The sequence below is a fragment of the Rhodamnia argentea genome, chromosome 1 (assembly GCF_020921035.1).
Source record: "Rhodamnia argentea isolate NSW1041297 chromosome 1, ASM2092103v1, whole genome shotgun sequence".
NCBI lineage: Eukaryota > Viridiplantae > Streptophyta > Magnoliopsida > Myrtales > Myrtaceae > Rhodamnia > Rhodamnia argentea.
In genome coordinates this window covers 27,583,247-27,851,300 of record NC_063150.1, presented here as the reverse complement: position 1 = coordinate 27,851,300, position 268,054 = coordinate 27,583,247, and the positions used below count along the sequence as shown (strand labels likewise).

The following is a 268,054-nucleotide window of genomic DNA, read 5'->3' as shown; positions in this document are numbered from 1 at the left end:
TAGTGCTGTTACCACCAGAATGACCCATTCTTATTGTTAAAATGCACGTGCAAGTTGTGTTAGAGAAGTTCCACATCGGAGAATTGATGTAGGGTTGAACAATTAATATATCATAGTTAGCACACATAACTTATTGACATAAGCTTTTGAGTAAAGATGGATCCAACTAAATATATTAACGGGCTCAGATTTGAACTCCCTCTCGGCTATCTCCTCGTGTGAAGGCATTGAACTTCCCATTTGGAGAGATGCTCGAGTTCGACGTTGCAGTTCGTTGAGGATGCACTCAAATTTGCACAACACACTTAGGTGAAGAGATTACACGGAATCAAATAGGGTGAAGAATAGGAGAAGTGGGGCATAATGATTAGTTGATGAGGATAGAGTGGCTTTTGGATTAGTTGGTGTAACTAGACGCACATGCATATGGCTCCATTTAAGCGCGACAGGCTAACGATTTTCAAGTTAGCATTGATTACTTGGGTCGTTATGGATTTTGAGAGAGAGAGAGAGAGAGAGAGAGGAGTTCTATTATTAGCAAATTAGCTTTTCCAAAATAGAACTAGGATCATGTAGGAATATACCATGAAATATTACCATTTGACGGTCCAAATGTTTTTAACTCCTATCGGATAGGTAGCCACACAAAAATGCAATGACCTAACCATGACATTTTACAGAACCAAAAGAACTAGAACAATCATAAAATTGCAGGTGTAGCTTTTGAGAATTTTCTTTAGGGATAAGTGTATTGGAAATCCTAAAAGTTGTCGGGAACGTGTCATCGAGTCATAAAACTTTCAAAAAGTATAATAAAGTCTTAAATCTTATCACGAAAGTGTAATCGATTTCTAAATTTTTCCAAAAGTGCAATAAACGGAATGACTTGATTTCATCGATTTGATAAATTTTAACATTTGATTGCAGCTTTTGAAATTTTTAGGACTTAATTACATTTTCTGACAAGTTTTAGGATTCAATTATGCTTTTTGAAAAGTTTTAGGATTCAGTTATATTTTCATGGCAAATTTTAGGACCTTCGACGCATTTATCCCTTTTCGCTATCGTTAACACTAGACCAATCGGAATAGTTCAGAAGTGCAGGGCACAGTATCATTTTGCAAATCAATTGGAAAGGCAAAAAGGAAAAGAAAGGACTTTCACATGCTTGGTCTTTAAGCTTGTGATCTAATCAACCGAACAATTTTTTGATTGATGGGTTGATGTGGGTGCCGCCCAACAGACCTTCCTCCCACTTCTTGCTTATCGCTCTAACTCACCTTAGCATATTGTTCCGGACTTCCCTATGATCATATGTGATTATTTTCTTGTTTTACCTCACATAATTGAGACATGTCGAGTTTCGCCGTGATGCACGATCTACTGGCAAATTCGGCCATACTGTCATGATCAAAAGAGAACCCTTGATCAAGACGATCGATTTTCTCGGATCATAAGCTCAAGATTCGGATCTCGTTCTTCCAGATCAAGCCATCACTTATGCACGAATTACAGTATGTTTACGTCGCTGCTTTGATTGGTTCTACTCACCACATCATTAAATAGAGCGTCTTTTGGGATTCCTACCAAAACAAAGGAGAGAAGGAAGATCATATCGTTAAAGTACCTTTCAATACATTTTTTGGGAAAAAACACATGGTGGTATACAAGAGGAGCAATGGAGGGGCACATGCCATACAAGTTGTTCCAAGTCGCCATACAAATGGCGTTTTCCCTCACATGAACATACCCGTTTTAGTAAATATGACATGTGTGTTTTCGTATCGAATCTGTTGTTTAAGGAGGCACGTTGACGCTGAAAAACGACAAACACGAGATTTGAAATGCTGGAACGTGGATGGCTCTGCTCTGATCAGCCTCCGTTTTTGAAACGATCCCCTGCCCATTGTCTTTCGGCAAAGTCATCTTAATTCCCCGTCAAAAGTCTGGATTATAGGTCATTTCTTATGGTATCTTCAAATATGTTTGATTGCTAAAAGGGTCGGATTGTATCATGGAGGACTCTGTTCCTGTAGAGAGAGAGAGAGAGAGAGGAAACACCCATGATAAGTTGCTGTGCTCTGCCACTAGACTACCACCTTGCCTTGCCACCTTATAAAAACCACAGACGATACCTCGATTGTTCCATACAACGGAAACCTCCTGCACAATTCTCCCTCCACACTACTTCACTCACTCCGACAGCCCTGAAAAACCAGACAAGAACAGAGAAAAGTGAGACAAACAGAGACCCGGAAAAAAAGAGATATGGTTGAAGCAGAAGATTTTCAAGAATGTCCAACAGTGCCCGAGGTATATAGAGACTACCCTGATGAAATCCTTTAAATGTTATTTCCTCCGGACTCTGCAATGAAAAAGTTCTTGCTTGTTCTTGAATCGTTTTCTTCTTGGCTTGTTTAACAGGCTGTGGAGGAGCTGAAGAGAATATCAGACATTGGCATCCCAATTCTGGCAGTGAGCATAGCGAATTATCTCAAGAACATGGTCTTGGTAGCCTCCATCGGGAGGTTCGGGAGCCTCGAGCTAGCGGGCGGTGCGCTGGCCATCGGCTTCACCAACATAACTGGATACTCCGTCCTCTCGGGCCTTGCCATGGGGATGGAGCCCTTGTGCAGCCAGGCTTTTGGTTCCAACAACTTGTCCCTAGTCCACTCGACCTTACGAAGGACGACCCTCATGCTCTTGCTCGCCTCTATCCCGATTGGGTTCTTGTGGGTCAAACTCGAGTCCCTCATGCTCATCCTCAACCAAAGCCCCGACATCGCACAGGTCGCCGGCCTCTTCTGCCGCTTCGCACTGCCCGATCTTGTGGCCAATAGCCTTCTCCATCCGTCGCGTATCTATCTCCGAAGCAAGGGGACCACATGGCCACTAATGTGGAGCTCCTTGCTGGCTACTCTTGTGCACATTCCTCTCACCATCTTCTTGGCTTTCACTTTGGATCTCGGCGTCCCGGGCATCGCTATCTCAAACTTCGCCACCAATTTCAACACCCTACTTTTTCTTCTTCTATTCATGCTCTACACTAGGACTAGGAACATCACTCCCAATGAGGAGGAGATTGATATGAAAGCCTCGTTGACATCATCCCATCCATGGCCAATCTCTTTAGGTGCCTCTAATGCCTCACTAAAAGACGAATGGAAGCAACTACTCAGCCTCGCCATTCCTAGCTGCCTAGGAGTTTGCTTGGAGTGGTGGTGGTATGAGCTCATGACCATTCTAGCCGGCTATCTTCCTCGCCCCCGTGTCGCTCTCGCGACAGCCGCGATCGTAATCCAAACCACCTCGCTTCTCTACTCATTACCAACAGCTTTGAGTGCCTCCGTCTCGAGCAGGGTCGGGAATGAGCTCGGAGCGGGACGGGCATACAGGGCACGGCTGGCGACCGTCATCGCCCTAGGACTGGCAGTAGTGGCTTCGCTGTTTGGGTTACTGTGGACAACCTTAGGTAGGAGAGCTTGGGGAAGAGTGTTCACAAGTGACAGTGAGGTGCTAGAGCTGACCATGGCTGTGCTGCCATTGATAGGAGTGTGTGAGCTTGCAAATTGCCCACAAACCACAAGCTGTGGGGTTCTTAGAGGGAGTGCAAGGCCTGGTGTTGGGGCAGCCATCAACTTCTGCTCCTTCTACCTAGTAGGTGCACCAGTGGCCTTGATCCTGGCCTTTGTGTGGGGATTGGGGTTTATGGGCCTTTGTTATGGGCTTTTGGCAGCTCAGATTGCTTGTGTGGCCTCAATGCTGCTGGCCATATGCAAGACTGATTGGGAGAGGGAGTCAATGAAGGCCCTGGACATGGTGGGAGAGGCCTGTGATTTTGCCCAACATGAAGCCCAATTTGTCAAAGTTTGAAGAAAGGTGCTGAAGACCTGTTAAGGAATCTCTTACCCTGGTGATGCAGTGTAGAAGCCAAAGGAGAACTCAAAAGACACCCTTTGACCCAATCTCCAAATTTTTTTTTCAAGTGATTATCTTTTACAATTGTAATTGCTTGTCTCTGTTTTTACCCCCTCTCTACAAGGGAGGAGGGATTGGGACTTGGGTCTTATCGTGGAGGGGGATCTCTTGCTAGCTTGTACTATGTTGGATCACATAGTGTCACATCATGCGTACGTGTCTTCACTATCTCCCCGTGCTTTTTGAGTTTCGCCTAGTGTCTATCATTTGTACTATTAAAGGAAAATTAGCTCTTGTCTCACGAACATATTTCCAGAAACATTCTTTACGTTACATCCTTAACCACCCAAGCAATCACTGCCGCGATTTATCTATGCCTAACCACCTAACTATAGCCCACGTCTTAACCCTAGTATTCTATGGTAGTAGAATTAATCATGTTACACGATAAATAATCATCTAGTCTTAGAATAAAAGAGTAAGAACCCCGTCGGCCTAGTCCAGAACCATATACAAGCGTATCATTCTTACGTCCCTCGGGGTTACATAAGCTCCCAAAATTCAGGATAAAAGTGTCAAGAAAGTCCTCAATATTTTGCATTATTGCCAATTCAATTCTAAAAATTTTAATTGTATTAATTTAGTCCTAAATCTTTTATAATTATACAAATTTAGTCCATTTGGTCAAGTTTGACAGGAAATCGCAGACGTGGACGTTGACCGTCGTACTTGGCACCGCCGGCGCTTACGTGGACCTTTTTTTTATAATTTCTTATGATTTTTCATTTCATTTCATTTCAACTTTTTCTTTAATTTTTTTCTTTACTCTTTTTTTTAATTGAGGGCCGGCGACCTCACCGTATCCGGGTGAGAGCCGCGATACCCTTGCTAGATCCGGGGCGGGTAAGGTTTGGGTGAGGTCGCCGACGCCCTCGCCGGCCTTCGCTAAAAAAAAGTGTAAAGAAAAATTTTAGATCGAATTGACACCAATGCAATATATTCTTAAAAAATTACATAAAAAATGTCCACGTCATCATCACCTGTCTCACGTAGAACACCGGCATCCACGTCAATAATTTTCGGGTAGAATTTGTTGGATGGATTTAATTGACACAAATATAAAAAGTTTAGAACTAAATTGATACAATTAAAAAGTTTAAGACTGAATTGACAACACTATCAATGTAATAAGTTATGACTTTTTTGACACTTTATCCAAAGTCCGATAAGAACGAAAAAGCAAAGAACTGAAGCTCAATCAATTAGAGATTCACATTCAAACAATGTAAACACATCAAGATATGAATACTTTCTTTTACTTACTATTCCATAGTTCTTGAATCCATCTAGTGTTGCCTTCCCGCCCATATGGGAAGCGTCTTGTGTTATGACACCATGGTCAGTAATATTGCTGGGTAGCAAGGACAACAAGGATGGCTTGATGTGTTGCTCGAGTTGTTTTCATGTGCAAACTGACGAGGGAAGAAGTTCTTAGGTACTTTCGGCTTTTGTTACCTGCATCACATGACATGAATCGTCCGATGAGATCAGATTCATGTGAAACCCACATGATCCGATTGTTCATGCAAAGTGGACCAATCTAAACTAGGACTACCCAAAAAATGCACTCTTCCTAGCCCTTCGAGTCTATCTTTGACAGGATTCGTGGTTATTATAGGTAGTTAAAAAATACTAATAAACCCTATGGCATAGGATCGCTTCGACAAGCCAGGTCATGGTAGAGAAAATATTGGGAGCACATAGAGCGTCGCCGCATCTCCGAGGAACACCATTCAGAGATTGACACGTGGCAAAGCGGGGGCCACGCACAGTAAATTTCAAAACCCACAAAATCTCTCTGCCTCTTCCCGAGGACTGTGCCCATCCCATCCCACAAATTAAAATATGCTTACTCTCTCTCTCTCTCTCTCTCTCTCTCTCTCTCTCTCTCTCTCTCTCTCAAAGTTCAACCAAGAATAGAGCAAACCAAGACCATTATTGCCAACATTTGTGAGGAACTTCTTGCGGTGCTGCCGACAACGGAGGAAGAGCCGACGCCGACGGTGAAGTGGAGAGGCAAGGAGTACACAGTCCGAGTTTGCGGCAACAACACGGTGGGTGAAGCTGATGAATCCGCTTACTCTGCCTCTCTCTCGCCCTCTCAATTCCTACTTCATGGGGAGAAAGATCAAGGAAAAACCCAAATCAAGAATGCTCCCACAAACCCTAGACCTTACCCAAAATCCACCTCGCCAAGTCATTACTTTGGCTCTTCAAAGAAGTCGCAGTTGCTTGTTCTTGGTATGTTCACCGAGTCCATACTCCAACTCGCCATGCTCTCTCTCTCTCTCTCTCTCTCTCTCTCTGTTTGGATGAGATTTTGTGCCTAAGCCCATGGATTTTAGATGATGGTGTCAATTTCGTGCGTCTATGCTTGTGCTTGTGCCGTTTCTTTTAATTGCGTCCTTTTCTCGGTGATGATGCCGGAGAGGGTTGTGTCGATTTTATGGTTCCCAATAGCTTTTAGGGTTTGTCTTTGGATGCTTTGAAAACATGCATCCGGATATATTCAAGATACGTAATGAAAGGAGAAATTTAAGATATATTGCGATCGGATGGAAAACTACCAATACTAAATGATTTCTCAAAGTTTTAGTAATGGCAGAGAGCAAAATTTTAATGTATCAAATCAAAATGCTCAATTACCTCACAAGTCACTGTTTAAACCATGGCCAACTAGAATAGGTCCACGTGATAATAGCTTTTTCATAGATTTTTGCAAAATAAGTCAACTTTGTCTTAGTGAAGTAGCACTCAACTATATAGACTAAGCATGAAGTGTGCAATGGCAAGCGGAGGATGCACCTGTACATCCGATAATGAGCATTTAATTCCATCCAAATTTGCTACAATGATTCCCGTAATCTAGTTTTGTAATCTGCACTTGCTTTACCAGGATTCACAAGCTAATTAAGTTTGACCTGCAACAACAAAGGTCTCAATAAAGCTCAAAATGTACAACAACAACAACAGATCTTAGAAAGGACTGTTGAACCTTTTTTTTGGGAGAATTTTTTTTTCTCTTCAGGTGAGATTATTTCTAGAGTGGAAATTGCATCTCTCTCTCGCTCCACGCAAAAGCTCCACAAATGATTCTTTGAAATTTCGGAATATGATTATCTTTGCCTACTCCATGTCATGTTATTTGCATTAGTTGTATTTGTATTATTATATTGTCAAACCGATTCTCCGAAAGAAAAAAAAGATGTTGTCTTGCAGGTATGATGTTTTCATCTAGTGTGAATGAGACTACTTGGAGTGAATTGACTTTCCAAAACAAAAAGTGTAAGTGTGGTAAGCGTGCTACTGTGAAAATATCGGAATCAACTAAAAACAAAGACAAGCTCTACTATCATTGTGTGAATAGAACGTGTGACTTCTTTTCTTGGTGTTTGCCTACAAGCGATGTGCGTCATCCTATCACAAAGGTTCCACCTACTGAAGATGACATGAGAAATTTTGAGTATTTGCTTTAGCATATGAAAGACAAACTCAAAAAGATTGATGAGAAGGGGCAGAGATTTAGGCATGATATGCACAATTTAATAGGCATATTGTTAGTTTGTGTTTTATTGGTAGTTTTAGTAGGACTACCTGTCTTGAAAAAGTAAATAGTTGGAACTTGTAATTTTATTAGTTTGAGTGATGAAGATTCAAAATCTAGTGTGCGATGAGCATAGATGTGATGTGAGCGACAGGTTCTTTATGGTTGATCTTGGGATGCAATTGTTCTTGCTGTAATGACCGCTCAGACAGCCGCTTTGACTACATTTTCTGCAACCTTTGCTAGTCCGGATGACAGATATGGGAGGCTTACCATTTTATTTTGATATGCGGTTTCTTTTCATTAGCAAATATTATACAACTCGCTGAGAGAAAAATATGGTGTTGTTTGTTGGGTTCTATCTAAATTGTTATGTGATGTTTATGAAGTAATGCATTTCAGATAGATAGTAATTTTTTCATGGCTTGCTTTCTAATGGGAAGATTTTTTTTTTTTTTTTGCTGTTACTTTTTTATGTCCCTTTCATTTTTTTATATAAAAAAACACGTTTCTAATTCTACGTTATTTTTCCTAAAGAACGTTTTGGCTCTTTATTCATAAAATAAACAAGTTAAACAAAAACATCAATCAAATATTTGAAACGGCTATTTAATGACAAAAAATTAAACATGCGAACCAATCAAAATAGATTGCGAACTCGAATAATCAAACATACAACATGGTCGGATACATAACAAATTAGATCGGAATAGACATTGGTCACCCTCCATTGTGAAATAATGGCTAAAAGAATTAGGTTGCAACACAAATGAAATGATTGTTTGGTTCTTCGGATCATTTTTTTTTTCTTTTTTGTGTGTGTCCCTTTCGTTTTTTTATATACAAAAAACACGCGTTTCTAATTCTATATCATTTTTACGTAAATAATTTGAGGCTCTTTATTCATAAAATAAAAAAGTCAAACAGAAACATTAGTCAAATATTTGAAACGGCTATTTATTGACGAAAAATTAAACACGTGGACCAATCACAATAGAATGCAAGCTCGAATAATTGAACATGCAACATGATCGGATATGTAACGAATTAGACCAAAATGGACATCTGTCACCCTTTGTTGCGAAATAATGGCTAAAAGAATTAGGTTGAAACACAAATGAAATGCTTGCTTGGTTTTTTGGACAATTTTTTTTGCTGTTTTTTTTTATGTCCCTTTCATTTTTTATATAAAAAAAACATTTATAATTCTATATTATTTTTTCGTAAAAAAATTGAGGTTCTTTATTCATAAAATAAAAGATTTAAACAAAAAATTCAGTTAAATATTTGAAACGGTTATTTACTAACAAAAAATTAAACACGCGGACCAATTACAATAGATTGCGAACTCGAATAATCGAACATGCAACATGGCCGGATACGTAACGAATTAGATCGAAATGGACATCCGTCACCGTTCTTTGCAAAATAACGGCTAAATAAATTAGGTTGAAACACAAATGAAATGAATGGGTAATGAAAAGAGCAATCACAAGCCGAGATTCAATAAAAAAAAGGGTTAATACCATGGAAAACCCCAAACCGGTACACTTGTGACAAATTTACCCCAAATTATTTTTTTGACCACAAAAAACTCCAAACCGGTACACCCGTGACAAATTTACCCTAAACTGGTACACATGTGACAAATTTACCCTCCGTTAATTTTCATTAAATTTAACTATCAAATTGTTGATTTAGTGACATGTGATAGTTGACGGGTATACCAATATGGGGTTTTAACCCTCTATTTGTTACAGGTTTATCAATTTGAGATAGACGATCTTCGGATCTCGATGTGCGGTCTCGTGGAAGGCAAAAGCATTAGAGACGAGGTCTTCGAGCCATCGCCTTTCTTTGTAAGATCGAAGACTTGCTTTCCGTATCATTGTTACCGTGTTATCCCCATGGTCTCCATGGTCGGGATCTTCGCCACCGGCTGCCCCTAAGGCTTACCTATTTATGTCAAATTGTAAACCTCCTTCCTTCAGCAGTCTCTTCTTGTACGATGACACCATCCATAGCGCACGGATGGGTGGAGCACCAAGGGTTGTGTCCTCCCATACCGTAGCGGACCAAAAGCCAAAACAAAGTGACGATTTAACGGGGGGTGAATTTGTCACATGCGTACCAGTTTAGGGTATTTCGTGGTCAAAATAATTAATTTAGGGTAAATTTGTCACAAATATACCAGTTTAAGGTTTTTGGTGGTAAAAAAAATAGTTTGGGGTAAATTTGTCACATATGTACCAGTTTGGGGTTTTTCGTGGTCAAAAAAATAGTTTGGGGTAAATTTGTCACAGGTGTACCAGTTTAGGGTTTTTCATGGTATTAACCCTAAAAAAAATATAGCCACTTCACGTATCTGTTTGGATTCAACAATTTTGAACCCATGTTCCATCAATGAACCCGATACAACGAAAAGAGTAATTACAAGCCGGAATCTCGGATTCAACAAAAAATTGGGTAACGAGAATTATCATCTCTAGAACCACAAACCCAGATCTTTAAGCCATAAGACATAAACGAAACAAATAGTAACACTATCGCCACGTCCTAAGCCCTCTCGCCCCTGATGAGGATTCCTCCCGACTATTTGTGTTGTGACCATGCATTGTCGATGCCTCCGAATTGTTTAACTCATTTATCCCAGGCCGCTGCGAAGAGTGTGATGACCCCTACACAAAGGAATAACAAATATATTTACATTGAACTGCACAACATGGCTATATAAATATTATCTCTAATAATCGTACATTCAAAAAAGACAAATAGTACCTGACTCGAAATGGTTCCATGAGATTTGTTATGGTACTCCAACATCAATCAATGACAAACCATTTCCAATAAATAACACAATACAAAAAAAATGAAATGACACTGGAATCTAAATTGATTTTTATAATAACACCCGACTAGTGAATAGGGAAAATCCATTCATAATCCCCGGCGGCATGATGTATGGTGATTGCATCTGCATAAAATAAATGACTCCATTAGTAGAATGTAACTAAATGCTTCTATGGATCCATTATGTTCCTTCCAACTATTAAATACCTAAGTAGTAAATAAGGTATATATATAAAATACAAATGGAAGACTAAGAGCAACACATATGATTTTGAAAATTTGGATCAATTGGAAGACCACCAATGTTGCTAGGATAAAAAGTACTATAGATCTAATTTGAATGAGTTGAATAATGAGAGAAATAAGTTTGATCATGCGTTGCTTGGGCAACCAATTCTACATTATAAAGTATTAAATATGTTAATAGGCATCAAGTAGCATAATAGAAAATTTTAGCTACTCATATTAACTCGAACAATAAGATACTCACCTCTACTTTCTATTCGCATTGAGGGTGTTCATTTCTTAGATTTTTTTCTTGTTTTTTTTTCTTACTTGAGTTTTTAAGCCTTTCGAATCTGATTTCGTTTCCTTTCCTTTAAAAGGAGTCCAATACCGCAATGTCACACACAGAAGCCTCGTTATCATCATCACTGGCATCCTCGGTCACAACCAAACTTGACTTGAATAATGAAATACCAGCCTTCCCTTTTTGTAAGGCTTTCCTCGCTATGCTCATAGTATTTACATCTTCGCCTCCCAAACTCATTAGTTCAAAAGATTCTTGCATTAACGTGGAAAATCGATTAAACTTAGATGGACCCTTTGACATTTGAGGTTATTCATCAGTCACATTCTCTTATTTAGCACCCTTAGTCCATCTTTTCAAAATATAAGAAAACGGAATGCCCATAACCGATATGTTCCCAATCAACACACGCAAGGCATGGCGATACAACCACCCATTTGATTCAAATAATTTGCATTCACAAGAAACTGAAAAGTCTATGGCACCAAATCTGACAACATGTTCGTGTTGAACCCCCTTACATCATAGAGTATACATTTCAACCGATCCATCGAGCGTGGTACTTGAAATTTGTTCGGAGACACTTTGCAACATTTCTTTATTAAACCTTTTGAATATGATACAAGTATACAAAGAGGCAGCATGTATCAAAATCTCATTGTTCAAAATCTACATTTTAGGCTTCTCACAAGAGCTATAATCATATTGACTTTCAATTTATCGCAAGTGCTTCAATTCTTCTTCATAATGATGGAAAAATTCTATCATGGTTAATGTCTTGGTCGACATTCATCGGTGCTCTCGCTCCTTGGACTTGATTTTATACCACAAGTAAAAATATTACGACCAAAAGCTGAATTCTATTTATATCAAGGTCGTATAGGGTATGTACGATAACGCTCCTCGAAAAGTATTTCTGTTTCGAAAGTGTTCCCGAAACACTTTTGGAACAGAAACATGTACGGTTGAAAAATGTTCCAAAATGTGTTCCGGAGAACAGTTTTGAAGCCAACAAAAGAAACAAAAAAACTTGTTTATGGGGTTTGGAACACTTTTCAGAAACAACTTGAGGGTGAGCTTGTGCAAGCCACCACCGCGTACCATCGTCGGCGAGGAGCCGAAGTGGCCGCCGGTCGCAATTGCCGGCCACCGCCACCGATCGCCGCCGTCGCCGGTTACATATCCTTCCTTTTGGTGAAAAAAATATTTTTTTTTACTTGCCAAACGCTTTTACATTACTGAAAATCGTAGCCAAGAACAAAAACACAAAAAAATGTTTCTGTTCTAAATATGTTCTCGAGAACAGAAACATTACCATACGCAACCATAATCTCCGAAGCCAAGTGTTATTATCGGTTTTCCACTTTCTCTTCCATTTCTTTCAAATAGATTTAAATTCATCATCCGATCTGCATCTATACATAAGCGCAAAGAAATATCTATCCTTAAACTTCAGTTTGTGGTAAAGCTGTAGAATGTTTTGATTGGCATTTTTCCCAATGTGTCAAGTCAATAAATGATATTGTGTATTCCAAAACACCGTTCTAATGATTTTTGCCATTGCTTGGTCTTGGTTAGTGAAGATGTTTTTCGGAGTCTTATTAACCATAGACTCCAAAAATACCTCAAACAACCAACAATTAACTTCAACAGTTTATGTTTCCCCATTACTAAATTCAAACTAACATATGATGAGTTTGATCTAATAAAAACATAGAAATGCACGAATTAACTCACGGTTTGGCCTTGTCGAGTGTGTCGCATTTTAGATGTAACTTTTGATCTCCATTTGGTGCTTGCGGGTGTTGTACATCAATTCAATTCTCAATTACAAAACAGAAGTAAGAGATCATTTTTTTGAATAATTAAGATGGTATTAGACCATAAAATCTTACTAGGGAACTCAAAAATTCACGATGACCCTTTCAAGTTCCAACACATAACCTATCAAAATCGGTATCCACCAAAGGGTCATTGCGGAGAGAGCACAATACATAGGCGGGTAAGAGCGGGGCATAGGTCAATCCTCCGATCCGACGTTAATTTACCGAGAATTAACCGATTGCCAAGAAGCCGAGAACACACTATGTATTTGAAGCAACGAGAGTACCTAATTACTTTACTCTCATGTCCTAATTTATATACACATATTCAAGTACATCAAAACTTGAAAAGTGTGCAATGATTTGGCTCGGTAGCTCTGTCATCCATCACTTGCTTCTAATCATCACTTTGGTGAATAAGGACCTGAAAAATTAAAAATTGTGTTGACATCAACCCCGTCGTCTATTTCTGCAAGTATGGCACTTTACCCTTATTGATTAGCTTCCAAAGGGCAGCCTTAGCTTCCTCCAAGATTTCGATAGCATGCCCTTCATCAAACGATATCCTCTGTCTATTAAACTGCAGAAAAAGAAGTACATAAATTTATTGTTAGAGGACCATACTCCGGCGACATGCAGAGAGCAAAATCACGTCGTTACATGATGCAAGTACCTGTGCACCTTGCTGGACGTGAATATCGGTTCCCTTGCTGTTTGTTGATATAAGAGCGTAATCATCCCGATTTAGGAAGCGAACGCCAAAGGTTGGAATTCGGTGGCTGAAGTTGGTTCGAAGCCACAACCTACGCCCGTGACAAGCTTCGTGGAACGGATGAGGGATTTGAGAGCGTATTTCTTCTTGGCCTTTCTACCTATGAAGCTTCAACTCACCCACCGTGTCATCGCCGCAAACTTGGAGTGTGTACTCCTTGCCGCTCCACTTCACCGTCAGCATAAACTCTTCCTCCGTCGCCAACAGCACCGCAAGAACTTCCTTCCAAACGTTGGCAACAATGGTCTTGGTCTACTCTACTCTTGGTTGGACTTAAAGAGAGAGAGAGAGAGAGAGAGAGAGAGAGAGAGTAGATTTTAATTCATGGGATGGGATGTGCACAATCATCGAGAAGAGGCAGAGAGAGAAAAGGGCGAGAGGCGGTTCAACAGGAGATTGACGTTAAGGGAGACGGCAAATTTTGTTGGTTTTGAAATTTTGCCGTGCACAATCCCAGCTTTGCCATGTGTCAATTTCTGAATAGTGTGCCTCGGAGATGCGCTGGCGCTCCTAGAGCACCCAATATTTTCTCGGTCATGGTATGGTAAAATGCCATGCCACGTCACGTCCTCTCCAAGATGGGGGCCCACAAAAGCCTAGTAAAAGCTCTAATTGGGGCCCGGAAAGTAGGGCCCACAATGAGATATGGGCCATCTCCATATATTCACTTTCCACCCAGTCTAGGATGGCTCCAGAAACGTTAGTAGGACTCGGGTTCATAGACCAAGAGACGTCGCCTTTGGATCATTTGAAACCATCGTCGTCAATCATCGGTTCTCGACGGACACGGCGATCCTTGCCTCTGTTTTGTATTTTTTTCACGTAATCAATTATTCTAGATGTTTTTCTACAAAAAAAAAAAATTATTCGGGTGTTTCATATGACTGGAAAACTACCAAAAAAGTCGTAAATATATTACACTTATGTCGATTCAGTCTTAAGAATTTTAATTTGGTCAATTTAGTCATAAACCTTTTGACAATTTGCTAATTTAATCATAAAGCTTTCAATTATACTAATTGGTCGTAAACCTATTGATGATATGTGATTTACTTCTAAGTATTTTGACGATTTGTCAATTTAGTCCTTCCGACCAATTTTGATCGGGAATGGATAAACTCATCCTACGTGTGATGGCCGGCGCTGATTTGGAATTTATGTATTTGTCTATATAAAAATTTTTCTTTCTTTCCTTTTTTGTTTTCTAATCCTGGGTCCGTGGAGGCCGACAACCCTCGCTCTCGACGGCCAAAGGGGAGGGCCACGACCCTCACTCATATCCAGGTGAGGGGTCGCGACACGTGAAATTGACACGAAAAATTTTGAATCAAATTGGCACGAATTCAATAAATTTAAGATTTTTTTGATAATTTTCTCGTCAGCAAAGTGCGGGACGCGACATGGAGTGTGAAAGGCTACACGTGTGGACCGTGGCTCAGCGATGCCGATCTGGAACGCAACCGCCGGAAGAGTGCGTGATGTGTTCGCAATTGCAAAGGGGCGTTAACGTCCATTAGTCATGTCAATCCATATCGCCCCAGTGAATCGCACCAGCTCATCCTATCCCTCTTCCTTTTCGTAATTTCCCCTTTCCTTTTATTTTTATTTTTATTTTTTATTTTTTTTGTTTTTCGAATTTGGATTTGAATTCTACTGTGGTCGTTTTTGGACAGACTCGGTTCAACGTTTCTCGTACTAAGCTAGTCCCGCTAGCTAATTGATCGATGGATCCATCCTGTCCGGTCCGCCCCGATGGTATGCTCTGCCGTCGGATTCCACGACATTTTTTGGTCCACGATCCGTTCGCGGATATGGGATTCAAACGTGCGTGCATTACGGCTGCCCGTTTCAGTACCGACCCCAACACGTGTTCGCATCGTGGACGTCCGTTCGTTCATTATTATGATAATTCCACATGTGCGTTTTGTTTTTGTCTAGGTTCAAGCAAGGAAGAATTACCAACAAAAAAAAAAAGTCTCCACATTTCCTTTTTTGCTAGTTCAATTCTAAACCTTTTGTAATTATGTCAATTCAGTCCATTAGATCGGCCAATATTGACTGACAAATTTTTAATAATATTTTCATATTTTTTATATTTTTTCTTTTTTCTTTTCATTTTTTTTGTTTGGGCTAATAGCCTCCTCCCAGCCATTGGCCCTTGGGCGATGGCCCACGAGCCCCCGCCGACCAATGGATGGGGGCTCGCAGGTCCTCGCCCATAGCAACCTCCTTGCCCAACCAAAAAAAAAAAAAAAGAGGAAGAAAAATAATTAAAATTTTTGAAAAATATAAAAATATTATTAAAAAATTGTCACGTCGATGTCACTGAATTAACACAAATATAAAAGGTTTAGGATTGAATTGATATAATTATAATAAGTTTAGAATTTTTTTGATAATTTTCCCGTTAAGCATTGTCACGTCGATGTTACCGAATTAACACAAATGTAAAATGTTTATGATTGAATTGATGCAATTGTAATAAGTTTAGAACTTTTTTGATAATTTTTCCGCTAAGCAGTGTATTTGTACTCTAACATGACATGTTAGATTACACATTCAATCCATAAAATCTTCATCTACATTGTGCTTACAATAATTCTTTTCTCCAATAAATGTATACGCAAAATTTGGTTAATTATTCTCAACAAAAGTGTCCTAAAAAATACTTGCTAGCATTTTGATATTAACTTAATCGGCTTCACTTTGTGCCATACAGAGATGGGAGAGAGAAGTTTTCGAATCTTGACTAGATCAAAAGAGAAAAGCTTCTCAAAAAGGGAGGAAAGCAACCAAAAAAAATAAAAAAACAGATAACCAAGTAAGCCAAAGAAAATAAAAAAGGGAAGGGGAGGGAGAGATCTAACTCAAACCCTCTCCTCCGTGGAGATTAAAAAAGACGATAGTGTGAAGATGAATGGAAGATGATAGAACCTAAGGGAGGAGAGAAACAAACGTGATAAACACTCTCGCATGCTATATCTATCGTGCCTCAAATGATCATAGATACATGTCGGAACTAAACACAATTTATCGAGTTAGTTGATGTTCACGCCATCACATGACTCTGATACGAACGTTGCACGTCATGACCAGTAGCGCTTGAGATGGGTTTTCCTTCTTTCACCTGAGAGCCTTGTAAGTATTCACTCTCCGAGGGACACAGTCGATGGGAATCGATCGAGCGCGAAGGGCTCAAGGCATCGACGAGGGTTTCTCGCGCGCCGCTTTCCTACGCGAGATTCTATCCTCCCTGGTTGACTTTAGCCGCAATTTATCTCGATGGGGGTCAGGTCATACATCGGAACGCGACAGGAGGTACTAGGATCGTGTTACAGGTCAGAGGTTAAGGCGAGATGGAAGAAAGTGCTGGGATATGGAGGATACGTCCATCTGTTGCTTTGTTCCCCTATCGCCTTAAGAGCTTTTCTAGTGATTGTCAAAGCTTACTCAGCATTAAGCAACGATGGGACGTTTTAACAATGACTTGACTGGAGCTCACCGCAAACACACGTAACTTTTCCACCGCCTTTTTTTTTTTTTCCTTTGCTTGACATTGTTGTTTTACCTGGTTTTGTCTTTTTTTGGCTGGCTATCTCCTTCGGAATTCGCTGTGAAGTCTCCCTCTCGTGCATCTGGAATGAGTAGATATCTCAAGTGTCGATCGAGATTGTTCGAGGTGATTTGCAAGTTTAGTTGAGAGAGAGAGAGAGAGAGAGAGAGAGAGAGTAGCTGGCTGGAGTGTCATCGGCCAAATTCTTGATAGATAGAGAGATATTCTCCTATGGTCTACCCAGGATGATAGTTGGGCTTTTTGGACCAATTCCCCTTTGACCCTACTAATGACTTTTAGAACAATGTGTTGGATTTGCCCTTTTCTTTTTGCTAAGTAAGAAAATCACTCTCCCTCTCTCTACATAGGTAAAGATCTTCCAGAGAGAAACGGAGGGAGAATCAATAAAAACTGCGTTTTTACTCAATTGACTTGATTTTATACTTTGTTAGAGAAGGGTATTTATAACCCCGACATTGATAATAGGAAAGGAATTAGGAAGTAAGCTATATTAGGAAATAACGAAATATAAAATAATATCTCTAATATCTAATGGATTTTCAACAATATTCTATAATAGGGAATTCCCTAATATCCAGTGAATATACTTCAACACTTCTTCTCGAGCTAGAACATCCAGCTTGCATATGATAGGTGTTTCTTCCCAACTCTATGACCAAGTGTCATGTGAGCCAAATTTTTCTCGTATCACTGAAGAAATACATTATCAGAAAATCGCCAAATTTTCTCATACTTAACTTGAATTGCGGCAAACTAAATTGCGTTACCCCACGATGGTCAACTTTGGTAGCTCGATGAATGTGTGCTAAACTTCGGCGCTCACAGCTGCTAGACACCTGATGGCGACTTCGTTCATTGATGATGCTCGCAATGTAAGAGAGTCCAATAACGAATTGCATCCATGGTAAGCATTGTTGAGTATTGACAAACTTAGGAAGGTACTAAAGATGAGGTGGTTAACGATGGCAAAGCACGACCTCCTCGAAGATGAGCAAACATTCGAATGAAGCTCGACGCCATGATAGAAATGAAGATGCTAATGTCGCAGGCCACAAGAAGGGAATAGAGCAGACGATAATTGCAACAGAGACAATGATTGAGATTGGCGACAAGAAGGAAAGAAACAGCTAGGGTTTTGATTTGGGTCCTTCTCTTTTGGTGGCTTTGATATCAATGTAAATATTCTAAAATTTTTAAGAGAAAGGGAGAGAGAATCAATAAAGACTACATCTTTACTCAATTCACTTGACTTTATACTTTATCATAGAAGGATATCTATACCTGAACAACATGCATATGATGATAATCTAATAAGGAGATTGGCTATCTTAGAAAATTACGAAGTATAAAATAATATCTCTACCAAAAGATTCTCTAATACAGAAATTTCTAATATCCATATATATACTTCAACACTTCTTCTCAAGTTGGGACATCCAGCTTGCATCCGATAGATATAGCTTTCTTCCCGAGTCCGTGTCCAGGCCGTGTAAGCCAGACCTTACATTAAACAAGGGATGTTGATACATCGAACCAGATTTGACAAGGCCTAAAGAAATATATTATTAGAAAGTTGACACATCTCTCTCGTACAAGCTTGATAGAATCGTGTGCAAACGCAACTCGGATTGGGCAAATTAAACTGCATCACCCCAGGGCGCCCAACTTTGGTTGCACGCTCATAGCTGCCTGGATACTTGATATCCACTTTACTCGTTGATGAGCTCGCTATTGAAAGAAAGTCCGATAGCGAATAACGTCCATGGTAGGCATTGTTGAGTGCTGACAAAACTGGGAAGCTATTAACGATGAGGTGATTGGCGACGGTAAGGCACGACCCCTTGTTGGATGAGCAGAGATTGGAATGAAGCTTGACGCTATGATAGAGATGAAGATGTTGATGTCGCTGGCCAAAAGAAAGAGGACAAAATTAGGGTTTTGATTTGGGACGACACTAAAAGGTTATATTTTTACTCAATTGATTTGACTTTATACTTTATTAGATAAGGGTATTTGTACCCGAACAACATGTATAATAAAGGAAATTAACAATTTTAGAAAATAACGAAACATCAGATGTTATTTGTTATATCTAATAATATCTCTGACAGTATTCTCTTGTCGGAAAGTCTTTAATATCAGCAAATATACTTCAACGCTCCCCGAAAACAAAGATGATAGACAGAATTGAGAGAAATTACTAACAAAGAGAGGTGACGTAACTCGTCCAACATGATGATAACGGTGGTTGTAAAGCCAAAGACATCAAGGAGGCGGAGGAGGTGAAGAAGATATGAGCGAGATGACGTAACTCGGACGGAGAGGATGATGATAATGGTGTTTGGGGGTGATCGGTTCCCAATCCGGTACGATCTCACCCAGGAACAGGGAGCAGGACTTGGCCGGGACTGTTCGGTTCCCATGCGGTTTAATGGAACCGGTGAATTATTAGTAGGGGTGAGCAACGGGGACTTTTAATTTCTATATGTTAATTAGAAATGAGGCTAACATTCAAGAAACAAAAGAAAAAATAACCGGCGAATTATTAAGTTCATATTTAAGAAATAAAAAAAAAATTTATCGATCCGGTCCGGATGTCCTGCTCACCCCTACGAAGAACCAAGTAATCTCTAACACGTGTATTATGGGTCTTGCCAACACCAATACTTCATGTCCCCCCCTTCACGGGCTCCACGACAAGAAAACGAGATAATTTCCTAAGGATATTGCGCTCGCCATGCCTTATCTCCTTTCTTCCTTAGCTCGTGCAATGTCTTCAATTGGCACAAGAAAAATTCATCCAGCAATTTTTTTTTTTTTTGGCAAAACACAAAGAACCCTAAAAAAAAAGTTAATCACCAATTAAAGGGATAATATTAGTCCCTCAAAAAAAAAAAAATTTTTTGGGTATCAAAGAAAAAACAATGTGCATTATGAGGTGTACGAGAAGCAAAGTATATAGGTTCAATTTCCCTTTGAAAATGTTGAAAAATACCAAAAAAATTTGGGTGACAATTTAGGACCGACATTTCCTGTTTTCTCCGTTCTCTTTGTATCATGAGTATGGTAGCTTTGTCGTTTGTTTGTTTTGTCTTTTGCGTTGCCAGTTTGGCGTATGGCTCGCGGGACCATCGCTCAGGGCATCTTGCTGCATTTCCACAAACACTTGGTGGGCAATAACTCTTTTTTTCGTTTTTTTTTCTGTCTTTTCTCTTCACCCAATAGCGTCAAACCAAGTGCACTTTAGAGGCTTCAATGCAAGCGGTGTCCGCACACCCTCGTCGATGGAAGCCGCGATAGACCCCGCAGGCTCGGTTGAGAGCTAAATAGGTTCTACTTATCACGCCCCATGACCCCTCAAATGCATCCAAAGTTCCTTCCTTTCTTCTCTGTCCATTTCGATTGGGTTCGGTTCAAGATTCGTGAAGCGTTTTGTGGGGAGCGGGGGAGCAAAAGAGAGAAAATTTGACCCGAGAAGATCCCATGCAAGCTCAAGCCAAGCCACCCTGTATTTTCACATCCCACTCCCTGCAGCTGGGGGCTAACCTAGATTGAACAATCTACTGATATTATTACTTCATTTAAGGGAGGAAGAGTTTCCAAACAAAGTGATGGACGTGGGGGGCCGAGTCCATGATGTACAATGAATCCGTACGTCTTGTTGGGAATGCCATAAAGTTTAGGAGCAAACTCAGTTGATTCCGGTCGGAACGATTAGTCGGAAAATTACACCTTGAGTCTTAAACCCGATGCGTGTGCATGGATGTGATCGATTGCAAAGCCTCTAGACCGGAATACTTTTTAGAAAAGGTTTAGGATTTGAGACTTGATCGGTTTCGGCAGACAAAGCTTAGTACTTGCGGTGCATTTTTTCCAAACTTTCTTAGTAGTCACTAAATTTAAATTGATTTTCCGTTGAAATCGACTTTCAATCGCTCTGTGTTACAACAATTCCTTTGACTAGAATTCAATTCACATTTTGAAAAAAATACTGACGTGACATTCACATTCTAATGACGTAGCACGTTATTGTTGCCTTAGTATTGCTCGTTAAATGTGGTAGGATTTCAACTGAAATATGCCATTCTGACGGAAAAAAAAGAGAGAGTTCGATATGTTTAATGATTAAAATCACTTTGATCTAATGACATGAGAACAGAATCTTTTAAGAATTCAGTAACCACGTATGAAAAATTTTTCCTCTACGTCCGCAATGGCCTATAGACAAATGGACGAAAGGATAAAGAAAGCCAAAAAAAAATTTTGAAAAAGGAAAAAAAAAGGTGAAATGAAATGAGGAGATTGAAATGGAAACTGAAAGGAGAGCACGTGGCAGTTAAACCAGCACTAGAAGTTAAAAATCGCTATGGCTACTCTCCAATCGTCCTTGTCACTGCGCTCTCTTCTGGACCCACCACCACTCCCTCTCCTCCCCGTCTCTCTCTATATCCTATTCTCTATTTATGTCTCTCATTTTCACATCAGAGTGAAGCCTCTCTCTCTCTCTCTCCATCATCATCATCTTCTTCTTCTTCTTCGGAGCATCTGGAGGATGAGAGATGGTGGGTCTGAGTGTTGTTTTAGAGGGTCAAAAGAGCGGGAGCAGCAGTAGCGTCCACAGCAAGAAAAGCCCACAAGTCATCAACAAGGCCACCATGTCCGTGGTGATCAACGGCTCATCCTCCTCTCCTTCTCCAAAACCCACATCGTCATCGCCATTCTCTCGCAGGAATTCTCAGCCTTTTAGCGCTTTCCCAGCGCTTGCTTTCTTGGACCAGTGTTATCTCTGCAAGAACAAGCTCTTGCCAGGAAAGGACATCTACATGTACAAGTAAGTTCAAAAGACAAAACAAGAGAAAAATCAAGACTTTTCTCCATTAACCTTTCACGCAAAAGTTCTCTGCTTGATGATATCGTTCTCACGCTTTTAAGCGACTTTTTTTTTTATTGGGTTTTACACAAGGCTGACATGATTGAAACTGTTGGAGTTGAGAGACTTTCTAGTCTCTGGTTGATCGCCAGATCTCGCACAAAATGGTTCATATCCACCAAACTACCAAAGCGATAGGACTTGCATTCGTCCCTTTTATGGTCTAAATCCTGCTGTGTGTATACCCATCATGACATTGATGGAAAGACAGTTCTTTTTCAGGGGTTCTTTACTGGGTATGATTTGCCCGAACCGTTTGAAAATGTTGTGTTGGCAATGAATCGGTTTCGACAATCTTTTTTTTATTTTTTATGTGGGTTTTTTGGCAGAGGAGACAGGGCATTCTGTAGTGTGGAGTGTAGGTGCAGGCAAATCTTCATGGACGAGGAAGAGACGCTGAGGAAAGACAACTGCTCAATGGCTGCCATGAATCCTCCATCGTCGTCATCTTCTTCTCCATCTTCCCCTAGGCGCAGAAAAGGAGCCAGAAGCAAACCTGGTGGTTTTGCTTATTGAGGGAGAGAGAGAGAGAAATTTCTTCTGCCTTTTTTTCCTTTTTTTGGAGGGATTTTTTTAAGTTTAAACTTTTTTTTTTAACCCTTTTGCCTTTAATTTGTGGTGAATTTCACATTTCCTCCTCCTGTTTTTTTTTCTTGCCATTTTGCTTCCTGGTATGAAGCCAAAAGTGCCTCCTAACTTTTTCTGCCTCAACATATCTGTGAGCTCCTTTGTGTGAGCCCATGGTTTGTGGTTGGTCTGACATGGTGCAATTGAGTGAATGTGCTCTGCTCTGATTTTTCTAGGGCAGCAATTTTTAGAAAATATTAAAAAATAAAAATAAAAAAAGAATTAATTATAAAACGGGCATTATAAAATAATAATTAATTAAAAATTATGGTGGAGTTTTTTTTTTTTAAAGAATTTATCACTGACAATATACTATAATTCGATATCTTATCCTCATAGTCATTCAAAAAATGTTATACTTGTAAAGTTTAAATTTATAAAAAAAAAAGAATAAGATCAGGGTTTTGATGAGTAGTTTATAATCACAAAAAATTGGCACGCACGAGATTTATTAACTCCACTTCAGCCATGCAAGAAGCATAATTGCCCTCCCAAGCCCCTTAATTTTAATTAATTGCCTTCATTAATCATGCATTAAAGTTAGAGAGAGGGAAATTTTTTTTTTTTTTAAAGAAAAAGTCGAACTTAACAGGAGAGTTTACGTTTCCCTTGAGGGACAACCAATGGTGGCGGGTGTGTACTTGCACATGACATGTCAAATTTAAATTATTGCAGCTTCAATCTGATTTGAGCATCTTTAGTGGGGTTGGGGGAATTCTTGGCAAAGATTACCCACTTTGGACTTAGGAAGCGATGCTTTTATAATTGAAGACCCGGAAAGAGATTCTCCTAAAACCCACCAAAAAATTAGAAGCGAAAAAGTAAAAAAAGTCATCCGAAAATATTCTCGAGGCTCGTCGATTCGATAATGGAAATAGAAAAAGTTGTCGATTTTTAAGAAGGTGGTCTTTTCTTTTCTTTTCTTTTATGATATGCGCAGTTGCTAGTTTGAAGGTTCGATCTTTTTCTAATTTAATATGCTTAACAAGTGTCGGGCGATAAAGATGACTTTGGATGTATAAGTTAGTATCTATAAAAAAGAGATTAGGAAAGTAGGGAACTGGCATTTGGGAATCGATTTTGATGCGTTGTGGTGTCCAAAATGAGAATATTGTTGCCACGAGGGATGCATTTAGATTCGAGTGTTAATTTTCTGAAAACCCCCTGATCTAATGTTTGCCTGAAATTCAGGCAGGGAATGGTTTGATTTTTTTGCTGTTGTTTGTCGCCCACTTGGACTGAAAAAAAATATCCTCGTACCCAATTTGAGTCTAAGAAATTTCCATGGTGGCATTGACACTCCTTTTCGTGCGGTCCACTGCTTGATATAAATTTATTTTTGTTCATTATTTTTGTCAACCCTTTTTTATTCTCACGGGTCTCACTTTCTTCCTCCTTCTCCTTCTTCCTTTTCATGTCTCCCGTCTCTATGTTCTCTCCCTCGCAAGCTATTTCCTATGTACGCCTCCCACTCCTCCTCCTTCCAGAAATCCCGACGTACTCTGTTTACGGTCTATGATGCCAATCCCGTCGTCCTCCACACCTGTGCTGCAAAGAAGCGGTGCTTCTCAGTATTACCTTCAATGGTAATAAGAGGAAAGAAAAATAGAAAAATGGGAAGAGAGAGAAGTGGGGCTTCTCGATATAACCTTCCATGGTGTAAGAAGAGCCTGCGTGTGGAGAAAAGGGGCTCGTGGGGAGGTCACCGGTGAGCCCAATGCCGGTGGCGGCAAAAGTATGGAGGACGACGGGATTGGCATCATAAGTAATAAATAGAGGACACCGGGATGTCTGGAATAAGAAGAAGTGAGAGACATGTAGAGGGAATGCCTTGTGAGGGAGAGAACAGAGATATGGGAGGCATGGATAGGAAGAAGAAGAAGGAGCAAGAAAGTGGGACTCGTAAGGGAAAAAAGAAGAAAAAAAAGTAAAAGAGTTGACAAAATAATAGATAAACAAGGAAGCATATAAATTTGTACTAGAAATGGTGGGCCACACAAATAATAGGACGGTCAAAACACATAAAAAAAGAAGTGTCAAAGGTATAGAGGGAGTGGAAAAAGCGTGAACCTTGATATTTAGTATATATGATTAATTGCACATCTCTTTTCCACAAATGTTGTCATAAAAAGAGTCGAAGGATCCTTACCAAAAAAAAAAAAAAAAAGAGTCGAAGGCTCTTCGCGAAGAATTTATTGGCAATTAGAATCTAAATCCATATTAGGGACATGTTAACAAATGGACATAGTAGAAGCACACCGTAGTTAGCAACGGAACAACGAATCACAAGGATCCCAAACTCTATAGTAGATTTCGTGACCTTTGGATTGTAAAATCAGAAGACCTAGTGCATATTCACAAAATATTTCCAATTATGTTGCCGAAAAAAAACCATGGACAAATTCCATTTGGAGATTGACGAACAGGATGTGACCAAAACTTGCCATAGGTACAAATTTTTGTCTAATTGGCCAGGTTGATCGAAGGTTAGATCTTTTACCAGTAGATAGAAGGGCGTAACGGCTAGTCAATCCAAGGTTTGACATTTGAATTTAGAGACCTATAAGAAGATCAAAACGGCGAGAAGAGTGCTTGAAACAAAGAGAAATTGAAGCATGTCAGAGTGTTTTTTGAGGCCTATCTCTTCTTTGTTGTAGACTCGTAGCGTAGCCAATTTAGTCTTGATCCTAAGAGTTTTTAGAAAGAGTGGCAAATCCATTTGTAAAACACGCGGTAAAAGTGGTTGTAATTAAGATGGTATGACATTTGTCGGGATGACCGACAAACCAATGGATTTCAGCTTAATTGGAATGTTAGAACTGGAAGAGAGAAGTAGGCACATCCCCGAGCGGAAACCTCCGTAAATCCTATTTCCAGTTTCTCTTATCCTAAACTCTTTAATTTTGCGCATTACATGTGGCCGGTTCACGTTGCGTATAGGAACAACCTCTTCAAAAGGATTCAGTCCTACAAAAAATTGGTTTTTACATATCTGAAAAGCCAATTCACCCCCTCTTGATTGCCTATTTGGACCTAGCACATATTTTAATTTCTAGTGACATGCAAAATCACCATATTTTATTCATTCTGAGTATCTTCAGGACCTAATCTTTGAGACTTAAAAGGTGAGAAAACCCTAAGAATAACTCAACTTATAGAGGTGGGTTTGAACTTTGAACTTAAGGAAAGTGAATTATTCTTCCTCATCCAAGGACACGGAACCTTAGAACAAAAAATAAAAAGTACATGAAACCAAATATTTAACACCTCACCTTTCCATCAACATCAAAGGAAGCTCACTGTGGAAAGCTAGGCGGATGAGTTTTCACCTAGCATGACAACCCTCCTAGAGAGTTTCATCCCAAGCCCTACCTTTCCTTATTGTTTTACCTAGTTTCTTCCTTGTTTTAACTTCCACCTTTTTTAAGGTTCGAGTTTTGCATAGGTTGGACGAGGCAAGCGTTTTCATGAGAGAGCTTCGATCGATACAGACAAGCACCGACCAGCAGCAACTCCCCAGAACTCCGTGCAGAGACGACATTTCGCAGTGTCCCTTGCTGGGGGCCAAGCACAAGAGATCAGCTCACAGTTTCTTCTATCGTAACTGCGAACCGGTTAAAGTTACCAGACAAAGAAGACTTGTGTATTCAACATTCTCTCCATCCCTCTATCTCCAATACCCGCTATCGCCTTTTTTTTTTATAAATAGGCAAAAGTTAGAGGAGGGTGAAAAGTAAATGTGGACTTACCTAACTCGGATGACCTTTGTGAAACGTGAGTTTCCTGGGTGGAAAACATGACCCATTACAGGTAGCAAATAGCAAAGAACTGCCCAAATAAACTCTCTATCTTCCAAACCTAAAGCAAAGACAAGAACAGGGTCAACCCAAAATTTAAAGTATATTTTGCACACGCTACTTATAAAACACAGCATCATGGGTCCCAAGTTAACTGGCACTTTGATTTTTAAGGAACTGTAAGGTACGGCAGGCGTAAAACTGCAAGTTTACTCCCCATGCAAAGTGCCGGATTTCGAGATAGTATCCACATGGCAGAGCGCCTCCTCTTATCTTAGACCGACTCACCCGACCTTGGTTTTTCCTAAGACTCGAGGTGGCTACGAATGGTTGTCCAGCTACAAATGCTACGAGTGGTTTTGCATAGAGGTTTTGAATTGGAGGATGAAAATCAAACCGAAGGGGAAGTGGACGGCGTTTTCTTTTCTTCTTTCCCTTTTTTTTTTTTTTTTTGTTGTGAATTTTCACAGCACAAATTACTTTGACGTAGGGTGCTAACTGTGCATCAGGGGTCAAAAATGGAGGCTGGTTGAGCTGAACTGTCGCAAGCAACACAGAGGGGAAACCAGGGAAACAGAAGATGAATGCCAAATGGTGAGTGGGTGTGGTCAGTCCAGCAAAAGGGAAAAATGTAGGGGAAGGAGTTAGAAAGTTGGAACGACATTTTCCGGTAGATAGATGTCACAAACTTCGTGTTGGAAAAGGTAGGCATTAAAGTTGCAGTTCAAAGGTACGATAAGACTTCGACCCCCCCCAAAAAAAAAAAAAAAAATGGGTACAATAAGACAAAAGAAGAGGACCATGGAATCTAATGCTTCCCTAATATGTGCCAATAGGGTTTTTGTTCTTTTTTCTTTTGCTGGTTTGAAATCCCTTGAGAGAGAGAGAGAGAGAGAGAGAGAGAGAACTAGGTGCTGAGATTTAAGGAGAAATTATGGTTTGGTAGGAATAAGAATAGGGTTTCCACTTAAGCTGTCCTGATATGCTGCTGCAGTCCATAAATTCTCCCTGGAAAGTGACACTCTCTCCCTCTCAGACACACAATGGAAGTTGGTGGTGGTGGTTTTTGAGGTGGGAATTTTGAATGTGCACTTATTTGAACCGAATTGTGCAACTCTCGGCCCTTGAACGAATTCATTCTCCTAGGAAACAAAAGATGTCCTTTGATGAAGATTTCTCCATTTTTGATTGAAGTGTCGGATATTCATCCTATTTCGCACACTTTGGGAATGATATGCATTTGCCGCGCACTTCTCTCTACCCTTTTTTTTTTTACAACCGATATCAATGAGAAAGAACGAAAGTTTAGCCAACATTTTTCGATTTTCAGTCATCGATCACAACGTTTTTTAGGGATTCAGCTTGCTAGCTTCATGGCTTCCTTGACCAAGTAGGGTGTCTTCACCTATTAGCAGGTTAACCTGTGGCCTTGATAGCATAAACTTTTGTATATTAAAGAGATTCCAGAAACATCAAACCTCGATAAGAAGTTCATACACTTTACCTGAAACACTAGATCCGCAATATCATAATTACTTTATGAATGTCTGTGTTTCTACTTCCATCAGGACAATTTATAGTCAAAAGTCATCCTAAAGGGAGACACTTTCTTTCATGGGCTCAATTTCCATTTCCCATGTGCGTTTGAATTATGAGTTATCTGCGATGTAGCAAAAAACTAGAAAGTCAATTCAGGACCCTCTTGTCAGGGGTTATACTTGGGCTGCGATCCAAGGACAAACTGTAACCCATGCCGTTAGATTTGTGGGACCCACATGATCGACGGCTATAGATGACCTGGTCCAAGATAACCACGCCCAGGTAAGTATTTGCGCCCTCGAAAGTAGTTAGCTAGTTGAAGAACCTACTATCCTAGTGACACGGTTCATGTAAACCACCTGACTCGCCAATTGAAACTCGGTTAAGGCAACTAAGATCCTTGGCAATAGGCAAGGATAATCTTTAAATTTTCTTCGACAACTATGGAAAGTAAAAGACAAAAATTTGGTAAGCAACAGCACGTGCAGAGATGATAAAACACTTTCGCCTTAGTGACAAAACTACATAATTCAAAGCCACTGATGCAGTTAACATGTGATCAGCCAAGCGCAATCAGCACTCAATGCAGAGAGAGAGAGAGAGAGAGAGAGATGACACCATGATTACCTTCTTCATTCATATGTTTAAATTAGGAGAACATTAAGATGCCAGGCAAAGTGCAATATAATAATATACAGCTTCATGCACCAGAAGGTCCTTACTTTTACTGATGGTTGTCCAGTGCAGTGTAATACATACGGAAGCAAATTATAGCACCATAATTGCGTCGAATCATCAGCGTCTGGTCAACATCAACCTCAGAAGGATAAAATCATCCAGATTTGAACAGCAAAATGGCCTTCTGACCATAGTAAAAGTAAATAAAGTGGTTTGTTTCGTGGGTCACATAGGAACCTACATCAAAACGCAAAACTGGTTAATTGAACTCGGTGAAGCACTAGAAATTGCATTTGCTATAAGACAAGGTAATTGCCACAATCGTCTCGGGTGAAAGGAATAATCGATGAAGTCAACATATGGTGTAGATTGTCATACATTAGTAGATGTATCGATTGATAGAAAACCAACTTATTTACGCAACCGAGTGTAATATGTTCAAAGTCACCCCTCACGCACCAACATGATGATGGTCTTGATTAACTGATTCAAAGTAGAACTTCAGGCAAGTCAACCGAAGACTTGCATCATGCCCAGAAAAACGTCTATATATTCCCTATCAATATCCTACCTACCTACCTACCTACCTAATGGCAATGATTCCACCCAAGTAAAGGAGGAGTGAATAAATTTCAACTGTGTTTGTGGATTATCAGCTATGCATACGTGGCAATCAATTTGAGAATTCAAAAGGATATTAAGATAAGCAGTTGCTAAATATAATGTTGTTCAAGTAATTCCATAGGAGCTAGCCGATGCGCTTCTTCTCTCATGTTTAATAGTACTGGGGTACATGCACCTCCAAATACCCTGGAGTATGACCTGTCTCATCACAGCTCAAGCAAAAGTAAATGGCTCGCCGTTCGTAGTCAAAAGGTGAGCAATTATAGACATTTATTATTAAGGTGACAAGATTTGATATGTACTTTGTACACAGAGGTTGCCAACCCATGCATAGTCCATAAGATCAAGAAATCTAAAAGAGAATAAATGATTATCACAAAGGTTCCTGACCCCCAAATTCTAAGTGAATAGAAGCTTTATACTGCCAAGAACACTTAGTCATCCCAATATCTAACACTTCATAAGTTAGTTCAATCACAAATAGCAAGAAAATGATAACCTTGTTACTTGCTTATCGTGTCACTTGCTACCCAAGTTGGCTTGCAGTTGGCGCTTACATATGAAGCATTCAAATTGATACCAAAAAAGTACATCTCAAGAATTTTCTGAGCAGCCGACTTATACATCATTAGCATCAGATCGAAGGAATATGACATTTTAACTGTACTTTTATCCTCTTACACAGAAGGGCCACAAAATGGTCTAAAGGAAAAAGGCACAACCAGCTGGTAATTTAAGTTAATCCTGCTGCAAAGAAAAACAATATGGGCCATGCAGGCAACAGAACCAGTAAGATCCTTCCACTTGTTGAAAGTTCTAACAGTAACAATATTATTGGGCATTCCAATAACACTTATTTCAGATGCCTATTATACAAGGATGACTATGATTAATCATGGATAGATAACTCAAAATAAACTAACGAAAAGTACACATGCGGAGACTTAGGAAATGTGGAGGATTCAAATACTGTAGTACTCTACATGTTCCAACATTCAACCAATATGGCTCTATAATTTCTTCAAATTAGATGATGCCAGGACACGAGACCTTATCCTCATCACTATAGCAGCATCACTTTGAAAAATCAAGCCTATGGTATGAGCTTGATAGACATTTAAACCAATGCATGAAAGCAAGGTACACAGATGCTCCAGGGTTCAAATTTCTCACCATTAACAACATATCAGACTACCATATAATTTTCGAGAAACAAAGGCAAATAATCACCCCTCAAGTTCAAGACATGCTGCCAACAGCCCCTTGACAGACCAAGGAGTTGAGATCCAATTGAGATACTGCAGTAATATATAGACAAGGACAAACAAGTCAACCATGGAATTGATTCAATCAAGCTGCCGCTGGCTCCTATGTTTAAGGCAAGGGGCTTGAGAGTTCGACAAAGTTTGACGAGCTCCTAGTCCAATTCTATTGAAGAACTAATCAAGCATAATTTAACTGGGGAGAATTACAGTCATTTTCTAACCTCACTGAATCCCTTCTTTTAAACATGCGCTAACTAGTTCTCGTTTCGTGTCCTTTCCTTCTTCTAATAGAACTATGATGCGTAATCTGTTCTAAGTAGATCACAGACTCTCAAGCTAGCGTCGATCTAGGAACCATCACCTATTGATTAGTGGAATCCAGCTAGTACACAGAAAAGCAGGAATTTGTGGAGGCAATCTTACGTTGAATTATCATTAGTCCAGTATCAGCAACAAAGCAAATGGTCTCTTCCCACGACTGATGAAGTATTAGTACACGCACATCAAAACAATTAAGTCAGTTAAGCAAATTATGAAATGTATCATTTGATTACCGATGCTCCTGGCCAAGGATTCTTCCACTGAGAGAGAACCTCATATAAATCTTTTGACATCTATTCAACCTTTTCTTCAAACTACCATATAACAAGAGAACATCATTCACTATTATGTCTACCAACACCGCCATCACTGATCATTAGAGAGCTTATATTGATGACCTGGAATCTGGATTCCGTTTCGAAATACTAAGTGATTTATTGACCAGCAAAGTGGAATGTCCTATCACTCCATTGTCAGCAAAAGGAATCGTTTCCACATAGTCATATTGTGGAGAAGAATAATCACATAGCCACAAAGACAAATCGCTTACGAATAAGTAAATTAGCAGCAGCAACCGTGAAAGTAATGAAGAGACACGAAACTATGTGATACGATGGTAGAGACCGCACCAAAGACCAGATCTACCCCGTACTCAGTGAATGCCGTAGACCACGCCTAATCCGCATCAGAAACTTGCTAATATGGCAAGAAGCACAGGAACAGCATATGGGATTTACCGAAGTTGCGACCGACGATGCAATGCCAGGTGCATCCATGCTTCTTGTCGAACTCCTTCTTGATATACTCGGCGACGTCCTTCTCTACACAGTGCTTCTCGAATGCCTATCACCCCCACCCAAAAAAAAAAAAAAAAAAAAAAGGGCCAATCAGCTTCAGAATCGTACAACATAGAAACCTCATGGCCAAATAATAGACAACCAACTGGAGGGTGATCCACCAAATAGACAAGACGAATTAGAGAGAGGAAGAAGACAGATAAGGGGGGATTACGGCTTTTGAGATGGCGAAGACCTCCTTCTGCAGTTCGTCCTTCATGTCGGTGCTCTTGACGGTGATATTGCAGCCGGCGGAGGCCGACGAGGGTTTGGCCGCCGCAGGCTCGGAGGCGCTCATTTTCCGGAGCTACTTCGCGGAACTTCTTCGGCTGCGATTGGGTGAAGGGAGCAGAGTTCGATCGATACGGCAAATGCCAAAAGAGAAAGAGAGCAGCCACAGAGAATAAAGCAGCTCTCTCTCTCTCTCTCTCTCTCTGTGTTCGCTGGTTCAATTTCGAATTTATCGTTCGGAGACGGTCCCTACACAAAAAAAAAGAAAAAGTGATAAGTACCCTCAAAGTCTAATTGAGTCACAAAATTTTTAAAAAAAATTAATTAAGCTTTAAAATTTATTAAAAATATATCTTAAATTTTTTTAAAATTTTTATAATTTAATTATATTTTTCTATAAATTTTAAGATTTAATTGCTCATTTTAAAAGTTTTATATCTCAATTGTACTTTCATGATAAGCTTTAAAACTTTTAATACATTAATTTCAAAAGATAAATTCGATGATTTTCGTTTTTTTAATTTCACGGTCTAAGAGTTGTGTGTGCTTCTTGGGGATTTTTTTTTTTTGTACTACTTGCTATTTGAGTTGGTCACGTGTCATGTCGAGGTGATATGTACCGTACAAATTTTTATTTTGGGAATCAATGATGGGGGTGCATTATTATGTTATTATCAGAACAGAATATATAATATATTGAACCCACTATACAACACCTAGGACTAGGAGAGTACAAATGGACCCCACTTGTAAACTCCGGACCGCTCAATATGTGGCACCTATTTTTCCTCATAAAGATTCCGACGAAATGGAAAATTATCTTGTCTGCTAGCGTTTGTGATAAAGATGCTTACGTCGTACGCTCTATACATTTTTAGCGACACACGGCTTCACATGTTATCATCAAAGCGTTAGAACGCCCTTGTTGCGATTCATTACTCCGATACCATCTAGGGTTTCTCGAACAATGAGATATCTCACATCAAATAAATCGTCGACCCTCTTCCCTCTTACTATGATTGTAAAATGTTCTTGTGAATAATGGCTAATGCAAGGTATGTAAGATGCGATTTCAAATCCGAAAGTTAATTGTACTCTAGCAACTTTACGTTAGAGAAAGTTATGGTTGAGAGATAGGTTAAACTTATTGCCATCCTGCATAATCATACTTGAGATTTCACCTCGTATAGTTGCTCGTTCAATTCTTTCGAAGTCATTAGGTCATCCTCGTTATTTGAGAATCTCCTCTCTTCTATCGCTCTATCTTGAAAATAACTAGGACCAATATTAGCAAGTGATGGTCACTGTTACTGTTGAGTTTATAATCAAGATTCATTCATTCAATCGGCTTTATAAACGATATAAGAGATTATTTTCAGGAAATATCTTTTTACAACGTGATTTTTTTAAGAAACAAATGCATCATGAAATATCTCCACATGAGATATGTCGTAGCTAGGTAATACAGCACAAACTGTTCATAAATTTGCTCACACAATGAATCGAACTCGTGACTGAATGGAAGATAAATGACCCGATTGAGGCAAATCTAGCTCTCGGACGATCATCTCAAAAGCCTTTTCTCCCATAAAAAAAGTACCAAAAGCCTTTTCTTCTTTTAGGCGCATGAAAGTAAAAAAAATTTTTTTTAACATGCCGAAAGGACGTCCAAGATTAACAAATCGTAATTCACTTTCAGGAAAATGTTCATTTCAAAGTCGGGAATTCAACACAGCCCCCATCCTCGCCTCACCACAATGCAAAAAGGGAGTCAAGATTGATGAAACATCCATACTTTGAAATCTAGATTTCAAAGTATAGAAGATTGGAGTCAAATTTGTGAACTTCGGCTTGCAAATTCAAATTTTGGATCACTCGATCAACTATCACACTACTATGAAAATGAACGGGCTCGTTAGGCTGCGGACATTGCCTGGGCAATGCTACATTTTGGGCTTGAGCCGTTCAGGCTCATGGGCCCTAATGGGTCCAGCCCAAGCCCGATTAGCCTAGAGGCCTAAATGGTTGGCCCATGTGCCCCCTCTGGATCAGTGACCATGACCCAAAATCTAAAGAAAGAAAATAAAATAAAACAAGCAAACCATTGGGACAATTCCAACCGCCGTTGCTCCGTAAAATCATGTCATAGTTTCATTTATTCTTTCTCCTTAAAAAAAACTTAATCACGTTCTAAATTTGACAACGGAGAACAGCAATAAAACCAGCTAATATCCAATAATCGCAACCTAATGTGGTCTTAGCTGGCAATTGTCGTGAAAGTTGTTCAGCAAGGACTCTCATCACAACGTATACGTGTCGGTTTTGCCCCCGCAATCAGTCTTCTTCTTCGTCTACGTCTGTCAATGAGTTTGTGATAACGTCGACATTCTAAAATGCAGAAGGAGGTGAGCCACCACTGTTTCGATCTTTCCACCATGGCTCTGGCTCTTCACTTACTCACCCGGGGAGCATCAACGGTACCTTCTGAGTCCCTCTTTAGAACCAGCTCACGAATCTTGAAAGATATCATATTCAATTTGTCTGTTAAATTTTAAAAAATGGCTATTATGGTAGGGCACAATTAGCTTTGCAGAAGTTTCTTTTCTTGTCAAAATTGACAACAGTTCATTCACTTCCTCAAAACACAAAAGCGAAACATTGCAGTTTAAGTGCAAATTAAGACAAATCCCAAAAAATTTCAAAATAAAACAAGTTCTAGAGATAACAAGAGAAATTATCGTAACAAATTATGAGTTACACTCTCAAAAAGCATATGTATGACTTTTTCACACCAAAATCGGCAACCGATCATTGAATCCGTGTTCAGTAATGAGCACATACCGAGATCTCCTGTCTATTGTTTTGCCTTTCGGCGGTATGCGTGTAGGTTTGACATCCTCAATATCATCGCCGAGCAGAGTAAAAAGGTTGAACGGGCACGGATCCGACACCCGTGAGAGTGAAATATTTATAGAATTCCTCCGATCCCCTTCGAAACTAGACTCGTTCGCCAATGAAACTCGAGAAAAGCGAAACCCATGTAACATACAAGCAAAAAACCTCAAATCTAGACTAGATCAAGATAGAAAGCTCCCTATAACGGGGAGAGAAGCTTTCAGATTTAAACTAAATCGGAAGATAAAAGCTCTCAAACGAAGAAAAGGAAATAGGAAATCAAAACAGACTAAGAAAAAGGGAAGGGGAAGAAGAGATTTAGCTCACACTCCCCTCCTTCCATGGAGGTTAATAAAGAAAGACGTGTAAAGATAAGAGAGAGATGAGATAATAAGAGAGAAGAAACTAAGGCCGGCTATGGATTTTTTTAGCTTTGCAGAAGTTTTCTTAGGAACGTCTCCAACATAAACAAGAGGACAACGACAACGGAAAAACACTATCATTGGAATGACGGTAAATGGATATATGCTCGTTGTGTTTATCATTTCTAAGGCACCATTGAGTACATTTTTTTTTTTCCAAATCGTTTGAAATATACTTATATTGCAATTTGATTTACTTTTATAATTATTGCCTATTACTTTTCTCCCCAATTTATTCTTTATGGACAATTAAGGACGTACATGGCAATAGTCTTTCCGAAGTAGAAATTCATTTAGTAACGTAACTTTAAATATAGAAGTCCATTTGATTACGCAAATTTATTATTATTATTATTTTTAAATAATTTTGGAGCAATTTGAAAAAGTAAAAAAAATTATTTTTTTCTGAATATTAATGGAAAAAAGAGTTTTTTTTTTGTCAGAATATTAATGGAAAAAGGAGGTTTTTTTTTTTGGGTCCCACGCCCTTCCTCCACCACCGTCAGATGATATCGCCTCGTAGTGCGTGAACATGGGAAATATCAATCTCATCCTCTTATCAGAAAAGCAATTATCCATCTTGATCTGAACAAAATGATTGCACGACAGCCTTCGTTTCCAATATTTTTCTCAGCCAATAAGGAAAAATACAGAAAGAAAAGTCAAACAGTCGAATGAAGCTTGCGCGTCTAATTAGCTCACGCCGTTTATCCGACGTGGAGCCTACGTGGAATTCAGTAGGAAAAAAAAAAATAAGTGCGTGCTAAAATTTGTTATAAAATTGTAATTGAATCTTAAAAATTTCTCAAAAAGAGTAATTAAATCCTAAAATTTATTATAAAATGTAATTGAGTTCTAAAACTTGTCAGAAAGTGTAATTGGGTAATAAAACTTTCAAAAAGTGTAATCAAGTTCTAAAACTTGTCAAATTGGTAAAATTGAGTTATTCTATTTTGATTGCAATTCTAGAAAATTTTAAGATCCGATTGCACTTTCGTAATAAATTTTAGGATTTGATCGCACCTTCGTGACAAGTTTTAAGATTTGATTGTACTTTTAAAAAGTTGTATGACTCAATTATACTTTCGTGATAAGTTTTAGGGCTTTTAGTATACTTATTTTCAAAATTTTCTATTCGGTTCTTTCTTATTTAACGAAATTGATGAGGAATTTCGCAGGTTTAAATCTACTTATTCGAGTAGACTTTTCACGTCATAAGGAAAAAATCAAATGTCTAAATTAAAGATTAATTAGATGGCAGAGGATATTCGTCTTCTTTGTGCACCTTCACGAAGATCTGTTTCGATGATCTTGAGGAGTGCATGGGATGGAGTCTGTCGGAGAACTTGCTAAGGCCATGAATACTCAATCGTCAAAGATGAATAAATGCCTAATCTCATTGTAAACCTTGATTTGATTTCTTATGCTAAGACAAAATCCTGGGTAACTTCTTGGAGTTATCTTACAAGCTGAGCAAAGCGCCACTCTCCCCCAGGACGACGCGACACCGCCATAAATACTTGCACATCGATCCCGATCCGAGAAAGATCCAACGATTTCTTTCCTTGAATTCTTGCATCGAAACACGTCTCGCGGAAGGAAAAAGGGTAGGCCTTGTTTCTAGGGGAGAGGAGAAAAGATGGGGAGCAACTCAAAGGGGAGAACGACCCTAGAAGTGGGAGCTGATGGGGTGGCTCTCATCACCATCATCAACCCTCCTGTTAATTCTCTCTCTATTGATGGTATCCTCACTCTTCTTTCTTGATCAGTTCTTGGTTTTTCTCTGGAGTGTTTTTGATTGGACTGGTCTTGTTCGAGCCCTCTTAAAAATCCATCCTTTTCCGCTTTCTTTGAGCCGGATGTTGTGATGTGGTGTGGAGTGGGGATTTCGCTGCTGGGCTTTTTTCACTTTCTGAAATTATGATTTGATGTTTGTTGCTGATATCACTCATGGCTTCTATGAACAGCTTGATTGCATCGTTAGTGTCCTCTGTAGGTTTGACTAGTGAATTTGCTTGTGGCTTATTGCTGTCACTGGTTTCTTAGAATTTGAGAATTGGTTCTTTCGAGCAAGTGAAGAGTCTGTGCTCTGCTTCGCATGAAGAGATGATAGCAGATCTCAGTGACCGTCTTTATGTTTAGATCGAAGTGTTTTTTAGTATAACGGTTATGGTTCTAGTGAGTGGATACCGGCCGGATTAAGAGATAAGATGTCAACAAAAGCCGATGCCTATTAGGCTTTTAGGATTGAAGCTTGGATGCTAGCGTGGTTTAATTGACAGGTTTTGCAAAAAGTGGCATTTCGGAGTCTAGATCCTCCCAGAGCTGCTCTTGTGAGATTGTTGTTGCATGTACTATTGGAATGAGAAATACTTAACAAGAGAAGTCTGCTGTGATCTCTGATTACAACTTGAAATGGGTGTAATTGCTGATAGGAGGTTTTATCTTGGCCTGTGAGAGTGCTAGACTTTTGTTTCTCTGACTTCAGTTGATGATTGTAACCTGATTGATCATATTGCTTCCTCATGGAAAGCTTTTGTTTCTCTTATGCTAAGCTCCTTGAGGTGGATTCTTGGGTTTATATGCAAAATAATAATGCAAGCAAAACTGTGATCGCTTACTGACCTTGTACTTTTAGCCATTGTGCTTTCACATTTTGGCAGATGTAATGACTCCGATGTTGTTGATGTAACCTTGAACTCATGGCTTATAACGCATATTTCTGTAACTTCTTATGTTAAATTTTGTTATCAATACGTAAGATTATAGCTTGGATTTCTCTGTCCACTCCAGTTCTGAACAGCTTAAAGCAGAGTTATGATGAGGCCTTGCGAAGAAATGATGTTAAAGCAATTGTCGTTACAGGTAAATGTTCAAGAAGAGATATTCTTCCCAATAACTAGTCAATGGGAAATAGTGAGACGAGCCTAATAATTTTTGTGCTAGAGCAGGTGCAAATGGCAAGTTTTCTGGTGGCTTTGACATTACGGCCTTTGGTGGACTTCAAACTGGCAAGGGTATGTTTATGATCTGATGCTCTTTAAATATGGTAAAGATTGTTGTCAGTTTCAAATTCATGTGGGTTCTGTCTTGCCAGTGGAGAAACCAAAGCGTGGATTCGTATCCGTGGAAGTTCTCACCGAGACTGTCGAAGGTATGCAGAAGATACCTCTCAAGATCTTTGAGCTGAGGTGAGCTTTTTTCAATATTTTGATTGGTCATGTTTCTTTTCAGCTTCTAGAAAACCTTCAGTTGCTGCCATTGATGGCCTGGCCTTGGGTGGAGGTTTAGAGGTTGCTATGGTACGTATTGTTTTTTTGTGGACACATTTCGTATTTCATGTCAAGAGCTTTCTTGCGTTATCTTCTTTCATTATCGATTTTTTTTTCCTCCATCTCGCTTTTTAGGCGTGCCATGCAAGAATTTGCACTCCTGGTGCACAGTTAGGCCTCCCTGAATTGCAGCTTGGGATTCTTCCTGGATTTGGAGGTACGTAATTGCCCAAGCAGATGTGCTATTGCGTTTGTGATTTTTCTCCTAATCCCTTCAGTAGGCTTTGGAGTCAGAAGTTTATGTATGTAGTTTCTAGCGTAGTGGCATTGACATTGAGAAGAAAATGGGTTTTTTAAAGAAAAGGAGCTGCGATACAGTGGAGGTTAGAAACCTGTGTGAGGTGTTGACATAGAAGCAGTATGGAAATTGTGTATAAGCTTCCAAATGCAAAGTCGACATAAGCATTGAATGGTGTTCTCAGGCTGGTTTTGATTTTTCATCATATATGCCTGCGACAACTTTTGTCTACTTTACTGTTAATCTATGGATGGAAAAGGATAATTCAATGCTTTAGGCAGAACTGTTCCTGCTCATATCTTCTTCTCCTCATGATGGCCTGAGTTCCATCATGAATTTTTATTGTAGAGCAATGACATTCTTGCATCATCTGCGTGCTCTTTGCAAAACTGCGGCTTCCTTTTCTTATGCATGTAAACTGGTTCAGGAACGCAGCGGCTTCCACGTCTTGTTGGTCTATCCAAATCTCTTGAGATGATGCTGGTAGATCACCTTCTTTAATCTTCAACTTATATTTTACCATATTTTATTGGCCTGTACAGTTTACTTCCATACTTCGTAATCCTGTCATATTATCTGCTCTTTTGTAGACCTCAAAGCCAGTAAAAGGGGAGGAAGCATGTGGCTTAGGTCTCGTGGATGCTGTTGTTTCACCAAATGAGTTAGTCACCACAGCGCGCCGGTGGGCGCTGGAAATCTTGGAGCATAGAAAACCATGGATTGCTAGTCTTTACAAGACTGACAAGTTAGAGCCTCTTGGAGAGGCCAGGGAAATTTTTAAGTTCGCAAGAGCTCAAACAAAGAAACAAGCTCCTAATCTCACTCATCCATTGGTTTGCATTGACGTGGTTGAAGAGGGTGTAGTCTCTGGTCCAATTGCTGGACTTTGGAAGGTCACAACTTTGTCATTTTGTATCCTTTGTTTGTATTAGAAGATCTGGATCTGTAAAACTATGTATCCGGTGCTACAGGAACTTGAAGCTTTTGACGGGCTTCTCAAGTCTGACACGTGCAAGAGCCTGGTTCATATCTTCTTTGCTCAACGTGGAACTTCAAAGGTTTGAATGAAGTCTGCATTATCGCATTTGTTGTGGCCTGGTGTGAAATTGTAGAGATCTAACTTGCAAGACTATGCCCGTAGAGAATCAAGCATCCGTTGTTTCTCTTATGAAATAGTTTATAGGAGCAGGTTTAAAGTTGGTAAGGTAGAAGAGTAACTACCTAAGAAAGGAAAATTTCATATTACGAGTATTCAGGAACAGAAGACTGCTTTCTGATAGTTCGGAAGCATTTGGTTTATTCAACTTCTTAACAATCATATGCAAGTTTGAGCTTACCGAACTACTTATGTCCCCTTAGTTTTTACTCCCACTTAAACAAGGGAAGGTGAACCGAATCATCCATGATGTTGTATCAAGGCATAACCTGTAGTAAATCCTCTAACGCAAACTTGAATATGGATTGTTATGAGTGTAATAATGGGAAACCTTGTTTCTCAAATTGTTTTAAGATTGGGAGAATATGTATACATTGCCAGTCCTTTTTGTGTATGTATGAACCTCGAGTACATATCTCAGTCGAATGATTTTCTTTAAATTTTTCTTCCTGATAATCCTCTGTTGCCTGTTCTTTGTCATGTAATCTGGCTACACTACTTGTCTGAGTTATGAACAGGTTCCAGGCATTACTGACAGAGGCCTCATGCCTAGGCAAGTGAAGAAAGTTGCTGTTGTTGGTGGCGGATTGATGGGCTCAGGAATAGCGACAGCATTGGTTCTCAGCAATTATTCCGTGATACTTAAAGAAGTGAATGATAAATTTTTGCAGGCTGGCATAGGCAGAGTGAAAGGTAAGAGCTATGTCCACTCGTGTTTTCAAATGCCTTGATACATTTTCTATATTGCTTTAATTGTGTCAGGAAATGTTTAAACTGAAAGTACTTGTCATCAGCTAATCTGCAGAGCCGTGTGAAGAAAGGCAGCATGACGCAAGAGAAGTTTGAAAAAACAATGTCTCTTCTTAAGGGTGTACTAGACTATGAGAGCTTCAAAGATGTGGACATGGTTATTGAGGTAGTATTAGTATTAGACTGTGGATACATTTAAATGTGGAAAGGTTAAGTATCTGCTGGTACATGATAGTGCTTTATACAGGCTGTGATAGAGAATGTTTCGCTAAAGCAACAAATTTTTACTGATCTCGAGCGAAGTTGCCCAACCCGTTGCATTCTTGCGACTAATACTTCCACAATTGACTTGAACCTCATTGGTGAGAAGACCAGGTCGCAGGACAGGATTATTGGTGCTCATTTCTTTAGGTAACATGATATGCAGAGTTGTACTCGTTGGTACTTTGAACATTGCCAATTTCTTCCCCTGTGCACCTACCCTTTGGCTCAGTTGCTGACTAATATCTCCATTGCAGTCCTGCCCATGTCATGCCCCTTCTGGAAATTGTACGTACTCAGCATACATCTCCCCAGGTTATTGTTGACCTGTTAGATGTTGGGAAAAAGATAAAGAAGACCCCAGTCGTGGTTGGAAATTGCACGGGCTTTGCTGTCAACAGGATGTTCTTCCCTTATACAATGGCAGCTATCCTGCTTGTAGAGCGCGGGGCCGATATCTATCAAATTGACAGAATAATTGCCAAATTCGGGATGCCAATGGGTCCATTCAGGTGGTTAACACATATTAGGTGTATCTAAGCTGTTATTTTGAATCTCTATCATTTTCGTGAGATGTTCTCATTTGTCTCACATTTGGTTGTCTGCAGATTGGCCGACCTTGTCGGGTTTGGCGTGGCTGTTGCAACCGGCGGACAATTCGTCCAGAATTTTCCTGAACGAACTTATAAGTCAATGCTCATTCCACTTCTACAGGAAGATAAGAGACAAGGTAAAAAGAAAATGAATTGAAGCTTCTTGAGCTCCGGGACTTGTGATGTGGCTGGCATCTTTCTCATCCTTTGACATCTGACAACTTTGTTAATTTTCTTATGGCACTTGTGGCAGGTGAAGCAACACGTAAAGGCTTCTACTTATATGATGATAGACGAAAAGCTAGCCCTGATCCTGAGTTGAAAAAGTATGTTGAGAAATCCAGGAGCATTTCTGGTGTCTCTATTGACCCCAAGGTCTCTCTCTCTCTCTCTCTCTCTCTGTCAAAATAGACTTCCTTAGCTAAGTTAGTGGAAAGGTTTTACATAAGTGATCGTGGAAACAGCTTGTGAAGTTGCCGGAGAGGGACATCGTGGAAATGATATTCTTCCCTGTGGTGAATGAAGCATGCCGGGTTCTTGACGAAGGCATCGCTGTTAAGGCAGCTGACCTTGACATATCTTCCGTAATGGGCATGGGTTTCCCACCTTACAGGTATGCTTATTGGATTCAATGATATGTACCTTTATTTGTTTTACGAAAACTTCTACCTATCTGTTGAATCTTGTTTCTGACAGGGGAGGCATAATATTCTGGGCCGATTCTCTTGGATCCAAGTACATTTATTCGAGATTGGAAGAGTGGTCGAAACTGTATGGAGGATTCTTCAAGCCTTGCGCCTACTTGGCCGACCGGGCAGCCAAGGGAATTCCCCTGGTGAGAAATACACTACTGTATAAAACTGTAGGGATATACGCACATTGATATTTTACAAATCTGAAGAGCAGCAAATTAACACGTCAAATGTCATGTTTGGCAGCTGAGATCTGCTAGTTTCTTGACTTGATGTGCTTCTTTTGGTTTGCGAGTTGAGCACTAATTTGTCTTCATTCCAACAGTCGAGGGTTTGAATCCATGAATCCGTTTTATTGGGCATATATTTAGTGCCTATCCTTGCATGAGTCATTCCATAAGAATTTCGCTTACCTGTGTCTAGTAATCTTCTGTACTAACACGGGCACAACTGTACTGTTGCAGGGCGCTCCATCTGGGCAGGCAAAATCTCGGATGTAAGACTCGACTTGCTTGTTCGCGTCACGAGAAGCTTCTCTCTTTCAGGTCTGTTGTTTCAATATGTGGTTCTCATGAATTCTTAATAATGTTCATGTTGGTAAAGCGAGGGGAAAGCGAGAGAAAGTGAAGAACCATCTGAAGCTTTTAGTCTTAAAGAGGCACTGCTATCCAATAATTATACGCAGCTTCATCTCAAGTGCGTTCTGTTCTTCAACTGTTCCATTCATCGAAATTTCGAGATTAACGTGTGGATGGGTTTGTCCATTTTGCGTTTGCTTATCCATGTTAGCCGCAGAACCCATAACAGTAATAACAGCTGACGGTTATTTAAAGCGGAGTCGAATGATGCTCGAATCTATAAGACTGACATGCTTTTCCCTTGTGATTCTCAAAGACGAGCCACCACCGACCTTTTGTCTACTCGAAACTTCAAGTGGATACATGAGTTCGAACGTGATTTGAGATTGGTCTTTCATGTTTCAATGTGAGTTTCGCTCGAGTAAATATGGCAATACATACTTAACTGGTCAGAAAGCAAGAATCCAATTCGTGGTCCGGTCTTGTCAAATTTACTTTCATGCTTAGCATGACGCTAACAGAATCGAAGCACGGGAACCGATGATTCTCTCTCTCTCTCTCTCTCTCTCTCTCTCTCGGCAAACCTATCAAACTTAATTCCACGTTCGACAAACATAAGAGTAGATCCACGATTACGCGATTCTCATTCTACAGTTTGGATTTGTGTAGTTTTACGATTCTTCTGAATGCCTATGCAAAGCTAAGCATGACCCAAAATTTAGCGTGTCGGCTCGGCTTGTTTGCAAATTTTTTTGAGGCTAGAAGGACATGGCCTTTCACTTGTGCATGTGGACTCTCTCCCTCTCTCAACATTCAGCGATGGTCGATTAAAATTGATCAGATTAATTGAATTGATACAAATGTAAATTATTTTTTTTTGGTGAAGCACAAATGCTAATTGTTTATGTCTGAATTGGCCCAAAAAAATAGGATTGAATTGAAATAATTATAATAAATTTAGGAACTTTTTTGGTAATTTTTTCCCATGATATATGATATATGTATACAAGGATCATGGAGCATGAAGGTAAGTTTAGATAATGGCCTTAATTGCTCCTGTACGATGGAACGTGGTCTTAACTTTCGAAGGCATGTTAATAAAAAGACGCACGTTGGAGCAGGACATCCGTCCGTGCGTTTTCGTCACGTCCATTGTCGAATTGATGGTCAATGGGGTCGCGTCGAGACGACTCGAAACTTGATGGACCCAAAACGCAAAAGGCCAAAAGGATTAGACAACTACTCCGTCACGCGACGAGGGCGTGAGGGTCATTGAGACAATTTACTCTTTTCGAATTATTGCGGGCTAGGGGGACGAAATTACCGGAGAAATGATAAAGGCATTAGATGTCTACGTTTGCGTCTGAATCCACGAATCTGGAGAGGATTATAGAGTTTGTAATCACTCAAAAGCTCGAGTATTTTTGCGTTTTGCTAGCCCCGGGTAAACACCATGGAGATTTCCAATTGTGTTTACTCACAACCTTTCACAGTAATTTCGCAATTCACAGAGAAAAATTAAACGCTCCAATGGATACTAAAGTGTCAAAACGAGTAGGGCCTGCTTTACTTTGGCCGAACCACATAAATATTTCATTTCTTTTTCGTCCATTGTTGATTTCTTTGGTAATTTCACTTTTTCGGGTTTGATACTAAATGACAATAGATGTTGGCTTCTATACTCGCAAAAATTGGTATCACAGCTTTTATTGCGTCGACCCATCACAACTCGTTACTAGAGCCAGGATTAGGGTTTCTAGAATTCATCTAGGGCATTTTCTTGTCTAGTCATTTTGTGGAATATCGTGTTTGTCATTATGCCTGGAGTGAGAGTCAATATTGAGAAGTTTAACGAGAGAAGCAATTTATTCTAGTTGTGGAGCATTAAGATGCATGCCACATAGATAACCTGAGGTTTTAGCGACGATATTGGATTGTAAAAATCAAATTATCTAAATTGATGAACGAGGCCAATGAGGTTGAGTTAATGGAAAAGACGAAGAGCATGATATTGTTGAGTCTGTTGGATGAGGTGTTGATACAAGTGATATTAAAATCAACGGTTGATTGTTCCCGATCTCAATGTATATCGGTGTCTGCTGAATATAATATAGAAAAGAAGGCTCGGATATGACTCCTGATCAAGGTGGTGAATGGTGCTCCCCAGCTTCTCACCAAGGGTAATTGAGGTGGAGTATGATGTATGAAAGGGTAAATTTTGTCCTCTCACCAGCATCTACCAAACTTGGTCAGGTTAAGGTGGACATTCTCTTTGACCAAAAAAAAAAAAAAAAACGTATATTCTAAAGTTATTGGTGCGGAAAGATACCCGAATTAAGGAGGAGTGGGCTCGAATGTAAGGGAGAGATTTGTTAAGTTACATGTGTAAGGGTGTTGGGCAAAAGAAGTCTCATAATGGGGGTTGTGGTTTAATTTGAAATTACTAATATATTCTAGTTAGTCCATAATTCATTGGGTTGAGCTTTTTTTTTATATATATTTACAACGAATATGAGTTTAATTGAATATATTGATAGGTTTGGATTTCAGTTCTCTCTTAACGATCTCTCCGAATGAAGGTACTGGATTTCTACCATGTGGACCCAGCACAACACTAGTCAGTCAAATTGTATGATTGCTATAGAGTCTATAACATGTATTCCATTTAAATGAAATCACATGGCAATAAGTCTAAGAAATACCTATATCAAAGGGGGGAAAAAGGAGGAGTTACTCTAGGTAAAAAATTAAATTGGAAAAGGATCCATGGAAGTTGAGAAGCACCTATGGATCTAAAAGGCCCCTACCCCCATTAGGAAAAAGACACTAAAACTAGCTCAATTAGTTTATCAAAGTTCTGTCTAAAAAAGAAAATCAAATCACAAAGTAATAAATCCTTTTTAAAGTGAGAGAATCCATATAAGCAAACAACAATAATCAGTCTGTAATGTCACTTTATCTCTTTCTTTATCCAAGAAAAGATGTTTTCGGTTTGCATGATCCAATCATTGATCCCGAAAATTTTCGACAATAAAATTAGGCAGGTCGCTTGTATAAATTCCCTATCCATAACATTTCTTCCAATATCCATAATTTTATTAAAAGACTTCCATTTTAATAGAGGGAGCCGCTCTTAACGAAATACTTTTCCTATTTTTCGTAAGTAAGGTATCCTCATTTACTAATGTGGAACAACAATGTTATCTCGACATAGCCGATCCTCACATCGGTACGTAGTAACTACAAAACATTATGTACATGAATTATTTGTTCTGATTTTAGCTGATATATCTCATTCAATTCACAAGATCAACAAAATATCGAGGCGTATCAATTTCAATTGATTTTCTCGCAATGAAATAAAGAATTTAATTATTGAGTTGTCACAACAAGCATCAAAATTTTTTCTTCTGGAAGAACCTGCAAAAATTCAGAATTTTTATTGAGGGAGCAGCAGAAAAAATATTTTCATAAGCATACTGAAAAAAAGAAAAAGAGAAAGCTTTAAATGAAGAAATTTCTGTTAATGGGGCCTGTAGATTTAAATGATTAATAGATTCTTCTGAATGACTATGCCAAAAAGGTAGGCCCGACCCAAAAATTTAGGGCATCGGCTTTGTCTTGTTTGCAAAATTTTCCTTTTTCAAAGGCTGAAAAGGACAATGCCTTTCACGTTCGCATGGGGACTCTTCCCCTAACCTCCCATAACTTCAATGCCATCAAAAAAATTTTTTTTTTGGTTTGGCCTCTGAAAAAAGTTATCATTTTTTTTTAATCTCTTTCCTAATTTTTTTTCTCTCTCTAAAAAAATAAATCATTATCTTCTTGATACGATGACAACTGCTTAGAAATTTTCATTTTTGTTCAAGATATTTCTGATTTGGAATCTTCCGTTTTTTTTTTCTTTTCAAAGTTGTGTAAATTGTTATGCGGAAATGCCATCTCTCATTGTTTTATTCATTTGACGGGATATTTGACGACCATAGTACAATCACTTTTGGCAATTTTCTTTTTCTTTGACGACGAGTCGTTCCACGAACCATAATTTTTTTTGGCTAGTTGGTATGTAGGATGAATATACCCGGTAATCCCAATAAGGAAATCTGTGACATCTCGGACACGTTATCCCGTGAACTCACACCTTAAATATTTTTCCCTACTTTCTATCGTCCTTTACACTTGATGCGGAAGTATGGCGGTATGCGACCGAATTAAATAGATATAGCAGCTTCCAAGATTTTTACAAACATACTTAGTTTTATACTTATTCGTCTCATACATTTTATAATACATCAAAACCTCGCGATTTCTATGAGCATTTCAAAATTTGGGAAGTTTACGATACAACTACCATACTACTTCCTCGTACTATTGCTAGACTACTAAGACTCTTTCCTCGTGATAACTCGAGCACCGACCTACGGTGTCGTTCCACTCTAAAAAGCTAGCGGCCCGTCAAAGTTATATATAAGGCCGAAAGTATACCATAAACTTGCTGGAACCAGGAGACAAAAGTGTGGGGAAGCTACATCGGTAAACTAACATCTATCCAAACAGTAGTCTTGACTTTGACATATACATATTTGTCTCTAAATCTACTACTTCCTATTGGGAGAGCTCCATGTGTGTCGGTATACCAAATAGCGTGCCATGCGGCGGATCCATTTCGGTTTCCTGAAAAGTCAAGGGATGAGCTAGTAATCCAGTAAATGAAATTATTAGGTCTAAAGCGGGAATATCGATACGAGACTCGATGTAGTGGCATTAGTAATGCAAAGCTATTCTGTGATCCATTGTAAAAATAACATGTACCACACACATCAAGCATGCAAGTGCGACGATTTCATTATGTAACTTGTTTGCTCGTAAGGGCCATGAGCTCGTCGGCTCATTCTCGTAATTTCGTAGTCGTTATTCGAGAACGCTTTCTCGTAGGCCCAACATCGTTTGAGAAAAGACGACGTCTTGTTTGCATTGTCACCTTCACAAGAAACGACAACTCATAATCATTTCTAGTAACAAGGCTAAAATCCGACCTCGTAGTCGGCACGTAATTCCCATATAAAAGCCAACTTTGGCTTTCATTGTTCCTTTAGACAGTGAGTAAGCATGCATTTCTCATGTTTGCATGCATTCATGCTCTTCCGCATACACATGCTTGTTTATCATCTCTTCTTAACATAAAAATATGCGGGATTGGATTAACAAAAGTGAGACAGGCGAGGGACCACTCGAACCATCTCCGGCTAGACAAAGTCGGCCCGGCCGAACCCGGACCGATCTGCCTAGCACCGATCAACCTAGGGCTGAACCGGACCAAGCCCAAAGGGCCAAACCCAATTCTAGTCCGTCCTAGACTGGACTAGATTCTTGGTTATGCGGGTTCCGGCCCGGTTGGCCTTAGCGGCTCGATTTTTTTCCCATTCGATCCTCGTTCACGTACGCACTCCTTTCCGATATCCAATTAATGTAATTATTGATGCAACAACACATATATTCACACACATAATCAATGCAATACGTCATCAAGCATTAGATAGACATTACCACCTTAAAACTAATAGTTCCGTTTATCCGTACTCGGACAATGGTAGTTTGCTCTATTATGACATGCAAACGGCCGAATAAGAAAGCAAGACGAGAAGAAAAGGTGGCAACGTGTGGTGTAACGGCGGCCCAACGAGGTGGTGTTGCGGCGGTTTGGCCGCATGAGAGAGAGCAGTTGGTTTGGGGGTAGGTGAGAGAATGGGAAGAGGGAAAAAGATGATGTGGTCTCAAAATTAGGAACCATTCTTAATTTATAGGCAAATGGTCTTTATCATCATTAATTATGACTAGCTACTTATCTTTTTGTGACTGAGCTACTTAGCAATCTATGTTTAATATGTGTTAGTCTAAGTCTTGGGTTAGCTATTTATCCTTTTGTGATTGGGCCACATAGCACTCCATATCTAATACTAAGCTCTAGACTAGTTACTTATCCTAATCCTATTGGTCCCCCTACTTATTTTCTAGAAGCTAGTTGCTTAGCATCATTTTATTGGTCAACCTAGCAGTCTTTTAGAACCTAGTTACTTTAATATGAGTTAAGTTTCCATTAGCTTAATTATCTCATTGCATCAAATCCATTTAATCTTCTAGAATCTTCCGGAAACAAGTATCGATGGACGACCGTTCGTCCATAGTGGGGTGGAATAGAGTGGAGGGCGGAGTTGTCGGTTCCGACCATGGCCGATGCCGACTTGCGGCGCCATCTCCGGGCAATGGCATAACCCGAGCACTGTTGCTTTGTGCCATGTGGGCCGGCGGGTGCACCTCAATCCAACCTCGTGCCGGCCAAGCACGGGCCGATCGAGTGTCGTTTGTGCTGGTCACCGGCCGGGCATGCCTCCCTCCCGATCCGTTCATCGTCCATGCTCGTTCCTTGCTGGGTTCCTCGTTAATCAATCGACGTCTTGTTTTTTTAACATGTTTCTTGCCATTTATCTACTATATTTTCTTTTATAACATTCAGGAAAACTTCTTAGTCAATTTAAGATATAGTACTTTATTATTGAAACCTTATTTTATCTCCGAGTGCTTGAAAATGAAATGTATGCTTATCCTAAAATTAGCAGTGACATTCATCCTTATCCTTTATCAAATTGACTTGCCATCGACTTATGTATTAATTTATATAATACTATTTTATTTCATATTTTCTAATACGATTTATGTTTGTCACAAAATCTAAATATGAGATGATCCAATGAATTTTGTGATGGCATAATTTGTGGTGGTTTTGTTGGTTTTAACTTATGATGATGATATTATTTTCTGAAAAAATTTCAAATGAGGGCCCGAAGTGCCCTCATTTTCTCAAATAAATGCTCAAAGTGAATATTATTTCAAATAAGGGCTTGAAGTGCCATCATTTTCTCAAATAAGGATATGAAGTGAACCTTATTTCAAATAAGGGCCTGAAGTGGCAATGGAATCTCAAGAAAGGGTTCGATTTCAATGGCATTTTAGTCATTTCCTTTTATTTGTCTTTTTTTTCTATTTTCTTAAAAATAATTTTAAAAAAGAAAAAACACACACAATAATGGGATGGTCGCTTGCAGTCGTCACCCCATCGCTAAGGGGAGGGGGCCAATGAAGGTCGGGGGGGTCGCTAGCGCCCGTTGGCCCTCGCCAAAATAGGGAGAAGGTCGGGCGCTCTCTCGGATGCGGGCGGGGGTCGTCGGCCCTCCTTTGGTCAAGGGTTGCCCGCCCTCCCTTGGTCGAGGGTTGTTGGCCCTCCCCTAGTCGAGGGTCATTGGCTCTTGCCCAAATTTGGGAGAGGGATTGCTGGCCCTCGCCTCTAGTTGACGGGGCCGGCCTTTGCCAACCCCTCAATGATGGTGGGGCGGCGTCGGCCCTCCCGCTTGTGTATGTGTTTTTTTATTTTTTTAATTTTTACAAATAAAAAAATAAAAAATGAAGAAAATATAAAAAATGGATAAATAACAAAAACACCCTTTTGCCCAAGTCCTTTTTTGAGACTCCATGGCTTTATTTAAAACCCGCTATGCTACTTCAAGTCTTTATTTAAAATAAAGTTCACTTGGCGTCTTTATTTGAGAAAATAAGAGCACTTTAAATTTTTATTTGAAAATTTTATTTTTTTGGATGAGTAACGAAGTTTTTGTCTATTTTAAAAAATATTGGGAAGTGAAATCAGGCACATAATTCTTTTTATTTAATTTCAATGAAAAAAACAATAAAAAAATTCCAAAGAAAACTCCAAGTAGTGAGAACCCCAAAAAAAAAAAAAAAAAAAAAAGAAAGAAAGAAACGAAAATCCGTAAAATAAAGCAAAAGAGAGTCATGAATGAATGAAGAGGATCGTCTCCATTTCCCCAGGCATATCATATCAACTCTCTTCCACGCCATAATATTTCTTCCTTCTATCCCTCAATAATCATCACCCTTTCTCTCTCCCTCTGACCAGTTTTGTTCCCATCTCCTTGTCCTCTCTCCCTCTCTATCATATCGAGAAGAGTACTGCATCGCAGGAGAAGGGAGACTCGAAACACCCACAAAGAAAGAAACCGCGAGCAACCCAAATGCGTTGTTGAAGCGCCTGAGACAGGCAAAGCAAAGCGCAGATGGAGAATCTCAAAGCAGTCGCGGCTGTCGGAGAGCCGGACATGGGCGTCGACGGCATGCACTGCAACTTCCACCCTTTCAACGCTTCGGGCGGCGGCGGGATCTGCGCCTTCTGCCTCCAGGAGAAGCTCGGCAAGCTCGTCTCCTCCTCCCTCTCCTTCCCGAGCCAACGCAACTCCTCGTCCCCGTCGCCTTCCCCGTCTTTCAGATCCGACGACGTCGTCCCTTCGACGTTGTCGTTCACGTCCTCCTCGATGCCCCACCGGGCCCACAGTGCGCACCACGCCAAGCACTCGAAAGTCGCTTCCTTTTTGGCCAAGAAGAAGAAGAAAGCCACGGTGGAGGAGGATGCTGCACCGAGCATGGTGTTCCGGAGGAGCAGGTCCATCGCCTTCTCTGCTGCTACTCCTCAAAGTTGCCATTTTTATGACGTCGGTGGGCATGTTTATAGCCCCAGAAAGAGGGGTGGGTTCTGGTCTTTCATGTCTCTCTCCTCCTCCTCGAGGCCGCAAAACGCAAGGGACAGAGACTCAGGGCATTCTCTGTCGAGGACAGGACAAGCTGTGGTCGAAGAAGATAATGTTGCTGTCGCTGCTCAAAATGGCGTCTCCGCTTCATCTTTTGAGAACAATAACAAGGTCTCAAGATCCAGATCTGTGGGGTGTGGGAGCAGGAGCTTCTCAGGGGACTTCTTTGAGAGGATCTCCACTGGGTTCATTGGGGACTGCACGACTCTGAGGAGGGTGGAGTCTCACAGAGAAGGCAAGCCACCCAGAGCCTCCACCTCCACCACCTCGGAGGCTCATCATCATCCTCATCAGTGCATGAAGGAGAGGGTCAGGTGTGGGGGGATCTTTGGTGGGTTTGCTATTGCCAACTCATCCTCGTCCATCTCATCATCCTCAGCATCTTCCTCATCCTACTGGGTCCCATCATCCTCCAATTCAGCCGAAGACAATGTCAATCACAGCGGCGTGTCATCAAAGCCGCCAGTTTATTCTCATCATCACGGCAGGAGCAAGAGCTGGGGCTGGGCTCTTGCAAGCCCCATGAGAGCTTTTAGCAGGCCTTCTTCAGGGAAGAGATCTGCCAGTGCTTCCATCAAACCCACTTCAGGCATGAACGGAGCTTCCTTACTGGCTGTTGGAGGCTGAGAGAGAGAGAGAGAGAGAGGAGGCGCTTGTTAGTCCGAGTCTGGTCTTATACATAAATCAGTCATTTTTACAATGCTTGTTGATAAGGATCTGTTTCATTAGTTTCAGCTTGCATCACAGTGTAGCACTTGATTCCCACTTTTTTCTCTTGGCTCATTCATGTCTCTTGTTCAGTGGAATGCTCATATGTGTTGGTTTTGAGATTGACCCACCTTCCACCTCTCTCCCTCTGTCCTCTTTCTGGGGAGAGACAGAGCATCCAGAGAGTCCCATGTGATTGTTCAATCGTTCATCTTCTTGATCTTGTATTCTTTGTAGTGTTAATTGTTTTCTTCTGGGTTGCTGAATCTGATCGAATGGTCAATGGTACAGGTGTTTGTTGACTACAATAACAATGCATGTTGGAGGGGGGCTGGGAGGGTTTTTACTTGGGGTTGTCACGTCACATGGACACACATGTTTGGTCTTGGGCTAATACAAAGTAAGCAGGACTTGTCTGGCATGTTCTGTAGCTGCCCACAGAGCATTTATTAAGTAGATCACTGATTTGGGATTAGAAAAATCTTCACTATTGTTTGGTCATAATTGACAGAAGAATGCAAAAACCAAGGACAATTTGGTTGTAACGTGAATGAATGACGCCAAAAATTGTAGAAGAAATCGAACTGGTCCAGCTTGTTCTGTTGTAACAGTAAGAAGGTATGGAAGAACAGAGTGGGAGGGTGGGAGGAGATAGGAATGTGCCGGTCCCGCCTTCCCTTGCTTCCCCACCTACTAGACATTTTCTTTATTGGAGGACTCTTCATTTCTAAAATTAAATTGCGATTATTTGGCTGAAATTCAACTGAGTATATGTTTTTTTTCCATTCGAGAAAGTAAATAAAAAGTATTATTTCACAATCAATAGAATTGCTTTGGCACATGTTGATATTTAGGGGCGAGTATGTTTTCGGGGTAGAATCTGGAATTGAATCGGTGGGGAACTTGTTTCAGCTTCTAGGTTCTAGGATTGTTACGTAGGTTTTAAAAATTGGGAAATCTCTTCCGACGGATAAGTTTCAGTGTTGCAAGTTGGGCTTCAAAAATTTGAGAATTTGTTCTGACGGGCAGGTTTTAGGTAAGTGAAACCCGAAATCAGAAACCCGTAACAAGTTTTTCTTAATATATGATGAAGATATAATATGGAACAACTAGTCTGAGTCTCCATTATCGACGATATTTACGACTGAGATTATACTTTGTGATGTTTCGTATTTTATTCATGTCTCAAAATGAGTTGTGGTCAAGTGAATTATATGCATGATAGGTTTCGTATTTCAAAAAATGAGGAACTTGTTCCGACGTGTAGGTTTCGGGTTCAAAATAAAAAGTGAAACCCGAAACTGCTCACCCCTATTGATATTAACGAGAACATCTTTCGTTCTGTTCTACTAAGAGATAAAAGACCATAATTAAGAATTAATATTTCGAATATCCTATTCGATATTCAACTAGCAGATTTGGTTCTCTTCGTTGATATTCAATACATATCGATTTGTAATTTTCATTTGTCGTTTGGCCAAAAACGAGAGATTTCAATAGGAAAAGAAGAAGTGAAACTGTGGAGTCCATATATCATTATGATCGAAGAAAAGGACTGATGAAGATCGATGATGATGCAGGGAGAGCTTGGAAAGTTTCGGGGGATGGTGATGGCGACGGAAGACGCAGTGAAGTACAAAGTAAAAAAGAGAAGGACAGGGGAAAAAAACAGCTCAGGTCAATTTAGAGGATGTACTCCACCAAAAAAAAAAAAAAACATTCATATATATATATATTGTTTGTTTTTAATTGAAAAATTTTCGGATTAATTTCATTGGTGGTCATGAAAAGTAGTGAATTCTAGATATGCATGTCTAGGGAAAGAAACATGGGAATTTCTTTAAATAAAAAAATTGAATTGCATGATATTTCAACAATTTTTTTTTGCGATATATTTTGAGGGTTTTTTTTTCAATTTAATTTAAAAAAAATATTTACAAAATTATTTTTTAAAAATAAATATTTACAAGTTTGGGCCTCGCTCGGCAATTGGGTTGCCGAGCGAGGCTCGCTCGACACCCCAACCGCCGAGCGGGGTTGGGCTTTTTCTTCTTCTTCTTCTTCTTCTTTTTTTTAATTTCGTTTTTTTAAGTATTTTAATTATTTAAAAAAATACGAAATTTACAAAAAAAAAAAAAAAACAATGTGGGCCGGCTATATTGAAAATTTCATATTTTTTTTAATTATTGATACTTAGAATATTTATTTTATTTATAATTTTTTTTCTTGTGAAGCTTATAGTTATAACATTATTAGCAATAATTAATGTGAATATTTATTAAGATCTATAATTAATAAATAATGTTGTGATATAATGTAATATAGTCGCGGGAATATGTTGGAAACCGCAGAAAAAGAGTTAAAAACCGCAGCAAAAGAGTGGAAACGAGTAAAGAAATGGCAAAACTTTGGAAAAACATATCTCATCACTCGGGCGTCCGTTTGAGACAATTTTTTTTTATTTCACGTAATTTTTCGAGACGAATCCATTGGCAAATAGCCATAGGCGGTTTGGCCCGGCTTTTTCCCCAAAAAACTCCGTTTTCCTTGTCAATTTTGCATTTTCTCCCTTCGGTGCTACTTCTCGATATCGAACGAACCCTCCTTTCCCTCTTTCCCCAAACAAATTCGGCCGTTGGCGGTGATGAACAATGGATTTTTGCAATTCGGGATAGTCTAGATGAGTTTTCCTATTTTTTCTAGTATTTTCGGGATTTATTAATGGCAATTTTTGCTATTCGGGATCGTCTAGATAGGTTTTCGATTGATTATATTATAAAGATATTGAATTAAGAATGGGGTTCCTTAATTTCATATATCTTACCAATTTTATTTTATGAATATTTTTAATTAATTACATAATTACAACATTATTTATTAATTATAGATCTTAATAATTTTTATATTAATTATTACTAATTATGTTATAAAGATAAGCTTCCCAAGAAAATATATATATATATATATAAAATAAATATAAACATGTTAAAAAAATACAAAATAAACTAAATATTATAAGTATAAATAATTAAAATACTTAAAAAAATGAAATTAAAAAAAAAGAAAAGAAAAGAAGCCCAACCCCACTTGGCAGCTGGGCTGCCGAGTAGGTGGGCTGCCTAGCAGCTGGGGCTGGGCCCAGCAGAGCTGCTCGGCAGCCCAACTGCTGAGCGAGGCCCAAACTTGTAAATATTTATTTTTAAAAAATAATTTTGTAAATATTTAAAAAAAAATTAAATTGGAAAAAAACCCTATATTTTGATGAACGATGTAATATATTTCACATATTTCTAAAACCATAAAGATAAATGTTAAAAAAAAAGTTATCATAAAGAAAATACAAAGTTTCCGTTAAAGCGATAGTAATATGTATATTGAATTAGAAGGCGGTTTTTTAAGAAATCATCTTTAGGGTCCCCTGTAAAATAAAGCTAAGAAAAACACCTTTAGGGACACTACTGTTGGGCAACAGTGCAGATGAAAATAAAGCTAGGAAAAACAGGTGCAATTGTGGAGAAGAAAATAGAACGGGAAGGAAGAGCCTTGTTAAGGGAGTTGATATTAGCTAGGATTCACCTAGAGAGATATAAATATGTGATTCTAAACAAAATCGAAATTTAAATGGGGGAATTAGATGAATCAAGTTGAATATGATCAAGACCAATTGAAACGGAGTGTGAATATGATCGGGTTGAAGTAATATTTAGAAGTGTAGAAACTTCTATCAAGTAATAATTAAGTAAGTATGAGCAGAGAGATAGAAGACTTTAAACACGGATGTTCGGCTTAGTGCAAGCTTATGCCTACTCTCCCATAGTGATAGCCTACCGGTTTGAATTCATTAGATAATCAATGAAAAATAACGGCAATGAGTGTTGCTTATATTTCAAGCCCTTATTTTTCGAAGTAGGTGCTGCTTATACTCAAGTTGATAGCCTCACTATCTCACTCTTAAGCACAAACTATCGCTTTGCTAACATTTCTCAAAAAATTATAATTGTGAGTGAACTGAAGAAAAATATGAACATGTGAAGTTTTCTTGAACCTTGGAATTTTTAACTCTTGATCTATCTCTCTCTTCACCGCCTCCTTTTATACTCCTCAATATCCACACTTCCCGTTGGATAAACTTCAAGAGGATCAATCACCAAGCTTGGACAAATGATGAGAAGGTTAGGGTAATCGAACAATCGGAGATACCAATAGATTTAGTCGCCCATACGAACAAATCTCGGTTTCCATAAGTGGAGTGCTTCAGCTATGGAAAGAATTTTGCCTTCGGGATGATTGTCAACTAATCAAGACATCTCGCGTGATTGAATATTCTACGGAGATAATCTTTAAAATTGACGGTCAATCAAGATCTTCTTAAGTAGGAATCCATATTAGATCACAAACTGTAGAGCAACAAGATAAAACATCTCAACATAATTATCTTAGAATATAAACTTTGCTAATATCTAGCGTTTGCTTTGTTGATAGCCACGTAGTAGCCTTGCTGATATTCACGCATGACGTTGTTTCTGGCTTGTTGGATATGATCAATTGTTCTTGCAAAGATATATTAACAACCATGATGCTGGGGACCCTGTAGACATAAAACCTTGATGCTTCTAAGTCAACATGAACTTCCCGTTCATCTAGACTTGTTCATGTAGGTCTTTCAATCAATAAAGAGTCCTTTCAATGTGAATATTATCTGAATACATAAAAATTTCTCGCATTACTCAAGATGGATATAAACAATGAATAGTTTTGTCAATTTCAAAACATATTAGAAGGTTTCCTCAACATGAGTGACTTATCGGGAAAAACAGGAACAACGGTGCCGTTGCCTTGCACTCGAACGTTGTGGATGGGCCCTCTGTGACGGAGCTTGGCCACGACAACCATGGTCTTATCTTTGAGTTTGACAGTGTGGCGACAGCTCTGCCGGAGTGACGATGGCATGCCGGGCAGAGAGCGGGAGATAGACCGTGGATCTCCGTGTCTAAGCCTATGTGGGGGAGAGAGTGAGAGAAATAGGGTTAAAGAAAAGATGGAAACTAACCTAGGACTAGGAGTACTAATCGTGTTCAAGTATCTCTGTAATATTTCTCAGGTCATGTGTCCGATCAAGTTCACGAGAAGAATCACAACCGGGCCTAGCATGTCCTGGTGATCTTGTCCCTGATAAACCCAACCACCCACATGTTCTCTGGATTGTGAAATCTGAGAGAACGAAACATGAATCACCCATGTCCTAACGTGATGAGTTCTCACGACCAGATCGGACGGTAGAACAAGAAATTCATCAAGGTTGGAGCCGTCGACAATAATGCGCATCAAAACCTTCGTTTCGTGGTATAATGCAAGGATAATCGTGTCGTTCTATCTTGCATCTTCTCGTCGTCCTTTCCATCAGGGTTTAGCATTTCCTCATCAAAGTCATGATGTCATATTGCGCAAAAGAATGTGCACTGCGGGTTACCCTTCTAAATTGGGTTATCATTGCTGCCGAAGATGAAGAGATCTCGCTCGAAGAAGATAATGTTAGTCGGTAATTCACTGCCGCAAGACCTACCTGCACAAACGTTTTCGAGATGAAGAAATGTACTAGAGGAGAACAACGAGATGACAAATATCCATTGAAAAGTAATTGTATTCTGTTGCTCGACTAAACGCCGTAGGAAATTACGATTCATTGCGATACACGATCATCTTGAAAGTCATCTAATACTTAGGGAAGCATCATTTGCAATATCCCGTACGCCACATTAATAAACATGACCTTATTTGCTTTACATATGGTATCATTTATTGTTATAGTCATCCGAACTTAGCCCGGGTCGGGGTCCGATTTGCATGCCTAAACGGCTCAGCCGATGAGATTGAATCCGGTAGGAACGATGTTGGCAATACTGAGGAGTCCCTGGACTGTGTTCCCGACGAACTGCAATGCTGACTGGAGGACCCCGGCGATGGGCAAGCTCGAATTGCAGCTCGAGAGAGGGGTTGGGACCACTAATTGGCAAGTGTTGAGTACTGTGGAGAGGATGAACTGGAGAGGGTCCAACAGAATTGAGAACACACCATTCTGATTTGTGGTTGCAGAGGACACCACATTGCCTCCGCACTTAAGTTGCACCACTGCATCTGCAATTGCATATAACAGAATGGGGAAGGACAAATGCATTCAGTGTAGAAAATCTTATTTCTTTTGGGTCAAATCCATCTGGAAGGACATATGATTATCGGAACCACGTCAAATAACGATGCCACCTCGAAGAAACCATCGATTTTTCTTCTTTTGGCACTTGAATGAGCAGAGCAAAAACACTGCATATACCGGATACATGACATGATGACAGGTTTGTAGGCTCGCAGCCGAGGTTGGTGCAAGAACACGATTCAACTAATCAAATTCGAGAATTCCATGTGAAACCTACAGTTAGAGCCATGCACCTTGTACTGGTTGTCCCGAATTATTTCCTCGTTGCCAACGCATTCATTTGAATGACTTAGATTGCTGACAGAGCTTATATATGCAGAATGCCATAGGCGACATGGAAGACGGGTTAACTAGATATTGGACACTCAGTTAACTAGACGATATTTTACAGGGGATGAATCCGATATAAGCAAATCGCACAGTGTGCAAAAGGTTTGGGCCTCGTAATTATGAGGTACGGACCGTGTAAACTGTGATTCACTAGCTGCGCTACTTGACCATATAGCGTGCTCATGTGTGGCTGCAATGGAATTGCATAGATTCACAAGAGGAGTGACTTACTAGGGAAAACCGGAATTGTGCCATTAATGAGTGAAGTGGTGCTACTGAGAAGGCATGGCACGATCCCATTGATCCGAATCAGGCCGAGGAGGGAGCCAATGAGTCCTCCTAGTCCTCCTAGCTGTGCCTGAGCCATTGGGGCACCCACCACAAGCACCCCAACAATGAGTGACACCAGGAAAAGTGATTTTGGAGCCATTATTCGAAGTGATTATGGGAAAGAGTTCTGTGAAGTGTGTTGGCGGACTTGTTTCAGTAGCGAAGCGAGTGTTTGCTGTAAGATACCGGTGGTTCGCAGCCATTTTATAGGGGCTGGAAAGCCCAACTTGCTGCAGCATTTTCTGAATGTGCCCCTCTCTCTCTCTCTCTCTCTCTCGCGAGCACGCGCAATCATGCAGAAGGCATATAGGTCTGCCTTGAGAAAGTGTAGTTTTGGATGAGCCACCCCCACATGCATGCAAGTTGAAGAAGAGTATGACCACAGAAAGATCAACCAAGAAGAACTTGACCAGCTATATATGTTGCTGTCCTAGCTTTGTCCCAGAAATGAGTGGCCTGAAGTATGGAAAATGGTACTGATATCCTCAGATTATCCACAAGGTTGGAAATCCCGCCGATTGCGAGTATTAACAAAGGATCGAAAGCTTAATTCATACATAGCAGCTGCATTAACATAGTTTACAAGTGTAATTGGAACCAAGTTGACAATCAGTATCCATGAACAAGTCGGTCGTGTTATATAACTATGATTAACTACCTCAACTTGATGAGAGTAAGACATGGATGGACTTACACGATCTTTTATGCCATGATCGACTCAGTTTATTGTGTCGACTACAGAACGATATGTCCAATACTTGAAGTTCCATTTATGGCTTGTTTGGTCAAAATATTTGCATGAAACTGCACTGAGCGTGCTCGTTGAGGTGGGCTTCACTCTATTTGGTCCATTCAATCTCTACCTCCACAGCACACAAACAAAACAGCGCAAGCATGCTTCCGTTCAAGCGTGTATGTCTGTATCGTACATTGTTCGATGCGAATCCTCTCTTCGACTGAGATGAAAAAGACGGGTTTTGTCATCTTCTCTCACATAACCTCTTCACAGTTGAATTTTGCGGTCGAAATCTCTTCCTTTGAATGGCCCTGTGTGTGTTACTGTGCAAGTTGGTACCAACCCAAGCTGATGACTGAGATTCTCAGCAAGTCCTTAATATCGGCGAGGAGTTCGATCCAACTATTCCAATAGAAAGGAAGGGCATGAAAATTAGTCCTGCGCCAAACCCTCTGCAATTTTTTCTCCGAGTTCAAAAGAAATGGTGTTGAATGCAGGTCCTGGAATTCTACTCTAAACATGCCCCGTTCAAACCATTGAGCTGCAGAAATTTCTGAGTTCTTGATAGAAGGTTTTGCTTCTAGCAAAGGGCATTGAAGAGAACCACTTGCCGCGTGAATTGACGGATGATCCTATTGTTGTGGTCCTGCTGGCATGAGAAATTACATAAACAAACAACACATAGAAGGTGGTCATTGTTGCCCGCTAGGATGGTCTATTTCATTGTGTGAACCTACACAAAATCTCGTCAGCCACCATCATCTTCTGGACCTAGAAGATTGCTGTAATTACATGAGCTTCATAATCCATGTCAAGTCCAAATATTATCATACAAAGCTTCTACTTACTAAAGTGCAGTCGAAATAATCAAGTCGAGTCACTGCTATGGATGCCTTGCATTCTTCTAGTCAGTGATAGGAAGTATATATACCCGGTTTCGGCGAATGATCAAGTTTGCACAGCCATTGAGCACTTGATGCACCTCAAGTACTTGGATAGACTGTGGGGAGGTCTTTGAGATCGTGGATCCTGTGTTTGCTTAAGAGAGAAGCAGCAGTAAAGAGAATCTCTTTGCTGCAATCTCTCTCTCTAACGTTAGGTTTCCGTTTAGTCGGGCGAACTGACAAAGAGGCTATGACAGAGCAATAGTCTTGTATGCATTCGACTGATGTTTTAACTGTAAAAAGCCGGATGTGCTCGTCCTTCTGCCAGTGTGACGAACATAGTCGACGAATTGCAGGAAACGCTTGCGATACACATAATTTTTTGTAGATCCAGTGTGAATGTGAATGCAACTACAACTTGTGAGGATTTGCTTGCGGCCGAGTTGGTTTATGTTCAAACATCACCGATACGAAAAACGTGTTCTATAACTCCCACTCTCATAACAGAATCGAAATTCTGTAGTTCATTCCACAAGGCAAAAGATTGCTTTAACATGCACTAACAACGTTTGTAACTAACAACTGTCAGTGCCGTGACAACTTTAGTTTCTCAGGACAAAGCACCAAAGCGGTGTTTCAGTTCCCACTTCCATATAACAGGATTTCCCATAGACGACAAGCCAATACACCTTCCTCAATTCTTTGATGTCCTCTTCAGAGCCTCCGTACCCAAACCATCAACCACGAGCTGAATCAGTTCGAGTTTTCACACTTAATGACCATGGCATCATCACTACATGTGTTCAGTTTACTGGATTTTGTTCTCGCATTCGCCCATCGCCATTTTCCATTGGTGATGCTCGGTCTTGTGGCTGTCGTCTTCCTTGTTAGTAAAAGAAAAGCCTCAGTCTTTTTACTGGACTTCAATTGCTATAGGCCGCCCGATTCTTGTCGGCTACCTAAGTGCATGTTCCAGGAGCATCTTTTTCTCGACGAAAAGGTCGATCAAAAGAGCAAAGCTTTCCTAAGCAAGATCTTCGAGAAGGCAGGGTTCAGCGAAGAGACCAGCATTCCCGCATCGATTGCCGAGTTACCCATAACAAAATCACTTTCTTCTGGCCTAGAGGAAGCCGAGACGGTCATTTTCCCCGTTGTACATGGGTTGCTGAGGAAGAACAACGTTAGCCCTAGAAGCATAGACATATTGATTTGCAACAGTACTATGTTTTGTCCCACGCCGTCTCTAACTGCCATGGTGGTGAACAAGTTCGGAATGAGGAGCAATATCCAAAGCTATAACCTCTCTGGCATGGGGTGCAGCGCCGGTGTCGTGTCCGTAGGCCTGGCACAAGACCTGTTGAGGGTTCACAGGAACTCCTTGGCCCTTATCATAAGCACCGAGATTCTCAGCATGAACTGGTACAAGGGTAAGAACACATCCATGTTGATATCCAATTGTCTCTTCCGAATGGGAAGCGCGGCGCTGCTCATGTCGAGCCGAGACCAAGACAAGAAGGCGGCCAAGTATGAGCTTCAACACATTGTCCGAACGACCAGAGCTCATGACGATCAATCTTATGCATGCGTGTACCAGGATGTGGACTCCGAGAACGAACTTGGGGTGTCGATATCCAAGAGCATTGTGACTGTTGCTGGGGAAGCACTAAAAGCAAACATGGCTTCCTTAGGCCCTCTGGTTCTGCCTTACACAGAGCAGTTCCAGTACGCATTGTCCATTATCAAGCGAAAGCTCAGTACCAGGAGGAAAACAGAGATTTACATACCGAATTTCAGGAGAGCTTTCGAGCACTTCTGCATACATGCCGGAGGGAAATCCGTCATAGAAGCGATCGGAAAGAACTTGAAGTTGGGTGAAGAAGATCTGGAAGCATCGAAGATGACTCTATACAAGTTTGGGAACACCTCAGCTTCATCCATCTGGTATGAGCTTGCTTACGCAGAAGCCAAAGGGAGAGTAAAAGAGGGGGATAGGATATGGCAGATTGCCTTAGGGAGTGGGTTTAAGTGCAATAGTGCCATGTGGAGGTGCATAAACCCAGCAAGATCACAGGCAGCCAAAGTGTGGGAAGGCAAAATGGAGTAAGACAGTATCGAAGTACAGCAGATCTCATGAGAGAAGCAGGTTCTATCTCGATGAGTTAGCAGACATAAGCTTGCAGCTTCATCTCTGAATTGTTATCTTCATGAAAATGCAAATTCTATCTTTAGATCAACCAGAGTAATGGGTATATTGTAACCATCCTTCAATCTTAGCAAGACAGAGTCCAAGCCCTCTGCTCTTAGCTAAGATGCATTTTTAATTAAATCTCCAGCACACACTAAGTAGCATATTTCATCATGAGGGTGTTCATGTCCCTAGCTCAACAATTTTGGAACTCAAAACTCGATTCATAGTGAAAAGGACAACGAAAATAAATCTGCTTGCAATCTGAAAGCCAGAGAGTTACAAACCAAAATCCAATAAGAACATTGAAATGTTGGAAAATGGTGAACGACATCTTTTGAGCAAGTGAATCATGATATTCTAATGTTGGAGCAGATTCTTAATCTTCCTCCTCTCCCTCATTCTCAGCAATGTTGAAGTACCTAAGCTCGTAGACACTGCGGTCCTTGTTTGAAGCAATTACGCGGAGCCAATCGCGGACATTATGTTTCTTCAAGTACTTCTTTGTCAGGTACTTAAGGTACCTAATATATGCAAAACAGGATGATCAATAACAAATCTAAGGAGAAAACTGAAGCAATCGAAAGCCAATGCGGGACAGATCTTCAAAATTTAAAAAGGATAGCATATCAAGCATTTGCTCATACAAGTACCAGATGGGGCTACCTAGGGTATGGTAAATGAAAAATTATGAAGACCGGAGTTTCAACATTCCACATGGGCAATCTTGTGTTGATCAGAGACCTAACCCTATGTAACTTATTTAGCTGACCCTTGACCTAGCAGAACAAGAGATCCTAATCCCCAAGCCTGAAACCTATAATTCTTGTCTTGATGCTAAATTCAGAATGAAAGCTAGAACTTAAGGAGAAAGCATTGTAGCTCAACTCAAAGGATGAGATTTCAGCTAAACAATCAAAGTTCAGTCTTAAAAATAGCCTTCTAGAGAATTTACAGGGCAGCATCATTACCAGCTTATAATGCTTAACTTTTCAAAGCAAGAACTGCACCACAGAAAAGTATGTTCCACTCAACTATCAGTTTTGTCATGGAGATCCCAAAACCCCTCTGTCTATATCCTTTTCAGTGTCGCAGCCCAACCGGCAAATTAACAGAGAAAGTCTCTTGACATAAGATCATCAGCCAGTACTCAATCCCGGATAATCTATATGTTGTAAGCTAGACGATTTTGCACGAGCATTCGCCTCAATGCGATATGCAACAGTTTATGACCAAGAAGGTGCCCAAATCCCACCACAACAGCAAACTCACTGTGAAGCGCACAATATAAATAACCACCAGCTCGCAGATGCATGGCAGGAAGGCTGCCTAGGCTGTGAAGTGCACAACTTAAATAACCACCTGCTCGCAGAGTCAAGGCAGGAAGGCCGCCTAGGCCCCTAGTCCCACTAAGGCACACGAAAAAAATCCAGACTCCAGCAGGAAACAGCAATTTATACACAAACAGCTACAAATTTACTCAAAAGGCAATCTTCTGCCAAAATCTCGACTAAGGAAAGCGAGAACATGCAGTATCTTCGCATATCGAGGCACGATCGAGCACATTAAAAGCCTACAGCTCTTTCCATTTTCAAAGAGGAGCACTACAACTTAACAAGCAACCTGGGCACTCTCTAAAACCGCAACTCCTTACACATGAAGCAGCAGCATTACAACAAGCACAAAAGCTAGCTACAAAAGATTGCAGTGCTGAAGGGCAAAAGATAAAATAAACAATCGATTGACAAAACAAGAGAGAGTATAATTCTGGTAATACCGCTTGGAGAAGTCGGAGGTGGAGGTGACGGTGATCTTGGACTTGTCGCGAGAGACGGTGATGGAGTCGCCGAGGGCGCCGGCCTTGCCGTCGACCTTGATGCGCTCCTGGAGGAACTTCTCGAGGGAGGCGATATCCATGATCTTGTCCTCCACCGGCTTGGCGCAGTCGATCACGAACGTCGCTCCCTTCTTCTTCGCCGCCTTGGCGCCGCCGCCAGCGCTCCCTCCTCTGCTCATCTCTCCAACAGAACTTGAATACACTTACCTACGTCTTCTGTGACTGTACCAAACGAAAGAGTGAGGAGAAAATGCCACAAATGGAGAGAGAGAGAGAGAGAGAGAGAGAGAGAGAGAGGACCTTTGGAGCTGCTCTGGTTATGGCGTGCCGCTGAGAATCAACAGAGAGAAAAGGAGAGAGAAGAGGCAGGAAAGTACAACTAGGGTTTTGGTATTTCGTCAGTGGGCCTGGCGAGTTTGAGTTGGGCCGAAGCAGTTGATTTGGGCCTGGTGGTTTTAAAAGAGAAACAAAAGGAATGCATAAACGATCCTTTGAACTTTGGCCCAATTTATAATGTAATTCATGAACTTATAATTTGTTCCTTTTTTTTTATTATCAAAGAACTTATAATTTGTTCAATGTAGTCATTTAAATTTATTCCACATACAACGACATGCCCAAACTTTAAATTTATTGAATATGGTCGCTAAACTTTTGGTTTATGTTTACTCAAATTTCTGAACCATATAAAAATGTTCCATGTTTTCCCCGAACTTAAATTTATGGAAGGACGATATTTGAACATTTTTATGTAGTATAAAGATTAAATTGAACATATACAAAAATTTCAAGAATTACATTGAATAAATTTAAAGTTCGAGGGTGACATTGCGTATTGGGTTAAAGTTTATAAACCCCATTGCATGTCGAACCAAAGTTCATAGGCCATTCATGTCATTTTCTAAAAATAAATATAGATGGCCGTGTCTTCGAACCAAAGTTCATATGTTCTCCTAGTTTTAGTTATTTTAGTCACCAGAGTTTTGTTAAAAGACCCGTGTTTTTGTGGAACTTTTTCAATTCGTAACTTGTAGCTCACCAAATAGAAATAGAGATATGATTGGAGGGAGTGCCCTCCGAGTCTCCGACCTTGGCGGTAGGAAATCATTGCCTTTGTTAAAAATCCTCTTTTATCTTTTGTTTATAACAGGGCGCACGGTAGGAGTTTCGCCTAATTTTCTCCACCCGAAACGCGTACGTAGCATCCCGAGGTGTTTTTGCCTATATTTTGACCAACCTACATACGAAGAGAACGTCGCCAACAAGCCAAACTTTGCCTCCTCTCCTCTCTTTGCTCAACGAAAACAAAGAGAAAAATGTTCCCTCGGTGGTGGTTGTGCTCGTCGAGTGATAATTTGAACTACTCCACCTTCATTTACAGTCAGCTTGTTTGGCCACCGGTTCCGCACGTCGAAGTTGGCAGTGTGAAGAGTGAGCAGGAGGCAGAATGTGCGCTTCGGTGACCCGCCTTTCAGCGAGCGAACATTTGAGCCAAGTGAGCTTGGTGCACATGTAGATTGAACGACCAACAGAAGAACATTGAGGGTTACGATGGCATAATCAAGAAGACCAAATCATCTCAATGAGCGAATGACTTTAGTCTCATTGAGGGTGCCTTTATGAAAGAATAGGCCACATTCACCCAAAAAGGAGTGTGTATTCGACCCCAAGAACAGGGGATTTGTCACAGAAGTCAGTTGACTCCTAGCAAGTAAAAAAATCACACAACAAAAAGCAATGAGTTCAGATAAATGTTTTCTCCTCCATCTGACAAAAATTGTACCCAGCAATTGTCTGCCTTCCCACATTTTTTAACTCTTCACCGACTCTTTCACAAATCTCTCTCTCTCGCTTTTCAAATCTTTTATGTGACAATTCACTCAAAATTGTGCTGGTGGGATATCGAGGGTCATTCCAGCCTGAATCTGGCCCCATCCGATCAGACGCCAGTGGCTTTCAACTCGCCGACTGAGGGCAATTTTCTCGCCTCTGCTCGTGCACACTGGAGAAGTGAGTTGCAGCTTAGCCAAATCGTTCCTCACGGCTATGACACGAGCGCCACTTGACATTGAGCCGATATTCAACATGAGGATCTCTCCCTTGGTCAGCTTTGATACTTTTCCTTGCCTCTCTGATCCAATTGTCCTGACACCTAGAAGTCGTCGCAGAAGGAAGAAATTCACCTGCAAAACAGATGGGAGTTGAAGTTATGAAGCCGGAAATACCTGGGCAACCACATTGTACAGGGAGCATCACAGCAAAATAAAATACGTCCAGCATTATACCTCAAGCTCAACGAAGATCTCGGGCAGCGATCCAACCTCCCCAAGAACCTGACCCACCAATCTATCAGCTCTGGTCAAGGTAGGGTCCATGGTAGTACCAACTCCAATGAGACCTCCAGGCACAGCAAACTGGAGCTCATTCTGCTCCGCAAACAGGGATACTATTCTGGAGTATATTGGTGTACAACGAATATTACCACTCGCATCTTTAACAACAATTCCTGGACGAACTTCAATCATCTGATTTACTTTCAAAACGCCCTAGAAGAACCCATTGCAGAGAGAGAGAGGGAGATATTAGTGCCTTGTGAATGCAAAATAGAAGAGCTATGAGGCAACTTCACATGATGCACTGAAATTAAGAGCACAAGTACTAGTCATGGATAAGAAGAAAAATTAGCAAATGAAGAACATACTCTGAGAATACTTCCACCCGCAACGCCGCCTCTTATCTCATCAACCTCAAAACCAGGCTTATTGACATCGAAAGATCGAATCACAATCATATTTGGTGGAGAGACAAAGTTCCTCTCCGGAATGGGAATCTTTTTCACGATGTACTCACAAACAACATCAATATTGTACTTTAGCTGTGCAGAAATTGGGACAACTGGTGCACCATCAGCAACAGTTCCCTGGAGGCAAAATTATTCACATGCAGGTCAGACTACAGATAGGATGCGATGTAAATTGAGGCTGTAATTAGATGAATCACCTGAATAAATTTCTGAATTGCTTCATGCTGGTTGTTGGCAACATTTTCCTGTATAAGATCAATTTTGTTTTGCAAGATTATAATATGTTGGAGGCGCATAATTTCAACAGCAGCCAAGTGTTCAGAAGTTTGTGGTTGGGGACAGCTCTCATTTGCAGCAATGAGCAGCAATGCACCATCCATAATAGCTGCTCCATTAAGCATGGTAGCCATAAGAATATCGTGGCCCTATCAACAAAAATAAAAAAGATAACAGTTACACGGGGAATGATGGGACATAACAAGAAAGAAAACCCACATGGTTAGTCTGCAAATTCCCATTCGTACTATATAGACCAACTTAAAACCATAGTCTACACAGTCTTGAACATAATCAACTTGCTGGAATATTACTGCTTTATCAGTACCGTCATAATGCCGCATACAAGAACCATGTACCCTAGTCCTAATAACATGTGATGCATAGTAATGCTATTTAGAGGTAAAGCAAAGGCATATAAAAGACGAGAAGAACAGTCCCAGATGCTACAAAATGGCTACTAAGTACCGCCTAAACAGTACATATGACAACATGTCGTGCATAACGATTCTACCAACAGGCAAAGCAATGTTGTCGTGCATAACGATTCTACTAACAGGTAAAGCAAAGGCAGATAAGTGATGGCAAAAGGAAGGGTCCAAGATGCCACAAAATGAATATGCAATCGTAGGTTCATTTCTTATAGTAAAAACGATGAGCTTAGCATGAGCTACTAAGGCAAAGGGCGCAGAACACCAAACCAGCTGACAGAACTATTACACTGGAATTCAAAGAATTTGTGTCTGCAGAGGAAAATATGTGCTATTCATTTAGAGACAATAAATTACATGCTCCTGCTAAGCACACCATGCCATGCAGAATCAAAGTTGACGAAAAACCTCCATATTCCAGAACACAAAAGGCAAGGCTTAACATAATGATCACCATTTTGATATACATTGAAACACGCTATGTAATTAAGTGTGACACCATAAGAATATTAGACCATTAACATGTTGGAAGTGTGGGACTTACAGGACAATCTACAAAGGACACATGTCTGAGGAGCTTCATCCGGCAATTTTCAAACCCAGGTACATCACACATAGGACTATCTTCTTTCCCACTTCCATATGCTCTAGAAAATAACTCAATAACGTTAAAAACAAATAGAAGCACCTTGTGAGGAGAGAAAACTATAACACATTCTGGAATCAACATACTTGTAGCACATAGGCCGAGGACACCGTTCATCTTCACATTTGTAAATCTTTGCATTTGCATATCCAAGCTTAATTGTGATGTTCCGCTCCAACTCGTTTTTGAAACGAACAGTCTGTGAACACAAAGCATCAAGCATCAACTCATCAAGTGTTCCAATAAAAGCAAGAGGATGTACAGTACATCCCAAATAAAGGATCTCCTGATTAGTAGAGGTGATTAATCTATGACAGAAGACAGAAAACTCTATTACAACAGAGAGAGCATCCAACTCAGCATTAACAGTATTGCAGTTGAAACCAGTTACCCTTCAAAAAGGTAAAGCTTACTTCTTTCTTTACTTCAATGAATAAGCAACGCACAACCAAACGAACTCATGGATTGAAGCTAGCTTCCCCAGTGCTTAATATGCTGCGCTATTTTCTATATTTCTAGCATTTAATGGTAATGAGGCACAGGGTTTCACAAATTACTCAGTTTATAAACATTCCTCAGTCACATTGTGTTTCACACTCCAGAGGGCAAGTGTCAGGACTCCCAGACTAACAAGTGTAACACAGAAGGGGATGGCGGAAAAAAGATACAGCAAATGCACTCACCTGAACGCCAGATATAGCTTTAACAACCGTGGACTTTCCATGCGCCACATGCCCGATTGTACCTGATGGTGAAGAATGTACGTTCATTAATATCAGAGCAAAGAAAAATGGCGAGACACTATCGTTAACACAGAGCATCAAATGCAGGAACAGATAACTACCAATGTTAATTGTGGCTTGGCGGGATATCACTTCAGGAGTGAGCGGATGCAACTCTCTCACATCCAATTTATTTAAGTCCTGCTCCATCAAACCCTTTCTCGACATTTTTGCTGGCACCCGAAAACCCTCTAGCTGAAAGAAACGTAACACATCAAGGAACCGTAAGAATCAAACCAGGAAAGAAACCCTCACGCATATCCGGTTAACCTGCACGACCTCACGTAGCTAACAGAAGGTCGACATTCATCCTTCAAGATAGATAGATAGAGAAAGAGAGAGCACGGTTCAAATCTATACAACGATAAACCAGAACCAGCGTCACTCTGAGCAGCAGTCTCAACGTCACTCAATCGACCTAAGAACCCAAACGACACATAAAACACGAGCAAAGCCTCGAATGTAAGCAAACAAATCGTCGACATCGGCAAAGAGCAACCTCTCATGACAATTGACACCCTATCCACTCGGATTCTCGTGCACAGTTACATTCAAGTTCAGCTACAGACTCGGAACTCCACGAAGCCCTAAACGCGTGCATCCTCCGACCAAACTGAAGACCAACGCGTAGAAGAAGCATCGAAGCTTCGATTGCCGATCCCGCAGGAGAGATTTCGGGAGCGGCGGGGTTCGATCGACATGCCGCGAACCAGCAAGCCGGACTGGGAAGCGGAGGTGACGAAAGGAAAGCGTACCTGCTCTTCAGTTTGGCGACGAATCCACCGGCAAGAGAGAGAGAGAGAGAGAGAGAGAGAGAGAGAGAAGAAGGCTGTGCGTTGGTGGTGTTACAGAGAGGAGGAGGAGGAGGAGGAGGAAGAGAAGGTTTTAGGGATTGAAAGAGCGTCGTATCGATGCGATGCAGCGTGTGGACTGATCTGGTGGGCCGACAGGGTTTTCGAATGAGATCTACTTGGGCTTGACTGCGCGACCCGAAATGGTAATTCAATCCCGGTTAGCCATCACATGACATCTTCTTCTTTTGGAATGACATCTGCTTAGGCTTCACGGCGCGACCCGAAATGGTAATTTTCTCTTTTTGGTCGGACCGCAATGGTAATTCAATCCCGGTTATTTGTCACATCTTCTTTCATTTCATTTCATTTCATTTCATTTCATTTCTTTTCTTTTTGGTTGAATATAATTTTATTGAATCGAAACGAATTTAAAACTCTGAGCCCACGATAGGATAAAAGTCAGAATATGATAAAATTTATCCTATTCTGTGTTTGGTGCCCGCCCTGAATAGAATAAAGTAGGACATAAGATGGATATAGCCTGGATAAAATTATCTCATACGAGAGGTAAGATAGAGGTGGATATGATTTCTTCTCTTCATGGTATAAAAATTATTTTTTCTGGATAATAAACTTCTTAAATTGTAAAATTAAAATGACAATAATATTCAAATTATATTTGAATTCTAATGTTAAAAAACCCCAAAATAACAAAAAAATATAATATTTATTTTTATTTATTCTATTTTTAATTTTATACATTAATTTTTCTCCACTTTATAATATATAGTTTATATACATACTTACATACATACATACATGCATACACACACACCTTGTATCTATATACATTACTTATTTTAAGTACAACAGTATAGTTTATTACTTCATAAAAAATTTATTAAGAAATGATGGAAGGGAATAAAAATAATGATAAGAAAGATTTAAAATAAAAAAATATTTTAAGTGAACATATTCAATCTTGTAAATGATCTCTCTAATTCTTGAAGAATGAGGGGTAATGAAATTTCTAAAAAAAAAAAACAAACACTTGCATCTCTATCTCCTCTGTTTCTCCGCAGTATGGAATTTAGGATGCTGTGTGTTGATGCTCGTGTGTCGATGTCTGCAGAGTGCGAAGCTCGAATTGGTTCCGGAAGATCCGGGTTAGTCTTGGAATTGATCGTTGGATTGGTCCTAAGAGATGGGTTCGTCCCACTTGATAATAATGATGAGACTAATTGCAAGTGAGTCATATGGATTGCAGCTTTGCATTGTATTGTAGGAGTCTTGTGATGAAATGGGATAGCGAGTTATGTGCTTGCTCATACGCTTGTGATTCATGAAGCCAGTGAAAGTCATATGGCATGACAGTAGAGTCGTCTTCCAGTTTTATTTGGCAATTGTCTGTGCTCATGGTCTATGTGTTTCTCTGAAAGTCATGGCTTGTTATTTGTTGATTGATTGAGTGACTGGTGTATGGTATAGTTGCTTTGTTAGATGCTTGACTTGCTGAGTTTCATACTCACCCCTTGTAGATAAAACTGTTTTTCAGACTAGTAGTGGTGAGGGTGATGCCTGATGGACAGGTTGTATAGGCAAGCTTTTGGGTGATGGTGAAACAACAATTACTTTTAGACGGCCACCGTAGTGTGGACGTGAATATGGATGATGGTAGTAGTTGGAGTAGCTGATACCATTTGACCCTCCCAGCATTTTCTTTCGTGATCGTTGATTGATCAAACTATTTATATAACTGGATATATATATATATATATATATATATATATATATATATATATATATCAGGTGTTCATGATATGCGTTGGATGTTGTTATTGCATGACATATACAGGTTAGATAAACCTCTAAAGGCCATACACTTTTGGCACGTGTGTTTGGTTTGGTTGATTGTTTAAGTTATGGACCTGTGTAGGTTTTTGTTTCCTTCAGCGTGCACCATGTTATAAGTATAACAGACTAACAGAGCTGTTAGCTAAAAAGTGACGACCTAGGACGTCACATAAACCCATGAGCAAACCAACATTGCTATCCTTTCAAAGACCTTTCTGATTACTTCACATATATTCACTGCGAATATCCCCAAAATCCTTAAGCAACAATTTCTTGAATTGAATTCTTGGTAATTGAACTTGATTTTTCATCGAAATGATAAAGCAAAAGACTTTTGAAAACTAGTGAGAGTAGACTTTGCACATGAAAGTACTCTAATTTGGCATTCTTATTAAAACCTGAGTTTCTAATGATGTTGAAATTTATCATTGCTTGATTGACTTTGAAAGCCCTCTTGCATCCTTTGGAAAACAATCTTCCATTAGATTTGCTTAGGCAATCTGAGAATTCCCTTTCAAAACTTCCCCAAGCGGACTATTTTGACAATCTTCCGTTAGATTTGTTTAGACGATCTCGGAATCCTTCTTAAAATTTCCCTAGTGAAATGTTTGGATAATCCTCCGTTAGATTAGCTTTGGCAATCTCAGAATTTTTTCCCAAAATTTCCTCCTAGTGGAGTTTTCTCAAAATGTTTCGTTAATCTCGGAGCTCTAGCAATGTCTCCCAGTGATCGCAAGTTGTAGCCTTGGCCCTTTGCTCGCTATGTGGACGCAGCTTGTAGCCTCGGAAGACATTTCCTTTTCAAAACAAATTTCTCAAATTGGTATTTCAAAGCAGATCACAAGTTCGTAGACAATGTGATCCCGACTTGTACATTTGAATACGGTGATTTCCTACAACCTTTCATGCATACGCAGGATTGAAGCTCTGGGCAATCACCCTCTGAGTGATTGCGGCGTATTGTTCGATTGATTTCGGAGGACTATGGCCTTTACAAAGATGTTGTTTTGAAGGATATATGTGATCAGACACCAAACTATGGTTACAATTATTACACTAGGTTCTCGGACTGTTATGGCCATGGAGTGCATAATGCGGCATTGACACAATTTGATAGTGGTGAGAGCTTGAACCAAGCTGCATCTCGTCTCGTCGAAGAATACGATCAGAGTCGAGGTGCTCAAGGTCAACTTAAAGATTGCAAAATGAGAATTGAAGATTACGTACTTAGCGAGTAAGTCATACACATCACGTCCATCTCAGTAATAAACTGTGCCAATAAAGCATATATGTCTCATATCCTATTCTGTGTTCATGTTGCAAGCACACTACAGTTGTATCCTACGTGGTACTCGCGTGTTTACGTAAAGGACTAGTAAAATGTCAAAGTTAAATCAATTGCACAAGCGTTATTATTCACTGGCCTGTGAAATATCATGTCTAGCAGTTTGGTTTTTGGTAGAAAGGCTTGAGGCAATTACATCGAGAGAGTTTTATTTTTTTGGAGAATGTCGTTTTTCATTAAATATCAAGTGTTGCTCAGGAGAGACTTCTATGTGCCTATGGAAAAATATCTAATATTCTCTTCTTCTTTTTTCACAATAACATTTGATATATAACCATTCCACTTATTAGTACTCGTGAATGCTTTGCATTTACACCTTGAGTAGATGTAATTCGACATTGAGTTTGTTGCATAGGGATCAAGAGCTTCACTCAACCAACTCATTAGGCTTAATGAACAAAAATATTTGATCTTGATAGTTTGAAACTGTTAAGAGTGTCCGAGGTTTGGTCAAGATTCGAGCAAGAATCAATCCCCGAAGTTGAGGATCGGTCCAAATATTTGATCTTGAAGTTGAGACCTTAAATTAATTGTCCAAGCTTCATCCTTATCTATAAGGCCTAATACCCAAAAAAACCTCCAACTTTGGCATTTGTGACCGTTATATCCAAAACTTTTTTTTGTCTCATAAAAACCCCCAAAACTTTTATTTTTAGTCCCAATTCTGCTCGTCTGATATCTAAAAAACCATTAACTTTAGCATATGTCCCAATTATATCCAAATTTTTTTTTGTCTCATAAAAACCCCCGAAACTTTTATTTTTAGTCCCAATTCTGCTCGTCTGGTATCTAAAAAACCCTTAACTTTAGCATCTGTCCTAATTATATCCAAAAAAATTTTTGTCTCATAAAAAATCAAAAAATTTTACTTTTATTTCAATTCTACCATTGTCGGCTTTCCGTCTATAATCACCGTTAGCTAATCCCGTGTGGCTCGAATTTTCTCGCCGAACTTACCAATGAATTTTCGAAATTTCAAAACAAGAGGTTTCGGGGACGATGAGATTTTAGATCGTTCCTCCAAATATCTCCATATCTAGCCGTTCTTTGAGCTATTGAGTGACGAAGAGAATAGGGAATGCGCCATCTTAAGTGACTATGTATCTCCCGACAATATGTAGGGGAAGCAAACAATAGAAGAGAAGTTCGAGGTTTTCTCATTTTAGCTTTGCTGAAGTGTAATTCATTAACGACGTGAAAATGCCACAAAGGATTTTTTTTTTGTCGGACACATGAGATTAACTAATGATGATTATGGATGGAAGGTTAACGGTGGTAAAATTGAGACAAAAGTAAAAGTTGAAGGTTTTTTATGAGACACAAAGTTTTTTTGGATATAATCGAGACATATGCTAAAGTTGAGGATTTTCTTGGTATGGGTTGGTAGAATTGGGACAAAAGTAAAAGTTTGGGGGGTAGAATTGGAATAACAATAAAAGTTGGAGGTATTTTATGAGACAAATTTTTTTTTGGATATAATTGTCACAAATGCTAAGGTTGAAGGTTTTTTTTTTGTATTGGGCCTTATCTATAACGGTTTTTTTTTTTTTTGTAACAATTTTCATAGAAATACTCCTTTTAAAGAATAAGTACATGGAAGATTCTGCTTCTCAATGTGAGGATGAGAATAAGCACAAGACATACCGGTAAAGCGAGGAGGTCAACAATTTCATCTTTTTATTGTGTGTTGTGTTATAGAGATTCATTTTTCCACTTGCACAGATTCACCATAGTGATAAGAGAGGACAAGTTGTTTATTGTTGATCGGGGATTGCCTAACATAAGCACGAACATACCAATTATCATAAAAAGTACTGTTAATTTGATTCATTGATAGAAAATACAAAAAAAAAAACGTACATGCTTCTACATTTTGGTGACACTAATTAATCAAGTGCATTGTACCACCGATAAAATGAGTTATGCTCACGGATTTAGTAATTTTGCTTTTAAGGCAATAAGCTTTTAGCCCTCGCATAATTTAAGAGAGTTTATAAACAAACGTTGGTGACAAACTTATAAGAACCTTTTTAGACTATCTATTGGAGCTTCAAAGAAGAAAAGGTCCGGAGAAAAGGGAAAAGATAGAGAACCAAACCATGACTGTATCACAAGATATTGCGAGACTCATGCTCATAGGGATAATTTGTACTTTCAATGTTGGGAAATGTAGTTCCGATACGAGAATGGTATACGGAACATGCAATGGAAGGACGTACGATTGGTTGGACTCTACTTTATATTGTCGAGAAAATTACCATCCTAGATGGTTTCATATGATGGAACTTCGGTCCATCGTTACAATTATCACATCGATTACTGAAAATTGCCATGGCCATAAAGTATGCAATGGAACATCGACTCTTTCATATTGTGGCATGTGCATAGGGAAAGCCATAGATCTCATGTATGAAGAATGTGCCCGATGTTGTGGGATCAAGTTATACTTCGAGACAGTAGAATTAGATTCGAGGGTTACCTATTTTCTAAATAGTTATGTGTTGACATCCGAATTTTTGTCGATGGGCCGAGCTTTCGTTCTTATAATAGTACAACAATGGAAAAGTGCAAAAAGGAGTCGGTGTTTCTCGTTGGCGACCTAATTTGCGCAACTTTGACCCGTACACAAAGTCCTTTCCCTCCTTCTTCCTCTCTCGGGCATTCATTCTTCCGGAGGAGTTTTCTTTAGACATGGCTTCTCCCATATCTCATTGTAGGAAGCACCATTTCGCCTTCTCCGTTCACCTCCTCTTCCATCTCATCCCTCCGGTCGTCGTCGTCCTCCTCCTCCTGTCCATCTGCGATCTTGCCTCGAGCCTTAACCAGCTCTTCTGTGAAATCTAGCCATTTCCGTTGCCGCTTCCAACTCGCATTGACGATCAAAAGAAGACACCATCGCTGTTCAAGGAGACTTGCTTTTGAAAGTATCGGCGTGCTTTTGATATCCGGTGGATCGGGTGGATCGGGCAGAGACTTTTGTCATGGAAGGAATTGGAACCCTACACACTTCCTTTGACAAAAAAAAAAAAAAAAAATGAGCGACGGAAGCTCGATCGGACTCGGATTACTCACTCGAAGCTCCTAATCTCTGACTGGTACAGGGAGTTAAAAACGATCATCACCATTGTCACCTAAACACACCCATAAATTGATTCCGTGAGGTTAAACTTTGAAGTCTATCACACAACACCATAAGCCCCTGAAAGGTCGCTGGGGCATGGATAAATGTCACCTTGCGCTGCAGTCTTCTCTCGGTATCATCATAAATGACATCAAGAACATCATCAGCAATTGAATTTACCACAATGTGAGCCCCATCATTTAGAATTGGGGAAAAGCATATTCCTAATTGATTTTTGCAAAATTTCCAATGCCAAAGTCAAATTGAAGTGAAAAGGAGTTGATTTTGAGAATTTTTATTTTTTTTCCAATTTTTTCTACACATGGTTGACCAATTGTTGACTTCTTGGTCAAATAGTCAACTAATGGGTCAAACTTCATATTTATTGACAATTTAAAGTGCAAAAATGGAACTGACAATATTTTGGTGGTTTCTGTGCAAAAAGAAAAATTTTGACCCTCGGTTGATTTTCCAGTCAAAATTTAACCGTCAACCCTAAAGTCAAACTTTTGACTTTTCGAAATGAAAGCGGAAATGACTTGCAAATATAAGGCGAATGATAATTCAAATGTTAAATGGCTCTTTTCCTTTGAAAAATCGATCTTGTTGTGATTTGAAATCTAAATTTCAAGTTTTTTTTTTATATTAATGACTTGTCGGTAAAAAATCATGTGTCAATAGAAATAATCTCCGTTATATTGCTTGAATTATAGTGAAATCCTTTGTTGCTCTTTCCGTGGACATATGTCATCTCGAATTAATCGCATAAATCTAATGGCTAATCTATCTGCTTTTCTGTTAATTTTATAGATCGATCACTTGTTTCCACATAATTTTTTAATTTTGGCGATGTGTCTTAAGTCTATGTAAGGTTATTGGTCTGTTAATATATTCTTATGTGGAGTCATCGATGACAACATGTATCTTTCAATTCACAATTTTTTTTTTCTAAACTAGAACCAAGGCACTAAGTTTTCCTTTTACATGAGAACAAATGACAACTTCTATGTTCCTCGTGCTCTAAAACGAGGATAACAAATTTTTTTGTGTGTGGGGGAGGGAAGAATTCCATGTAATATGTCAAGTTATATATCATATTGATTGCAGAAATTGCATGTCACTTGGAGAGACAAATAACATCTAGAGATCAATTATTAAACAAACGCATGCGAACTTTCACAATCTCCAGCATCATAACTCGATATGTTATTTCACCACATTATCAATGGGATGCGTCTCTCTAATATATCAATAATATGGACACACACATATATACACGTTTTCCGCTCGAGTAACTCAAAGGGTAATTAACGTTTTTGTCAGATATGTAGGTCTAGGCTTCGTAAGATCCAAAAGATACTTCCACAACATAAACAAAATTTTGTGGAGAAACTGATGAGAAGAATCTCTCTTATATAGAGCACGTAAATTGAGCTTCTGTAAAATAAAGGAGGAAAAAATGGTAGAGAGTCAAATCATGAACACATTGCCACATATGGTGACACTCTTCATCATATGGTTGTTTTGCTCCAGCAATATTATAAGATGTACTGCTGACTTACTAGAGGTTTATCATATATGCAGTGGAAGGCAGTACGCTCCGCTAGAGGGCAATGGCCTTTACAACGATTTTGTTTTGAATGACATATGTGATAAGACACCAAAAGAAGGTTACAATTATTACACTGGGTATTGGGACTGTTAGGGCCATGGAGTGTGCACCGGGGCATTGACACAATCTGATTGCGGTGAGTGCTTGAAGCAAGCTGCATCTCATGTCAACGACGAATGCGGTCGGAGTTGAGGTGCTCAAGTTCAACTTAAGGATTGCAGAATGAGATTTGAAGATTACTAATTTCGCGAGTAAATCTGTCTTAGTAATAAACTGTACCAATATAGCATACATGTCTCAGATGTTATTTTGTGTTCAAGTTGCAAGTAGACTACAGTTGTATCCTACATTGTACTCGAATGTTTACGAAAAGGTCTTTGTAAAATGTCAAAATTAAAATCAATTGCACAGTGTTGTTATTCACTAGTTTGTGGAAAATCCTATTTAGCAGTTTTGTTTTTGGTACAAAGGCTCGAGGCAATTACATCTAAAGAGTTTTCTCTTTCTGGGAAATGTTGTTTTTCATTTAATAGCAAGCGTTGCTCACAAGAGATGTCTATATGACATGGAAAAGTATCCATATTCTCTCTGTCTCTCTCTCTTCTCAATGTTCGTAAAATTCTCAATGCAATTGTACGTGTCAGTGAACTTGTCAAACAAGAAATATAATGATGAGAAAAGATATCTTCCCATAGAGGTTGAAGACTAATAAACTAATTAAATACTAAAAATAGACTGATTCTAAAATTTATCTAACAAGTGAAAATAGAATTGAGAACAAAATAAAATTGACAATCTTAAAAGAAAAAGGTTCGGAACTAGATGCAATAAATCAATTAAATAAATACATTGGAGCATCCGATTTCACCATAACCACTAAATATGAATTTTACATCTTTATGCATACAAGAACGATATCAAACATATAATAGTGAAATTTCCTCTTCTATTTACTATTCTATCTCTAGGTATAGTAAACCTACTCAGTTTATCCATCCACTATGTCTCTATGTGAATTTAAATAAACATAAGTGCATTAAAATATGAGAATATTCCCGATTTATAATGAATCTTTTGGATCACCTTATCACTGAAAGCCACACAAATAACATAGTATATTTTTATCCACATTTAATTTGTGGTTATATGTAATAAGGAACAATTGCATATTATCACTTCTTAGTCTCAAATATGTACATAAGATCATTTAAATGGTGACCAGTTACTTAAAAGCATTAAACACAATAATATATAACTCATATGAACGAAATCACTTGCAAAACAAAAATATCATGAAATTCATATCATCATGTCGACTCGTATCATAGCCCTAACGAAAGAAAATTAGAACATAATAGAAGAAATCAAAGTTTAACCAATCGTGTAACGTATATGTTTCATTTCACAATTTTTTGCTATAGTGGAACAAAGGCACTAAGTTTTCATCTTACATGGGAACAAATGACAAATCGTATGTTCTGCATGCTTTAAAACAAGGATAACAAAACAAATGCATGCGAACTTCTATAATTTCCAGCACCATAACTTGATATGTTATTTCACCACGTTATCAATAGGACGAGTCTTTACGATATATAAAATAAAAAAAATATAAGTATATATTGTGTTCCCTCGAGTATCTCGAAGAGTAATTGACGTTTTTGTCAGAAATGCAGGTTGATGCTTCCTAAAACCTCAATTAGATTATTCGAAAATATTATTGAATAAGTTAGAATTGAAGACGAGATGACAGGGCAATATATGGTACTTGAATTAAATTCCGATTGGGTGGAATAAATGAGAAATTGGGATCGGATGAGGACATAGGGACATGCCGACACGTGGGGGGCCACGTGTCCGCATGTGGCAAGGGGGAGGATGCGTAGCAAGCCACGTGTCCCATTGTGGCAAGGCGATGCCACGTGACACGTGGCGAATGCCTGTCGCAGGCGTGTGACACATGTTGCAGCTATGCCCTTCGAGTGCCGACTTGCCCGAAGCGGACTAGCTTCACTCTGCTTCCCCTATATAAACTTCTGACGTCGGTTCATTTCGACATACGATCGTCAGAAAGGGCCGTTACCTTGTTGCCAAGCCATCTACTCCTTTTGTGCTGCCTTACCACTGCCGTCTACGTCTGCCGTTGTCCATGCCCCGATCGTTGTTCACGCCCTGTTTGGCTCGGACTGTCTATTCGTCGTCTCTGGATTTCGAGATTTCGATTGAAAAGGCGAGTGGATTTCTAATTCTTATAGTTTGTTTGGATTGATGTTGGAATCATACGTCAATGATTGAAAATATAATTGTATCCTTGAAATCTCGCCTGTTATTGCTTGAATTTTGTTGAAATTATGAATAAACGAACTGAAAAAGGGTGCTGACGAAGGTAAGATTGTCTTGTGTGTACACATCATGGCATCTATCATGAGATGAGACTTATCCCATCATGCTGTGGCCGACGATGCCCCGTGGAGCCGTAGGGAATTTGGGATGCCTCTGATTTGTTCGGGGATTGCTCTTGTGCTTCATGCGAATTGGAATGCCTTTGGTGATAGAATAGACGCCGTGGAGACGTTTATCCACGAGGACGGCTGACACCGCGGAAACGTGTATTTGCGGCGAAAACGTACATCCGGAAGGGAAATCTTTTGTAAGCTGGCGTTGCATAATGAGAATTCGAAAGAATCTCATACATATCATCTCATTCATATGATCAAATTATGAATTATTGATGCCATGTTCTGATTTCAATTTCAATGCTTGCATTCTATTCGGTTAGACATTCATTCGTGGGTCGCTAGCTCACTATTGTTGAATTGTGATTTTCAGATAATAAGAATGACTCGAGTTAGTCCTGCTGCTTCAACCCTGTGTCATGCAGTCCTTCGAGAATGCATCTCTTCCTAGAAGGACCATGTGGATGCTGATCATCCTGATGTTAAGTTCCAAAAGTTAAACAATACATTAGCAATTGAAGTAGGAATGATGTCCGCCTCCTGTTTTGTACCTTTTCGTGGCATTGTATATGGTCAGACAGGATGATGTGCTTCTGGGTCTTCTTCCGTTTGTCTCCGACGAGAATGATGATGATACTGGGGACGGATCGTGTTGAATGGTGGTGTGATGGGATTCAGGGATAGGCATGTTGTGTGGCGGAGTTGTGGTGGTGAGTCGTTGACAATTTTTGGATATACATAATAATCGGTTGGCCTTGGTGGTTGTCTTTTGGATCCCGCTTCCCAGTTGTTAAACCCGTGGATGTCGACTAAGCTTATTTAAATTTGTATGATGAAACAAAGGGTTGAGAACTGAATGTTGTTCATGATTTTGTGAATGCGTGAATGTTATATATATTTAGTCCAACCATAAAGGCCATACCCCTTATATAGGCGTGCCTGCCAGTTAATGTTTGGAGTTTTTCCATGCACTTGTTTTGTATACCTGATCTGTTTTGATTTTCCATTTAAAGCTTCCACATGCGCCATTGTATAATGAAATATTAAAGTAGAGTGCAAGTTTGGTAAGCCTTAAGGTGTGGTGTGCTGGGACGTCATAATATTAGATCGGAAACTACTATGATTCCATTTATTTAGCTCTAAGTTTGTGACCACCACATATTGTTAATTGTTAAGTCCCATCCATGCTCATATACTTAGTACAATAATTTGTAGTTGAGTTGCTAAACTTCAGCCTTGAGTCACCTTATTGCAGTTAACATTCATTTCTATGCAACATTTTCCCACCCATAAGAGCTTCAATCGTTGCATACATTTACCATACGAGTAACCATAGCAACATGCAAAATAGTGTGGTGAGCATTTAAGACGGAAGAGAAACTATGCAAACTTATCATACCACCAAGAAAAGGAAAAACATCTAAACATCCATAAATCTCATAACCCTCATTAACCCACTATAACAGTAAAAATCATCATCTAACCATGAAGGCCATGCTTATTCCTCTAGGCTTATGCTCCTTCCTCTCGAGGTCTCGATACCGAGAATGCCCTCAAAAACGCTCTGCGACTAACATTGATCTCTTTATTTCCCTCTTCTATACTCGAAGAACGAGGAATGGATATTCTCCCGTTCCTTCGATTGAATACTATATATTTGTGTCTGCGATGCAATTATACGATCACGCCGATATGGTGGCAGAATCGGAGGCCTCGGTGCTCTTCTGGTCGCCGAAGATGCGCTGCCGGAAGTCGGAGACCATGAGCGGGAGGCCCTGGCGGAGCGAGATCGTGGGCTCCCAGCCAAGGAGCTCCTTCGCCTTGGAGATGTCGGGCTTCCTCTTGTGGGGATCATCCGCCGTGTTCGGTCTGAACTCTATTCTTGCATTCGGGTCTATTGTCTCTTGTACCACCTGCACCCAACATTAACACGTTGACTAATTTGGAAAAAGGTAGGGGCTGGTGGCTTATCATCGCGCCAAGACCCATTCGAACCAAATTGGCTCGAGGATAAACTTGGGCAGGGCTCTGGTTGTAAAGCGCGGTCTGGCTCGATTATAGCCGCCCGATTCAAGGAAATACTAAGCGTTTTTCTCTATATATGCAGGCTCGGGCAACAAGTTGGAGCCGAAACGAAGGGTCGCTCCGTTGTGGAGCGCCATATGGAAGCTGCATTGGTCCATGATAACTTTCATCCAGATGATCACCTCTTTGATGTGACAAGGACTAATATCGGAAACCAGATTAAAGGACGGTTTCGGAAGAGCGATTTAACAAAGCACTGGTGCTTAAACCTAAGCATACAAATTCGATTTTACCTTGGCAAGTTCGAGCATGGTGAATTCGCCGGGATTTCCGAGGTTGAAGGGACCGATGTGATCGCCTTCCATCAGCCTCATCAGGCCCTCCACCTGAACACAGAACAGAAAAAGATAGAAGGCTATTATGATGCAAAATTCGCACGTGATTTAGCTCGATAATGGTAGACGAAGAAACTAGCACGTACCAGGTCGGAAACGTACTGGAAGCTCCTGGTTTGCTTCCCATCGCCGTAAACAGTCAGAGGCTCTTTCCGCAAAGCCTGTTTCGATCGCCAACATCATATTATGAGAAGAGATCCAACTCCTAGAGTCCAATTTTCATTTTGACTGTACTGATCCTGCACCACTCTCTGTGCCAGGACGAAAGAGAGACCCGTACCTGAGCGACGAAATTGCTCACGACGCGGCCGTCGTCGAGGCACATACGGGGCCCGTAGGTGTTGAAAATCCGAGCGATCCTCACCTGCACGCGACTTCCGACCGTCACTTTGATTCCACGTTCCGATCGCAGCAACTCCTTTTCAATGGATTTGATTTTCGTACCTCAATTGCCAGACCTCTGTGATAGTCCATGGTGAGAGTCTCCGCCGTGCGCTTCCCCTCATCGTAACAGCTCCTCACGCCTGCAACCACCCAAATATCCATATGAACAGATCTCATTCATGATGGAGCTACCGGTGGGCTTTGGATCAAATGCACCAGGCACCTAAAACATTGTCCAATGGAGCTCGCATAGGTCCCATTAGATTGAATGTCATCTAGACATTAGCTAGATGTTCGATGCACAAAAGTGTGGTGGTCCTTATTAGAAGCGATCATCGCTGGCGCGGGCCAAGTCCGAAGGTCGGACCTATTGTATTGCCCAAGTCCACCCATATCATGAAAAATCGACGTATTCAACCTCAGGCTCGGCGGGCCGCCGGCTTTTAAACATCACCCAAGCCCGCCCGTTTGATCACCTTCAGATGACGATGCGGGTCTCGCACCATTGTCGAAGGAATTTCAACTGAATCACACGTGATAACGCAAGTGTCTAGTACAGCTAACCTAACCAGAATAATTTGTGCACATCTTTTAGAGAAAGAGAGAGAGAGAGACTGACCGATGGGGTTGACGTTACCCCAGTAGGTCTCGACCTGGGGGTGCTGAAGGGGATCGCCATAAACCTCGCTGGTGCTGGTGAGCAAGAAACGTGCCCCGACCCTCTTTGCCAACCCCAACATGTTTAGCGTTCCCACCACATTCGTCTTGTGAAGACCAAAAAAAAAAAAAAGCATCACTTCGAATTAAGGAAACAAACCCCACCAGTTTGACCTTCCACAAAAAGTTCTAAATTTTAACAATCTTAATTCTTGTTAATATGTACCCATCTAGATCTCATCCTCAGGAATATAATGCTGCTGCATTAGGGTTGCAGTAAGAAAAGAAAGAAAGAAAGAAAAGATAATGGGAAGAAGAAAGGATATGATGGTCTTGACGGGGTTGAACTTGTAGTGGACGGGGGATGCCGGGCAGGCGAGGTGGTAGATCTGGTCCACCTCCAGGAGGATGGGCTCGACCACGTCGTGCCGGATGAGCTCGAACCGCGGGTTCCCGAAGTGGTGCGCCACGTTCTCCTTCCGCCCCGTGAAGAAGTTGTCCACCACGATCACGCTGTCCCCCCGCGCCATCAGCCGGTCCACCAGGTGGCTCCCCACGAACCCTGCCCCGCCCGTCACCACGATCCTCAGCCCTTTCCTCTTCAGCCCCAGCGGCACCTTCCCCCCCGCGCTCGTCATGCCCATGCCCGCCGCCTCGTACAGGACGCGGCGGTGGGGCACCTCGGAGGCGACGGCGACGTGCGGGTGACGCAGCAGCAGCGGCGTCGGCAGCGGCGGAGGAGGAGAGTAGCGCTTGGGGAGGAGCGCGTGGAAGGAGAGGGTGGCGATGCCGATGCCGAGGAAGACGAAGAGGAGGCGGTGCAGCGCGGCGGCCATGAGCTGGGAGCGAGACGTGGACGTGGTTCCGGGAGAGAGCGGCGGGGGAGGAGGAGATGGGTGAGGCAGATGGGATTGGTTCCGGTGAGTGAGCTCGGAGGAAGCCATCGTCTCGTTTTCTCTTTGGCGTTTTTCTGTGAAGAGAGAGAGAGAGAAAGAGAGAGAGAGAGATTTGAATGGTTCAAGAGAGAGAAAGATGAGAGGGGGGAGTGAGATTCGTGCATGAATTGTAGGCGGAGAGTCGCTCAAGAACGCGTGGAAGACTGCTTCGTTGGCGCTCTAAAGAGACCAAACCAATTATTTTTAAAAAATAATAATAATTATATATATAACCAATTATTTAAAAAATTAATATATATATACACACACACTCTTTGGGGTTGGGGCTGACTAGTGAGAGTTCCATGTGGGGGGAGCAACTTCGCACAATTCCGACTTTTCATGCCGGCATCACACGTGGGGTCGGTTCAATCTTTGGAGCTCATGCCCCCCTAGTTCTAACTTCTAATACCTTGTCTGGTCATCGAGCTTCACAAAGTTGCTACTTTTACTATTATAATAAGTTGTGTCTTGTAACGATTTTTCGTTTTGTCCTTACGCCGGTCGAGCGATCGCCGCACTAGCATACGAGGTCTATGGTTATTTAGTGGAACATCGGATGAATCCGGAGGTTTTTTTTTTGTATTGGAGATGGGGTTTTCTTCAGAAAAAGGCCGGGAGGGCGATACAATTGAGCGCTAAGTTCGTGGATGCGCAGAAGTATTCTCAAAATAACCACAGGCTCCATGACCCTGAAGGACTCCCCTAATTCCTATCAAATTATTTGTTCTTACCCTGACAGGAAGAAAATACCAAAAAGACTTGGGTAAGCTTTTGCTTTCAAATTTTCGCAAAGGCTTTTAAGGATATGCCCACTCAAATAAAGTTATCCGTCTTTGAGTGGCCAAAAAGTTCTCTTTCCATGGCGGCAGGATAGGCTGGGGAACTAGTCATAGCTTCTAGGAAAACAGATGATGTTGCACTTGTCAGATGTAATCTCTGTCATCGAATATTTTGCTTTTTTCTGATGTTTGAACAAGTGGGAGTCGGCAGATTTTAAGGAAATGGGGTTTTCAGTGGGCAATGATAGGAAGACATGCCACCAACTGTATGGTATTAAACAAAGAAAATTTGTGGTACTTGCATGGGGGAGTCCATATGAGTCTAGACAAGATACTAAACCAAAATCCATCACTATCTTCCACGATGAGCTAAAAGAGATTTGGACGTGACTTTTAGTATGACAATTGACTTGACATGAGGACATGGACCAAAGGCTGGCTCAATTCTTTGCACTCCACGTTGTCCCATGATTCCACCAGAGTCGGTTGAACATCCTTACCAACACATTGAAGTATGATCCAACTTGAATTTCGCTGCCAACCGCCTTTGTTTGGGGAACACAAAAGGGTTGAGTCAGTCGATAAAGAAGGTAATCAATGCGTATCTAATTCGTCGGGAAGCCGACAGACATGTAACAAGGCCACGTTGAGTTGGCCTTGCTGGTGAAAAGTGCCATTCCTTCTCGGTATGCAAAATTGCTACATTGTCTCCCAAGCAAAGCGCACAATGCTTGGGATGCATTGTCTCTCTCTCTCAAACGCCCCGCTTTTCAAGGTTGACAGTCCATCACAAACATCATTATAACTATTCTTTACGCCGTCCTCACAGCTTTCCAGAGCGTTTGTACAGAATACAGCAAACTATAATTTGAGATACAATTACATGAGCTAAGGAAAAATCAGAGTTGTCCCCCTGACTTCTGGTTTTCATTCCGGCTCAATTCTGCTCCATCAAGAAAACGTTCATTTAGAACCATCTTTGCAGGCTCCGTGTGCCATTCCACAGATGCTTTCTTTCGAAGAGCAGATGCAGAAGATCCGTTGGAGTGACAGGCTGCATGAAAGGACGGACACATAATTGCAATTGGATGCCCACCAAGAACTAGAACCTCCTGATATCTTTGGGAGGCTTGAAATTGAGAGGGTGAGTTTCTGGGGTAGCAAGCTCGTCCTCTTTCCACATTTTTATGGTCTTGTCCGCTTCGCATGACACCAGCCGTGAGCCAGTTATGTCATAGGAGAGAGCATATATTCCAGCTTCGCTCTCCAAGGATCCTGAATGCAACTCACATTAGAATTTTCATGTTACTATGCGCAATGAATCAGGAAAAACCTCTTAAAATGATGGAAATGTTTGGCAAACATACCAGGTTGGACGATTGTTTGAGCTTGCTGGAAGTTGTGGCCGCTCCTCCAGTCCCAGAACCATAAGCTCCCATTGTCACCTTAACAAACAAAAAGTAAATAAGATAAATTTGAGAAGGTTTCTATCAAAGCATCAACCAGAGGATGATGACAAGAGGTAGGGTGGGAAGAAGGTTTTTCTCACTTGCATTAAGTCAAGGTTTTTAAGTGCGCTAAAGCTTAGTAAAGCAAGTAGATGCTTGACAACAGCTTAAGATCTAAAACACCACCTAACATTTTTCTGAACCGGAGCTATCAAGTTGCAACAAAAATGAAAAATGGAACAAAGCAAGTCAAGAAACACACCTCCGGTAGCCATCACACCTTCTTCATTGACTGCCATTGTGTTGATTATAGTTTTCTGCTGTGAGCTGTTTAATTACATAAACATTGCCAATACATTACATGATCGCTTTGAGGAATTAATAGATAGATGAAGTGTAATTTGCACAGCATTAGCCAGTAGACACCACTTTGAAGAAATGACAACCTATACAAAGCCTCAGGCCTTTAGACCAAGATATACCCTAACTTAAATTGTGCAAAAAACAAAGCACATGCTTAAGGACAATGCAGAAAGCAACTTCCTTGGTACATGAACCTAAATGTTGAAACCTTTGTCCTTGAGAACGCTAAGCACCGGAGTAATCTAGTGAAGTCACATCAGCAGAAAACAACAGGATTCAAGGGTAGACAACCTAGCTGTACTCACCACCGTCTGAACTTCTATAGAGAAGCTTTTATCAATTTTTTCAATAAATAGAGCACATTCATCATGCAATGTGAGAAAAAAGGTGTTGACACCCTTTTTCTCGTAAACACGATGTGTTTTGATAGACACAAGAAGAACAGGTCTCCAACTAAAAAGGTCAGTGAGAAAAAAGGTGTTGACACCCTTTTTCTCGTAAACACGATGTGTTTTGATAGACACAAGAAGAACAGGTCTCCAACTAAAAAGGTCAGCCATCAAATGGATGCTATACAGACAGCTGAGGCTTATTTAAATACTCACAGCATGTTGTGGAGAAATTCCCCTCGAGGCAGCTGGAATTTCTTGATGTTATCAGCCGATGCAGATGCAAAACAGTTCCTGTAATAACAGAAAGCACACGTCAACATTAGAAGCACATTAAACAGGTTTAATACAGGTATTAACTAATCTCTTGCAAAATGCTCACTCCTTAGGATGCAGGGCCATTGCTCGGACGGATTTCTTATGGTTGGTGAGGGTGGTCATTGTTTTTCCTAAACAAGGTTGCAAAGAGACAAAAACACATTGTGCAATTAAAATGATGAATAAAAAATATAACTAATAGTGAAAGGAATTGCAAATACTGTTATGTTACCATATCTAAGGTCCCAGAACTTGATAGTTGTATCATGGGAGCCAGTTACGACTTGTGGATCCTGATGTCAAAAGTATCAGAAGAAATGTCCATCATACATATAGCCACTATCCAGAGTCTAAAGTATAAGAAGAAATGTCTGTCATATATATATAAACATCATCCAGAGATAAATTAAGAGGAAAAAAACCACTGCTTTAGAGTATAATGAGTTGAACACCACAGCCAAATTCTGACCATCAAGTCCTCAATTTTCATAAGAGCTAGAGAAGAAAAACAGAGAGTAAATGGACTGGTCAGTTCAACTAGATTGAACTGGAAGCCAAGCTTGAGACTGGTCTGGTATTCTTAAATACCTGGCTGGAAAAAACACGGATTGCACCGCAGTTCATGTAAAACAAAAGTGATGTCAATAACATTAAACAGACTTAATTTCTATGAAACAAAAGCAACCTATCAAAGAAGTCCCACTGTGCTGCTCACGAGTCAGCTGAGCAGGTGTCCTATTAAAAGATGTTTCAGTGATTTCACCAGTTGCTTCTCTCTCTCAACTTAAAAAATGAATGATGAAGCATGTAGACAGGAGGACAAAGTATTCCATTAAGTTTGAAAACAGCATGTCTCCGTCTAAGCTGTGTGCCAGTTGCACCACAAATGACATCATCACGAACTGTGAACCAGAAGCAGTTCAACACATTAAACCAGTCGACCCGTTATCCAGACCCTCCACCGCTTTTCCCTATGGTCTCTCTCTCTCCCCCTCTCCCTCTCTCTCTCTCTCTCTCCCTCTCCCTCTCCCTCTCCCTCTCCCTCTCCCTCTCCCTCTCCCTCTCCCTCCCTCCCTCCCTCCCTCCCTCTCTCACAAGCGCGCGCTCGCAGAAAACCACATCATCACTGCATAGTTACAACATAAATCAACAAGACTAATTTCCTTGTTCAGTCTAAAAGTAAAATCATCCATTGAAGTCAAAAGTGCTAAAAAGTGAACTCTCGTTAGTGTCGACTTAAGACTCATGAGCAAAAATGAGCGAGTTACAGAGAACTGCGACCAAAGTAGACTAACAGTCATTGACTAAATGATGTCGAATTCTTCATGCAACATGCTGCAATGATAACTATACCAAGAGGTCATACACTCAAGAGGAGACAAGCCAAATTTCATCTCGGCATTTTGTGATTTGCCCAAACAATATATGGCCATAGAAAAATCCCCTGAAAAATCAAGGAAATAACTTGCATCACCCTTAAAACCTAAGCATCCATAGTACTTTAGCACCTGATTGTCCTCATTATTTCTCTCTTTCCGAAGTTGGATTATGAAAAGTAGAAAAACTCAACCATCAACTGGATCAAAGTTTTCATCCCTAAATGTTCCCAAATAGACAAACTTTCACATTTAAACTATCCAGTTATCCAATTTCTCCATAAGCTTCTATTCTCCAATTAAAATAATCAATGATAGATAAAAGGGTAACATAAGGTTGCAATCAAAAGGCTTTGCCAAATTATTCTGATGTGAACTGATAATGAATAGTTTGCATACCGTAGGTCGAGCGAAGACTGAACAAACTGTATTATCATGTCCAGAGAGTGCATAAATTTGCATTTTACTCCGGATGTCCCATACCTGGACATTTTTGTCCATCAGTAATCAGCTTTCTTTTAGAAAAATTAATCAAGCATAAAAACAGGCTCCTGTTAAGAATTTTTTTTTTGATGTTTCAATCACCACTTATTTTTCCATACCCGACAGACAGAATCACGTCCCCCGGTGAGCAAAATGTCAATAGTAGGATGAAGAGCCAAGCAGTAAACACCACTAAGATGACCATGATAAGACCGGATAACCTGAAATAGCAGAAAGCAATCTTTATTAAAATGCGTTTTAACTATTTGAACACAGCTTCACAATTGATGAGGAGAGATTCACAACCTTATTTTGTTCAAGGTCCCAGCATTTAACTTGTTTGTCATCACCAGCAGAGAACATATAAGTATGCTTACTGCTCACTGCAAGGCCTGAAAGCAAAGAAGTTATAAACTCAAAACTGCCAGAATCTGAAAAGTAGCTAGCCAAAACAAGTTCAAAACGCTAAGCATTTATTATGTCAAGCACTCACCCCTGATCTGCTCAATATGTCCCGTCAGCGTTAGCTTCAGCTTTCCACTTGCTAGATCCCATATCTAGGACAACAATATCAATACAGAAAGCCCGATTGCGCAAATTTCACCAAAAAAAAAAAAGAAGGGAAGTTGATGAAGAAAGCACATATTCAACCAAAAAACATGCAGAACAGAGAAAAACGACAGAACTTAAACAAACTCTTTAGTTGAGAGCATTTAGAATTCCTCTATGCAATGTTAACACTCATCTATTTCAAAACTTTCAATAGCAATTTCCATCTCAAATCATACTTTATACAATTAAATGATAGAGATTGTGCAACTCAATATAATATTAGAATGGAGGTCATTACTTCAACAAAGTTTTAGAACAAATGTTGCCATAGAAAAGAGTGATCAACTTTCTGGCGACTCAATGATTCTAAAAATCTCCGACCAAAAAAAAAAAAAAAAATTCTAACAATCATCTTGTTCAGTTAACCAACAAAACTATGCACAGAAATGTAAATTAGCAAATGTTAGCAACCAAAGAGCTCAAACGTGACCATCTATTATCAGCAAACTTTACAAAACAAAAGAAGACCAGGAATCGTCAAAAAGCACAATTGTAAAGCTTAACACCTTAATTGTCCGATCTGCAGAGCCAGTACAGAACCATTGATTGCTAGGATCAAAAGCAATAGATCTCACCCATCCCAAATGCCCACTTATGACCTGCACACACAAAAAGGAGATGATGAAAACACACAACAATCCATGTAAGCAAGCAAATAACTGCAGATGTTATAACATGGACAAGACAAAGCTTTATGATGATTTCAGATGTATAGATATCAAATGACACCATAACTATCACCGAAAACAAAACAAGTACTTTCTTATAGCTACCAGAAGAATTAGGCCACAATTCTCACCCTGTAGTTCTTCCATGGAGCATGCCATACAGGACGTGGCCACCTGCTTGGAATTCTTTCCATAATGGCTGAGGTAGATGAATTCCTAAAAAACAGAGTGAGAGTATGAGGCCAAAGAAAATGAAAGATTTTAGAACAGAACTTAAGATAATCAGATCCTTGAATATATGAGTCGCATAATGAGAATCCACAACAAAGCTTTTCAGAAACCATTAAGAAACCTTCTTATGTTAATTTACTGGATTCTATGTATGATGCATGTCAACTTATAAACAAGTAACAGTAATATGAAAGTCCTATTTGACCAGAAAACATAATATTTTGTCGATGCCTCCAAATAATTACAAAGCATAAGCAACTGATGCATGTAACAGACACTAGAGTGGCTATATATTTCCTTAGGCTCGACAAATAGTAATTCAGAGAATCAAACAATTAAAAGATCAAAGACTTTCCAAAATATATTTGATATCTTAACTACCAAAAGGAATAATTACCAACATATGTAGACCTTAAACTCCTCCTTTATTCAAGCTTTTGCGTGTATAAACTATTAAAAATGGTTCTTTAAAAGGTTTTAGGTGTTTCCATCAAAAGTCAAATAATGAGAACCGATCGACTTAAAGGGAAAAAGAAGAAGCAAAAAGTCACTCTGTTTAAGTAGAATGCAATAAAACATATTTACCTTTCTGATGATCCAGAAGCAGAGATAATAGCAGTGCCTCTTCCATGTGGACCAACCTCGTTTCTGAGGAAGATGCGTGAACATGAGCTACATTATGTCAAATGCTCTATTGAAAAAGCTTTGTCAACAAATTTAAATAAAATCCACATAAGAAAACTACCATATCAAAAGAGCTGCAACACATAAAAATGAAAAAAGCTGGAAATTGGTAATACCAATAAATTGGCCAAAAATCTGAATGTTTTCTTATTTTGATAAGTAATTTAAAAAGCATAAAATGTGTGAGGTATCTCAGTGAAGGGACGAGGGTGACTCGATTCTCTTGCCCAAGGGATGTTTGTTTGAAAGAGAAGAAGAGTACTAACAATCCTTGTGGTCGTAATGATGGACCAACAGTTAAAGCATTTTGAGACTTTTCCATAGGTGGATTTCTAGAACCTTCTGGACCTGCAAAAGAGAAAGGAACATATCAAACAATGTTTGATTTGGCAGGCTATAGCGAGCATTCTCATGAGCTGTAGTTCTTCTTTAAATGTCAAAAAACCACAAGAACATTCTCATGACTCAAGTTTCTTCTTGAAATGTTAAAAATATCGAAGGATTCATCACAAGTTAAGTTGACACTCAAAACTTTGAACAATTGCACATCAAGTAAAACTAAAAGAAGAAGAGAAGTTAAAGCTTCTGTATTGCACATCAAGGAAAACAAAAGAAGAAGAGAAATTAAAGCTTCTGTCAATTAATCTAGGGAAGAAACATAGATATGTCAATCACCCCACTAAGGCAGAAGTTCAGGCATAAATTCTCTTCTGACCCACAACAAATTGACAAATTTATAAAATGTCATAAAAATTCAAGACTTCAGACACACACACTATATCTACATATACTCTGTGTGTGATATAGTAAAGCATCAAAGAATCAGTTATAAATGAATTGACACTCAAAGTTCGTAATGCGCTTCTCAAGAAAAGCTAGACGACGAAGAGATGTAAGACTTTCACTTCATTAACCAAGGGAAGAAACATATATCAATTAGCAAATTATTGCCTCCTTCTAACTGTCTATAATTTCAGAGGTATCTAAACTATATAATTAGAATTTGACACTCTCCTTTCTTCCATCTAATCATTATACCAAAACAGTATCATTAAGAATGACAGCACTGAGGTCTCTCCAGATACACCGTTATCAACATGAGAACAGTCCAATATGTCTAGTATGCCATTTGACACTCTCTTTAATCCGGGGAAAAAAAAAAGTCCTCATGAAAAGACATATTGAAGCCAATAGGTTGCACAAAATCAAGAAACATTAGTTCAAGGGGCGACTGAATGCCCTAACTTACAATTGCTCTTTCAACAGAAAAATATGTTAAGAGCCATCAATAATAGGACAACCATCAAAAGAACACAAATTAGTTAGATACCAGGACTGAAGAAGCTAACAGCTTTCCAATTATCAAATACGAGTGGTGCGTGTGTTGATTTCCAGATTTTAGTAACAACCTTTTTATGCACACAGAGCACACAAATGCACAGTCAAATACACAATGCCCAGAAAAAGAACGCGGACCCATTATTTAGAAAACAGACAAACAAAGCGCACCCGGAAGAGCAAGTGCATTGGAAGCTCCAGCAGCTTGTTGACCTTGATTCTGCAAGGAGCGGTCCTCTTTTCGCGGGGGAGGCTGGTTCTCACTGCCACTAGCTCCTCCATACTCGAAATTAAGCTACAAAGTCGAACCAGAACGTCGCTCAAAAGGCCTTGCTAATCAACAGCGCAATCAAAACGACCAACGCCAGATAAACAGAAAAAACTACTCTCCAAGAAGCAGACTAGCATTCAAAGAAACGTACTTGCCAGAAGAGAACTACGAGAAGCCACTAACCTTGAAGTTCATGCGCATCTTCTTGCTGCACCAGTTAAAACCTCAGTCAGCTTCGCCCGAAACCCCAAAAAAAACGATTAGGGTTCCCCAAACAGACGCTCGGAGCCATAGAATAGATTACCTCTCGGGGTCAGGAGGAGCGATTTGGCCGTGGACGGGGGAGAAGAGATCGAGGGCGCGCTTGAGGGACTTGAAGCTGAGCTTCTTCAGGGACTGCGGCTCCACGGGCTCCATCTCGAGCACAGGCCCCGGCATCGACTGCTTCCGACTCCGATCCTCCGGAGGACAAAATGGCTGAAAATGCTAGGGTTTTTAGTGTTTCAGCCTATGCTGCGTTGCCTGTCTGCACCGTACTGGTAGAATCAATCTGAGAGGGAAGGGAGAACAATCATAACGAATGGTAACATGGTCTCTCACTTTTTTTTTTTTCCATAAATGTCCTTTTAAAAAGATTTAGAAATTGAACAAATATAAACCTATAATTTGAAAAATTAGGAGAAAATCAAATATTTATCGACTTCATACCTATTTTTAGGAGTGATAGGTTCTCGGATTTGGGCTGATTCCACCCTAAAGTTGAGAATCGGGTCGGTAGGGTCGGTTCCCGGATTTTTGAGACCAAAAATTGGTTTGATTTATGGTTTTGACACTTTTCTGTTTTGAGAAAATGAGAAATCAAATGAAAGTATATCAGTTTGGTTTCGTCCATTTTGGGTGGTTCGGCTCCGTACCTGAAATGGGGAATGTGATCGATTACTCTTGGTTCCAAAAATTTGGATCTAGGAACTACCCAGAGCAGGTCGGTTCAATCCGATCCGATCCTACTTTCGGGTCGGTCCGATCTCCATGCACCCGCTTACCTATTTCTCCCACTTTTTAGTTCACCCATTTAACTTTTCTCGTAGATCTTGATATCCAAAAAATCAGCGATTAAACACTATCTTTTGAAAAAAACACAATTCGCCACAGGAGACGGATATAACACGAGGTCAATTTGGTAAAGTAAATGGTGGTTCTCAAAAGTAGAAACGAAAAAGAGTAAATAAACAAATCAACCGCAGTTTATGCTGCTTTTAGCATATGAAGCAAGGCCATATGCACCAAGCCTGTAGCAGTACTCCTTTGGAGTGCTAGTTCATGAAGACAAAACTTCACATGTTGACAATGATACAGAGGTGGTCTGCGTTGGACGAGGTTCAGAAACCTTGGTTCGTAGATTAACCGAAAGGAAAGTACAGATGGATCCTTGATTTTCCGGAGTTAATAATGTTCATGAGACGATGAGATCAAGATCTGTCCCGGAGGGCATCCAATTTAGCATGTTGCAGGTCAACTCTCTGTTTAATTCCTTAGTAGAACAATGGTCTGAGAGAAATCGACCTTCTTCGAGTCAATGCAGCGGCTCACAGAAGTGGCCGCGAGCGTAAATGATGAATGGGTTCTGGTGATGACTGGAGGTGTGTGACTGCGCGTCTTGAACTCCGTTTATCTTGGACTCCGCAGCCTACGACTTTTAAGCTGTTGCGAACCTATTGCCGTTCCTAGTGATAAGCTTTCGCGTGCTTGAGAACCTCGACTTCATACGTGCCACAGGAAAAAATGCCGTTTTTCCCGCTAGGACTATGTGAAAGGGAGAGTTTGTGAATCAGTGCAAGACTTTCTTGGAGTCCTTCTGCCCTCCGATTCACGATGTTTTTGCGATCCGACGTAGTGTGCTCGATGTCTTGTTGAAGGCGGCAACTGGGAGCTTATGGTTCTGGCCGTTCCGGGTTTAGAAGAGTGGCCACAATTTCCAGCAAGCTCATACAATCTTACAACCCGGTATGTATGTTGAATGTTCCTAGTCTGTCCAAGAGGTTCTGTCATTTCTTTATGCCGGAAAAACTGAAATTCAGAATGAAGGCTTTTGTTCGGGTTCATTGGAGAGTGAAGCTGGCAAATTTCGCAACTGGGTCCGAAGCTTGCGATTTGTGGAGCCAGGAGAGACCGTAAAACGGTGGAACAAAAGATGAACAAGTTTATAATGTGCTCTTAAACCAAACTCGGTCCGAACTGAGTTATAAAACAAAAAGGTCCAAGTTTTGGAGCTGAAGCGCTAAATGTTGTATGCCTCTCTCGAGTGGAAATCCCTAATCCGTTCTATTGTTTCGGATTTGAGTTTGATGATCTGATAAGGAAGTAATGCAGAGTTTCTGAGTTGTTCAAGAGTTTTTTCGGTCAGTACATTCTGTCTTACTAGAGCTGTTGCAGCGCATGACCGTGACGACTGTTCCATCATTGCTACACTTCCAGCAGATCATCTGATACCTCACTGCCGCCCACAGCCGCGATAGATATCGTCACTGCCACCAATTAACTGTCACCACTACTGCCGCAACATCGATCACCACCAACCCCCAGCACCGCTGCAATCCCCTGCTGATGCCGCTTTCACTAGTTTTGGTCAGCTACTGACCGGTCTTAGAACTAACTATTTGCTCTGAGACCTGTTCAAATGACTTGGGATGACTTTTTTTTCTGTCATTTAATTCAAGTTCCAGCACATCCACCATTAATTAGCACAACTACTTCGCTCCTTGCATTGCAGAACCCATCCTTTACTGGTGACGCATTCAAATTATGTGGTTGCTGATGATCGAAATTTTTGTTACTAGTAACGGGCTTCGGCTTAACAACAACAACTGCTTTTGGTCTAAATGAACATGATCTGATACGTATCAGGTTCCAGTGCAACTCATAGTCCTGTGCCTTCTCTGCTTTCTCCCTGGGTGATCTGCTGAATTCTTCAAATTCAAAGCGCGCGCATGCAGGTGCTTGCTCCGGCTTTAAGGCAATCGACACTCAACTGCTTTATGTTCTGTACCGTAATCCTTCCAGACCGGCCGACTGTTTGCTCAGTCTAGTTCTGACCCTTTTATTATCTCTTCATCAATATCAATGTTCACTTTGTAATTTGGCAAAATGAAGCTCTCTGGCTGGCCATTCTCACTCTGCAAGTCATACCAGTTCAACTGAAGAGCAGATAAAGTCCCACAGTCGTTAGCATTGCCCTTTCAACCTGTTTAGATGACCGGTCCTTTTCCGATGGGTAATGACAATTGAGCAGTTAGAAGATTCTCATTGACCAACAGAGTAAAGAAAACAATATTCATCTTGTTTTCTTAGTCCTCATCTTCACGTAGGCACTCAACTAGTAGTTTGCAGAAATGTTAGGTTGATCTGCTACGTAATCGGATTGTCCTTATGATGCGAATCGTAATAAGCTCGAAACCGAATATAACCAATCAGATCATCTATGACCCTTTTCCAGAACACCAAGTATCGCTCCTCTTCACGCCTTCTACAGTCTGTTCTCTGGCAAAGAATGTTCTGTGCATGACACAAATGTGGACTTCACCTTGCAAAGTTCCATGCTTTTGCTATCTGAAGATGCCCAATCTGGAGACACCTTCAAGCTTCCCTCCCTCAGTGCCACTACTAAATCTTACTGGCCTCTGATCTTCTTCCTACTGATAGGAACTTGCCATGGAGATATCGCAGCCCGAAGAATGGAGCTGCAACGTTCCGAGGCTCCCGTCACGACGCACTCCAACTTTTTCCGTTTCGCACTGAGGGGGAGGCAGAGGGCGCTATCCTGTGCCGGCGACCCCACGGTCTGCGCCAACCGCGAGCGGAACCCGTGGGGCGGCGACACATGCTGCTTCCGCCGCTACTGCAGGGACACCACAAGGGACGCGAGCAACTGCGGCGCGTGCGGCCGGGCCTGTGCCTATGGCCTGGTGTGCTGCGGTGGGGAATGTGTGGACGTTCGGAGTGATCCACACAACTGTGGATCCTGTTTTGAGGAGTGCCCTGCACAAAGTGGGTGCTCCTATGCAATGTGTGATTATGGTGGATAGCTGTTGAACAATCAAAGCTTCTGAAAAACATTAAAGCACAAATTCTCAAAAACCAGTGATGATCATCTGCAATATTCAGTATTCAGATCTTCGCCAATCTGAAGAAAAATTTTCTTTTACGGAAATAAGCGATCTTCTTCGCAGATAAAGGCGGTATTTATTGGTGAAACTGTCTTGTACATCATCCATTTTGTGAACAATGTGTTGAGATCTGCCATTAATTGGCAGGTCAAGCTGTAATTGAGCAACTTTTACAATTGCTTTTTGTTGTTTGATGTTATACTTTCTCTACTTTGATCATGATTCGAAGTATGAAACAGCGGAGCAGGACCCTTTTGATGTTTCAACGGATTGGAGATGATGCAGACAAATGAAGAGAAAACTCTATACGAAAATACGGAAAGGGCCAAGAAAGTAAAATGAAAACAAATATCAAAATATCATAAAATAAAAAAAAAAAATGGTCCACGTGAGCGCTGATCGTGCCACGTAGCATAACTAGCGTCCACATCAGCGATTTTCAATCAAAATTGTCCACGTCAATGCTGATCGTGCCACGTAGCATGACTAGTGTCCACATCAGCGATTTTCAGCTAAAATTGGCCGAATAGACTTAATTGAAGAAAATGTGAAAAGGGTTAGAACTCAATTATCACAATTTAAAAGTTTATGAATGAATTGACAGAAGTATAATAGGTTTAAGACTTTTTGGACAATTTTCTCGAAAGTGACGTGTGATTAATAATAAGCGTGTTTGGAAAGAAACTTAATGATATTCAACTCCCAATTTGAATCTATCTACTGTATTATTCTGTGAATTGGGCTTGTAAATCAACTGTGGACCTAATACGATTTAGGGTGATCTCTTTAATAAGGGAAGATAATATAGACAAATGAAGAGCAAACCCTATAGCATGCCCAGAGGTGCACAAGACCTGTCGCGCATGCTGGCCTATTGTCAACTTTTTAATATGGAGGTTTGTTCAGATCAAAATAAGTTATTCATCGGAAAACCAATGACTAAAAGCAAATTGATGTCACCATCGTTGGTACACACTCACGATGTGTTCCATCGGGGTCATTAAACAAATATAATTGTATCAATACAGTTCTAAATCTTTTTTGTTATCAATTGAATTCTAAACTTTTTTCTTTTGTACTAATTTAGTCTATCCGATCAATTTTAGTCTAAAAATGCTGATGTTGATGATTTTTTAATATTTTTTTTTTATTTTTTTTCTCTTTCTCTTTTTTTTTTTTTCACTTCCCTTCTTCCTCTAGTAGGTCGTCGAGATCCGGCGACCGGCCAGAAGTGGAAAAATAAAATAAAAAAGCAAAAATATAGTTTTTAAAAGTATTAAATAGTATTAAAAATTACATATGCCAGTCGCATCATGTAGGATGGATGACGTTTACGTCAGCGGTTTACGGCTAAAATTACTGAATTAGCACAAATGCAAAAGATTTCGAACTCAATTGGTAAAAAAAAAAAAGAAGTTTAAGACTAAATTGGCACAATTATAATAATTTTAGGACTCTTTTGGTAATCCTCCCTATTTTACGCGCGGACTCCAAAAGTCGTCTAGCCTTTTTGAAACCGGTGTGTTGAACTGCGTATATTGTCTTGTGTAAGTTTTTTTTTTTTTTTTTTTGTGACTCGGGGAACCCCCGCATAGCCGGTAGCCATGGGGTAAACCCCGGGGGTAACACGTGCTAGCCACCACACACGTGCCACCGGTTAAGTCACCCCGCAACGTCCCTGGGATTTGAACACTCGACCTTTTGCGAGAGTAAGAGTGCGCGAACCAGCGGCGCTACCCGGGTGGGTGGTTGTCTTGTGTAAGTTGCTCTCTCGCGTCTTACAAAATTGATTATGGTAAAGAAAACAACCAAGCGCTATACTTTGGGAGTATGATAAGATCAATTGAAGACTGCCTGAGTAATCAACTGAGGGGATGACCGCAAATTGGGCAGGTGATTGGCCATTGTTCTTCCAGCTCCAATTAAAATAAAGGCTCGGTTCACCAAACGATTGGATTCTAAAGGCTAAACTGTCCTAGCTAGCTCTCTGCTCCTATCTTCCAGCAAATTACAACTCCTAATCAGTGGTTGTTAATGAGTCAACCAACTAATCAGATTAGACACCCAACTGAAAGTTTGAAGAGAGGGTAATAAGCTAATCACAAGTTGCTGCTGATAACAGGCATGGGGGTCAAATGAAATGATGAGAAATTGATTAAACAAGGTAAGACAGATCTACTTATTGTAAGCAAGATTATTGGGATGATCAAGTATTTAATAAGGAAATCCCCTTGGAACAATCTGTATTGAGATCTCCAATTCTGATGTGTGGTCTCCAACCTCACATGCATTTAATCCCTAAAAAAAAGAAAATGCTCTTTCAATTGCTTTGTTGACTAAAGCCATCTGAAGTTTCTTTACGCAACCTTACCCTTTGTTTATATATAGTCCCAAGACTATGCCACGGCTAGAGCTAAGTATGTCCTTCAAGAAATTTTTTCTAAATGGTTTAACTAGATATTAGGATAATTGAGTAGAGTCATCACCATTTAGTAAACCACAAACATCAACAATATCGTAGTGAAACCACTTTCTTAAACCGTGTTTCCACCACTTCCTCTCGTGAAAATCATTTGTTCAACTTTTTTGACTGAATCGCTTTGTTTTTCTTCAATGACCATGTGGCCTGAGAATGACCATTTACTATTTTCAGCTACATCATTGTATGAACACTGTTTAGTGGTAATTGTTTAACGTGTTGTTGCCTTTGGATTAGCTATAGTAAAATGGATATAAATGACTGTTTGGTATAGACAAGACTTAGAATTATATATTTTTGAGGTCATTAACCCTTCTTTTTTAATACTCAACTGCTTATTTAATGCTCAAAATAGTGTGGTAGAAAGAAATTTTAAAGGTGAAAGAGTAACAAGCTGTGGAGACTGACAGATGGGTTGAGAACTATCTTCATAATAGAAGCTATTATTATGTTAAGTATAATTAAGGCTAAGTAAATCCTCCCTCGAAGAAGTTCATCCTCCTCCTACTCTCTGTACAGCTATCACAATATTTTAAGACCTAACTCTCAATTTAAAACCCCATAAATGGTGACGCCCAACAGACATAAGTACTCGCAAACCCACGTACAAAAACACCAAGAAGCAACACTACAGCCTCAACAAAAGTCACGCAACGAGAAAAGATGATGGAAGACAGGTATGGTGGTGGCGGTGCACCGCCCCAGCAAGGGCTCCTCCTCGTGGTGGTTGTCGCCGTGGTGGTCCTCGGCCCGTACGTCGTTGGCGAGCAAGGCCAGGCTGTGTTCGACGCCGTCGTGGAGCTGATCTCGCCCGCCAGCCTTCTCATCCTCACCGTAGTCCTCCTCCTCACCATCCAATTCATCTCGTCTAACCGCCGCTCGCACTTCTCCACTGGCTATCCTCCTTATGGCGAGCCGGATCCGCTCGAGCGGTATTTCGGGGGGTCGCCGTCGCCGGTCGGTGTCGCATTGGTTCTCGTCCTGGTCTTGTTTCTGCTGCAGAACAAGATCTCTCTCTTTGGTGGGGGTGAGGATGATGGAGGCGAAGAGTGAAAAAAAACTTGGTGGGGTTGATCTAAGTTTAATCAGTATAATTACTATTGTCATTAGTGTTAGCTTTTCTTTGCTTTGTCCTTCTTTTTCCTAAATTTGTTTTTCTGGGTTGTTGAATTTGATATGAGTTATATGTAGGGTAACAGTGTAGATTTTGTTTGTACAAGAGACACGTAAATACCCAAGGAGTTTGTAAATGGGGACGATGGTGGTCGGAAATGAGGTGGAAATGGAATGTGAAAAATAAGAGTTTGTAAACTACAAAGTGATTACCTTGCGTTATGGGAATGTAAAATCTTCAGTCCATTTCAAAATTCATATCAAAGTGCCGATATTAGCGAATCCAACTTCCTCTCGCCCCGCAAAATGAAAAAAAAAAAAAATTGTTTCGAGACATGCAGTTTCATTTAGTTATGAGTAGGGTTTTTACGCAGTTAGAATGCCGCCTCATCGACGTTGCTCCACGCCAGACCTTACCTTCGTTAAGCAATTCGTAAATTTTTAGATGAAACCGATCTTCATTTTACAGTTTCTGCTACTCTAAAGTTGTTCTTTCTTCCACGAATTAGTTCTTAATGACATTAGGTGAAATTTGTGGAAAGGACTTTCGATCTTGTGAATTCCACGAACACTTCCGTCCCGTGTATTACAAAAGGGGGTCAACGACGTTTGGCGTTTTCTGAACTTTTTAAATTTATTTCGACTTTCTAAGTTTCCAGTAACTCTATTCTTTATTACCTTTTTTTTTTTTGTTTATTGGCTAGTATTTTTTATTTTTATTTTTTCTGTCGCATCTTTGATTTGATTTGTGTTCCTAGACTCTCCACGCTTTGTCTAAGTCTTCCATGCTGACGACGTCCCCGTAATATCTTTTAGAAGCCAACATATATTTATTCATTTGAAAAAGGACATAAAGAGGTTTGGGTTGTGAGATCCTGCTTGGCTATAAGCCAAGTGAAGTTTCTGTAGCCTCTGTTCGCATGTGGTCGTGTTGTATTACATGCATTTCATATATACCACAAGCCTGGCAAGCAGGTGCTGAGGCAATGCAAAGACTGACATCAACATGTGAAGAGTAGAAAATTGCAATCCAAACATAAGAAAAATTAATGTCCAACAAGTAGTATCCAAGGGAAAATTTTGATACCGCTTTGCTCACTGAAGCGCATAGAGTACCCAGGCAGCTTCAACAACCAAGTGAACCAGCCGCCTGGTTTATCGACCCAATAGCTAAATCACGATTTAAGTCCCCGAAAAGCATCGACACTCTTAAACTGGATAGCTTTGGGCGACAGCGAATGCGGAAGAGATCTATTCCGAATGCCGATTAGGCAGCAAGAAATGATCTACTGGGAATTTCACAAGAGCAGCAAGTTCCATCGGAATTCACTAATGTTCTCCTCAGAGACATTAGAGCATCGTGGAGTATCGGCATATAGCTACGGAGATCATTTATTCGCCGAGGCAGCTTCTTCACGACCTCCACCATACTTATGAGACTAGTTTGGAAACAAACCTTTCATCTGGTTTTCTCTGTCCAATCACTCTGACAGGTCCTCAGCAGATTCCTCGCCATCTGACCTAATATCCTCTGAACCATCTATTACTCCATCTCCCGGCTGAACAGCCGCACTTAAAGCCAACACCACTTCACCAATGTAGGGTAATGGGATGTTGACTGTTCCAGATCCTTCAGATTGAAAAGCTGTCCGCTCAGCTGGTAGCAGGCCCCTTGAGCTGGAACGGTTAATTGCAGCACGCATCATCGGGCGCACTGCTGGAGATGGTGAATTCATTGACTGCCCCACAGGAGCTGCACCAGCTAAGGGTCCAAATAAGCTCCCAGCACTGGCTCTCCGAAGGACAAAGTGTAACCAAAAACAGAATTAGATCATCAACTTTGAGATGCGAGTTGACAATACCTTTTACCAACAAAATCATGCCAAGAAAAAAGAAAATGGCGGAGGGCAGTGATGCAAGAGTATGTCAGTATCTACCATAATCAAGATTGATGACTACGCGTTTGAGCACATCTTACACGCCACACATGACCTGCTGAACTCCTAATAAAAAGAAAATATATTCACCTGAAACAATGTAAGACTAACAAGAAAATTTAAGAAGAGATGCTGCATTTCTAAAGTTCTTTATCTTAATTTGCAACCACTTACTTTTTCTTCAGGCAAAAAACACTACTTACTTTTTCTTCTGCAACTACTTGCTTCAATGAAAACTTTCCATAGTTTATCTGAAGTTCATTTGGCAAAATACAAAACGCCACTGTGCTAAGAAAGCCAATCAAAAGGAAAAAATGAAGCAAAAATAATAAATACATCATCGTCACCTGCTTATACCAGTCTTGTTCCCCTATCTTTATTTCATTTCGTCTGCACATGAGCCCTTTACCTTTTGAGTATCAATGAAGAATGATAGACTTAAATATCCGTACGTCCTTTCTATATATATTTTTTCCATTTTTTTCTTTTTGCATAATCTGATGCATCAGTTATGAAGAACTTGATCACCATGTAGAAGAAATGTAACGAATTGTAATGACCTGAAAGGGATTTCTTTCCAGTAGAATTTTCCTAGCACATCGACAGTCCACTATCTAAACAAGCATTTTAGACAAGAAAATTTGTCACTTGACAAAAGAGTTCAGATGGAGATACGGCTGCAAAATTATGCGATGTCAGTAGGAGGTAAAACAAGATGACCAAGCCAATAAATTTTGAAGCAGCCCAGCACTGGGATGGCAATTGAAGTAACCTCAACTCCAATATGGAAATTGGTCCTCTAAAATAAATTTCACGCCGAATAGTATCCCAGAGAGAACCATTATTTATGGCAATAAACTCACTACCACTCCACCATAGACCCCTGCTGTAAAATCCATCCGGAGATGCGACAATAATTTATAAAATTCTTCAATTTCTTTACGGAATAGGTGACAACTATTCGAAAGGTTCCTGTTTAGACCTCACAGGTTGACGACAATCAAACAGTTTAATGAAGGGTTCAGACACAAAAGATTCATGCCCTTATCGATAATAAACTCGCAATGTATCTGGAAATGATGATGCGCCCAACTGGCTTTCTATGGAAACTCGAGAAACTTATAGCAGGAGGAAAAACAATGAACATCTGCCAATACATCAAGTGTTAACAATGTACACTCCAAAAGGCCTAAAACTCCATCATAGTAACTGATGATCACAAAATTCGGAGTACCAAAACTGAACAAGTAGCTATATTCAGTAAAAGCCAGTTGGATATTTCTATCATTGCTAATCCAATATCTAGTAATCCCTCAAATTCTCCTTTGTTATTAAAGATCATCAGGATAGGCAGGAATAGCATACCAGGTATAGAAGATTGAAAATTGGAGAAATTCTTTGCTTTAAGAGAGTTGCTATCGAGCCAAAGAAGGAATAGGTCTATGTAACGCTAGTATTTGTCATGCAACCAAAATTTGACATATAAGGGAAAGAAATTAACAATGAATCTTCCAAGAAAATAGATAAAAGATAGCAACCGTTAATTGTAAAAACAAGCATTAACTCTTTTCACAGACATCGCAAATGTAAGCATTATCAAACTCAAAGAAAATCCACACTTACACTCCTTGATCGACGCTCTGGTAAATTCCAGATCGTGGCTGCTGCACAAATCAACAAAATACTCAACTTGAGAAAACCACTATCTATTAGAAAATGTAAAGGTATGACAGTACAATTATCACTCAAGAGTAAAATAAATGAAAGACGAAATGAAGCACAATTATAGAGGCAAGAGTGTGGTTGCAAGCGATACATAAAATCATCATACTATGGTCAAAATAACAGCAAACACAGAGGTCATGACCAATTCAAAGAGCTTCCATAAGTGAAGGAATAATGAGAAAGTAAAGCAAGAAGCAGCAGACAATTGAACTTAAGAGTGAAACCTATGGCAGCTAGATAAGCCTATTATCATCTCAATTGACAATGACGCGGTCTCTTTTACTACTTCCAGACCACTCCCTCTGTAATAAACGGGAAAGGCATTCTATTATTACTGACCGACCACTTTTGGAGAAGTACTCAAACAGAAGACCTTCTCTCTTATGCCTAACGAAAAGAGTATTTTTATGACTCGTTGCGTGGTTGACATGGTGTAATACATCTCCATTAGCTTTATCTTTTGAATACTGAAACTAGTCATTTTTCCTAGCCACCTGCTCTAACTTCTACAGATGAGTAATGAGCAGTCGCGGTAACTAGCCTCGTCTAGAATCTTATTGAATAACAACAACAACAACATCAACATCAACATCAACATCACCTTTATCCCAAACTAGTTGGGGTCGGCCGTCGATGAACCCAAAAATAAATAAAATAAAAGAAAGACCAATTGAGGGACAAGAAATAATTATATAAAAATAAAAAAATATATATAAAAATAAAAAAAAATATAATCTTATTGAATAACAGTTTCTCAAAAAAATTTAGCCTCTCGCCCACTGTTCCCTCCGCATAGTACAACATGTAAAGCACAAAGGGTAACAACACATTTAGCATCAATTCAGAACAGGACTTCCTACACAATTGTCCAGTAACCATACCAGCTTTTATTAAACAGCCAAAGCAATCATACTGGCCTCAGTTGACCTAGATGATGCATGGTCATTACAATTAACTTTGATAAAAAGTATGTGATTTGTGATCCAAGAAGACAGTTCTGACATTAGTCTGATGCTCACTAGAGAAATATTGTCTTCATCAATGTTCGTGCAGGATAAGAAAGTGCAACAATTGCAAAGAACAAATTATACTCCTATGCTACAATTTCCAAGCAACAAATTTGTATAAGAGTTTGTTTGGTGTGTGGCTTTTACTTTTTGCTTTTTCATATATCAGGCATATGTACTTTGGCTATTTCATTTTATGACTCAGGGGCACAGTTGCACAAAGCCTAGCTACATGAAGCCCATGGAATTGCTCGCAAGCCTCATGAACCAACTAAGTCCGGGCCTTTGGTTTGTGCAAGAGGTCCTGACATAGAGATGTACTCTGACTATTTCATTTTATGACTCAGGAGCACGGTTGCAGAAATCCTAGCTCATGAAGCCCATGGAATAGCCCAAAGCCCCATGAACCTACTGAGTCTGGGCCTTTGGTTGGTGCAAGCGGCCCTGACGTAGAGCGGGTTGCACACAATTGATGGGACTTGAACGGGTGATCTCCAACTCTTGAGCTGCAAATTCTCCAACACTCCAACCAATCATGCCAACCTTGAGGGATTACTTTGACTTTTTCTAAGGTGCAGATTTTTTGACGGCAATGCATTATTTCAAACATATTCTTTCATCAAATCACAAAGGCATATCCGAGGAGATATGTGATGCATCCTTCTTGCAAATAATACTACTTTAGCATATAAAACGGTCTGTCAAAGTTTGATTCAAGCTACACCTACGAAGAGAATGACGAGCATTTTCCTTATATAGAATCTATAGTCCACAAGAAAGCTAATTTGAGGAAGTGGAAGATGAACAAAATACATACTAGCAACATAAATAGTGCTCCAACACACAACGCTCCTCGTACTGAGTGTCTGAGGAGAAGTTGATGTGCGCAACCCACCTCTAGTTTCCCAAAGAAGTTGTTTCCGTGGCTTGAACTCGTAACCTCAACTGCAATGGAGCAACCTTTTACCGCTACACTAAGGTCAACCCCAAACATGTATATTTGAGATAGAAGAGAACTCTAATTGCCTTTACGAAGATCACATCTGTAAAGTTACATTTTCGATTTGCTAAATAAAATAAAAAAGCGGTGATCACTGCATGAAAAATGTTGTTTTTTATAAACACGTATGGTTTAACAAGATTACCAAGGACAAGCAATGCATTCATAGGCAATGAAGATATTTGGAAAACTACGTCAAGGGTTAGAAATTTGTATGACCATGTAGTAGCTATATGTATAATACACGTCAACTCATGCTCATTGACAACATCATAATTATAATTTAGAAAGTCAAATGTTGACTATTGATTTGACGAAAACGTGTTATGATCCTTGTATGAGTCAAATGTCTAATGTTGTGTCATATTTGGTGTTTTCTCTCCACATATTTCATCTTCCCTCAAGATTGCGTTATGATAAGACAAAGTGAGATAGAAATCCTCCTAATATCTTCCCGATTGCAGAAAATCCTATTATATGTTTGGTGCAACCTGGACTAAAAATCTTTAGAAGTCCTCCTAATATCCCCCTATTCCCCCCCCTCTTCCCCTTTTCCTCTCGCTCTCTCTATCAACTTGGTTGACAGAAATGTGAGGTTTTTTCTCCATTTTATTGCTTGTGCCGGGTTTCGAACTAAGCTCTCACCTGTGAACCAATTTGAGAAGCAATTCAGGATTCGAGGGTCATTGAAGGAGAGCAGCCCTCTTTTAATGTAATTATTGAAAATCGGTTAAGAATCCCACATTTTTGGTATAATAGAAGTTTACTTTTGGAGGTAAACTCTTTGATCAACATGGTAGATGCACTGTCTGGGTGACTGAAGTTGAGCTCTTTTTGGGTTCTCGAGCTCTTTCTATATATGGTTGGCACCTCCTTTGTGCCTTGGTAGTAGATCATCTTCCACCTTTAGAAAATTGTCTAATATCACAATTTGAGTAACATTGGCAAACCAATGATCTTTCACCGGAGGGAAGAGGAAATTGGTGTGCACCTCTGTCCACACTGCCTTGGACACAATAGATTTAGACAACTTCTTAAGCTTCCCTACAGGTGGATTGGTCATGGAAAGCTATTTGGACTGCACAAAGTACCTTGCAACAAGAACGGTTCCATCTTTGTTTTCCCCACATTTAGGCCAATTTGGAATGGAAGGAACAAAAAGACTGTTGAGGAAGTACAGTCCTATCGCATAATGATTTTCAGGGACACAAAAGCTTTTATAAATTCCTAAATTCAATATTACACGGCTATTGGCATTCCAGCCTTCCTCCTTTGAGGGCCTATCCGAAAGACAATTCAATAACTTCTTGATCGTGAATATCTATATATTCCGAATCGTTTTGTGGATATCCTTGCTTCAGGACAAAACAATTAGATTCAAGCTCGATCAATTGGAATGTGTATTATCCATCTAGGGATTCTTTATGTAAAAGAGGAGGTTTTTTGGTCTTTCCACTTTTGTTAAATGTGTGTTTGCACCTCCTCAGGCATATATAGTAAAATTTATCCTTTCACAAATCAACAAAAAAACGATGGAAACTGTCGAAATTTTCTTCAAGATACATCTATCTTGTGAATGAGTCTTTGGTTACACTATATTTCCAACAAGAGAAACATATTTTCAATTGATAGTTTCCAAAAGTTCAATGAGCAATAAGAAGGCAAAGGAGTCATTCCCATCTCACATAATGATAATGGAAATAGATCAGGTTATCGGCGTAAAAGCTGCCAAAGAAAGATATCCACCTGTAGACTTCATCCTTTTCATAAAGATTCTCACTCCATCCTTGTTCCTCTGTAGACTTCTTTAATCCAAGCGCATTCCGCATGCTCCATAAAAGATGTCATCCACCATCAACGGTCCTCCCTTATCAAAGGGTCTCTTCACACCGACCTCTCTTTAGTGATGCAGACAAGACCGACCGAAAGCCATAGTGTTACCATGCGAACACTGACCGCTTAAAATTTAAGGCTACGTTTTGGTAGAGCAGATATGCTCTAGATAGGATAACTTGTATCCTATCTAGTGTTTGTCGGAACGCAAAATCCGGATTTGTCCGGATATAATCCGAATATAGCCCGGATAAAATAATCTCACCTATCGGGGTGGGATAGATCCGGACAAGATAAGAATTTCAAAGATAAAGAAGAAAAAGAAAAGAAAAAAGTGAGCAAAAAGTAGATGATAAAGGATTCGGAGGACAGAGACTAAGCGAAGTCCATCGTCATTCGACGTCGCATTGCCACCTAGCCATCGTCCCCATCCGTCTAACGCTCTCTCTCTATCTAGACCCGTCGAGTCCATCGGATCAATGGGCTGAACGGCTTCACACAAAGGTCATAATATCGTCTGTGGTGTCCAAGCCGAGGCCGTGGACGAAGATATTCTAGTGACTGAGGTCTGCTTCGGTCGATTTGATGAGCTCGGAGTAGAGAACAGTTGTTTGTGGAGTTCTTCGAGTTTGATGCCCACCATCGTCGCTCCATCTTAGCTCGAATCCAACTTCCAATGGTAGCCATCAGTTGCACCATTCCTTCTCTTATGATTTTTCATACTTTCTTTAGTATAGTGATTGATGTCAAAGAGAGTCTCAGTTTAGTCAGTCAACTAATCCACTCATGGAGTGCTACTGGTGTATGGTAGTGTGGTAGTTGAGACTCCGCCCCTTCTTCTTCAGTAAAGCTGACCTCTTTGGCTTGGCTTTCGAGTAGTAGGTGGACATATGAAATGAGAAAACTCCTAGTGCTCCTCCTCCTGCTAATACTAGTGCTACTTTTAAAGCAAAGATTCGATACGTGCATCTCTTTATTAATTACCTATGGCATTCTCTGATAAGCCTGGGAATTTGCATTCCGGGATCCTTGATCAGGCCCAGATCAGAGGAAGAAAGAGAGTCCGGGTCAGTCAGAAAAGATGGCATTTCCAATATGAAGTCGGAGTTTGAGGATGCTTTTGAGTTGTCACTTTTATACAATCTCTCAATTGCTGCAAGGTCCGCAAGATTCAAATTTTGGCTTGAATACGATGTTCATGTCTAGAAATTGGAAGATACTTCTTGTTTCGGGATGGACAAACTCGTTTTCATCTTTGGGGGATTTTGGAGAGAACAGTTGGACATTTGCAAGGTTAGACGACACAAGTGCCACGTCTTCAGCTTTGGAGTTGCTTAATGGCAAGCTGCGAGGTTAGATGATAACAGGCATTGGATGATAGTGATGGCTGTGACAGTAGAGGCGAGTCCTCGTGCAAGCAACTGACTTTGTTGACAGAGTATGAAGACTTAATTCGAGGTGTCTATATCCATGTTGTATCCCGATATTTACCAAACATAGCATATGGTATTACAAATCCGATAATTATTCTATCCGGCCTTTATCCTATTTGATATAAAAAATTCCAGACAACCAAACGCAACCTACAGTTGGAAGGAAAAGAACAACCATTTCTCATTTTGCCTTTTCTCTTGTCATTGTTCTCTCCACCTTTCCTTTTGTTTTTCCCTTATGTGTCAACAAGGGGGTCAAAATTGCCCTTGCACTTGTCACAACTTACGGTTGTTCAGTTAAGCCCCTTAACTTCTAATTCATTTGAATAGGGCCCTTCTTCGACGTGAATGAGTAATTTCCTTCACATGCATATGGCCTTTCATCATGTTTAATCGGATCCAAGCAACATGCTAAGAAGGCCGAGCAAAACAGATAGAAGGAGCAAAGAGCTCGACAGAGCAGCAAATTGCATGAAACTACATTGGGGAGCTCATTGAATAGAGGAGGACAGAGGAGATTTTAACTCTTGACTGATTTGCAGTCCACTCCAAAAGTATACAGTTCCCTAGTCCTAGTAACAGATCAACTCAAGCTCAAGCTCAAGCTCATTCTGAGAAGAACGAAACAAAGCTCATGAAACTATGAAAATGCGATTTCTTTCCACCACAAAGTCTAAGAAATTTAAAATCTCAAGGGCAGAGACTAGAGTCGTAGCTATAACTCGATCCACATTACACCATATGCGATATAGGGCAACATATTGCCCCCAAATGTGACTTATCAAAGTGATCTAGCAAAGCCAAGATCAAAATCCAAAAGAAAAGAAGCCACGAGTCTATAGTCACAGCAGATTCTAGAATTACGGGAGATATGAATTTACAGGATTCTCCGAAAGCCATAATCGAATGCGCGAAACAGCTAGATTCATTACCGTTCGGGCGGGTGGCTCCTGCACTTGTCCCTGGATTGTCGCAGGGGCACCAGCAACGGGCGGGAAGGTCCTCCAGACTCCTTCCTCCAAGGCCCGGCACACCGGGCACCGCATCTCGTTCGCGGCATTGAAAGCCGAGCCCAGGCAATCTGAATCAGATACAATCGCAAAAAAAGCATGAACAACTCATCGCCGGGAATAAAACCCAGATGGCTCAACTCGAACGAACACTACTGCCAATGCATAAACTCAATAGACAAAGCAGGAAACATCCACAAATCCAGACAATCTGAAGATTGACAGGAATTACCAGGAACGAAGATGCATCATCAGGACATCGCGCTCTCTCTCTCTCTCTCTCTCTCTCTCTCTCTCTGTGTTACCACAACATGCTGAGCTCAAGGCTCAGCGTCGCATCTCCTCTTCACCATCTGATCAACTTTCTTCTCTACCGTTTCAGTTTCTGTGCAAGGATTGTTCATTAGCGACGTCGTTTCATCTTCTTCTTTCTTTCTTCTGCCCCCATGTCGTTTTTATCAGCGTGAAATAAAACTGATCGCGGCCTGTGGGCCGCCCGGGCCCACAAAGTTTCAAACCAACCCATTGATTCGGGCCTTCGAAACCCAAATTGTCCCGGTTAGCTGACGCCGCTACTGAATTTTGGTTAACATCAATGTATGCATCCATGATGTAGTAAGTATTAAGATCGTCTAAAGATGGATCGACTGTAACATCGTCTAAAGATGGATCGACAGTTTCAATTTTCTACTCATCATCAGCCATCACCACCGATGTGCGTGATTAGTTAGTTGCTACAAATCAAACTACATCGATCAATAGCGACGGATGCGCTTGCTTAACAGAAGTACATAGAACATATAGCTAATACAAGTGGTTACATAAGATGTTTTGTTGAGTATGCAAGTAGAAGTGCGAAGTTATAGTCTGGGTTGTAAGCATATTAGCATAAAACTCCACAAGAAGGATGTATCTCACTCATAAAATTCTACTATAGCTATATGCACTCTTTATAAAAAAAAAACTGGTGATTGATATTTAGTATTGAAAACATGACCTTAAGATTCCATATGTTTACCGTCAAAAAAATTGTGATCGGTTTTGATTCATGATAAATCCCCAACATTAAGAAAGTAACGGGACATATTCACGATAAAGTGAATTATTCTTCGGAAAAACATCTTCAAGTTAAGAAATTTTCCTAATTTTAAGCATACACATATTCTTGGACTACTAATGATTTTTCATTTTCGCAAATGAAATGCGTAAAAGTCCAAAAATTAATTCTCAAAATATTACTTCATTCATACAAACACCCCATATGTTTATTACAGTTATATGCACTCTTCATTAGAAATAGTTAACTCTTTTTATTTTGAACACATGATCACATTTTATTTATTTGGTTGAATCGTAACATCCTCTTTTTTTTTTTATAAATAAAAACAAAGGAACCTTGAAACGTCATACATAAGAAAAACAGTGCAAAGTTTGCAGAAATCAATAGTTTTTCCTTTGAGGATTTATCTAACAACCGGGCTTGAGGGTAAGTACATCCGGAATGCCATAACTTGTATACGACACTTACTTGAGTTCTAGAACTTTTCTTTTTTGCTCACTTGAGTGCCACATCGAAGCAAAATCGTTCATTTGGGTGCCACTTCCTGCAGTGCGTCCTACGTGGAATTTTTATTATATGTTTTGTATTTCTCAATTACATGTGGATTTTTTTTAGTTATTATTTTATTTATTTTGAATTTTCCTTTTTTTTTCTTGCTTTTTTTTTCTTTATTTTTGCCCCTGGCTAGTGAGGATCATCGGCGACCATCGCCACGCAACAACCTTCACCTAAGGCTATCGCTTCCCCGTCGATTCTTTGGCGAGGTGGGCGGTGGAGTTTTCGTGTCGCTGGCCAAGGAAGAAGAAAATACAAAGAAAAAGCCAAAAAGAAACAAAAAAAAAATTCAAAATTTTTAATCAAAATTTAAAAAAATTCCAAAAAACATTAAAAAGTTCAAAAAAGTGTTACGACAGTGCCATATTAGATTTTCCGACATCCACGTCGGATTTTTGAGGTGGCAAATCACCAATGACACTCAAATGATCGATTTTTAAAAGTTGTGACACTCAAGTGAGGAAAAAAAAAAGTTGTGGCACTCAAGTGAGTGCTGTACACAAGTTATGACACTCTAAGTGTACGTACCCCTAGGCTTGTAATATCGTGGTTTTAGACAAAGATCTTAGGATTACGATACACCGACTCGAGATAAAGTAGTCGTAGATCTAATTGGCCAGGTGTTAGCATCTTTGATTTTGGATAAAAAAATCCCTCGTGTATCTCAATCGAAAATAATAACAATCTCTAAGTAGACCATCCACAACACCAAAAACCCACAGCAAAATGCAAGACCACATGTATTTCACATAGATCTATATGTTTTCCAGTTGAGCGGGTGCATTTTCGTGCACAAACCTGCATATTCTAGTGCTGGTAACAGCAAGAATGATGGCACATATCAGTTTGAAGTTTGAACAACTCTATCTCTCAACAACAACAACGCCAATTGAAGAAGCAATCAATGAAGACATGTGGACATAGAGAAAAGAAGGAATAACAAAAACATGAGTTTATACACACAAATTTACACAAGACAAAACACTTACCAAAATGAAAGGTGTGGCGACAATGGAGGGTCACAGTGGTGCGCAAAGTTAGGTCCTCTAGGCAAATAACGCATTGGCTCGGGTGATCCAGAGTGCTATTCAATGTATCAGCCATTTTATTTAGAAGCGACTTCTTCTTCACCTCTCTTTGTTTACAAACACAAAATAGGAGAACACACACAACCTTTGCTAGGGTTTTGCACGAGAGAGAAAGAGGTGAGAATGGAAGAAGGAAACGAAATGTAAATCGAGGAGGGTCAGAATGATGGTAATAAGAGAATGAGGCAGCTCCATACAAGGCATGCATATTTTGGGTTGGCACATGGAAGCCATGGGTGGAAGTGCATTTAATGCAAAAAAAGAGATGGACCAAATCCGATATGGGTGGTGCAACTTTCCATTGTTTTGTTGCAGATTTTGGGGAGTGGGCCCACAATTCCGAGGCCGGTACTAGTGACAAATAATTTAGAAATTGCTCATTTAACCTATGGCTTATATACTAAATTAAATTTGGACTTCGGATGGGATAAGACCCGTCAATTTCAATGGTTTGAATTTAGGTTGACCCATATATTGTGCCATCTAACAATTTCTGTGATTGATTTGAGATCAACGGGGCTCGTTCGTCACATGATGTGCACTTATTGGCCATTAAAAGTTAGAAGTGTTGAACTAATTAGGCGAAAGCGAATTCTTTTGACCTATTACATCGACCATTGAATGGATAGAATCATAGAGCGAACCATAAGAACAGTAAAATAAACTTGCGTTTTGTGATGGGACTTTTTTTTTTTTTTGGTCGGAATGGGACTAATTGAAGTCTTGTTAAGTACTTTCCACATGTTCAATCATTTGAACAAACATGATGAATAAATATCCCCTACATGTATTCTTTCAACTTTAAATGTAATCCATAACAATTAATGTGAATAATTAATTTGGATGAAAGAAAAGATTTGCGGTTTCAAAGCACCTAAACTTTTTCCAATCACATACAAGTGCATAATTTAGGTGGAACAATATCAAGCAAAAAGCGTAATGTACTTCGGTTGCATTTGGAAAGACTTTTGGGGAAAACCTTTGGCAAAATGCAAACGCCTTTAATTTGAAGGGATTTGGTGAAATGCAAAAGCTGTTTGGTAAACCGTAATTGAAAAGTGCCTTGAGAAGGGCTTTTGGGAAAATGCTATTTGGTAAATATATATTTGGAAAGTCATTTAATGTGACCTGTTTTGATTTTTTTTTATGTTAATTTTTTTAAAATTGGAAAAAGAAAACAATGACTGCCACGTTTGTATGTTTACATTGAGAATAATGTGATATAGACGTACCAACAAATTTATAAATAAAAAAAATATCAAAGTGGACTTCTTTCGCAATTAAAAAGAGAGTACTTTCATTATGATAAACATAATCACATATGCACCGATATAAGATTTACGTTATTATTGAAAATTACAAGCATCCTTAAATATTTACTAAACTCATGGCTATTTAATCACGTAAACGTTCCACGCCAGAAGATAAATTATCATTTGAAGCACTAGTCCCCTCATTTACATCATTAAGGTTAATTGAATATCCATAATCAAGATCCAAATCAGCTCTTGCAAAATGTGTATCATTGACGGCGTTCCTCCTATATAATTGTGCAAAGTCATTTCTGCTATCACAATTTTCACTTATTTTTCAAACAAATAACTTGGCATTTGCTTTAGAATCTTCCACTTCTTTTTGACACACTAAAGGCTGGCTCAATTTCTGATTGTAGCAAGGAATGAGCACAGTTGAATACCTCCCGCTAACCTGTAGGTGTGGGAGCTTGCCGAAATTCCGGCAATTGATATCCGACTTCTTTGTATGACCCCAAATAACCTGTTTGATTTGTATATCCGACATCTACTAAATAATATTTACCTACACAAATTTAATGTAAATTCAATCAACATAGACACATGTATACATTTTACTCTACAAAAATCATTAATTCACGAACCTGGAGGAGGATGAGGAAATTGTACATCATGTCTCCCAATGTCTTCATAGAAGATATGAGTATTATGAGCTTGTCCTTCCCAACAAGCCCAAACATAAATAAATTCCATATTAAAATTACACACTACCAATACGTTTTGAGTCGGTACTCCTTTTCGACCGATAAAACGAATTTGATCATGCGTATGTACCACTGTTGGAATGTGTGTGCCATCAATAGCCTAAATATTATCCCGACATGAAAATGAAAATATTATCGTATAATCGAAATATATGTTTAATTTTACATTTATATTGTATAAGCAAAACATACCTTAAAATAAGAATAAAATTATCGATTATTCCCGATCTTCTCTAGAACTTCCCTAAATTGCCGATCGGATGGTTGGATCAAATATTTTCCCATTGCACATACTTTATCTAATACTAAGCTAAAATACTTGCTTATGGTTTCCCTGGATCGCTGAAAGCGCTCTTGTACTAACCTATTACCGATACCATGTTCTAAAATGAGAAGAAATATTCCAAGCATTTCCGTTACATCAATATTTCTAGTTCCTTGAAGACCATAGCCTATTACTAAATCATGCATTAAACTATTAAATACAATCCTATCCATTCTAAACATTTGATAGCATCTTATTGGATTAGCATCTTCGCTCATCAACTCTTCTAACCAATGATTTCCAGTATATGAAGATGTCATACAAAATTCTTTGTAATTGTAAATTGCCCGATAAGCCACCACGGGCTGAGTGACTCCCACAATTTGCCAATATTCTTCTTCCTCTTTATCATGATTTTCCCCTTCAGGAGAATTATCCATAACTAGTCAAAGTAACAAAATGTCAAGTTACAATCAGAAAATAGATGAATAATCTAAATCATCAATAAATATAAATCATCAATCATATATATGCAAACTCCACTCAAACAAAAAAATACTAAGTGAAAACAGGTCTCATATTAGAACATAAATAGGAATAGAATTCATACATAGTGCAAATAGAGTGCAAATAATACCAACTGGAAGTAGGTCTTTGCGTTACAACAATATAGCATATAAAATAGTTCAAACAAGTAACTAACATCCTAGTGACGACTATTATGCTCTTCCAACTTAAACTTGAGCCACTTGACTTTTTCTTCATCTCCATCCAAGTTCATGAAAATTTGCCGGTTGTCTTTCTTTTCAGCAAAATGTGAGAGTGCAAAAAAAATATAACTTTCGATCTTGCTTAATCTCGGGTATGTCCTTCAATATTTGCATAATTTCCTTGTAAGGATCGAACTCCATTGTAAGAGATGATACACTGCTCCTACTTTCAACAGCTGAACAAAGTCTGTCAATTTGTAATGCTAACTTAGCAAGTCCAGTCAAATTTTTTCCTGTCTTTCCTTCGACTTGCACGTGCACTACTCTTTTACGGCTTTTACTTGGACTTGGTTGAGAAATATCTTCATATGCATTACCCTTTAATTTATTATTAGTGGATCTAGCACCATCACCCATATCAACTTGTGGGGTCTCAATATCCTCATTATTGATTAAATCTTGTGCAGAATTCCATGTGACACTTCTAGTGGCAACTATTCCCCCGAACATTCTATCCAATTACACTTCAAGATTAGGATGTATGCCTTTCGTTCGAAAAGCCTTATACTTATGATCCTCCTGTTATAATAAAATATTTTTGTAAGTTATGTCATAAAAATGAAATTAAAAAAAAGTAACAAAATAAGAGATAAATACCTTAATTTTCCTCTCCCACCATTTATCATTTGCATCAACGGTCTTGTTTCTTGCATCCCATCCTAGTCCTATTACATTGAAAAGCAATTTCCTCCATCTTTTGTATTCTTCCTTAAGATTATCCCACTTACTCTTCATTTAATTTTGATCAAACCTTTTGCCCCTAAACTCCTTAAACTTGTTAATTATGACTGTCCATCCATCCCTTTTGTTGCTTGCATGATGATTACCTATTTCAATTTGTTCAATGCACAACTTACAAAAAGTTTTTACATCTTTTGGGCCCCAATATGTCTTTTTCTTTTATGAACTTGCCATCTTCCGTAAAAACGAAGACAAACATTTTAGAGATGCAAATAAATTAGATTAATTATGCAAATAATGGAACACGATCAATCACTGTATACTCTCAGAGATCTATAAGATAAAAACCTCGTGTGCCACAAGAAAAAGAGAATAAATTCAATCAAAGGCCCTTCCATAGTTACACAAGTAATGCAATTACTACAATTGTTTCACAATGCAGTTACAATCAGAACGAGCAATGGCCATCACGTGGTTGGCATAAGGCCATCTTTAAACCATAGATAAACCGAAAGTGGTTGAGCCCCGAAACTATATCCGAAACCGCCGATCCTACTATAGTCAATACAAACCATCTCTAAAACATAACACACAATAAGTTGACATCTCATATTTTTTAAGTTGCCTCCCCCAACCTCTACGATTCTACCAAAAGATTGTGGGCTGGCTAAGCATATCCAATAGGAAGGAATCATCATAACAATCAGCAAATCCATCCAAATTTGTCATGTTGAAGGTAACATGCCCAGTTTAATCTTTAAACCAAAGTCTGTCCTTTTTTTTTCCTTTAAAGTACATAAAAATTTACAAACTCCACCAAACTTTTGCACTACTATTCATGTGAAGTTCCCTTTATTAACAAGAGAATTGACTTAATTTGTGACGTAAGAGAAGGGAAATGCCCAAACAAGAATATGCCAACATGAAATGAGATCCGTCATGTTTTCCAGCAACATAAAGTATCCTCAAAGTTACGCACAAATTAGTGGAGTAACTTCAGTATATAAAGATAACCAAGGGTTTAAAGCAAGGGCTTTTAATTGCATAATTGATGTAAAGCAAGGGCTTTTAATTACCTAATTGATGTTTTTGTGGTTCAAAGGGGCTTAAACCTTATTAATGGATGTAGAGGATCTTTTAAACTTGGGTGCTAACACAAAAGTTTGTTAGAATCTCTCGATTGCGATCAAAACACATAGACCCCAAGAAACACTATTACTTCAAGCAAATGCCACTCAATCATCTTATTCAAGAAAAGAATACCATAATTTAGTATTCCTTTTGGACAGATCAAGTACTCAAGGACAAAAGTTGACCAAGATATTAACAAGCACCATATATCGACAGTTCCCTACGGTATGCATCTACACTAGAGAGGACACAAGCACGCTAGATTCAAGCTCGAGAGGCAAGCTTCGGGATTCCATAGAAACTCTAGGCAAAAATGGAACTAACAAAGACCTAAAAGTGAAGGATTTCACCGATTGCTGCGAGAAATTGAAGGAATCTCAAATATTGGAAGAATGAAGCAGGATACATGAAAAAGATGAACTCACCATGCGATTGCCTCGAAGCAATGATCGCAAGGGCCAACGCAATGGATTTGGAGAAGAAATGGATGGAGACCGACTTTTACAGAGCCACCCTCGTCAAATTCAATGACGCAATAGCAAAGAATTGAGAATTTAGATCTAGGGTTTCTTCATCTCTGCGATGGGTTCTCTAGGAATAGATCGTGAAATAGCTTCGTGGGTTTTTTTTCCTATCTAAAGGCTAAAATTGGAATTATAACAAATATTGAGGATAATTAAGGCAAAATAAAAAAAATACTGTACATTCTCTGCAGCATGCCGAGAATGCTAAAAAGCTGAAGGCAGCCTAGATGCCTTAGGCTTTCAGATTTTTGTAAGCTAATTTTCATCAAGGATGTTTCTAAAATCATTTTCCAAACGTCTACACTTTAGCCCAAGGATCTTTGGACACCCAAAGCCCCTTCCCAAACACACCCTTTGTAGTTTCGAAAGTACTATTATTTCAAAATCTATCACAACTACTACTTTGGTTTTGCATCTTTGCCACTTCACTTAATTTTTTTGTAATAAAATGCGAATTTGTTGAGTTTAGTTTGCAAATGATCAATTCAAGATCATGCTACGTTTTTCAAATTATTAGTAAAAAATTATTTGGGCTTTTTAGTGAACACGAAAGTATCATATGGAGTAATATATGTTGACATTGGTCTATAATGTATAAAATGGGAAACCCGATAACTTATAAGTGAATAATGTTGAACAATCATACAAACATGCTACATCATTTGATGGATTACTGCTATAAATTGATCTTAGTGTAGTGTAAGCCATAAATAAAGAGAAGAATTGTTATTATGATAATAATAGATTACATCAATATCTATAACTCAGTAATAATGAAGAAGACTAAAATACCTATAATAACAAATAAGCTCAATAATTAACGTTTTAACACTCCTCCTCAAGTTAGTACATAAACATCAAAGAGCCCCAACTTGTTACATAATATAATCACTCTAACCTGCAATGACTTAGTAAAAAGAACAGCAAGTTGATCCTCGATCCGTGTGTATCGAAGCGGTATTTTCTTGTTCCGAATCTTTTCTCGCTCAAAATGGCAATATACTTTACTATGCTTCGTGCGTTTATGAAAGACTAGATTTGAAGCAATATGCATAGCAAATTGGTTATCACAATATAGAACCGAGGGAGATGAGGATGGCATGTTGTGTTCGGATAACAACATCCTCAACAAAAGCAACTCGCTAGTCAGATGAGTTATGGCCCGATATTCCGCCTCTACACTCGATGGTGACACAACCTATTGCTTCTTACACTTCCAGTTCATAAGATTGCCTCCCAAGAACACACAATACCCACAAGTTGATTGCATATCAATAGGATACCCAGCCCAATCAGCATCAGAGGACACTAAGATGTCCACGATTCTTGAATAAAAGAACCTTTACCCGGTGCTCCCTTCAAGTACTTAACAATACGTAGCACTGTCTCCCAATGTGTAGTGCGGGGAGGACTAGATAAGGAGATACCATCATGTGAGTATGTCACCTCATCTTTTACGTTGAACTCTATTTGTAAAAACTATTTCAAGTTTTGTATACCCACAGAAACACTACTAATGATGATAATATCGTCCACATATACAACCATGAGCATACACCCAAAAGTGGAGCTAAACATAGAATGATCCACGGTACAATGTTGCAAACCGAATCGAATAACTGCATCATTAAAACAGCCAAACCAGGCACGAGAAGACTGTTTCAAACTATATTATGCCTTGTGTAGGTGACAAACACTAGTAGACTCCTCTTGAGCAACAAACCCCGGGGGTTGCTCTATATATAACTCCTCCGTGAAGTCGCCATAAAGAAAGACACTATTGACATCAATCTGATGGAGAGTCCAACCATATCGAGCATCAAGATAAATGAAAACATGAACGGAAGGTATCTTTGCGACAGGAGAGAATGCATCATTATAATCAATTCCATAGGTCTGAATATAACCTTTGATAACTAGGCACGCCTTCGGATGCTTAATAGACCCATCCGATTAAAACCTCACTACAAAAACCCAACGGCACCCCACAACCTGTTTACCATCAAGTAATGGTGTAAGCTGCCGTGTTCCATTATCCCGCAATGCCCGCATTTCATTCTCTATAGCCCGTCACCAACTTGGATGGGCAAGAGCTTTTGCAATAGAACTTAGCACGGACACAACAAATAATGAAGCAACAAACGAGGAATATGTAGGAGAAAGACAATCGTAGGATAAAAACTAAGAAAGAGGGTGACGAGTATGTGTACGACTAGATAATTAGTATAGGGAGCAAATCGAGAATTGGGTTGACCGATACAAGAATGCGTACTTTTCTACAATGTAATGGGAATATTGGTAGTAGAATTAGATTTTGAAGAAATTGACGGATTAGAGGTCGGGACATGAATTGGTGAAGAAGTACGCATGTCCAATGCAAGCAGCGACCGTGCCACATCACGTTAAACAGCACGACGTCGTTGATAGGTCCAATCGAAAAACTAAAAATCAAGCGACGGCCCAGGCACCTCTGTCAAGGGGATAGGCGGCATTAGAGTCATAGCCGAGGACAAAATATCTTTAGAAGGAGTCACCGATTGGTTAGTAAAGGAGTAATATAACTGGTCCTCGAAAAAGGTTACATATGCCGGGGTATACAACTGCCGACTAACCGGACTTAGAACTTTTACCCTTTTTAAGTTCGAGAGTACCCAAAAAACACACACTTTTTAGTCGTGGACCAAGCTTATCATGACTAGGACCATGACCAAGGATATGAGACTATAGACCATCAGCAAGTGTAACAAAACTAGGAGACATATATGCAATACTAGATAATAAATTAGAATTACTGGTCATATGATTACCTAAGGAAGTCCATGCTAAATTAGCGGTAGGAGCAGAGGAATCCACCACTTGGTTGGGATGAACTAAAGATTCATACTTGGTGTGAGGTAACATAATAGTGCTAGGTAGCTCTCGTGAATGATCGGGTTTTTTTTGCACTGGAGACTCAACAACATCAACATAAGCAGCTTGTGGTCGGAGCTCGAGATGTAGGGTATAGCAATAAGCCTCATTATGGCTAGCTTGCTGGCAGTGGTGGCAATAACGAGAACTTCCAGCACCCTTTGCTCCATCACGACCACGACCCGGAAAGAAATCAAATCTGCCACGACTACGGTGACTACACCTTCGACCACCACGGTTACTAAACGATCGACAAAACCATAGCACTTGCTATAGGTGTAGATGATGAGTTAGGCATGTACCGAAGAACCCTAGGGAAAACCTCACTAACCGATGGAAAAGTACCCTAAGAAGTAATTTGTTGTCGAAGAGAAAAATGAGTAGGACGAAGCCCTTAGAGAAATAACATAACTCTTATATCCTGCCGACACTTGGCCAACTCTCCGATGTCATTAGTGATAAGTAAATAAGCGTTCGATCTCTCGCAAAAAGTGGTGAACTTGAAATAGTAATCTGATATAGACATATCATATGCATGTAGATCAAATAGCTCTTTCCAAATATCACAAACACATATAATGTTATCTCGACTCGAAAACATAAGAGCACACTTATTCCAAATGACTTTGGCTGATGTACATCACATAAACTAAGGACTAATTTTGGAATTCATGGTATTCCACAACAATGTCCGAATAGCAACATCACCAAAACCCCAATCATCCATTTTCGTTTTATTTGAAAGTAGAAGAGAAGTTAGATAACTCTGCTATTTGATGGCCAATAGATATGTTTTAATTGCCATAGACCAAGAATGTTAATTGGTTCCATCTAGCTTTTCAGAATTCAACTTCATATTAGTAATACTGGTATCCAGGCCCACAACAGATTCAGTAGAAGAGTTTCTAGCCATAATGCAATAATAAACCGCGAGCTTAACCTAATCCAATTCGATTGAATTATGTCACCACATAATAAAGTCTCTATGACTCACATACATTATCAATCAACCGCTTAAATCAACAAACATATTCAGTAATACCACTTGCTCCAATCATCAATTGAATTTCTTCACTCCACAACAAAAGCCCCAAATATCACCATAACAAATAGCCAATTTTTTTTTTTATCAAGAGCTACTGTGAACACCAGAGAACGTGAACAACAATGTTGGAAGCTACCTATGGAGATCAAAAGACATGAAGAATGATCCTGGACAACACCAAAACACGGCTATCTAGTCTAGGGTCACTCGCCGGTGCTAAAATAGGTCTCGTTGGTGCTAAAACAAGCATTGCGGGGCTAAACGAGGCTAGTTGATGCCCCTAGAAGGTTAGGCGAAGTTTTATTTAAGGTCATCGGCCTAGGCGACATGGGGCGGCGCCGGTGCGGGCCTCGGCAGCTTAGGTGACACAGGTCGATGGCCCTAGAAGGCTAGGTGGCATCAGATCGGACTCACCGGGTTTGTGCGGGACCGGATCCGGAGGTTTCAAAGGTTATGTGAGTTGTTGACGATGGTGGTGGTTGACGGTAGTCGATGGTGGCTGATATGGTTTTCTAGGGTTTAGGGTCAACGATAGTGAGTGGCTCTGATACCATATAAGCCGTAAACAAAGAGAAAAATTGTTATTATGATAATAATGGATTTCATCAACATATATAGCTTAGTAAAAATAATGAAAACTAAAATACCTTTATTAACAAATAAGTCCAATAATAATCGTTTTAATATGTAGCAAACATTATCAATAAAAAAAATACAATATAATATCAACCAAAAGTAAGTCTAAACAGTGTAACGAGTCACGTAGTCATCATCATTGCTAAGAATATGAGTTGTGCAATGATTGATATCACTTGGCCAATCACCACAAAATTTTGACCCATGCAATTCATATTAATCTTCAAAACCCAAATTGCTTGTGAGCTCGAGATTATTGATATCGAGTAATGACAATCTTCATATATCTAGTTAGGCCAACGACACCATTAAATTTGGGTATACAAGAATATCGATTAGGTCAACTCTGCTCTAATAAGTATTAAGATTGTCTAAGGATGATTGGTAGGTTCAATTTTCTACCTTAAGATAGAATGCGACATATATTCTTGCTCACCAAAACTTCACTTGAAATCTCTCTCACCGCATATAGTGTTGAAGTTGTGATATGTCTCTCTTATTACAAAAGATGAAAGGTCATCAAAGATATGAGGTTCTTTAACACGATGGAAAAATAAATCAAGTCATTAAAGAATACTACACAAAATGTAATGCATGAGACATATCATCATAAAAAGTTTATACAAAGGAATCACAATGATAATAATGAAACAATAGACACAAAGATATGTTCAATACAATCAACATGATCTAATTTATAAGGTACTTGGTTTAGGTGAATTTCAAATGGTTGCTACACCAAACACCATTGTAAACCATCATCAATAATAAGACTTCTCAATTTTTACCTTAACTATAGAATTTCAAAATAAGAAAATAATAGGTACATACTTTTCTACACAATAGCCTTTGCAAGATTTTGATTGAGAGCGAAAGAGGTGAGAATGAAAGAGTTGAATGATATGTAAATCGAAGTAGGGTCACAATGATGGTAATGAGAAATTATGTAATTTTATACAAGGCATACATAATATGGTTTGGCACGTGGAAGCCATGGATGGAAGTGCATTCAATGCAAACAAAGAGATAGACTAAATCCGACTTTTTGGGGGACGAGGGTTGCATTTCATCATTGTTTTGTTGCAGATTTTAGGGTATGGGCTCATAATTTCGAGGATGTCACTGGGGACAAATGATGGAAAAATTACTCATTTAACCTACGATTTATATATTAAATTAAATTTGGACATTCAAATGGGATAAAACCCATTAATCTCATGGTTTGAATTTAGTTTGACTCATATAATATTCTCATCTAGTGGACCGATAGATGAGATAAGACTAATCAGTTTCAATGATATGAATTTAGCTTGACTCGTATACTATCTTCATCTAGCAATCTCTTTGATTGATTTGAGACCAAACATGAAACTCTCTAACATCAATTCATGGTGCAAGTGTTGAGGAAAGAAACAAGAAGGGAGGAGAAGAAGATGATGAACATAGAAAAGAAGAAGAAATATAATTTTTTTTTTAAAATGATGCTATCCAGCTAGAGAAAAATTACTCAACTTTGAGCCCTTTTTTTAAAATTTTCCCTAAAAATAACTCGATATATATGTACTTTCATGAATATCTCGCTCATATTAAAAGATGGATTTCCAATTTTTTGAGCCCCTGCCTTGATTTTCTCTTTGAAATGTCCCTAGCTGCTCAGCATAACATAAACATAAATTGATGCAACATAATTAAGGTTTGTCATCCACTTAGTCCAAACTACTTTCCCCATCTTTTTGTTGTTCCTTTCCTTTAACGATTTTACCTTTTATACAGTTTGTTTGTGTTGATATCTTTTGAAAAAAATGTTACAAATGATCACCGACCTTCAACTCAATATACAATATCGTTCCTTAACTTTTAATTTGTTCAATGTAGTCCCTAAACTATTAGTAAATGTTCAATGTAGTCATTCAATTTGCTCAAACGACAAATTAGACTTTATTTATTCATGTGGACTATTATATACTGAGTTGAGTAAAATGAAGAATCAATCTATTATCTTTTCATCCATCTACTTTGAAAAAGGAAAAAAATTTAGGCGTTAACATGTTCATCATCAATTGATGACATTTGTTGTTATACCATGATTTACGATAATATATTACTTGGAAAAAAGCAAGTGTTACTTTTTTGTTTGTCCACTGTTTAAACTTCACGAATTGGAAGCCACATTAGTATCTTCTATTTGTGACAATTCTAAAATGGCATTGGCTTTGTTCATATCAATTTCTATCCCTCTCTAATTAATCAAGAATCCCAAGAAATCGGTTGCCCTTACTCCGAAAGCGCACTTAAGAGGATTCATCTTCAATCGATATTCCTCCATTCTAATGAATGGTTGTTCGGGATGGTTAGGATGACTAACCTCTTTTGACTTGAGACGATGTCACCAATGTATACCTCAATGAAGTCTCGATCATGTCATGGAAGATGAAGTTCATTGCTCTTTGATATGTTGCTCGGGGAATCTTCAAACCGAATGGCATAACCACCCATTCGAATGTTTCGATGGCCACTAGGCATCCGAAGGCCGTCTTTAATCACATCTTCTTTTGCGATAAAAATATGGTTATACCCCAAATGGCCATCCATTAACAATATCATCTTATTTCCTAATGCTGAATCCACCAATATGTTGACTATTGGCATTTGATACTCGTCTTTTGGCATTGCTGCATTCGGTTTCTAAAATCAATGCAAACTCTCAATTTCTCGTTCGTTTCTTGACTAGGATAATGTTCGAAAGCCATTCGACGTACCAAGCGGTTATATTGAAGATCTTTAAGCAATCTTTTTATTTCTTCATTAATCATGGATACCACCACATCCTAAGGAAATTGCTGTGGGGTTGGCCTAAACCCCTTCTTGATTGACAATCTATGTTCCACAATGTTGCTTCGTAGTTCTGGCATCTCATGATAGTCCTAAGCAAAACAACCCTTGTGCCTCTTGATTAGGTCCACTAATTCAGCTTTAAATCCTTCTTCTAACGAGGCACTATCACGAGCTAAAAATCGAGTTTCTAGGCTAATGAATCACTAAATAATTAAATTAAGCAACCTAGTATGAGCTCTTCCAAGCTCCACCAAATCGCAACTTAAGGTTCAATTATCATGCAAAGATTTTCAATAGAAGTCGCCACTAATCATTTGTGGTAGGTTGATTAGATATCTAAGTAAAATAGTGGGAGAATTAAATTACTTCTACGAACCGTAGATTATAAATTCAAGGACTTGGTTACGCTAGATTTTGGAACGCCCTTTTGTTGCCGTTTCATTTTATGAAAATGATATGATTAGGCAGCTTAATTAAGCTTTAATCTAAGTCACTAATATAGATTATCATGCGGGTGCACAATTAATAAAATTAAATATCTAGAAATCAAGATAATTGCAGGGAGCATACGCCAAGCAAATTATTCTCTTTTTTATTTTCTCTTTGTTTAGCTTAAACTATATGCAATGCATGAATTTATCCTAAAATGCAATTCCATGAATGAATGCAAACTAACCTAAGAATACATTGAATTAAACTAAATTATATCACTATCCCAATGACATGTAATTTAATTAAACTAATGTACAAACTACATTACGGTCTAATTAAACCGACTACATGACGCGTGAATTAATTAGAGACCTAAACATTCAATTCTAAATGCAATGTAAACCTAAGCAGACAACCTATATGACATAGCAAGAATGATTTATTTTTATATTTTTGGAATAATTAATAACCCTAAAATGAACTCAGCCAAAGTAATATCTATGTTACATGTTTTAGGATTTAAATTGAGCTAAACCCTAATATATTAAAGATATACTATTTTAGACATAATTATATATTTAAAAATACAAATTCTACACTGGAATGCAATCTAATCTAACTTAATTAAACATCATTTTAAGATGCAATCTAATCTATATGCAGAAACTATCTACGTGCAGAAATATTTTAGGATTTTAGATATCATGCAAGATAATATATTCTTAAAGATGTCAATGCAATTCAATTAATTTAAAATTGGAAAGTAGATAACAGAACAAATGGAAATATTTCCTTACCAAAAAAAAAATTGTAATATTTGAATTTGATTATAATATGCAATCTTACTAATTAATCTATTGAATTTAAAATACCCGATTAGGAAATTTCCAATTATGTGGTGGTTGCGGATTAGGAAATTTCTTAATCAAACCTACATTACAATAATGTTCAAATAAGCAAGTAAATATTCTAATTCCAAAAAAAAAATCACAAATTTACCTTGAAGATAACTTTCCAAATTTGAATTTCGGACCAACTTGCGGATGAGACTGGCTTGGCGGGGGTCCCGGATGAGCTTCCGGTGACTTGCGACTATGCTCGTGGTCTTGGCGATGAACGATCAACAAGGTTCGGTGACAAGACTCGCGGTCATGGTCTTCGAGCTTGAGGGGTCACTGGTGAAACTGGCATGGTTTGTCCTCGCACTAAAAGTCTGTAGGTCGCCGCACACCTAAAATTTCCACTATCTCTTTGCCAGAGAATGATCTTTTGCTTGCATGAAGTAAAAGCACAAAACCCCAAATTTGCAGGAGAAAAGGAACACCGATTGGACTTATTTGACCCAAAATTACTCTAATGCTTTCTTGACCGTAGGCTTCAGCATGGAGAAGGGCTCAGTTTTCACTTCGGTCTTGTGAATAATCGCCACAAAATCTGGCTTGAGATTCACGTTGATATGAAGATATTGTCTTTGCTGAATCTTGGCAAAACCCCTGCGAGAGGCCGCCGATGTGCGGTGGCTGGTTGTGGCCGCCGATGTGCGGTGGCTGGTTGTGGCTCTCAATGACTCACGGCGAGGCTCGGAGGTATGGGGTGGTAATTCTCACCAGAAAGCGTTGGGGACAGCATCCGCGTTGAGCTCAGGATGATTGTCGAGTGAGCCGCAAAGCATGGCAGCAGCAGTGAGGGAACTTCGGGGCTTGTCTGGACTCATCGCCGAAGGTCGGGTTCAGTAGAGACAACCAATGACAGCCCGAGATCAGCAGCTGTGGCGGCTTCTCATAGCATCGGACTTGCGCTTAGTGTGGTGGCTGGTCCACGAACACCAAGCGAGGGATCAGGTTGCGGTCAAGCCCTTCGTTGAAACTCTGGCCACTCGCACGAAGAAGAAGAAGATACCCTTTCCTCTTTTTTCCTCGACTTTTTTCTTTCTTTCCCTCAATGTGCCGTGTATAAAGAAGTGTCCCATGGCCGTGTTTTTTTTTTTTTTCAATGAATGGCCTCTGTAACACACATAAATATAGACGTTAGATTAGGATTTCTTGCTTTTAATTTTTTTATTTAATTGTAATTCGGCAGTTTAATGCAAATTTCGGCCACATAGATTTTCAATGGGCTTGACTAAAATTATACGCTCCCATGGGCTCAATCCAGTTGGTCAATTAAATTCAAACCATTCGCTTAAACCTTTGGCTTAAGTCCATTCGCCACCGATTCGGTTTAATGGAAAATGTAATGCGATAAATGCTAAAATTAAACTATTCTATATGAAATCTACATGAAAAATGATTTAATATTTTTGGTAATGACTAAGGTTAGTCTCTAATTTTAAAATGAATTAATAACTATAAGAGTACTCACAATTTAGGTGTCGGCAGGCATTAATAAATATAGGTTGCTTACACCCTTCTTTACTGATATCTATTTCGACCAAAGGATCCTCTGCTTCCAACATCTTAGTATCCTGTTTTAAAGGAGGCTTCTCAAAGTCGCTAATACAATCGGGGATAGCAAACGACTTCTCCGTCCCCTCTACCAAAAGGCAGGAGTACCTCTCAACAAGCTCTTGTAATAACTCGTCTTTTTTTTTTTTTTCAAATAACACTTCGAATTCTTTTGGCACCAGCCCATTTTCTTTAGGATCCATTCAAATTCTCTATTAACGGCAGTAAGCATGTGTCTTGGTATTGACTCTTGGAGGTTCAACTGTAAAGGCTCACCGTGGGCACCCGGATCTAGACAAATAACGTCAGCCTAGGTTATGTTCGTGTCATGATTATCTAATCATGGAGTTTGTTATATCTATCAAGAACGTGGATTGAGGAAGATAATAATGACTTACCAAATGGAGTACTCTATCTTTGGAAACCCCGATCACGATTGTATGGGTGATCCGATCTAATGAAAGATTCTTCCTTTATTATTCTTAATGGCCACGAAATCATTTGTATACAATTTCGTCCAAACGGCAAGTTTGGAGAGTGATCTCTAGAGACCTTGCAAATGTTAATTTGATGATAGAGGAGTATAAAAGGAGCCCTTAAGGCTGAAGAGATTACGAGAGTCCAGAATCTAAAATTCCAAAGTTCAGGAAAGCTACGACGCCCTTCATATATTCTTGATCTGAATACTGTAATAGTTAGAGGTTCATATCCAAGTAAGTGAGTATTAGATGGGAGGTCTATTGACTCAAGAATCGTCTCCATGTTATACCCTCTAAACTATTCACTAATGGAATCTAGCAGATTGGCTGTCGGCATGAAGAATCATATGTAGGCTTGAGCAAAGCCGAACTATTATAAACTTTATGTTGAAAATTCTCTATCCCTTAATCTCTTTGTGCTTTATTTGTATTAGTTGAATTGTGCGCAATCAAATTCTGAGGTCACCTCGGAAGGTGCTTTGATTAAACTCCGTACTAAACTCCGAGCTTGTTTGTTTTAATTCCGCAATTAATTCCGCAATATTTTTGGAACAAATTTTTATAATCATCTATTCACCCCTTTTTAGGTGATAACACTAGCCCCAACAACCTCACCCCCACTTTCTCCTCCAATTAAAACTCTTTCTCTGATTTTTGTTGCAAGTAGAAAGATAGTAAGTCAATGATAGATACGAAGTTTTATATTCTACGCAGCCAAACGTTTTTACTTTATTTATTGCACAATGCATCGTGTGTGACCTTGCTATCTGTCAATACCAAAATATATTACGAAAACACTGTTGTGGACACTTGCTCAAAACGTAGTTCGAGCTTGATGGCCCGCCAGGCATTTACAAAGAACGGTTAGTGACATTTTAAGGAGAAAACCAGGATTGATGACTTTTAGAATGGTAAAGGGGCATGAATAAATCGAACCGTGCACTGAATGGGAGAAGACCGATTCTGAGATATGTATGTGAAAAACTTGAATTAACTTAAGGAGGTTCTTTTTGACAATGAAAATTTTTACTTTTGAATTTCAAAGTTAAGCATGCTCAAACCAAAGCACTATTAGGATGCCCGACCTCTTGGGAAAGTGCTCACTTGTACGCTAAAAGACAAAACCCTAAGGCTCGGTATGAGAGGGCCAAATCAGACAATATCTCAAGTGAGTTAATTCAGGTATGTCACATTTTAGGGGCTTTGAAACTACAATCTTTTCTTTCAACCAAATTGATTATTCACATTAATTGTTATGGATTACGGTCAATGTTCAAAGAATACATTTAGCACATATTTGTTTGTCATGAATCGTTCAAATGGTTGAACATGTGGAAAGTACTTAAATGTCCAAACTTAAGTTTCACTCGCTAAAGCGAGTAGCTTATTAATGCACCCTAAGAATGGAAAATGGCTAGCTATGATCTTCTGTATCCAAGCCCATGGTATGTTTGGAAAGTGATTTAGTCTCAAAATATGGCCGAATATCATCGACATTCATTTTATTAAATCAAGCCAATCATATTGTAGAAATAAGGCAAGATTTCGATTACTCCTATCATAAAACACAAGTTTATTTTACCGATTTTGTGGTTCACTCTATGATTCTATTCATTCGACGGTCGATGTAATAAGTAAAAAAATCACTTTTGGCCGATCGATACTTCTAACTTCTAATGGCCAATAAGTGCACATCATGTGGCGAACTAGCCCCTTTGGTCTAAAATAAATTATAGAAATTGTTTGATGTGTACAGTAGATTATTCAAACCATTGAAATTGATGGGTCTTATCTCATCTGACTGTCCAAATTTAATTCAGAATACAAACCATAGGTTTTTTTTTTTTTTGGTCAATATATAAACCATTGGTTAAATGAATTACTTCCACATCATTTGTTACTAGTGTCATCCTTGGAATTGTGGATCCACCCCCATAAAATTTGCAACAAAGCAATGGAAAGTTGCACCACCCATATCGGATTTGGTTCATCTTTTCTTTTGCATTGAATGTACTTCACCCATGGCTTCCATATGCCAACCCAAATTATATATGCATTGCATGGAGTTGCCTCATTATATCATTACCGCCATTGTGACTCCCCTTATTTACATATCATTTACCCTTTCATTCTTACCCCTTTTGCTCTCAATCAAAACCCTAGCAAAGGTTGTGTGCCTGTGTGTGTTCTCATCTTTTGTGTTTGTGAACAAGAAGGTGAAGAAGAAACTGCTTCTGAAGAAAATGGCCACTACATCGAATAGCGCTATGAATCACTAGAGGTAATGCACTATATGCCTGGAGGACCTAGCTGTGCATGCCACTGTGACCCTTTGCTGTTGCCACACCTTCCATTTGGGTATGTTTTTTTGTCTTATATAAATTTGAATATATAAACTCATATGTTTTTGTTATTCCTTCTTTTCTCTGTGTGTCTTTACGTTTTTATTGAGTGCTTCTTCAACTGATGTTGTTATTGTTGTGGCTAAGAGAGAGTTGTTCAAACTTGAAATTGATTTGTGCCATCCTTTTTGCCGTTACCCTTCAGGCATAAGCACAATTATTTGCAGGTTTCTGCTCGAAAATGCAACTGCTAAACTGAAAAACGTCTAGATCTACGCGAAGTACATGTGGTCTTACGTTTTCATACATTTCTTCTTGTGAGTGTTTGGTGTTTTGGATGGTCTACCTAGATATTATTAATTATTTTGGTTGAGATACATGAGGGATTATTTGACCTAGAATCAAAGATGCTAATATATGGCCAATTAGATCTAGGACTACTCTATGTCTTGGGTCAGCATGTCGTAATCCTAAGATCTTTGTTTAAAACCATAGTTTACCAAGCCCTATTGTTAGATAAATCTTCAAAGGAAAAACTGCTGATTTCTGCGAAGTTTGCACTATTTTCCTTATGTATGACTTTTCAAGGTCCCTTTGTTTTGATTTTGAAAAGGAAAAGCCAAAAAAGAAAAAGACAAAGAGGAGGTTACATTTCAACCAAATAAATAAACTGCAATCACGTATTCAAAAAAAGAAAATAACCTTAGGGTGTGTCTGTCTTAAATGAAATAATATTCCGAGAATTAGTTTTCTGGACTTTCACTCATATGATTTGCTAAAAATGAAGAACCACTAGTAGTCCAAGAAAATATGCATGCTTAAAATTAGAAAATTTTTCCTAACTTGAAAATAGAAAATCATTTTTCTTCAGATAAAATGATTTCTTGGAAAACATTTTACTTTATTATGAATACGAGTCCTATTGGGCATTTCAAATGAATCAAAACCGATCACGATTTTCTTGATGGTAAACATATGGAATCTTAAGGTCATATTTTCAAAAATAAATATCGTTGACTATTTTTTTTTTTATGAAGAATGCATATAGTTGTAGTACAATTTTACGAGTGAAATACATCCTTCTTGTGGGGTTTTATGCTAAGCTCGTGTGAAACCTAATCGTCCATATAATTACAACCCATACTATTTATGGCATGTGTTTTATCCTCTTGTATTAACTATATGGCATGTGTACATCTATCCCTGTTGATCAAGGTAATTTGATTTGTGGCAATTGAGTATCCACTCACATCAAAGTTGATGGCCGATCATGTGTAGAAAAGACATTACCTAGTATTTTATTACAGATAACTGATGCCTAAAGAGAAAATCACCAGAACTGCTCTAGCCAGATCCTGGAGAACATGAATAAATCCATTTTCTCATCATGTGATTGTGAAGAAGAAACAACACCGCACACTCTTCTGAACTTGTCATCTTTGCTATGGCAGTTCGAGCTGCCATTAAAGGCTTCAAGATTGGTGCAATGTGCTTCAGCATGTGGAGGATCCGATTCGAATGATGGTCAATCGAGTAAAAATGCTGTAACACAGGCACCTGCTGCCACCCTGCTTCGGGAACAAGGGCGTGACGGCGTTACCAGTGCGAAACACCAAATAAATGTTCAGAAACGTACCAGATGAAGGTATCAAGAGTTAGTTTCCATTGCGCTATGCATGGTCTCTCAGTTGCTCATTGAGAAAGAGTTTTAATATGGTTAAACTCTTGTGCAGGAGACTATCTAGTCATCATACTTCAAACGCAAAAAGCACAAACAAAGAACCACTCATTTGACGTGATATGAATTCCATGAATTGCATACAGACACAGCGAAACAAAAACATTTCAGTTTATATATGCAGATTTACACGAGACAAAACACTTACCCAAATGAAAAGTGTGGCGGCAGCGGAAGGTCACAGTGGTGTGCACAGCCAGGTCCTCCGAGCAGATAGTGCATTGGCTTTGGTGATTCAGAGTGCTATTCAATGCAGCGGCCATCTTCTTCAGAAGCAGTTTCTTCCTCACCTCCTTGTTCACAAACACAAAAGATGAGGACACACACAGACACACAACCTTTCCTATTGGTTTTGATCGAGAGCGAAATGGGTGAGAATGAAAGAGGAAAACAATATGTAAATCGAGGGCGGCCCACAGGCCGAGATCAGTTTCATTTCAGGCCTATAAAACAACAAGGCTACTAAAAAAGGAAAAGAAAGAAGAAGATGAAACGACGTCGCTATTCAACAATCATCGTACAAAAACTGGGAAGAAAGTTGATCAGATGGTGAAGACGGGATGGGACGTTGAGCTCTCTTTCGGTTTCAGCACAGCATGTTGCGGTCAGAGAAAAAGGAAAGGGGGGGGAAGGATGCGATGCGATGTCCAGATTATGCATCTTCATTCCTAGTAATTCCTATCAATCTTGATGAGCAAGAAATTCCTATCAATCTTAGTAGGGTTTCATTAGCAATTGAATGATGGAAGACGCACAATATGATTATGAGTCTCCGATTTAATCTTAGAATGTCTCGATTCGTGAATGTATCATGCTTTGTTGCCTCGCATTTGTAGTCCTGGTGGTGGTATATGTTGAGCTTACGAATTGTTTTTTTTTTTTTTTTTTGCGATTCTTTCTAATTCAGACTGCCTGGGCTCAGCTTTCAATGCCATGAACGTGATGCGGTGCCCAGGTGTTGGGCGGTGGAGGAAGGACTCTGGAGGTCCTTCCGGACCAGAGTTGCTTGGACCAGCAGAGCAGCTGCCCATGTGATCCAGGAAGATGTGCACCTTAAATTTATGGGCTCCATGGAATCTTGTAAATTCATACTCGCCGTAATTCTAGAATTTGCTATGACTACAGACTCGTAGCTTCTTTCCTTTTGGATTTTGATCATGGCTTTGCTAGATCAATTGCAGTTGAAACAGATGGGATAGGGGCGATATGTTGCCCTATTTGGCATGGTGTAACGTAGAGTGAGTTATCGGTATGGCCCGTGTCTCTGTGCTTGAGATTTTAAATTTCTTAGGTTTTGTGGTGGAAAGAAATCTTGCTTCCCTAGTTTCAAGAGCTTTCTCTCGTTCTTCTCATGATGAGCTTGAGTTGATTTGTCTTTACCTATGGAAGATCAGGACTGGGGAACTATATACTTTTGGAGTGGACTGCAAATCAGTTAAGAGTTAAAATCCCTTTGCTTCTTCTCTATTCAATGAGCTCTCCGACCTTTTTTCATAAAATTTTTAGAGTTAAAATCTCTTTGCTCGTCCTATCTATCTTGCTCTGTCTTCTTAGTATGTTGTTGGAATCCGATTCAACATGATGAAAAAACAATTACTCGTTCACATTGAAGAAGGGCCTTATAAATTAAATTAGAAGAGAAGGGGCCTAACTAAACAACTGTATGTTGTGATAAGTGCAAGGACAGTTTAGAGCACCTTGTTGATACATAAGCGGAATAAAAAAGAGAAAAAAAAGGAAAGGTAGAGAGAACAATGACAAGAGAAAAAGCAAAACGAGAAATGGTTGCTCCTTTGATTCAAACGCTTAACTCTTAAGCGTTCAGCGTGTCCATATGATATGGCTATCGCTTTCTATCGGTCCGGTCTTGATCATTAAAAGAGGTCAGTGGAAGGAGACCCTTTGATAAGACAGGACAGTTGATGGTGGATGAGATCTTTTATGGATCAATGGGAATGGGCTTGGATTTGGGAACGAGATTAAAGAAGCCTATCGAGGAACAAGATGGGTTTAAGAAAACGATTGAGTAAGATCTTTTAGGATCTAGCAGGTTTAAGGACTTGAATGGTCGAAATTTGTTACTGTTGGTCCTGTTAAATTGCTTTACACATTGAAAACACTAGGAGAAGCTTACTTTTTTTTTTTTTTTTGTGTTCGGAGATAAAGCTTTCACCGTCGGATATCTTTCTTTGGCAACTTTTACGTCGATAACATGATCAATTTCCATTATCATTGCGTGAGATAGGAACCACTCATTTTCTTCATGTGCTCGTTGAACTTTTGGAAACCTTCAATGGCGCTATCAATCAAAATTTTGTTTCTGGCGTTGGCAATATAATGTAACCAGAGACTACTCATTCACAAGATAAATATATTTTGAAGATAATTTGGACAGTTTCCATCTTTTTGTTTTTTTATTTGCCAAAGGAAAAGTTACGATATAGGCACTGAGGAGGTGCAAGCACGCATTTAACAAGAGTAGACAGGCCAAAAAACAACCTCATTTATATGGAGAATGACTATATGAATAAGACACAGTCCAGTTGACCGAGCTTAATTCTAATTATTTTGTTTGAAGGAAAAGATATTCAGGGAACATTTCGGACTATTTAGATATTCACAATCAAGAAGTACTCAATTGTCTTTTAGACAGATCCTAAAAGGAGAAGGAAGGCTGGAATGCCAACAGACATCTAGTATTGAATTTAAAGAATTTACTATCTCTGTCAAAGATTTTGCATCCCAGAAAATCTTTATGCCATAGTACTACTCCCTTAACAGTTTTTTTTTGTTCCGTACATTTCAAATTGACCTAAATATGGGTGAAAAAATGTGGATCCTTTCTTGTAGCAAGGTACTCTTTGAAGTCCAAGCCTCTTTCCATGACCAATCCACCTCTAGGAAAGCTTAAAAAGTCGTCTAAATCTACCATGTCCAAGGGCATTGTGGAAGGATGTGAACAAACAATATCCTCTTTCCTTTGGTCATAGGTCATTGGTTTGCCAATGTTGCTCAAATTGCAATATCAGACAATTTTTAAAGGTAGAAGATGATCCACTACCAAGCAAGGCACAAAGGAAGTGCCAACCATATATAGAAAGAGCTCGAGAACCAAAAAAGCGCTCAGCCTCGTTCACCAGACAATGCATTTAAGATGATGATCAAAGTTTACTTCAATCTACACCTAGGAAGAGAATGATGAGCATTTTCTTTATATAGGATCTATATTCCACAAGAAAGCTAAGTTGACAAAGTGGAAGATGAACAAAATGAATACTAGAAACATAAAGAGTGCTCCAACGTACAACGCTCCTTGTACTAACTGTCTGACGAGAAGTTGATATCCGCAACCTACCTTTGGTTTTCCAGAGAGGTTGTTTCCGTGGCTTGAACTCGTAACCTCAACTCCAGTGGAGCAGCCTTTTACCGCTACACTAAGGTTAACCCAAAACATGTATATTTGAGATAGAAGAGGACTCTAATTGCCTTTATGAAAATTACCTTCCTAAAGTTGCATTATCAATCCGTTAAACAAGATAAACAAGCATTGGTCACTGTGCGATTTTTTTTTTCATGTATGGTCTAACAAGATTACCAAGGGTGAGCAATGCATTCATAGGCAATGGTGATATTTGGAAAACTACGTCAAGGGTTGAAGATTTGTATGATGCACCGGAGCACTCTTTATGTTCCTAGAATGCATTTCTTTCCTCTTCCACTTTGTCCTCAATTTAGCTTTCTTGTGGACTATAGATTTTATACAAGGAAAACGGTCATCATTCTCTTCTCAGGTCTAACGTGAATTGAACATAGCCGGACCTTTTATATGCTAGAGCAGTATTATTTGCAAGAAGGATCCATTGCACTTCCTCAGATATGCCCTTGTGATTTAACGAAAGAATATACTTGAAGCAATGCACTGCCATGAAAAATAACATGCACCTTAAAAAAGTCAAAGTAATCGCTCAAGGTCGGCATGGTTGGTTGAGGTGTCGGCAAATTTGCAGCTCAAGTGTTGGAGATCACCCATTCGAATCCAGCCAATTGCGTGCAACCTGCTCTAATTCAGGGCTGCTAACATATACCAAAGGCCTGGACTTTTTCGGTCCAGGGGGTTTGCAGGCCATTCCATTCATGTCGCAAAAATGAAATAAAAGTAAAAGCCACTCCGAACAAACTCTTATACAACCAAGAATTCAATTTATTGCTTGGAAATTGGAACTTCTCTTACCCTAGCCACATGAAGCCCATGGAATAGCACAGTTGCCGAAAGCCAGGCTACATGAAGCCCATGGAATAGCATATAAGCCCCATGAACCGACTAAGTTCGAGCCTTTGATTTGTGCAAACGGCTATGATGTAAAGATGTACTTTGACTATTTCATTTTATGACTTAGGTGCACGATTGCAGAAATCCTCGCTCAAGAAGCCCATGGGATAGCCCCAAAGCCCCATGAACCGACTAAGTCCAGGCCTTTGGTTTGTGCAAGCGGCCTTGATGCAGAGCTTGTTGCATGCACTTGGCGGGACTTGAATGGGCGATCTCCTACTCTTGAGCTGCAAATTATCCTACACTCCGGCCAACCATGCCAACCTTGAGGGATTACTTTGACTTATTTCTTAAGGTGCATAATTTTTTACGGCGATGCATTACTTCAAACATGTTCTTTTACTAAATCACAAAGGCATATCCAAGGAGATACGTAATGCATCCTTCTTGCAAATAAAACTAATTTGGCATATAAAAAGGTCCCTCAAAGTTTAATTCAAGCTACATATAGGAAGAGAATGATGAGCATTTTCTCTATATAGAATCTATAGTCCACAAGAAAGCTCATTTGAGGAAGTGGAAGATGAGCAGAATGCATACTAGAAACATAAAGAGTACTGCTTCGATGCACAATGCTGCTCGTACTGAATGTCTGAGGAGAAGTTGATAAGCGCAACCTACCTCTAGTTTTCCAGAGAGGTCGTTTTACCGCCACACTAACGTTAACCCAAAACATGAATATTCGAGATAGAAGAAGACTCTAATTGCCTTTATGAAGATTACATTCGCATGGTTGCATTGTCAATTCGCTAAACTAGATAAACAAGTGGTGGTCACTGTGTGATTTTTTTTTCCCCTTTTTTTTACATGTATGGTTTAACAAGATTACCAAGGGCAAGCAATGCATACATAGGCAATGGAGATATTTGAAAATCTAATACATGTCACGACAATGTAATTTTAATTTAGAAAGTCAAATGATTGATAATTGATTTGACGAAAACATGTTACGATCCTTGGACGAGTCAAATGTATCATGTTCGTATCTTATTTGGAGTTTTCTCTCTACATATTTCACCTTGTCTCATGACTATTGACTCATAAGCAAGTCATGCCCAATATTGCTACCTAATTAATTAATAGGAAAAATCATAAAAAAAATTCATAAACATATTGCATTTTTGCTAATTCAGTCATAAACCTTTTAATTTTATCAATTCAGTCCTAAATCTTTTGTATTTGTACCAATTCAGCTCTAAACTTTTTTTTTTTGTGCCAATTTGTTCCTAAACCTTTTGCATTTATGTCAATTCATTTCATCCCGCCAACTTTGGCCGCTTGACGCCGACATGGATTCGGCCAACACTTGCGAGGCAATTTTTAAGAATATATTTTAGTATTATTTGAATTTAATTTTTTTCTATTTTTTATTTTGTTCCTTTTTTTTTTCATCTTCTTCCTCAAGCTGATTGGCGGATAGGCGACCGACTAGAGGTGAAGGTCGACAAGGCTAGACCTCGCCCACTACAGGCGACACCACCGCCGGGCATGGTCGATTTCGCGCAGATCCGGTGAGGCTAGCCTGTGTACACCACTAGTGTGTCTACCCGATTCCCAACATGACCAAGATCGAGAATTTCAACCAGAACACTGGAGCTCCATCCATGAAGCTTACACCGGAAGAGGTGGCCGAGCTTGAATCGGTTGCTTCTATAGACAATGTCAAGGGTGGTAGCATGCCATCTCTACAAGGGAAAACTCTAAAACTCCACCCCTTTATTCATGGAAAGCTGCTTAGACAACATGTCTGCTTCTGTCACCACTGCATCTTGGATATGCAGAGTTTGAGCATTTGCTGCTGAACAATTTTCAGGCTATGTGTCGCTCATGGACGGTGACACCATGGCTGGGTGAGGTTTCGGCCTCACGCCGATCTAGCGAGGCCGAGCATTGCCCAACGATGGGGTGGCTCGGCCTTGCCCAGCGACGATGGCACAGGCCTCTCCCAATGGCAGCGGTGCTTGTGGCAAGCAAAACACAAGTCTTGTTGAGATTTAATCTATTTGACCCCTTAGATATGCCCAGATCTGGTGAGGCCGAGCCTAGTTGTCGTAGCGCGAGGCTAGACCTTGCCCTCGTTGGCAAACTCGCCTAGAGACAGTGGCATAGCTCGTCCCGGGTGAGGCTGACCTCCCCCTCACTGGGTTTGGCCTCTGCCGAAGTAAGGAGGAGAAGAAAATAAAAAGAAAAATTTAGTGTCGGCATTCACATCAGCACCGGTCAACGTCCATGTCGGTGTCAGCCATACAAAGTTGGCTAGAAGAACTGGATTGATACAAATGTAAAATGTTTAGGACTGAAATGACACCGAAAAAGGTTTAGTACTGAATTAGCACAATTACAATATAGTTAGGACTTTTTTGGTAATTTCCCTTGACCAGTGACCGAGTCTGAGCTCTTTTTTGGTTCTCGAGCTCTTCCTATATATGGTTGGGCGCCTCCTTTGGGTCTTGGTAGTAGATCCTCTTTTACCTATAAAAAATTGTGTGATATTGCGATTTAAGTAATTTGGGCAAACCAATGACCTTTCACCGGAGGGAAGAGGAAATTGATGTGTATCACCGCCCGTACTGCCCTTGGACATGGTTGATTTAGACAACTTCTTAAGCTTCTCTACAGATGGATTGGTCATGGAATGCGGTTCGGACTTCACTGACTACCTTGCTATAAGGATGGATGCATCTTTGTTTTCCCTATATTTAGGTCAATTTGGAATGGAAGGAAGGAAAATACTGCCGAGGGAGTATTGTCTTATGGCATAATGATTTTTAGGGTCGTAAAAGCTTTGATAGAGACAATAAATTCCTGAATTCAATATTAGACGCCTATTGCCATTCCAGACTTCCTTCCTTGTTGAGAGCCTATCCAAAAGGCAATTCGGTACTTCTTGATCGTGAATATCTGAATAGTACAAACCGTTTCGTGAATATCTTTGCTTTTGGACAACAATTATAATTGAATCGGTCAATTGGAAAGTTTAATATCCGTATGGGGATTTTATATGTAAACGAAGTGGTTTTTTGGTCTTTCCGCTCTTGTTAAATGCTTGTTTGCACCTCCTCAGGCCTATATATTAAAATTTGTCCTTTCACAAACCAAAACAGAAACGATGGAAACTGTCGAAATTATCTTCAAGATATATCTATCTTGTGAGTGAGTGGTCTGTGGTTACATTATACTTCCAACAAGAGAAACAAATTTTCGACTGATAGTTTCCAAAAGTTGCACATAAGAAGGAAAATGAGTGATTCTCATCTCACATAATGCTAATGGAAATAGATCAGGTTATCGATGTAAAAGCTGCCAGAGAAACATATCCACCGATGAAAGATTCTCCTAGTGTTATCAATGTGTAAAGCACCTTAACAAGACCAGCAATGACAAAATTCGACTATTGAAGTCCTTAAAACTGCTAGATTCATGAAGGTTCTCACTCCATCCTTTTCTTAAAGCCAGCTTGTTCCTCAGTAGATTTCTTTAATATCATTCCCAAATCCAAGCCCATTGCGCATGCTCCATAAAAGATCTCATCCACCATCAAATGTCCTCCCTTAGCAATTTACACTGACCTCTCTCAATGATCCAGACCAGACCGACCGAAAGCCATAGTGATATCATACGAACATGCTGAACGCTTAAAAGTTAATGGTTTGACGGGAAGGAGCAACCATTTCTCGTTTAATTCCTTTTCTCTTGTCACTGTTCTCTCTACATTTCCCTTTGTTTTTTCGCCTATGTATCAACATGGTGATCAAAATTACCCTTGCACTTGTCACAACTTACAGTTGTTCAGTTAAGCCCCTTAAACTTCTAATTCATTTTAATAGGGCCCTTCATCGATGTGAACGAGTAATTTCCTTCACACGCATGTGGTCTTTCATCATCTTGAATCGGAGTCCAGCAACATAATAAGAGGATAGAGCGAAACAGATAGGAGGAGCAAAGAGCTCGACAGAGCTGAAAATTGCATGAAGATACATAGGACAGCTCATTGAATTGGGAAGGACCGAGGAGATTGTAACTCAAACCAATTTGCAGTTTACTCCAAAAGTGTACAGCTCCCCAATCCTGATTTCCACAGGTAAACACAGATCAACTCAAGCTCATCATGAGAAGAATGAGACAAAGCTCATGAAACTAGGAAAATGTGATTTCTTTCCACCACAGAGTCTAAGAAATTTAAAGTCTCGAGTGCAGAGACCAGGGTCATGGCGACAACTCAATCCACATTCCACCATATGCGAAATAGGGCAACATATTGCCCCTATGCCATCAGTTTCACCAATAACTGATCTAGCAAAGCCACCAGCAAAATCTAAATGGAAACAAGCCACGAGTCTATAGTCATAGCAGATTCTAGAATTATGGTGAATATGAATTTATGGGATTGCATGACACCGATAACGCCGGCCCAAAACAACGCAAGGCAAATGAGGATGACTATTTATTACATTTCGGGCGGGTGGCTCCTGCATATATCCCTAGATCCTTGCACGGGCACCTGCTCTGCTGATCCTAGGAGCACTGGTCCGGAAGGTCCTCCAGACTCCTTCCTCCATCGCCTGGCACACCGGGCACCGCATCGCTTTCATGGCATTGAAAGCTGAGCCCATGCAATCTGAATCAGAAACAATCGCAAAAAGAAAAAATGATACATAAGCTCAAGAGATACCACCATCAGGACGATAAATGCAAGGCAACAAAGCATGATACATTCACAAATCGGGACATTCTAAGAATGCAATCGTAAACTAGACACAAAGACACAATCAAAGTGATCAAATTAAAAAGCAAATAATAGGTAATGTCGTTTCTACACATCATCATCCATCACCATTGATGTGAGTTGTTAGTCAATTGCTACAAATCAAATTACCGATGGGATGGATGTACTTGTTAAAAAGAAGTACACATAGCATATAGTTAATACAATTGCTTAAATAATATGTTTTATTTAGTATGTAAGTGTGAGTGCCAATTTACAATGCGGGTTATTAGTATATGGGCAATTACGTTTGACACGACCTTAGCATAAAACCCCACAAGAAGGATGTCTCTCACTCATAAAATTCTACTGCAGCTATATGCACTCTTTATAGAAAAATAGTCAATGATACTTACTTTTGAAAGCATGACCCTGAGATTCCATACGTTTACCGTCAAGAAAATCGTGATCGGTTTTGATTCATGATTACTCCCCAACATAAAGATAGTAGCACAACGTATTCACGATAAAGTAAAATGTTTTCCGGGAAATCACTTTTTTCTGAAGAAAAATGTTTTTCCATTATCAAGTGAGGAAATTTGCCTAATTTTAAACATACATATTTTCTTGGACTACTAGTGGTTTTTCATTTTCGGCAAATCAAATGCATGAAAGTCCGGAAAATTAATTCTCGGAAAATTATAACATTCAAACAACCACATCCTAAGTTTAGTACAGTTATACGCACTCTCCAGTAAAAGTAGTTAACTCTTTTTCTTTTGACCACATGATAACATTTTATTTATTTGGTTCAAATGTAAGCTCCACCTTTTATTTTTCTTTTTTTTATTATCTTTTCGTAATACACAAATAAAAGGAACCTTCAAACGTCATACATAAGGAAAACAGTGCAAAATTTGCAGAAATCAATAGTTTCTCCATTGAAGATTTATCTAACAACTGGGCTTTCTAAACTGTGGTTTTAGACAAAGAAATTAGGATTACGACACACTGACTCAAGATAAAGTAGTCCCAGATCTAATTGGCCAGATATTATCATCTTTGATTTTCGATCAAATCCCTCATGTATCTAAACCACGGATAAACATCTACGTAGACCATCTACAACACCAAACACCCACAACAAAAAATTCATGAAATCGTAAATGCACTACTCAACTGGGAAAAAAAAAATCTATACTCGTGCTTGTGTGCGTAGGGTAACGGCAAACATATAAGTCTGAAATTTAAACAACTCTCTCTCTCAACAACAGCAATGAAGTCAATTGAAGAAGCACTCAGTGAGAACATACAGTCACACATAGAAAAGAAGGAATAACAAAAACATATGAGTTTATAGATGCAGATTTACACAAGACAAAACAGTTACCCAAATGGAAGGTGTGGCAACAGCGGAGGGTCACAATGGTGCGCACAGTCAAGTCCTCATGGCAAATAGTACATTTGTTCTGGTGATTCAGAGTGCTATTTGATGTAGCGGCCATTTTCTTCGGAAGTAGTTTCCTCTTCACGTCCTTGTTCACAAACACAAAAGATGAGAACTCACACAACCTTTGCTAGGGTTTTTATCGAGAGTGAAAAGGGTGAGAATGAAAGTGGGAAATGTTATGTAAATCGAGGGGGTCACGATTATGGTAATGAGAGAATCAGGCAACTCCATACAAGGCATGCATAATTTGGGTTGGCACGTGAAAGCCATGGGTGGAAGTGTATTCAATGCAAAAGAAGAGACGGACCAAATCTGATATGGGTGGTGCAACTTTCCATTGTTTTGTTGCAGATTTTGGGGGGTGGGCCCACAATTCCAAGGATGACAATGATGTAGAAATTACTCATTTAACCTATGATTTATATACAAAATTTGGACCCTCGGATGGGATAAGACCCGTCAATTTCAATTGTATGAACTTAGTTTGACTCATATATATAATACTTATCTAACAATTTCTCTAATTGATTTGAGATCAATGGAGCTCATTCGCCACATTATATGCCCTTATTGGCCATTAGAAGTTAGAAGTGTTGAACAAATGGGCCGAAAGTGAATTTTTTTTTACCTATTACATTGACAGGTAAATTGACAGAATCATAGAGCCAACTACAAGAACAGTAAAATAAACTTGTCTATTATGATGGGGGTAATGGAAGTTTTGATTTAATAAAATGAATCTCAATGATACTCGGACATTTTTTTAGACTAAATCATTTTCCAAACATAACATGGACTTGGATGTAGAGGATCATAGCTGGCCATTTTCCTCATGTTCAACCATTTGAATCAATCTTGACAAACAAATATGCGCTGTTGAATGTACTTCGTTACAATTAGTGTGGATAATTAACTTGGATTGAAGAAAACTTTGTATTTTCAAAGCACTATAAAAACTTTCTCAATTACATACAAGTGCGTATTTTAGGCGGAATAAGGTCAAGCAAAAAGAATAATGCACTTCGTGGTTTCAAAAGTAAACGTATTTCAAAATCAATCTAAACTACTACTTTGGTTACGCATCACTACCACTTCACTTATTTTTTCTTTTGCCAAAAAAAAAAAAAAAAGATTTATTGAGTTTAGTTTGCAATTGATCAATTTAAGGCTAGGTTATGTTTTTCAAATTATTAGTCAAAAATTTGCAAAATGACACCTCAAGTGTCAATATTTATATATGGTGCGCACTTCGATGTCAATATATTTTTTTTTATCACTTAAGTGTCAATTTTATTGAAAAATAATTATTTAAGTGCCAACTCCATTGAGGTAGCCGGAATTTCTAGCCGTTGGCGCTAAAGTGATCATTTTTTTTTTCGATTTGGCACTAAAGTGATCGTTTTTTGGATCACTTAAATGCTAATTTTTTTTAAAAAAAATGATTGTTTAAGTGCCAATTCCGGTGAGGTCGACGGAATTTCTCGCTGTTGGCACTAAAGTGGTCTTTTTTTCTCCGATTTAGCACTTTTGTGATCCAAAAAAAATATTGGCACCAAAGTGAGCATTATACACAAATATTAGTACTTGAGGTGTCCTTATGCCATAAAAAATTACTTGGGATTTTAGTCAGCACGAAAGGATCACATGGAATAAATATGTATTGACATGTTGGTCTACAACAGTATGGACTAGGTAACCTGACAAATCATGAATAATGTTGAACACATACAAATAAGCTACATCATTTAGTATATTACTTTCACAAATCCTTCTTAGTATAGCCAACATTATTGAAGTGAGAAATACGATAGCAATATCTGTTGTAATGTTTTTCGCAGTTGGTAACCCTAAATGTGACCTTGGATCAATTTGGAGAGAGGGGTAAAGGAGGGAGTTGATGGACTCGGCATGTTTAGGCAACAATTCGCTAAGATGTTAACGGTCAACCGACTCGGGACCCCGGTCAACCTGCGACAACGGGTTGGATGAACATCAGCTGGTAGCTAACATCAACGATTATATCAGCCGTAGAGCGTGCTATGCATGAGTTGGGCGATGCCCGCACATGGTTGCCACATGCCAACGCCGTCGTGGCACGCGGCATCCCCTAGAGGCGCGCCATCCATCAAACTGCTCGTCTCGATGTGTTCTATCCGTCTACGTGATCAAAATTAATTTTTATTGGACAAAAAATTCCAAAAAAAAAGCCAAATCCAAAAGTTCTAGACCTAGACTATGGTGGCTCTGACAACACATGTACGTTGCGAAAACGGCACCCCAAGATCACCATAGTTAGAACTTAAGCATAAATCAATTCATGGTTAAGATATATCATCCTTTCGACTCAGAAGCAGAAAGTAATATTATCCACTAATTCCAAACTCCTTTCACCACCTTCTTGTTTTTCCTTTTCTTTTATGATTTTGCCTTTTATATAGTTTGTTTGTGTTGAAATCATTTTTAAGGTCCTGGTGTTAAATTTCATACAAAGATTTTGAATATTAATTTGTGCTAATTTGCACTTGCGCGAATTCCACTTCTAACTAGTTGCGTGAGTATGTGCTTTCTACATCCTATTTCATTGGTCACATGCATTAATTTCGCTCATAATCGAGTTCGAAGAAATAAGACTCCAAGATCCATGCGACGTGATGATTTCTGGATTCAAATTTTGCGATCGTAAAATGTGAGAAGATTTCATTATATAGCGGCATTAATCGCTTCAACTATGGATGTAAAAAAATGTGCCACAAATCCATATTTTAACTCAATACGGTCACCTAAAGTTTCGAACATAGAAAAAGCCCAACAAAGATTGATCTTATTGCGTCTGTAATAAGCACCCTTTCAACCCATTTGATCAAGTTAAGAAAACATATCTGAAACAAAATTAGTAGAGGGAGAGAGAGTATCATTCGTTTTTACCACTGCTTCATATCGCTTGAGGAGGAATGTCCGACGGACATCGGAGATGGCAATGGCTGGTCGCTTTTGTCAAGCGTGCACTCCAGAGAGAGACCCAAACAAACGCACATACACATTGATTTGGATCTAGAATTAAATTACCGTCGAATTTACTTATTGTTTTGATTTACTTGAGTGTTAAATTCTTGATTGCACCATTGTATGAACACCCATCACATGTTGGTGGGTTAGTATTTAAAATCAACCAAGACTGCTAGCAAATATTTTTGAAATAAAGAGAAAAGATACCGAAAGGGCATTAGATTAATCTAGTGTAATCAAGTCCCCAAATCTATTGAATCTCTGGTTTGCATAAATAAAGTATGACACTTTACTTAGGTTTCTAATCGACCTTAATTGACTAGTGGCAACGCCAAATGTAAGAAAATTACATGTTAAGATTGATCGAATTGGAATCCCAAAGTTGCGGTTGGTAGGGCTTGGAAGAATTCTGGCTAATTTTTTTCGGCTTAGTAATCCATTAACTTTTTCTTAAGTGGTTCACCTCGGGTAAGGTTGCGACAGTGGCCTTTCACTATCTTTTGAAAATTGCTTGCAGGTTTTACAATTGAAAGTTCTGCCAAGTAGTCTCACATCACATATGTGCGTGGTCCTTATGATTGCCTTGCAGTACCTTCAACACTTTTAACTTTGTTCTCATGCATTGATTCATAGGGACATTCACCCCAGCAATTCTCTAACTAGTTTTGTCAACTCAGGTGCACTAGTGTTAGGCATTGTAGAAATGAGAGTCATGAAGTATTTGGACCAATAAGCACCGGATACTCTCTTATTCTCAAAAGTGATCTGCATACATTGTCGTACACGTATTTATTTCAAAATGGAATGACCCAACTTTGCTATCAAGAGCGCTATGAGTATCCAATTACGATTGATTTGCGCACACTTGGCTCTTACAAATTTAGCCATGTTCTTGGTGTATTTAATTGCTCTTTCTCAACCACAAATTATCTCAAAATTGACTATTTGAACTCAACTGCATCCTTGAATATCATGCCGACAATATAAAAAAATTAGATCTTACCATTTCATTCATATAATGGAACTTACTTCTCCTCCTTGAAAGAATAACATCTTACTCCTCTTCACTCTCGTCATTTAAACCTGAATGATAACTTTCTTCTTCATCTGAATGATGATACTCCACTTCATACTCAAAAGCATCCAGAGACTTAGGATTAGCTTTGACCCTATTGGAAAGTTAAAACTCTGATTGGAAAGTACCAGCTACCTCTATGATAGTCTCAATTTTGAGCCTATGTCTCATTGAATATTCATTTATCTCTCTCCTTGTTTTAACCGGTGCAAGATCACTGAAATGTCCCACATCCACCAAATTACATGTATCATCATCCTCATCCACATCCCTATTACCAACTTTAGCTCGATTACCGTCATCATCAACATCCCAATCACATTTGTGAACATAATACTAGTCACTTTATCAATTCTCTCTACATCTATATCTTACAGACCATCATTTTCTATCTCAGCACTTTTCTCTTCATCATCAACATACTCCACATACTCCACATGCTGTTCATTTTTAAGAGTGCTACTTTCAGATACTCTACTAAATTATGTTTATTTTATGCCAACTCAAATCCTCAATAGCTTTAGTTATACTAGACAATGAAGTCCTACTTAAGTGTGTTTTGACAACATTGACCCTTCCACCTACGGATTTCAAGGGTGGTCTAACTAGAAATTTACCTCCAAAGAAAACCAAGACAGAGACTTTGTTGTCGGCCATTGAACCTGTAAGGAAACAAAAATAAATAGCACTTTGGATTGTCAAATTATGTGGAGTAGCTCAAGCTCGCATTACTATCAAGTGAAATCCATCTAAAAGATGGAGCCACACATTTTGATTGAAAGTAGGAGAACGATATCTAAGCCTGGATCAATTGGTCCCCGAGTAACTGTTCAAGATACTTTGGAATAACAGGATATCTATAAAATAAAATAAAAAATTGTGGAGATGCCGATGTAGTGTCTAACCTACATAGTACCACACTAAAATCAGCGCATACATCTCTGTCGTTTGTGGAGAAAGAAACCAAAGTAATTTCTATGTCATGTGATACGAGCGGATTGAATGACAGCAAGTCAACGTGTAAATAAGCAAACTGAACAACATCTGGGTCATTAATGCACATTGCTGGGGGCAATGGGATAAGCAGAACATACACCTAAATGACTGAACAACAAAAGGGAACATGATGAAACACCAGCATAGACACAAACATTAGCAAAATGAAACATGACGCTCGCGTTCAACAATTCAAAATGACCAGGTTGAATCGACATCGATGGCCCAAATACCAGCACATAAATAGAGACATGATATCATATAAATGTATCATGTTGATTGTACGGTTCCTCAATGTGAGTGTACAAAGATGGTTCACTTAGTCCGTAGAACTATATAATCGTCTAGCAGGTTTGAGCCTATTATGACTTGCTCAAGGGAGCAGACCAAGATGTTGAGCGGCTTAACACAAATGGGAGATCCCGGCTCTTCTTCGAAATTTTGTGTGTCCGGCTTCTGAGCAAGCCTACATGCATATATAGGTGATCAAGGGGTGGGCGGTCCGGTTGGTCACCCAAGCCCGAGAGGTAAATGGGAGAACTTGTGCAATATCCTCAAATGAGCAAGCCCATTTTATCCCACTCAGACCTGAAAATTGTAATATAAATTTGATACCTCTTGCCCGCTGAAGCATAAAGTACCCAGGCAGCTTCAACAACCAAATGAACCGGCCGCCTGGTGTATCAACCGATAGCTAAATCACACATAAGTCCCTAAAATGCAATAAGACTCTCTAACTGGATAACTTCCCGATGCTCTAATGTCGGCGATCAGTTCAGAAACAGACCTTCCATCTGATTTCCTCTGTCCAATCACTCTGATAGGTCCTCAAATGGATTCCTCACCATCTGCCAACATATCCTCTGAATCATCTACTCCATCTCTCAGCACAACTTCACCCACGTTGGGTAGCTGGATGTTGGCCGTTCCAGATCCTTCAGCTTGAAAAGCCATCTGCTCAGATGGTAGCAGGCCACTTGAGCTGAAACGGCTGTTTGCAGCATGCATCATGGCGTGCACTGGTGGAGATGGTAGCAAATTCATTGGCTGCCCCACAAGAGCTGCAGCAGCTAAGCGTTCAAATAAGCTCCCAGCACTGGCTCTCCGGAGACAAAGTGTAACCAATAACAGAATTAGATCATCACCCCTTAAGTTTTGAGTTGCAATATTTTTTACCAACAGAATCATGCTGAGAAAAAAAAAGGACGGAGGGCATAAATGCAAGAGTGCTACTTAAGTGTAGCATCTGTTCTTCACCATAAACATATCAGTATCTAACAATAAACAGTGGAGCATTGATAGGACAAGGAGAAGATGCTGGCATAAAATAAGAGAACGATCAACTATTACCAATCAATAATGAGGAGGATGTTTTTGGGAACATGAAGGAGCCTCTAATTTGATAATTGTTTACCTGTTATTGAAAATGGGCTCCCCCAAGAGCGCAACATCTGGTGCTTCAAGTCCAACAGGTTGGATGCTGTTCACCCCTTGAGGAAGTGGATCATAGTGTTCATTGGGGCCAACATTACCCTGAAATGAATATCCGCTATTCGGTCTTCTGTTGACGCCAAGGCGAAGATGAGTGATACTTGTCACATGAGACGATGCTGAGGCCCAACCAGAGCCATTAACTGACCCCATCATCATATGGGTGGTCTCTCTACGGCGGTATTGAAAGGAGTAGGGGTGTCTAATAGGACCACCATCTGCAAAATATAGCGCTTAATTAGAAACCCACTAAAGCTAGCACACTCATCAGCACACAGGCCACCAGAACTTACTTCCAAGTGATAGAGATCCGCTGAACCTGCAAAAGTAAACTTATATCTTAAGTGGGAAGGAGAGAACACTATATAAGGAAACTGAGTTTTAAAGCAAAGAAACAGAAGATTGTAGCAAGGTAGCCTAATTCAATTAGCTAAATACCAATGTGTATTCTTTTAGTATTCCAAACCACTGTGTGGACACATCTAACTATTTTGGTATGGTCAAATAACTAGTCTGAACCAAAAGGCAAAACCCCAAAAAAATGTCCCAGATACCGCAGATCAAGCTTTCCTGGAGCATGCAGGTTTAGAATTTAGCAATGTTTTCCATACAAAACAATCATAAAATAGAAAGAAATCATTGCAAATACAGGCTATTTTTCATCCATCCCATGATCAAGATTGATGACTACGCTTTTGATCACATCATACACACCACACATGACCTCTTTAACTCCAAAGATAATATATTCACTTCAAATAACATCAGACTAACAAGTATATCCAAGAAGAGATGCTGCATTTCTGGTGTTCTTTATCTTAATTTGCAACCACTTGCTTTTTTCTTCTGTCAAAAACCAATACTTACGTTTTTCTTTTGCAACTACTTACTTCAATGAAAACTTTCCAGAGTTTATCTGCATTTCATTTGGTAAAATAAATATAAAAAAAATGCCACTGTGCTAAGAAAGCGGATAAAAAGGAAAAAATTGAAGTAGAAAGAATAAGAACTTCAACGTCCCCTTCTTATAGCAGTCTTGCCTCCAATATTTACTTCATTTCGTCGGCACATGAGCCCTTTTTCTTTTGAGTATTGATGAAGAACGCTAGACTAAAGTATCCATATGTTCTTTTGCATAATCTGATGCATCCTTTTATGAGGACCTTGGTAATCATGTAAAAGTAATGCAAGGAACTGTAATGACCTCAAAGGGACTTCTTTCCAGTTAAATTTTCCTAACACGCCGACAGGCCACCATCTGAACAAGCATTCTAGACAAGAAAATTTGTTCCTTAACAAAAGAGTTCAGATGGAGATCATCAAAGCTGCAAAATTATGTGACAGCAGTAGGAGGGAAAACAAGATCCCCAAGCCATCAAATTTGCTAGCAGCCTAGCACTACGATGTCATTTATTTGGTATAACCTCAATTTCAATGTGGAATTGCTCCTCTTACATAAATTTCCCACAGAATTGTATCCTAGAGAGAACCATTATTTATAGCTTGGGATTCAAATCTGTTTAAGAGCCTGGAATATCAAATACGAGACAGCCATGAACTCACTACCCACTCCACCATAGGACCTCTGCTGAAGTCCAACCAGAGATGGGACAATAACTTACAAATTTCTCTAACTTGTTTATGGAATAGGTGACAACTATTCGAAAGGTTCCTACTTAGGCCACACAGCCTGACGCAATCAAACAATTTGATGAAGAGTTCAGACACAAAAACTCATGTTTTTGTCCATAATAAACTCGCAATGCATGTAGAAGTGATGATGCACCTAACTGGCTTTCTATGGAAACTGATAAACTTATAATAGGAGGAAAAATAATGAACATCTGCTAATGCATCAAGTGTTAACAACGTACTCTCCAAAAGGTTAAAAACTCAATAGTACTAACTGATGATCACATAAATCAGAGTACCAAAACCAAACGCGTAGCTAGCTGTACACAATACAAGCCAGTTCACTATTTCTGCAATTCCTCGAATTCTCCTTTGTTATTGAGGATCATCAAGATAAGCAAGAAAATTATACCAGGTAAAGAAGATTGAAAATTGGAGAAATTGTTTGCTCCAAGAAAGTTGCTACTGAGCCAAAAAGGAAGCTTAAGGTCATGCAACACTAGTGTTTATCACGTAACCAAGGTTAGACATATAGGGAAAGAAAATTAACAATAAAACTTCCAAAAAATTATATAAGAGATAGTAACCGTTAATTGTAAAAGCAAGCATTTACACTTCTTACAAACATGCAAAAGTAACATTCTGAAAGCTCAAGGAAAATCCACACTTACCATCCCTGATCAAGGCTCCAGTAAATTCCAGATGGTGGCTGCTGCACAAATCCAATAGATTTGACTTGAGAAAACAACTGTCTATTACACAATGTCACCGGTATGACAGTACAATTACCACCCAAGAGCAAAATCAATGAAAGACAAACTGAAGCACAAAGGAAAATCATCATACTTTGGTCAAAATAACGGCATAAAAAAATACGGAGGTCTTGACCAATTCAAAGAGCTTCCATTAAACAAAGGAATAATGAGAAACTAAAGCGAGAGGCAGCAATGAATTGAACTTAGAGTGAAGTCTATAGTAGCCAGATAAGCCTATTATCATCTCGATTGTCAATGACGCGGGCTCTTTAATGACTTCCAGACCACTCCCTTTATAGTCATATGTGGGAAAAACATTCTACTATTACTGATGGACCAGTTTTAGAGAAGTAATCCAGCAGAAGTTCTCTCCCATACCTAATGAAAATATATTCTTATGACTCATTGCGCGGTTGACAAGGGGCAATTAACCAATCATATTGCCAAAATGATATACGTCTCCATAGACTTTGTCTTTTGAATGCTAAAACCATTCATTTTTTCCTAGCCATCTTCTTAACTTCTAGAGAAAAGCATGAGAAATGAGTAGTCGCGGTAACTACTTTTTTATTGAATCTTATTGAATAACAGCTTCTCTAAAAAATTTAGCCTCTCTTCCACCGTTCCCTCTGTATGGTCAAGGAAAAGAAAGGCATGAAGGGCAACAACAAATTCAGCATCAATTCAGAACAGGACTTTCTATATAATTGTCCAGTAACCATTCCAGCTTTTATTAAACAGCCAAAGCAACAATACCGGCCTCGGTTGGACCTAGATGATGCATGCAACTTTGATGTATGTGATTCAAGGTCCAAGAAGACACTTCCAATATCAGTCTGATGCTCTACTAGAGAATTCTTGTCTTCGTCAATATTCGTAAAGGATAAGATATTATAACAATGGCAAAGAACAAATTATACCCCTATGTTACAATTTCCAAGCAATAAATTGACTTCTTGGTTTTATATGAGTTTAGTTGGAGTGGCTTTTACTTTTTGCTTTTTCGAATATCGGGGCACATGCTCTTTGACTATTCATTTTATGACTAAGGGTACGGTTGCAGAAAGCCAGGCTAAATGAAGCCCATGGAATGGCCTGCAAGCCCCATGAACCGACTAAGTCCGGGCCTTTGGTTTGTGCAAGCAGCCCAGAATTAGAGCAGGTTGCACACAATTGGCGGGATTTGAATGGGTGCTCTCCAACTCTTGAGCAGCAAATTCTCCAACACCCCAACAAATCATGCCGACCTGGAGGGATTACTTGGACTTTTTTAAGGTGCGCGTTTTCTGATGGCAATGCATTACTGCAAAATTCATTAAATTACAAAAGCGTATCCAAGGAGATACTCAATGCATCCTTCTTGCAATAATACTAGTTCAGCATATAAAAGTTTCGGCAACATTTAATTCAAGCTAGAACTAGGAAGAGAATGACGACCATTTTCCTTTTATAAAATCTATAGTCCACAGGAAAGCTAAATTTAGGACAAAGTGGAAGATTAACAAAATGCATACTAGAAACATAAAGAGTGCTCTGGTGCACAAGGCTCCTCGTACTGAGCATTTGAGGAGAACTTGATATGCACAACCTACCTCTAGTTTCTCCGATAGGTTGTTTCCGTGACTTGGACTCATAACCTCAACTACAATGGAGCAACCTTTTACCGATACACTAAGGCTAACCCTGAAAATGTATATTAGAGATAGAAAAGGACTCTAATTTCCTTTATGATGATTACACTCATAACGTTATATTTTCAAGCTTAACAAAATAAGCAAGCGTGTGCCACTGTATGAAGGCTGGTTTTTTTCATGAATGGTCTAACAAGATTACCAAGAGTAAGCAATGCATTCACATGCAATGTAGATATTTGGAAAGTTACATAAAGGCTTCGAAATTTGCATGCTAAAAGAAGTGATAAAAGACTTTCTTTCTTATGACTCTTTGAAAAATGGAGTTCATTTTAGGTAATTCGTGTACATTGACGACCTCATAATCATAATTTAGAAAGTTCAATGATTGATTATTGATTCGACAAAAACATGTTATCATCCTTGTATTTGAGTCAAATGTATCATGTCATGTCACATTTTTGGTGCTTTCTCTCTACACATTTAACTGTGCGTCATGACAATTGACTCATGAACAGGTCATGTTTATTGCCACATTTATCAACTCATTTGTCTCCCTAGTTTATTGAAGCACTGCAAAGTACATGGAGCTTTGCAAGCTTCATTACAAGAGCTTATTGCAAAAGATACTAAAGTACAAAGGTTTTGACATCTCTCTGTTTCCTCTTGTTTTTTTGGTTGATTTGGAAAGAGTGGAACAAGAGGGTTATTGAAGGAGAGGAGCCCCCTCTAATGTAATTATTGGATAAGAATCTCATTAGTATAATGGAAGCTTACTTTGGAATGTAAACGCTTTGATCAATATTGTAGATGCATTGTCTAGCGGCTGAGGCTAAGCTCTGTTCAGGTTCTTGAGCTCTTCCTATATATAGTCGGCACCTCCTTCGTGCCTTGATCCTAGATCATCTTCTACATATAAAAAATTGTCTGATACTGCAATTTGAGTTACATTGGCAAACCAATGACCTTTGACCAGAGGGAAGAGGAAATTGTTGCGCACCTCTATCCGCATTGCCCTTGGACATGGTAGATTTAGACAACTTCTTAAGCTTCCCTAGAGATAATATGGTCATGGAGAGAGGTTTGGACTTCACGGAGAACCTTGATACACAAATGTATCCATCTTTGTGTTTTCCCATTGTAAGGTCAATTTGGAATGGAAGGAACAAAAAGACTGATGAGGGAGTAGTCCTATGGCATAAAGATTTTCAGGGACACCAAGCTTTGATAGAGACAAATACTAGATGCCTAGCATTCCCGCCTTCCTTCTCCTTTTAGGGCCTATCCGAAAAGGAATACAGTAGTTCTTGGTCATGAATATCTGAAGCAAAAAGAATACAGTAGTTGGCTCAGCCAACTAGAACGTGTATTATCCATATAGGGATTATTTATGTAAATGTGGTTGCTTTTTGGCCTTTCCGCTCTTGTTAAATGTTTGTTTGCATCTCCTCAGGCCTATATAGTAAAATTTATCCTTTCACAAATCAAAACAGAAAAGATGGAAACTGTTGAAGTTATCTTCAGATATATCAATCTTGTGAATGAGTAGTCTCTGGTTACATTATATTGCCAACAAGAGAAACATATTTCCGATTGATAGTTTCCAAAAGATCAATGAGCACATAAGAAAGAAAATGAGTCATTCCCATCTCACATAATGATAATGGAAATAGATCAAGTTATTGACACAAAAGTTTCCGAAGAAAGATATCCACCGCCAAAAGCTTCTCCTATTGTCATCAATGTGTAAAGCACTTTAACAAGACCAGCAGTGGAAAAATTCAATTGTTGAAGTCCTTAAACCTGTCAGATTCAATAAGATTCTCACTCCATCCTTTTCTTAGAGCCAGCTTGTTCCTCAGTAGACTTCTTTTATATGGTTCCCAAATCCAAGCCCATCCCACATGATCCATAAAAGATCTCATCCACCATGAACTGTCCTCCCTCATCAAAGGGTCTCTTTCCACTGACCTCACTGAATGATCCAGAGCAAAACGAAGAAAGCCATAGTGATATCATGCGAACACGCTGAACGCTACAAAGTGAAGGGTATGAGGGAAAGGAACAACCATTTCACGTTTGACCTTTTCTCTTGTCATTGTTCTCTCTACCATTCCTTCTTCTTCTTTTTTTCGCTTATATATCAACAAGGTGCTGTAAACTGCCCTTGCACTTGTCACAACTTACGGTATTTCAGTTAAGCCCCTTAACTTCTAATTCATTTTAATAGGGCCCTTCTTCGATGTGAACGAGTAATTTCCTTCACATGCATGTGGCCTTTCATCATGCTGAATTGGAGTCCAACAACATACTAAGAAGATAGAGCAAAACAGATAGGAGGAGCAAAGAGCTCGACAGAGCCGAAAATTGCATGAAAAGATGTTTGGGAGCCCGTTGAATAGAGAAGGACCGAAGAGATTTTAACTCTCACTGTTTTGCAGTCCACCCCAAAAGTATACATTTCCCCAGTCCCAGTCTTCCAAAGGTAAAAACAGATCAACTCAAGCTCATTCTGAGAAGTACTGAGACAAAGTTCATGAAACTAGGAAAATGTTTCCAACACCAAGTCGAAGAAATTTTGAAATCTCAAGTGCAGAGACCAGAGTCATAGGGATAACTCAATCCACACTACACCATATACGAAGTAGGGCAACATGTTGGAGTGATCAAGCAAAGCCAACATCAAAATCCACAAGGAAAGAAGCCACGAATCTATAGTCATAGAAGATTATAAAATCACAGAGAATTTACAGGATCCCATGAAAACCGATAATTGAAGGTGCAAAAACAACTCGAGGTGAATAAGGATGACTATTTGTTACCATTCGGACGGCTGGCCCCTGCACATATTCCTGGAGAACAAGGGCACCTGCTCTGCGGCTCCGAGGAGCTCTGGTTGGGAAGGTCCTCCAGACTCCTTCCTCCACCGTCCGGCACACCGGGCACCGCATCTCGTCCGCAGCATTGAAAGCCGAGCCCAGGCAATCTAAATCAGAAACAATCGCAAAAAAAACGCATAAACAACTCATCGCCGGGAATTACACCCAGAAGGCTCAACTTGAACGAACACTATTGCCGATGCATAAACTCAAGGCAAAGCATGAAACATTCACAAATCCAGACAAATCCAAGATTGGCAGGAATTACCCGGAACGAGGACGCATCATCAGGACATCGCATTCACCCTCTCTCTCTCTCTCTCTCTCTCTCTCTCTCTTACCGCAGCATGCTTCCCCTGTTCACAATCTGATCCACGTTCTTCTCATGACGTTTCAGTTTCTGTGCCAGGAGAACAGCGACGTCGTTTCATCTTCTTCTTTCTTTTCCCTTTGTTTTTTTTTTTAGAAGCCATGTCTTTTTCTTTCTTTTTTCAGTTTCATCAGATTCAATTACTTATTGATAATCATCCTAACCATGTATTTAATGTATTATTCAACAAAAAATGAAATTGCTGAGACCGGCATGTTTTCTATAATTTCCTCCCAACATGTTTTGAAACAGTAGAACAACATGAATAATCGAGTGAGACATACATATATCGGCCCTTTTTCTTAAGAAAAAATGATGAAACATCCAATTTAAGTGGAAAGGAATACTAAGGAATGCTATTGGCTATGGTTGATGTCTTCCCAACTTTGATCCAGCTTCATTTAGTTAATTAGACTCGCAACGACAACAGCTCAAGGCGATCAAGTTGCATGAATAATACCTCACATTCGCATTGATTGATGAATCTAAACCACTCGACTAGTATCACCTTTTGGTTAAAGTAGATCCTTGTACTTTTTGCCAACTATAGATAACGATATGATGCAAAATGGACACAACAGTCAACGGTAAGTCTAAACAAGGTAATCAATCATGAAGTCATCAACATCGCGAAGAAGGAGATTCATGCCATGTTTTACGTCGCTTGGCCATTCAACACAGTTTCTCAAACCAAGCATTTGATACTGGACTTTCAGTCCCAAACCTCTTATGAACTCAAGATCATTGATATCGACCCATGGTAATCCCGATATGTATGGTTAGCCCATGCCACTATTGAATTTAGGTTAACAAACTTAACATGAATATATCGATTACGTCATAGCACTAATAAGTATTAAGTAGACATACCATATAGCTAACACAAGTGCCTATGTAATATGTTTTGTTCAGTACGTAAGTATAAGTTCCAATATGTAATATGGGTTATAGGTATATGGGCAATTAGGTTTGACGCGAGCTTAGCATAAAACCCCACGTCAAGAAGGATGTATCTCATTCATAAAATTCTACAAAACTATAAGCACTCTTTACAAAAATAGTCAACGGCTTTTATCCTTGAGAAGTCGACCTTGAAATTCCATATGTTTATCGTCAAGAAAAACATGATCAATTTTGATTTATCGCCAATATGAAGAAATTAACTCGATGTAACCATGATAACCGAAAATATTTTCCAGAAAATCATATTTAGGAAAAATGTTTTTCCAGCTTCTTTTCTTTAATCATAAATATTTTTTTTTTCATTTTCAACAAATCAAATGCTTAAATGTCTAGAGAACTAATTCTCAAAAAGTTTTTTCACTCGAACAGAGACACCTTAAGTTTTGTGATTATATGCACTCTTCATTAAAAATAGTCCAACTCCTTTTATTTTGAACACATCACATAATCTTATTTATTCCGTTGAAATGCAACCTCCTCTCTTTTTCCTTTTTTCTTTTTTTTCTTCTTGTTAAATAAAAAAGGAACATTGAAACGTCATTCAAATGAAAAACAGTCCAAACTTCGCAGCAGTTTTTCCTTTGAAGATGTATCTAACAACATGGCTAGCTAAATTGTGGTTTTGGACAAAGATCTTCGGATTATGACATACGGGCTTAAGGTATAGGAGTCCTAGATCTAATTGGCTAGACATCAACGTCTTTGATTTTCGATCAAACGATCCCTCCTGTATCCCAACCAATAATAAATAATAATCTCTACGCATACCACCCACAGTAAAACATGAATGAAAACGTAAGTCCCACAAGTATTTCACGTAGATCTAAACGTTTTTCATTCAAGCGGGGGCATTTTCGGGCACAAACCTGGATATACTCAAGGATGTGTCCATAGGGTAACAGCAAAAAGACGGCACACATCAGTTTGAAGTCTAAACAACTCGACGAAACTCTCTCTCTTTCTCTCTCAGCAACAGCATGAAGAGAAGCACGCAACGAAAACACATAGAGAAAAGAAGAAAAAAGACAAACACATGAGTCTGTATATTCAGATTTATACAAGACAGAACACCTACCCAAGTGGAAGGTGTGGCGGCAGCGGAGTGTCACCGTGGTGCGCACAGCTAGGCCCTCCATGCAGATGGTGCAGTGGTCGGCAGCGGCCATTTTCTTCGGGAATAGTTTCTTCTTCAAAAACACAAAAGATGAGAACACGCACACTGACACACACAGCTTTCGCTAGGGTTTTGATCGAGAGTGAAAGAGGTGAGAATGAAAGATGGGAATACTATGTAAATCGAGGGGGGTCACAATGATGGTAACGAGAGAATCGGGCAACTCCATACAAGGCATGCATAATCTGGATTGGCACGTGGGAGCCATGGATGGAAGTGTATTAAATGCAAAATAATAGGTGGACCAAATTTGATATAGGGTTGCATTTTTCCATTATTTTGTTGCGGATACTCATTTAACCCATGATTTACGTATTAAACTAAATTTGGACATTTAGATGAGATAAGATCCATCGGTTTAAACAGTTTAAATGTAGTTTGACTCATATAATATTCTCATGTAATGGGCGGACATGTGGGATGAGACTCATCAGTTTTAATGGCCGGAATTTAGTTTGACTCGTATATTATACTCATCTAGCAATTGCTCTAAATGATTTGAGATTAACAGAGCTTGTTTCCCACACGATGTGCACTTATTGGCCATTATATATTAGAAGTATTGAACCAACTCGCCGAAGGTGAATTCTTTCTTCATCAATTTCATTAATTGTTGAATGGATAGAATCAAAGAGCGAACCACAAGAACGGTAAGATGACTTATGTTTTATGGGGGGAGTAATGGAAGTCTTTCATTTATTTTGCTATATAGTGGCGCTTGATTTAATAAAATGAATCTTAATGGAATTGGGTTATATTTAGAGACTAAATCATTTTCCAAACGTACCATCGGCTTGGATGTAGAGGATCATAGCTGGCCATTTTCCATTATTAGGGTGCATTAACTATGCTCCTCTTCCGACCAAAAAAAATATGCTCCTTGTCGACCAAAAAAAAAAATTATACTACTCTCTTTAGAGAGTGAAACTTGAGTTGGTCGTTTTTTAGTACTTTCCACATTTTCAACCATTTGAATCAATCATGACAAACAAATATTCCCTATATGTATTCTTTGAATGTTGAACGTATATTATTACAATTACTGTGAATAACTAATTTGGATGGAAGAAAACAATTGAAAGCACATAAGATTTTCCCAATCACATACACGTGTGTATTTTAGGCCAAACAATGTCAAGCAAAATATAGAATAGAATAGGACCAGACCAAAAAAAAAAAAAAAAGGTCAAGCAAAAAGCATAATGCCCTTAGTGCTTTCGAAAGTATATTTCAAAATCAATTTTGGTTTTGTTTCACTACCCCATTCAGTTTTTTTTTTTTTTGCCCAAACATAAATTTATTGAGTTTAGTTTGCAATTGATCAATTTAAGGTCAGGTTATGCTTTTCAAAATATTACTCATAAATTACTTGGGCTTTTTAGTCAACACGAAAATATCACATGGCAGAAATGTATATTGACATTGATCTACAAAAATATAGACCGGGTAACCTGACAAATTACAAGGGAGTAATGTTGAACACTCATACAAATAGGCTACAAGATTTACAAAAGCATATATTGACAAATTCAAGATGTTTCCGTAGGGACAACATCTTAAATTTGACTATACATCTGGTTCTCTAAGGTCCCCCAATAAATACCTTGGTATATGTAAATAAATTATCACTAATATCTTGCTAAATAAAGAGATGGATTTCCTACTTATTTAGTCACCGTCACCGCTCTTGGTTTTCTCCTTCAATGTACCTAAACCATTTATTGTATATGTCTAGATAAGCATAAATTAATGCAACATACTTACGATTTATTCATCCACCAATGCCAAACGACTTTCACCACCTTTTATGTTTTTATTTTCCTATTCCTTTAACGATTTTACCTTTTGTTTAGTTTGCTTGTGTCAATAACACTTCCAAAATAAAGTAGGAGTATATTGTTTGAACACCTGAGAGTTAATAGGAATATATTGTTCGCATCATTTATGTATTTTGAATTCTAATTCATGCCTAATTTGCACACGTGAGAGTTAAAAGCTAGCTATGTGACTTTGTGCTATGTGCGAATATATTATTTCGTATTTAACCGGTCGCATGCTCTGATTTTATTTCGATAGATTATGTGTCCTTTGGGGTGTCCCTCAGTTTGTAGAAATCATAGTCTGAGTTAGTTTACTTGTCTCTTTTGATATTGCAATGATATGTGGCGCATGATCCATATGACATGATAATTATCAGATCGAAATTTGTGGAAGATATAATGAGGAATTTTGGGTAAATGACTCCTCTTAATAGCTTCAAATAACAATAATTTTAGGTTCTTTGGTAATTATTGAGTTCCTCGAACTTGCTCAAGCATTCTCTCTCTCTCTCTCTCTCTCTCTCTCTCTCTCTCTCTCTCTCTCTTCTTTGATTGCAGTTTCAAACTTTGTTGTTCGCATCTTGCACGTTTTTTTTTTCTTTTTATAGTTGGGATGTTGTTTTCTAAGCGTGAAATGTAACTAACAATGCCCTGGCAGCCCATCAGGCTCGAAGTACGTTCTGAGCGATTGTCCACAATAGCATTTTCATGATATTTCTCGATATTGATAAATGGAACAAAAAGAAACCGTATCGTAACGATGTTCTATTAAATGAGAAAAGTTTATTTAATTATATAAGATCCAATTACCAATTGATATTTATGCCGGTTATAATGCTTCTAATAATTTTTTATATAGCATAGAATGGGTATTATCAGATGTTATAACTATGCTCATATGATACAGTTTCAAGAATCACATCTAATTACATATAACTAGAATATGGTCACACACTATGCGTGTCCAATAAAATGAAAATGTTTGGCCTAGTAGACAATACAAATTCAAAAGTGTTATTAGCTTATTATCTTTCTACTAACTAAAAAAAATGAGAGAGAGAGAGAGAGAGAAAGAGAGAGTTCCTAATACGTTTTGAAGATTGACAAAATCTTCCATATCGTCTATTGAATCCGATGAAAGGATTTTCAGATAATATTTATGGAGGAATCATGTTCAAACTTTGATTATAGTCATCTGGATAGTGCGTCTAAAGATTTGAATATTTACTTCGTGGATATCTTTTAGAATAATATAAGAAGACCAATAGAGCTTGTGCTAGAATATTGTCAAGATGCTTGGTATCTAATCAGACTCAAACAGTATCATTTCGTTGAGGAGTTTATTCAAACTAAGAATATGTAATGTGTGTGTGTATATATCGCAACAGTTAGTGATCCGGCTCAAAATTCACATTTAGAAGGTATTGATCTTCAATATTCAAGATTGTTTTGCAAAACAACTCATCTTGTAAAACATCTTATTTGATTGACAACATTTCAAATACAAGATATTCTTTCCAAACATTCATGTCTAACATTGATTGAAGAATGATCCTTCCAAGACTTTCCAACGGCTAGATTGGAAGTGGAGTAGTATAACAGTAGATTTTGGTGTGGAAGCGAAGTGGGTCGTGAATCTAAAATTCCAAAGTCTAAGAGGGCTTCTACCTTATACACTTGTCTTTGAAAGCTTCAAAGTTGCAATCCTTGAGAGGTTTACAAAAGAGTGATTGTATGAGATAGTGTGATCTATCAATCTGAGAAGCATCACTCGTTGTAATCTCTTATTGATTGACTAGTGAAATCCAATCAATAAACTGTCGATGTGCTAGCAATTATCGAAACAACAAGAACTGACCAGCCAGTAAAGCATTCTTAGTAGATAATGACTCCGATGAGAAGAAGGAGGAGCTAGTTGAAGAAGAATTAAGATGACAAAGTTGCTGCGAAAGATGAACAAATAATACATATTGATTCCAGCGAGCTTCTCATGGTGAGAAAGATTTTCCTCGCTCCTAAAGATAACATGCTACGCACAAATATTTTTCATTTGACCTGCAGCATTTCAGGGAATGTATGTCAATTAATTATTTGTTGTGGTTGTTGTGAAAATGTGGTTTCTACAGTAACGACAAGCAAGCTAAAATTACGGCAATCTTTTCTTTGAAATTGCGATCTTTTCTTTCATCCAAATTAATTTTCACATTAATTGTTGTGGATTACGGTCAACATTCAAAGAATACGTGTAGGGCTTATTTGTCTGTCATGATTCGGTGATGGACATGTGGAAAGTAGTTAAAATGTTCAGACTTAAGTTTCACTCTCTGAAGCGAGTAGCTTAACTGACGCACCCTATGGAAAATGTGCAGCTATGATCCTCTACATGGTATGTTTGGAAAGTGATTTAGTCTCAAAATATGTCCGAATGTCATTGAGATTCATTTCATTAAATCAAACCAATCATATAGTAGACAAAAATGGCAAGATTTCCATAACTCCCATCATAAAACACAAGTTTATGTTACCGTTCTTGTGGGACGCTCTACGATTCTATCCATGCGGTCGATGTAATAAGTAAAAAAAAACACTTTTGGCCGATTAGTTCAACACTTCCAACTTCTAATGGCCAATCAACGCACATCATGTGGCCAACGAGCCTCATTGGTCTCAAATAAACCAAAGAAATTGTTTGATGAGGATCCCATCTGACAGTCCAAATTTCATTTAGTATATAAACCATAGGTCAAATGAGAAATTTCTACATCATTTGTCACTAATGTCATCCTCGAAATTGTGGGCCCACCCCCCATAAAATTTGCAACAAAACAATGGAAAAATGTCCCACCCATATTAGATTTGATCTATCTCTTATTTTGCATTGAATGTACTTCCACTCATGGCTTTCGCATGTCAACCCAAATTATGCAAGCCTTGTATAGAGTTGATTGAGTCTCTCATTACCATCATTATGATCCCCCTCGATATGTAAATCGTTTCCCCCTTTCATTCTCACCCTTTTGCTCTCGATCAAAACCCTAGCAAAGGTTGTGTGTCTGTGTGGGTGTTCTCATCTTTTGTGTATGTGAACAAGGAGGTGAAGAGAAATTGCTTCTGAAGAAAATGGCCACCACATCGAATAGCACTATGAATCACTAGAGCCAATGCCCTCTATACCTGGAGGACCCGGCTATGCGCACACTGTGACCCTCCACTGTTGCCACACCTTCCATTTGGGTAAATGTTTTGTCTTGTGTAAACCTGTATATATAAACTCATATGTTTTTGTTATTCCTTCTTTTTTCAGTGTGTCTGTATGTTTTTGTTGAGTGCTTCTTCAATTGACATTGTTGTTGTCATTGAGAGACAGTTGTTCAAACTTCAAACTCATATGTGCCATCATTTTTGCCATTACCCTTCGAAGCACGAGTATATGCGGGTTTGTGCACGAAAATGCACCTTGCTCAACTGAAAAATGCATAGATCTATGTGAAATACTGAAAAACTGAAATACATTTAGTATTATATTTTCATGCATTTTTTGTTGTGGGTGTTTGGTGTTGTGGATGGTATATGTAGAGATTGTTATTATTATTATTTTTTTGGTTCAAATACATGAGGGATTATTTTATCGAAAATCAAAGATGCTAATATCTGGCCAATTATATCTAGGACTACTATATCTCTAGTCGGTGTGTCGTAAACCTAAGATCTTTGACTAAAACCACAGTTTACCAAGCCCTGTTGTTAGATAAATCTTCAAGGGAAAAACGGTTGATTTCTGCAAAGTTTGCATTATTTTTCTTATCTATGACGTTTCAAGGTCACTTTGTTGTTATATTAAACAAAAAAAAATGAGGTTACATTTCAACCAAATAAATAAAATGAGATCATGTGTTCAAAATAAAAAGAGTCAATTATTATTAATGAAGAGTGCATATAATTGTAATAAACTTAGGGTGTGTTTGTTTTAAATGAAATTATATTCCGAGAATTGGGATTTTGAGTCTTCATGCATTTGATTTGCTGAAAATGAAAAACCACTCCAAGAAAATATGTATGCTTAAAATTAGGAAAATGTCCTAGCTTGAAAATAGAAACACATTTTTCTTCGAATAAAATGATTTCCCGAGTAAGCTCATTTGTCTTCCTAGAGAATAAAAGCCCTGCAAAACACATAGAGCTTTGCAAGCTTCATTGCAAGAGATGTACCTTCATCTCCGCTTTGTTTTCGGTTGATTTGGAAAGAGTGAAACAAGAGGGTCATTGAAGGAGAGGAACCCTCTTTTAATGTAATTGTTGAGAATTGGCTAAGAACCATACGTTTTTGTATGATAGAAGCTTACTTTTTTTGTTTTTATCAACGTTGTGATGCATTGTCTGGTGACTGAGTCCGAGCTCTTTTTTGGTTCTCGAGCTCATTCTCTATATGGTCGGCACCTCCTTGGTGTCTTGGTAGTAGATCACCTTCTACCTTTGAAAAATTGTCTGATATTGCAATTTGAGTAACATTGGAAAACCAATTACCTATCGCCAAAGGAAAGAGGATATTGTTTGTGCACCTCCATCCGCACTGCCCTTGGACATGGTGGATTTAGACAACTTCTTAAGCTTTCCTAGAGATGGATTGGTCATGGAAAGAGATTCGGACTTCTTTAATCTTGTTCCCAAATCCGAGTCCATTCCACATACTCCATAAAAGATCTCATCCACCATCAACTGTCCTCCCTTATCAAAGGGTCTCTTTCCACTTACCTCTGTTAATGATTCAGATCAGACCAACATAAAACCTTAGTGATATCATGGGAACACGATGATTCGCTTAAAAGTTAAGGTGTTTGAAGGAAAAGAAGAACCATTACTCGTTTTGCCTTTTCTCTTGTTATTGTTCTCTCTACCTTTCCATTTTTTTTTCCCCTTACGCATCAACATGATGCTCAAAATTGTTCTTGCACTTGTCACAATGTACAGTTGTTCAGTTAAGCCCCTTAGCTTCTAATTTAGTTTAATAGGGCCCTTCTTCGATGTGAACGAGTAATTTCCTTCACGTACATGTGGCCTGTCATCACGTTGAATCGGAGTCCAACAACATACTAAGAAGATAGAAAGCACAACAGATAGGAGGAGCAAAGAGCTCGATAGAGCTGAAAATTGCATGAAAAAACGTTGGAGAACTCATTGAATAGAGAAGGATGGAAAGATTTTAACTCTAACCGATTTGCAATCCACTCCAAAAGTATACAGTTCCCCAGTCCTAGTCTTCCACAAGTGAAAACAGATCAACTCAAGCTCATTATCATGAGGAGGAGACAAAACTCATGAAACTAAGAAATAACGATTTATCTCTACCAAAGTATAAGAAATTTAAAATCTCAAATGTAGAGACCAGAGTCATAGCGATAACTCAAGCCACATTACCCCATATGCGATATAGGGCAACATATTGCCCTATCCCAATAGTTTTAACTGGAACTTATCAAAGTGATCTAGCAAAGCCAACATCAAAATCCAAAAGGAATGAAGCCACCGAGTCTATAATCATAGCAGACTCTAGAATTATGGCAAATGTGAATTTACAGGATCCAATGAAAGCGATAATTGAAGATCCAAAACAACTTGAGGCAAATGAGGATGACTGTTTATTACCATTTGAATGGGTGTGCTCCATGGATCATTGTACGGGCACCCTCTCTGCTGATCCTAGGAGCACTGGTTGGGAAGGTCCCCGAGACTCCTTCCTCCACCAACCGGCACTCCGGGCACTGCATCACATTCGCAGCATTGAAAGCCGAGCCCCACGCAATCAGTATCAGAAACAATTGTTTAAAGCAAGAACGATGGATCGCGGGGAATAAAAACCAGAGGGCTCAACTTAAACGAGTGCGGGCTAGGTCCGATTAAACTAGAACGCTACTGCCGAAGGATAAACTCAAGAGAAAACACCATCAGGTGGTTCAATATAGGTAATGTGTTTTCTATGCATCATCATTGATGTGAGGGGTTAGATAATTGCTACAAATCAAATTACCTTTCTTTTCTTTTCTTTTCTTTTCTTAATATAAAAACAAAGGAACCTTGAAACGTCACACATAAGAAAAATAGTGGAAACTTTGCAGAAATCAATAGTTTTTCCTTTGAAGATTTATCTAACAATGGGGCTTGCAAAACCGTGGTTTGGACAAAGATCTTAGGATTACGATACACCGACTCAAGATAAAGTAGTCCCAAATCTAATTGGCCGGATATTAGCATCTTTGATTCTCGATCAAATAATCCCTAATGTATCTTACCCAAAAATAAATAGTAATCTCTACGGAGAAATCCACAACACCAAACACACACAACAATAACGGGGATAAGTACACCATGAGTGCCATAACTTGTGTACGACGTTCACTTGAGTGCCATAACTTTCAAAACATTCACTTGAGTTTCATAACTTTCAAAAATCGTTCACTTGAGTGCTATGTCAACTTTTTCGACGTCCACGTCAGCTTTTTCGATGTGCTACATCTACTTTCCGACGTGCCATGTCGGTTGTTGGGGATCCTTGTTATCTTTTCGGCGTCCACGTCGGCGATGGCACTCAAGTGATCGATTTTTGAAAGTTATAGCACTTAAGTTAACGTTTTGAAAGTTATGGCACTCAAGTGAACGCCGTACAAAAATTATGGTACCGATAGTGTACTTATCCTCGCAACAACGAATTCATAAAATGTAAGACCACATGTATTTCACGTACATCTATACGTTTTTCAATTGAGCAAGTGCATTTTCATGCACGAACCTGCATATAATCGTGCTTGTGTCTGTAGGGTAACAGCAAAAAAGATGGCACTTATCGGTTTGAAGTTTGAACAACTCTCTCTCTCTCTCAACAAAAACAACAACAATGTTAATTGAAGAAGCACTCAATGAAAACATACAGACACATAGAGAAAAGAAGGGATAATAAAAACATATGAGTTTATATATGCAGATTTGCACAAGACAAAACACTTATCCAAATGGAAAGTGTGGCAATAACGAAGGCCACAGTGGTGCGCACGATCAGGTACTCCGGATAGATAATGCATTGGCTCTGATGATCAGAGTGCTATTTGATGTAGAAGCCATTTACTTCAGAAGGAGTTTCTGCTTCACCTCCTTGTACACAAACACAAAAGATGAGAAAACACACACAACCTTTGCTAAGGTTTTGAATGAGAGAGAAAGGGGCAAGAATGAAAGAGGGAAATGATATGTGAATCGAGGGGGGTCACAGTGATGGTAATGAGAGAATGAGGCAACTCCATACAAGGCATGCATAATTTTGACTGGCATGTGGAAGCCATTGGTGGAAGTGCATTCCATGCAAAAGAAAAGACGGACCATACCCGAATTTTTGGATCACTAGATAGGATAAGACCCTATCTAGTGGCACTAGTGACAAATAATGTATACATTGCTCCTTTAACCTATGGTTTATATACTAAATTAAATTTGGATCGCTAGATAGGATAAGGCCCGTCAATTTCAATGGTTCAAATTTAGTCTGACTCATATATAATATTCATCTAACAATTTCTCTAATTGATCAACGGGCTAGTCGCCACATTTTGTGCGATTATTGGCCATTAGAAGTTAGAAATGTTGAACCGATTGGCCAAAATGAATTTTTTTTACCTATTACATCAACCGTTGAATGGATAGAATCTTAGAGTGAACCACAGGAAGAGTAAATTAAACTTGTGCTATATGATGGGAGTAATCAAAGTCTTGCCCCGTTTTCTACTATATGATTGGCTTAATTTAATAAAATGAATCTCACTGATATTTGGGCATATTTTGAGACTATATCACTTTCCAAACATACCATGGGCTTACATGTGGAGGATCATAGCTGGACATTTTCCATTATTAGGGTGTCTTAACTAAGCTATCGCTTGAGAGAACGAAACTTGAGTTGGTCATTTTAAAGTACTTTCCACATGTTCAATCATTTGAACGAATCATGACAAACAAATATGCCTTAAATGTATTATTTGAACGTTGAATGTAATCCATAACAATTAATGTGAATAATTAATTTGAATCAAAGGAAAGATCGCAGTTTCAAAGCACCTAAAAATTTCCCAATCACATACAAGTGCATAATTTTAGGCAGAACAAGGTCAAGCAAAAAGCATAATGCACTTGGTGGTTTCAAAAGTAAAAGTATTTCAAAATCAATCCAAACTACTATTTGGTTTTGCATCACTACCACTTCACTTTTTTTTTTTTTTTTTTGCGGGGGAGGGGGGGGCGAAGATAAAACAAGAATTTATTGAATTTAGTTTCCAATTGATCAATTTAAAACCAGGTTATCTGTTATGCCCTTGAAATTATTAGTCGAAATTTTTTTGAGATTTTTAGTCAACACGAAAGTATCGAAATAGATATTGTCATTGGTCTACAAAAGTATATACTAGGTAGCCTAACAAATTACAAGTGAATAATGTTGAACACTCATACAAACATGCTACATCATTTACTTTATTACTCTCATAAATTGATCTTAGTGTAGCAAATGTTATCAATAAGAGAAACACAATAATAATATCGCTTCTAGTGTTTTTCGTAGTTGGTAGCCCTAAATGTGACCTTGGATCAATTTCGAGAGAAGGGAAAAGAAGAGGGGAAAATTACTGAAAAAGTTCTAAACCTATTGCAATTGTGCCAATTCAGTCCTCAACTTTTTTTATGCTAATTCAGTCCTAAATCTTTTGCATTTGTATCAATTCAATTCATTTGGTCAGCCAATGCTGACATGGCAAAATTTTAACAATATTTTTTCTTTTTTCTTTTTTTTTTCCTTTTTTTCCCTTTTCTCTTTCATTTTTTTCCCTTTTCTCTTTCATTTTTTTCCCTTTCTCCCCGTAGCCGGTGAGCTCCTCGTTAGAGCTCATCGACGGCCGGCTAGGACTTCATGGCCCTAGTCTGCGGCGAAGGTGGGCATAGCCTCCCTTGCCACGGGCGAAGCCCCCTTCGCCACGGCCAACGATGCCCTAGCAAGGCTGGCCTTACCCAATGGCCGGTGAACTCCGACGAGCCCGCTGGCCACACTCGCCGACCACAAGGGAGAAAGGGGAAAAATGAGAAATAAAAGTTAAAAAGGAAAAAAAAAAGATAAAAGAAACAATTATTAAAATATTATTAAAATTTTGCCATGTTAACACCGCTCGACCAAATGGACTGAATTGACACAAATATAAAAGGTTTAGGATTGATTGGAGCAAAAAAAAAAGATTTAGGATTAAATTGACATAATTACAATAGGTTTAAAACTACTTTGGTAAAAAATTTATTAAAATTTGGCTAATCCATATTCAACCCATCTCATTGAATATGGGTTAAAACATGGATTTTCAACCCATTTTGACATCACTATAATAATTTGGTTGTGGAGGTTACCGGTCCATTGGTCCGGTTCGCTCAAGAATTGGGAACCGGATCGCTTAGGCATTGGTCCCAACTTGAAGAATCGGGGAATGGACAAGTAACCTCCAAAATTCGGACTAAGCCTGTTGGTCCGGTCCAATCAGTCCATCTTGTTCACTCCTAAACTAAATTTGTGTTTTCTCATGGGAGCAAGGAAAGTCAAGCCAATGATGACATCAGGTTTTGGAGAAAAAGACAGAGTACATCTGCTCAGGTGAATCCAGCGAACTCATCCCATCGCTTCCCATCGATGAATTAGCAACGGGAAGAGATGCGATCCCTCTTTGTCACTTTCGAAAATTCTATGGAGGGGATCAAACTCTTCTCATTTTTATTAAGAGCTATTGGAACAATTCGGTTCTGTGAAATCAGACACACACGATTACATCACCAGATTTGAGTAAGACAAATTCTCCTAAACTTGGACCACCCCCAGCTCGGATCATCCACTTCAGGAAATCATTTATTCGCCCAGGCAGCTTCTTCACGACCCCACACACGGATGAGATCAGCTCGGAAACAAACCTTCCATTTGGTTTCCCCTGTCCGATCACTCCGACAGGTCCTCAACGGGTTCCTCGACATCTGACAAAATATCCTCGGAGGAGCCATCTGTTCCATCTCCCGGCTGAACATCTGCACTTAAAGCCAGCAGTGCTTCCCCAATGTCGGGCAACTGGATGTCGACCGTTCCAGATCCTTCGGCTTGAAAAGCAGTCTGTGAGCTGGAACGATTGTTTGCAGCATGCATCATGCTGGGCACGGATGGAGATGGTAAGTTCATTGACTGCTCCAGAGGAGCTGCACCAGCTAAGCGTTCAAATAAGCTCCCAGCACTGGCTCTCCAAAGGACAAAGTGTAACCAACAACAGAATTAGATCATCACCTTTGAGTTGTGAGTTGATAATATTTTTCACCAACAAAATCATTCTAATAAAAAATACGGGCGTGCTAATTGAGTATAGCAACTGTTCTCCACCATATGCATATCAGTATCTACCAAGAAACAGTGCAGCATTGACAGGATAAGGAGAAGATGCTGGCAGAGAATGATCATATGTCACCAATCAATGTACGTGGAGGAGCCTCTAATTTAAGAATTGTTCACCTGCTATTGAGAATGTGATACCCCATGAACGCAACTTCTGGTGCCTCAAGTCCAACAGGTCGGATGCTGTTCCCCCCATGAGGAAGTGGATCATAGTGTTCATTGGGGCCAACATTGCCCTGGAATGAATATCCATAATTCGGCCTTCCGTTGATGCCAAGACGAAGACGATCATTCCTAGTCACATGAGACGGTGCCGAGGCCCGACCTGAACCATTAACTGAACCCATCATCATGTGGGCGGTTGCTCTATGGCGGCGTTGAAAGCGGTAGGGGTGTCTAATTGGACCACCATCTGCAAAATATGGCGCTTAATCAGTAATCCACTGAAGGTAGCACCCTTATCAGCACACAGGCCAAAGGAACTTACTTCCAAGTGTCAGATATCCGCTGAACCTGCAAAAGTAAATAATACTGTAAGGGAAGGAGAGAAACACTGTATAATATAAGGAAGAGGAGTTTTAAAGCAAAGAAATAGAAGACTGTAGCAAGTAGCCTAATTCAATCAGCTAAATAGAAAGAAGTCAGTGCAAACACAGGCTATTTTTCATCCAACCCATGATCAAGATTGATGACTAAGCATTCGATCTCATCGTACACGCCACAAGTGACCTCCCAAATTCCTAACAAAAGAAAATATATTCACTAGAAACAACATAAGAGTAACAAGTATATCTAAGAAGAGAAGCTGCATTTCTAACAAAAGAGTTCAGATGGAGATCAGCAAAGCTGCAAAATTATGTCATATCAGTAGGAGTGGAAAACAAGATCCCCAAGCGAACAAATTTGCTAGCAGTGTAGCACTGCAATCGTATTTGTTCTAAATAATCTCAATTACAATGTGGAAATTGCTCCTCTAGAATAAATTTCATGCTGAATCGTATCCAAGAAAGAACCGTTATTTATGGCATGAGATTTTTATTTTTTTTTTGGGTTGGATTACGGCACGAGATTCAAATACGTTTAATAGCCTGGACCTATCAAAGGAGACAGCCAAGAACTCACAACCCACTAAACCAAGATAAGCAGGAATAGTATAGAAGATTGAAAACTGGAGAAATTCGTTGCTTTAAGAAAGTTGCTACTGAGCCAAAGAAGGAATGTTAAGGTCTATGTAACGCTAGTATTTACCATGTGACCGACATCCGACATATAAGCAAAAGAAAATTGACAATGATGGCTTCCTACAGACATGAGATAGTATCCGCTAATCGTCAGAACAAGCATTCTCTTCTTACAGACATGACAAAAGTAAACATTCTGCAAGCTCAAAGAAAATCCACACTTACGATCCCCGATAAGGGCTCCAATAGGTTCCAGACGGTGGCTGCTGCTGCACAAATCAACAAAAGATTCGACTTGAGAAAACAACTATGTGTTAGACAATGTCACAGGTATGACAGTACCATTATCACCCAAGAGAAATATCAATTAAAGACAAACTGAAGCACAATTATAGAGGCTACAGTGTGGTTGCAAGAGATTAGACAAAATCATCATACTATGGTCAAAAGAACAGCATAAATAAAATACAGGGATCGTGACCGATTCAAATGAGGTTTTATTTTTGGGTCTTTCCGCTCTTGTTAAATGCGTGTTCCACAGTAGACTTCTTTAATCTCGTTCTCAATTCCAAGCCCATTCCACACGCTCCATAAAAGTCTCATCCACAATCAACTGTCCTCCCTTATCAAAATCAAAGGGTCTCTTTCCACTGAGCTCTCTCAATGATCCAGATCAGGACAAAGAAAGCCATAGCGGTATCATGCGAATACGGTGAACGCTTAAAAGTCAAGGGTTTAAAGGAAAGGAACAACCATTTCACGTCTTACCTTTTCTCGTCACTGTTCTCTCTACCTGTCCTTCTCTTTCTGTTATCAACAAGATGCTCAAAATTGCCCTTGCACTTGTCACAAACTAAACAGTTGTTCAGTTAAGCCCCTTAACTTGTATTTCATTTTAATAGGGGCCTTCTTCGATGTGAACGAGTAATTTCCTTCACATGCATGTGGCCTTTCATCATGTTGAATCGGATTCCAACAACATACTAAGAAGACAGAGAGCCAAATAGATAGGAGGAGCAAAGAACTCGACAGAGTTGAAAATTGCATGAAAATACATTGGAGAGCTCATTGAATAGAGAAGGAGCGAAGAGATTTTAACTCTAACTAATTTGCAGTGCACTTCAAAAGTATACAGTTCCCCAATCCTCGTCTTCCACGAGTAAAAACAGATGAACTCAAGCTCATCACAAGAAGAACGAGACAAAGCTTGTGAAACTAAAAAAAAGTGATTTCTTTCCACGACAAAGTCTAAGAAATTTAAAATCTCAAGTGCAGATTCCAGAGTGACGGCGATAACTCAATCCACATTACACCATATGTGAAATAGGATACCACATTGCCCCTATCCCATCAGTTTCAACTGTAACTTATTAAAGTGATCTAGCAAAGCCAAGATCAAAGTCCAAAAGGAATGAAGCCACGAGTCTAGTCATATCATGTTCTAGAATTAGGGCAAATATGAATTTGCAGGATCCAGGATTGCATGAAAACAACGATCGAAGGCTCAAAACAACTCGAGGCAAATAAGGATGACTATTTATTACCATTTCGACTGGTGGCTCCTGCATATATCCCGGAATCGTTCCACGGGCACCCGCTCTGCCAATCCTAGGAGCACTGGTCGGGAAGGTCCTCCAGTCTCCTTCCTCCACTGCCCGGCACACCGGGCACCGCATCGCGTTCGCGACATTGAAAGCCATGCCTAGGCAATCTGAATCATAAACAACCGCGACATGGTAAGATTGACCGAAATTACTAGGAATGAAGATGCATCATCAAGACTGACAAAATTGTACGATAGAAAATTTGCATTGCAATGATATTACATCAAAAGAAGAAAATTCATTTAGTTACATCAGATTCAGTTACTAATAATGCTAACCATAATGCTTCTACTAGTATTTAGCATAGCATAGAGTTATATAACACAAAGTGTTATTTCTAAGATTGTCGTGTCTACAACTTTCTCCCGACGCATTTTGGAACATTAGTACAACTCAAACAATCGCGGGAGGCATACATATGTCGGCCTTTTTTTCTTGAAAAAAAAAATAATGGAACATCCAAGTTAAATGAAAAGGGAAACTAAAGAACGATATTGACTAGGGTTGATGTCTTACCAATCCAAATCCAGCTGCAATTAGTTAATTAGACTGGACTCGACAATAGCTCAATGAGATCAAGTTGCATTAATGAATATAACATTCGCAAAGATTGATGTCCCAAGACTAGTATCACCTTTGAGTACTGCAGAAACTTTTACTTTTTTACTACGAAAGAAGAATGATGTGATGAGAGCCGGACAAAATAGTCAAAGCTAAGTCTAACCGCTGTTAATCAATCATACAGTGGTCAACATCGCAAAGAACATGAGATGCAATATTTTACATCACTTGGCCATTCACCACAGGTTTCAAACCATGCCATTGCTATTGGTCTTCAAAACCCAAATGGCTTATGAACTCAAGATCATCGATATCGAGTCATGGCAATCTTGATGTGTCTGGTTATTCCAGACAACGTTATTTAGTTTGCGTTAAACATATCAATAATGTCAGCCAAACGCTGAAAAGTATGATGATCATCTAAGGTTAAATTGACAAGTTCAGTTTTCTACCATAAATAGAATGCAACATATATTTTCAGTCACCAAAAAGCTTCACGTGAGATCTCTCTGCACGTGTAGTGCTGGTGTTGTGATGTTGAAAAGCAACCAAAGATGCGTGATTCATTAATTCAATGCCCAAAAAAAAAAAAAAAAAACTAAAGTCTTTAAAGAACACCACACAAAATGTAATCCATAATGCACTTCAACATAAAGAGCTTATAGAAAGGAATCACAATGACAATAATCGACGATCTTTACTTTTGAGAACTTGACCTTAAGATTCCATATGCTTACCGTATAGAAAATCGTGATCGGTGTTGATTTATCATAAAAACCTAACATGAATAGTAACATATGTGTTTGTTTAGGAGAAATCTTCATGATAAAAAATAGCTTTTTGAGAAATTATTTTTGAGAAAGCCTTCATTTTTCTAAATTTAAGTATACATTTTTTTTTTACCATCAAAATGGTTTTTCATTTTTAGCAAATCAAAAGCGTGAAATTCTGAAAATCAACTCTCTAGAAAATTCTTTCACTCGATCAAACATACCCTAAGTTTATTACAATTATGCACTCTTCATTAAAAAATAGTTGATTCTTTTTTTTTAAAGACATCATCACATTTTACTACTTCCATTGAAATGTAACATCTTCTCTCTCTCTCTCTCTCTCTCTCTCTCTCTCTCATATAAAGAAAGGGTTAATATCATGAAAAAGCCTAAGCTGGTACACATGTGACAAATTTACCTCAAAGTAATTTTTTGACCACCAAAAACCTCAAACTAATATATATGTGACAAATTTAATCCAAATAATATTTTGACCACTAAAAATCCCAAATTGATACACTTACGATAAATTTATCCTCTATTAGTTTGCAATAAATTTGGGTAAATTTGATTAATATCGCAAAAAACTCTAAACTAGTATACATGTCAAAAACAAAGCGTAAAAACCCCAAACTAGTGTAACCATAAACTGTCAAGTGTCGTCCAACTCAACAATTGTTGGTAAAATTAAAAAGAAAATTAATAGAGGGCAAATTTGTCATATATGCATTAATTTAGGATTTTTTATAGTCAAAAAATTAGTATGAGATAAATTTGTCACAAGTGTACCTGTTTAAATTTTTTTGTGGTATTAACTCTTAAAAAAATAGCTTGAAATGTCGTACATAAGAAAAATAGTGCAAACTTTGCATAAATCAATAGTTCTTCCTTTGATGATGTATCTATGAACATGGCTTCCTAAAGTATGTTTTAGACAAAGATCTTCGGATTATGACACACTCTGGCTTGAGTCATAATAGTCCTAGATCTAATTGGCCGGATATTAGCATCTTTGATTTCCCGACAAATAATCCCAACTGAAAATGAAAACCAATCTCTTCGTATACCATCCCCAAAATCGAACACCCACAGCAAAAAAAAAAATGCATGAAAATGTAAGTCCACATGTATTTCACGTAGATCTATACAATTTTCAGTCGAGCAGGTGCATTTTTTGCACACGAACCTACATATACTTGCTCGTGTGTCCGTAGGGTAACAAGGAAAAGATAGCACAGATCAGTTTGAACACCTCGTTGAAACTGTCTGTCTCAACAACCGCGACAACATCAATCGAAGAAGCATACAATGAAAACGCACAGACAAATAAAAAAAAAGAAGGGAAAAAGAAAAACATATGAGTCGATATATGTAGATTTATAAGACGAAACACCTACCCAAATGGAAGGTGTGGCGGCAGCGAAGCGTCACGACGGTGCGTACGGTCAAGCCCTCTAGGCAGATCGTGCAGTGGTTCTGGTGGTTCAAAGTGTTGCTCGATGGAGTGGCCATTTTCTTCAGAAGTAGTTTCTTCTTAACCTCCTTCTTCACATACACAAAAGATGAGAACACGCACACAGACGCACACAGCCTTTGCTAGGGTTTTGATAAAAAATTAAAGAGGTGAGAATAAAAGAGGGGAGCGACATATATATATCAAGGAGATGACGATGATGGTAATGAGAGAATAAGGAAACTCCATACAAGGCATGCATAATCTCGGATGGCACGTGGAAGCCATGTATTGAACGTAAAATAAGAGACAAACAAAATCCGATATGGTCGGTGCATTTTTTCATTGTTTTATTGCAGGTTTTGGGGGTTGGCCCCCAATTCCGAGGATGACACTAGTGACAAATGATGGAAAAATTACTTTCTCTTCCAACAACAAAAAAATCGTATGGTTAATATACTAAACCTAATTTGGACCATCAGATTGGATAAGATCCGTTCAATTTGATGGTTGAACATTTTGAGGTACTGTCCAAATTATCAACCTTCTAATTCTATCATTACAAAAAAATATGTCATCATTGTATTCTTTAAACATTGAACGTAATCCATAACAATTAATGTGTATAATTAATTTCGATGGAAGCAAACGTCGTAGTTTTAAAACACCTAAAATATTCCCAAACACATGCAACTCCGTAATCTAGGAAGAACAAGGCCAAGTAGAAAGGATAATACGCTTAGTGGTTTTGAAAGTAAAAGTATTTCAAAACCAATCAAAACTACTACTTTAATTTTGCATCACTACCACATCACTTTTTTCCCCGAAACAAAACTCACGTGGAAGAATGTATGTCGCCATCGGACTACATAAGTATAGACTAGGGTAACTAACTTGACAAATTACAAGTAAATGCTGAATACTTGTGCAAGTTGTTCTTTGATTTTATTAAGAGTATCGCGAATACATAGTAGAAGTTCAATACCTTTTTCTAAGGAGATCGTCAAGAGAGAGCCCAAACTCGAGCTCGTCAACATATCTAGGCGGACCCACATGTATCCTAAAGCTTAAGTCGATGAGTTATTGACCAACTTAAATATATTAACTGCTCTACACCATACTAATTCTCCAATGTGGGACTCTATAATACAAATCATACCCGCATCTCAATAATTACTCACGTGTGAGCTCAATATTAGGTTTACCCTCCCTTAATTCAAGTATCTTTCTGCACTAGTCTTTTTTCTCTAGACCAGCCAAACTGAACTATTAAGGCTATCATTGGGACCATGTTACTACACCACAACGCCCACCTACCTAAAATTCGCGTTGGTAACTAGATTCCTTCCTTAAGATATTCACTATTGACCAAGAGCTAACGTGCAGGTTGTGTGGGTTACATACATGGGTTGGCCCAACTTTTTAAAGGATTGAGCAAGACTAAACTTTTTTTTTTATAGTGGGAGGAAGGAAAGCATTGGAACAATACACATTTGCAAAATCCGACTCCCACAATCACATCACCGGAATTGAGCAAAACTAATTCTTCTAAACCATCATTGGACCGCCCCCGGCATGGGAATAACCTTTGAAAATATTCAAAAACAGTAGTTTTGAGTTACCAATATCTAATTATTTCGCACCACAAATTGGGGATGGACATTGGAGGGCAATTCCTAGTCAAGCCGCATAAGCAAAACAGTTCTCGGAAGTAGGGAACCCGTGAATGAGAAGCGAGAAATATCACTTCAATAAGATGAACAAAGTATAATAGGAAGAGGCATCCAACAATTATTGTTAATGAAAATGTATTTCGAAGTTCAGCTTTATACTCTTCAAATTTTTCTCAGTTATAAACTATATGAATAACAAGTAAATCCTTTAGGAGGCCATTGAACAACTGGAAAAATCCCAGCCCCTTTTTTGTTCCTTCTTCTCCTTTTTTCCCTTTATCCCCAACACCATGGTTCGTAGCCACGTGCTTTAATCCTCTAAGCTATAGGCTCCCAGCGTTTACCATGGCCACGATAACAGGTACACCAGAAGTGCGTCCTTCCCGATCCTCTTTTTTCCTATACTTATAAACTTCATTGGACCGAGAAATGATACATCCGAAGAATCTTATATACCAACTAAAAACAGATCTGATCTTGAACTTATTTAAATCCTATTTTTTCACAAATATAATTCAAATTAATTTATTCATCTAATTTATTCATAAACAATTCACGGTTGTTAGATATTTATATAATTACCATAGTGAGATCAAGGAAAATCTGGGAACAACTATTTATATAGTGAAAAAGCTTGATCGTGGATATAACTTTGAGATTTCCCAATGGCCATAGTTGATTGATTGTTTTTCTTTTTCTCAATCAGTATCAATTGCAACAAAAAAACTTTAAAATACAGATGAGGAATTGTAATCAACTATTATCGTCTTAGGGAAATTATAGTTCTCTCCGGTTATGCATTTTCCATGTATGCGTGCCTCATAAACAACACTAAATATGTATTGGCCGGAGTAGAGAAAAGTTAACAAATTATCATCTCACCGGTGGTAGTTCATCTTATCCATATAAGCCCAATGCAAAGAGTTTCTCCCTAATCTTTCGTAGCTGATTTGCAACTCCACCAATGTTGATCCGTCTTCCAAGCACTGAATTGGAACAAGCGACTCCAATATCATATACCATAATCAAACACTCTTAAAATATGCCACCCCTTTTGGAAAGCCAATGCTAAGGACTATAGGAACAAGCGGCTCTAATATAATGCTGTGAACATCTCCAACCAGACAATGTCGTAATTATAGACTGTTGTCGCCTATAAGTGTTCGTTTATGTATAATAACGTTGATAGACAAACTTGAAACCAAACGCAATGAGTAGTCCGAACATAGAGAAATGATCCGAGCCCAACAAAATGACATTGTGTCCTTAAGACAAATTTGTCCCCACAATCGGTACCCAAGGGTCTTGGACAATTACCTCCCAAGATAGAACGGATCACTTTTCCTCCAAAGCGCCACTCCTTCAGAGGAAACCTTCAAACGCACTTCGTAGAATAATCACACAAATGATGAATAGTGAAATGAAAATTACGAAAATGGTAGTAGTTTTTTTTTTTCATTCGATGGTCAATGCTTTATTTATAGACAATGATACGAAGAGTCACGAACTAAAGGTTAAGAACGTTGACGAAGAATCACAAATATGTACTGTTGACGAAGGGTTACGAACCTTCATGAAGGAACATGAACCGAACAGTTCTCTTTATTCGAACAAATATGTTCGTTCAATCAAATAAAAATTTCTGAACAAACATACCTGTTCGGACATGTCCGTTCGAATTATGTCCGTTCGGTTTAAAAAGAATAGAATAAATAAAACCGATAGGTATGTAAAAAAAAATAGGAAAGCGCGGACCCCGGCCCGGCCCAAACCGAACCGAGCCGAGCCACCGGCGGGCGGTGGCGGTGCACGCTCATGTGGGCCGACCTAGCTTTGTGTAGGTCATCTCCCCTCCACAAAAGTGGGGTACCCCTTGAAGCCCAAGCCCATTTGTGAGGTTCCAATATTTAAACCTATCTTCCATCTACTCTTTTTCCCATATAGAACTCTCCATCCTTCATTGTTCATTCAACTTCTTATGGGACTTTGGTTTCAAAGTCCCAACATAGACATTGTCTTCTCTTGAAACCTCACCTCCCATTGCATATTCTACCATACATTCAAATCATAGTGAAGGTCAAATTGGGGTGCGATCATCAAATCAGAACATAATGGGCATAAAACTACTAAAGTTATCCTCAGCAGCCAAATTTCGATAGAAGACCCACGAATTATTTTAGGTGAATAACTTTCTTGATTGGAGAGAGAGAGAGAGAGAGAGAGTATACTTAGTGCAACATAACCAATTATTCCTCTAAGACCCACTGAGCTCATCTAATTACCTACAATATCAAGGGAAGATCCAAGAAGGACTTTTCCCAATCCAAAGTCGCCAACATGTGTGACCATTAAGAGGATATTGTTTGGCTTTAGAGCACAATGAGGGTCGGCGAAGGTCGACCGGCGGTTTAGCCTTAAGGTTGATTTCCTCAAAACATCGGTGCTAATTAAATAGACTAATTGATTGACTTCTCCCTAACTTATCACCCAAGTCATAGAATATGAAGTAAAACTTCAAAATTGACCATCGGGTTTGTAAATATCTCATGTTGTCTCGCTTGACTCTACTAATAATTTATCCTCCATTTTGGCATAAGGATTTATTCGAGCAATACTTTATACGGTACGAAAATTTTTATCAAAAATACTAATTTCACATTTCATAAGAAAAGTTATGACATTTGATCCTAAATAGTTTTTACCCGATGTTGACATAGAGGCGCCATACGGACAAGATCGAGTATATAAATGGGTCGGCCCAACTTGCAACAAGGCATGCATAATTGACCCTAGGCCAAAATTGTTGTCACCCAACCTAGTTGCGCAGCCTAACTTGCCCATCAAACAAAAATAAGATGTGAATTATCATGTCCCCATTTGTTAATCGACCAAAGAAGTTTAACGATTGCAAGTGGAGAGAGAAGGGGCTTGCTCGGCATATTCATCTTCCTTAGACCCATAATCGTAATTTCGTGATGTCGTCGGACGTTCTTCGGTCCAAAACCCTTCCCTATGTATGCTCCCCGTCTCGCCGATCTATACCCCTCTCTCTCTCTCTCTCTCTCTCTCTCTCTCTCTCTCTCTCTAGTGTTGTAGGTGCGATCCAAGGGAGCGGCACAAGTCTCCATTCATGTTGGTTTATCAGGATCTCAATACCAATAACAATTAGTTAATTAGACTTGCCACAACAATAGCTCGATGAGATCAAGTTGCATGAATTAAAACTTGGATTTGCAATGATTGATGAATTTAAGTCACATGACTCGTATCGCCTTACCATAGATGCTTCTACATTTTTGCTACTATAGATTGATTTCATGTGAATAGGACAATTCAACCCAAGATAACTAGTCATGCAATCGGTGACATTGCAAAGAACAAGTGCAATGCTTTACGTTTCTTGGCCATTCACCACAAAGTTTCTCAAACTATGTTTTTGTTATTAGTCTTAAAAACCCGAATAGCCTATGAGGTCGAGATCATCAATATCAAGTCATGGCAATCTTCATGTGTCCGGCTCGGCAACAATGCAATTGAGTTGAATTTGGGTTTACACAAGTATGTCAATTACGTCAGCTCAATGCTAACAAGTATTAATATTATCTAAGGATGAATCCACATTTTCAATTTGCTCTCTTACGATAGACTGCGACACATACCTACTCTCGCCTCACGCATAGTCCTAATGTTGTGATCTCTTTCTCTGTTACAAAAGATGAAAGGTGACCAAAGATATAGGATTGAATAGCCAAAAAAATCCAAAGTAATAAAGAACACTGCACAAAATGTAATGCACGATTTTAAAATAAAAAGCTTATACAAAAGAATCACAACGACAATAATTGAAAACTAGACACAAAGATAGGCTTGATCCAATCAAAGTGATCCAATAGATAAGGCACTTGATCTCGTTGAAGCTCTAAATGGCCGCTGCACCGAACGCCACTATGAACCACCATCAATCAAAAGACATTCTTGATTTTACCTTAATTACGTATTTTATAACAATCAAATTTAGGTACAGACTTTTCTACACATCGTCATCTATCGCCATCGATGTGGGTAGTTAGTTAATTCTACAAATATATTTTAAAAAAAAAAGGTCAACGCCTTTTAGTTTTGAAAAATTGATCTTAAGATTTTGTATGTTTACCGTGAAGAAAATCATGATCTAGTTTTGATTTATGTTAAAAGCCCAAAATAAATGACTTAAGTACACTATAAATGCCAAAACTTGTATATGATGCTCACTTTAGTGTCAAAACTTTCAAAACGATCAATTAAGTGCCAAAACTTCCAAAACAATCACTTAAGTGCCAATTTTTTTGAAAAACGCTCACTTCAACACTAACTCCGACGAGCTACGTCAGCTCAAATATTAATAAAAAGTAGCCACGTCGGATTTCTGGCGAGCCACGTCGGCTCAAATTTGAATTGGCACTAAAGTAAGCCTTTTTCAAAAAATTTGGCAATTAAGTAATCGTTTTGAAAGTTTTGACATTAAAGTAAGCACCGCACACAAGTTTTGATACTTATAATGTACTTTTGCCCTAAAATAAAGGATGTAATAGTAATTTTGTCCAACTATTCATTAAAAATGGTTCACTCATTCTATTTTGAACACACCGACACACTTGATTATTTTTTTCGTCAAAACACATACCCTCCTCTATTTTTTTCTTCTTTATTTTTTTTCTTCTTTTTTCTTTTCTTTTTCTTCATTTTTAAGAAAAGCGGAACCTTAAAACGTTATACACAAGAAAAACAATGCAAACTCTGCTGAAATTAGCACTTTTTCCTTTGAAGATTTATCTAACAACAGGGCTAAACTATGGTTTTAGCCAAATATCATCAGATTGAGACACCCCGGCTTAAGATATAGCAGTTGATCAAAGAAGCACACGGTCAAAATCACATGCACAAAAAAAGAAGGAAAAAGAAGAATTTTGTATGTGTATGTACGTGGAATGCAAGACAAAACACTTATCCAAATGAAAGGTGGTGGCAGCGGAGTGTCACAATGGAGCATACAGCCAAGCCCTCCAAGCAGATGGTGAACTGATTATGGTGGTTCACGGTGGCATATGGCGCAGTGGCCATTTTCTTCAGAAGCAGCTCCTTCTTGACAGGCATAAAAGATGAGAACACGCACACATACACACACAAACTTTGCTAGGGTTTTGAGGGAGAGATAGGTGACAATGGAAGAGACGATCGGTATATATACTAAAGGGGTTATAATGATGGTAATGAGAAAATGAGGCAACCTCATACAAGGCATGTATAATCCGGGTTGGCACATGAAAGCCATGGATGGAAGTGTATTAAATGGAAAGGATGACACAGATCAAATCTGATGTGGGTTGTGGATTTCCTCATTGTTTTGGATGGAGATTTCGGGGGGTGGACCCACAATTCCAATGATGACACCAGTGAAAAAAATGATGGAGAAATATCTCATTAAAACTTTGTTTATGTACTAAATCAAATTCGGACAGTTAGATTGGATAAGACTCTTCATTTGAATTCAGTTTGATTCATGTATTACCCTCATCTAACGATTTATCAAACAGACATAAAATTAACAGGGTTCGTTTCTCGGGCCATGTGCAAATTTTCTTTCTTTTTCTTTTTCTTTTTCTTTTTCTTTTTCTTTTTCTTTTCGATTTTTGCTAATTACACTGGCGATTGAATGGATAGAATCATAGAGCCAACTACAAAAAGAAAAAATAAACTTGTTTTCCATGGTGGTACCAATGAAAGTCTTGCATTTTTTTCCAAACATACCATGGCCATTTTCCATAATTAGGGTGCATTAACTAAGTTACTCGGCTTTAGAGAGAGAAACCTGAGTCGGAATTTCTTAGGTACTTTCCACGTTATGAACCATTTAAATCAATCATGACAATTCGACAAGAAATATTCAATCATGACAGAAAAAAATGGAATTATTGTATCCTTTGCACGTTGACGTAATCCATAACAATTAATGTAAATAATTAATTTGGATGGAAGACAAGATCGGAGTTTCAAAGTAGCTATAATTTTCCCATCACCTAAATGGGATATGAGTAATGCTTATTTTGACACTGGTCTACAAAAGTATAGGATGCTTAACCTGACAAATTGCAAATGGATCACATTCAATATGAAATATGGCATATCATACATTATATTATTTTTATAAATCAATATTAGGATCTGTTCGTTTGGTGGAAAATGGTGATTTAGAAAATATTTTCCTAAACAACGTGTGTTGCTTAAAATAATTCGTCAATGAAAAATATTTTTATTGTCAATAAAAATTTATGTCTAACTATTTTCATGGACAATAAAAATAACTTTAGATCATTCATTCTTATAAGTGATACAAGTAATTATTTTTAGAAAAATATTTTTAAAATTAGTTATTTTTCGCGAAATAAACTAAAATATAGAACATCATTGAAGAGAGGACAATAATAATGGTATCCGATGTAATGCTTTTCATAGTTGGTAACCCCAATGTGACATGGGATCGATCCAATGTCGAGCCATCAATGCCGTAAGATGTGCCATAGCGATTATAACATCTTAGATTGGACTATATATCTAGTAGTTTTATAATCTCTATCACGCCTCCCAAAAATAACTTGATGTAGCAAATTTTTTCACTAATATGTTGCAAATATAAAGAGATGGGATTTCCTCCACTTAATTCATCGCTCTTGGTTTTCTCCTTATATTGTCCCTGACCGTTCACTATCAGGTAAGCATAAATTAATGCGACATAACTAAGATTTATCATCCACTAATTCCAAATTTCTTTCACTACTTTATTGTTTTTTCGTTTTCTTTCATGAATTTTACCTTTTATGTAGTATGTTTTTGTTAATATCAGTAGAGCCACTCATATTCTGTACAAATAGTGTGACATCCTGAAAATTTCTGCGTAATTTACATTATGTAGGAATTCGTAGTCGATAAATATCGCGCATAAGAATTCTAGTTTGGGTGATTTATGAGATTTTAGCGGAAACACTAAATATATTTTCGTGTCTGTAATGCTCAAGAAATATGGTCATGAGGATTTGATTTCTAAATATTTGTTCTCGTATTGACTTTCTAAGTGGCAGTGAAGTATGTAATGCCACATTAGTTATTAACGGAGATCAATATGCTCCGAGTTTTCGTATGGAATGAGTGGTAGATTTGAAATTCACTAAGTTGAACATGTCATTTCGATCGGAAAATTTTGCGAAACGTTTTGACTAGTTCAAAATGTTTTATGTATTACAAATGTCTAAAACCGACACTGATTTCTTTGTTTACAAGCTGATTTATTTGTTATCTTAGCAATTTACCAATATCTATTTTTGAAACCTTACGATGAAGCCATTTCCCTCTCTTAAAGTATGCCGTCTCTCTTAAATTTTCATCGACTGATTTACCTCCCATGCTCCTTGCATCATGTAGTGCATTTAATGCACTTAATGATTCCTCCCCTTTGCTAGCCGATGGAGTTTTTCATTTCCTAACTTGCCAATGGATAAGGTCATGGCTTACTTCATGAGTTTTGGCCTTAGTCATTTAATGCACTTAATGATTCACTCCAAAACTTGACCGATGGAGAACCATTCCTTCTTTCATCCATCAAAATATCCCCTCCTGTGGCAAATGAAGCCACATGTACCCGATCTATAAATTTAGGGACACTTGAATCAATTTCATTGGACCACATAATCCATTTAATCATTGTTTTAACCTATAGCAATTAATGCGTTAACTATGGTTGGATCAATTGCTTTCCTTCGTACTTGCCGACGGGTGAAGAAATTCTCTTTAAAAGATAGTGAAGTCCCCCTCCATTCACTACAATCGTTAACTTTCATTTATTCTTTTTACTCTTTCGCTTTCAATGCCATGTGTAAGAACGAAGGGCCCATGCTTGCGGATTAAAAGTTTCTACCTTCATCATTCGATTTCAGAAGAGGTATATATATATTTTGGTAAGGGAGAAGAGGTATATTTTGATTTCCACAACTTACTACAAAAGGGTTTTGTCATTTTCAAAATAAAGTATTTGTTGATTTTGGTTCTATTTATTTTGTTAGAGGAAACGAGAAGTTCGATTTTTGGCTCAAGTTATTTCAAAGTAAGTGAAAATTCTAGGCGCTAAGTTAGAATAATCTACTTAGTGTTATTGTCTTGGTTGAGTAGCAGTCGCTATTTTTAGTTGCTCTTGATGGTAAATGTGAAAATGCATTAAGTTTGGAAATCGAAGTTAGTGAACTGAGAGGTTGTGTTCTGATTTGTGCTACTAAAAGGGGAATATTTTTTTTTTTTTGGTCTAATTCTATTTTATCATATTCTACTATACAAGCTACATTAGGTGCTTTATGTGTGCGCGCAAGTTGCGAAACCCTATTCCATCATCATGTGTCCCCACCCTACTCCCTTCGAAGATGGGGATTCGAACCACCACCTCCCTCTTCCCATTTGGGAAGAGTGGCTACCAGGACAATTCCCCGGTAGTTGAAAAAGAGAATGATTGGATTTTTTTTTTTTTTCCTCCAAAAGAAAAAATGATTGATTGCAATTCATCAATTTAAGGTAAGCTATGCTTTTGAAATAATTAGGGGAAAAATGTTTGGGCTTTTTAGCAAGTACGGAAGTGTCGCATGGGTCGATTAGATAACTGAGTGATGCTATATGTATTGACACTGCTCTACAAAAGTATAGACTGCATAGCCCGAGAAATTACTAGTGGATATGGTACATCATTAACTATATTATTGTCGTAAATTAATCTTAATATGTCAAACATTATTGACGTGAGCAATACAATAGTCATGTTTTTCCATAGTTGGTAACCCCAATGTCCCATGGATCAATTTGGAGAGGAGGAAGAAGGAGGGAGTTGAGGACTTTGCTTTTTCGACCAACGACTCCCTAGGAACAACAGCATCTTAAATTCGACTATATATCCCTAATCGCTATCGCGGCCCCCAAAAAAATAAGGTGATTTTGCGCATATTTCCACTAACATCTCGCTACTATAAAAAGATGTACATGTCCAGATGAGCATAAATTATTGCGACATAATTAAGTTTAACATCTTCCTTCTATCAACTTTGAGTTATTCAGCTCCTCGCGCTGGCTTAAGCATTTTAAATGTAATTGTGATTTGCATTTCTCCTGATCTTGTGAGTCAAATTATTTTACATGTCCCTATGGCTATGGTGGATTTCTTCGAGACATTACTGTTAGTTACCATATGACTTAAACATTTCCATATTAATCTAGGAAAACTTATTTCTTATAATTTGTTAACATAATTATATTACTAAAACACTTCCATGCAATACAAATTTTGTGGACAACTTTTATAATTTTTTTATTTTTTAAATCTTCATATTTTTAATTTTTTGTTCCTTTTTCTTTTCGAAGGTTGGCCAACCGACCCTCGCCTAGATCAAGCACTAGCCGCGAAGCCCTTGCCTCACCGGTTGCGTACAAGGGCCACAGTGACCCTCCCAAGGACTTCGTAGGAAAAAAAGTAAAAGAAAGAAAGAAAAAGAAAAGGGAAATTTTAAAATTTTAAAAAAAAGTCAAAAATTAAAAAATATATAAACTATTTAAGAGAGCGACATCTTATAAATGAGTTGACTCAACTAATAATCTTTGTAAGCTAAATAGGTTGTAAATGGGTTTAAGGATAAACCCATTTACAACCCATGTATAAGAAAGGCTTACAACTCAAACCGATTAATATATCATTTATTAAAACTTGAGTAACCCATATTCAATCCATCTCATTGAATATGGGTTAAAACGTGGATTTTTAACCCGTTTTGGCATCTCTATAATGGACGGGTTATGAAGGTTACTAGTCCATTGCTCCAGTTGCCCTCTAAAATCGGGCACGGACCGCCTAGACATCGGTCCCAACTTGAAGAACTGGGGAGTGAACTGATAACCTCCAAAACCGAACCAAACCAGTCGGTTCGATTCAATCTGTTCGGACAATTTTGCTCACCCCTAGACTAAATTTGTGTTTTCTAATGGGAGCAAGGAAAGTCAACCCAATAATTACATCAGTTTTTGAAAAAAAATAATAATGAAAACATCTGCTCAGGTGAATCCAATGAACTCAACCCATCGCATCCCCACGATGAATTAGCAATGGGAAGAGATGGGATCCCTCTGTCACTTTTGAAAATTCTATGGAATGGATCAAACTCTACTCGTTTTTATTAAGAGCTATTGGAACAATCCTTTTCTGTGAAATCGGACGCACAACGATTACATCACCAGATGGATTAAGACTAATTCTGCTAAACCAACCACTTCAGGAAATCATTTGGTTCGCCCAGGCAGCTTCTTTACGACCCCACATACTGATGAGATCGGTTCGGAAACAAACCTTCCATTTGGTTTCCTCTGTCCGCTCACTCCGAGAGGTCCTCAACGGGTTCCTCGACATCTGACAAAATATCCTCGGAGGAACCATCTATGCCATCTCCCGGCTGGACATCTGCACTTAAAGCTAGCAGCGCTTCCCCAACGTCGGGCAGCTGGACGTCGACCATTCCAGATCCTTCGGCTTGAAAAGGCGTCTGCGAGCTGGAACGACTGTTTGCAGCATGCATCATGGTGTGCCCTGGTGGAGATGGTAAGTTCATTGACTGCTCCACAGGAGCTGCACCAGCTAAGCGTCCAAATAAGCTCCCAGTACTAGCTCTACAAAGGACAAAGTGTAACCAACAACAGAATTAGATCACCACCTTTGAGTTGTGAGTTGACAATATTTTTCACCAACAAAATAATTCCAAGAAAAAAATACGGGTGTGCTAATTGAGTATAGCATCTGTTCTTCACCGTATGTATGTCAGTATCTACCAAGAAACTGTGCAGCATTGACAGGATAAGGAGAAGATGCTGGCAGAGAATGATCATATGTCACCAATCAATGTACGTGGAGGAGCCTCTAATTTAAGAATTGTTCACCTGCTATTGAGAATGTGATACCCCATGAACGCAACTTCTGGTGCCTCAAGTCCAACAGGTCGGATGCTGCTCCCCCCATGAGGAAATGGATCATAGTGTTCATTGGGGCCAACATTGCCTTGGAATGAATATCCATAACTCGGCCTACCGTTGACCCCAAGATGAAGATGATTGTTCCTAGTCACATGAGACGGCGCCGAGGCCCGAACTGAACCATTAACAGAACCCATCATCATGTGGGCGGTTGCTCTATGGCGGCGTTGAAAGCGGTAGGGGTGTCTAATAGGACCACCATCTGCAAAATATGGCGTTTAATCAGTAATCCACTGAAGGTAGCACCCTCATCAGCACACAGGCCAAAGGAACTTACTTCCAAGTGTCAGATATCCGCTGAACCTGCAAAAGTAAATAATACTGTCAGGGAAGGAGAGAAACACTGTATAATATAAGGAAGATGACTTTTAAAGCAAAGAAATAGAAGACTGTAGCAAGTAGCCTCATTCAATCAGCTAAATAGAAAGAAGTCAGTGCAAACACAGGCTATTTTTCATCCATCCCATAATCAAGGTTGATGACTAAGCATTCGATCACATTGTACACGCCACAAGTGACCTCTCAAATTCCCAACAAAAAGAAAATATATTCACTAGAAACAACATAAGACTAACAAGTATATCTAAGAAGAGCAGCTGCATTTCTAACAAAAGAGTTCAGATGGAGATCAGCAAAGCTGCAAAATTAAGTTATATCAGTAGGAGGGAAAACAAGATCCCCAAGCCAACAAATTTGCTAGGAGTGTAGCACTACAATCGTATTTGTTAGAAATAATCTCAATTACAATGTGGAAATTGCTCCTCTAGAATAAATTTCACGCTGAATTGTATCCTAGAAAGAACCGTTATTTATGGCATGAGATTCAAATGCGTTTAATAGCCTGGACCTATCAAAGGAGACAGCCAAGAACTCACAACACACTAAACCAAGATAAGCAGGAATAGTGTAGAACATTGAAAACTGGAGAAATTCTTGCTTTAAGAAAGTTGCTACTGAGCCAAAGAAGGAATGTTAAGGTCTATGTAACGCTAGTATTTACCATGTGACCGACATCCGACATATAAGCGAAAAAAAATTGACAATGACGCTTCCTACAGACATGAGATAGTATCCGCTAATCGTCAGAACAAGCATTCTCTTCTTACAGACATGGCAAAAGTAAACATTCTGCAAGCTCAAAGAAAATCCACACTTACGATCCCCGATAAGGGCTCCGATAGGTTCCAGACGGTGGCTGCTGCTGCACAAATCAACAAAAGATTCGGCTTGAGAAAACAACTATGCGTTAGACAATGTCACAGGTATGACAGTACCATTATCACCCAAGAGTAATAACAATGAAAGACAAACTGAAGCACAATTATAGAGGCTACAGTGTGGTTGCAAGAGATTAGACAAAATCATCATACTATGGTCAAAATAACAGCATAAATAAAATACAGGGATCATGACCAATTCAAATGAGGTTTTATTTTTGGGTCTTTCCGCTCTTGTTAAATGCGTGTTCCACAGTAGACTTCTTAATCTCGTTCTCAATCCCAAGCCCATTCCACACACTCCATAAAAGTCTCATCCACAATCGACTGTCCTCCCTCATCAAAATCAAAGGGTCTCTTTCCACTGACCTCTCTTAATGATCCAGATTAGAACAAAGAAAGCCATAGTGGCATCATGCGAATACGCTGAACGCTTAAAAGTCAAGGGTTTAAAGGAAAGGAACAACCATTTCACGTTTTACCTTTTCTCTTGTCACTGTTCTCTCTACCTTTCCTTCTCTTTCTCTTATGTATCAACAAGATGCTCAAAATTGCCCTCGCACTTGTCACAAACTAAACAGTTGTTCAGTTAAGCCCCTTAACTTGTAATTCATTTTAATAGGGGGCCTTCTTCGATGTGAACGAGTAATTTCCTTCACATGCATGTGGCCTTTCATCATGTTGAATCGGATTCCAACAACATACTAAGAAGACAGAGAGCAAAATAGAGAGGAGGAGCAAAGAACTTGACAGAGTTGAAAATTGCATGAAAATACATTGGAGAGCTCAGTGAATAGAGAAGGAGCAAAGAGATTTTGACTCTTACTAGTTTGTAGTCCACTTCAAAAGTATACAGTTCTCCAGTCCTCGTCTTCCACAAGTAAAATCAGATCAACTCAAGCTCATCACGAGAAGAATGAGACAAAGCTCGTGAAACTTAAAAAATGTGATTTCTTTCCACGACAAAGTCTAAGAAATTTAAAATCTCAAGTGCAGATTCCAGAGTGACGGCGATAACTCAATCCACATTACACCATATGCGAAATAGGACACCACATTGCCCCTATCCCATCAGTTTCAACTGTAACTTATTAAAGTGATCTAGCAAAGCCAATATCAAAGTCCAAAAGGAATGGAGCCACGAGTCTAGTCATATCAGGTTCTAGAATTAGGGCAAATATGAATTTGCAGGATCCAGGATTGCATGAAAACAACAATCAAAGGCTCAAAACAACTCGAGGCAAATAAGGATGACTATTTATTACCATTCCGACAGGTGGCTCCTGCACATATCCCTGGACCGTTCCACGGGCACCCGCTCTGCCCATCCTAGGAGCACTGGTCGGGAAGGTCCTCCAGTCTCCTTCCTCCACTGCCTGGCACACTGGGCATCGCATCGCGTTCACGGCATTGAAAGCCATGCCCAGGCAATCTGAATCATAAACAACCGCAGCATGGTAAGACTGATAGGAACTACAGGGAACAAAGGTCAGGACATCGCATTCACCCTCACTCCTCTCTCTCTCTCTCTCTCTCGTGGGAAACATGCTGAGTAGAACTCGAAGGAGAGCTCAACGTCGCATCCCAGCTTCACCATCTGATCAAGGTTCTTCTCTATCGTTTCATCGTCATCTTTCTTTTTCTTTTTCTTGAGTAGCCATGTTGTTTTTTTTTTTTTTCGAAATTGACAAAATTGTATGATAAAAAAATCGTATTGCAATGATATTACATCAAAAGAAGAAACTTCATTCAATTACGTCAGATTCAATGACTAACAATGCTAACCATAATGCCTCTACTAGTATTTAGTATAGCATAGAGTTATATAACCCAAGGTGTTATTACTAAGATTGAGGTGCCATTGATATTGGTTTTCAAAATCCAAATCGCTTATGAACTCAAGATCATCGATATCAAGTCATGGTAATCTTGATATCGCTGGCTAGACCAACAACGCTATTGAAAAGCCATCAAAGATATGTGACTCATTAATCAAAGATATCAAGTCATGGCAATCTTAACATGAACATATCAATAATGTCATCTCTGGCTAGACCAACAACGTTATTGAAAAGTAATCAAAGATATGTGACTCATTAATCAAAGATATCGAGTCATGGCAATCTTAACATGAATATATCAATAAGGTCAGCTCAACGCTATTAAGTATGAAGATTATCTAAGGACAAATTTATAGGATATTTTCATTCACCAAGAAATTTCCTGTGAAATCTCTCTACTCACTTATAGTGCTGGTGTTGTAATGTTAAAATGTAGTCAAAGATATGTGACTCATTAATTCAATGCAAAAAAAAAAAAAAAACGTCTAGTCTTTAAAGAACACCGCACAAAATGTAATGCACAATACGCTTCAGCATAAAAAACTTATAGAAAGGAATCACAGTGACAATAATCGAAAACTAGACACAAATAGACACAAATATATGCTCGACACGATCAAAGTGATTCAATTTATAAGGTATTTGGTATAGCTGAAGGTTTAAATGGCCGCTACTAAACGCCCCTATGAACCATCATCAATCATAAGTCTTTTTTGTTTTACCTTAACTATGATCCTTTACAATAAGCAAATATTAGGTACAGACTTTTCTACACATCCTCATCGATCACCAATGATGTGGGTGGCTAGTTAATTGCTACAAATCAAATTACCTTGATCAATGGCGATGGATGTACTTGCTAAAAAGAAGTACACACACCGTGCAGTTGTTAACAGTGCTCACGTAGTGTGTTTTATTCAGTATGAAAGTATTAGTGCCAGTTTGTAACATGGGTTGTAAGTATATGGGCGATTAGGTTTGACACGAGCTTAGCATAAAACCCCACACCAAGAAGGATGTATCTCATTGTAAGATTCTACTACAATATGCACTCTTCGCAGAAAAAATAGTCAACGATATTTCCTTTTGAAAACTTGACCTTAAGATTCCATATGCTTAACGTTTAAAAAATCGTGATCGGTTTTGATTTATGATGAAAAAAACTAACATAAAGAAAGTAACATATGTATTTATTTAGGAGAAATCTTCATGATAAAAAAATTGCGTTTAGAGTAATTATTTTTTGAGAAAGCCTTCATTTTTCTAATTTTAAGTATACATATTTTTTTACTATGAAAATGGTTTTTCATTTTCAGAAAATCAAAAGCGTAAAAATTCTGAAAATTAATTCTCTAGAAAATTCTTTCACTCAATCAAACACACCCTAAGTTTGTTACAATTATATGCACTCTTCATTAAAAAATAGTTAATTATTTTCTTAACACATCATCATATTTTACTAATTTCATTGAAATGTAACATCCTCCCTCTCTTTTTTGCTTTTCTTTTTTCGTTTAAAGAAAGGATTAATACTACGAAAAACTCTAAATCGATATACACGTGACAAATTTACCAAAGTAATTTTTTTACCACCAAAAACCTCAAAGTAGTATACATGTGACAAATTTAATCCAAACTAATCTTTTCACCACCAATAGCCCCAAATTGGTACATTTGTAATAAATTTACCCTATATTAGCTTTCAGTAAATTTGGGTAAATTTGATTAATATCACGAAAAACTCCAAACTAGTGCACATGTGACAAACGGAGCGTAAAAACCCCAAACTAGTACACCCGTCAATTGTCAAATGTCGTCCAATTTAGTAATTGATGGTAAAATTAAAAAGGCAACTAACCGAGAGTAAATTTGTCATAGGTATACCGGTTTAGAATTTTTTTTGGTCAAAAAATTGGTCCGGGTAAATTTATCACAGGTGTACCAGTTTGAATTTTTCATGGAATTAACCCTTAAAAAAATAGCTTGAAATGTCTTACATAAGAAAAAGAGTGCAAACTTTGCAGAAATCGGCAGCTCTTCCTTTGATTATGTATCTAAGAACATGGCTTGCTAAAGTATGTTTTAGACAGAGATCTTCGGATAAGGACACACTGGCTTGAGGCATTATAGTCCTAGATCTAATTGGCCAGATATTAGCATCTTTGATTTCTGATCAAATAATCTCTCATGTATCCCAACTGAAAATAAAAAAAACAATCTCTTCGTAGACCATCCCCAAAATCGAACACCCACAGCAAAAAAAAAAATGCATGAAAATGTTAAGTCCAGATGTATTTCACGTAGATCTACACAATTTTCAGTAAAGCAGGCGCATTTTACGCACACAAAGCTACATATACTTGTGCATGTGTCCGTGGGGTAACAGAGAAAAGACAGCAGAGATCAGTTTGAAGTTTGAACAACTCGACGAAACTCTCTCTCTCAACAACAGCGACAACATCAATCGACAAAGCGTACAATGAAAACCCAGAGTCACCAAGAAAAAAAGAAGGAAAAAAAAAATATGAGTCGATATATGTAGATTTACAAGACGGAAAACCTACCCAAATGGAAGGTGTGACGGCAGCGAAGCGTGACGATGGTGCGTATGGCCAAGTCCTCTAGGCAGATCGTGCAATAGTTCTGGTGGTTCAGAGTGTTGCTCGATGGAGTGGCCATTTTCTTCGGAAGTAGTTTCTTCTTGAGCCCCTTCTTCACATACACAAAAGATGAGAACACGCACACAGACACACACAGCTTTTGCTAGGGTTTTGATCAAAAATGAAAGCGATGAGAATAAAAGAGGGGAGCGACATATATATATCGAGATGGCAATGATGGTAATGAGAGAATAAGGCAACTCCATACAAGGCATGCAAAATCTCGGCTGGCACGCGGAAGCCATGTATTCGATATAAAAAAAGAGACAAACCAAATCCGATATGGTCGGTGCATTTTGTCATTGTTTTGACTCAGGTTTTGAGGGTTGGCCCCCAATTCCGAGGATGACACTAGTGACAAATGATGGAGAAATTACTCTCTTCCAACAAAAAAAAATCGTATGGCTAATGTACTAAATCAAATTTGGACCGTCAGATTGGATAAGATCCGTTCAATTTGATGGTTGAACATTTTGAGGTATTGTCCACATCATCAACCTTCTAATTCTATCATGACAAAAAAAAAAGTCATTATTGTACTCTTTAAACATTGAACATAACCCGTAACAATTAATGTGTATAATGAATTTCGATGGAAGCAAATGTCATAGTTTCAAAACACCTAAAATCACGTACAACTGCGTAATCTGGGCAGAGCAAGGTCAAGCAAAAAGGATTATACGCTTAGTGGTTTTGAAATTAAAAAAAAATATTCCAAAACCAATCAAAACTACTACTTTAATTTTGGATCACTACGACTTCACTGGTTTTGAAAGTACAAGTATTTCAAAACCAATCAAAACTACTACTTTAATTTTGCATCACTACCACTTCACTTTTTTTCCCAAAACAAAACTCACATGGAAGAATATATGTCGCCATCGATCTACATAAGTATAGATCATAGCAGAAGTCCAATACTTTCTTCCGAGAAGATTGTCAAGGAAAAGCTCAAGTTCGAGCTCGTCAATATATACAGCTGGACCCACATGTACCCAAAAGCTTAAGTTAATGAATTATTAACCAACTTGAAAATATTTACTGCTCTACACCATTCTAATTCTCCAATGTGGTACTCTATAATACAAATCGTACCCGCATCTCACTAATCACTCACTCACATGTGAGCTCAATGTTAGGTTTGTTCCCCCTCCCTTAATTCAAGTATCCTTCTGCACTAGTCTTTTTTCTCTAGACTAGCCAAATTGAACCTTGAAGGCTACCATAGGGACCATGTTGCTACATCACAATGCCCACCTACCCGAAATTCGCGTTGGTCATCAGATTCCTTCCTTAAGATATTCACTATTGACCAAGAGCTATCGTGTGGGCCGGGTGGGGTACATACATGGGTAGGCCCAACTTGTTAAAGAATTGAATAAGACTAAACTTGTGTTTTATGGTGGGACCAAGGAAAGCATCGGAACAATACACATTTGTGAAATCCGACACACACAATCACACCACAAGAATTGAGAAAGACTAATTCTTCTAAACCATTGTTGGACCGCACCCGGCATGGAAATAACCTTTGAAAATATTCAAAAATAGTAGTTTCAAGTTACCAATATCCAATTATTTCACACCACAAATTGGGGATGGACAATGGAGAGCAATTCCTAGTCAAGCCGCAGAAACAAAACAGTTCTCGGAAGTAGGGAACACGTGGATGAGAAGCGAGAAATATCACTTCAATAAGATGAACAGAGTATAATGGGAAGAGGCATCCAACAATTATTGTCAATGATAAAATGAATTTCGAAGTTCAGCTTTATACTCTTTCCAGAATTTTTTCTCAGCTACGAACTATATTTATACCAAGTAAATCCTTTAGGGGGCCATTGATCAACCAAAAAAAGCCCGGGCCCTTCTCCGTTCCTTCTTCTCCGATTAGAGCTACAAGCTCCCAGCATTTACCGTGGGCACGATAGCTGGTACATCAAAGGTGCATCCTTCCCGATCCTTTTTCTTCCTATACATATGAACTCCATTGGACCTAGAAATGATACATTTGAAGAATCTTACATATGAACTAAAAATGGATATGATCTTGTTCTTCTTTAAATCCTATTTTTCACAAATTGTTCATGTAATTTATTCAAAAGTAATTCACGGTTGTTAGATATTTATATAATTACCTATGGGAGCAAAATCCTAGTGTAGGATAACGCGTGTGTTTGGTTAACATTACTTTAATCAGGGACACCATGAGATCGAAAATTCGGCGGCGGGGTTTAATAAATAATCAATGTGGTTAAGAGGTTGGAAAGTGTTGGTGGGAAGGACCATTCCAAAATCCCCATTTTACGCGATTTGGATTCCCTGCAAAATTACTTACAAATTATAACATTTTATAATATGTGTTTCCTTTTTTTTAACTCACCCCGCCAGCCTGCCTGGACGCCAACACCCGCGTTCGTCGATTCGACAAAATATGTAATTGCCAAAGTAGGATAGGTCTACTAGTTATTGTGAATGGTTGTCTGAGGTGGAGCAAAGAGGGGATGTGTTGCATGAATAGTGAAGTCAAGAGGATAATTTAAGACGTCCCTATTATTAAATCCTACCTTTTTTTTTTATAAAAAATTTTTTTTCTTTGTGCTAATTAAATGTATATTATTATATATATGAATAATATATTTATTATTATGCGTTACTATAAATTAGTCCTATTTATAAACTATAGTAATAGTATATAATATAGTATTAATTTGTTTAATCGAAGTAAAAGTACGATTGTAGAAGAACATTCAAAGATTAGCTTCAATCAGTCGTGAAAGTGAGGTTCGGATGACAGAGAAAGCGTCAGCGTGTTACTAATTGTCGAACTAATCCGGTCGTGCTCCATGTGTCGAGACCGAGATTTATGGGTCGTATTCCTTTGTTGCAACTATATATAGAGCCGTGTTCATAAAGGTCCGAGGCTCAATGTTATGAACTTATTTGATGGGTGGAGTAACGTGGAATATTGGAGAAGTAGAATATTTTGGAGTAACGTGGAATATTCGGAGTGACATGGAATATTTTGGGTAACATGGAATATTGGGTAACGTGGAATATTTGGAGTGACGTGAATATCGGTGAGTAGAATATTTTGGAGTAACGTGAATATGTAGTAGCTGGAATACTTGGAGTAACGTGGAATATTTTGGAATATGTGGAATTTTCGGAGTAATGTGGACATTTTATTATGGCGACGCGTTAAACGGGGCCGAGAGAGAATATTTTATGTCGGAGGCGTGAATGAAACGGGAGTAACGTAGAATATTGAGAAGGTTGGGAATTTGGAGAAAAACGATTTTTGGAATTAATTTGAATTTTGTAAAAAAAAAAATAGGATTCGGAAATTTTAATGAAAAAGGAAAGAATAGATAGGCTATAATTTATTACCGCTTTTTAACAAACTGTTTTTTTGTCAAGTGGGTTTGGAAAATTGTATAGAACATGTGGATATGTATATAAGTTTATTTTTTTACCGTCCCAAGTCATCATGATGTTAATTGTTTATGTACGGGGATTGTTGCATAGCTGAGATCATAAGGATTTAACGAGCTCGCGGGGTTCGGGTGACAATTACCATAGTGATAAAAAAAAAATTTTATACGGTGAAAAAGCTTGATCAGGGATTTAACTTCAAGATTTCCCAATGGCCATAGTTGATTGATTGTTTTTCTTTTTCTCAATCAATATCAATACCGAAAAAAGAACTTTAGAATACAGATGAGGAATTGTAATCAACTATTATCTTGTTACGGAGATTATTGTTTCTCCCCGGTTATGCATTTTCTACGTATGCCTGCACTCATAAACAACACTAAATATGTAATGGCCGGAGTAGAGAAAAGTTAACAAAGTATCAACTCGCCTGTGGTGGAGCTTCTTGTCCATATAAGCCCAATGCAAAGAGTTTTCTCCCTAATCTTTCGTAGCTGATTTGCTACACCACCGATGTTGATCCGTCTTCTAGGCACCGAATTGGAACAAGCGACTCCAATATCATATACCATAATCAAACACTCTTGAAATATGACACCGCTTTTGGAAAGCCAATGCCGAGGACTATAGGAACAAGCGGCTCTAATATAATGTTGTGAACATCTCCAATAAAAGAATGCCATAATTACAGACATCATCTTCTCTTGAAACCTCGGCTCCCATTGCATCTTCCGCCATACATTCAGATTATAGTGAAGGTCCAATTGAGGTGCAGTCGTCAAATCAGAACGTAATGGCCATAAGACTATAAGAGTTATCCTCAGCTGCCAATTTTGATAGATGACCCATGATTTATTTTAGGTAAATAACTTCTTGATTAGAGAAAGAAAGAGATTACTTAATAGAGCATAACCAATTATTCCTCTAAGACCCACTAAGCTCATCTAATTACCTACAATATTTAGGGAAGATCCAAGGACTTTCACCAATCCAAAGTCGCCAACATGTGCGACCATTAAAAGGATATTGTTTGGCTTTAGATCACAATGAGGGTCAGTGAGGGTCGGCCGGCGGTTTAGCCCTATGGTTGATTTCTTCAAAACATTAGTGCTAATTAAATAGACTAATTGATCAACTTCTCCCTAACTTATCACCCAAGTCGTAGAATATGACGCAAAACTTCAAAATTGATCATCGGGTTTGTAAATATCTCATGTTGTCTTGCTTCACTCTACTAATAATTTATCCTAGCTACCATTTCGGCATAAGGATTTATTCAAGCAATACTATATACGAAAAGAAACTTTTTAGCAAAAACACTAATTGCACGTTTCATAAGAAAAGTTATGACATCCGATTATAAATACTTTTTACTTGACGTTGACATAGAGGTGCCATACGAACCGGATCGAGTACATAAATGCGTTGACCCAACTTGCAACAGTGCATGCATAATTGACCCCAAGCCAAATCGTTGTCGCCCAACCTAGTTGCGCAGCCTAACTTGGCCATCAAACAAAAATAAGATGCAAATTATCATGTCCTCATTTGTTAATCGACGAAAGAAGTTTAACGATTGCAAGTGGAGAGAGAAGAGGCTTGCCCAGCATATTCATCTTCCTTAGACTCACAATCGTAATTTCGTGACGCCGTAGCATGTTCTTCGGTCCGAAACACTTCCCTATATATGCTCCCCGTCTCACCGATCCATACCTTCTCTCCGAATTGTTGTAGGTGCCATCCGAAGGGAGCTGTGCAAATCTCCATTCATGTTGGTTTATCGGGATCTCCCTCCCGGTAACAATTAGTTAATTAGACTTGCCACGACAATAGCTCGATGAGATCAAGTTGCATGAATTAAAACTTGGATTTGCAATGATTGATGAATTTAAGCCACATGACTCGTATCGCCTTACCATAGATGCTTCTACATTTTTGCTACTATAGATTGAGTTCATGTGAATAGGACAATTCAACCAAAGGTAACCAGTCATGCGATCGGTGACATTTCAAAGAATGGGTGCAATGCTTTACGTTACTTGGCCATTAACCACAAAGTTTTTCAAACCATGTTATTGTTATTAGTCTTAAAAATCCGAACAGCCTATGAGGTCAAGATCATCAATATCAAGTTATGGTAATCTTCATATGTCCGGCTAGGCAACAATGCTATTGAGTTGAATTTGGGTTTACACAAGTATCTCGATTATGTTAGCTCAATACTAATAAGTATTAACACTGTCTAAGGATGCATTAACATTTTTAATTTGTTCTCTTACGATAGACCGCGACGTATATCCACTCTCGCCTCACGCATAGTCCTAACATTGTGATCTCTATCCGTTACAAAAAATGAAAGGTAACCAAAAAGATATAGGATTCAATAGCAAAAAAAAAATCCAAGGTAATAAAGAACACTGCACAAAATGTAATGCACGATTTTAAAATAAAAAGCTTATTCAAAAGAATCACAATGACAATAATTCAAAACTTACAAAGATAGGCTTGATACGATCAAAGTGATCCAATAGATAAACCACTCGGTCTCGGTGAAGCTATAAATGGCCGCTGCACCGAACGCCACTATGAACCACCATCAATCACAAGACATTATTGATTTTACCTTAACTACGGTACTTTATAACAAGCAAATATTAGGTACAGACTTTTCTGTCCGTTAGTTAATTCTACAACTAAATAAAAGTCAACGCCTTTTACCGTTGAAAATTGACCTTAAGATTTCATATGTTTACAGTGAGGAAAATCATGGTTCGATTTTGATTTATGATCAAATCCCAAAGTAAGGGGCTTAAGTACACTACAAGTCCCAAAATTTATGTTCGAGGCTCACTTTAGTACTAAAACTTTCAAAATGATCACTTGAGTGCTAAATATTTTGAAAAACGATCACTTTAATGTCAAAATTTTCAAAACAATCACTTTAATTTAAAAAAAAAAAAAAAAAAAGCAACGTTAGATTTCCTACGAGCCACATCAACTCAAATCGGAATTGGTACTGAAATGAGCATTTTTCAAAAAAATTGATACTTAAGTGATTGTTTTGAAAGTTTTTGCACTAAAGTGAGCGTCATACACAAATTTTGGCCCTTCTAATGTACTTTAGCCCAAGATAAAGGATGTAATGGTAATTCTATCCAACTATATGCAACCTTCATTAAAAATGGTTCACTCATTTTATTTTGAACACATCAACACACTTGATTATTTTTTTTGTCAAAATAAATTTTATTTCTTCTTCCGAAATGTAACCTCCTTTATTTTTTTTTTCTTCTTTTTTCTTTTCTTTTTCTTCATTTTAGAAAAGCGGGACCCTAAAACGTTATACACAAGAAAAACAATGCAAACTCTGCTGAAATCAGCAGGTTTTCCTTTGAAGATTTATCCAACAACATGGCTAAACTGTGGTTTTAGCCAAAGATCTTCATATTAAGACACTCTGGCCTAAGATATAACAGTTGATCAAAGAAGCACACATTTAAAATCACACACACAAAAAAGAAGCAAAAAGAAGAATTGTGGTGTGTGTGTGTGGAACGCAAGACGAAACACTTATCCAAATGAAAGGTGGTGGCAGCAGAGTTTTACAGTGGAGCGCATAGCTAGGTCCTCCAAGCAGATGGTGAACCGATTCTGGTGGTTCACAGCGGCGTATGGTGCAGTGGCCATTTTCTTCGGAAGCGGTTTCTTCTTAATAGACACAATAGATGAGAACACGCACACATACACACACGACCTTTGCTAGGATTTTGAGGGAGAGATAGGTGACAATGGAAGAGACGATCGGTATATATATTGAAGGGGACATAATGATGGTAATGAGAAAATCAGACAACCTCATATAAGGTATGCATAATCCGGGTTGAGACAAGAAAGCCGTGGATGGAAGTGCATTAAATGGAAAGGATGAGATAGACCAAATCCGATATGGGTTGTGGATTTCTTCATTGTTTTGGTTGCATATTTTGGGGGGTGGGCCCACAGTTCCGATGATGACACTAGTAAAAAAATGATGGAGAAATATCTCATTAAACATTTGCGTATATGATAAATCAAATTTGGACCATTAGATTGGATAAGACCCATGATTTTAATTCAGTTTGATTGATGTACTACCCTTATCTAACGATTTATCAAACTGACATAGATTAACCAGATTCATTTCTCACAAGATGTGCCAAAATTTTTTTCTTTTTATTTTTATTTTTATTTTTTTTTTGGGTTTTTGCAAATTACATTGGCGATTGAATGGATAGAATCATAGAGCCAACTACAACAACGAAAAAATAAACTTGTGTTTATGGTGGTACAATGAAAGTCTTGCATTTTTTCCAAACATATCATGGACCGAACGTGGAGGAACATAGCTGGCCATTTTCCATAATTAGGGCGCATTGACTAAGTTACTCGGCTTTAGAGAGAGAAACCTGAGTCGGAGGTTCTTAGGTACTTTCCACATTATGAACCATTTAAATCAATCATGACAATTCGACAAGAAATATTCAATCATGACAGAAAAAGATGGAATTATGGTATCCTTTGCACGCTGACGTAATCCATAACAGTTAATGTAAATACTTAATTTGGATGGAAGAAAATATCGAAGTTTCAAAGTAGCTATAATTTTCACATCACCTAAATGGGATATGAGTAATGCTCATTTTGACACTTGTCTACAAAATTGCAAATGGATCACATTCAATATGAAATGGCACATCATACATTATATTATTTCTATAAATCAATCTTAGGATTCGTTTGTTTGGTGGAAAATGGAAGATTTGGAAAAGAATTTCCTAAAAAAAAGATTGCTTGTGTTGCATAAAATAATTAGTCAATAGAAAATATTTTTATTGTCGACAATGATTATAGAAAATAAAAATATCTTTAGATCATTCATTATTATAAGCGATACAAGCGATTGTGTTTAGAAAAATATTTTTCAAATTATTTATTTTTCGCGAAATAAACAAAGCCTTAATAAATAGAACATCATTGAAGAGAGGGCTATAATAATGGTATCGAATGTAATGTTTTTCATAGTTGGTAACCCCAATTGTGACTTGGGATCAATCCGACGTTGAGCAACGATGCCCTAAGATGTCCCATAGGGATTATAACATCTTAAATTCGACTATATATCTAGTAGTTTTCTAATCTCTATCACAACTCCAAAAAATAACTTGATAAGGTAAACTTTTTTCACTAATATCTTGCAAATATGAAAAGTTACGATTTCCTACTTAATTCATCACTCTTGATTTTCTCCTTAAAATGTCCCTGATCGTTCACTCTCAGGCAAGCATCAATTAATGTGACATAATTAAGATTTATCATCCACTAATTCCAAACTTCTTTCACCACCTTCTTGTTTTTCCATTTTTTCTCACGCTTTTACCTTTTATTTAGTATGTTTGTGTTGATATAAGTAGAGCCTTTAATATGGTTCCATGACCCATTTTTTTACTCACATTTTGTACAAATACGTTGTATATGGGTTGTAAATTTTTTAAGGGCTGAGTGAAAATGGATCCAAAAAGTTAGATTTAATCAGATGGATCAAAAATTGATTACGCAGTTGAACCCGTTTTCAACCCATCTAAACAATTAAGTCGTCGGTTGGGTAAAAAATGGTCACTAAATTTCCAAACTCATCAGCTTGACGCTATGGGCGTGACCTGCAGCTTCCACAAGAACTAGTTGTAAATGGACCTCAAGTATATTAGTTTATATTTTTTTATTTTTATTTTTATTTTTTAAGTTAAAGAAAGAAAGAAAAATAAAATTAAAAAAATTAAAATTGTTCAAAAGAGGTGGAATGTCGCTAGCCATCGCCACCGCCGCCGGTCGTTGGTCGTACACCACAGCCAATTTTTGCATGGAAAAAGTGGAAAAGAAAATAGAAAATAAAAATAAAATAGAATAATACTTTTTAAGAAAAATACTAAAAATTCATTAGATTTGCATTGCATGAAAGTATTTTAACAAGATCATTTTTCTTAACAAATTATATGAAACAAATATTCCATAATTTGGCTAAGTATAGAAATATTTAAGTAGTACAAGTAGGGTTGAGTATGGGTTGATTGAGTATGAGTCGTTAGATTTGTACTGCGTGAAAATGGGTCAATATGGATCGGACTATATTCAACCCGACCCACCCGTTTGACATATCAATTGTATTGTTTCATTTTATACAAAAATTTTGAATGCTAATTTGTGCTAATTTGCACATCTGCAAATTCTATGCTAACTAGCTACGTGAGTATGTGCTTTCAACGTTCTATTTAATCGGTCACACACAGTAATTTCGCTGAGTTCGTAGAAATAAGACTCCATGATCCATGCAGTATGTTAATTCCTGGATTCAAAGTATTGCAAATGATAAAATGTGAGAAGATTTTATTGAATAGCTACATTAATAGCTTTAACTAGAAATGTCAAAATGGGTTACGACTTCATAATTTAACTCAAATATATTGGAGAAAATTATATATGGGTCAGCTGAAGTTTCAAATATAAAATAGCCCAACAATGATTGGTCCGACGTTGAAGATGGCAATGGCAACTCCAAGTGTGCAGTTGAAGTGCATGTTGCGGATTTAAAATCTCCAAGTCTGCAACGATTCTTTCATTTGTATTTTTGAATGTTCTTTATTAACAATTTTTAGAAGCTAAACAATATTTCGACTATTTCTTTTCTTTGGATTTATTAAATCGTTTAGATAATTTTGGACGAAAATGATATTTTAATCTTTTTTATTTTGATTTTTTTAAAATAACCTACTTAATTTACTGTTGAGATAAAAGTCCTAAAACTCACAAAATGCAATTGAGTTTCAAAACTTTTTAAAAACGTAGTTGAGTCCTAAAACTTTCAAAAAATACAATGAAATCCAAAAATTTATCAAGTTTGTGCAATCAAGTCCTAAAATTTATTAGTATTTCTCATTTGTCAAGTCAGACGGAGTTAATGGAATGATTTAATTGCACCAACTTGACAAGTTTTATAACTCAATTGCACATTTTTTTAAAAAATTTGGGACTCAATTGCACTTTGGTAACAAGTTTTAAGATTTAATTATACTTTTTGAAGGTTTTAGTACTCACATGCACTTTCCTAACAAGATTTATGACTTCCCATACACTTAGGCTCTGTTTGGTCGTCCGGATTTCTATTTAAGATAGGATATGAAATTTAGGGATTTTGGCATATCCGATCCATTGTTTGGTGAATCACAGTAATAAAATCAGATATATTCATATCATATATTATTCATTGTTCGATATTTACAACATATCAATGTAAATAAATTTGAAAATTTATAAATGAAGACTATAAGAATCTCTTTTAATTCACCACCGAATCTAGTAATAGAGAGAAAATATAATCATTCACATTTACAACTATGAAAAGTTTTGCATCTCTCGCTATTTTCTTTAAACTTCAACATGAACCATAAAACTACGAAAGAGAATGAGTTTTGACACTCTTTCTGCTTTCACATACTTTTGACGTAAACTAAAAAGTTAAAAAAGAGAATAAGTTTCGACTTTCTCGCCATTTTCGTAGATTTTTTCATGAATTAAAAATCTACAAAAGAGTCATCAAACTTCAACATACTCTAGAGATATAGAAGAGAAGGAGATGGAGATGATAGTGTTTTTTTTAGAAATTTCACTATCCTTATTAGAAAGATCATTTTCAAGTTCGAACACGTTCGCTTAAAATATGGATTCTTTTACTTCATTTTTTTAATTTTAAGTAGTTTTTACCATTATTTTTATTCCCTTCCATCATTTCTTAATAAATTTTTTATTAAGTAATAAGCTATACTATTGTACTTAAGATAAGTAATGTATAAGGATACTATGTGTGTATGTGTATGTATGTATGCAAACTATATATTATAAAGTAGAAAAAAATTAATATATAAATTAAAAGTAGAATAAATAAACATGAACATTTTTTTTTTGAGTTTTTTTACATTAGAATTCAAATATAATTTAAATATAATTATTATTTTAATTTTACAATTTAAGAAGTTTGTTATCGAGAAAAATAGTTTTTATTCCATGAAGAGAAGAAATCCTATCCACCTCCATCCCATCTCCTTCATGGGATAATTTTATCCAAGTTATATCCCACTTTATCTTGTCATGAGTAGGTATTAAACACGGGATGGGATAAATTTTAACTTATCCTTACTTTTATCCCGACTACAAGACGTAGCCTTATTCCTTTACTTTCTATAATGCATATAGGTTTTTCCTAAATTACATAAGAGGACTAGATTAACTTTTTCAGATGCGTTCGAATATACTTGATCATAAAATAGTTTGAAAACTTTTACATTTATGAGACCAGTACTTATGCATAGCTCAAGGGGTCCTGTCACGAGACTTCATCATAACATAGATTTACGGCTACTGACGGTTTAATTTTGTTGCTTAAGTACTTATGCATGATGACATAGATTTATATGCCTTTAGGAATAACAACAATATCGCAGGGAATATGTTTTACTAAAAGGAAAAAGATACTGGTAATGGGCGTTTGGCAAAATTACCTTGACCAAGTCCTCGAACCCGAAATCTCTCGTTCGCAAGATAGGCTCCCACGCTTTTACCCTACTCCCGACTAGCCTAATAGGTTAGCGACGACTCTAGCTTAAAAGTTTTAGCTTAAAAATGTTGCAGTCAATTGGCTAGCAAAAGCACGACGTACGAAGACTCTCCCTACAGACTGGATGGCTAATCCACGGAGGCCATTATGGGACCTTTCAAAATTTTGAAACCTATAACCTCTGCTATCCCTTTAATGTTTGATCAATGAATTGCTTATTTCTATCCCAAAAAAAAAAATAATAAGGCTTAAAGAACTCGGTATGAATCGCGAACACACCTAGCAAGAGGGTTGCCTGTACCCATGCAGTAATCCTAGCCCGCAACTCGAGCTAAGAGCGAGCCGATCCATGGAGTCGCCCTTCAAAGGAAATAATTTATGGCGAAATTTCGTTGAGAATTGGAGCCCGTGCATGTGTTGGGCCCGAGTCGGTCAAATATGGGTAGCTAAAATTGTATCCATAAAAATGGATCAATAAGAATTAAATAGGTCTATTTGAATCGAAACATTTTCAACTCGATCTAACCCACCCATTTGACAAGCCTAGTTTCAATTGCCAATTTGTCTTACTATACTCAAAGTCATAAAACTTGTCATTAAAGTACAATTGAATCTTAAAAATTACAAAATATGAAATCAAGTCCATTGACCTAAAAAAAAAAAAAAATCAAATCATAAAACTTGTCAAATTAGTGCAATGAAATCCCCTCATTAGCTTTGGATGACGGAAAATGATGAAGTGACTGATTTTAATCCGTTCTCTCTACTACGTGGAAAATAATTTGAGAAAAGAACTCCACATGGCCAAAACCAAGCAATTTTGGATGAGTCGTACGGAAGTCAATTCAATAATAAATAAAAAAAGCCAATTTGTCAAGAGACGTTATAATAACATAGATTTACGGCAAGAAAGGAAGGCCGAGATCCTGCTTTCTTTCTGGGTTCTGGGCTGCTGGGCTTCTTAGATTTTGTTTCTGGGCCGAAATGAATTTCAAATTAATTCATTTTTTAATGGTTATTTTTTTAATTGTTTCATTATGTTTTATTTGATTTATTGGCCCAAGATTTAGGTGTCGACAATGACTTGACTGTATTTTTTGGTAACTCTTCGAACTTAATTACACTTTTGTGATAAATTTTAAAATTTCAAGTACACTTATTCCTAACTTCTTTGGTCATATCGTTTTGGGTTATTGAGTTCCTCTTACTTGCTTAACCATTTTGATTGCGCTTGTAATCTAACTATCTAATATTATTATGAGTTGAATTAATTTACACGGCCCTATGGTTGATTTTTCGAAGACATTAGTGTTAGTTCAATAAAGTAATTGGCCATCATCTTCCTAATTTATCACTCCAATCTATTTGTAACTATCCCGAGCCGTAATCGCTTTACTCGGTTATTAACATATCTTGGCTTTGCCTCTGGACGGGTTTTTATTTCATTTTGTCAAGAATACCAATCAGACATTTAATAATAAAAAGGAGTTAATGCATGAGAAATTATTATAGTTCCTACCTGACATTAACTTAGAGGCATCATACGAGTCGAGTCGGCTACGTGAAATGACCCAACCCAGCTTGCTTCAATGCCATGCGTGAGGGCCGTGGTCCGAGCTGGTCCACTCGGCCAGTCAAAATTGGCTGTTCGACGGCCCCGGAGCAGCTGTCCATTGAACAAGATGTGAATTATTGTGTTCCTCCCTTTTTGAAATAGACAAAAAGGAGTTTCCGATTGCAATTGCAAGTGGAGAAGAGAAGAGAAGGGACTTTCTCGGCATATTCGTGATTCCTCAGACCCAAAACCGTAATTTCGGGAATGCGCACGTTCTTCGGTCCGAAACCCTTGCCTATATAAGCTCCCTTGTCTAGGCCGATCACAAGCCTTCTCTAGCTCTCGCCATCTCCCCCTTCTCCCTCTCTCGCTCTCAATTTTCCTGTAGGAACGATCCGAGAGAGCCGCGCAAATCTCCAATCATGTTGGTCTACCAGGATCTCCTCACCGGTAAGTTCGTTGGGCTTAATTCGATGAATTTCGTACGTGGTTTGCGATCTTGAGGGGGCCACGTTTGGTTCGGTGGCGAGCTTTTCGATTTTTGTGTTCGCGGGTTGTTTGATCGTCGGGATCTGGATCTGCGGTGGTGTGTACGTGTTCTGTGGATCATCGATCGAGTGGTACGTTGGGATCTGGGTACCACGGCTTTGGATAAGGGGATGTGGGATGATCTGATTGGAAATTTCTGATCTTTCGTGTGTTTTGTTCAGCTGCTGATTGATATGCTGTTGATTGGTTTAGTGAGTCGTGGGTTTATTGTGGATGGGAGCTTGAAAGTCGCCTACTTTTCAGCGAAATTACGTGTTGAGTCGCGTCTCTTTGGAATTTGTGAGACTGATTATCTCATGAGGTTGAAGTATATGTGTTTTTTTTTTTTAAACTCTTCCTCTTTAAGTTGCGGTCGCAGCTAATCCAACATGTATTGCAAATTCCCTCCATTGTCTGGAGGAAGATGGAAAAGTAATCAAGAAAAGAACAGAGGGAAAGGAAGAATTATAGAGGAATATATTGTACACAGGGATGCGATATGTACATATGTGTTCATCTTTGTAATTTGAGATTGGGAATTTTATTGAATTCGTAGCCGTTACTTGTCACTAATCAAATGCTTGCCACAATTGCTTATTCCAGGTGATGAGCTTCTCTGGGATTCGTTTCCCTACAACGAAATTCAGAATGGAGTATTGTGGGAAGTTGAGGGAAAGGTATTATAGCTCTTATATAATATCTCAACATCCATATCCATAGTGATGTTAGGCTAATATGTCAGTGGGACATTGAGGAATATCACTAAGTTTATAGTGACAAGTTGAGGGACAGGTATTATAGCTCTTATATAATATCTCAAAAACCATAGCCATAGGATAGTGAGTGCAGTGATGTTAGGCTAATACGTCAGTAGGACATTGAGGAATATCACTAAGTTTATAGTGACAAGTTGATTTATTAAATATATTGTATTTACTTCAGGATAATGACATGTAGTTGTGCTGTGATCTTTTCACAGTTCAGGTTGTAGCTTTTTATCTTAGATTGACAGCCAGAAAAGAAGTAGCGTATGGTCTTCAGGCATTTTCTGTTCAATCACAGTGATTCTTTTGGATAGTCGGTCGAGTTTTATTCATTCTTAGATTGGATGAGTTATTTGGGAGGACTGTTTAATCATTTGCTCTCTATGGCTTGAGACTTGTCATGATATGTGAATGCATAAATTGGTGGATTTGTCTCTACTCTTGCGATGTCGTGAACACTTGAACTAACTGTGGTGTGTTTGAACAGTGGGTTGTCAAGGGCGCGGTTGACTTTGACATCGGTGCCAATCCCTCAGCTGAGGGTGGCGAGGATGAAGGTGTTGATGATCAAGTTGTCAAGGTGGTCGATATTGTCGACACATTTAGACTCCAGGTTATGATCACTCTTATCACTGCCCGCATTTCTTGTTTAACTTTTCCTCAAGTAGAGTATTTGATAAATAGTCATAACAACCTTGAGCAGGAGCAACCTGCCTTTGACAAGAAGCAATTCGTCACCTACATGAAGAGGTACATCAAGTTGTTGACAGCCAAGCTGGAGGGGGAGAAACAAGAAGAATTCAAGAGGAACATTGAGGCGGCAACTAAGTACCTTCTTTCTATGCTAAAGGACCTTCAATTGTAAGTGGAGCGAACAACAAAGTTGTCCTGCATAGTCTCCACTTCTGCCTGGTTCTTAATTGTGCGATTGCCATGTTTTTTTCTTGCAGCTTCGTTGGGGAGAGCATGCATGATGATGGCAGTCTGGTATTTGCTTACTACAAGGAAGGTGCCACTGATCCGACATTTTTGTACCTTGGTCACGGATTGAAGGAAATCAAGTGCTAAGAAACTGGGCTATGCTGCCAGGTCAACCTATGTTTTCTGTAGTTTTAGCTATTTATTGAAGGACATGGTTTTGGATGGTTTGTATTGGATGACTTGTGGGCTTCAATAAGCCCTGGTGTTTTGATTGAATGTTACGCTCGTGCTGTGCTGCTTCTGTTTCTTCGAAAGTTCCTCTTTTATTAACATTTACATTCGACTAGATTCTGTCCCGTTATCCCCAGTGCGTACCTAGTGGTCTTGCTTCTCTTTTCTTGAACATCTCTTGGCAGCAAAAGGAATGTGCGGTCCGGACGTGATTTGGAGTTGGATTCTCTGTTTAATTGACTGCAGCATGGATCAGATTCAAACTCCACCTCGTCGCGATTTGATTACACTCAGGCAGTTGTGAGGACGGTATGTTAAATAATAAATGTCCTCAATTGACAAGTGGAGCTGAAAAAAACATATCATGATCAGAATGATCCAAGTGATGAGAGATTGTTTATAGTAATTATTCCAAAATTTATGATGCTTTATATTAGTGTTGTGCAAAGGAATCGGGAATTGGCCAGAACTGGACCGGCCTAGAACAGGCGCTTCCCATGGGGATTGGGCCGGTTCTTGATTCCTGGTTCCAATTTATTAGAACTAGTGAGTACCGATTCAGTTTCCGGTTTCAAGGGAGGAACTGCCGAGCTGGACCCACTCATTCGAACCTGATCGGTGTGCATATATATATAATAAAAGAACATTCCAGCTCACCTTCTGTGAAAATATTTCTTTCTTGCTTGCTTTTTGTCATTTACCCCACAGTCCTACTCGCGGCTCTCAAAATAGAGCACACATCCACGATCCGTGTCTTTCACGGGTTTTAAAATAGAGCACACATCAAGGTGCTGTCATTTAACTTGAAGTCTTTCTTGCTCCCCTTCACTGGTGTGTTTCCGACAAGATTACCATGTGAAAATGATAAGCAATGAAAATGATAAGCAAGAGACGGAATCAAATGTCCAAATGGGAGCTTTCATCCTAAAATCATAGTATCATTTCATGTTGGATAAGTAAGATCCTCATGCACATTTCTTTATTATTGTACATTTTCCCTTGCAATGAAATACCCACATAAAAATTATGTTCACTGTGATATTACCCGATGAATGCAATTTTGTAAGGATTGAGGACCGGCTCCATGGCCCCAGTGGATCCATTGAACCAACGGGCGGTTTCCGATTCCAATTTTTCGAAACTGCTCCAAGTTCACGATGGGAACTGCCTAATCAGACCATGCTCACCCCTACTCTGTATAGCATGTCAACGATTTTCACTAATAGATAGATTCTACATGAATCACGGTAGAGAGCAAAGTGACTTCCACAAGAGAGTATCAAGACAATAGAGCAAAGTGAATTCCTCTCTAGTTCAAGAACATCATCTCCACCCACTGAAGAACTATAGCTCAAATATGCAACGACTCCTCCTGTTGTTCACATCAAGCAAGTCATATAATTGGTGAAGACTGAGGAAACCTTCTATCAAGATGTGGGTCTTCCATCCGAAGTGCAATATCAGTCCTTTTCTTTGGCACACGGAACCCTACTCTGAAGATCCGAGATATTTACTTAATCATTCGTAATCGTTTCGATTCAATAACTTGTTGTTGTGAGATATGGAGCTTCCTGCTATGTGACGAAGCCTTGCGGCATGCAAAGTTTCCCACGCAAGCCTCTCTCTCATCTTTCGCTCCCCTCCTCGTCCCCTTTCGAAACGAAACCAATCGCTCGCTCGCACTTCACACCGAAGAAATGGAAATCGCAGCACACCGAATCGTCATGTTATGTTTATGCACTGCCTGCGACAGTTCAAGGACCAGGCTCATATGCATGAGATTCACATTTGATCACATTCTCGTTGAGTAAGGCTTTATGCCTCTTTAATTTTTCATTGAATTAAACCTGTGGTGGTTGCTTTCGGTCTCTTTTGCATTTCCTGATCGATCAGCTTTACTCTTTTCTTGGTGACTGCACAATACGAAACAGAATAAAACAGGAGAAGATTCGAAAATTATCACCTATCGCGTAGGTTTTTTTTTTTTTTTTCATAAGCATTCCAAAAGAGTAAGTTGATAGATGGAGATAGATAAGCCACTTGAATATTGAGAGCATCTAGAAGTAGCATGGGACAATATTTCAACACTCCTCTCAAGTGCAAGCCACCCTAAAGGCCTGTTTGATAACGATTATGATTCTATGATATTGTTTCCCATAATAGAAAAAGATTAAAAAAAAAAAAACCTGTTTCGTAAGGTGAATGATTTCGATTCTCAAATTATCTAATTATGTTACCGGGATGGAGTAGAAACAAGAATAAAAAAAAAGTTGATTATTTGTTCCATAATCACTTTAGAGAAACAAGACCAACAAAGTGAGAATACTCAAAGAAGCCTTTCACTTTGTTCCCTCGACCCAAAAAAAAAACGAAGCCTCAGGGAAAATCGTTCCACTAGCCGGTTCCATCACCACCGCCAATCACCATCTCCGGCCGACCGAGAAAAAAAATAAAATGAAAATAAAAATAAATTTTTTAGCCGGAAATAAAATTTTCTATTTCTATTCCCCGGACGAATTTCTAAGTTGAGACATACGTTTGACAATGACACAAAATGTATATTCCCGAAATAGAGATTCGTTTGATAACCGCATAAAATTTATATGGTTGGGCGACCGGCTAACCGGAGACCCGTGAGTGGTGGATTGCAAGCGATGACGAATAGCAGATGATGACTCGGTGATCGGTGGCAGGCGAACCGTAGCCAAGGATTGAGGGACGACGAGCATCCGCAAGGACACGAGAAAAGTGATCGGCGATGGACAGCGATCGGCGATCGAGCATTGGAGATCGACGGATGGCAGTATTGGATTGGCGGATTGAGACAGGAAAATGGGGAACGAGTTGATGGAGACCGATGGATGGCACCGATGGATGGCAATCGAAGGCTGGCAACGGGAGGGCATAGACCGATAGATGGTGGACGAAGATCGGTGGACAATGACGGATAGACAAAGATAGGAGGCCGGTGCCTGGCAAACTACGATCGAGGACCAGAGAGCAATGATTGGTGGCAGACGATAACCGATGGATGGCGGTTGGCGACCGGAGACCGGCGGTGGGCAAATGGCGACCGGCGGCAAGGACGAGAGAGAGAGAGAGAGAGAGAGAGAGAGAGAGAGAGAGAGAGAGAGAGAGAGCAATGAGAAAAATTTTAATTTCTTTTTCTATTCCAGAAAAAAAAAAAAAGTAAAAAATTTCTACTTCTCATTTATATTTCAGACCTATTTCTTGGCTAAAAAATTGTCCCGGAAAGAGAAAAATGAAATTGCATTTCCAAACTAATTTCTATTCCAAACGAGTTCCCAGAACAAAAAAAAACAACAACAAAGAAATAGAAATGTTGTCATGTGCGCCTTGAATATCATGTTAAGACACTCTTACTTTTCCTTGGTTTTATTCACGTGTCGGACACCGACACGGAGGCCTCCGAAGAATATCCGTGCTTCTTAGGTGTCCACAATGATTTGAGGTAAGTTTTCAGTTTTGGTTAATTGCGAAGTTTTCCCTTTTGGTTACATACTGAGTGATAGCATCTTCATCTTTCGAACTTTATAGCTAAATTACTCTGCCGAAAAGGAAAACTACTAGCCCTAGGTTCTGTCCAAAATCACGATGACTTCAGATTAATTACAACTCGTGAAGGTATAACTATGTTAGGAGCCACGAGTTATGCCCAATCGAGAAAAAAAATTAGAGTACTGTCGGACAATTACAAAGTGATGGCATTGTCAAGCTATGAGTATAAAGAAAACAAAAAATCACCATTAGTCATGGAAATATACTAATCACGGTGAATTACTTGTGTAAGGACCCAAATCCCGGGTTAATCTAAAAATTGCCCTGCAAAAGCAAAGCATATAAAATCATATCTTTTTGGAAGAACGGGCAGATTCTCCCCCTGGAACTTTGTCGAATGCAATAAGGCCTGCCCCGCACCCGGCCCACCATCGCAGTATAAATGGGCCCCACGGTGGGCCCATCCGCACATGGACAAATTTGCACGACGAGAGCCCTAAGAGTGTTACTTGGAATAATGTTAGACGTACAGAGTAAGCGCTCACATAGATCGAGTGAGGAAGAATTACCAAAAAAGAGTCTTAAATCTATTATAATTGTGACAATTCAGTCTTAAATCTTTTTGCTAATTCAGGCCATTTGACCGTTCAGCATTGACGTGGTAAATTTTTAACAATATTGTAATATTTTCGAATTTATTTAACTATTTTTTTCTTTGGGCTGCCGGTCCAAAGCAAAAAAAAAAAAAGGACAAAAATTTATTAAAAAAATTTGAAAAGTACTGAGTATTATTAAAAATTTGCCACGTCAGCCTCGACTGGCCAAATTGATTGAATTAACACGATTGCAAAAGATCTATGACCGAATTGGCTAAAAAAAATTTAGAATTGAATTGTCACAATTACAATAAATTTAGAACTAATTTTTTATAATTTTCCCAATCAAATGAAGAAGCTGCCAATGCGATGCTCCACACCCAGTCGAAATCTGCCACGTCAGCATCATTATCATTGCAGTACATTGAAGATAATAATGCCCACGAAGGGTAACGGGAAAAGCGGCAATTGCACCAAGGCTAGAGTTCTCGAGAACCAAGGAATGAGAGGGCCCGGCATGGACGACGATGAAGCGGGAGGGTTGCCTCGGCTTGTGAGGAGCGAAGAAGCAATCGAGAGTCCGCTCTAGGGCATGCAAGCTGCGGCTGTTCTCGTCCACCGTCGCGACCATCATCGTTGGCCTCTTCTCCCTCTTCACTGCCACCTGATCGAATACGGCGGTGGCAACTCAGTTCGAGATGATTGGGAGGATAAAGGGCATGCATGACAACGCTTTTGCTCTAAAAATCAATTTCTGGTCATAAGTCGACTTTTCTACTTCTTCTTCAAGTGGCTCCAAAACTACTTCTAAAGTACAAAAAAAAAAAAAAAAATTGCTACAAAAGTAGAAGAACGACGTTGCGTAATTAAGCGGATTTCTACTCCAAAAGCACTTCTAGAATAGAAATTCTACTTCATAAGTATTATTACGAGCGCCGTCAGTGTTCCATTTTGAGTAAATGGATTCTTTATAAACTATTCATCGAACAAACATGCTAAATCATCATTAAATGATTTGGACCCGACCGTAACGCTAGATACAGAGGTCAAACGATCCAGAAAGCAGCAAATCCTGCCATGCGAAGCACACACGACTCGACTTTCGCTCTTCATCGTGTTCGGACATCCGGCCATTCTAATCACCGACGTCTCTCGCCAGCCTAGTAAAGAAGTAAATAAGCAAAAACCAAGACAGTCCATAAACAGGACAACCCTCCAGCGCAACCTCGAGTTAGACGAGGGAGGGTCCGTAGATGGAGAGTCATGATCAATTTAATGATATGATGCGATGGAACTCGACCGAAAAAAGCCAATTTCGTAGAGCTTTGAAGGTGGTCCAGAAAAGGGGACTCTCTTAGTACGCCCCAAATTGAATAACCATTTGAGAAGTTGGACCCCCCCGAGATCAGGCATTGATTGCCTGGCTTCTGCGAAGGACAAGCTCGTGTTAATGGAGAATCTATGGGAAAAGATAGGGACGTTGCAACGGGTTTTGGTTGATGCACACATTAAGTGAACATGTGGCTTTTGTAATGGCCGGAGTTGTTCTACCTCCGAACCGGGGTCGCAAGTCCGAGTCGGCCCCGATTTAGGGCCCCGCGGGTGTGCTCGAATGGGGTCCCGAAATTCCCGATACGATAATTGGAATCGAAGATCATCGTGTGGAATGGCTGGACGAGGTGAATGTGGGAAGGACAAAATTCATCACGAATTTTTGGCATTTTCGGATATTGATTGTTTTCCCTTGGGTATTCATCGGGCCGAACAATTGCTCGCCACGGCAACCAGTTGGTAATTAGTTATTGTCTAATACCCTAAAAAAGCTCCAACTTTAGTGCTTACACCAATTCTATCTTTCAACTTATAAAAAACCTTCAACTTTAAGTGCAATCTTAATTTTACCCTAAACTTTTTTGTCCCATAAAAAACCCTCCACTTCATATCATTTCTCAATTTTATCTTAAACTTTTTTTGTCTTATGAAACACTCACAATTTTAGGCCTTGTCCCAATTTTACCCTAAAAATTTTATAGTCTCATTAAAAAATATAAACTTCTTATTGAGCCACAAATTTGCCTCATTAACCCTCCGTCTAGAATTTCTCGTTGAAAACCGAGAAATAGATAACTTTCAAGAACGCATTATTCGAGTGGCCCAAGCATGAGCTCTCCCATTGCGAGAGATGGAATATTGCTAAGCACGACAAATCGAAAATCGAATTGCAAAATTACTAAGGGCGATTTTGACAAAGGAGGCATATTTAGGACTCAAGTAAAAATTTGTAATTTTTAATGAGACAGAGAAAATTAGAGTAAACTAAAACTGGACCTAAAGTTGAGTTTTTTTATGAGACAAAATAAAATGTAGGGTAGAATTGGTACAAGACCTAAAGTTAGACAAAAAAAAAGTATATAATAGAATTAGAACCGGACTTATAATTGAGATTTTTTTACGGGATAAAAAAAGTTTATGAGGGATGGGAAGTCAACCTACGAGTAGAGAAGAGGGTGGTGCCGCTGCCCCTCTCTAAGTAAAGGTAAAGTCCCTCGTTCAAATAGAATGGTTGGAAATGGAAAGAAGCCTAGGAGTGCCCTGCCATCAAGTGGGAAAAAGAGTAACTAATCGCTCGAGTACTTAATGCTTCGATTTCAAAGGAGCTAATGATCTAACAATAGGGGATATGCCGTGCCGACAAGAGGTAAAAAGTAATTTCTTCTTAATTAAAGGAAAGTCAATTAATGAAATACAAAAGAAGAGGGTGTGACCCACCACGGGCATGGCGTGTTTGGTGAACTTTGAGCCCTTTGGCCTTAAGGTGTAAGCTAGTCGAAGTTCAAACCCTCCCAACGCGTTCGATAAGTGGGGGCCCTGGTGGGCACCCCAAGTATAGTCGAAAGGGTTTTGCCGCCCTTTGGGTGGTGGTGAGTTGACCCGATTACGACCGGCGGATCCCGGATTATCAAAAAAAAAAAAAAAGAGGGTGTGGGTGATGGCTTGCCTTGCCCCAACATCGAAATAAAAGGCGGGCGCCCAAAAGGAACCAGCCCGACCTCTTCAAGAAAGCTTTGCTTGCTAGGCGCCGCCTACTCACTCGAACAATGCCCCGAACACGAAAGTGTGCGGATTAGAAAGTCGAATTACCAACTTTTACACGAATTTTCAAGTGGGTGAGATCGGTCGAGTGATCTCGGTTGGAGAGAATTGAGACCGCACCTAAAGTTGGAGGTGCTTTTATGAGACATAAGGTAGAATCGGGATAAGTGCTAAAATTGAAGGTTTTTTAGAATATCATACGAAAGTAAACAAGAGCGAGGGTATTGATCGAGTCAACTAAAATATGAACTTGATTTTCTTTTCATTCCCAAATTACAGATGGAAAGTACATTTTGTTTTTGGTCCAGAAAATTAATGAATTAATGCCCAATTTCAAGTTTGCAATGTCAATTAGTTGGAACCTCATTACTCAAGACTCTTCTGTTTTCTCTACCCTCGCATGCTTTGAGTTAAAGCGAGGCTCTATTTCAACAGAAGTGTACCGCAAGGTACATGGTCGGATTAAGGAAGGCTGCGTCTTTCAAAAGATCCCCCGCCCTCGCCGATCACCATCATTCATCATTCTCCCCATCTCTTGTGACCCCACACGGCCTCACAAGGTAGATTCATGCTGGCCTTTTGCTTTCTGTTGAAACGGGGCGGTTCGAGCCGTTCCCGATATCTCTCGTCGCCTTGAAATTAAAGATGATCAGCTTGAAAGTGGGCAGTTCCTGAAACCCCTACTTAGAATTGAAATCCGAACTTTGTCACTACCGGTTCCAAGGGAACCCGAACCATTCGATTTCTAGAACCACTAGTTCCGGTCCAATTCCCGATTCTATTAGGAAATCGATCTCATAATTAAATGAAAAATATTTTCCTAATTTCACCATAAAAACGTGTGCGGTCAAGTAGTTGTGTTGTTATTTGTTTATTTTGAAGAAAAGAAGTGCACGGTAAGAACGATTTGATCGCTTCAAATCATTCGTTTTTTCACGAAACAAATGAAAATACACAATAGTTTTTATGTTATAAATGCCATCCGCGAACCTAATTTCCCAATCGAATAAATAATTAAAGGAATAAACATTATGAATTGTGATAAGGATTCTGATAGTAAATTCTAGACGGTTGCATTGCCCTTTTTTTTCCCTCAAAGCCTACTTGAATCACGGGTTGATATGATTAAGGATGTCGGTAGGATTCTGGTCTTTCCACCGTCTCTCTTGCATGCAACTCCTACTTTAATTTAACACCCAAAAGAAGGAAAAAAGAAAAAAAAATCAAGATCTGAAATTATCGAACTCAACGAAATATCATTTGTTCATCAATTTTTTTTTTCACAAGATAGATAATTACCCAATTAAAACATTTTCTCTTATTCCTTTTTTGGGACATGCCATGCGCATAGTTCTAAAATTTAATGACGAAAGTGCAATTAAGTCTTAAAATTTTCAAAAAGTGCATTCGAGTCTTAAAACTTATCACGAAAGTGCAATTGAGTACTTAAGCTTTCAAAAAGTTCAATTAACCGAAGGATTCGATTTCACCAACTTGATAAGTTTTAGAACTTGATTGTACTAAAGATTTGACTGCACTTTTATGATAAGTTTTAAGCATCGATTGCACTTTTTGAAACTTTTAAAACTCAATTGTACTTTCTTGATAAGTTTTGGGACTGTCGGTACTCTAATATCTCATATTTGATATGCGGACACCCTAGCGGTGGATGGAGTGTTTTGACCGAAAAAAAAATGACGGCCACAAATGTTTATAATTAATAAATTAGAGATTAATTGTGATTTCCAGTATCGAAAAAACCACATGGGCTTGTCCCGTTTCGTAATTAAATTGTGTTTTTGACTTTTGGTGTGGGCACGAAGACACTTGTTCTGTTGTCGCCTTTTCGTGAAGTCCTATATCTAAGGACGCACACTTACGCAACATATCCCAAGATTAGTGCCGTCCCGCCATGAAATGTCGCTCTTAAATAAATATGATTAGTTATCATCTAAAAAAATGAATTAGCCTGATCAAAACAAGTTGCCACGTGTCTTGCCTCCCGTGTTCCCCAGCCTCTTGTTACAAAATTTTTGTTGTAATTTTTGTGTTCGGGTAATTTCCTAATTGTGAAATGACTTCCATATTTTCGCCGTAAATGCCGACTAATCTAAATTTTCTTTCGAATTGACAAATTTTAGGAGGAAAAAAAAAAAGGCATAAGCCATGTTGCTGTTCTTTTAACTTCAAATTCGCGAGACTTGATGTCCTGAAAAAGGAATTGCATCATACATACATACATACATACATACATACATACATACGGGCTTTGGTTTGGAGTGAATTGTAAGGACTTAGTTGTCCGAAAAGCCCTAGTGTCTTTCTTTTGATTGAAGGAAAGGGAAAATTACCAAAAAAATCTTAAATTTATTATAATTGTGCCAATTATGTCATAAATTTATTCTATTCGTACCAATTAAGTCTTAAATATTTTGCATTCGTGCCAATTCAGTCTATCTAGCTCACTTTGATCGACCGGCGCCGATGTAAGCAATTTTTAATAATATTTTAATATATTTTCGCATTATCTTTTCACTTTTCTTTATTTCCTTTTTATCTTTTCTTTCTCTTTCCTTATTTTTCCCTTGCTTCTTCCTCTACCCGGTCAATGAGGACTTGGTCGATCGCCACGGCAACCAACTGGAGGAAGAAGGAAATTTAAAAAAAGAAAGAAAAGAAACAAAGATAATTAAAAAAATATTAAATATTATTAAAATTTATCTATGTCGGCGTTAGCGTCCCCATGAGCATCGGGTTTAGGACTGAATCAGCATAATGTAAAAGGTTTTGGACTTATTTGGCATAAAAAAATAAGTTTATAATTGAATTGACACAATTACAATAGGTTTATGACTTTTTTGATAATTCTCCCTAAACTATACGGGATAGCCGTCTTGGAAGCCCCAAATTTTTTTTTTTTCCAAATCAAAGGAAGCCCCAACTTCACTTTCAAGGAAACAATTTCCTTTTTTTTAAATTAAAACGTGAACGTTCAATTACTTCATATCATTCCATTTGGTCTGACCATTCAACTGATTTGTAGAATTCGATGTTACAATATGGCATTTCTTGCTCTCTTACTGACCGTAGTCAAAGAATTAGTAGATTTGTTCGACCCAAAATGGAAACGGGCTAGGGTTATGAACGTATAATCTAGAATATGATGATCGAGTCAATTCTATGATTATAAAGTTCATTCCATACCGGACCGGGCCGGAATAGGGTTATATACATTCTCATTATGAGAAGGGGCCATTTGTTTTTTTTTTTTTTCTTTTTCCTTTTTTGCTCTTTGAATTTGAGAGTTTAAATTGGAGTAGTAACGATTTAATGACGTCAAATAATCACGCACGACTAAACGGATGCGGACGCGTCACGGAAATATTGCGTCGGCTCGTGCAATTTCGGTGCATGACTTTCACAAGACCCGTTTTCTTCCATGTGGATGTTGGATAGATATAAGTCTAAACATCGATTCTCAAGGAAGCTGTCATATTTGCATCGGGTGCGGGTGGTACCCGTTTGCCCGTGGACTTTCAACTATTTGCCAGATTGATCCGATTTTTTTTTTTTTTTTATGATCCAGGATCCGCCGGTCATAATTGGGCTTCGCCCTTTTCGACGGAGACTATACCTAGAGGGAGGCCGGCCCCGTGCCCCACCAAAGAAAGGCCCCCCACTTAAGTCCGAGAAACACGTTGGGAGATTTCGAACCCCCGATTGTGGCTTACGCCGGCGCCAAAGGGTTTGATTCTCACCAAACACGCCATGCCCGTAGTGGGTTGATCGAACCGAACTTTCATTTTTGTTACTATCGTTAATCCTCGACCGTACTTTTTTTCATTTTGTTTCGGCTTTAATCTTAAATTGGTTGACTGTACTCAAATTCACTAACCTATATGAAACTAATAGACGTAGAATTTCTTATATCATTGTACTTGGTATCTTTTTTTCTTCCGACAAATTACATCACCTAATGATTTTCGATAAAGTCGTGACGGAAGGTTTAACTTGTATAGATCTTTCAAAATTTGGCAATTCAATCTAGGCTTTTTCGATGGGTAACAACTCTTTACATTCTCAGGTTGTCATTTTTGCTTTTGAAACTTACCGTGAAAAACAAATATTTTCATAAATGTTGTCGATAAACCGGTATTTATGTTATCGAAATCGGGGAAATCACCGTTCATAAGTTTAATCAAAGTACGAGCAAGTGAACATAAAAAATTTTGCAAAATAATCACCATGTGAGTGCAACAAAATTTCATTTTCTGGTGAAACGAACGGAGTAATTTTCGTTTGGCCTAGAAAGATGAACGCAAGGAAACTTGCTGGTCAGCAGCGACTTTCTCCAAACGGTGGGGCCGTTGCGGTAAGGGCAATCCAAGTGGCGCCTGTCCAAAGCGGCTCGTCGTTTTCGTCCGTACGACGACAAGAAACCGAAGGGCAAAATTTACAAAATTACATTTGGCCCAAAGAGACAAAAAAGAAAAGAAAAAAGAAATCACAAAAATTACATAATTACAGCGTCACCATTATAATCGGTTTTTCAATTAGCCGTTTAATTATTCTTTTGAAATTGGAAAAGCAAAAAAAAAAAAAAGAATTACACTCCAAATAGTTGTATGTCGATTTATCCTCTCTCTCTCTCTCTCTCTCTCGCTCGCTCTCCCAAGATACAGTTCATCGCAAAAATCTCTCTCTCTCTCTCTCTCTCCGGCCTTCTCGTTCGCGATCATCTGCTGCTACGAGGAGGCATTGATGTTCTTCTCCGACGGAGAGGCTCCGACCGAGCGTTAGGGTTTCCGGCCGTGGTCCTCGTTCTCAGATCTGCGAGGCACGGATCTCGAATTCCGCCCCCTCCCGGGCGATTGCTTCTCTCCGACTCATCCTGGTTGGTAACAGTCTCTCTCTCTCTCTCTTTGGCGGAACGTTGCGTTTGAGTCATGATGCTGTCTCGGATTTTTGTAGTCGTTTCCGTGGCTTAGAGATTGTTCATCCGATCGATTTCGCTTGAATTTTGCAGATTCTTTTGGAATCGAGTGTCGTCCGCCGCAGTCGCTCGACTTTCATGTTTTGCATCGAATCTGAATTCTCACCTCATTGTAAGTCGATAGCCTTTTTTTGTTTGTCCGTCTGTCGTGTGTTTGCCGGACCACTGGATCGTAGATTCGCGTGTTAGTTTTAGAAAGGAATGTGCGATTGCGGTCGTTGCGTGCTTGCAAAAATGTGGGTTGAATTGATGGGGGCAGGATGGATTATGATTTTTGTTTGTTTTGTTTGTATGCCAAGAGTTGATAACAGATCTTGAAAATTGGCTCCCCAAAGACGTTCGCAGCGCCACATGGGTGGCCAGATGCAGCAGAGCAACGCTGCGGCTGCAACTGCTCTGTACGACGGGTCCCTGCACAATGCAGGCCTGCCGAGCGACACCGGCGATGCAGTCATGGCAAGATGGCTGCAGTCTGCTGGGTTGCAGCATCTGGCCTCGCCTTCGGCATCGACAGGAATGGACCACCGCCTCCTGCCCAATCTCCTCATGCAGGTATCTCTCCCCTTATGTCATCTTGTTTTCCTGTTCTCGATGATCATGCCAGTTTGATGTGTCAATCACTTTCCACTTTCACCTCTCTTTTTATTATGAAAAATGCGAAGTTCTTATTCTTATGAAGATGTGACTAGAGAGATATCTTGATCAATTATTACACTGGCAAGTTAGAGGGGTAATGTTTTTTTTAATCCTGGGCATCTGTCAAAATTCAAGATCATTAGGAACAAAATGTGGAGCAAGTTCAACTGTTTACTTGGCGTCCATGGAGTGGACGATCTCTTTTGGAGTTTAGCAGTTGACATGTTTGCTATACTTAAATGCCATTCAGGGTTGTTGCGGTTTATGTTCATGGTTTTGCTTTTTGTTCAGAAAATTCAGCTTAAAGGTGCTGTCGTAAAATGTTGTAGGGATATGGAGCACAATCTGCTGAAGAGAAACAGAGGCTATTTAAGCTGATGAGGAACCTCAATTTCAATGGGGAATCTGGATCAGAGACATACATGCCCACCGCTCAGACTTATGGAGGGGTGGGTGAATCAGATGGCTTCTACTCTCCTGATTTCAGGGGTGATTTTGGGGCTGGGCTTTTGGATCTTCATGCTATGGATGACACGGAGCTTTTGTCTGAGGTATGATTCTCATTAAGTGCCAGATTGAATTGGATATCTTGGAGACATGAAACTATAGTACCATGTACTTAAGTTGGAGAGTAGTTCTTGGGGTAAATTTCCGTCGAAGTTCTCAAATTTTCATAAATTATCTATAGCAATTGCAATATGGCGTAGCATATATGGAGGAATTAAATTAGAAGCCATTTATGAGAATGGAGTTCTAGCTTTATTGATGTATCTAACCCGAAAGTGGCATGCCAGTTTGATAATGCGTAGTCCACTGGTTTTCTAACCACAGCCGAAACTATGCTAATCCACAGTTTGATTATGGAGTTTAAAAAGCACATTGACCCTACAATCGTGAGACCAATGGCGACAGTTTCTTGCACTATCAATAATCCTAATTGTCTTTTCATTTTTCATTTTCAATTTCATCAAATGCCATCTAGAAGTTAGTTGCCATCTATGTAGTTCTTGCTGTGCCACCAATTGCCAGAAGAAGAAATCTCATCTAGCATTATATATCCATCTCATTATTTCTGCGTGTAAATTGTTGTTTATAATATTGGGAAAGAACCATGTTGATACTCAAGGAAGTACTTGGGGACCTGAAAAGAAAAATCATGGATAAACTAGTCGACAAAGGGTTTCATTGGATTTGCTTTCTCTCTATGTCACCATACTTGAGTTGTGGATAGTTGAATATAGAGTGATGTTCCAACTATCCACTTAACCCTTCAAGCATGTGGTGATTCCTGTGGCTCTGTGACAACTGTTTCTAGCTTCATGCCCAATAAGCTGCTGGCTTTCTCATAATGCTCAAGATGATTCTGCACTTGTCATTCTCTGTTTTTGTATCTCATCTAATCCTTCTCCTGTCCATTTACCCAACAAAAGATGTTTACTTGATCTCTTCTTCAGCATGTCATTGATGAACCCTTTGAGCCATCGCCATTCATGACCAGTGGCGCTAGAGCTTTCGAGAGCGACTTAAATCTGAGGGTTGATACCCAGCAAAGAGGACAAACAGATGTGGATGCATCAGTTTCATTTCCCACAAATGAGAAGGAAAACACCACAAAGGAAAATAATGTGGCTAAGATTAAAGTTGTGGTATGCTGGCTTGCTGAACCCACTTCTATTTGAATAAGTCAGGCAGCTGCTGTTCATTTGTTGTTTATTTTGTTGTCTTTCTGCAGCCGAAGTCTTGACTGTCTACGAGAATGACAGATACATCTAAATAAATTTTAAGAGAATCTCAAACCTGAATATAGATCTAAGTTAAAAGGGCATTCTTGCATGTGCCTTTGTCTCTCTACTGAGGAGGTAAAGAATTTTTTAACCGGTTTTTGATGATTCATACACTTAAGAAATTAATTACTTTATTGGAAGAGCAATTTATGAATTTAATTCAAAATATCAACCTGTTTTCTCATCTTCTAATCAGAATTTTATGCAAAACTTACCATTTTTTTTTGGTAATTGCTTACATGTTCTTGTTAGACTTTTGTTTGCTTATACACCAGCGGATCATCTAAATGTGGAATCTTCTTCCTTCCCCAGTATGTTTGTGGCACTTATGAATATTTGCTTGGCATTGTTATTGCTGTGTGTGGCATTTTGTACAGATCGCCATTCTGTTTTTCTTTTCTTAAATAAAGCTATAGCATTAGACATAGTTTCTTAACAATGTTCTTATGTGTGATGTTACTAATTTTTTAGGTCCGTAAAAGACCTTTAAACAAGAAGGAGCTTGCCCGGAAGGAGGACGACATTGTCTCTGTGTGTGACAACGCTTATGTGACTGTCCACGAGCCTAAGCTAAAGGTTCTCTTTCTCTACTTGAAGAAACTTTAACTGCAGATTCTGTTGATCCTTTTTATACTTTTGAGTCCGTCTGCAGACTACCCACTTATATTTAAAGTGACAGTGGCTGGAGTAGGAAATTGTCGGTGGTTTACTGGTTTAATGTAGTTAAGATCGTTCTTCTTGAAGTTTGGCCCTTGCCTTGAAACTGCAATGCCTATATATGAATTCCTTTAGAAAAAGTAGAATTTGCTAGGACATAACTTCTTCTGAGATAATTGTTGGATGTATGCCTGTGATTATGCTTGATTTGTACGGCTTCTTGTTTGACCCTTTTTGTTACACTAATCTGATTATTTGATTATTAATTCCGATGTTTAAGGTGGACTTGACCGCATATGTTGAGAAGCACGAGTTTTGTTTTGATGCTGTTCTCAATGAGCATGTCACCAATGATGAGGTAACATGCTTACATTCTTATGGAGTTTGAATATGTTTCTGAATACTAATAATTCATTAGTGGCATTTTACAGTTAACGTATTTTCTCTTATTCCTGATAGAGATATTATTTATTGTGCAGGTGTATCGGGAAACTGTAGAACCAATTATTCCCACCATATTTCAGCGAACCAAGGCTACTTGCTTTGCTTATGGTCAGACAGGTACATGGAAGTGGTTTCCTTGCCAAATTTAGCTCCCGGTCCACTGTCTACTGATCTTTAGAAACTGTCTCATTCAGGTTTTATAGGAAAAAGCTCAATGCATGTTATGGGATTAGGTGTGACTGCTTTGCACTTCTAGGGATATGACCAGTGCTCTCCATTATTAATGTTAGTGTGGCAGGGTAGGAAATGCAGGAGTTAATATGTACTTTAGCTCCCATTCTACTGTAATGCCTCTACATCATTTCTTTTATCCAAGATTCTAGCTACACATGTTTCTGTATGATCAGCATCAGAATGTTTGACTATATTTCTCTCTCTCGCACACGTACGTACGTATGTATGTATGTTAATTTGCTGCTGTCACTCCTTGACTGATGTATGGCCAACAATTTTATAATATCCAGGTAGTGGGAAGACCTACACTATGCAACCATTACCTCTAAGAGCTGTCCAAGACCTTGTCAGATTGTTGCATCTTCCTGTTTACCGAAGTCAGAGATTTAAATTGTGGCTTAGCTATTTTGAAATCTATGGAGGGAAGCTTTTCGATCTTCTCAGCGATAGAAAGTAAGTACATTTTAGGAATATATGCCCCACAACAATTTTTAGTACTTTGTACTCGATTGACTAAAATAATTAGATTTTACAGTTTATGTCTGCTTGAGTGTTCTTTCTCTCTCTCTTTTTTTTTTTTTTATATCTTTTTTGCTGTTAGAGGGGAGAAAGAAAGGAGCCCCACTCTGACCTGAAGAAAACATTTTTTGTAGTGCTGATAGCATACTGCGTGTTGATGTAGCATCCTACGTTTCTACCCAATAGAGTGTTTTTTGATGTCATTGTATTTTTTATGGTCAGATAATGTGATGAACGTGCGTACTTGATGGGCTAGTGATATGACATTAGAATGTCATGTTCTGATCTCAACATAGTTCAGCTCTTCCTTGTTTTCCCTAATGTTTTTCTTATAGGAAATTTGTAACCTATTTTTAATATTGTAGGTCATGTTTTGTGATGATTATACGGGGGTTGAATTTGTAATTACTTGTAAGAGGTGTTTTTAATGAGAAAAGTCTTGAGTTTTTGTCCTAGATCATATTTGCAAGAACTTTTTTTAATTTTCTAACACAAGATGACCACTTATTGATGCATATCAGAAGAATGAAACTTTTATAGCTGTAGTTTCATGAATCAAGCAAACTTCCTTACAATCCGTTTGAAGAGCTTTCAGTTATTGATGTACTTGCAAGATTCTTATACTCTTATCAATCACAAGGCTTTCTCCATCTTGTAGACAAAAGCACCCACCCACCCGCACGCTTACACACAAGTTTTGATTATTCTGTGTATCTCAGGACCTTCACAATCTGCAAACCAGATGATTTTGGTTCACATGTGGACCCTGGAGCCATGTCCTTGATCTTTCTAATTGCTCAGCTCTGGAATGCATGAAAATTGGTGTCGCTGTATCAATTAGTTCTTCCTTTGTCTGCTGCTATCATCTAGATTCTATATGGATGCTCATCAGCAATTATGCTGTTGGCTGGCTTTATTCTTCACCAGGATGTTTCATGTGTGCTGTTTAATCCTGGGGACTTAGAATTTCAGGATACAGAGATTGTCATACTATGGGGGCAGATGCATTCTTAAAAACGATTGGAGACACTTGAATAAGTTCACTTTACATGAATAAGATTGGAATTTATGGTAATTTACAAATGATGACATGCGTGATAAATATATATGTTTGCCTCAGGATTGTGCATCTTTAATTCCAGGGTTTCTGTATAAACATGGTAATGACTAATGCTTCATATATCATTTAATCTATATGGTGTAATTACCTTTTGCAGTACCATGATTGATGTATAAATGCTCTTGTTTCACATGGCATTTTGTATTGTAGGAAACTTTGTATGAGAGAGGATGGACGGCAGCAGGTTTGCATTGTTGGGCTGCAAGAATTTGAAGTTTCAGATGTGCAAATTGTTAAAGAATATATTGAGAGAGGAAATTCTGCCAGAAGTACTGGCTCAACTGGTGCCAATGAAGAGTCCTCCAGATCTCATGCTATTTTACAACTTGTAGTAAAGAAGCACACTGAGGTGAAAGAATCGAGGAGGAACAATGATGGAAATGATTCTAAAAGTGGGAAGGTTGTTGGCAAAATATCTTTTATTGATCTTGCTGGTAGTGAAAGAGGTGCAGATACCACTGACAATGATCGACAAACACGGTATAGTTTTCCATCAATATGTTTACATCTGACTTTGTGAAAACTAGGTGGTTGGATTTTTAATTTTTATGATAGTTGTCTTGATGTTTTAACACAGTTGCAATAGTTCAGCTTCTGTGTCATATCTGTTGTATACCTTGAATAGGAACGCATCTATGTCTGGCCTTTCTTTCCTTGATTAGCAGGGTTACTGCATACACATTCGTATGTTCGACTGTTTCCTAGGCAGCACTAGCCCCTTCCTACGGGAGGCCAATAGAAATGTTGATGTGGTTCATCTTCTGGTTTCTAAAACTGGCCCTTTCCCATGACATATTGTAGGATTGAGGGTGCAGAGATTAATAAGAGTCTGTTGGCTCTCAAGGAGTGCATTCGTGCTCTGGATAATGACCAGATTCACATTCCATTTCGTGGAAGCAAACTCACTGAGGTGCTCCGGGACTCTTTTGTTGGCAACTCAAGAACTGTTATGATATCTTGCATATCTCCAAATGCAGGCTCTTGTGAGCACACGCTCAATACCTTGCGATATGCTGATCGGTATGCTTTGTGACCTTTGAGAGGAAGCTACTATGGATATTCCTTGGCTCCCAATTTTGTTGTGTTTTAACTAGATGTAAATACTTGTGAACAGTGTCAAAAGTCTATCCAGAAGTGGAAATTCAAGAAAGGATCAACCTGTAAATTCAGCTCCTGGTAGTAAGGATTCTTCATCCGTGTCACTGTTGCCGATTTCTGTTGATCTGGAGGACCAAGAGGTTAAAGCAGTTGATGCGGGTAGAAGGGTTGTAGAAAAAGAAAATGCTTCTCACAGTTCTGCTACTGATAATGAGAAGCTGCCTTCGACTTTTTCATCAAACTACGCATTCAATGGTAGGGAGGAAGCTGGTGGTGTGACCTTTCCATCAATCGACAGGGACAGGGTTGACATGAAGAACACTTATGGCAGTTCCACAAGTCAGAGAGGAAATTATTATCAAAACTCAGTTGATGCAGAAGAGAAGGTGCAAAAGGTGTCCCCTCCGCGTAGAAAAGGGCCTAGGGATGAGAAACAAGAGAAGCCTGGCAACTGGATGAAGAAAGATGTGGGGGGATCTGATCTTTCCACCTCAACCTTCCCGCAGCAGAATGCAGGCAGCTATAGTCAAAGTAATGCTGGTTCAAAGAGACATGAATCCGAACTTATAGATGGGAATATTAATGCAATCCTTGAGGTTTGTTTCTATTAAGGCACTTTTTCTGTAGCTTAAATAACTTTAGTTGCATGAAAATTTCTGAGACACCTTTTTATTATTCTCACTAGATTTTGAACTGTTTTTCCAGGAGGAAGAGGCCCTGATTGCAGCTCACAGAAAGGAAATTGAGGACACTATGGAGATTGTTCGCGAAGTAAGCTCATAATCCAGATTTTTCTTTAGTTTTGGTTATACTCTTCATGACGACGTAGTCGTTTTTCCAGACTAGAACAGTGTTCTTCTTAGCTTTTAGGGCAATAATAAATGGCACCCATAAAGTGATTCAAGGATGAGATGAGAGTTGAGTGGTGAGAGTTGCTTGTGAGAGTACGAACTGCTTTTGTTCACGTCACTTCTACTGTAGGATGGATATCTGTCAAATACCAACCATAATTTACTCTACACTATTTCAGATGGAGATCTGCTAGAACTTATTGAATTTAGTACTTTTTTTGTCTGTATTACCCGTATCATATAATGTATACTCTCTGGTGGTCAGGAAATGAAGTTGTTGGCAGAAGTAGACCAACCAGGTAGCCTCATTGACAACTATGTGACGCAGTTGAGCTTTGTGCTTTCACGCAAGGCAGCAAGTCTCGTGAGTCTTCAAGCTCGTCTTGCCAGGTTCCAGCATCGACTGAAAGAGCAAGAGATACTTAGTCGTAAGAGGGTACCTCGTTAAGGCAGGCACAGTTCTGCTCAGGCGTGGCGATGGCTCAGTTTACTGCAATGTAATCCCCGTCGCTAGTTACTTGCTATTTCTTATGTGGCCAACGACTCATCTTGTATCGAGGAGATTAAAGCTGCACAATCGGACTTTTCCCCTTTCATTTGTATTGACTGATGGGTGCAGGTACAAGTCGGTGGGTCAATGTTTGTACTTAAATTCGTGGTGCGTAGGTGCAAAGGGGGAGGTATTGTGTTGGAGGCGACTCGCGGCGAGGAATTGCAGCAGTTGATTATTCAACGACCACAACCGGACTTGCACTGTGAAAAGTGGTGATCAGAATTGCTTTTGGACTGTTCGTCGCCGGGTAGATGTTGGTCTCGAATGCTTCTGCGAACAAGTCCGGTGGTTCTCTTGTTGTATGGTGGTGAATCATATAAAGGGCCTGCGGCTGCTGTTTGTCTGGTGATTGGCATATGAAAATACACTTTGCTTGAAAGGAAAGAGAAAACTCTCAAGATAGAATGTGTTTCTTTTATTCACTGAACATATGGCATTTTGCCAACCTCATTGTATCTTAATGTCTCTGTGCTGCCAGAGTGTTTGTGAAGAGAACGAATCATCCGATGACAAATGTGTAGTTTTTTCTTTCATCTTGAATGATGAATGCCAAGTAATTGTGTGGAGAAACGAAAGGGAGGAAGGAAGAAAATAGTTCATTAAATTCGTTCTGAAATCTTCGAATTTGATGGGATTCATTTTCTTCAACAATCTAGATTCAATTCAGTACGTACGTGGTAATCATCCCGTCGCAATAGCATCCACATGATTTTCTTTTTTGGGTCAAAAATCCCTTTTTTTTAAAAAAGATGTGAAGTCCAATCGATAAATTCGAAAATGGTTTTCGTCTATCCCCCTCTTGGATCAAGGATTTGTAATCGCTCTATAGTACCGATTGAGAATTAGTGTGCTCAAATATCCTGAGAGCTCGAGGATTGGTGCCTTCGAAGCATGTAGAAAGCCCATTAATAGGGAAAAAACGATAACGATAAATATCGTAAGTAAAAATCAGGGGAGACTATCTCAATAAGTTACTGTTATAGAAACTGATTAGAGAAAAGTTAAGAGGTAAAGAAAGGAGGGGAAAAAAAAAAACAGTACTCGGCTAAAAAAAAAAAAAAAGAAAAGAAAAAGAAAAAGAAAAGCAATGGGAGCAAGTTCCGGCCCGGCCCGTCCAAAAATGTGACCGTTACGTTCGCAACGTTCGGCCCCGTCCCTTTCATCTTTCCACGACTTCGAAATGAATAAATGAATTCCAGCATCTCCCTGTAATCAACCATTCAACCTCACCACCATCTCTCTCTCTCTCTCTCTCTCTCTGTGATTTCTCAGAAAAATGGCGCTGAGATCGCTCGACAATGCTCTTCCGATTACTCCAGAGAGGCCCAAAAAGCAAGCCAAGGTCGCTATCTCTCTCCTGAAACCCCCTCGGCCGCTGCGGCCACTGTGAACGACGAGAACAGGGCCCCACTGCCTCCGCCTCCATCTGGAGATTCCGCCGTCGAGTACGTCTCCTCGGAGAGTCTTGCAGCAATTCCCGATCCCGCGTCGAAGATCCACGTAAGCCGCCTCTCTTTCCCTCGGGCCCTGATTTTAGCGTCGTCTCTGCAAAGCCTTGAACTTTCTTGGCGACAATTATTGTGGCATGAGGAAATGTTCAAATTGGTTCTAGAAATCAGAAAGGGTATGATTGTTCTGTTTTTTGAGCGATTGGGTTCTTTCTGTGAAGTGCTTGATCGAGGGTTTGGAGTCGAAGGATTGGATACAGGTCTGCGATTGGCTGAATAATGCTCGCCGGTTCGCATTGTACAATTCTGACCTCATGCTTCCTCTGTTGTAAGCTCTCTCTCTCTCTCTCTCTCTCTCTCTCTCTCCTTCTCTCTCTCTGTTCACTAAACATGGAATGCATAATTTGACGGTGATGAGGTTCGTTAATGTGAATTATATGAGCAGGGAAAAGGTGATGCTGGTTCTGGTGAAGGCCATGAAGAACCCCAGAAGTGCTTTGTGTAAGACCTCCATCATGGCGGCATCTGATTTCTTCATTGCGTACGGCGATAAGCTACTTGATGCAGCTAATTCCAATGCTCTTGACCAAATGGTATAAGCCTAGAAGGATCATATCATTTTTTTGTTTGGTTGATTTTGATTAATTTATTTGGTCCTGTTGATGAATCTGATTGTGATCCTCCTTTTGTGGCATTTCAGCTGCTGCAGCTGTTACTGAAGGCATCACAGGACAAGCGGTTTGTGTGCGAAGAAGCGGACCGAGCGCTGAGCGTAATGGTGGGCTCGCTGACTCCTCTGCCTCTTCTCCAGAAACTCCGGCCCTATGTCAGCCACTTCAATCTCCGAGTCCGGGCAAAAGCTGCTGTTTCCATCTCCAACTGTGTCTCCAAGATGGTAAATTTTATGATAATTTCCCTTTGATGAGGTCTTTTCATTGTTTGAGATTCAAGGGTGATGATGTCTTTGCTCTTTTTTAGGGCCTAGAGAATATGAAAGAATTCGGGTTGGCATTGCTTCTTCAAATGGCTGTGGAGTTGTTGAATGATAGGCTGCCAGAGGCGAGAGAGGCGGCGAGAAGCATTGTGGTTTCGATGTATGAGTGTGTCACAGAGAACCAAGACCAGAAGCAGGAATCTTGGCAAAGCTTTTGCCAGATCAGTTTACCTCCTGCTCATGTTCAGTCCATGATCAAGATTGTATCCTCTCAGGAGTAGGGTAGGGTCAGGGAGAGAAGCAGCAGTAGCCGATGTGTAATAGGAGCAGTAGGCCTAGTGGTCATACGTCCTGATTTAAGGTTCATCATGTAAATTAGCATTTACATGATTGTCTTCTTCGCTTGTATAATTTAAGATTATGGAATACTAGTAGTGTTTGCCATGGGAATTCTTGCAGTTCACTAAATCCCATTAAGGTCGTGTAAGATGGAATGATACCAATGAAGTTTTATTTATTTGATCCCAGAGTCTCTTGATATACACTTGGGACGTGGCTCTACTGTGATACAAACTCGACTCTGTCCTTCAACTGCACTTAGCTAGGTTAGTTAAGAATTATGCTTGGATTGTCCACCAGATTTGGTGGTGCTCATGACCGGCTTCATGACATAATTCAAGCCCTTTTATCAAATTTCTGAGAGAATGAATCAGAAAACCAAAAAAGGGTTAAATGAGATCGAGAATATTTCCAAATTTTTTGGACCATGGATGGGATCTCTTTACCAGGAAAGTGTGAGACAAAGGCAAACTTAGGATCTTAGAAAAGCTGTTCCAGAATTTTCAACAGTGACTGTGGGGCGAGTGGGTGAGGCTAGAGGTGGCCAAATGGACCAGTGGGCCCGGAACCGGCCCGAATATTGGGCCACGGTTCCAACCTGAAAATTCGAACCGGCCCTTTTAGCAGATTTCTGCATTCCGACCCGATTTTTATAAAAAAAAAAATAAGGAAGGAGGTTAGGTGAAAAGAGCAATTGGGCTTTTGAACCATGGATGGATCTCTTTACCAGGAAAAGCTGTTCGACAAACCCGAACTTAGGAACTTAGAAAAGCTGTTCCAGAATTTTCGAACCGGTGGTTCCGTGGAACCGGCCACCTCTAGGTGAGGCAATTGGGGCTTTTATCAGGAAGGAACATAAATCAGGAGGAGCAACAAAAAACTCTGCTCGATTCGTGCAATCCCAGGGGAGGTGGGGGATTCATGAACTTAGCAGGGCAGCAAATCATCCCCTCGGCAAATTCTTGTTCTGCGCCTGAGCAACAGGTGTGAAGAAACACCTCCCCGAACACTACCAAAAAACCCATTGAGAGTCCTCACTTGAGCGTGCGCGACATCGATAGAGAGCTTTGATGAGTCCCACATCGGCTGTAGACAAGGCTAACAAGCGGGACGCTGGTTTAAGATGCGAGCGACGAAATGGGCAAAAGCATACCTTTCTCGGCCTTTTGGCTAAGATCAAGTGTAGTATCTGTTCTTATCAGTTTAATATCTGATACGTGGGCCATCGGTCCACATGATATTAAATTAATTTTTCGAGGGGGAGGGCCCATCACAGTAGCTTGCTGCTGGGGCTCTCGAGCGTCGCCTTGGCGTTGCACTGCTGCCTCGGCCTGGCGCACCCCACCAAACCTGAGTTTAAATTTTGAGTGGGCTAAGTAATGACGTGTTTTAGGGCCCATAGCCCATGCGAGTGTTATTAGGCGTAGGTCTGCTGGGATTTCCATCGGGAAGTAGCTTTCTGACTACAAAAAGAAATACTAACGAAAAAGAAGTGGACGTCAGATGGTTTGTTTTCTATTCTGTTTTGCGTTTAATTTTGGGCTGCTCTTAATGACTTAGTATTCGTGAAATATTGGATATAGTAATGTTATACACTGCAATTAACGTACTTGTTAATTGAGCCACGATTTCATTTCGGCTTTTGTTGTAAGGTCTCGATTAAGCGGTTAGTATTCAGCGCCAATGACTATGTGCATTTTGTAGCTAAATCTCGTCTCGTCATGCAATTTTCAGTCATGGGCTTTGATTTACGTGTATAGTTATGGGCTTTGATTTATGTGTACGCCAAATCAGGACGAAGGAAAAATCGAATACTTTTATCTATAAATACTATATATTTGACTCCATCTATAAATCGATTTTCTTCTTTATGAGTTCGAGTCTAAGTAGATTTTTTTTGTTTTTTTTTTTTTTGAAGTAGTGGGTAGTGATTGACTTTAAAATTAGCCATTGAAAAAGTTATTTGACGAGAAAAATAATTTAAATTGGCGAAAAAAAAAGAAGAGGTTTTTTTTTTTTCCAAAGAGTGTAAATTCTAGAGAAGCTTGTATATGATTTTCTACTAAGTTAATAATTATAAATTTCGCCAATAGGCAATGCAGTCTTTGCCGATGTGGATACGTTGAGGTTCGACTTTCACACTCTGAAAAATAGCATAGTAACAAAATTAGAAAAAAGAGAGTTAGAAATAGGATAAAAAAAAATTGAAGTTTTTTTGCGCTCCGAAAAGTGGCATAGTAAAAAAATTAGAAAAACGAGGGTTAGAAATAGCACAAATAAAAAACAAAGTAAATTTTTAAGTTTTTAGGCCTCGATATTGTCGCTGATGAAATCAATCTTCAAAAATCTTTTACAAAAATCAAAGACAACATAGGAGCCTTTATGAGAAATTTCAAAACTTTGGAGGGGTCAAAGTTGGAATACAACAAAAACCAAAGAACTATATGAGAAAGAAGAGAAACCAAGGACACAAAACCGAAGGCTGTCCTGTGGCGTCCGAATCTCTGAGGTTCGAGTTCAGTTTTATGTTTTATCCCTTCCCCGACTCAATAACAAGACAACCATTACCGCTTCGATGCTTTAGAAGCGCTCGTTCCTCAACAGTGAAGTGATTCGACTCAATTCAAGTGAGTCCAAGAGCCCAACCTGAAATGTCACTCTTCTAGTCTGCTTCGCCTTTCAAATTCTCCGCTTTATCCATTCTGAGAGAAGCCCAACATGGTCGTGATTCATGCTTCTCCTTACAAGGTCCGTCCTTTCTTTGTTGCTCGTGCGAATTGCTTGGTATGTCTTGAGTTTGCGGCATTCGGCTTTTGTACGAAGTGGCTGGAGATGTTGCAAAATGGCTACTTTAGGTGAAATTGTTGGAGGGATTCAGTTTTTTTTGGCTCTCTGAGATGGGTTCAATTGGTTTTCATTGAATTTTCCATTTTGGTGATGAAGTTTTCTTCTTTTAGTGCTATTGAGACTAACGCACGTATCATTTATTGGCCTATCGCGAGTTGCCGGTGGCATCTGAGTTTTGCTTCAACTGTTGAGCTTGAGCGATTGGGTCCACTGTTTGATGGCGTTCCCGTTGTTACGGCTGACAAAGGCTGTTGTGCATCTTCAGGTTCTCACTCAAAGGACTTGCAGTTGTTTGGGGAAGACGACTTCAGTCAACAACTTATTTTACTCGAGGAGAAGCTCTTCTCTCAATGATTTTTTGTTGTTGGGCAGGATTAGATTTTGTAGTTTTTCGAGTACCGAGGTGCCTTCGTCGAAACGGAGGTCTCGAGGGCCAGTTATGGCAGCCAAGAAAGCTGCTGAAGGTACTTGGAGCATTTTAATGTTGTGGGATTGATTCTCAGAAATCATTTTGAATACTTGGTTTGTGATATGCAGCCTTTGCACGAGTTTTGCATGATTGTTTAGTTGTGCTATGATTGAGTTCTGCGATACAACTCCAAGTTATGATTATTCTTCCTCGATGAACATTCTTAGGGGGTAAGCAAGATGAGGGCAAATACAAGCACACGGTCGATCTACCTAAGACAAGTTTTGGGATGAGAGCAAATTCTTCTGTTAGAGAGCCAGAAATACAGAAATTGTGGGACGAAAACCAGGTGTTCGAAAGGATTGTCAGCAGAAACAGTGGGGTGGGTTCTATACTTCCTCTTGTTTTCCCCTCTCTTTTCTGTTATCTACTTATTAGCTTGCCTTTCCTTGCTGATTAGGAAAATTTTGTGCTTCATGATGGTCCCCCCTACGCAAATGGTGACCTGCATATGGGTCATGCCCTAAATAAGATTTTGAAGGACATAATAAACCGATATAAGGTACGTTCCATCTCTTCACAAACTTATTTTGCATCTTCTAAATTGATCTGTTGTCCTTATTCTTTTTTGTTTATATTGCATTAGCATGATGCTTTGCTTTAAAACTGGAACTAAACAGTTATAGCTCTGGTAGCTGTAATTGCTAGCCCTGGATTCAAAATTCGACTTACATAGCCTTACTCAAAGTCTGTCAAATTTTAAATTTTATGAGATTTATATACCCAGTCAGGTTTGGGTTATGTAGAGACCCATCTGTGAAGATCACAGTGATATTAAGAGGGATTCTCTGACAAAGCATTTCATTTGGCTTGTTAACTAGTCTTATTATCTGGTCAATGAGTACTTTATCGTATAAGATGGTTCAGCATAATGGATGAGATCATTTTTAGTGCAAGGACATGTTGGTCTTATCTCAAGATAAAAAAAGAACAACCTTGCACGTTCCGTTGCTTTTAGTTAACACATAATGTTCAAAGATCCTGTATTTCTGTTCCAATAGAACTTGAGATGATTTTACTTTTTTTTGTTTTCTTTGTCAGCTTCTTCAGAATTATAAAGTACACTATGTTCCTGGTTGGGATTGCCATGGCCTGCCAATTGAACTAAAAGGCATGTACTTGTAAACTTATTTCTGTATACTGCAGTAATATGTTGTGCACAACCTTGTATTTGTGCATGAGACATACTTCTAATTAGTGACACACATTCATTTATACCTTCATCGTAGTTCTACAGTCATTAGACCAGGATGCCAGGAAAGATCTCACTCCAATGAAGTTGAGGGAAAAGGCAGCAAAATTTGCCAAGTCCACTGTTAAAACTCAGATGGCATCATTCAAGGTCTGAAACCATACGCTCAATCCCTGCTTAATTCTCGTCGTGATTGTTCATCCATTATCCCATGGAACTAGTTTAATTTTCGATGGAAAGGAGCCACTTTTACGTAAGGAAATTGCACATTGGTGGGAGGAGCTTGTTCGTAAAATGTATTTTATGTCATATTTGCAGAGATATGGGGTGTGGGCTGCCTGGAATAACCCTTACCTAACTCTTGATCCAGAGTACGAAGCTTCTCAGGTTGATAATCAGACTGAATCTTTGTCCGTTTCTGTTGCCAAATTTCTTTGATCTTTTTGATCTTCTGTATCCTTTTGCTAGGATAGATTTTTTGTATTTTTTTGCTTAATCTGCATTTCCCACTTTGTAGACGGATTTTGCCAATCCTACTTATCCACCAGTTTGTGCCTGTGAAGGAGTTCTCGACACTTCTAGATGCAGATGCCACCATGCCATTGATTCTTTGGCTGGGACACGTTTTATGCTTAACACTGAGGTTGAACTTAAAGGCTAGGGGCAGACTGCGCTTGAGAGAACCTATGTTTGTCTCCAAGTCCTAAATAGATTTGTATGATGATAAGTAATTGTTTTGTTCAATCCTCGCTTTGGTTTTTCACTTATTGATGATAAGGCTAATAAATAAAGTCCATCGACTAATTTTTATGTAGATATCACTCCATATTATGCTGATAAGTCTGTATTCCTAGCCCTCTAGTGGGATATTTGTATCCTGTAGTCATCTTTATAGTCATGATTCATGGTTGGTGTGACCACTGAGAGGCAAGTTTGATTGAAACATCTAGATCGGTGTGTACTGCTGAGCTGACACACTGCAATTTGACACAACATGTTAATTACTGAGACCACCGGTGTTTTGGAAGCCCTCTGCTACCCGCTTGATATGATTGTAGTTACAATCTCTGACTTGCAACATTTACCTGGAAAATGAAAGGAAAAAATATGCTGATTCCTATGGCAATATTTTCAAAAATGCATTGGATAAGCTAATTAATCGCCTCTATGATTCAGAGCTAATAAAGGCTTTTTGCATTCCCTTGCTGCTAGATTGAAGTCTTTGGCCAAATGGCCCTTCAAGGTTACATTTATAGAGGCAGGAAACCAGTCCATTGGAGCCCATCCTCACGTACTGCTCTTGCGGAGGCCGAGTTGGAGGTGAAAACTCTCTCTCTCACTCTGCGTGCATGTGTTGCATGTTGCACACAGGCACAAGCATGGAGTATGGATGTATCTACAGTTTCCTTGAACCCTCATGTCTATAGGTAGTGATGTGATGGTTTAGCATTACTCTTTGGTGTTATCTATCACATATTATACTTTGTTATTAGCAAACAGCGGTCCGATATTCTATCTATTTATTCATAGTAGTTGTTCATGATCAAATGGACTCTACCACCTACATAATATGTTTCTGAGACAGCTCTGTGGCTAAACTGGAAAATATTTGCAGTATCCGGAAGGGCATGTCTCTAGAAGTATTTATGCCATTTTCAAGTTAGTCAATGCCACACCGTCATCCAGTAGCTTAATGAGTGAATTCCTTCCTGATCTGGGCTTGGCTATCTGGACGACAACTCCATGGACAATTCCAGCCAATGCAGGTATCCTCAGTGCATTCTGTAATGAATCTTAAGGTGCTGAAAGGGAGTGATGAGGACTTCTTGGAGTTGTGTAGATTCATAGTTGGTGTTAATTTCAATGTGGTGATTGCTTGAATTCACTTATTTGATGTCAGGTATATGTAAATCAATTTAGATTTCACACGGTGGGAGAGAAGGGGGCGAAGAGGGGGTTTGGGGTGGGGGGAGGAAATTGAATTGCTCGGCTACATATGGGTCTTAGTAATTTGACCAGTTCAGACAGCACTACCGTGACAAGGGGGTTTGTGATAACCTTCAACTCTCAGGATCACCTTCGTCATTCTTTGTGATTGTTTAATAAAAAGTTGATGATTTGCTTCACCACAGTATGTTCTGAAATTGTTTTGGCATTCTTATTCTACAAATGTCAAATTAAAGTCAACTTTTACTGCCATCAATAGTTCCCTGGGTTTTACACCATTTCTGCATTGGTTGGTAAACATTGCTGAATGCTTCTTGTTCTTTGCAGCGGTTGCTGTGAATGGTAAACTTCAATATGCTATAGTCGAAGTGCATTCCCCTCCAGGAGACATTCCTGTACCTAAGGAAGATAAAAGACACAGACTTGGACAGGTTCTGAACGGAGACAAGAGGCCTTTTCTTGTTGTGGCATCGGATCTTGTGCCAGCATTAGCAGTGAAATGGGGTGTGAAGCTCTCCGTGAAGAAAATTCTACTGGGTTCTGATCTTGAAAACTGCAGGTTGTTGAACGATGATGTCTTGAATTGGACATAGTTCATCTTAGTATTTTAAAGTCTTGAAATCCAAGGGAGTGCCAATCATTTCAGCTTCATATTTAGGTTATAAGTTTGAAGGATTAATATCATAGATAATGGAACATAATCTATAAAGTGTGTCCATTGTTTATTTGGTAATAGTTTCATGAATCTGTTGACACAGTATATCTTAATGTGGATGCAGTTATATCCATCCCATAGATAAGAGGGAGTGCCCAGTTGTCATTGGAGGAGAATATATCACAACGGAATCCGGAACTGGACTGGTCCATACAGCTCCGGGTCATGGTCAAGAAGATTATGTCACTGGCCTGAAATATGGACTTCCCATTCTTTCCCCCGTAGGAGATGATGGGAAGTTCACTGAAGAAGCTGGACAATTTGGTGGACTTGATGTACTTGGGGATGGTAATACTGCTGTTGTGAACTACTTGGATGGACAGTCATCCATTCTCATGGAAGAATCATATCGTAAGTGACATTGCTTCACAATATGGTGATTTCTAATTCTAATTTGGAAACTTCGCAAAGGACACTATTAATTCGGATATTGCTTTTTTTCGTGCAGAACACAAATATCCATATGATTGGCGAACAAAAAAACCTACTATATTTAGGGCGACTGAACAGTGGTTTGCTTCAGTGGAAGGGTTTCGTCAGGCTGCTATGGATGCAATTGGGCACGTCAAGTGGATTCCACCTCAGGTAGCGATCCTAGAGGGTTCTTTCTTCATGACTATTCTTATGTTTGTATCGCTTTGAAATAAGGTCAACTTGTGCACTGCTAACTTATTGCCTTTTGACTGGTACTCTGTCAGGCTGAGAACAGAATTTCAGCAATGACTTCTAGCCGCTCGGATTGGTGCATTTCTCGGCAAAGGACATGGGGTGTACCCATTCCAGTCTTTTACCATAAACAAACTATGGAACCTCTAATGAATGAAGAGACTATTAATCATATTAAATGTAAGTGTTGAAACATGCCCCATATTGCTTGACAACGGGTCCTAAATACTCTTTATATTCATGTGGTCTCTTTCCACTTATTATCTTAAGCTTTTGGATTGGACTTTCTAACATGGTATTAGAGCCAGTGCTATCCCTTTCGCGAATGTGTGTGGTAAAATTCCATGTGAATGTGCGTAGTCAAAATTAATTCTACGTGCCGCTCGTTATCCGACTTGCACATGAGAGGGGGTGTTGAAACATGTCCCTTATTGCTTGACAATGGGTCCTAAATATTCTTTATATTCATGTGGTCTCCCTCTATCTATCAGCTTAAGCTTTTGGGTTGGACTTTCTAACAGTAAGGAACTATGAAAGTGACAACATTAGGATTGCGTACTAATGTTGTATTCACCTTCCAATTGTTATGCCAAGACTGACGGTTCCTTCTGCCAATGCATTTATGTCTTCTTTAACATTAGGATCTCTCTCTCTTTCTTTATATGTTAATGCCTGATTTTGTTTATTAGGATTGCGTACTAATGTTGTATTCACCTTCCAATTGTTATGCCAAGACTGACGGTTCCTTCTGCCAATGCATTTATGTCTTCTTTAACTTTGGTTAATGAGACAAACTGTGATTGCAGCCATAATAGCCCAAAGGGGTAGTGATGCGTGGTGGTATATGAAAGTAGAGGATCTACTTCCTGAAAGATATCGTGATAAAGCATCGGACTATGAGAAGGGCACTGATACAATGGATGTTTGGTTTGACTCGGGTAATATGCTTGTGACATGATGATCTTTCTTTTTTCTTTTCACTCTGTTAAAAATCTGAGTGCATTGAGTTAGAAGTGGGGGATTCAAGTTTTGGTTGATTCATGAAGTGATAGGCAACTTTAACCTTTGTTGTTGGACGCTAAACACGTCTTTTCCATGGAGGAACCTTCAGCAATTATGATACATTTACCTTGTGGTTCTGATGTACTGTTAGTGGCAGAGTAAGATCACTGAGAGGTTGATCATAATACAGTAGACTATACTGCAATAAAAAGCGTAATGGTCACTCTGGTTTTGACTAGGGTTGGTTGTTTACATATATGGGTGATAAACTTACCGTTCTCTAATTGTTCCCGGACATAATAGAGGTAATGTCTGGGAAGATTCTGATCGAATTATGGTAGTTTGTAGTAGCTTCTGAAGCATTATCCGGCGAAGTAGTGTTGTAATTGAACTGAAATTCTTTTACGCGTCCCTTAGCATTCATGGATGTCTCTTATTTATCCAGAGAATCACTAAACCAGTATCCTTTTTTCGTGCTGTATCTTCAACTTAGAAACGCTACATTCGATGTAGAATACTACTCCACATGAGCAAGCTTTGTCCCTTGTATTCTTTTTCAGGCTCTTCATGGGCTGCTGTACTGGGAAAAAGAGCGGGCCTTAACTTCCCTGCAGACTTGTACCTTGAGGGTACAGATCAGCATCGTGGCTGGTTTCAGAGTTCCTTACTAACAAGTATTGCTACAAAAGGTAATGAACATGGACTTTCATTCTTGCAATGTACTTTAAGTTTCTTGTATCTTGGCTTCTATATGCATTCAATTACATAATTTATGTGCTTCCATTGAGAAGTTAGACGACAGGTTTTTTTCGTGCTACTAGTTCCCAATGATACCCTCTTTTGAATTCTGTCGAGGACATTAAGCCCATCCAAATTACTTTTTTGTACATGTACAGGAAGGGCTCCATACAAGGGTGTCATAACTCATGGGTTTGTGCTCGATGAGAGAGGTTTAAAGATGAGCAAATCCTTGGGTAACGTTGTAGACCCGTACACTGTGATCGAAGGAGGGAAAAACCAAAAGGTTCGTCTCTGAAGTCTTTTCCTGGATATGCCTGTCATTTTCTGTTGAGCTAAAAGTTTGATCTCTGTTGGCAGGAAGCACCTGGATATGGAGCAGACGTTCTGAGGTTGTGGGTTTCTAGTGTAGATTACACAGGAGATGTGATGGTTGGTCCTCAAATTCTACGCCAAATGTCTGACATTTATAGAAAGCTGCGAGGGACATTGAGATACCTATTAGGGAATCTGCATGATTGGAAGGTTTGTCTCAATCTTGTTATGTCATCGGATATATAGTATATCATCAGGTCGGAATAGGAAGATCTTTTTGGCTTATTCGAAGAGCATTTATCTCCTTCTATGAGCTGTTTCTATTTTCTCAAGCTGAATTGTGTCATTGGCAGGCTGAAGATGCTGTTTCTTACCAAGAACTTCCGATGATTGACCAGCATGCATTATATCAGCTTGAAAATGTTGTGAAGAACATTGAAGAGAGTTATGAGAATTATCAGTTCTTCAAAATTTTCCAGGTTTCTTTCTTATCGAGCTACATTTATATCATAGTTATGTCATTGGGAGTCTACTTTAGATTCTTAATCATATTTTCTTTTGCTTAAACTTCAGATTGATGCATCTTTTTTATTAGTTTGATATGCCTTTGACATTGCGAAAGCGTAAAAACTACTAGAATGAGTAATAAATGCCTAAGGATGTCAATTCATCCTTTGTGCTGTGTCAACATTTTCGATTATTTATTTAATATCTTGGATTTTCTTTTTCTCAGATCATCCAGCGGTTTGTAATTGTTGACCTATCGAACTTTTATTTTGATGTTGCCAAGGATCGACTTTATGTTGGGTAACCTCCTACTCTTTTTATGTAAGAAAGATTCCAGCACTTAGCCTAATGTATTCCTGTTTCCTTCCACCTTCCTAAATAATGGTGCTTATTTTAGTTTGATTCATACGAAGGATGTCATGCTTTTGGCAATGTGAAGTTCAGTAGTTTCATTTATACCGTATGTTTAGCTTTTGAAGGTTGCAAATTACTTTATTTCTAAGTAGTTAAGTCTACAGGGGCATGGAGAGTTTTACGAGGAGAAGTTGTCAGACAGTTCTTGCAGAGCATCTGCTTTCACTTGTGAGGGTTATTGCACCTATATTGCCTCACTTAGCAGAGGATGCGTGGCAGAACCTTCCGTTCCCATACACCAATGAAGGTGGTTCTGTTGCCAAATTTGTTTTTGATTCTAGATGGCCTACCGCACATGAAAGATGGCTTGCTTTGTCGCCTGAAGAAGTCAATTTTTGGGCAGAAATTCTTGAGGTAATACGGTTTTATCCAAATAAGACGTGTTTCTGTGAATATTCGTACTTTCTGGGGAGAGGAAGGAATATTACTACCCCAAATAGGATGTTTTTTAAGATGTCCACCTAGAGGTTCTTCAGTTGTTCCTCTGATATTATTCTGCATCCAATCTCCAGCTAAGGACAGAGGTAAATAAGGTTCTGGAAGTTGCTCGGGGTGGCAAATTGATTGGTTCGAGCTTAGAGGCAAAAGTTCTTTTACATACCTCCGATGCAAATCTTGCCTCCCTATTATGCAAAATGAGCGCAGCCACGAACGATGCAGACAACTTGCATCGCATCTTCATAACTTCTCAGGTATGCTTTACTCTGTCATTCATTCTTAACTCTGATATCGACGATTTATGGGTCAAGTGCCCCAATTTCGGTGTTCAACTTCCATTTTATTGGCAAATGCGCAACTTAGTTTTCTATGCAATTAAAAAAGTGAGAGATGCTTATTTGTATATATGATAATTCGCGGATGTGGTAATTTGGTTTATCCCGTTGCTGTCGAAACTACCAAGCATTTTTCCAAACCCATCAGGTGGTGTAATTATGTCAATGGAGTGTTTTGTGGGTCGTTTCCTTTGCGCATGAAGTCTTAAAGGTTCTCTGCCCTCATCATTTCTTGATCTGATGCTTATTTGGGATAAAAATTGCTCGACTAACGGTGCATAAGTACACTATCCCTGTATCGAAGAAACTTGAGCCGTCATCCACACTCAGGGTAACGTACATTTTGCACATACAGGCGGAGGTAATTCCGTCTCTGGAGGATGAACTGACAGCTGACGTTCCTTACTCTGGAGAGTGCGAGATCAACGGCAAGAAAGTCTGGATCGGTGCCTCCAAAGCAGAGGGATCCAAATGCGAGAGATGTTGGAACTACTCGCCCAAAGTGGGTTCTTTCCCCGAGCACCCGACGCTCTGCAGCCGATGCTACACTGTCGTGGCCATTCAATCGCCTCGTGCCGTAGCAGCAGTCAGCTGAGGCATCGTTCCAAAACAAGAGGCCGTAACTGTCCCTCGGAACTGCAATTGTTGCTCATCTCTGGTCGCATCTTCGGCTACTTTTTGATCTGGTATGATCCGTCTAGCATGCTCTGGCACGGTAGGGTCGTTATCTCTTCATATTCATGCAGTAAAGCATTAGGTTTTCGTCTTTCTGAAGGTGCTGATTGCCCTGTAGAAGTCTCCAATTTGGTAAAGTGTACACTAGAAAAAAAAAAAGAAAGTGGTGATGCCCTCACAAAGGTTTGAGATTTACCATTTTTTTTGCCTCATAAAGAGGCTAATAATGTTAGCTTTTGAAACAAATTTGACATTTTAAAGAATAGTATGTTTTAGGACCTTGTAAATGTACTATTATGCTATGATTCAAGTCTTTTGTATTCGAACTCTTTGAGCTAGTTATAAAGATCGCTTGTTCCGACATCAAAAAAAAAAAAAAAGTACTTTATGCAACGCAAGACGATTATTTCGGGGCCATCATAACTCCAACGATCTTTTCTGCTTTGATACCGAATTGACGCATTCGAAATGATGACACGAATATTATGGATCAAACAAAGAAAAAAAGAGAGAGAGGATGAAATGGAAATGATCAAATTACGATCTTTTAACAATTCTAGATTTCAATTTGGAAAAAGCCAGCTGTGAGCAACAAAAGAACGAAAAGACGAGGAAGTTCCCAAAAGCTTAATAACGCTTTTTCCTTTGAAGGTACATCTCCCCAATCCATTTGCAGCCGAAATGTTTGACGCTGACTTCCATATATTTTTCTGTGTGCTAGGGTTTTTAATCTTGTGTTGTTGCAATTAGAATTTACTCCTATTTAGCGACGCCGGATTAACTAATTTATTTCCCGGAGGGATTCGATAAATCTTGAGCATAAAAAATCTTGTATTGATGACTCCGCAAAAAAAAAAAAAAAAAAAAAAGAGCCCGGCCAACCTATTGATCCTCTCTCCGAGCATAAATGTAAAATAAATTTCGTAATGATGTCTTTTTTTCAAATAAGAGTATGAAGTGAATTTTATTTCAAATAAGGATTTGAAATGGTATAACAATTTCAAATAAGAGCTTTTTATTTTTTGGTCAAAGAAATAAAAGCTTAAAGTGGCCATGTAGTGTCAAAAAAGGGCCTCGCTTGAAGGGAATTTTTGTCATTTAGTATTTTGATTTTTTTTTCATCAATTTTTTTTATTTTTTTTTTTTTTAAAATTACAAAAGGCAAAAAAAAAAAAAAAAAAAAACACACACACACGGTCGCCCCATTGCTAGTGGGGTGTTGGCTATGGCTTGCGAGGGCCGCGACCCTCTCCTAGATTTGGGCGAAGGTCGCCGGCCCTCTCTTAGTTTTGGCGAGGGCTTGCAGGCCCTCACCCTTTGGTTGGCAAGGTAGTGGGCCCTTGCCAATGCCCCATAGGTGGTGTTTAAAAAAATAGAAAAAATAAAAAAATAAAAAATTAAATGACCAAAATGCCCTTGAGGTCAAACCCTTTTTTAGACTACATGACCATTTCAAACCCTTATTTGAAACAAGATTCACTTCATTCCTTTACATGAGAATATAAGAGCACTTCAAGCCCTTTTTTTGAAATAAATAGTATTTCATGCCCTTATTTGAGAAAATGATGACACTTCGAATCCTTATTTGAATTTTTTCCTAAATTTAAGAAGTCCTATATCGATGATGTGGCGTAAGATGGAAAAGTTTGTATATCTTGGTTCGCCTAAAACTTACTGATTTAGCTTTTGTGTGTTCGGTTGGAGGTGTTGTTGGATCGAAATAAGAATCTCCCTCAGTAATTTTCTTAGATGAGGTATCGTCTTTATGATGCGTCGTCCTAGTTGGTAGAGCTTAATTAACGATATCAAAGCATACAATTAGTGGATTTCCTCAAGGCATGACGCATGATTAGTAGTATCATCATTCTCTAGAAACATCTAGTCAATCGATTGAATTTTGACTAATTGGCACCGTAAACCGCAACAAACAAGCCTAAATGTCCTTCACATGTTCGATGCAACTAGCTAAATGAAACGAACAAATAAATGTGCCCTCGTCGTCTTTAGGTACGTTGGGAAGAATAAACTTAGAGCCCATCGATTTCAAAAAGGTTTGAGGAGGAAAAATCCAAGGGATGACACGTCAGATTATCTGCACAATTCAAACTTTGCTTCCAGTTTCCCTCTTATTATAAATTATTTTATGTACGAGACGTGTGCTTCTGCAAAGGGCATCGTGTGGAGGCCACACGCCTTTCAATTTTTTTAAACCCGATTTATGTTGCATGAAATTCTTCATGAAACGACAGCTTCAATGGACTTTGCCTCTCGAAGCATCTTCGTTGGTTTCCCACGGTCAAAGCTGTCTGCAACTAGGCCACTATAAAGAAGGGCCATCACAGCCCAAGAGGGCTTGTGTCATCCACACTTGTCTTCCTCCTCTCCAATCTTCAAGAAACCCTAGCTAGCCATTGAAGTTGTGAAGATTCTGAGTGAAGCGTGCTCGTTTCGGCTCATCTACATCAATGGGGAGCTCGAACAATTACTTGAGCTTCGTTCGGTCGTCTGTCTAGTTTCACCAGCAATTTCAGGTCCATTGAAGATAGGGTCTTATCAAGAGAAATGCCCATTAGCTGAGGCCATAGTGAGAGAGTCGGTACAGAAGGCTCTCGCTGCTGATCCTGGAGCTTCTGCTGCCCTCATTAGGCTCCATTTCCATGACTGTTTTGTCGGGGTAATTGCCTAACTTGTTGTGTAGTTTATGTGCACCATCATTAAGTAATCTCTTGTTATGTCAATCATGTTTGCAAATTGGCTGTTAGGACTCGGTACATAATCACAAGGAAATAAAACATAAAAGGAAGAAGGAGAAATCGAAACAAGGTTTACTTTGATTCATCCTTCAATTAGGGCTGTTCAGCAGAAGATTTTCACTATAATTAACACATGTCAATAAGGAGTATGAACCACACCTTAATATTGACCCACTCTTTTGCAAAATCTATGGATGGCCAACTTTTCATTTAATGGTTTGAGTAACTAATCCAAGGGGCAGAAAAAATGGGTTTGTATATTTGATTGACGTCACAAATTCTAAATGGATATCTAAATAAAGCTGTCGATGTTCTTATATATTAAATTCTTAGTAATCATGTAAAAGATCGATATTTCTATGATGTGATGGACGTTCTTCTGGCACTCAGGGTTGTGATGGGTCCATCCTTCTCGACTCGGCCAGAGGGAACACCGCGGAGAAAGATAGCCCAGGAAACCTCGGCATTGGGGGCTTTCAAGTGATCGACGATGCCAAGGCCAAGATCGAAGCCCAATGCCCTAACACCGTCTCATGTGCCGACATTGTGACCTTCGCCGCTCGCGACGGTGTTCGAGCTGCCGGGGGCTTACCCTATGCCGTCCTTAGCGGGAGGCGGGATGGGAGAGTCTCCCTCGCGGCGGAGGTGACCGAGAACCTCCCCGGCGCATTCTTCAGCGCCGAGCAACTCAAAGAGAACTTTGCGAAGAAAGGGCTTTCGCTCCAAGACATGGTCACTCTCTCCGGAGCACACTCCATCGGGGACTCTCATTGCTCCGAGTTCACGAAGCGACTCTACTCCTTCAACTCGACGTACTCGCAAGATCCTTCCCTTAACCCTAGTTACGCCGATCTTTTGAAGACCAAGTGCCCGCGGAACGGCGCAACCGACCCAATCGTACCATTTGACCCGGTAACGCCGAACGTACTCGACAATGCCTACTACAACAATTTAAAGAGCGACAAGGGATTGTTGTACTCGGACCAAGTGCTGTGGGACACGCCATTGACGAGAGGGTTAGTGAAGGACAGCGCGAACCACCCAAACGCCTGGGCTCGGAGGTTCGCGGCCGCGATGGTGCGCATGGGCTCGATTGAGGTGCTCACCGGCATGCAAGGCGAGATCAGGAAGAATTGCAGCGTGATAAACTAAACGTTCGATGACTGCTTCGTCAATTGGTTTGTTTTGATTTTTGTTCTTCAAAGGCGTTGGCGTTATCGTGTGACGTCGATTGCCCGTGTCATTTTGGTGGTGCGATAGTACCAGGTTTCCCCCGAATTTGTGTGCTGCATGCGTTCTTAATAAATGAATAACAGATGTAATTGCTGTCGACTGTGTCTATTTTAGTGTTGTGTTCGCCATATTGACGTTTGATCATTGGTTGGTTCGGTCTATCGTTTGGGCAAATAGATGAAAACAAAGCCATGAAAATGACTCAAGCTTGGCGGCTGAGAGAAGTGCATTTTGAACTCCGTTTACTTTTGTTAGAAAAAGATCTTTCCCAGTAGCTGAGGGTACTGCAAAGCTCTCTTTTCTGTTTCCTCCCCAAGTCCACACGGACCAAAAAATTAGCTGAGGCAGGCGAGGCTCGTCCTCGTCGGTGGGCGGTGAGGTACCTCATCGGCTGGAGAAAGAAGAGAAAAAAAAAAAAAAAAATTTATAAAAATATTATGTTGCCGTGCGGCGGCGCTGACCGGCAACCACGATAGTGTCGACCTGTTAAAATTGACTGCATGGATTGAATTGACATAATTACAAAAGAGTTAGGACTGAATCAGCAAAAATAAAGTTTATGACTAAAACGACATAATTACAATAGGTTTAGAACTTTTTTTGGTATTTTTCCCAATCAAAATAGCCTTTTGTCTATATTTTCTAGGTCTAGCAAAAGCAAAGAATCATAAGAGCAATTTTAAAGAAAATTGCAAGGAAAGGTACCAAAAAAATTGTAAACCTATTGCATTGATATAAATTCAGTATTATAGCTTTTAAATGGACCGATTTACTCCTAAATCTTTTTGCATTGATGCCAATTGAGTCAATCCTGTCAATTTTGATTGAAAATCACTGATGTGGACATCAACCGTCCCACATGGCACAACTGGCGCCGAAGTGGACATTTATTGTTAGAATATGTCTCGAGTTTAAGCCTGAAACGAAAATCTGAATTTCGAAAATAGATATATATATATATATATATATATATATATTGAAATTAAAGATAAGATTTGTTTTGAATAGCACAAAAATCTACCTCGATGGAAACTGTGGAATTTTAGATTCCTGGTCGGCAAAGGAGTGCAAGATAACGTCGGATTCTTGGAGCTAAAGTCGGTCAAGAAGATTTAAAAGCGAAAGAGGAAAGTCCAGGATTGACCAGATCTACTTGGACTTTGTTTCCTTCTCCAATATTCCGGATATCTTCACGCCGGTTTTGCCCTTCTTTCTGGTGGTGACATGTTGTCGCGACCTAAAATTTTTTTTTTTTCAGGTTAACGGATTATTAGGTTAATTAGATTAACTAACCTAATTCGAACTCTCCCAAGTTCTACCGAATCGCAACTTAGATTCAATTACATGCCAAGATTTTAAATTGGAGCCACTACTAATCTTTTATGGTAGGTATATTAGAAACCTAAATAAAGTATTCAGGAGAAAATACTTTATTTCATACGAACCAGAGATTAAATGGATTCGGGAACTTTGTTACATTAACTTTTCAATTAATGCCCTTTCGATACCCGATTTTCATGAAAAATCCTTAGTTTGATGATTGAATTAATTTTTTTGGGGTTTTCTTTTATTAAATGCAATGCTAATGCAATCTACCTATATGACGTGTGAGATGTATTGACATGGCAAAAATGTGTGACGTGGCAAATATGCATGACAAGTAAAATATAATAATGCAAACTAAACTATAATGCTATGCAACGTGAATGGTATTTTTTGGTATATTTTTGTGTATTTTCGGATTTATGAAAAAAAAATTAAGTTGAAAGACTACCTAAAGTGAAATAACATCCGATTTAATTTAAGAAATTGATTTCTCAAAGTCCTAATTTTTATTAGAGTTATTTTCATGCAAAAAGTGAAGAGAAATGTGATTTAGCTTAAGAAAACGTGACATCTTTTTTTGGGATTTTTTAGGGAATTATTTAAACCATGAAAACAGTGAAATTTGAACAGAAATAAACAATATTGCCCATAAAACACCTTTAAATCCGAAATTCCAATTTTTATTCACAACATCCCCGAGATTAGGGTTAGCAAGTGAATATATTATAGAATTACCGTCGTCCCTATATACATAGGGCAAACCTTGAAATTCTATTTAGAAATTAGCGATCCGCTCCTCGAGATCGAGGATTTGATATCTAATTCACACGTACGGGCACGATCGTACTTTGAGATCGAAGTCATATGTTGCCTTTAATGTACGTTTTCCAAGGGACAAGGCACAAATAGGGAGCATGTGCTATGGGCAAGATTGTTTATTTAAGTGCAAATTTTAACAAATAATCAATCACATCAATAAGTAAATATGCATAAGGATATGATTATAAAATGCAAAGACTACGAGTTACTAGACGAGATGTAAAAAGGTAAACGAGATATCGAAGCAAAGTCAACAAGTCATCACAAGTATTATAATCAAAAGTTGAAAGAATTTACCTTTTTTAAGCAAAAATTCGTGCACCTGCAATTCACTGTAAAAGGCCTCCTTTGATCCAAGTTTGCATTGAACAGGAGTTGATCACGGAGTTTGAAGTGGCGTTACAGCAAGGTGGCGTCGGATATGCACAAACGTGAACAAACGAGAGCCGAGATTAGAGCTATATCGATGTGGGGCAAGTGGCGTCCAGTGTGGTCTTCAAGAGCCAAGAAATTTTTGTCCACTCGTATGCTCTTTTTCCTCCCTTCAAATTGTCGTATCCTTTCTCTGGATGAAGTTCCTCTTCCTTTTCAGACTTGTGGCCGTGTATATTCAATTCCTTAGTCTTCTCAAATTCTGGTGGACGCATGCAGGAAAAGGAAACACAACTCTCTCGCCCTCTCGTGTGTAGCTCTCGAAAAATTCTCAATATTCTGAACATCCCCGCTTTTGAGTGAACATCCACGTCCTTTTATAGGTGAAGTAGCCCAAAATCTTCAAGGAAAAAGAGCATATTTTCTTTTTTATTGTGAATATGTGAAAGGTCTCTTCAATATCTCTTTTTTATTCCTTCACGTGATTTTTCCTTGAGCCTTACACAATTCTTTTAATTTTTTCCAGTCTGATGCAGAAGAAGATTGGGCTTGGAGAATCAAATCTTTACCCAATTTGCTTGAATTCTTTCTTCTTTTGACCATGAAAATATATCTTTCCTCACTTGCATCGCATGCTTGGCCACGTATGACCTAGCCATGTCGTTTCCTTGCCTTTTATGAGAATACAATGTGGACTTCGGTTGATCCGAGCAAAACTCAATGCGATTCTAGGCTTAGACCAATTTTCAATTTACTAAGTCTAATGAATACTATTAAACTTAGAAATCGCTCATTTAAGTCCATCCACCGTTAGTCAGAATTAATGCGGATGCGATGCATGCGTGACAAAAAATAAAAAATAAAAAATTGGTTTGATTATTTTTGTTTAGAACTAGAATTAGTCCTAATTTTTAAGCAAAATAAACGACTAAAAATGAATAGTCAAAATTTAGGTGTCAACACATATATTATAATATTTTTGGGTCAAAGAAGCAGTGGGCTGCAGAGTGGATATTCACACCTTGTTTTGCCATTGAAATTGAGGTTGCACGTCAAGTTCATGTGAGGAGATGTTATTGGTGTGCTATCCACGATTACTTACTCGTAAATTACATTCCATGAAGTTAGTGTTCAAGCCATGAAAATCTTGTCGTAAGATTTGCGTATTTAATTTTTTTGTGAGATTGAGAGATTATTTCGTTAGGAATTGAGGGCTAAACACTATGTGCGTTCCTGGATGTAATTGGGACTGGGAAACACCGAGAATGTTTGAGCCACTCGAGCGTGATTTGTGATCTCTATGTATCGCATGTTCTATAATGGAATTCGTTGCTGTTTTTTCCGTAGACGTAGGTCTTTACGACCGAACCACATACATTTGATGTCCGATTTATTTTCTTATTCTATCTATTTATCGTTCGATCGCTTGTTCCGGCCAACATTTTTAATATTTTTAAATATTTTATTTATTTTCTTCGTTTTGGTCGGTGATGCCCCAGGCCATCGTTGGCTATGAGCGAGGGCCGCCAAGCTATCGCGGCCTCTAGCAGGGTTTGACAGCCGTGCCACATCAAAAAAGAAAAGAAAAGAAATAATACAAAATTAAGAAAATTAAAGATTTGTCCACCTCATATGGTGGCCATCTACATCGGCGATTTTCCGTCAAAATTGGCTGGATAAACTTAATTGGTACCCAATGCGAAAAGGTTTAGGATTAAATTAGTCCATCTAAAAGGTTGGTGATTGAACTCGTACCAACGCAGTAGATTTATGACTTGTTTTTTTTCGGTACGTTTCCCCAAAATTGCAAGCCATATCGCGGTGATCAATTTAACTAAATCAAGGGGTGTTCGTAGCAATCTGTACCGAAATGTATAACAAATTCAACTCTTTCTCTCTTCATCATATGGAAAAATGGTTGCGAAATATGACTGATCAGAAAGATGGCCAACAGGGATCGTAAACCGAGCAAAGGTCATCTTGCCCGCACACCAATGGCATTTACTGCGTATTTATGATCCCCCAGTCAACTTTCAAGATCTGATTCGGTTGCTTAGGGTCGGCCTCGTCCCACATGCGCAAGAATCTCCCAACTGTGCAATCTTTCGACCTAACTTTCCTCCTGACAACGAAGTCTCCACGCACAAGACGGCTTCTTGGTTACTAAGCCGATCTAGGTAGAAGAGAGAGCGTGAAGATGGGCGGTGAAGAAGAAGTGAAGCTACTGGGTGCGTGGGGGAGCCCGTTCAGCTGGCGAGTGGAGGCGGCTCTCAAGATGAAAGGAGTCGAGTACGAGTACATCGATGAGGACTTGATGAACTGCCCCAAGAGCTCTTTGCTCCTCCAGCACAACCCGGTCTCCAAGAAGATACCCGTGCTTGTCCACGACGGCAAGCCCATCGCCGAGTCGCTAGTGATTCTCGAGTACATCGACGAGGCTTGGAATGACCGACCCGTGATCTTGCTGCCTCGAGATCCGCATGACCGAGCGGTCGCACGGTTTTGGGCCAAGTTCATGGATGAGAAGGTATCTTATCGACGTTTGACTCCGTTGCCTTCATCGGATCTTCTTCTTTATGATGCATGGACAACGACGGGTGTCTTTGGCTTTTATGTCTTACGTGGTGAAAGTTTTGAATTCAGACTTTATCAAAAGTCACTAGTCTTGAGACTATAGAGTAAGGAGTTTGCACACTTCTACATGTTTGTGCTCAGGTATACTTCGCTTTCGGTGAATCAGTTTGTTTTTTCTGTTTCCGAGAAAAAAAAATGGAATTAGAGAAATATAAGCGTTACCAAACAAACCTTAAACGGCAGCTAAGTGAACCGTTATTGAATGTTGAACTATAATCCAGTGGCATCTCATGAAAGCGAAGTGAGAGTTGGGTGACCCAGAAGAAAGCTGTTTTGATTGCAGTGCGCTCCGGCTCTCTGGCGATCTTGTCGGCGCGTGGGGATGGAACGAGAGAACGCATTCGGAGAAGCGTGTGCACTCCTAAGCGTGCTCGAAGCCGAGCTCAAGGACAAGCAGAAGAGGTTCTTCGGAGGAGACACCGTCGGGTTCGTGGACATCGCGGGCAACTTCATCGGCTACTGGATCGGGGTGATCCAAGAAGTGGCCGGGGTCCGTCTGCTGACCCCGGACAAGTTCCCCGTGCTGTGCAAGTGGTCCGAGGACTTCCAAAACTCCCCCATCATCAGGGAAAATTTGCCTCCGAGAGAGCAACTCTTCGCCTTCTTCAAGGCTCGCTTCGAGAGGAAGAGGAAGACTTTATCTCCTGCGGCTACCCGACTTTAACGGAAGTACCCATTACGGTCGGAGCAGGACGATCTTGGACTTTCTTTCGGCTTATGTAGTCATGAGCCAGGAAAGAATGACCGAAATGGTGTTGTTGGTCGCCTTTGGTAGTCTGGTTGAGTGGTTTATGACTGCATATTATGGCCTTGGATAACTGAGTCATATCTAGACATCACTTAGGTGTGATGTTTGTGGTGTCTCTCTCTCTCTCCCCTTCGAATAAGAATGAAACTATCAGATACTTCTTTTGTTATTCTTATTATGTTGCTATAAATTTCGCGAGGGGTGATGCTATGAAATACGATCAGGTCGAGATAATATATAGGTCTTGTGCCGATGAGTGTCGATGCTTGTTAAACACGATCAACAGAGAAATATAGTCTATAGGAAAAAATTTGTAGTTAGGCTGCAAAGCAAATGGTACTGTTAGGATACATGATTGTCATTCACTCTTTTGTATCACTCTATTATTTCCCAATTATATCCACCAAGAAATGTTCCTAAGTTTATGTACTCTCTCTCTCTCTGGCGCGCTCATTGCAACCGTTACTACCTAGTCATGGTTGCGGACCGAGCCTTCCCCAGCCTTGCCGCATTCCTCCTAGGTCGTTCCAATTGCGCAGTCTTGTTTGTTGGTGCTCTCTCTCTCTCTCCTGTTTGTTGGTGCTCTCTCTCTCTCTCTCTCTCTCTCTCTCTCTCTCTCTCTCTCTCTCTCTCTCTCTCTCTCTCTCTCTCGCGTCGAGGATGGAGCCAGATCTGGTCTCGCGTCGAGGATGGAGCCAGATCTGGCTTTGCCATGACCTGATTCTTATTTGCTTGCTTAATCGAAGACCCTAGGGATTTTCTCAAGAGAGCTTCAAAAGAGAAGTGAAATTTAATAGCTCTTTGGTCTTCCAACGATCAATGCAAGAGGGGGACTTATACAATCCCACGAGTGATGGTTTCCCGGAAGATAGACATTGGACAAAATAAGAATTAATCTCACTTATGGGTTTTTAAGTTTTAATTGTACACTTCATATGAACAATTACAACATATGCACATTATTAAAAATAAGCCATAAAGTTTTATCTTTGAAATGCATGCGAAGAAACCATAAAAGAAAACATTGATATATATATATATATATATATATATATATATATATATATAAATAGACAGTTGGAATGAAAAGAAAAGAGGAGAGAAGTTATTTACCGTGGAAGAAAGAAAAAAGTGAGTTTAGATTCGTTTTATTACTTGCTCAAAGGGTATCATAACTGCTACAGATCTTGTTCTCGATCCAACCTTCCCATTGCGAGTTAACGAACATGTTTTATGTAATCTTTCCTTTTGACATCACTCACATTCATTATTAAATCTGTTAGATCGGGTCGAAAAAGATCCGATCTAAATTGATCAATTTAACCTGTTTTACAATATAAATTTAGCCAATCATATCCTACCCGACGCATATTGTTAAAACATTGTTACAAAAACTTCTAATTATTAGTTGTTTTTTTTTTTTGTAACCCTAAACAGATTGTTAATCTCATGATGGATTTCCATGATCATTTCTCATAATCAAGCCGAAAATTACTCATTATGCCGCTCACGTGCTCGTCTATAATGGCAACGATCGTCTAAAAGATTGGGTGGGAGTTTCTGATCAGATGTATGTCTGGTCCTCCATTTTCACTGGTTCTCCTATGAATGCGGGTAAGATTCCTGACATAAGGACTTGTCAATGTCGGTGGGCGAACTAGAGCGACCTAATCAAGGTGGTGGATATATATATATATATATATATATATATATAAATATATATATATATATATATAAAAGAAGAAGGAAGGAGGAGGAGGAATGATAAACGTGCCTCCAGTCTGAAGCTACCCCACCGTTTTTCTGATTAGGAGTCGTCACTAATTAGCAGGAGAATTAATTTAGTTCTACCAGCAAGAGAGTGTGAGTTTGGAGAGTTGATTACGCTAATATTCCAATTAGTATAATTCCGGTATCTTTTTTTTGTTTTTAATGAAGCAGGCACCTTGAATTGATTTTAAGTAAAGTCCTAATACGCGAGGTAATCATGCGGATGCGCAAATATTAATGTAACACTCAATAATCAAAGCACTAAATAAATTGCAAGGATAAGAGAGAGATGGCACGTACCTGAATGTTGCAACCTAATCACTAGTGCTTTTATCCCAAGCGCAAGACTTGGACCGATACAGTATTTTTTTGGGTTTTCACTTATTTAAGTGATGAAAATGCACGCGATCCATAGATGCCACCACATTAAACGCACTAAAAATGAGACTGTTCTAACATAGCATGCAAGATATTAACTCCAAATGTCCTATTTCTAATGACATGCGAATAGTCACGCAATGGACTCGTTATATGACATGCAAAAAATAATTCTAATCTAAAGGACATGTGACTTTAGGTTCAATGACTTTAACATGCAAACTAAGTTAATGAACCTAGATATGCATGCTAAATGACGCAGCAAATTATGACACGGCATAGATGACACATGGCATAATGATGTGGCAAGAATGAGTGAAATTATGTGGCATGGCAGACTATGAAGCTTATGGATGACGTGGCAAGCATGTGATGTAAACTACATGATATGCAGCACATGCAGAGGAAATATTTTTGGTATTTTCTGATGAATTTGGAAATTAATAATTAATAGCAATAAAATTACCCCAAGATGAGATTATCCTAAATCGTCTAGGAAATAATTAAATTCAGTCCTAGAATTATTTAAGAAATCTTATCCCTAAATCTAAATGTCCTAGAGATATGCAAACTTATCTAAATGAGGATTCAATCCTAATCTATACATAAACTATTTAAAATGCATCTTATCTATTGGAAATTCTAAGATATCTTATCTTTCTATGTGCAACGCTGTCTTGATAAGATCTATAAGAAATTTAATGACCGACCCAAATTGACTTATTTAACATGTTTGACCCATTTTCATTCAATGCAACTCTAATGACGCATACCTCAACCCTACCCATATTGCTAAAATACTTTCATATTTTGCACAATTTACGAAAACTTGCTCCTTTGTATTTTTTTAATAGATATTGTTAAAGAAATTTCATGCAATACAAGTCTGGAATCTAGTTGATAATTTTCTTTTTCCTTTTTTTTTTTTTTTTTTTATGTCCGGCGAGGGCCGACTATCATATGCACGCCACCTCCTCCATAGTCTTGGTCACTCTGTCACGCCAAAGACCACGCTTGCCACCTTACCACCCTCCTCAGGCCGTCGCCTTTTTTCAAACTGAGTTCAAGGACTCTCGGAAAACTGAGCTCCACGCCACAGCTGAAGCAAGTGGATGTCCTTGGCCCTCATATTTGAAGCCGGCGGAGGTCCTCGACCTTCAAATCAGAGGTCGTGAACCTCCATCTTCGCTGGTCCGGAGGTCCAAGACCTCTACTCCGGGGTCGCGAACCTTTTGCCGGCATCAAACGTGGGAGATTGTGAGTCTGGCAGAGAGATCTAAGCGGTGGCCGCAGTGCTCCAGGGACGGGCGATGACTGCGACAACGGATTAGGGAAGGTGACGATGTGCGAGCAAACGATGGCCGAGGACGAGGAACGAGCAACAACGGCGATCGGAGTCCTCTTGCCTGGAAGCTTCACAAGCCTTGTCAGAGTTATATTTGGGTTTAAGCTAATAATTTAAGTGGGTTGAATATGGGTCTGATAAAAACTCACATTAGACTCGTATAAAGTTAAGGCTTTAATTTTTCAAACCCATTTTGACACGTTTTTAAAATCTTAAATGACCCATATTAAAAAATGGATTGGTGACCCATATTGCAACTTGTAACGACGACGGAGGTGGATTACGCAACTAGAGGTGGCAAAATGGTTTTAGAATTCATATTTCGTGGTAATGGCTTATAAATGAGTTCCTCAAATTTTAAAAGTGGATCATAAATTGGTTATTTAGAAACTTAATGAGTTCTAAATGGGTTAGCTAAGAAAACTAAAAAAAAAAAAAGTTTAGGCAAAATATCTATATCTTTAAAAATGTACAATTTTTTTTTAAATTGGATTTTAATATTGAAATGTCTTAACAATATATATCGGAGATGAGTCGTGTTGGATGTGAGTCACTAGATTTGTATAGCATGAAAATTAGTCAAAACGAATTAAACGAATCAATATGGGTAAGATCATATTAGACTCAACCTTACCCCAACCCGTTTGACACCTCTACACGCAATGAACAAGTTAGGTCGCTTTTCAATGTCCTAATAATATCATGTACTGCTCAAATAAGACCCTTGCCCAGGCTGCCCAGGATACGAATCCTAATTTCAATTGACATACGAAGTGGGTTTTCTTTTGTGTCCTTTCAATTTCGATATGTCTTCATCCGGGCAGAATTGAATGCTTCGGCTTGTCGATTCTAATTATTATAGGGCCCATTTCGGGCTCAATCCCAACGTTTCTTCAAATACTAGTACTCGAAGTAGATATCGGGTTGCATGTGAAAAATCCGTACTCGTAACCTTCTTTATTGTACCTTTTTTTTTTTTTTTTCTTAATGAGACATAGAGCAAAAGGTGGGGCCACGACCAACCCAAAGCATCCATCAAGGAACGAGAAAAAACCACATGGAGCCCACCACGTCCAATTTCGAAAGATTAACTCTATAATTTTAGATCCATTGAAACCAAATTTATGAACCAAGAGTTACTCTAATCCCAATATCATACTCATTTCAGTTTTAAACTTTTTAATTTGATCAATTTAATCTTAAGCATTTTTTATGATTTGCTAATATAGTAATCCCGATCAATTTTGACTGAAAATCGCTAGCGTGGACGCCAACCGTTACGTAAACAAATTATTTCCAAAAAAAAATATATATATATATATATATTTTCCCTTTTTCAACTCTCTTTTCCATATCTCTCCTTTCCCTTTTTTCTTTTTCCTATTTTACTCCGCTGTTTCACGGCCTCGACGATGGCCGCCAGCCACAAGTGAGTGTGACGCGGCCTTCGCCAACTCTAAGCGAGGGCCACAACGCCCTCACATGTGGTGGTCGACCTCCGCAGGTCATCACCGAGACCGGGGATCGGCGGAGGAAAATAAGGAAAAAAAAAAAGGAGAAAAAGAAATTTAAGAAAAAATTGAATAAGTTGTAAAAATTATTCGCAATAATTCCAATCATTTCAACCACACAACACAAGACATATAGCGTCCACATCAGCAATCTCCAATAAAAACTGACCGAAAGGACTATATTAGTAAATTGTCAAAAGATGCGGGACTCAATTGGCGGCAAAATCGAAAAGATTGAAACTGAATTAACCATCGTATAATATGTTTAGGACTTTGTTTCCCCCTTCTTTATTTTTTTAATCTTCAGCTCGTTGTAATTCATAGCAGCACATCATGTATCAAGCTAATGCCGCCAAAGTGGAAAGGTTCCATCTCAAGTAAACCCGTGACTTCCACCTAATAACTCCGTTGCTCAACGCGTTCAAAAGTTGATTATAATACCAAAAAGAACCATTATCTTAACTTTTGACTTGCTTATTTATATATTGTACGCAAAGTGTGAACTTGGTCTCTGACCAGGTCCAACTTGAACATGAACCTTCGGAGAAGAAATGCAAGAAAATACCAAGTCCAAAGTCAGCATTCAGCAACAAAACCAACTAGAAGACGCGCTGTTTTACTCGTACAATGCCATACCCAAGACTTGAAAGACTCGCTTAAACAAATCCCCCACCAACGCTTCCTTCGACGCTAAGCACCTTCGCCACGCCACACGCCAGACCCATGCAGACAAATATGAAAAAGCATAACATGACTTCGAGCACCCTTTGATTTTGTTTCAATATACGTCTCTCTCTCGGTGAAAACGCGACAACGATCGAAATGAGTCGGCCACAAGAGGGATCGCTGATATACAGCTTTGTGGCGCGGGGCACGGTGGTGCTGGCCGAGTACACGCAGTTTGCCGGCAACTTCCCGGACATCGCCACCGAGTGCCTCCAGCGACTCCCCTCCGGGAGCAGCAGGTTCACCTACACTTGCAACCGGCACACTTTCAATTTCCTGGTCGCGGACGGCTATGGTAATTAAGTGCAAACGTTTTATCTTTGTTTCAGTTCTCGTTTCGCTGGCGACTTGGCTCATCGAGTGGGTGCTGTGTTAGTTATTTTGTTCTTCCCTTGCTTGATGTTGTTGGAGTCCTTGTGAAGATGTTTAGCTAACATGTGATGGGTTAGCTGATTAGAGAGAATGCTAAACATGTTGTTTATGTCCATTTTATGTCGTGGAGATTATAGTAGTTAACGGCGGGTCCATCTTAACTTCGGATGCCTGATAAAGAACTTTCACGGGACACTATGTTAGAACAATTCATCGCATGTACAACTTTGAAATGGTGTCGGTGTCGAAGGTCTCGAACATATATCAGATTCGCAGACTTTAGGATCTCCTAATCCTGCTATTTTTCCAAAATATGTATTTGCAGCTTACTGCGTCGTCGCTACTGAATCTGCGGGCAAGCAAATCCCGATTGCGTTTTTGGAGCGTCTAAAAGAGGAATTCAAGAAAAGATATGGAGGCGGGAAAGCGGATACCGCTGTCGCCAAAAGTCTCAGTAGGGAGTTCGGGTACGGCCGGCATCAAGAACTATCTTTGTTCACATTGCAATTTGTCAATGTATAGCATATAACAGAACACGGAAGAGTTGAACGGAAAAAGTAATGATTACATGAATCTGCAGGCCTGTAATGAAGGAGCAGATGAAGGACACCATGGACCATGCCGAGGAGATTGATCAGATGATGAAAGTGAAGGCTCAAGTTGCACAAGTCAAGAACGTAATGCTGAATAACATCGACCAGGTACATTAGCTAAGCTTGCAACATGTGTCCGATGATGCTCGTATTTTCGCAATCTTTTGTGGACCTGGAATCATCACCAATTCTCCGGGCAGTACTTGAGAAAGCCGTAATCTCCACTCGTTTTCGTGCCATGGTCGTTCCATCCTACCATGTAGTGTAGCTTTCCAAAATTTTGCTTAGTGTAGAATCGTTTGATGAGAATTGCAAAGGATTGTTACTGGGGACAATGATTCACACAGTATCATCTGCTAATTGTGTTCTTCAGGCAATGGATAGGGGGGTAAAACTCACAATTCTAGAGGACAAAGCAGAGAATCTCCACGAAGAGGTAAAGTTACCGGCAATCGAGAAACGGCGCGCTTGTCGTAACGCGAATCGGCTTTTACGTGTTTCTCGAGTCTCTTAGGTATAAATGCGCTCGTTTCCCTCCAACGCAGGCTCAGAAATTCAAGACACGAGGGGGAGAGATCCGGCGGAAGATGTGGTATCAGAACATGAAGATCAAGCTGGCCGTGTTTGGGATCGTGCTGCTTCTCGTGCTGATAATCTGGCTCTCTATATGCAAAGGGTTCGATTGCAGCAACTAGTCACGTTCATGCACGAACTTGATTATGGTCTAGTCACGCGACGTCCATGAATCGACAAACTTTCTCATTCTCTTCTAGTCGGCTCGAGAGTTCTGGCGTCGTCAAAATTTCACTCCTTGCGTGCTCGCTCGCTCACGCGTACGAGTGCTTGTACCTAGACGGATATCCTGATTGTTGTAATCTGTTCTTGTTCATAGGGTAAATTGATTTTTCAAAGAGCATGCTTCTGGAGATAGATATAAATCGTTTGACCGATTGACAAGTCGGGTGATTGCCCGTTGTTCTTAGGTGGCGTCCCGAGTGAGTCGAGACATGAGCCGTCAATGTTCACGAGTCGATATCGTTACAGTACTTCCGGGGTATGAGGTCCGCACGATTAGACTAAGGTGCTATGTAAACTTTTTTGATAGTAATCTGGCGGGGAAATCCGTTTGTAAAAACTTTGCCAAGTAGAATCCGTTTGGTAAAAAATTGACTCCGCAAGATTTTTAACTCGGCAAGATTTTGGCCAACTTTGAGAAGTAATTTTTTACTTCTCCACCTTAGAAACTTCTTGATCAGCCGACCACCGCCAGCCGCCGGTGGGAAAAAAAATTTGTTTCGATTATCAAACGCATTTCTCTATCGAAATCAACTTATAAAGTAGAAATAGAAAAACTAATTTTGCTAAAAGCGAAGTGAAAAATTCACTTCTTGCCAGAATGACTTCTGGAACAGAGAAGTGTTATATGCACCTAAGCCATTACATTCGTTGTTGTTGAGATTTAGTGAATTAAAGTTCTGTGTCAGGTAATCGCAAGGGATGAAATTGGAACTTCATTTTGGTGTTGAATTTGTGACTTTTTTCAAGGTAATCTTTTGGTAACTCATCAATAATTTCATGAAATTACCAGCATTTTTTTATACATTGCAAATTACCATTTTCTTTACTAACTCACCAAATTTATTTGCATAACTTATGAACTTTTCAAATTTACTGACTTTTGTGTGAAATTACCAACCTAAAGTAGAGTGAATTACAAACTTTTATCAGATTGAATTACCAACTAATTTTAGGCTACCAGCACCCATTTGAGCCACTCACCAACTTTTAATTAGCGTGTCCTGATGTTAAGAGCTCGCTAGGGAGATCATCGAGAGAAAGCCTAAGTCCGAGTTAATATTCGGGTGGACCCATCTCTCAAAAATTTAAACAAATGCGTTATGGGTTAAATATAATATATTAATTAATAGCCTTGCCTTGCTAGTAAGACCAGACGGTACGATTACTATACACTAGTGACGGTGTGCAACGCTGACAACATTTTTGCGATTTTTGGAAGATGGGCAACTAAACGTGGATTAGATATGGTTTGTTACATTTAAAGAAATAAATCCAAGGACATTATTCAAGCAAAAAAAAAAATCCATGGGATATTCAACTGCCATTTTCAGAAGATCGTTTTTATTCCGAAATCAAATGTGTTCTACAGCACTTTCTTTGTAATGTATAGAAGAAGATAGTACCATACTAATTCGCAAGGATGTACATCTTATTTCCCTCAAAGCTTGTGAAAAGCGTTCTTGTTCACGGTTCCACATTGTATTAAGTTAATTTCACAATTAAATAGGCCAATCAAGCATGCTTACTGTAAGCCATAGTCTGAATGATCAATTAGAACGGAGCATCTCAATTATCTAGTAAATAATGAGTCGCAATTCGAAAATTTTCATTTCACCTTATTAAATAGTGCATGCGGGTCACTCTAAGTAGTGAATCCATTATTTTTGACTTGTTTGAGAAAATATTCAATTTCGAAAAGGTCTCCAAGTACAAAAATCATATGATCTATTGGAGTACTTCATAAAATTTCATTGAGTTGGGCCAGTGGGTTAAAAAAGAACATGCTTGCATTAATGCTCATCGCAAAATTTAGTGTGTTTTCATGTTGTGTCAGAAATTTCTTTAAAAAAAAACTAATCTCAGAAAATTCTAAATAACTTAAAGAATGAAAACACTACTTATAAATT

At 39.0% G+C, this 268,054-nt stretch overlaps 19 protein-coding genes, 1 long non-coding RNA gene, 1 other non-coding gene and 3 pseudogenes across 35 annotated transcripts; 15 read left to right on the top strand and 9 right to left on the bottom strand.

Annotated features, from left to right (window-relative positions):
- Window positions 1-2,050: 2,050 nt before the first annotated feature.
- LOC115751784 (protein DETOXIFICATION 55) lies at window positions 2,051-4,102 on the top strand. Its single transcript, XM_030689778.2, has 2 exons — window positions 2,051-2,313; window positions 2,425-4,102. Exons 1-2 carry the CDS (start codon window positions 2,269-2,271, stop codon window positions 3,871-3,873), a joined length of 1,494 nt encoding a protein of 497 aa, XP_030545638.2. The 5' UTR covers window positions 2,051-2,268; the 3' UTR covers window positions 3,874-4,102.
- Window positions 4,103-21,547: 17,445 nt separating this feature from the next.
- Window positions 21,548-28,576, top strand: LOC115751775 (FCS-Like Zinc finger 15). 2 transcript variants are annotated; one of them, XM_048273720.1, is made up of 3 exons: window positions 21,548-21,901; window positions 22,330-22,517; window positions 28,542-28,576. In XM_048273720.1, the coding sequence occupies exons 1-2, from the start codon at window positions 21,630-21,632 to the stop codon at window positions 22,514-22,516; spliced, it is 459 nt and encodes a 152-aa protein (XP_048129677.1). In that variant the 5' UTR covers window positions 21,548-21,629; the 3' UTR covers window position 22,517; window positions 28,542-28,576. The 2 variants fall into 2 exon arrangements, with proteins under 2 accessions (XP_048129677.1, XP_048129643.1); XM_048273686.1 differs by lacking the exon at window positions 28,542-28,576 and having other exon boundaries at window positions 22,330-22,793.
- Window position 28,577: 1 nt separating this feature from the next.
- On the bottom strand, window positions 28,578-32,136 carry LOC115751776 (dynein light chain 1, cytoplasmic). The gene is made up of 4 exons (XM_048273766.1): window positions 31,981-32,136; window positions 31,863-31,938; window positions 31,589-31,694; window positions 28,578-28,878 (listed from the first exon to the last, which is right to left on the bottom strand). Exons 1-4 carry the CDS (start codon window positions 31,983-31,985, stop codon window positions 28,796-28,798), a joined length of 270 nt encoding a protein of 89 aa, XP_048129723.1. The 5' UTR covers window positions 31,986-32,136; the 3' UTR covers window positions 28,578-28,795.
- A 4,516-nt stretch (window positions 32,137-36,652) lies between these two features.
- LOC115751746 (glyoxysomal fatty acid beta-oxidation multifunctional protein MFP-a) lies at window positions 36,653-42,968 on the top strand. Its single transcript, XM_030689726.2, has 18 exons — window positions 36,653-36,977; window positions 38,029-38,100; window positions 38,187-38,252; window positions 38,333-38,389; window positions 38,470-38,537; window positions 38,643-38,724; window positions 39,233-39,288; window positions 39,396-39,698; window positions 39,777-39,863; window positions 40,480-40,654; window positions 40,756-40,877; window positions 40,959-41,122; window positions 41,230-41,484; window positions 41,581-41,702; window positions 41,819-41,940; window positions 42,030-42,178; window positions 42,262-42,400; window positions 42,722-42,968. The coding sequence occupies exons 1-18, from the start codon at window positions 36,875-36,877 to the stop codon at window positions 42,755-42,757; spliced, it is 2,178 nt and encodes a 725-aa protein (XP_030545586.1). The 5' UTR covers window positions 36,653-36,874; the 3' UTR covers window positions 42,758-42,968.
- Window positions 42,969-50,834: 7,866 nt separating this feature from the next.
- LOC115751747 lies at window positions 50,835-52,532 on the top strand. Its single transcript, XM_030689727.2, has one exon. It carries the CDS (start codon window positions 50,965-50,967, stop codon window positions 52,117-52,119), a length of 1,155 nt encoding a protein of 384 aa, XP_030545587.1. The 5' UTR covers window positions 50,835-50,964; the 3' UTR covers window positions 52,120-52,532.
- A 5,419-nt stretch (window positions 52,533-57,951) lies between these two features.
- Window positions 57,952-59,225, bottom strand: LOC115751781 (phylloplanin-like). Its single transcript, XM_030689774.2, has 2 exons — window positions 58,973-59,225; window positions 57,952-58,335 (listed from the first exon to the last, which is right to left on the bottom strand). Exons 1-2 carry the CDS (start codon window positions 59,169-59,171, stop codon window positions 58,058-58,060), a joined length of 477 nt encoding a protein of 158 aa, XP_030545634.1. The 5' UTR covers window positions 59,172-59,225; the 3' UTR covers window positions 57,952-58,057.
- Window positions 59,226-61,338: 2,113 nt separating this feature from the next.
- LOC115751770 (probable 3-ketoacyl-CoA synthase 21) lies at window positions 61,339-63,244 on the top strand. Its single transcript, XM_030689757.2, has one exon. It carries the CDS (start codon window positions 61,467-61,469, stop codon window positions 62,793-62,795), a length of 1,329 nt encoding a protein of 442 aa, XP_030545617.2. The 5' UTR covers window positions 61,339-61,466; the 3' UTR covers window positions 62,796-63,244.
- Window positions 63,080-65,130, bottom strand: LOC115751785 (60S ribosomal protein L22-2-like). Of its 2 annotated transcripts, none has more exons than XM_030689779.2 (3): window positions 65,014-65,130; window positions 64,654-64,935; window positions 63,080-63,400 (listed from the first exon to the last, which is right to left on the bottom strand). In XM_030689779.2, the coding sequence occupies exons 2-3, from the start codon at window positions 64,890-64,892 to the stop codon at window positions 63,256-63,258; spliced, it is 384 nt and encodes a 127-aa protein (XP_030545639.1). In that variant the 5' UTR covers window positions 64,893-64,935; window positions 65,014-65,130; the 3' UTR covers window positions 63,080-63,255. The 2 variants fall into 2 exon arrangements, with proteins under 2 accessions (XP_030545639.1, XP_030545641.1); XM_030689781.2 differs by having other exon boundaries at window positions 64,654-64,926; window positions 65,014-65,123.
- A 1,263-nt stretch (window positions 65,131-66,393) lies between these two features.
- On the bottom strand, window positions 66,394-70,589 carry LOC115751778 (eukaryotic translation initiation factor 2 subunit gamma-like). Of its 2 annotated transcripts, none has more exons than XM_030689768.2 (9): window positions 70,407-70,589; window positions 69,714-69,846; window positions 69,553-69,614; window positions 68,956-69,068; window positions 68,768-68,870; window positions 67,714-67,941; window positions 67,415-67,633; window positions 66,999-67,259; window positions 66,394-66,896 (listed from the first exon to the last, which is right to left on the bottom strand). In XM_030689768.2, the coding sequence occupies exons 2-9, from the start codon at window positions 69,817-69,819 to the stop codon at window positions 66,594-66,596; spliced, it is 1,395 nt and encodes a 464-aa protein (XP_030545628.1). In that variant the 5' UTR covers window positions 69,820-69,846; window positions 70,407-70,589; the 3' UTR covers window positions 66,394-66,593. The 2 variants fall into 2 exon arrangements, with proteins under 2 accessions (XP_030545628.1, XP_030545627.1); XM_030689767.2 differs by lacking the exon at window positions 70,407-70,589 and adding an exon at window positions 69,931-70,069.
- Window positions 70,590-82,245: 11,656 nt separating this feature from the next.
- On the bottom strand, window positions 82,246-85,354 carry LOC115751740 (annotated as a pseudogene).
- Window positions 85,355-86,711: 1,357 nt separating this feature from the next.
- On the bottom strand, window positions 86,712-94,761 carry LOC115751739 (protein pleiotropic regulatory locus 1). Of its 2 annotated transcripts, none has more exons than XM_030689707.2 (17): window positions 94,497-94,761; window positions 94,376-94,400; window positions 94,093-94,216; window positions 92,850-92,931; window positions 92,485-92,547; window positions 91,800-91,884; window positions 91,507-91,599; window positions 90,882-90,945; window positions 90,695-90,780; window positions 90,508-90,609; window positions 90,305-90,388; window positions 88,762-88,822; window positions 88,594-88,660; window positions 88,428-88,505; window positions 87,722-87,786; window positions 87,379-87,456; window positions 86,712-87,286 (listed from the first exon to the last, which is right to left on the bottom strand). In XM_030689707.2, the coding sequence occupies exons 1-17, from the start codon at window positions 94,628-94,630 to the stop codon at window positions 87,114-87,116; spliced, it is 1,464 nt and encodes a 487-aa protein (XP_030545567.1). In that variant the 5' UTR covers window positions 94,631-94,761; the 3' UTR covers window positions 86,712-87,113. The 2 variants fall into 2 exon arrangements, with proteins under 2 accessions (XP_030545567.1, XP_048128051.1); XM_048272094.1 differs by having other exon boundaries at window positions 94,376-94,425; window positions 94,497-94,637.
- A 2,781-nt stretch (window positions 94,762-97,542) lies between these two features.
- Window positions 97,543-104,002, top strand: LOC125312768. The gene is made up of 3 exons (XR_007196816.1): window positions 97,543-97,553; window positions 103,750-103,755; window positions 103,870-104,002. It is a non-coding gene; the product is annotated as an uncharacterized LOC125312768 (long non-coding RNA).
- On the top strand, window positions 97,694-98,324 carry LOC115751771 (stigma-specific STIG1-like protein 4). Its single transcript, XM_030689758.2, has one exon. It carries the CDS (start codon window positions 97,786-97,788, stop codon window positions 98,272-98,274), a length of 489 nt encoding a protein of 162 aa, XP_030545618.2. The 5' UTR covers window positions 97,694-97,785; the 3' UTR covers window positions 98,275-98,324.
- LOC115751743 lies at window positions 102,957-194,636 on the bottom strand. 6 transcript variants are annotated; one of them, XM_048272109.1, is made up of 7 exons: window positions 194,605-194,636; window positions 176,506-176,527; window positions 158,738-158,901; window positions 154,201-154,238; window positions 152,191-152,216; window positions 151,821-152,115; window positions 102,957-103,735 (listed from the first exon to the last, which is right to left on the bottom strand). In XM_048272109.1, exons 3-7 carry the CDS (start codon window positions 158,864-158,866, stop codon window positions 103,429-103,431), a joined length of 795 nt encoding a protein of 264 aa, XP_048128066.1. In that variant the 5' UTR covers window positions 158,867-158,901; window positions 176,506-176,527; window positions 194,605-194,636; the 3' UTR covers window positions 102,957-103,428. The 6 variants fall into 6 exon arrangements, with proteins under 6 accessions (XP_048128066.1, XP_048128063.1, XP_048128069.1 ...); XM_048272106.1 differs by having other exon boundaries at window positions 154,201-154,241; window positions 194,605-194,627; XM_048272112.1 differs by lacking the exons at window positions 176,506-176,527; window positions 194,605-194,636 and adding an exon at window positions 159,063-159,112 and having other exon boundaries at window positions 151,821-151,939; window positions 152,113-152,115; window positions 154,201-154,241.
- On the bottom strand, window positions 117,543-118,562 carry LOC125312759 (annotated as a pseudogene).
- Window positions 191,206-192,091, bottom strand: LOC115751744. The gene is made up of 3 exons (XM_030689723.2): window positions 191,803-192,091; window positions 191,455-191,529; window positions 191,206-191,418 (listed from the first exon to the last, which is right to left on the bottom strand). Exons 1-3 carry the CDS (start codon window positions 192,036-192,038, stop codon window positions 191,244-191,246), a joined length of 486 nt encoding a protein of 161 aa, XP_030545583.1. The 5' UTR covers window positions 192,039-192,091; the 3' UTR covers window positions 191,206-191,243.
- A 16,904-nt stretch (window positions 194,637-211,540) lies between the features above and the next one.
- Window positions 211,541-213,760, top strand: LOC115751786 (translationally-controlled tumor protein homolog). Its single transcript, XM_030689782.2, has 5 exons — window positions 211,541-211,697; window positions 212,379-212,452; window positions 213,027-213,152; window positions 213,243-213,400; window positions 213,490-213,760. Exons 1-5 carry the CDS (start codon window positions 211,670-211,672, stop codon window positions 213,605-213,607), a joined length of 504 nt encoding a protein of 167 aa, XP_030545642.2. The 5' UTR covers window positions 211,541-211,669; the 3' UTR covers window positions 213,608-213,760.
- An 11,772-nt stretch (window positions 213,761-225,532) lies between these two features.
- On the top strand, window positions 225,533-236,620 carry LOC115731849. The gene is given in 8 exon segments (XM_048271388.1): window positions 225,533-225,560; window positions 225,805-225,820; window positions 235,024-235,166; window positions 235,169-235,288; window positions 235,458-235,564; window positions 235,682-235,829; window positions 235,937-236,131; window positions 236,215-236,620. Coding segments are annotated over 6 exon segments (909 nt in total). The 5' UTR covers window positions 225,533-225,560; window positions 225,805-225,820; window positions 235,024-235,064; the 3' UTR covers window positions 236,452-236,620.
- LOC115732540 (kinesin-like protein KIN-13A) lies at window positions 225,550-234,328 on the top strand. Of its 2 annotated transcripts, none has more exons than XM_048271381.1 (15): window positions 225,550-225,793; window positions 225,926-226,004; window positions 226,204-226,444; window positions 226,858-227,079; window positions 227,983-228,174; window positions 228,784-228,888; window positions 229,250-229,327; window positions 229,449-229,530; window positions 229,938-230,100; window positions 231,437-231,766; window positions 232,088-232,306; window positions 232,401-232,980; window positions 233,090-233,155; window positions 233,501-233,732; window positions 233,855-234,328. In XM_048271381.1, exons 3-14 carry the CDS (start codon window positions 226,244-226,246, stop codon window positions 233,681-233,683), a joined length of 2,421 nt encoding a protein of 806 aa, XP_048127338.1. In that variant the 5' UTR covers window positions 225,550-225,793; window positions 225,926-226,004; window positions 226,204-226,243; the 3' UTR covers window positions 233,684-233,732; window positions 233,855-234,328. The 2 variants fall into 2 exon arrangements, with proteins under 2 accessions (XP_048127338.1, XP_048127332.1); XM_048271375.1 differs by having other exon boundaries at window positions 226,192-226,444.
- A 1,038-nt stretch (window positions 236,621-237,658) lies between the features above and the next one.
- Window positions 237,659-237,854, top strand: LOC115732635. Its single transcript, XR_004014406.2, has one exon. It is a non-coding gene; the product is annotated as a U2 spliceosomal RNA (small nuclear RNA).
- A 971-nt stretch (window positions 237,855-238,825) lies between these two features.
- Window positions 238,826-248,933, top strand: LOC115728836 (isoleucine--tRNA ligase, chloroplastic/mitochondrial). Of its 5 annotated transcripts, XR_007196707.1 has the most exons (23): window positions 238,827-239,257; window positions 239,622-239,820; window positions 239,993-240,147; window positions 240,226-240,327; window positions 240,867-240,936; window positions 241,055-241,167; window positions 241,336-241,404; window positions 242,230-242,337; window positions 242,633-242,783; window positions 243,292-243,523; window positions 243,744-244,030; window positions 244,128-244,264; window positions 244,378-244,525; window positions 245,152-245,283; window positions 245,908-246,036; window positions 246,244-246,371; window positions 246,446-246,610; window positions 246,754-246,879; window positions 247,134-247,207; window positions 247,426-247,675; window positions 247,834-248,013; window positions 248,450-248,756; window positions 248,830-248,933. XR_007196707.1 is itself a non-coding variant. In XM_048271363.1 (22 exons), exons 1-22 carry the CDS (start codon window positions 239,228-239,230, stop codon window positions 248,687-248,689), a joined length of 3,225 nt encoding a protein of 1,074 aa, XP_048127320.1. In that variant the 5' UTR covers window positions 238,827-239,227; the 3' UTR covers window positions 248,690-248,933. The 5 variants fall into 5 exon arrangements, 3 of the variants coding, with proteins under 3 accessions (XP_048127327.1, XP_048127320.1, XP_048127325.1); XM_048271363.1 differs by having other exon boundaries at window positions 248,450-248,933; XR_007196708.1 differs by lacking the exons at window positions 247,134-247,207; window positions 248,450-248,756; window positions 248,830-248,933 and having other exon boundaries at window positions 238,826-239,257; window positions 247,834-247,975.
- A 2,102-nt stretch (window positions 248,934-251,035) lies between these two features.
- On the top strand, window positions 251,036-252,908 carry LOC115731749 (annotated as a pseudogene).
- Window positions 252,909-257,450: 4,542 nt separating this feature from the next.
- On the top strand, window positions 257,451-258,811 carry LOC115728837 (probable glutathione S-transferase). The gene is made up of 2 exons (XM_030659242.2): window positions 257,451-257,799; window positions 258,190-258,811. Exons 1-2 carry the CDS (start codon window positions 257,470-257,472, stop codon window positions 258,568-258,570), a joined length of 711 nt encoding a protein of 236 aa, XP_030515102.1. The 5' UTR covers window positions 257,451-257,469; the 3' UTR covers window positions 258,571-258,811.
- Window positions 258,812-264,390: 5,579 nt separating this feature from the next.
- LOC115731339 (vesicle-associated membrane protein 724-like) lies at window positions 264,391-266,277 on the top strand. The gene is made up of 5 exons (XM_030661994.2): window positions 264,391-264,679; window positions 265,082-265,223; window positions 265,337-265,457; window positions 265,723-265,785; window positions 265,895-266,277. Exons 1-5 carry the CDS (start codon window positions 264,481-264,483, stop codon window positions 266,042-266,044), a joined length of 675 nt encoding a protein of 224 aa, XP_030517854.2. The 5' UTR covers window positions 264,391-264,480; the 3' UTR covers window positions 266,045-266,277.
- The last annotated feature ends 1,777 nt before the right edge of the window (window positions 266,278-268,054 follow it).

Bases quoted from the DNA above. Each gene is read 5' to 3' on its own strand.
- LOC115751743 (XM_048272106.1), bottom strand. From the start codon at position 158,866: ATGCGGTGCCCGGTGTGCCGGACGGTGGAGGAAGGAGTCTGGAGGACC. The intron at 154,242-158,737 runs GTAACAAATAGT...GGATTTGTGCAG, and splicing joins AGGGGCCAGCCGTCCGAATG to CAGCCACCATCTGGAATTTA. The intron at 103,736-151,820 runs GTAAACAATTAT...TCGGAGAGCCAG, and splicing joins GAGCCCATTTTCAATAACAG to TGCTGGGAGCTTATTTGGAC.
- LOC115728837 (XM_030659242.2), top strand. From the start codon at position 257,470: ATGGGCGGTGAAGAAGAAGTGAAGCTACTGGGTGCGTGGGGGAGCCCG. The intron at 257,800-258,189 runs GTATCTTATCGA...TTTTGATTGCAG, and splicing joins CCAAGTTCATGGATGAGAAG to TGCGCTCCGGCTCTCTGGCG.
- LOC115732540 (XM_048271381.1), top strand. From the start codon at position 226,244: ATGGGTGGCCAGATGCAGCAGAGCAACGCTGCGGCTGCAACTGCTCTG. The intron at 228,889-229,249 runs GTTCTCTTTCTC...CCGATGTTTAAG, and splicing joins TCCACGAGCCTAAGCTAAAG to GTGGACTTGACCGCATATGT. The intron at 229,531-229,937 runs GTACATGGAAGT...TATAATATCCAG, and splicing joins CTTTGCTTATGGTCAGACAG to GTAGTGGGAAGACCTACACT.
- LOC115751776 (XM_048273766.1), bottom strand. The intron at 31,695-31,862 runs GTAATCCCCCCT...TGGGGGTGATAG, and splicing joins TCTTCGCCATCTCAAAAGCC to GCATTCGAGAAGCACTGTGT. The intron at 28,879-31,588 runs GTAAATCCCATA...GTTTTGATGTAG, and splicing joins CATCGTCGGTCGCAACTTCG to GTTCCTATGTGACCCACGAA.
- LOC115751775 (XM_048273720.1), top strand. From the start codon at position 21,630: ATGGTGGGTCTGAGTGTTGTTTTAGAGGGTCAAAAGAGCGGGAGCAGC. The intron at 21,902-22,329 runs GTAAGTTCAAAA...GTTTTTTGGCAG, and splicing joins AAGGACATCTACATGTACAA to AGGAGACAGGGCATTCTGTA.
- LOC115751744 (XM_030689723.2), bottom strand. From the start codon at position 192,038: ATGATGATGGGTTCTGTTAATGGTTCAGTTCGGGCCTCGGCGCCGTCT. The intron at 191,530-191,802 runs GTGAACAATTCT...TTGTAGAGCTAG, and splicing joins TATCACATTCTCAATAGCAG to TACTGGGAGCTTATTTGGAC. The intron at 191,419-191,454 runs GCACACCATGAT...CAGTCGTTCCAG, and splicing joins AACTTACCATCTCCACCAGG to CTCGCAGACGCCTTTTCAAG.
- LOC115751739 (XM_030689707.2), bottom strand. From the start codon at position 94,630: ATGCCGGGGCCTGTGCTCGAGATGGAGCCCGTGGAGCCGCAGTCCCTG. The intron at 91,600-91,799 runs GTGAGAATTGTG...TTGTGTGTGCAG, and splicing joins CTCCATGGAAGAACTACAGG to GTCATAAGTGGGCATTTGGG. The intron at 90,781-90,881 runs GTGAGTGCTTGA...CTTTGCTTTCAG, and splicing joins ACATATTGAGCAGATCAGGG to GCCTTGCAGTGAGCAGTAAG.
- LOC115751785 (XM_030689779.2), bottom strand. From the start codon at position 64,892: ATGAGCAGAGGAGGGAGCGCTGGCGGCGGCGCCAAGGCGGCGAAGAAG. The intron at 63,401-64,653 runs GTATTACCAGAA...TGCATATATTAG, and splicing joins ACCTCCGACTTCTCCAAGCG to GTACCTTAAGTACCTGACAA.
- LOC115728836 (XM_048271363.1), top strand. From the start codon at position 239,228: ATGGTCGTGATTCATGCTTCTCCTTACAAG. The intron at 241,168-241,335 runs GTCTGAAACCAT...TCATATTTGCAG, and splicing joins CTCAGATGGCATCATTCAAG to AGATATGGGGTGTGGGCTGC. The intron at 247,208-247,425 runs GTAACCTCCTAC...TTAAGTCTACAG, and splicing joins AAGGATCGACTTTATGTTGG to GGGCATGGAGAGTTTTACGA.
- LOC115751746 (XM_030689726.2), top strand. From the start codon at position 36,875: ATGGGGAGCAACTCAAAGGGGAGAACGACCCTAGAAGTGGGAGCTGAT. The intron at 36,978-38,028 runs GTATCCTCACTC...TGTCCACTCCAG, and splicing joins TAATTCTCTCTCTATTGATG to TTCTGAACAGCTTAAAGCAG. The intron at 40,878-40,958 runs GTAGTATTAGTA...TGCTTTATACAG, and splicing joins ATGTGGACATGGTTATTGAG to GCTGTGATAGAGAATGTTTC.
- LOC115751778 (XM_030689768.2), bottom strand. From the start codon at position 69,819: ATGTCGAGAAAGGGTTTGATGGAGCAGGACTTAAATAAATTGGATGTG. The intron at 68,871-68,955 runs GTATGTTGATTC...GTTATTTTCTAG, and splicing joins CCTCGGCCTATGTGCTACAA to AGCATATGGAAGTGGGAAAG. The intron at 67,634-67,713 runs GTGATTCATCTA...TTTTGCCTCCAG, and splicing joins CAATTCAGAAATTTATTCAG to GGAACTGTTGCTGATGGTGC.
- LOC115751786 (XM_030689782.2), top strand. From the start codon at position 211,670: ATGTTGGTCTACCAGGATCTCCTCACCG. The intron at 212,453-213,026 runs GTATTATAGCTC...GTGTTTGAACAG, and splicing joins TGTGGGAAGTTGAGGGAAAG to TGGGTTGTCAAGGGCGCGGT. The intron at 213,153-213,242 runs GTTATGATCACT...AACCTTGAGCAG, and splicing joins TCGACACATTTAGACTCCAG to GAGCAACCTGCCTTTGACAA.
- LOC115751770 (XM_030689757.2), top strand. From the start codon at position 61,467: ATGACCATGGCATCATCACTACATGTGTTCAGTTTACTGGATTTTGTT.
- LOC115751781 (XM_030689774.2), bottom strand. From the start codon at position 59,171: ATGGCTCCAAAATCACTTTTCCTGGTGTCACTCATTGTTGGGGTGCTT. The intron at 58,336-58,972 runs GTAAGTCACTCC...ATGCAATTGCAG, and splicing joins CACAATTCCGGTTTTCCCTA to ATGCAGTGGTGCAACTTAAG.
- LOC115751747 (XM_030689727.2), top strand. From the start codon at position 50,965: ATGGAGAATCTCAAAGCAGTCGCGGCTGTCGGAGAGCCGGACATGGGC.
- LOC115731339 (XM_030661994.2), top strand. From the start codon at position 264,481: ATGAGTCGGCCACAAGAGGGATCGCTGATATACAGCTTTGTGGCGCGG. The intron at 264,680-265,081 runs GTAATTAAGTGC...ATGTATTTGCAG, and splicing joins CCTGGTCGCGGACGGCTATG to CTTACTGCGTCGTCGCTACT. The intron at 265,458-265,722 runs GTACATTAGCTA...TGTGTTCTTCAG, and splicing joins TGCTGAATAACATCGACCAG to GCAATGGATAGGGGGGTAAA.
- LOC115751784 (XM_030689778.2), top strand. From the start codon at position 2,269: ATGGTTGAAGCAGAAGATTTTCAAGAATGTCCAACAGTGCCCGAG. The intron at 2,314-2,424 runs GTATATAGAGAC...CTTGTTTAACAG, and splicing joins AATGTCCAACAGTGCCCGAG to GCTGTGGAGGAGCTGAAGAG.
- LOC115751771 (XM_030689758.2), top strand. From the start codon at position 97,786: ATGCTTTTGCTATCTGAAGATGCCCAATCTGGAGACACCTTCAAGCTT.